General features: G+C 51.1%; 17 protein-coding genes and 1 long non-coding RNA gene across 32 annotated transcripts; 12 read left to right on the top strand and 6 right to left on the bottom strand.

Annotated features, from left to right (window-relative positions):
* Positions 1–7,172: 7,172 nt before the first annotated feature.
* PBXIP1 (PBX homeobox interacting protein 1) lies at positions 7,173–31,800 on the bottom strand. 2 transcript variants are annotated; one of them, XM_053277574.1, is made up of 11 exons: positions 31,305–31,800; positions 18,956–19,045; positions 16,281–16,362; positions 15,627–15,688; positions 15,099–15,282; positions 14,169–14,399; positions 14,043–14,066; positions 12,588–12,658; positions 10,965–11,141; positions 9,318–10,387; positions 7,173–8,035 (listed from the first exon to the last, which is right to left on the bottom strand). In XM_053277574.1, exons 2-11 carry the CDS (start codon positions 19,016–19,018, stop codon positions 7,933–7,935), a joined length of 2,067 nt encoding a protein of 688 aa, XP_053133549.1. In that variant the 5' UTR covers positions 19,019–19,045; positions 31,305–31,800; the 3' UTR covers positions 7,173–7,932. The 2 variants fall into 2 exon arrangements, with proteins under 2 accessions (XP_053133549.1, XP_053133548.1); XM_053277573.1 differs by lacking the exon at positions 14,043–14,066 and having other exon boundaries at positions 31,305–31,422.
* Positions 30,027–41,858, bottom strand: PYGO2 (pygopus family PHD finger 2). Of its 4 annotated transcripts, XR_008312166.1 has the most exons (5): positions 41,585–41,858; positions 39,436–39,485; positions 35,610–38,564; positions 35,361–35,500; positions 30,027–30,392 (listed from the first exon to the last, which is right to left on the bottom strand). XR_008312166.1 is itself a non-coding variant. In XM_053277575.1 (3 exons), exons 1-3 carry the CDS (start codon positions 41,715–41,717, stop codon positions 37,488–37,490), a joined length of 1,260 nt encoding a protein of 419 aa, XP_053133550.1. In that variant the 5' UTR covers positions 41,718–41,858; the 3' UTR covers positions 35,535–37,487. The 4 variants fall into 4 exon arrangements, 1 of the variants encoding a protein (XP_053133550.1); XR_008312165.1 differs by lacking the exon at positions 30,027–30,392 and having other exon boundaries at positions 31,706–35,500; XR_008312167.1 differs by lacking the exons at positions 30,027–30,392; positions 41,585–41,858 and adding an exon at positions 39,649–39,710 and having other exon boundaries at positions 31,706–35,500.
* Positions 41,859–43,551: 1,693 nt separating this feature from the next.
* Positions 43,552–75,164, bottom strand: SHC1 (SHC adaptor protein 1). 6 transcript variants are annotated; one of them, XM_053278589.1, is made up of 14 exons: positions 74,989–75,164; positions 67,328–67,394; positions 60,468–60,629; positions 57,219–57,289; positions 55,331–55,394; positions 53,422–53,541; positions 53,273–53,326; positions 52,594–52,645; positions 51,787–51,913; positions 49,425–49,596; positions 47,933–47,993; positions 47,226–47,381; positions 45,976–46,226; positions 43,552–45,198 (listed from the first exon to the last, which is right to left on the bottom strand). In XM_053278589.1, the coding sequence occupies exons 1-14, from the start codon at positions 75,003–75,005 to the stop codon at positions 45,070–45,072; spliced, it is 1,503 nt and encodes a 500-aa protein (XP_053134564.1). In that variant the 5' UTR covers positions 75,006–75,164; the 3' UTR covers positions 43,552–45,069. The 6 variants fall into 6 exon arrangements, with proteins under 6 accessions (XP_053134564.1, XP_053134565.1, XP_053134566.1 ...); XM_053278590.1 differs by lacking the exon at positions 74,989–75,164 and adding an exon at positions 74,783–74,890; XM_053278591.1 differs by lacking the exon at positions 74,989–75,164 and adding an exon at positions 69,726–69,768.
* A 961-nt stretch (positions 75,165–76,125) lies between these two features.
* On the top strand, positions 76,126–79,676 carry PMVK (phosphomevalonate kinase). The gene is made up of 5 exons (XM_053278948.1): positions 76,126–76,339; positions 77,159–77,222; positions 77,512–77,664; positions 77,764–77,893; positions 78,114–79,676. Exons 1-5 carry the CDS (start codon positions 76,254–76,256, stop codon positions 78,248–78,250), a joined length of 570 nt encoding a protein of 189 aa, XP_053134923.1. The 5' UTR covers positions 76,126–76,253; the 3' UTR covers positions 78,251–79,676.
* Positions 79,677–82,982: 3,306 nt separating this feature from the next.
* Positions 82,983–95,119, bottom strand: CHTOP (chromatin target of PRMT1). 2 transcript variants are annotated; one of them, XM_053277947.1, is made up of 6 exons: positions 94,795–95,119; positions 92,929–93,009; positions 89,151–89,301; positions 86,629–86,815; positions 85,033–85,167; positions 82,983–84,091 (listed from the first exon to the last, which is right to left on the bottom strand). In XM_053277947.1, the coding sequence occupies exons 2-6, from the start codon at positions 92,991–92,993 to the stop codon at positions 83,889–83,891; spliced, it is 741 nt and encodes a 246-aa protein (XP_053133922.1). In that variant the 5' UTR covers positions 92,994–93,009; positions 94,795–95,119; the 3' UTR covers positions 82,983–83,888. The 2 variants fall into 2 exon arrangements, with proteins under 2 accessions (XP_053133922.1, XP_053133923.1); XM_053277948.1 differs by having other exon boundaries at positions 86,629–86,812; positions 94,795–95,118.
* A 3,254-nt stretch (positions 95,120–98,373) lies between these two features.
* On the bottom strand, positions 98,374–110,847 carry S100A1 (S100 calcium binding protein A1). 2 transcript variants are annotated; one of them, XM_053277950.1, is made up of 3 exons: positions 110,696–110,847; positions 99,972–100,155; positions 98,374–98,690 (listed from the first exon to the last, which is right to left on the bottom strand). In XM_053277950.1, the coding sequence occupies exons 2-3, from the start codon at positions 100,110–100,112 to the stop codon at positions 98,547–98,549; spliced, it is 285 nt and encodes a 94-aa protein (XP_053133925.1). In that variant the 5' UTR covers positions 100,113–100,155; positions 110,696–110,847; the 3' UTR covers positions 98,374–98,546. The 2 variants fall into 2 exon arrangements, with proteins under 2 accessions (XP_053133925.1, XP_053133924.1); XM_053277949.1 differs by lacking the exon at positions 110,696–110,847 and adding an exon at positions 100,734–100,871.
* A 6,155-nt stretch (positions 110,848–117,002) lies between these two features.
* On the bottom strand, positions 117,003–164,958 carry LOC128337221 (uncharacterized). Of its 2 annotated transcripts, XR_008312212.1 has the most exons (7): positions 164,858–164,958; positions 150,704–150,809; positions 149,378–149,448; positions 136,367–136,517; positions 120,761–120,926; positions 118,993–119,320; positions 117,003–117,171 (listed from the first exon to the last, which is right to left on the bottom strand). It is a non-coding gene; the product is annotated as an uncharacterized LOC128337221 (long non-coding RNA). The 2 variants fall into 2 exon arrangements; XR_008312211.1 differs by lacking the exon at positions 136,367–136,517 and having other exon boundaries at positions 117,007–117,171.
* S100A13 (S100 calcium binding protein A13) lies at positions 124,579–131,174 on the top strand. 3 transcript variants are annotated; one of them, XM_053277969.1, is made up of 4 exons: positions 124,579–124,968; positions 125,364–125,392; positions 128,506–128,739; positions 130,871–131,174. In XM_053277969.1, the coding sequence occupies exons 3-4, from the start codon at positions 128,587–128,589 to the stop codon at positions 131,006–131,008; spliced, it is 291 nt and encodes a 96-aa protein (XP_053133944.1). In that variant the 5' UTR covers positions 124,579–124,968; positions 125,364–125,392; positions 128,506–128,586; the 3' UTR covers positions 131,009–131,174. The 3 variants fall into 3 exon arrangements, with proteins under 3 accessions (XP_053133944.1, XP_053133945.1, XP_053133943.1); XM_053277970.1 differs by lacking the exon at positions 125,364–125,392 and having other exon boundaries at positions 128,557–128,739; XM_053277968.1 differs by lacking the exon at positions 125,364–125,392.
* On the top strand, positions 135,903–142,094 carry S100A14 (S100 calcium binding protein A14). The gene is made up of 4 exons (XM_053277961.1): positions 135,903–136,122; positions 136,379–136,533; positions 140,087–140,233; positions 140,932–142,094. Exons 2-4 carry the CDS (start codon positions 136,504–136,506, stop codon positions 141,061–141,063), a joined length of 309 nt encoding a protein of 102 aa, XP_053133936.1. The 5' UTR covers positions 135,903–136,122; positions 136,379–136,503; the 3' UTR covers positions 141,064–142,094.
* S100A16 (S100 calcium binding protein A16) lies at positions 153,224–160,063 on the top strand. The gene is made up of 3 exons (XM_053277960.1): positions 153,224–153,319; positions 158,343–158,521; positions 159,605–160,063. Exons 1-3 carry the CDS (start codon positions 153,313–153,315, stop codon positions 159,767–159,769), a joined length of 351 nt encoding a protein of 116 aa, XP_053133935.1. The 5' UTR covers positions 153,224–153,312; the 3' UTR covers positions 159,770–160,063.
* Positions 164,959–165,037: 79 nt separating the features above from the next.
* On the top strand, positions 165,038–169,027 carry LOC128337213 (protein S100-A16-like). Its single transcript, XM_053277964.1, has 3 exons — positions 165,038–165,178; positions 167,091–167,269; positions 168,557–169,027. The coding sequence occupies exons 2-3, from the start codon at positions 167,111–167,113 to the stop codon at positions 168,701–168,703; spliced, it is 306 nt and encodes a 101-aa protein (XP_053133939.1). The 5' UTR covers positions 165,038–165,178; positions 167,091–167,110; the 3' UTR covers positions 168,704–169,027.
* Positions 169,028–180,057: 11,030 nt separating this feature from the next.
* Positions 180,058–181,896, top strand: LOC128337215 (protein S100-A4-like). Its single transcript, XM_053277966.1, has 3 exons — positions 180,058–180,195; positions 180,436–180,593; positions 181,732–181,896. Exons 2-3 carry the CDS (start codon positions 180,453–180,455, stop codon positions 181,894–181,896), a joined length of 306 nt encoding a protein of 101 aa, XP_053133941.1. The 5' UTR covers positions 180,058–180,195; positions 180,436–180,452.
* A 3,142-nt stretch (positions 181,897–185,038) lies between these two features.
* Positions 185,039–187,433, top strand: LOC128337214 (protein S100-A2-like). Its single transcript, XM_053277965.1, has 3 exons — positions 185,039–185,097; positions 186,074–186,222; positions 187,053–187,433. The coding sequence occupies exons 2-3, from the start codon at positions 186,082–186,084 to the stop codon at positions 187,215–187,217; spliced, it is 306 nt and encodes a 101-aa protein (XP_053133940.1). The 5' UTR covers positions 185,039–185,097; positions 186,074–186,081; the 3' UTR covers positions 187,218–187,433.
* Positions 187,434–193,850: 6,417 nt separating this feature from the next.
* On the top strand, positions 193,851–194,732 carry LOC128337276 (protein S100-A2-like). The gene is made up of 2 exons (XM_053278065.1): positions 193,851–193,997; positions 194,568–194,732. Exons 1-2 carry the CDS (start codon positions 193,851–193,853, stop codon positions 194,730–194,732), a joined length of 312 nt encoding a protein of 103 aa, XP_053134040.1.
* Positions 194,733–196,824: 2,092 nt separating this feature from the next.
* On the top strand, positions 196,825–202,751 carry LOC128337212 (protein S100-A4-like). Its single transcript, XM_053277963.1, has 3 exons — positions 196,825–196,910; positions 199,959–200,118; positions 202,403–202,751. Exons 2-3 carry the CDS (start codon positions 199,978–199,980, stop codon positions 202,565–202,567), a joined length of 306 nt encoding a protein of 101 aa, XP_053133938.1. The 5' UTR covers positions 196,825–196,910; positions 199,959–199,977; the 3' UTR covers positions 202,568–202,751.
* A 7,862-nt stretch (positions 202,752–210,613) lies between these two features.
* Positions 210,614–212,599, top strand: S100A5 (S100 calcium binding protein A5). The gene is made up of 2 exons (XM_053277971.1): positions 210,614–210,765; positions 211,730–212,599. Exons 1-2 carry the CDS (start codon positions 210,628–210,630, stop codon positions 211,871–211,873), a joined length of 282 nt encoding a protein of 93 aa, XP_053133946.1. The 5' UTR covers positions 210,614–210,627; the 3' UTR covers positions 211,874–212,599.
* Positions 212,600–213,164: 565 nt separating this feature from the next.
* Positions 213,165–219,713, top strand: S100A6 (S100 calcium binding protein A6). The gene is made up of 3 exons (XM_053277972.1): positions 213,165–213,260; positions 218,349–218,512; positions 219,491–219,713. Exons 2-3 carry the CDS (start codon positions 218,375–218,377, stop codon positions 219,629–219,631), a joined length of 279 nt encoding a protein of 92 aa, XP_053133947.1. The 5' UTR covers positions 213,165–213,260; positions 218,349–218,374; the 3' UTR covers positions 219,632–219,713.
* Positions 219,714–225,125: 5,412 nt separating this feature from the next.
* Positions 225,126–228,640, top strand: LOC128337216 (protein S100-A7-like). Its single transcript, XM_053277967.1, has 3 exons — positions 225,126–225,247; positions 226,990–227,164; positions 228,442–228,640. Exons 2-3 carry the CDS (start codon positions 227,012–227,014, stop codon positions 228,586–228,588), a joined length of 300 nt encoding a protein of 99 aa, XP_053133942.1. The 5' UTR covers positions 225,126–225,247; positions 226,990–227,011; the 3' UTR covers positions 228,589–228,640.
* The last annotated feature ends 2,696 nt before the right edge of the window (positions 228,641–231,336 follow it).

Below are 231,336 nucleotides of genomic sequence, written 5' to 3'. Positions count from 1 at the left end.
TGTCCCCGGGCGGGCGCGCCCTCTCCACCCGCCCTTCCGATGGGCTGAGGCTGCGGTCCTGCGCACGCTTCCCGGGCAGGGAGCAAGCCCCACCACCCCGCCCTCTTTGAGGTCCGGCACACAGGAAGGAAACTCCACAGGTGAGGGGCAAACCTGGCTGGACGGACGTTTCACCGGTTGAGTGTCTCTGGGTCGGTCGGTCTGCCTCTCATCCCCATGGATGCCGATTTGGCAGCGGGGAAGCTGAGCAGGTCCCGCATGCCCTGCCCCCAGGGGCGATCCCCGTTGGAAACGTAATGCGTACCGGGGGAGTGGGGAGCCAACCCCATAAAATAACGGCGGGATTTGAGGTCCGGCGAGTAGAAAGCTCACTGGAGGGGAAGCTCCATCCATCAGTGCCAAACCAGGATGGAAACTTCACCTGTTGAATTTCTGACATCTGTCTGCCTGCCTCCCTTCTCTCCCCCCCCTCACTTTTTGAATGCACGTAACAGGTGGGCGTATAGAAGCCATTCATACAGGGACACAGGAAGCCGCCTTATACTGCGTCAGACCCTCGGTCCGTCTTGTTCAGTGAGCAGGGGTCTTTCCTAGCCCTACGCAGAGATGCTGCCAGGCAGGGGCGTAACTACTATTAGGCAGGGGGAGGCGGCTCTCTGGGCCCACTCCAGCCTTGTTACGCCCCTGCTGCCAGGAACTGAACTTGGCACTTTCTGCATGCAGCGATGGCCCCACATGTCCTTGCTGCCTCTCTAGGACAATGTTTTGCAATCCCTTTGGGGGCAGGGACCCCTTATGCGGAAACAGATGCACTTTCTCCCCCCCCTCCACCCCCTGTGTAGGATGTAAGACTGTAATCTCCTTGGGGCAGAGATTTGTCTTCATCTTTGCAAAGACAGGGATGGAGAGGGTAACCAGCCTGTCACTCAGTCAATCTTGACTGGTACGGTCACAGACCAGCAAAAACCAGCCTGCTGCCCACCAGAAAAGAAAACAGAAGAGGGTCACCACTGCCAACTGCTTGTTAAATTGTCCCCTTGCTGGCACAGGCAGAGACCGACCTATTTTCCTCCTGGGCATTCATCACTCAGTGGTGCATGTGATTCTCTTTCCAGAGGCAAGGACCAGGAACTGGGGGGGGGGGCCTACACATTTTGGTCCTTTTCCTTCCATTTCAATCACCCCCAGGGAAGTGGAGGCAGGGAAGGGGTTATTGCAGAGATATTGCTTTTAATTTCACGTCCAGCTAGACGGCGCCTTCAGACCCATGAGCTCTGCCCATGATCTATGGATTTGCGCCTGGCAAATTGAGAGAGATACGGAAAATAAGCAGACTGTGTCCCGGGATGGTCTTCAGACCTTGAGGACAGCGGCCTGTTGCTGCTGTCTAGCACAACTGAACCCCAAAGAGAGACACAGAGCTGCAATCCTGCTAGGGGAGGGCAGCTGGTCCTGTGGTAGCAAGCCTGAATTGTCTCCTTTGCTATGCAGGGTCTGCCCTGGTTTGCATTTGAATGGGAGGCTACATGTCAGATATGGGGCCGCTCTGGGAAGAGCACCTGCCTGCCTGCTTGCCTGCAGAAGGTTCTCAGTTCCCTCCCTGGCAGCATCTCCAAGATAGGGCTGAGAGAGACTCCTGCCTGCAGCCTTGGAGAAGCCGCTGCCAGTCTGGGTAGACAATCCTGAGCTAGATAGACCAATGGTCTGACTCAGTATATGGCAGCTTCCTATGTTCCTGCTGTAAACTGCCCAGTGACTTGCATTTTGGGTGGTATATACATATGTTAAACACGCAAACACACAAACACACACTGGCCCGAACCAGCCCCAGCACCACGTCCCTCCAGTGGCTGTTGCTGGTGTCTATCATGTTTCTTTCTTTAAACAAACAAACAAACAGATTGTGAGCCCTTTGGGGACAGGGAGTCATTTTATTTTATTTATTTCTATCTATATGAACCGCTTTGGGAACTTTTGCTGGAAAGCGATATATACAAATCTGCCGTCTTCATATCTGTATGTCCAGCTGCAGTCCAGCCAAAAAGCCATTTGGATAACAGACCAGGGATGCCCCCCGTCCCTTGAAAAAAAACAAGGGGTATAGCTTTGCTCATGAGATCATTCACTGGAAATCTTCTCCCTTTTCTTGGGATGGTGCTCTGCTCTGCTCTCCCCTGGTTCTCTCCCTTCCATGGTGTAAGAGCTTTGCATCGACACACACTCACACCCCATTTTCTTCTTGCAAAGGTTGATGTTGGCAGTTGCCATGGAGACCGCATCCAGGTACCACTCCAATGCACTCAAGCTGGTGGAAACTGGGAGTTGATGTTCTTGCTACAGACTCAGTGGGGGGTGGGGGCAAGAAAGGGAATCTGGAGAGGGCCTCACAGCTCAGGAAGAGAACCCAGGAAGCAGCCTTATACAAAGTCAGACCCTTGGTCCATCCAGGATTGTCTACACAGACTGGCAGCGGCTTCTTTAAGGTTACAGGCAGAATCTCTCTAAGCCCTCTCTGGAGATGCTGCCAGGGAGGGAACTGGGAACCTTCTGCTCTTCCCAGAGCGGCCCCATCCCCAAAGGGGAATATCTTCCAGTGCTCACACATGAAGTCTCCCATTCAAATGCAAACCAGGGTGCACCCTGCTTAACAAAGGGGGCACTTCATGCTTGCTACCACAAGGACAGCTCTCCTCCCTTACCAGGAGGGAGGCAACTTGCTAAGCTCCAGATAAGTAGGATGCTTTTTTCCTCCCACCTCATTTTTCTCCTACCAACTTGCTAAGCTCCAGATGAGTAGGATGCTTTTTTTCTCCTACCTTATTCCGAGGCTAGGGGACAGAATCCGAGAAAGGCACGTTAATCCTATCCACTTTATAGCAAATAGTCAAGCTCCCAGTTTCCTACAGTACCTTGTTTTTCAGGAACACACAACCAAAAATGGGGAGCACACACCACACCCAAACCTGGGCGCTGTTCAGCCGTGAAATGCTTTGGCTTGGCAGGCTCGTTTATAAAACATAAATCACTTGCACAACCCTCCTACAACGGGAAAAGACAGCTCTAAGTTTTTTTTTGCGACGCACATGCAACATCGTAGGACTAAAAGGCAAGGATAAAATTCCGAAAGGAGGCATCAGAAATGTGAACGGCACCTTGCTGACTGTGCAGGGACTGCAATGAAGAAACTTAGCGGGCAGTAGGGACACTGTTGTCGTGTGTAATCTGGGAAACGCCCTGGATAGGACCAGTGTGAACCAGCCTACTCATTTAACAGAAGCCATCTCAATCTCCCTCACAAACCCAAATGTAAACTTTCTTGAGCGCTAGGCTGCACTGAGCAACACCCAAGATCACCAAACAGACTTCCAGATTCCAAACTGGACCTTTTTTTTTCTTCCCAAAACTCATCTTTTCCCCCCTGCTTCACAGGATGAGCCCAGTACAGAAGCAACAGAGAGGTCCTTAGCAGCTGTTTACACAGTGGATGGAAAGCTACGCTGGATGATGGATGCAGACTGTAAGGGTGTGATCTTGCAGAAGCAGAGTTAGAAAGGAGCAAAGTTAACCTGGGTGAAGGCTCAGAGGCTGGACTTCTCCCCAAGACCCCTCATTTTTCTGTCTGTCTGTCTGCGTCTCGATCTCCGTCTCCCCCTCTCTCTCATTCACTCACACACTTTCCCTCCACCCCTACCCGAAAAATCCCCACGCTGCAACACGTCCCTGCTTTAAGAAACCCTAACCCTGTGGCTGTCGTTACATAAGCCCACCCACTGCAATAATCTCCTTAGCTGTCCTATTTGGCAAAAGGACAGTCAGAGGGTGGGGCAGAGATTACAGGCAACATCTGGAGACCGGAGCCAACTAAACCTCTCCGTAGCCACGGCCTGCACTCTCGTAGCAACTGCCGCCAACACACTGTCTCCTCCTCCAGGCTCCAGCCACGCTGCAACTGCCCTGATGCACAGGTGAGGGGCTGGACCCGGCTGGAGGGAGGCAGGCATACCCAAGCAAAATGACTACCCTGTGGAATGGATGTCTCTGTGGTTCACTGGGCGTGCGGCTTGGGGTGGCCTCCTCCTGACTGAGCCAGCGAGGGAGAGCAAATTGGGTCTTGGATTCGAATTCCTTACACGGCCATGATGCTCAAGCCCATAGCTCACGCTCTCTCTCTTGCTCGCTCCCTCAGCCTAACCGACCTCACAGGGTTGTTGTGAAGAGGGGAAACTCCATGGACACACCCCACTCTCTCCAGAAGAAGGGCAGAAGAGAGAGACCATGAAAATTAAGCCTAGGCAAGAGCCCCTTAGTTATGAATTGAGCATATGAAAGAGCCTCATAATGAAGCGTATGAATGAACCACCTCTTGTAAAAGAGGTGGCCCTTTCACAAGGCGAGACAGTCCCCTCCGTCATGGCATCACCAGCAGGATGGCAGGACCTTCTTCAGGACCAAAGCATGGCTTGTCCCCTTTGCTAAGCAGGGCCCACCTTGGTTTGCATAGGGGTGGGCGACCCTGTGTGAGCCCTGTAAGCTATTCCCCCTTAGGGGAGGTTGGGGGCCATACCTCAGCGGAAGAGCATCTTGCACACTGGCAGGCAGAAGGTCTCCTCCGGTCCACTCCCTGGCAGCATCTCCCGGGAGGGCTGAGAGAGTCCCCTGCCTGAAACCTTGGAGAGCTGCTGCCAGCCAGTGTCGACAATCCTAGGTGGACCAAGCAGCTTCCTATGACCGATCCATACAGCAGCTTCCTATGACCGATCTGACCCGTGCCAGCTTTGAGCTTCCGAGGGTCAGTTCTGCAAGCAGGGCTGGCTCCGTCAGGATCACACCCTTGCCACTTCGCCGAGAGGCCCCCATGCACAACAGGACCCCGGTCAAGAACCCGGCAGCCGTGCCCAGGCCTGCATGCCTCTCTCTCTCTTGCAGGCACAAAACCCAACCAGCTGTCGGGCGAGTATTAAGACTCAGATCCTTTGATTCCGGAGGTGGATAATCTCCCAGGCTGCCGAAAAGTCATTAGAGAGCCGAATATGGCGATGCTTCTGGGGCACCCCCCGATGCTGGGAACCCCCTTGTGGGCCCTTTTCAAACGGGCGCCTCCTCGAGGCTCCTGTCTGGCAAGGCAGGGGGAAGGATTTTCCTCTCCAAGTGCCCCCGACTGCAGAAGATCTCCCTCTGCTCTCAGAACAGGAGAGCTGCCATTTTGAAAAGGGGGCCCCTTCTTGGCCCGGTGAGCAGAAGCCGCCCATGGATGACTTAGGGAGGACCTGGCCGCTCTGCTTTTCAGGCCCAGAACTCCCCAGAGCAGCTTCTAGAGCACAAGCGGTGAGAAGATGGTTCCCTGCCCCAAAGGGGCTCCCAATCCAAAAAGAAAGCCAAGGCGGGCACCCTCCTCGCAGCAGCTACTGGGAAGGGAGCCATGCTGGGCTGAAGAGGGACAACAAGAACAGTCTCCATTTTTGAAAAGGGATCTTTTGCTAGGCCAAAGAGGGACAGTTGCTCTCCCTATGCTCGATGCAAGAGAGCCGCCATTTTGAAGAGGTGCCCATTCCTGGCCGCTTAACGAGGCCGACCTTTGCCTGAGGGGGGCAAAGCTCATTTATTATTTATGGCGCACCTGCTTTTCAAGGGCAAAGGTTCCCGCAGAGTCTGCCATGGCAAAAGCAATAAGAAGGTTCCCATTCCTGCCCCAAAGGGGAAACCCAAGGGAGAACCCAGCAGCAACCACTGGGAGGGCAGCCAGGCTGGGCTGAAGAGAGACGGTTGCTCTCCCCCTGCTCTCAAAACAAGAGTGCCGCCATCTTGAAAAGGTGTTCTGGTCAGCAGAGGCCACTTAAGGAGGCCGACCTTTGCATGAGGGGGGCAAAGCTCATTTATTATTTATAGCGCACCTGCCCACTCTGCTTTTGAGCCCCAAGAAGTTCCCAGAGCTGTTTCCAGAGCCAGAGGACTGAGGAGAAGGTTCCCTGCCCCAAAGGGGCTCCAAAACCAAAGGGGAAACCCAAGGGAGACCCCAGCAGCCGCCACTGGGAGGAAAGCCATGCTGGGCTGAAGAAGTGTGGTCATGCCTCTTGGCCCAGTTAGCAAGGAGAATTCCCAAACCGTGTGCTCCAGGGTGGCCTAGGGATGGTTCCCTGCCCCAAAGGGGTTCCAGACCCCAAGAGGGACCACCACCGGCTGGAAAGACGCTGCGCTGGGTTGAAGAGAGACAGTTGCTCTCCCCCTGCTAGACAGGAGCCCTTGAAAAGTGGACACTTTATGGAATACAATGAATATGAGAAATATTTATATACTGTTTTCCAACAAAAGTCCCTAAAGCAGTTTACATAGACATAAATAAATAAATATATATATATATTTAAATGCTTACTTTTGCTGGGGATGGATAGGACCAGTTGCTTTCCCCCGCTCCACAAAGAACTGCCACTTCAACAAGGCGCCTCTTTGGTCCCGTTAGCAGGGGTGATGGACCCCTTTCCACATGGCCGGGCTTCTCCTGGCTTCAGCGCCAGCCTTCCTTTTGAGCTGAGCGCCCCACCACTGCTAAGAATGGCGGCCTAATGAATAAATGCATGGCCGGGGCCAGCCGGAGCGCATGGGTGCTGCTGCTGCAGTCACAGAGGGGGTCTTCCCAGCCAGGAAGCCGAGGGTGCTTCATCTCGGCCCTAGAGGTCCTGGGGGGCGGGGAAGTGGGATCCGTCACCCACCCAGTGTGAACCCAACTCCGTTTATCTGACACATGTAAGGATGTGTGGAATGATGAGGATGTGCCTGTGTGTCATGACTATGCGGAGTTGCAGAAATGCACTCCGCACGTGCACAGAAATACTCTCCCCCCCCCCGTGAATCCCACTGCAGCTGTTAGAAAGTGGGGTGAAAGTCCGATTTTATTCAGGGCTGCAGGGGAAGAGAGGAATTCAGATATCTAGGCCTGCCCAATGACAAAGCTATTCTTAGCAGGGGGCCCTTCTCTTATTTTTTTAAAGAGAGAGATGTTGCCACGGTACAACCCAGCGAGGAGATCAGAGGCGTAGCTATAATCTAGCTACACCCCTGGAGGGGATGTAGAAAGTTAGTATTTCGCCCTGTGGATGTCCCCCACCCCCATCCATCAATGCCACCCCACGCATACACCCCACCCCACGGGCCCTCGGTCACACCAGTCCGTCAGCCTTCTTTGACTTAAGTGGCTTTATTTGGCTTCTGTCACACTCACAGTGCAAGGAATTGTGAGGAGGAGGACCAGGAGGAGGGGGCTAGAGTGCAGGGGGCGGGGGGAGAGGGGGCCACCCCATGCTAGTCAACCCCCAAAGGAGAGGGGCACACACACGCTTCCCACCGTTCCCTTGCTTACAGTCATCGGCGGCAGAGCCAGGGGTGAAGTTTTGCGGGGAAATTCTGCAAACTTTTCAGAGCAGAACTCGGGGAGAGTCCAAGGCCAGCGCGGGCGAAAAACGGATCCTGCGAAAGGCCTCGGCTGCGTCCAGTTTCTGATCCGAGACGCTCTGGTGCCCACACCGGCTCACGCTTGACATGACTATTGAGTCCCAAGACTTTCTTGAAAAGAAAAGAAAGGCGAGAGCCACAGAGTACTAGATCTGGGCACCTGCGTCTGGCTGGAGGCAGGTTTCGGGCACTTCGGACACCAACGGCACACACAGACGACTCATTCGCCGGGTGGAGAACATCCTTTTCCGTGTGATTGCTGGTGCTGCCAAAGAGACACCCCCTCCAGGCAGCCGGGCGGTCTCCATGGGGGACAGAAGGGCAGGCGTTGGGGGTAAATGCACGTATCCGATTTGGGCAGGGGAGTGGAGATCTCTGCCACCAGATTTCAACGCCAGAGCAATCTTCAGTGCCTCACCGAGTCCTTAGCTGGGTCCACTCCTTTCCCCCTCCCCAAGGCGAGTTCGCCTTGGTAGGGCTGTGGGTCTAGCCATGGGTCCGGCCGGTGCCTTCCTGGCCGTTCTTGCGTGCATGTCCCTCCCGGCTCCGTTCCTTGGGGGGCCTTTGGGTGCCGTTCTGCTGAGCAAACCTGCGAGGAAGGGGGGAATATTGGAGGTTAGCAAAAGCTTTCCATTGGAAAACACTGTCCACTTTGTATGCTCTTCTGCCCCCCACAACAGCCAATATGGAACAACATCACAACAACAGTTAATTTGGAATACTCCCCTCCTCACCTTCCATGATGGTCAAACTCAGTCTTGAGGACTAGAAACCCTACTCCAATTTAGCAGTACATGTCCACATACAATAAAAGACAGTCATGTGCTGCTGTGAGGCTCCTCCCTATGTCCCAAATATCTCTGCAGAACTCTCCCACCCCACCTGCAGTTTGGCCCCCACCCCACATGTTTTGGGGCAAGGTGGGAACAGGATGTCCACAGACATACAGCTTGATCAGAGCTCTTCATTGGTTGAAAGGGTCTATACAAATGCAGAGAAGGGTCTTGGACAAATCCCAGGCGCCAGGGAGGCCTGGTGCCTAGAAGATTAACTGTGGTGCCTAGACTGGGATATTCAGAGACGGAGCCATTTAATACACTCTTTACTTGTTCCAAGCAGTCCTTTTTCTCTTCTAAGTGTGTTAGTTGAAAAGGGGATAAAGAGAAGCCTGTTTAGCCTTCTCCTCCTCCATGGCTACCACTAAGTCTGGTCATTTGGCCAAGTGTCTCTTGGCTGGCTCCATCGTTTTAGGGCTGGCTCTTAGATCCAAAGGGAATTGGTCAAAGCCTGAGACAAAAAAAAACAAAACCCAGACCCCAGACCCTTTCTGTCCAGGATGTGGAGGCCAAGAGTGACGCTTGCACAGCAGGGGGTGATGGAGCAGGTAATCTTGCCCTCCATCCTTATTTTGGCCATATGTGGGAAGGAACATTGCTCTTAAGGCATTTCTTCAGTTGTTCCTTGCTAATATCATGGTGGGTATCCCTGCCGAGGAAGATAGGCAGCTGCCATGTACTGAGTCAGACCCTTGGTCTAGCTAGCTCAGGATTGTCTTCACAGACTGGCAGCGGCTTCTCCAAGGTTGCAGGCAGGAACCTCTCTCAGCCCTACCTGGAGATGCCACCAGGGAAGGAACTTGGGACCTTCTGCATGCAAGTAGGCAGGTGCTCTTCCACTGAACTATGGCCCATCCCCACCGGGGAATACCTGGAGAGTTGCTGCCAGTCAGAGTAGGAGATTTTGAGCTAGACAGGCCAAGGGTCTGACTCAGTAGGAGGCAGTCTCCTGCGTTCCTCCCTACCTTTTCCCGGACTGACCGCGTAGGTTTATCCCATACCTCCCACACCCCAAGGCCCCCCTCCGGCTCTCACCTGCCCCCAGAGGCTGCCCCCAGCTGCCACAGGACCACCTCCTCGAAATGATCCACTTCTTCTTCGCTGCCCCCCAGGTGCTCCGCCAGCTCCTCCAGCGCGTCCTCCACCTCATCCAGAAAGTCGACGAAGCTCAGGCGGTCGTGGGCGAAGGCCCCGTCGCCGCCGAAATACCCGTCCAGCGCCGCGGCCAGGCCCCGGTAGTGGTCGCCCCAGCCCAGCCCAGCCAAGTAGTTCTGGACCATCTGCAGGAAGTCCGTCTTCTGCACGGGCGCGAGGCCTTCCTGCCGGGCGCACTCAGCCACGCCCGCGCAGCCCCGCGGAGCCCGGAACGGGTGCTGGGCCAACCTCTCCCACAATGCACTGGGGTCGGCGGGCTTCTTGGCCTTCCGCCCCCCGCGGTGGCGCTCCCCGTCTCTGCCCGGCTTGGCCTCCCGCGGGCCGTGTTTCCGGGGATGGGGGCCCCCGCCGTCTCCCGCCTTGGGGGCCTTGTGCGGCGGACGGTGGCCCTGCTGGTCTTTGCCGGGGCCGTGCTCGTGGTGGCCCGTCCACCGCTCCTCCTGGGCTCCGGGCTGCTTCTGCCAGCTTCTCGTCTCCTTGCCCCGCCTGGCCTTGTGGGTCTCCCTCCAGGAAGGCTTGCTGCCCGCTTCCCCTCGGGTCTGCTCCAACTCCTGGCCCAGCCTTTGCTCCAGGTCGCGCAGCCTGTCCGCGGCTTCGCCCGGTGGGACTTTCGGCAAAGCTCTGGCCACGTCCCGCTGAGCCGACCCCAGGAGGCCGCGCAGCCGGCGGATTTCGGCTTCCGGGCGCTCCGCCTTGTCAGGGTGGCGTTCCGGCCCCGGTTCCTCTCCCGGGGGCTGCTGGGGTTGGACGCCGCCCTCCCGGCCCGGCTCCTGCCGCTTCTGCCGGAGCAGACGGACTTCGGCCTGCGCCTCGAGGAGGGCAGCGGTCTCCCGCCGCAGCGCCTCGGCGAGCCTGGCGTTCTCGGCGGCCAGGTGTTGCTGCTGGGAGGTGAATGCCAACGCCTCGCCTTCCGTCTTGAGCAGCAGGTGCTGCAACTCCTCCTTCTGGGACTGCAGGATTCAGGAGCGAGGAGACGCGTGGCATGTCAAAAGCAAAGCGCGAGAAAAGGAGGTCCTTCAAATCAAGGGACGCAGCTAAGGGGTCACCTCCCCAGTGGGCCACAAGACGTGGGGGCAGCCGGCAGCCTGGAGGGCTTGAAGTGGGGCTTAGGCAAATTCATGGCGGACAGGTCTATTAAGGGCTACTAGTCTGGGGGCTATAGGCCACCTCCAGCCTCCAAGATGCCTCTGAATCCCAGTTGCAGGGGAGCCACAACAGGAGAGAGGGCATGCCCTTGCCCCTTGCCTGTGGGCATTTCAGGGGCATCTGGTGGGCCACTGTGGGAAACAGGATGCTGGTCTAGATGGGCCTTTTGGGGCCTGATCCAGCAGGGCTGCTCTTATGGGCCAAAATAATCGCTGAATTACAGGACTATAGAAAGCCATGCTTCTAGTCCTTAATACGTTGTGCCTAGGCCACTGATTCCAGCGTAGCGAGTCACAGCAGGCCCTGGAGTGTGTTGTTCTCCAATGGGGCTGGTGCCCACAAGCCCCTCCCGTTGCCCTCGAGACCTGGCCTCCTCCCTACCTGCAGCTCAGCCTGCATCAGTCGGATATCTTGATTCTCCTTGGCCAGCTTGTCTAACACGAGCCCCATGGCGTCCAGGCTCTGGGTGTCACTGGGGGCCTCTGACGGGGGTACTTCCTTGGCGTGAGGAGGTTTAGCATCACCCATGGACTCCGCTGATGGAGAAGCCAGCCAGTCCTGTGGAGGGAAACACAAGCCAGTGATAGCTTTGCTTGTAAGTGTCCGAATCCTCTGCCGAACGCGTTGAACCGCCCAGGATGCAAGGTTAAGGAAGGCAGGGCGGTTTTTCCTCTTCCAGGTGCCAGCATGGCAGCCCAGACAAAGAGCCAAGCCACCCGGCTGTAAATATATCAGGAGGCTTGGCTCTTCGACATCGGGATTTTGACTTCCTGCTCTACAGGCTGGAGGGTGGAGGAAGATCAGGCAGTATTGCTCTGCCCCACCAGGCAGTCCAGATGAAGAGCCAAGCCGCCAGGCTATAAGTGATTCCGGCCGATCAGGTGGCTTGGCTCTTCGACCGGGCGGTAGTCCCAAGCTGGCCTTTGTGTGGCTCCCCAGTTTTGCTCTGCGTGCCTCTGCCTTCTCTACTCTCTCCATGCCTGTCCTACTCTCCCACTCAGTCAGCTTGTGATGCAGTGGTTAGAATGCTGGACTAAACCCTGGGAGTTCTGGGTTCAAATCCCCACATCACCACTCACACAGACAGACAAATGCCAGGATGCTGGGATTCTCCCCCACTGCAGATGCTGGTGTCACAGCAAAGCAACAGCAGATTGAAGCAAAATAATCCTGCCTCCAGAGTGCCAACAATTTTGACTTTGCACGGAAGAATGATACATAATAATAAACGTTATTGGTTTGCTGCCCAAAACAAATTATACTCTGAGCAGCTCACAACACAGGGTTAAAACATGTGATAAAAACACACAACACATTAAATCATAACAGATTAACACCTCAGCCGCCCCGACTTCATTTGGATGTCCAAATTTTGAAGCCCAAATTCTGTTCCAAGGTTTACTTCCAACTTTTTTTGAAGGGGGTGGCTCTATATAGGACGTTCCCAATGCACAATTTAAGTGATGACTTTTATGCTAAAAAGTAGATTGTGGGGGGAGAGTTATGATCTCAAATGTCACTTTCCCTAACGGAATATTTGCAATTCTTACCAAGGGGACTTGATCCCATTTCAGAAACTCGATTATTGTTTACATAATGGATAGAAATGGTAACCACCTAATGGCACAGCGGGGAAATGACTTGCCTAGCGAGCAAGAGGTTGCTGGTTCGAATCCCCACTGGTATGTTTCCCAGACTATGGGAAACAGCGATATAAGGTGCTGAAGAGCATAATCTCATACTGTGCAGGAGGAGGCAATGGTACACTCCTCCTGTATTCTACCAAAGAAAACCACAGGGCTCTGTGGGCACCAGGAGTTGACACCAACTCAACGGCACACCTTTACTTTACTGTCATGGATGGAAATAGCTAAGCTAAGCTGCTGCTATTTCCATCCATCCTAGCCAAACTGTAAACTGCAGAAGCCATACAGGAAGCCCTGAAAAGATGACCCAGATCAATTTTTTATTTCTTGTGCTCGCAGAGAAATAAGAGAGACTCACCCCCCCGTCAGAACCAAGATGTGGCTCCTCTCTGTCCGAGTTTGGCCAGCTGCTCAGGATGTCCACCGTGCCTGTAAGAGCAGAGGGGTGGGGACAGAAGTGCAGGCATTTAGCCCTTGTTGGGGGGGGAAAGCCTTCAGCATATGGCTTGGCTCACTCACTCGAGCTACCTGCTGCATTGATACCTTGGGCAATGGGCCATTGGCACAGCCCTGTTCGGCTGCAAAACAACCTTAAGGGGTGACCAGATCACCGCTGCTAGCAAGATCCATTCACCTGCGCTTGACCCCTATCGTGGGCTGTTCTTCACCCGCCCGTGATCAGGCTGCACCCTCAGCTCTGTGACTTCCTCCTTCTCTCTCAAAAGAGCCTGTAGGCCTTCAAAGTGTAGGAACACGGGAAGCTGCTTTATACCGAGTCTGGCCATTGGTCCACCTGGCTCAGTATCGTCTACACTGACTGGCAGCGGCTCTCCGTGGTTTCAGGCAGGAGTCTTTCCCACCCCTACCTGGAGATGCTGCCAGGATTTGAACCTGGGACCTCCTATATGCCAAGCAGGTGTTCTGCCCCTGAGCTACAGCCCCAGCCCCACCTATGGCCTCAGCAGAGGGCTTGTAGTTCAGACAGGAGGCAGAAATGTCCTGGGGCACAAACTGGAAGAAAATTTATCACTGATCTTTCGGCTTAGCTTATTGTATTCCTTGCCTTGGGCAGAGCTAAGGACAATTGGAGGCAGAATATTTGGGGGGAGTGAGGGCAAAGAAATCCAAGAATTGCTTCAAGGAAGTAGATTTCGGCTAGGTGTCAGGAGGAATTTATAATGGCGCAGCAGGGGAAACAACCTGACTAGCAAGCCAGAGGTTGCTGGTTCGAATCCCCCCTGGTACTATATCGGGCAGCAGCGATCTAGGAAGATGCTGAAAGGCATCATCTCATACTGCGCAGGAGGAGGCAATGGTCAACCCCTCCTGTATTCCACCAAAAGACAACCACAGGGCTCTGTGGGCGCCCGGAGTCGAAATCAACTTGACGGCACAACTTGACCTTTAAGAGCTGTGGAACAGCCTGCCTTATGGGCTACTCTTTGCTGGAGGTTTCGAAAGAGAAGCTGCCGCTGGGATGGCCACACCTGTCAGGGATGTTGTAGCAAATTCCTGCACTGAGCAGTGGGTTGGACTAGAAGACCGCCGGGGCCCCTTTAAGCTCTACAATTCTATTCTTGCTGCTGCAATGAATGAGAATGGTATTGCCACTACCAACAGCGTGCCTTGGTGTAAGTCAGCTTCCATCTAAACGGCCTGGGACTCTTGGACTGTCTTTGCGGTTTTGCATTGGCTTATAAGACCCCATTGCTCGCCTAGTCTCTCTCTGTCTCCCCCTCCCCGCAATTCTGGCCCCCGAGGACAGGAGAAAAGGCAGAGCGCCATTTCCAGCCTCTCCCATCCCCAAACATACCTTCCTCCGCCTCAAAGATGACCCCTGGGGAGAGAGAGAGAAAGAGAGAGAGAGGCAGGGAGTGAAAAGCCAGCGGTGCGATTGGCCACCTCAACCCATCTCCTCTTTGACAAGACCACCACTTACCCGAGAAGACGAGCAAGCCCAGGCCCAAGATGGCCAACAAGCCAATGAGCCACTTAGTCCCAGGAAAAGCACTCTCTTCACCACCGAGGGGCTGCCCGTGTCGGTCCTGGGAAGCCCCGGGAGGAACCAGGTGCGAATCCCGACCTTTCCGTCTGCGTAGGCCTTCAACATCGCGTTCCTTGGCCGACTCTTCCTCGCTGCTGGATGCATTTCTCCGCTCCCCCAAAGGGCCTGGGGAGGAAAGAGAAAGATCAGGCACCAAAAAATAAACAAATAAGGGACACTGATTTTATTCTATGCTTATTTACTTTTAGAAGTGTTGCAGTCTGCCTTTCCCTGTCAAAATAAGCACAAGACGGCTTACAATAGCCCAGAAGAAAAACATCAGAAGAAAAATATTTTAAAACCTGCAGACAAAGAAGGGATAAAAATGTCACCAAACCAGCAGAAATCTGTCCTACTGAAGTGGAAGCATTTAAAATAGGAGCCAATTTTAAATATCGGCTGGGGGAAAGTTACATCCTGTATGTCTCTAGGTGCTCAGCTGTGGCAAGGAGATCGGGCAGGGAAGCAGATTTTATTCCATCCATCTATTTCTCTGTATGAAAAGTTATAGCCTAGCCTACATTTCTAGGCAAAATGACCTCATGAGGCAGCTTATGGTGTAATTACACCATAATATGGAATATAACCAGACAATAAGACAACAATAAAACATTAGACCAAAAGGCAAAAAAAGAAAGAAGGGCATTAAGTGAAAAAATAAACACTGAAGTACAGCTTTCCAATGCCCGCTTACAAGTGCTTTGCCATCTGTTGTCTCTTCCTGTATTGACATGCAGATTGTAAGCTCCTTGCCGGCAGGGGCCTATTTCTTTTCTTTTCTATTTTATTCCCCCCCCCCCCCAAGGGCCGTGCACAATGTATCACCTGCTTTGTGGGTCAACGGGGTTCCCTGCGTGTCAGGTACACATCCCACCTCAGCGTCATGGCGGCCCGTCTCCTGTATGTACAGGGACGAGGGGTCGCTTTCGAAGAGGACTGACTCTGTGGTCTTGGATATGCCAGGGCTGGGGATCACTCCCAAACTAGGGGCGGCCACAACCTCAGGGTCCTGGGATCAAGAGAGAGATTCAAACCGGTTTATTTCTGACATCCTAATTGCTTTGAAGCAAGGTGGGAAGACGGAGTTTGAGGAATACATCCCCAAAACCTTCAAGTGCTAAAGAGATGTCCCCGCTCAACATGAACTGGGCAGCAAGTGCTGTTGGGGAAGAGGATTTCCCTCCCTCACTCAGGAGGGAATGCCTCTACCACCTTGTGCATGTCTTTTCAGGATCAACCAGTTGTGCAGCCCTGAACGGAGGGTCTGTACATTTAATTGAAGTAGCCCTTAGCAGAACCCCAAGGTGGAGGAGATTCCCACACACAGGCCCAGATCCCAGATTTACGTTCTACCTTGAGTTTCGCTTCTTCAAGATCAGGCTGCTCAGCTGTTTGCTTACTGTCAGCAGGAGACGCTGTAGGGAAAGACGTCTCTATTAGTTCACAGTGTGAAAGGGGTGTGTGTGTGTGTGCGCACACACGCATGATTCTAATGCACTTGTGGGTGTAGAGAGCCCACTAACCCATCTCCATTCCACTAAGCTTTGCTGTCAGATAAACTGCTTCTCCTGTGTGCTTGCTTCTGCACCCCTCCCCATAATATCTGCTCCAGCTACGTTGCTTTGTAAATAAATAGAGGATTACAAAGACAACATTTCATTTTTCTTTTTTCTTTTAACTAATGTTTTGCTTTGTTTTTATTTTGTTGTAAACCGCCCAGACACGTAAGTTTTGGGTGGCATAAAAATGTGTTAATAAATAATTATCCGTAATACTTCCACAGGGAACATGTCCTCGACTTCCCACCGCTCAGTGAAGTGGGGTGTGACGGGGGTCACAAAATCGCCAGCTAGAACAAAGGACATTAGCCGCCCTATTTGCTTAACCCAGGGGGCAGCACTGAGGGAAAGGGATGTGGGTTGCAGAGCCTTGGGAGATGCAGAAGGGACAGGAAAGGGCAGAGTTAAGGAGAAGCGATGGGCGATTGCCATGCCCCTCACTGCTTACCCTGGGTGCCATCTTTTGCCAGCTCAGGCTCTGTCTGGGTTTCCTCTGCAGCTTCAGAGCCAAGTTCCTCCACCGGTAGAGCCTGAAGAGAAAGGAGAGATGGGGAAAGAGCTGACTCCTTGTTACTGATGGGGGCCTAGCAGGGGCACTGCATTTCTGCTATCCTTTTCTCCCCCACTTTCCAACCACCCCATTAGGTAGGCTAGACGGCGAGGATGAGGCTGGCCCAAGGTCACCCTGTGGGCATCATGACTGGGTGGGATTTGAACTTGGGTCCTCCCAGTTGGACACTCACCAGAGCACAAAGAGAACCCAGTTGGGTCAGACCCAAGGGCTGTCAGCCCAGCATCTTGCGCCCCACAGCGATAACAGCCCTCCCCTCTTTGTCCCCCAGCAACTGGTATTCAGGGGTATATTGCCTCTGGACATGGAGGCTCCACATAGCCCCTCTTTACAACCTTATCCACTGCATCACACTAGTTAGAGAGAGAGGACGGGGAGCCTTTAAAGGGGCCTAGAGCAATACTTTCTACTGCTCCAACATCAACGTCCCACTCACCCCCAATAAGCAGCACCCCACAGGAATTTACACACGTGGACAAATGTGTTGGTAGCCCTCCACGAAAAAAGAACCCGCAATTGTCTCTGAAATAACTTGAAACTGACGAAAGTAATTGGCACCCATCATTGTTTACTCCCCATTTTTTAAAAAACAGACTTTGCTTTAGAGTTTCGACACAACAGGAGATTTCAAATAACAACACAAATGGAAATGGCATAGACAAAAATGATGGGACCCTGAACTGAATATTTTGTTGCCCAACCTTTAGAAGCAGTCACTGCAAACAAGCGATTCCTGTAGCTCTCAATGAGACTTCTGCAGTTGTCCACAGGTAGTTTGGCCAACCCTTCCTGAGCAAACGGCTCCATCTGTGTCAGGTTTGAAGGGTGCCTTCTCCAGACTGCATGTTTCAGTTCTTTCCATAGATGTTTGATAGGATTGAAATCAGGGCTCATAGAAGGCCACTTCAGAATAGCCCAATGTTTTGTCTTTAGCCATTCTTGGGTGCTTTTAGCTGATTTCTGACACTGGGCAGTACGTTTCACTCCAGAATCTCTTGATAGTCTTGAGATTTCAGTGATCCCTGCACAGACTCAAGGCAGCCCATGCCAGACACAGCAAAGCAGCCCCAAAACATGTTTCACAGTAGGTATGGTGTTCTTTGAAAGCTTCATTTTTTCATCTGTGGACATAGAGCTGACGTGACTTGCCAAAAAGCTCCAGTTTGGTCTCATCTGTCCAAAGGACATTCTCCCAGAAGCACTGTGGCTTGTCAATATGCATTTTAGCACATTCCAGTCTGGCTTTTTGATGTTTTTCTTTCAACAGTGGAGTCCTCCTGGGCCTTCTTCCATTGAGCCCACTGTCACTCAAAAAGCGACGGATGGTGCGATCAGACACTGATGGACCTTGAAGTTCAGCTTGTATCTCTTTGGAAGTTGTCCTTGGCTTTTTGTCTATGCTTCTGCTGATTCTGGGGCCGATTTTCCTCTTGCGGCCGTGTCCAGGGAGGTTGGCTACAGTCCCATGGGCCTTGAACTTCTTAATAACATTTGCAACTGTTGTTACAGGAACATCAAACTGCTTGGAGATGGTCTTATGGCCTTTGCCTTTAACATGCTTGTCTAGAATGTTCTTTCTGATCTCCTCAGACAACTCTCTCCTTGGCTTTCTCTGGCCCATGTTCATTGTGTGACACACAATGATACCAAACAGCAGTGTGACTACTTTTCTCCATTTAAATAGGCTGAATGACTGATTGCACGATTGGAGACATGTGTGATACTAATTAAAGAAAACAGCTGGTTTCAAACATCACTCTAATCCAATTATTTATGATCTTTTCTAGGGGCCCAACAAATGTGTCCAGGCCACTTAAGAATTTCTTTGTAGAATAAGCAATACTTTATCTCTTTTCACATTTGCTGTGCTTTACTCAATCACACATCAATGGGACAATTGCTTTTCATTTAATCGCTTCTCAGGGGACATAAAACACTTTTTCAATGAGCTGTAAGTGTACCAACAAATTTGCCCACGTTTGTAGGGAGCGGCTGCCTGCTGAGCCAGGTCATTGGCCCAGAAAGCTCAGTCTTGTCTACTCCAACTGGCAGCAGCTCTACAGGGCTTCAGGCAGGAGATGAGAGGGATTGAAGCTGGGACGTTCTGCATGCAAAGCAGATACTTTACCCCTGAACTAAAGGTAAAGTGTGCCTTGAAGTCAAGTCAATTTTGACTCCTGGCGCCCACAGAGCCCTGTGGTTTTCTTGGGTAGAATGCAGGAGGGGTTGACCATTGCCTCCTCCCACGCAGGATGAGATGATGCCTTTCAGCATCTTCCTAGATGCCTGATATAGATGCTTTCCCATAGTCTGAGAAACAGGCCAGCAGGGATTCGAACCTGCAACCTTCTGCTTGTTAGTCAAGCATTTCCCCATAAACAGAGACCAAAAAGAGGCAGAGGTCTGACACAAGAAGTGCCAGGTTTGCCAGTTAATGAAGGACCTTGGGAAGATAGTGCCAGGCCCATTACCCTGAACTACCATCCCAGGTGGGGGGCACAGCCCAGGGAGACCCCTGCCGTCTGGTACTGAATCGCATCCCTGACCCTCACCTCAGAACCTGCGATCACCCAGCTGTTGTTCTCCGACTCCCGGGAGTCCGAATTATCAGCCATCGCTCTGCATGCCCACCTGGTCTGCGCCTGCGGGTTAAGGAGAGAATCAGCAGGGCCTTCCTGGGACCACTCCTGCCTGGAACGGGTGGGCTGAGAAGGCGTACAGAGGTCCCGGGGACAGGGCAGGGGTCGTTACCTACCTCACGCACAAAGCACCTCTGCTCTGACGCAGCTGTCAGCGTGACTCCAAGAGAATTTGACTGGCAAATTCACCTGGGTATGCAAACGGGCGCAGAGAAACTGGCTGCAGGTACACCAGATGTATGGATGGGCAAACCCATCTGCCTTCGCCCACCCCTTCTGCAGCCCCATGGCTGGGGAAGAGGCATTATGGGCCCACCAGCCCTCCCTAAGGTAGGGTGGCCCACCCTCAAGAATAGGCTACAGTCCTAGGAATTGGCATATGAACGACCCCTGCTAATTTGGCAAAGAGGCACCTTTAAAGGTGGTGATTCTCTTGTATTTAGCAGAGGGAGAGCAACTGGCCCTCTCCACTCCCAGAACAGAATCCCTCCAGTCCCTTTTGCTGGTGTCTGTCTTATGTTTGTTTTTAGATTGTGAGCCCTTTGGGGAGAGAGATCCATCTTATTTATTTATTATTTCTCTATGTAAACCACCCTGAGCCATTTTTGGAAGGATGGTATAGAAATCGAATAAAATAAAATAAAATAAAGTAATACTAAGTCTCCAAGAAACTCTTGAAAGCAAGCCAGATGATTTAAACTGCTTGTGGAAAATAGTGGACAAAGCACTTTTCTGGTGTAGCAAAAGGGTGCCCTCCTGTGGCCATTTTTCTGCACTGCAGGGCGCGGAGGCTAGGCTGTATGTAAGGCAATGGGCAATGCATTTTCCTGTTGTGGCAAAAGGGTGCCCTCCTGTGGCCATTTTTCTGCACTGCAGTGAGCTGAGGCTATGCTATATGTAAGGCAATGGGCAATGCATTTTCCTGGTGTGGCAAAAGGGTGCCCTCCTGTGGCCATTTTTCTGCACTGCAGCAAGGTGAGGATTTGCTGTATGAATGACAAAGTGTCATGCATTCTGTGGGTGTGGCAAAAGGATGCCCTCCTGTGGCCACTTTCCTGAACTGCAGCCAGGTGAGGCTGGGCTGTATGAATGGCAGTGGGCAATGTATTGTCCTGGTGTGGCAAAAGGGTGCCCTCCTGTGGCCACCTTTATGAACTGCAGCCAGGTGAGGCTAGGCTGTATGTAAGGCAATGGGCCATGTATTTTCCTGGTGTGGCAAAAGGGTGCCCTCCTGTGGCCACTTTTCTGAACTGCAGCCAGGTGAGGCTAGGCTGTATGCATGGCAATGGGCAATGCATTTTCCTAGTGTGGCAAAAGGGTGCCCTCCTGTGGCCATTTTTCTGCACTGCAGGGAGCGGAGGCTAGGCTGTATGTAAGGCAATGGGCAATACATTATCCTGGTGTAGCAAAAGGATGCCCTCCTGTGGCCACTTTTCTGAACTGCAGCCAGGTGAGGCTGGGCTGTATGAATGGCAGTGGGCAATATATTTTCCTGGTGTGGCAAAAGGGTGCCCTCCTGTGGCCACTTTTATGAACTGCAGCCAGGTGAGGCTGGGCTGTATGTAAGGCAATGGGCAATGCATTTTCCTGGTGTGGTAAAAGGGTGCCCTCCTGTGGCCACATTTCTGCACTGCAGGGAGCGGAGACTAGGCTATATGTAAGGCAATGGGCAATGCCTTTTCCTGGTGTGGTAAAAGGGTGCCCTCCTGTGGCCACATTTCTGCACTGCAGTGAGCGGGGGCTAGGCTATATGTAAGGCAATGGGCAATGCATTATCCTGGTGAAGCAAAAGGGTGCCATCCTGTGGCCACATTTATGCACTGCAGCCAAGTGAGGCTAGGCTATATGTAAGGCAATGGGCAGTGCATTATCCTGGTGAAGCAAAAGGTTGCCATCCTGTGGCCATTTTTCTGCACTGCAGCCAGGTGAGGATTTACTATATGTAAGGCAATGGGCAATGTATTTTCCTGGTGTGGCAAAAGGGTGCCCTCCTGTGGCCACTCTTCTGCACTGCAGCCAGGTGAGGATTTGCTGTAAGAATGACAACATGTAATGCATTTTTCTGCTGTGGCAAAAGGGTGCCCTCCTGTGGCCACTTTTGTGAACTGCAGCCAAGTGAGGCTAGGCTATATGTAAGGCTATGGGCAATGCATTATCCTGGTGTGGCAAAAGGGTACCCGCCTGTGGCCACATTTCTGCACTGCAGTGAGCTGAGGCTTGGCTATATGTAAGGCAAAGGGCAATGCATTATGCCTCAGCCTCAGCTCGCTGCAGTGCAGAAAAGTGGCCACAGGAGGGCACTCTTTTGCCACACCAGGAAAATGCATTGCCCATTGCATTATATATAGCCTAGCCTCACTTGGCTGCAGTGCAGAAAAGTGGCCACAGGAGGGAACCCTTTTGCCACAGCTGCAAAATGCATTACACTTTGTCATTCTTACCGTAAATCCTCACCTGGCTGCAGTGCAGAAAAGTGGCCACAGGAGGGCACCCTTTTGCCACACCAGGCAAATACATTGCCCATTGCCTTACATACAGCCTAGCCTCACTTGGCTGCAGAGCAGAAAAGTGGCTACAGGAGGGCACCCTTTTGCCACAGCTGCAAAATGCATTACACATTGTCATACTTATAGCAAATCCTCACCTGGCTGCAGTGCAGAAAAGTGGCCACAGGAGGGCACCCTTTTGCCACACCAGGAAAATACATTACCCACTGCCTTACATACAGTAAATCCTCACCTGGCTGCAGTGCAGAAAAATGGCCACAGGAGGGCACCCTTTTGCTACACCAGGATAATGCATTGCCCATTGCCTTACATATAGGCAATGCATTTTCCTGATGTGGCAAAAGGGTGCCCTCCTGTGGCCACTCTTCTGCACTGCAGCCAAGTGGGGCGAGGCTATATGTAAGGCAATGGGCAATGCATTATCCTGGTGTGGCAAAAGGGTGCCCTCCTGTGGCCGCTTTTCTGCACTGCAGCCAAGTGGGGCGAGGCTATATGTAAGGCAATGGGCAATGCATTATCCTGGTGTGGCAAAAGGGTGCCCTCCTGTGGCCGCTGTTCTGCACTGCAGCCAAGTGAGGCTAGGCTATATGTAAGGCAATGGGCAATGTATTATCCTGGTGTGGCAAAAGGGTGCCCTCCTGTGGCCATTATTCTGCACTGCAGTGAGCTGAGCCTAGGCTATACGTAAGGCAATGGGCAATGCATTATCCTGGTGTGGCAAAAGGGTGCCCTCCTGTGGCCATTATTCTGCACTGCAGTGAGCTGAGCCTAGGCTATACGTAAGGCAATGGGCAATGCATTATCCTGGTGTGGCAAAAGGGTGCCCTCCTGTGGCCATTATTCTGCACTGCAGTGAGCTGAGCATAGGCTATACGTAAGGCAATGGGCAATGCATTTTCCTGGTGTGGCAAAAGAGTGCCCTCCTGTGGCCATTTTTCTGCACTGCAGTGAGCTGAGGCTAGGCTATATGTAAGGCAATGGGCAATGCATTATGCCTCAGCCTCAGCTCGCTGCAGTGCAGAATAGTGGCCACAGGAGGGCACTCTTTTGCCACACCAGGAAAATGCATTGCCCATTGCATTATATATAGCCTAGCCTCAGCTCACCGCAGTTCATAAATGTGGCCACAGGAGGGCACCCTTTTGCCACAGCAGCAAAATGCATTACACTTTGTCATTCTTACAGTAAATCCTCACCTGGCTGCAGTGCAGAAAAGTGGCCACAGGAGGGCACCCTTTTGCCACACAAGGCAAATACATTGCCCATTGCCTTACATACAGCCTAGCCTCACTTGGCTGCAGTGCAGAAAAGTGGCCACAGGAGGGCACCCTTTTGCCACAGCTGCAAAATGCATTACACATTGTCAAACTTATAGCAAATCCTCACCTGGCTGCAGTGCAGAAAAGTGGCCACAGGAGGGCACCCTTTTGCCACACCAGGAAAATACATTGCCCATTGCCTTACATACAGTAAATCCTCACCTGGCTGCAGTGCAGAAAAATGGCCACAGGAGGGCACCCTTTTGCTACACCAGGATAATGCATTGCCCATTGCCTTACATATAGGCAATGCATTTTCCTGATGTAGCAAAAGGGTGCCCTCCTGTGGCCACTCTTCTGCACTGCAGCCAAGTGAGGCTAGGTTATATGAATGGCAATGGGCAATGCATTTCCTGGTGTGGCAAAAGGGTGCCATCCTGTGGCCGCTTTTCTGCACTGCAGCCAAGTTTGGCGAGGCTATATGTAAGGCAATGGGCAATGCATTTCCTGGTGTGGCAAAAGGGTACCCACCTGTGGCCTCTTTTCTGCACTGCAGCCAAGTGGGGCGAGGCTATATGTAAGGCAATGGGCAATGCATTATCCTGGTGTGGCAAAAGGGTGCCCTCCTGTGGCCGCTTTTCTGCACTGCAGCCAAGTGAGACTAGGCTATATGTAAGGCAATGGGCAATGCATTATCCTGGTGTGGCAAAAGGGTGCCCTCCTGTGGCCGCTTTTCTGCACTGCAGCCAAGTGAGGCTAGGCTATATGTAAGGCAATGGGCAATGCATTTTCCTGATGTGGTAAAAGGGTGCCCTCCTGTGGCCACATTTCTGCACTGCAGTGAGCTGAGGCTTGGCTATATGTATGGAAATGGGCAGGGCATTATCCTGGTGTGGCAAAAGGGTGCCCTCCTGTGGCCGCTTTTCTGCACTGCAGCCAAGTGAGACTAGGCTATATGTAAGGCAATGGGAATGCATTTTCCTGGTGTGGCAAAAGAGTGCCCTCCTGTGGCCACTGTTCTGAACTGCAGCGAGCTGAGGCTAGGCTATATGTAAGGCAATGGGCAATGCATTATACCTCAGCCTCAGCTCGCTGCAGTGCAGAAAACTGGCCACAGGAGGGCACCCTTTTGCCACACTAGGATAATGCATTGCCCATTGCATTACATATAGCCTAGCCTCAGCTCACCGCAGTTCATAAATGTGGCCACAGAAGGGGACCCTTTTGCCACAGCAACAAAATGCATTACACTTTGTCATTCTTACAGTAAATCCTCACCTGGCTGCAGTGCAGCAAAGTGGCCACAGGAGGGCACCCTTTTGCCACACCAGGCAAATACATTGCCCATTTCCTTACATACAGCCTAGCCTCACTTGGCTGCAGTGCAGAAAAGTGGCCACAGGAGGGCACCCTTTTGCCACAGCTGCAAAATGCATTACACATTATCATACTTATAGCAAATCCTCACCTGGCTACAGAGCAGAAAAGTGGCCACAGGAGGGCACCCTTTTGCCACACCAGGAAAATACATTGCCCATTGCCTTACATACAGTAAATCCTCACCTGGCTGCAGTGCAGAAAAATGGCCACAGGAGGGCACACTTTTGCTACACCAGGATAATCCATTGCCCATTGCCTTACATATAGGCAATGCATTTTCCTGATGTAGCAAAAGGGTGCCCTCCTGTGGCCATTTTTCTTCACTGCAGCCAGGTGAGGCTAGGCTATATGTATGGCAATGGGCAATGCATTTTCCTGGTGTGACAAAAGGGTGCCCTCCTGTGGCCACTCTTCTGCACTGCAGCCAAGTGGGGCGAGGCTATATGTAAGGCAATGGGCAATGCATTATCCTGGTGTGGCAAAAGGGTGCCCTCCTGTGGCCGCTTTTCTGCACTGCAGCCAAGTGAGGCTAGGCTATATGTAAGGCAATGGGCAATGCATTTCCTGGTGTGGCAAAAGGGTGCCCTCCTGTGGCCGCTTTTCTGCACTGCAGTGAGCTGAGGCTAGGCTATATGTAAGGCAATGGGCAATGCATTTCCTGGTGTGGCAAAAGAGTGCCCTCCTGTGGCTGCTTTTCTGCACTGCAGCCAAGTGGGCCGAGGCTATATGTAAGGCAATGGGCAGTGCATTATCCTGGTGTGGCAAAAGGGTGCCCTCCTGTGGCCATTTTCCTGCACTGCAGCGAGCTGAGGCTAGGCTATATGTAAGCCAATGGGCAATGCATTATCTCTCAGCCTCAGCTCGCTGCAGTGCAGAAAAGTGGCCACAGGAGGGCACCCTTTTGCCACACCAGAATAATGCATTGCCTATTGCCTTACATATAGCCTAGCCTCAGCTCACCACAGTTCATAAATGTGGCCACAGGAGGACACCCTTTTGCCACAGCTGCAAAATGCATTACACATTGTCATACTTATAGCAAATTCTCACCTGGCTGCAGTGCATAAAAGTGGCCACAGAAGGGCACCCTTTGGCCACACCAGGAAAATACATTGCCCATTGCCTTACATACAGTAAATCCTCACCTGGCTGCAGTGCAGAAAAATGGCCACAGGAGGGCACCCTTTTGCTACACCAGGATAATGCATTGCCAATTGCCTTACATATAGGCAATGCATTTTCCTGATGTGGCAAAAGGGTGCCCTCCTGTGGCCATTTTTCTGCACTGCAGCCAGGTGAGGCTAGGCTATATGTATGGCAATGGGCAATGCATTTTCCTGGTGTGGCAAAAGGGTGCCCTCCTGTGGCCACATTCCTGCACTGCAGCGAGCTGAGGCTAGGCTATATGTATGGCAATGGGCAATGCATTCTGCTGGTGTGGGAAAAAGGTTCCCTCCTGTGGCCATATTTCTGCACTGTAGTGAGCTGAGGCTAGGCTATATGTAAGGCAATGGGCAATGCATTTTCCTGGTGTGGCAAATGGGTGCCCTCCTGTGGCCACTTTTCTGAACTGCAGCCAGGTGAGGATTTGCTGTATGAATGACAAAGTGTCATGCATTCTGCGGATGTGGCAAAAGGGTGCCCTCCTGTGGCTGCTTTTCTGCACTGCAGCCAAGTGAGGCTACGCTATATATAATGCAATGGGCAATACATTATCCTGGTGTTGGTAAAGAGTGCCCTCCTGTGGCCACATTTCTGCACTGCAGCCAGGTGAGGCTAGGCTATAGGTAAGGCAATGGGCAATTCATATTCTTGGTGTGGCAAAAGGGTGCCCTCCTGTGTCCGCTTTTCTGCACTGCAGCCAAGTGAGGCTACGCTATATATAATGCAATGGGCAATACATTATCCTGGTGTGGCTAAAGAGTGCCCTCCTGTGGCCACATTTCTGCACTGCAGCCAGGTGAGGCTAGGCTATAGGTAAGGCAATGGGCAATGCATATTCTTGGTGTGGCAAAAGGGTGCCCTCCTGTGTCCGCTTTTCTGCACTACAGCCAAGTGAGGCTATGCTATATGTAAGGCAATGGGCAATGCATTTTCCTGTTGTGGCAAAAGGGTGCCCTCCTGTGGCCACTTTTATGAACTGCAGCCAGGTGAAGATTTGCTGTATGAATGACAAAGTGTAATGCATTCTGCTGGTGTGGCAAAAGGCTGCCCTCCTGTCGCCGCTCTTCTGCACTGCAGTGAGCTGAGGCTCGGATATATATAAGGCAATTGGCAATACATTATCCTGGTGTGGCAAAAGGGTGCCCTCCTGTGGCCACAATTCTGCACTGCTGTGAGGTGACGATTTGCAGTAGGAATGACTACACTGTCTGGCAGGGGCTTTCCAAGGTTTCAGCTGGGAGTCTCTACCAGTCCTATCAGGAGATGCTGCCAGGGATTGAACCCGAGACCTTCTGCATGCAATGCATATGTTCTGACACTGGGCTATGGCCTCATTCCCAAATTGGAATAAAAGAAGCTGCCATCTACTCAATCAGACTATTGCTTCATTCTAGCTTAGTATTTATTTATTTATTTTATTTATTTAACATATTTTTATGCTGCCCAAAACTTATGTTTCTGGGCGGTTTACAACAAAACAAAAACAGGATGTAAAATATTAGTTAAAACAAAAACAAATAGTTTAAATCATTACAACAATTTAAAATATTTAAAATAATATTTCAAAACATTAAAACCACTAAAACATTAATGCAATTAACATTAAAACCATTAACATATTAATGCAGCATTAAACCATTAAAATATTAATTAAAAGCCTGGGTGAACAGATGAGTCTGTTTAAACGTCTTTAAAAAGCTACAGTATGCCAGCCTGCACTGACTCTCAGCAGCTCTCCAAGGTTTTAGGTAGGGGTCTTTCCCAGCCCTACCTAGAGATGCTGCCAGGGACTGAATTCAGGACTTTCTGCATCCAAAGCAAAGGGGAATACCTCACAGAGCTCACCTGTACTTTAAATTTATTTTTACACTTATATTCTGTTCTTCCTCCAAGGAGCTCAGAGCGGTGTGCATGGTTATTTTTATCCTCACAACAATCCTGTGAGGTAGGTTAGGCTGAGAGATACATGATTGGCCCAGAGTCACCCAGTGAGTTCCATGGTTGAGTAGAGATTCGAACTCGGGTCTTCCAGGTCTTAGTCCAACACTCTAACCACTACGCTTTGTCTCCCATCCAAATGCAAACCAGAGAAGGCCCTGCTTAGCAGAGGAGACTATTCATGCTTGCTACCACAAGACCATCCCTCCTCCCCTAAAGAGGATTTAAAGGTCACCCAATGAACTTCATGGCTGAGCCAGGATTTGAACCTGGGTCTCTCCAGCCCTAGCCCATTCATTAATCCCCAGGAGCTCTTGCTAGCATAAGCCACACTGAGAGCCTTGGGAGGGTGGTTAAGATAAATATGCAGTATGTGTGTTTAGATATATCTAGATCTATATCTAGAAAAACACGCAAGGCAGTTAACGAAATAAGATACAAGTCGACCTTCATTCCATTTCAGCGCCAGTCCTGAGGGGGTAGGCGAGCTGACAGTGACCAACCCAAAGACACACTCCCTACCAATCCAGGATTTAAACCATGCCCCTAATCAAACACTCTAACCCAGGGGTTTTCAAATTTGGGTCCCCAGATGTACTCCAACTCCTATCATCCCCAGCCACAGGATCATGGTGGCCTTGGGAGTTGGGGCCCAACCATTTCTGGGGATACAAGTTTGAGACACCCCCCCCCGCTGTAACCACTATACCAGACTGCCCTTCAAAATGCACTCGAAAATGCACGGCCAAAGCTATCTGAAACCCCAGAAGCCCGAGAGGCAGTCAAATAAAGATTTCTAGTGTTCAGGGTGGGGCTTCAATGTATCACATAGTAGCTTGCCTTTACAAAGCGATGACTACGAACATTTATATGCTGCTTTTCAACAAGAGATCTCAAAGTGGTTTACAGTGGGGGGGGGGGGCGGGTGGACAAACGACCATAAATTACACACACTGCAGAACGTGTCGCTTGGGTTATTTCAGGTACCCGTTAAATTAAAAACGCTTCTGAAAAGCCCGAGTTAATCACTGTGCTTCTACTTGCTTATAAGCAGCATGATTTGCAGATCTGTGTGTGCAGAATTACGGCCTTCTGTTGGGATAAATCATGCAGGGAAAACATACCAAGGGCTACAAGCTCCATTTGAAAAAGAACGGGGTTCAAAAGCTGGAGGGGAAGCACCAAAGAGGCTCTTTGCCATTCGGGCCGTCTTCCGTTGCAGAATCCAGAATTTTCTGGAGGCAGAATTTAGCCAGCTCAATGCAGATTTTTGTATGAAAGCACAGAATACGCACACAGAGACTGAATAGCCAGGAAAAGGATGGTGTGTTGGGGCGGGGGGCGCGACTGTGGCCTTCTCGCATCTTCCGCTCAGGGCTATTCTAGCTCAAGTGAGAATGCGGAGAATCCAAATTATGCCCAGCTTGGAATCTGCTCTGATTAACCGAGGCGCAGAGAGAGGCCAGCCCAGACGAAAAAGAGGGACCGGGAAGCACCCCTTGGCAAGCCTAGAACCGGCGTGAGGGGCCTGTAGCGGCACTGGGGGAGGGGGAGGGAGAAGCGTGGGGCACCCCCACAACCATCCCAGAAAAAGGAGACGCCTGCACCCAAGCCTCCCCCCCCACCCTCCACTGCAGGAATTCTGGTTGAAACTCCCCCCTCTGGGCACAACAGCTGACGGAGTGACTTTGGGGGAAAGGAGGGAGGTATTTTTAGCTCTTTTTAATGCAGTTCAGCAGGTGGAAAGAGCCAAGGCAGACCCAGGCTGCTCTGCAGGGACGAGGCGGATACAGTTTCTTCCTCCCTGGGCCCCCAAGGCTTTCCTACCTCCCCTCCTCTCCCCCCGCCCCCCAAAAAGCCTGTGGCTTTGCATTGAAGATAGGTGCTGGGCAGGCAGGAAGGAAGCCCCCGTGGTTTGTGCGGAGTGCCTCTCTGGGGCTTCCTTCTCCTTCTTGCTGGGCACCATAGCAACCTGGCAGAGGAGAGATGTCCTTAATAGGCGATCTGTGTGGGGCAGCCGGAGCCAGCGAAGGCCTTGATCCCTGGCGGTGGCCGCAAAAACAACGGAAACACAGCCAGGGGTGGCCATGGGCCTCTTGGGGAGAGGATTTCTCCTTGCAGATTAAGCAACAAGTTGCTTTTTAACACACCCACAGAGGGCTGGCGGTGCATAAGGCAAGTTGTCGGCGAGGAAGTTGTGGGTTCGAGTGTCGCCTCAGCTCCAGACCGGCTAGCTAGCCTCCTTTCCCAGCCTCCCCCCTGCAAAGTGGGGCGCTGGGGGACGAAAAAGGGCCTCCCTTCCAAGGCTATTGTATGAATGATGGGTTACGCCTGCGAAACCATTTGGAGATTCAGATCTTTTCCAGCCAGAATCGTGGCTTTAAATTATTTGGCTGTCTTGATTTTTGTTTTTGTTTGTTTTATATGTTGTCGCAAACCGCCCAGAAATGTAAGTTGCGGGCAGTGCACACATATAAATAAATAAATAAAATTCAACAGGTGGGATGTGAGTGCTTAAATTAAATTAAAATTCTATCCACTTCGATTCTTAAATTATTAATGCTTAGATTAGTGCTTGAATTCAGTCACAACACAGCACCCCGCCAGTGGCTGATGCTGATATAGACTTCGTATTCCCTGCACCCCTTGACAGCCTTTTGGGACAGGAAATAATCTTACTATTCTGTTTCTATATGAACTGCTTAGAGGATTCCCCGCGCCGCCCCCCCCCCGAAAAGCAATATATACATAACGGAAGTAGTAACAGTAGTTGAATTCTTTACTTATGAGAGTATTTCTACCCAACCTTTCACCCTCCCTTCACAAGGGGGAGGCTTATAATTTTATCGATTGATTGACTATTTTTTAAATGTGTAGACTGCCCCAAACCTTCATCTCTGGGCAGCCCACAAGTCTGTGGAACAAAAAAATTTGGAGAGCAAGAGCAAGGGTCACAATACATTATGAACAATAAAATACCTATGACAATCTAGTCTGCCCTGTGGCTGTAATCCCAGAAACGCTTTCCTGGGAGGAAGGTGCCTGTTGAAGGAAGTGGGATTTGTTTCTGAGTAGCTCTGCATGGGATTGCCCTGTGTGGCGCTGAAAATCAGAGTGGAAAAGGGACAGAGTTGCCCCCTTTAGATAAATGAGGGGAGCGGTTAATAAGATACTTTCCCACCAAAAATGCCCTTAACAAGAGACAGGGATGTTGAATCTCTGGGTAGGCGGAGGGAAACCAGGGGGTGGGAGTTATTCTGGAAAAACTCACAATCCGTGCAGAGCACAGAGGAGAAATCATAGAAGTGGGTGGAGAAGAGATCGGATCTGCAAGACACGATGGAATAGCTTAAAGGGTGAATTGAGGATGGGGGGCGGAGGAGGCGGGAGAACACCACCCCCCTTCCCACAAACCATGCATTAAGGAGACTGTCTAAACACCTTCCCCTCGCCTTTATGATATCCTGGGCAATGATCTCTGCCTTCTATCCCCAGTAAAAAAAAAAGGGGGGGGGAGCAGATTTCGTCCTCATACATGGGGAAAGGACAAGTAAAGGTGGGGTACTTGTCCCCCCCAAAAAAAAAACACCCAGAGGAGGGTCCCAGACACTGCACCATCACCACCCAAATTGTACTATAATATGGCCTGGCCCCACCCCACAAATAGTTTTATTGATTTCATGTGTGTTTTAAAGTGCGTGTGTTTGTGTGCTTTTGTTTAGTGTTAGTTCCCACCCTCCCGTTGTTAAACCCCAAAGGGAAGTACCACCCCCAACACAAGCTCCCCACATGCGGGAAGGGAAGGCGGCAGAGGTGATGGGGCTGTTGCCATGGCAACCCTGCATCAGCATCCAAGGACCAGAGGTCCCCCTTTTGCTGAGACAGGGCGGGGTGGGGGGAGGCAGGGAGCTCCCCCAGTATATCTTGCCTCTGAGAAACTGGGGTGGGTGGGTGTCCTCCTTCACGATTCCCGGTGGCCGCCCCCTCCCTTCCTCGCCCCACACCCATCCTTACCTTTAGTCCGCGGGCTCCCTGGCTCCGTCGCCCCAGATCCGGAGGTGTCGGGGTGGGGAGGATGTCTCCACTTCTCTTGGCAACTTTTGTACCGCACAAACTTCGCAGCTGGCAAAGTCTGCAGAGGCGGGGAGGGAGGGGGCGGGACCTGCGGGTGAGGGCGCCAATGGCAGGGGCCGCGAAGCAGGGCTTGACCAATGGGGAGGCCGCCTTGGGTTCTGCAAAGCGGGTCCTGGGGAAGGCGTGGGAACGAGCCCCTCTAGCTGGACCCGGGGGGGTGGGGCTGTTTGGGTAGTGGGGGGGGCAGTCAGGGGACACCCCCCCCCCACGCCGAGCCCAGAAGTGGAGATCTGCCTTCCTGGGTGTGGTGCACACACTAAGGGGGCGATCGCACTCGCGGTCCCCTCCCTCCCCGGGATGACTAGGCCAGATGAGCGCGGCTGAGCGGCAGCAACAGCTGCGCAGGAAGGAGGGCAGCTGAGCCCGGCTGGCTGCCGAAGAATTCTGTGTCGCCCTGAAGCATACATGCCTCTAAGGCAGGCGAGTCACCACCGGCGACTCTCATCAAGCCCCCTCAAGGCGAACGCAGAAGCTGAGGAGCATAGGAAGCTGCCGTTTACTGAGTCAGACCCTTGGTCCACCTAGCTCAGGATTGTCTACCCAGACTGGCAGCGGCTTCTCCAAGGTTGCAGGCAGGAGTCTCTCCCAGCCCTGTCTTGGAGATGCTGCCAGGGAGGGAACTTGGAGCCTTCTGCTCTTCCCAGAGCGGCTCCATCCCTCCAGGTTGGTGAGGTTCCTGGGGCACCCTAAGAGGGGAAAGGATGGAGGCCATGGATACTGAGGAATATTCTGGCATGGAGAAATATTGCCCTCCTCATTTCCAGCGGCCCCAGGCAAAAGCCATTGCCGCCTGGGAGGTTATAGCCTGTTAAAGGCAACACCCATCCCAGTACTTGGGGAGGTTATTGTAAGGAGTGAAATGCGGTTCACGGATCTCCTCTTGCTGAAATCTGTTCAAACCCGACTTGAAAGGCAGGCCAGCGTTACTGCCTGCCACTTCTGCAGATGGCACTGAAGCCAAGAAGAAACATGACTACGGCCACCTAAGGAGTCTGTGGCAGAGCTCTCCGTGAAGACTTTGCCACCAGGAAGTTCTCCTTCCCTCCTGTCAGCAAGCTGATTGAGACTGAGATAATTCCACATTAATTCCTGCTGCCCACCCTGCCTCCGTTTCTCTCCCCTTCCGCCTGTGGTCTCCTTTGTTTTGACTGCAAGTGCCTTGGGGCGGAGACCCATCTCATTCTTTGCAAAGATAAACAACACGGACACAGATAAATAAGAGATTTCAAGCAAGAAGAGCATCCCCGCCTCCTCCCTCAGCCACCTTCTCCACCACAAAACAGCTCTTGGCAGTTTCCCCTCAAAAAGCTTCCAGATTTGGCCCCTGAATGCCGCCCCCCGTCAGCCTTTTCTGGGCCACCAGAGTGTCCCAGACCTGTCCTTGGCAGCTCTACGGACCTGGCACCAGGGACTGGGCTCGGGCGGGTGGGGGGCGGTGAGCTGTCTTTGGAGCCTCAGCCAAGGAGAGGGATTGGGGAGGAAATCGGCTGTCCAGGGCACCAGTTTGTCACCGGACTTCCAAGGAAGAGAACAAAAGGAGCAGACAGAACACGTCGCAAGGGCTCTGGCCCAGCTCTGCGGCTCCGAAAAGCCGTGGGCCGTCTGGGAAGGGCAAGGATGTTTTTGTGGTTTGGCCGCGGGCGGGGGAGCAAGTTTGCAGCCAGGAGCATGAAGCAGGGGTGTGTGTGTGTGTGTGTGTGGAGGGGGCTGCGTTGGAAAATGGGCAGGTTCATGCTGGACATCACGCTCCTGCCAACGCCAGGAGCATCCTAGGACCCAACGGCCAAGGGGTCGCCTCGCCCTCTATGAACCCACCGAGTGGCCAGCGGTCTTGCTGCACCCCTCTGCCCTCAAGGTTATAGCAGTTGGGCAGAAGTGACAGGGCCTTTTCTGCTGTGGCACCAAGGCGGAGGCCCTGGCTCAGCCGTAGAGCATTTGATTTGGGGATGAGGCCGTTAGCTCGGGGGCAAAAGGGCCCAGGTTCACTCTTTGGCAGCATCTCCAGGTAGGGCTGGGAGAGATGCTGCCAGCCGGTCTGAGCTAGAGGGACCAAAGGTCTGACTCTGGACAAGGCAGCTTCCCACGTTGGGGATGGGGCTCAGTGGTAGAGCATCTGCTTGGTATGCAGACAACCCCAGGTTCAATCCCTCCCCTGCCTGAAACCTTGGAGAGCCGCTGCCAGTCAGGGTAGACAATAATGTGTTAGGTGGACCAAAGGTCTGACTCAGTAGACGGCAGCTTCCTGTGCACCTATGCCCTGCCGTGGAACACCCTCCAAGATGCCCTGTGGTCCTCCTTCACTGGTGGATGCTATTGAACTGTGCCTTATATGCTGTGGAGGCGCAGCGGGGAAGCAGCTTGCCTAGGGACCAAGAGGCTGTGAGTTCGAATCCCTGCCGGTGTGCTTCCCGGACTGTGCCTAGTAAAAAGATATTTACAGTCACCTATATAGGGCAGCAGCGATATTGGAAGGTGCTGGAGGTGGATGCAAAGGCATCATCTCATCCTGCGTGGGAGGGAGGCAATGGTCAACCCCTCCTGTAGTCTTCCAAGAAAGCCACAGGGCTCTGTGGTCGCCGGGTTGTGATGCCGACTCGGGCCCCCTGTGTGAGCTCAGGAACCAGACGGAAGCCATTCAAATTCACTTCCCTTTCCTGGGAAGGGAGGCTGGGGTCATCTCCGTTCTGCAAATCAGCAGGGTTTGGAGCAAGAGAGTCTGCTGGATTTGCAGGAAAGGCAAGCTCTTTGGCGGAGGGAGGAAGGATCCGGACTAGGCACTCCCTCAAAAGCAGCCCAGGGCAAAATTTCAAGGCAGGTGATGCACCTTCTGAAACCAAGCAGGCCTGATGGAGATTGATGGATGAAGTGCTGTCAAGTCGGTGTCGACTCTTAGTGACCACGTAGACAGATTCTCTCCAGGATGATCCGTCTTCCACTTGGCCTTGAAGGTCTCTCAGTGCTGCCGTCCTCGAGTCCCTCCACCTTGCTGCTGGTCGTCCTCTTCTTCAATTTCCTTCAACTTTCCCCAGCAATATAGACTTCTCAAGGGAGCTGGGTCTTCGCAGAATGTGTCCGAAGTACGATCGTTTGAGCCTGGTCCTTTGTGCCTCGAGTGAAAATTCTGGATTGATTTGTACTATGATCCATTGGTTGGCTTTCCTGGCTGTCCATGGTCTCCTCAAAAGTCTTCTCCAGCACCCAAGTTCAAAAGCATCAATGCTTTTTCTGCCTTGCTTCTTCAAAGTCCAGCTTTCGCATCTGTAGAGTCACAGGAAAAACCACTGTCCGAACGATTGTAATCTTTGTAGGTGTAGACACATCCCGGCATCTCAATATCCTTTCCAAGGCCTTCATTGGAACCCTACCAAGTGCTAGTCTGCGGTGTATTTCTTGACTGCTGGATCCTTGACTGTTGACGGTCGATCCTAAAAGGCAGAAGCCACCCACCACTTCAGTGTCTTCATTATCAAGTCTGAGGCTGGTTGCTGTACCCGTTGTCATCAGTTTAGTCTTCTTGACATTTTGCTGTAGTCCCATTTTTTCACTGTGCTCCTTGGCTTTCATTACTAGAGCTTGCAGATTTATAGGATTATACATATTGCAAGTTTATCTCCCTAGGAACGTAGGAAGCAGCCTTATGCCGAGTCTAGCTCAGACTTGTAAGCCATTCTCCAGAGTTTTAGGTCCTTTCCAGCCCTTCTTGGAGATGCTGCCAGGGATTGCACCTGGGACCATATGCATGAAAAGCTGATGCTCGACCACTGAGCAATGGCCCCGCCCTGCAAGGGGAATATCCTGCAACCACAAGGCCAGCTCTGCTCCCGTCTCCCGTCCTACTAGAGCTGGGGAGTCACCCAAGGGACCCTTATTGACAGGAGATACCAGACAGACAAAAGGAAGCCCTTCCCCCCACAATGGACAACTGATGAAACTCACTGCAACAACACACAAGCCAGATGGGTTTGGACAAGGAGGAAGAGAGATCTGTCAACAGCTGCTAGCCTTATGGAGTCTCCACCCTCATCGGCCGGGTAGCAGCAGCAGAGGGAAAGGGCTAGTGTGTTCCCAGAGTCAGCCTGGAAAGAAAACAGGACGGTGGACAAAACAGACCTTTGCTATGAAGTAGCAGAAATCTTAATTGTTACGGGTAGCCCAGAAGATCCCCCACGGTCCAAGGCAGTCTACCTCAATCTCAGACGATGGGGACCAACTGCAGCTGGAAGAGACGGACTCTTTCGCCTGATCCTGCAGCCACTCTTCAGATGTCTGGGGTCAGATCAGTGCTTGATTATTTGAGAACCTCATGGACGAATCCATCAGGGGAGAAAATTAGGACATAAATGTTAATTTAAAAACAACAACAACGTCAACACCATCAGCTCTGCCTAGACGCAGGCCACAAACTCACACACTCGTGAAAGGACAAGAAACATTCCACCCCACCCCTCACATTAAGCCACAACCAGATGGTACAAAAGTTTTATTTCAATGTTCTCACATAAAAACAAAAAGAGGGGAGTGTGCTTATGTGCTCCCACCCCCACCCCCCACCCCTTTTCCTGTCAAAGTTCCAGCAGGGTCATTTTTAATTATTAAAAAAAAAATCACATCAGGAATCACTTGATCATCCCCCCCCTTAAAAAAACCACAATAATACTAAAATTGGGGGAAATCACCAACACAGCAAAAATATCGTACAAAATGAAAATGTTAAAAAAAGGAAAACATGTCCAAAGTTGGCATTTTCTTTCAAACTTGCATGGCTTGTCTCTGAATGCCCCGTAACACAGGGAGAAGTCCTTTCACAGGCATGAGCAGTGCGGCATTGTGGGAAGGGAAGCTCCTCTTTAGAAGCACCCGCGGAGGGCTGGCGCATCCATGCCAAACGGGGAAGAAACTGCCCGCGAGCGTGCCAGGCTGGTCCTAGGAGAGGGCCTCGGCTTCTGGCCACGAGAACAGGGCGGGCGGGCTGTGAACGCCACCACAGCTCCCTTTCCCAACCGAAGCGCCAGACCCGTGGCGGCCCAGGCACGGAAGCAGAGGCTGCTCTCGGAAACTGGTTTGTGGCCACTGAGTCCAGGAGCTGGGCCGAAAAACTGTGGCCATCTCTGGGGACGAACATTCATCGTGAGTTCTGGCAATGTCTACCGCCCAGAGATGGAGAAGAGGTGTTGGCATTGCTGCTCAGACCGCCGCCTCGGTCTTCTCGCCCCCTCTTTATCCCGAGCCTCAGACCACTGGGGTGGGAATGCAGTTACTTTTGCCCAGAGCAAAGGGTCACAATGGTTGCCAGGGCTGTCCTTGGGGCAGGGCCCCACTCTTCTTGCTGCTATTGAAAGGGCCCCCCCCACCGCCCTGGCCGATTTGCCCCAGGCTCCACCCCAGGGCTCTTTAAAGACACCCCTGACTCTCTCCATGGAGGACATGCTTGCACATTTGCATTTCTATGCCCCTGACAACACTGCTAAACACATTGCGGTAGGGGTCTGCTTTGTTTTTTAAACAAAGGGACCCCCTCCCCCAGTCTTTTCAAAGTTTTCAAGACACCACTGCAAATCGGGCTGCTGCAAGCCGGATGAGTGGGACACTAGAGGGAGGAGAAGACCCCAAACGCCTTGCAGCACCATCACCCACTTGCCACCTCCAGGGCTGTGGAACACGCCAAATCTCACACAATGAGCCTTCGTCCCACCGACACCCCCAGCTGGAGCACACGGAAAGAACACACCGGCGACGGTGCTTCTGCAGGGGCCATGGGCACGGGGCAACCGCTCTGGGCCTCCCCCCGCTCCCCCAAATGGCAGCCACTCGACAGCCAACAGGATGCCAAGGTGAGGGGGCTGGGAATCCAACAGGAGGGCGGCCGTGGCCCAACTTCTGGAAGTCACCGACACTTTAAAAACAAAAACGAAAAGGTTCCCCCGGATTGCATCTTCGCTCGTCCCAAGCCGCTCAGCCCAGGGGCGCATGAGAAGCCAGTGGCCTGCAGGTGAGCCTGGGGGCAGAAAGGCGGGGGGGGTCCCGGGCGAGGGCGGCCGAGGCTTCCCGCTCCCTCCCGCCCGCTCAGCCGTCGTTGGCGGCCACCAGCTGCCCGATGCCCTCGCGGACATAGACCGACTGGATCTCCTTGGTCTTCAGGCAGAAGTCGCAGGCCCAGACGGCCGAGGCCTCGGTGGTCAGCAGCCCGTAGGCGTTCTCCGTCATGCCGGTGCACTCCCGGTGGAACCACTTCTGGCAGGAGGCCTCGCACATGATGGCGTCCTGGTCGTCGTGGACCTCGCTGTGGCAGGCCCCGCAGGGGTACACCAGCCCGGGGGGCGGCTGGTGCCCCGAGCCGCCGCCGGCCTTGCTGGACGGGGGCAGGCTGTTGGCCTCCGGGGTGCCGGTGCCGCTGTGCCCAGTGCTGTTGGGCACGAAGGCGGGCTGTGTGCCATTCACAGCCGCTGGCGAGCCGCCGTGCTGCTCCTGGGGGAAGGTGCTGGGGGGCGGGTTGAGCGGCTTGTTCCCACCGCTGTCTTCACTGCCGGGCGGGAAGCCGGGGTCGGGCCCGGGGAAGGGGCTGGGGTTCGGGGGCAGGTTCTGGTTCGGGCGCTGCATGGGCGACTGTCCGAAGAGGTTGCCCGGCTGGCTGAAGCGCTGGCCCATGGGAGGCCCCCCTGGGGGGTTGAGGCCGGGCCCTGGGCCAATGTCCCCCCCGCGCGGGGGCTGCCCCATGGTAGGGGAGATCATGGGGCCGAAGCTGCCCAGGGGCCCCTGCATGAGCTGCCCGCTGGGGGGGCTAAAGTTCTGCCCCAGCGGCTGGCCGAAGGGCTGGCCCCCAAAGCCCATGCCGCCGGGCTGCACGTAGCCAGGGTTCTGGGCGGGCATGTTGAAGGCCGGGCCCATCTGGCCGGGTCCGAAGGGGGGCGGCTGCCTCCGCATCGGCTGGGGCCCTCCACCGTAGCCGGGCGGGACCTGGGGCCCCATGGCCCCCTGCATGCGGAAGTTCCCAAAGGGTCCGGGGTTGCCGAGGAAAGGGGCAGAGGCGGAGCCCACCTTGGGTGCCCCAAAGTCATCCTCAAAGGGGTTGGAGGCCACCAGGTGGTCGACCATGGGGGTCGGCGGCGGGGCAAACTCCGAGAGGTGGGAATAGGCCGGGCCCTGCAAAGAGAAAGCACAATGTGAAGCTGTTCAGCCTGGCGGGCCGCAAGGAGACCCAAACACACACACACACCCCCATGTATGTGTGTTTGAAAACTAGGAGGTGAGACTAGTAATAGACTGGGCAAAGCCAACCTGCAGAGATTATATAAGATTCCTGATCTTATAGGAAAGCTCAGGAAATTCAGATCTAGGTCCCAGAATTTTTTATGAATGTGTTTGCAAAAGGGAAAGTAAAAGACCCGTTTGAAGTTGGTAGGAATCCAACTCGAAACTTTATTCATAACCACCATATACAGTCAATTCGAGTCACATATATTTAAAGGCTGGGACCCTTTCCACCAGGGCAAATGGCAGCCAGTGGCAGACCCCCCCACCCTTCTGTGGTCCCAGCCCACAGAGGGGAAACCCAGCGACTCTTGGCTGCATAAAAGCCAACGTAGTGCTCAATCACACCTAGTTCAACCCCGAACCTAAGCTTACCATCCAAGGGCTGCTTATCTGGGAGTAAGCCTCACAGAATAATTGGGCCTTACTTCCAAGTAATCATGGATACAATGGGCTGCATGACGGCAGAAGCAAGTATGAATGTCCTAAGAACAGAGGAATCTGCCTTATGCAGAGTCAGACCCTTGGTCCATCAGCTCAGTACTGTCAACACTGGCGGGCAGCAACTTCTCCCAAGGTTTCAGGCTCGGGTCTCTTCCAGCAGTACCTGGAGATTTTGCCAGGGACTGAACCTGGCCTGGTCTGCATGCTAAGCAGGTTCTCTACCACCGATAGGGACTGAAAAATAAGACTCAGGTGGCTCTGCTCTGTCTCCAATGCACACTTTGGCAACCAGGACAGACAGACAGACAGAATCCCCTACCTGGGTGTTGGACTTGCGGCGTTTCTTCTCAGGGCTCTTCATTTGAAGGCCTGATTGGAAAGGGAAAAGGAAATACCAAAGGGTTAGTACCACAGCTAGTACCACCCAAAGCCACCCCACCCACCCGCTGATCATGCCCGAATCCAACTTCACCAACACATGCACGCAAGTTACTAGAAAGCATGTGCATGCACGATAGCCTGGTTTGCTTACCCCCACATATTTCCACACCTTGCAACTGCTTTCCCCCTGCATCCGAGGAAGTGGGTTACAACCCAGAAGAACGTATGCATTAAAATATTAGTCTGCCTAAGAGGTGCTGCCTTATCCTTTTTTCGTCTGTCTAGTTGATTAATGACTGGTGTATTTAGTCACACAATAAATCCAGCAGCAGAAGCTGGCTTCTGAAATGTTATCTCCTGCCAAGTGGCAGGGAAACCAAGCAATCTTGCTTTCCCAGCATTTCAGAACAATTTTTCAAAAAGGATTTCTCCACACAGCAGTCAGTTCATGGAATTCACCGTCATAGGATGCAGCAAAGGCCAGTAGCTTAGATGGCTTGAAGAAAGGGTAACATACACTTATACCTATAATATACCTATAAATCGTCAGATTCCTGAGGCCAAAAAACTCTGAAGACACATCCACAGAGCATGCGCTCGCTGTCTCTCAATCTCGATCTGAGATGGGGGGGGGGGTCTCTGAGGCTTCACCTCTGCAGCTCACCTGAGCAGAGAGGAAAGAAGAATGCTCGTGTTCCCAGAGCTGTCCTATTGTTGTGGATAGATAAGGACTCAGACCTTTGCACCTATTATCTTGGAAATCCAGGCTGGCAAGGGTTGGTAGGGTTTGAATGAATCATAGGAAGGAACATAGGAGTGAAGAAATCCTAGGAGCTAACTCCATCTGGGGGAGGGGAAATCTCTTTAACGCCAGGGGGAAGATTGCTCTGACTAGGGAATAGTTTCTATGGTCACGTTTAATAGGGTGAAGGTGTTTTAGCATAAGCATACCAGATCAGGCTGCTGCTGCACATAATTTCTTTGGCGGTCTTCTCAGGTTATTCGTCCCCCAGGGACCTGTTCAGCCCGTTGTTTACAAGCAAGGGTGAGAAACCCCTCTCCCATTTTAACCAATAACCTGGGAAGACCTCCAAGGAAATTACGTGCAACAGCAACCAGATCTGGTATGCTTATGCTAAAACACCTCTCTTTATCCCATTGACAAGGAACATCTGTAGAACAGAAAGAGGAGTACCTGGGAGGGATTTCATTCAGAAACTTGTCCTCTGAAAAGCCTAGTCTAGGTGTCAGCGTTAGATTTGTAGGTCCCACGGCCTCTTGCCGCCTAGGACTGGCCTAGCCCTGCTCTAACCTTAAGATGTGAGTTTGGAATGGTGTACAGGATACCATGGACAGCCAGGAAAACAAACCAATGGATCAGAGAACAAATCAATCCAGAATTTTCACTCGAGGCACAAATGATCAGGCTCAAACTATCCTACTTTGGATACATGATGCAAAGATCCAGCTCTCTTGAGAAGTCCCTAATGCTGGGGACAGTGGAAGGAAAGAGAAAGAAAGAACGGCCAGCAGCAAGGCGGATGGATTCGATGACGACAGCAATGAATGCACCACTGAGAGGGCGAGTGGAAAGGCCAAGTCGAAGACAGATCATCCTGGAGAGAATCTATCTAGGGGATCGCTAAGAGTCCTTGATGGCACTTAATCAATCACAAATATAATAAATGAATAAACCAACCAACCAACCATAGAAGCAACAAATATAGATAACCAGGGAAGTGACCAACATAATAAATAACCAATCAGAGAATCTTCTCCTTGCTGACCACTCTTAAGACTACTATTATCCATACACTTGACTTATTCTCTATAAGCACACGGGGAAAGGAAAAGACGAAGAAAGGAAAACAGGACCGGTTGGGTTTCTGCCTGCCAGGGGGCAGGGCCCGAGGAAGAGCCCCTTAGGGCAGAGGGGCGGGGCTCCGTAGTGCCCGCCCCCGCACCGCAGCCCCGCCCCCAGGACGCCGCGCGCGCCGCAGCTCAAGCCCTGCCCACCCGGTGTCCACAGCAACGCGTCCGCTCCCCGTCCCGCCCTGGTTACCATAACAACCGCCCCCCTTCCTTACCGGCCTTGCCCTGCTTGCGGCCTGGCCCAGCGGAGAGGCTGCCCGGCGGCAGGGGAGGCGGCGGCGGCGGACCCGGGGCAGGCGGGGCGGGGCCGACTCCCCCCTCCAGCTTGTCGGCGTGCGGGGCCGCCATAGGAGGGTCGAGGGGAGACGGCAGAGGCGCGGCGGCTACAGCGACCGAGCGGCCCCCGGCGGCGCCATCGCAAAGGGGACCGGAAGCGGAAACGCGCGCCTAGCAACAAAAGGGGGGGCTCACACCGCCTCTACTTCCGGAGCGGGCGCCCAAGGCCGCCATTTTGGCGGGGACCGGTGCCGCTCTAGGCCGCAGAAGCTCCGCAGAACCTCCGAAAACCAGATTGGTTAGAGAACGGAAGCCCCTCTAGGTCCATTTCTATACAGCTGGCCTCCTTGTAATAAAAAACGAGGCGCTATATACGTCCAACAATTGATTAAACTTGAATGTCGCCGCTGCACATGGTGCTGTATGGGCAGCAGAGTGTCCTGCTCTAGTCTATTTTATCTCTATGGGGAAAGTGGCGTCACTAAGGAGGCGGCCGGCGAGGGTAGAAAATGGTGGTGGGATGTACCATTTCCACACGGTGGCGGGGGGAGGCAGAAGAGAATCGCAGGTGTTTCGGTGAGCTTTCCCATGCGAGTTTGCTGAGCTGCTTTATTGTTGAAGGAGCGCCTAAGGCCTATCATCCTGCCCCTTCTTGCTTTTCTTCCTTATGGCAGATTATTACTGTGGATTTTGTTTTTTAAATAAAAGTGTTAGGATGGGACCAGACAAGGGAGGTGGGTTTTACCCCAGACAGACTCAAGGGCGATCCAACCAGCAGGCAGCAAGCAAGCTCCCTCCCGCCCAATGGCTTCACCGAATGGCAGCATGGGAGTTGTAGGAAGACCACCAGGAAAGGGAAACGCCATCTTCCATGCTAGCAGCGCTACAGGAGACTACAACTCCCATCAGCCTCAGCCCAAGGCCAAGAATCTGGGATGATGGGAGTTGTAGGCCAGAATCTGGAGGAGAGCTGAGGTTCTACAGCCTTAGATTGACCCCAGGAAGCCATAGGGCTCTCCCAAATGGTTCACCAGATATGGCTGGACTACATTGCCTATCACCCCAGCTACAGTTAGCTTTGACCACTGTGGGCAGGGGTGACGCGCACTGTAGTCCCACATCTGAAGACCGTCCATCCGTGGGGCTGGGACAGGGCAACCCCCTGCATCTTTGCTTCCCATGGGGTCTCTCTGAAAAGGAAGTGCTCTCCATGGAAGAACACACTGGGCGCCCACCATGCAAGCAACCCACGTTCGCGCTTCCGTATCAGAGAGATCCCCTCCCTCCTGAAACACGCAAGGAACCATGGGAAGCCAAGACGCTTGTCCCCTTGGCTAAGCTGGGTCCACCCTGGTTTGCATATGAATGGGAGTCATGAGTGAGCACTGCAAGATATTCCCGAGGGGATGGGGCTGCTCTGGGAAGAGCAGAAGGTTCCAGGTTCCCTCCCTGGCAGCATCTGCAAGATAGGGGCTGGGAGAGACTCCTGCCTGCAACCTTGGAGAAGCCGCTGCCAGTCTGGGTAGACAATGCTGAGCTAGATAGGACCAAGGGTCTGACTCGGTATAAGGCAGCTGCCTATGTCCCTATGAGCAGCCAGCTGCCACGCCCTGCCCACTGTGGGTGCCCACGAGTCCACCAAGGTAACGTCCCAGGCAAGCACCCCATGCTTTCTTCCACTGAGAGCACTGCCTTTCCCCAGAGATCCCCTCCTGCCACCCAGAGGACACCATCTCGGGAAACTGCAAACGTTGCCAAGGAAGGGCAACTTCTAAAAAGCAGAGCAAACCACTCCCCCCATGAGGAAGGGGGGCCAGGGCCGGCCGGAGCCCAAGCCCCACTGCAGCCAAGAGTGGGATTCTCCCCCCACCCCCGAACCCCAAAGGAGCTGCCGGAGGGCCAAGGGTAAAGAAATACCAACTTTAATAATAACCATTGGGTTTCCTTTGGTATAATCAAGATAAAATCAAACCGATACAAAGTGTACGTGAGGGAGCGGGGTGGAGGTGCACAAGGGAGCCCCACGGGGTGGTGGGAAAGGCAGTGTGGTGTGGGAAGAGGGGGGATTGTGGGGGGGAAGAGGGGGGATTGGGGGGGGGAAGAGGGGTGGGTGGAGGCTACACTTTGGCTTCTGGAATATAACAATGTGCATGCAACGGTAGGTTAACAAAAATTTATGTGTGTGTGTGGGGGGCGGGGGGATGGCAGTGGGGGGCAGGGTAGAGGAATGACCTGCCCACGGCAAGGACAAGCCCTGCTCCGCCCCCTGCCTGCCCCACTCTTTGGGACCTCTGGGTGCTCCGGACACTCTGCACTCCTCTCCTCGCATCCAGGTCCTAAACTTCAGCATGGAGTGTTCGGTTACCCTGAGGAACTCTGCACGGCTTAGATGATGTGCTTTATATATATATATAATTGTTTCCCCCTGGGGAGGGGAGGGGGAAGAGCATTTGTAGTGTAGGGCAGAGCCCAGACGAAACCCCCTTGCTCCCCCACCCCACCCCTATGGCAATTCAGGCTGCTTTCGTCTCAACAGGGATACCCCCCCCCAAGGGGAGGAAGGGAGGGGGGAATCTGCCCCCTCGAGCAGCATCCACTGTGCAGGTGGGGTGTGGGGGGGAACAGCCTGCTCAGGGTCCTCCCCTGCCCCCCAAAACAGGCTACGTTGACTGTCACCAGAGCAAGAGGGCTTTTTGCATATTAAGTCTCAGACCTGTAAAGAAAAGGGTCAAGGCACACAGAGTCAATGTGTAATGTGAGCAGGATAGGGGGTGGTATGTGGGGGTGTGTGGGGGTGGCTTGCCCTCGTCTTGTGCTTTAAGGGACCGAGGGCCCTGCTCTGCCCCTGCAGAAAATATGATTAGAGACTTTGGCATGGTGGGGAGACGCAGGAGGACACCGCGACAGAGGACCAGGAGGAGCCTTGAGCCTGCCACTGAAAAAGAATTGGGGGACAGACCCCCTGCCCCACGGAGGTTACCTTGCCAATGGGGGCTTGAAGGCTGGGAGTCTCATTGTCCCGACACTGGATGTGCTACAGCACGGAGTCCCGAGAGACGTGTGTCAGAAGAGAGTCAAGGGCTCTCACTGAGGACTGGCACCTTGCAGAGGCTTGGTGAAGAAGAGGGGAGCTTCTCCAGGGTTTCCTTGGCGGCCAGGGAGAGAGGTGCGTGCAACGAGAGGCGAGGGGCTCCCGTCTAAACGAAGTTCCCGCTACCCGAGAGGGCTGGGTCCGATCCAGTGCAGGGCAGAGGGAGACACTTTGGCAGAGATGGGGCCACTCCGGCGCTGGCCCTGGAGGAAGCGGCGATGCCCAGCAAGGTGTGGCGCCAGGAGCAGAGCCCACGGAGGCGGGCAAGCTGAAGTGGGGAGAAGGCGAAGGCCCCGGGGTGGGGGAGGGCGGGGCGGCCAGGCCCCCCCGGCCTCACGATCTCCGCTCCACAGGCTGCTGCAGGCAAAGTTCGCTGCCCGCCGAGATGATGGGCAGCCGATTGTCCATGTGGTAGCTGATGAGGTGGCTGACGCTCTCGAAGCGGTGGTCCTTCGTCCGGACCTGCGCGAGGGACAGGCGGGAAGTGGAAGCGGAAACCCCAAAGAGCACCCTCCCGCCCCTCCCCGTGAGACCGGAGCGACTGTGCTTTCTTTCCCCCGGGATGGGCGAGAACCCCTGAGCCTGGAACCTCGGTGAGCCGTGGCCAGGAAGGGTGGGAAAGACGCAGCGGGATGGACCAAGGCTCTGACCCGGGGAGCTGCCGGAAGCATTTCCCACCCTGATCACGTTCTGAACTCTTCCAAGGAACTGCATCTAAACATCCCTCCTTCTCAGGGTATCGGGGTTGGCCAGCCTGAGGCTCCCACCCCACTTCTGTCCGACTACAACTCCGAGCACGCCCGGTCATTGTGGCTGGGGGTGATGGGAGTTGTAGTCCGACAGTGGCTCTAGATATCCCTAGGAGAGAGGATGGCCTTCCCCTTCAGGATCAGTGGGGCTGCCCTTTTCAACACCCAGCCGCTGCAGCGTTAATATCTCCCTCCGGGTCTTGTTTTACAGATCAGGCTTGGCCCCGGCCAACTGAGCCACCTTTTTAAAGTGGCGATTCCCTGTCTCTAGCAGGGGGAGAGCAACTGGCGCTATCCGTCCCCAGCACAGCATCCCTCCAGCGGCCGTTGCTGGGGTCTCCCGAGCCCTTTGGGGACAACGAAGCCCCCTTATTTATTTACTTACACCTATGTAAACTGCTGTGGGGCCTTTGGATGAAGAACCATCTATAAGTATTTGTCGTATTTGGGTTCTGCTGCCTCCCCCACTCCCCGCCCCCCCCCCACTCACCACTCCTTCGGGGTCGACGAGCAGCAGGTGCTTGGGCTGGCCTCCCTGGAGCCCCGTGAGCACGTACTGGCCCAGCGTGGTGGTGCTCTCCCGCACCAGGAAGTCCCCGTTGGCCTGAAGCATCTTCTCGGCCTCCTTCCGGCTCATCCGGCCATGGTACCAGGCCTCCTGGAGCAGCTGCTCCTCCATGGAGGCCACCAACTGGGCGGGGGGCGTTGGGGGCGGGACCCGCAAGGCATCCTCAAATGGCTCTGTGTGTTGGGGGGGGGGGGGAGGACGGAGAAGGAGAAGGGGGGGGTCCCTGGTGAGAAGCGCACCAGCCGTGGGGTCCAGAGCAAGGCCGAAGGCACAGCCGCACAACTCAGATCCTCAAGCGGTTATGGGGCTGCAACTCCCAAGACGACCACGTTTGTTTGGGTTTGGTGGTTTTGTTTACGAAAGCTGAATTCAGGAAACGTTCTGAATCCCACTTTTAAAAAACATTTTAAAACGTTTTTAAAAACATTTTTAAAAAAAATGTTTTCCAGGAAACGGGTGGCACTCTGCGGAGACCACAACCTCCCTGGCAACCCTAAACGCCGTCGCTCGTGGTTAGAGCGTTGGACCCATGTCAGGGAAGGCCCGGGTTCAAATCCCCGTTCTGCCAGAAAACCCACTGGATGGCTTTGGACCAGTCCTTTCTCTCTCAGCCTGACCTGCCCCACATGGTTGCTGTGAGGATAAGCGTAATTATGTGCACCGCTCTGGGCTCCTTGGAGGAAGAGCAGGATATTACATGTAAAAATCAATATATCAAAATACTGTATTTACCTGAATCCAAAACTAGGTTTTGAAAATGTTCTCTTATGTTAGGAATCAGGGGGACTGCCTTAAAATTTAGTCCTGTTCCTTTCAGGTAAATTCAGGTATAACCTGTAATGATCCTCTGTTTTTAAAGGTAAGGGTAAAAAAGTGTGCTGTCAAGCCGATGTTGATTCGTGGCAACCACAGAACTCTGTGGTTTCTCTTTGGTAGAATACAGGAGGGGTTGACCATTGCCATCTCCCGCGCAGTATGAGAGGATGCCTTCCAGCATCTTTCTATATCGCTGCTGCCCGATAGAGGAACCACACCAGCGGGGATTTGAAGCGGCAACCTCTGGCTTGCTATTCAAGTCATTTCCCCGCTGCGCCAAAGGGGTCATCTTCCATTCAGGTAAATACGGTAAAGAAAACAGTGTGACCACAGACACCCCACCACCCCCCACTCACTCATGTCGAAGAGATCTCTCTGGACACTTCCGTTGGCTGTGGCACCTGAGCTGGCCTGCCGCGTTTTCTCCAGATTCTGCACGTTGACGTAGGACGGGTCGTCAAACAGGTCGGTACGGCCGGGAGGGCCAGCAGGAGTGGGGAACCTGTCTCTCCCTGCAAGGAGGAAGAGAGACGCAGAACCGTGTCAGGAAAACCAACAAGGGAGGCCCTCAGCAGCGACTCTGGGCCATAGTGGAATCGAGATGGACAGCTCGCGGCGGCTAATTGGAACCTCATGGTCCAGTGGCAGTGGATCTCTGAATCCCCTGATGCTGCTATGGGAAGTGAGGAAAAGCAAGCAGCCTCTGCTATGTGGCTGCTTCCCAAGAAAAAGCAGCCGCTTTGGGGGGCAGAGAGCTGGTCTTGTGGTAGCAAGCACGAACTGCCCCCTTTGCTAAGCAGGCTCTGCCTTGGTTTGCATTTGGACAGGGTGACTACGTGGGAGCACTGAAAGACATTCCCCTTAGGGGATGGGGCCGTAACTCAGGGGACGCAGGTGGTTTAACCCCTGGCAGCATCTCCAGGTCGGGCTGGGAAAGACCCCTGCCTGAAACCTTGGAGAGCTGCTGCCAGTCAGTGTACTGTAGATGATTACCGCACTAGAGGGAACGGGAGTCTGACTCAGCAGAAGGCAGCTCCCTACATTCCTAATGCCAAGCAGGTACCTTGAGAATTGGGGTGTGGCTTCCTGGATTCGTAATCCCCACCAGACATCTGGCCCACAGGCTGCGGGAAGAAAGGAAGAATGTAAGACATCGAAGTATGGCCTGGCCTCCCCTTTTCTGCTTAAAATCTCACCACTCTGCCTGACACCCCCTGCAATTAGAAACAGACCAGGAGTGGGAGAGAAGAGTCTACAACGGCATAAACAAAGAGGCTGGTGTTTCCAGATGATGCCATTTGTATTTTGCATCGGATTGGACATTTCTGAGAGTCCAGGTGATATGCTTATAGGGACTGAGCAACGGTCTAGTGGAAGAGCATCTGCTTTCCATGCAGAAGGTCCCACTGGCAGCATCTCCAGTATCTCCAGCCTGAAACCATGGGGAGCTGCTGCCAGTCAGAGCATGTAATATTGAGCTGGTCTGACTTGGTACAGAGCCATTTCCTATGCCCCCCCCCTACATGGCAAATATGAGAAAATGCTGATATTCCCATGTTCATCACGAGCAGCAATGAGGTGACATATGATGCGTTTTAAAAACGACTCCCCAGCATTTTATTTCTCTTTCGATTGCAATAAAGTAAATTAGAAAAGAAGAAGAAGAAGAATTCAGGCCGCCCAAGTGATGAGAAAGGCAGACTCACGCATGGGAGAGCTAAGTTTGAGAAGCCGCTGGTCATAAAGATGACCAGGGCCCACCGAGAAAGAGGTGGCGTTCGTCAGGGCAGCTAACCGAGGAGGATCTCCCTAGAACGGAGGTGGGCAAACGTGGCCCTCCTGCTGTGGCTGAACTACAACTCCCAGATCATGCTGGACGCAGGAGGAGGCCACAAGAGGTTAAAAAATAATAATAATTCCGTCCATCCTGACTTGTTCCGCCTGACCCCGCTTCCTCCGCCCTCCCCGCTCATGTCTTCATCCTGAAACTGAAAGCTCCCGGCCAGGGCCTGTGTGTGTGATTTCCATGCAGCGCCTAGACCATTTAGGCGCTTTATAAATCATTAATAACAACCCATCAGACATTTTGCAGAGTGAAAAGGGGGGGGGGGATAAAACCAGACTTGATTATTGACAGATCCCTTCCCTTCCCAGGGGGAAAGCGGGGGCAGGCTTCTCCTTCATGAGCCCCCAGCCCCAATTTCTAAGCCCCCTAGTCTGGCAGCTGGAAAGAGATCCCAGCACGAAAGAGATCCCAGATCCCGCAAGGCATGGGGAGATTCTAGACCAGTGATGGGGAACCTTGGCACTCCAGCTGTTTTTGAACTACAACTCCCAGCATCCCCATCACTGGTCTAGACCCTTCGCACATTACACGTTTGGTAGTATGAGCCTAGGAAAAAATCAACGGATGGCATGACCACTGTGGTCCGTCCCAGGGATCCCCAGCTGCTGACTACAACTCCCAGCACCCCCGGCTGCAGTGGCCTTTGGTGGGGGATGATGGGAGTTGTAGTCCACGAGACCCGGCAGGGCCCACGCCGCCTTCTGCTTACCAGGGTGGCTCCCAGGTGGTTGGGCGTCTGGGACGCCGCGGCCCCATCCCGGAGGCGCATGTCGAGCACGCCCCCCAGGGGAGGCTCCTTCCCGGGGAAGTCGTTGTAGTACTGGTGGTCGGGAGGCGGGTCCTCCTCTTCGTCCCAAGCGGAGCCGTCGAACCCGGCCATCCTGGGGAAGCGAGGAAAGAGAGGATGAGAGGCTGGCCGGGGGGTGGGGAGGGGAGGAGAGCTGGGCTGGTGGCCGCAGGCAGGAGTGGGCCCCTTTGCTAAGCAGGTTCCCCCCTGGTTTGCATCTGGATGGAAGAATCTATGTGAGCTCTGTTTGCCTCTAAGATATTCCGCTGTTCATTAGATAATGGAAGTGGCAAAGGGGTAGTATCATCGTTACTACGACATGTATTCTAGATCGTTCGTGATGGTTAGTTTGGAGTTCCATGTACAAAATCCATTGTTCAAAGCTTTCCTCGGCCCTCTCAAAGCTCAGGCATCTCATGAGATCTGCTGAATGCAGGTTCAGCCCCTGGCAGCATCTCCAGGGAGGCCCGGGACAGACTCCTGCCTGAAACCTTGGAGAGCCGCTGCCAGTCAGAGTAAAAAGTCCTGAGTTCGATGGGGGCGGGGGTGTGTGTGTGCTGTGACTTGGTATAAGGTACCTTTCCATTTCCCTCTTGCACTGAGCTACTGCATCCAGCGTAACTGACGACATCAGGGAAATCCTGGTCAGTTTCACCAGCGCTTCATCATTTGGGGACGGCACCAGAGCTCAGCGGTGGAGTGTCTGCTCTGCGTGAAGAACCTCCCAGGTTCACTCCCCAGCGGCATCTCCAGGGAGGGCTAGGAAAGAGGCCTGCTCTTGGAGAGGGGCTGCCAGTCAGTGTAGACAACACTGAGCTCGATGCCCCAAGGGCCTGACTCAGTAGGCAGCAGCTTCCTAAGGTATGGGGCCGTAGCTCAGGTTCATTGCATCTAGGCTCAATTCCTGGCAGCATCTCCAGGTAGGAGAGAGAGACTCCTGGGAGAGACTCCTGCCTGAAAGGCTAGAGAGCCAGTCAGGGTGGACAATCTGGAAGGGGCCACTCTGCCAGCATCGGCAGCGGATTCTGCCAGGGTCCTGCTGGGCCTTCACACAGGGCAGAGCCAACAGAAGAAGCGGGCAGCATCGCAGAATACCGAGCAGAAATGATAAAACCAGATACCGCTAAGCACATGAAAGGAAAGGAGGGCCTTCGAGTCGGTGTCGACTCCTGGCGCCCACAGAGCCCTGTGGTTGTCTCTGCTAGAATACAGGAAGGGTTGACCATTGCCACCTCCCACGCAGTGTGAGAGGATGCCTTTCAGCACCTTCCTAGATCGCTGCTGCCCGATACAGGCATTCCCCATAGTCTGGGAAACAAACATACCAGCGGGGATTCGAACCAACAGCCTCCTGCTCTTGAGGCAGGTTACTTCCCTGTGGCACCATTAGGTGGAGCTATGCACATAGTGTAATGTCAGCAGTATGTATCCTATCTTAGTATAACATCTGTCCATCTTATAAAACATGCCGCAATCCGAAAGAGAGCATTAGAACTACGGGTTTTGCAGTTCTCAACATCCATCAACGCTGCAGGCATTTCAAGTGGTATTCAACGGGGCGCATCCAGTAAGCTGTACAAATAATTACCTTTGGACATTTATAGTCATCTCTCAAGAGATATACAAAAAACCAATATAGACCTATTATTGGATACGGTTCGGTCATTACAAATTTTGTAATGTAGGGAGAGACTCCAAATGTAGGGAGAGACTCCAAATTTTGTAATGTATTGCAACATGTTTTAGAAGACCAGAAAATGTTATACTAAGATATTTATTTATTCGATTTCTATACCGCCCTTCCAAGAAAGCCTCAGGGTGGTTTACAAAGAGAATTGATAAATAAATAAGGTGGATCCCTGTCCCCAAAGGGCTCATCAGACAGACACCAGCAACAGCCACTGGAGGGGTGCTGTGCTGGGGGTGGATAGGGCCAGTTGTTCTCCCCCTGCTAAATACAGGAGAATCACCACGTTAAAAAGGTGCCTCTTTTCCAAGTTAGCAGGGGAATATGATATATACTGTTTACATCACACTATTTGCATAGCAGGATCTGTTTTTATCATTTTTGCTCTTCAAACGGGGCGGCATAACTCGGGAAATTCTCCTGCACAAGGCCCCACGGAAACAGGAAATGGGGGCCCATGGAGCTCTGGGAAAGGACAAGATGTGGACAGCCAGGCTGGGAGATGGGGTGGCAGCTACCCGGGGAAAGCACTTCAGCGAGGGTCAGGCTCCTCGACTCCACCATGAGGACTAAACGCCTGACACCAGCTTGCCTCACCTGTCATGAGGGGTGACGAGTTTGGGGGGGTTCTTGAGGTACTGCTTGAAGCGCAATTCGAACGCCTGCCCGATGGTGCTGATCACGTCTTGGGCCAGCCCCTCGGGGCACTCCAGGATGTGGCAGGCTGTGAGGGGAGAGAGAGGGAGAGAAGCAGCATAAATGCAGGGCCTTCTTGGGGTGGCCCCTGCAATGGTGGAATTCTTCCTTCATCAGAGAGATGGACAGCTCCCTCCCTTTTAGATCAGGGCTGCACGCCTTCTGGCTGTTTTTCAACCCAGCCACCGGGGCCAAGAGAAAGGGCTGATGGGAGTTGCAGACCAACATCGGCAGGAGAGCTGCAGTGGTGAATCCCTGCTCGAGACATACACTGAAACCCATTTTTAGAGAAATTCTGGAAGGCATTTTAGAACCTGATCTCCCCCAACTTATATCTGCCTGGTTTGAGGGCTGCTTCCTTGGTGATCGGCAAGGTTTTCATTTCTGTATGGATGTCTTATACGTTTCCTTTTTATTTGCAGGCCATTTGGATAACTTTGGTTGAGAGCGGGACACAGACAATAAGAAATCAGCGGCCATCAGCCCAGAGAGAACTGGACCCAACTGATACCAGACCTGACGCGGTGTCCAGCTTCATGATTGCACCTGGACTTTGGACAGCGCCAAGTACTCTGGGCTGAACTAGGCACTGTGATGGGAACGTGGGGGGTTCCCAACCCAATCCCACCCCCCTGGAAACACTGATGTAGAAACTGGGGTCCAGCAGCAAGGAAAGAAGGCCGGTTCGACCGAAATGCCGAATCTTACCTCTGTGATTGACGGGGTCTTTGGCAACGTAGGCAACGTACTCAGCTGTGTCCTGCAAAGAGTGACAAGAGGAATATCTCGGAGGGAGGGAGAGGGAGAAGGAGCTACAGGGCTGCCTCCCCACTGCTAAGCAGGCCCCACCTTGGTTTGCATTTGGATGGGCAGCCACAGGTGAGGGCGGTCTGCTGGAAGTCCTTCCCCTTAGGGGATGGGGCTGTCGCTCAGTGGCCCAGCACCTGCTTCGCACGCCGAAGGTCCCAGGCTCAGGTCGGACTGAGCCTGAAACCCTGGAGAGCTGCTGCCAGTCAGTGTGGACAGTGCTGTGTTTGGGCGGGCCAAGGGTTTGACTCAGTAAAAGGCAGCTACTGATTTTCCTAAAGTGAGGTTATTCTCTCTAGTCCCACCCACCCTCAAGCACTGGAAGCCTCCAGTCTCCCCTCTGGCTTCCAGCAGCAGCTCAGCAAACGTTAACACCCACGAAGCCCATGTGCTTCTATGCGGACCTTTCACGCCACGCAGACGAGACACTTCACTCACTCATGCACACACCCGCAGAGTCGGACGGAGGTCCCAAAGGGGCTCAGTTCCGCGCTCCTGCAGAGTCGTGGCATGCGTGCAGGCAGCCTGCTCGGCGGCCACGGCACTCAAACCCCATACCCTCGCCAGGTGGCGCACTCACCGGATCGCCTCCGGACGCGAATGAGATCGACTGCATGTGGTGATTGGCAATGATCTGGCAGGAGGAGAAGGGGAGAGGGGAGTCAGGGGCGGGGGCAGCAGGAAGCCCAGACGCCCCTCCTCGCCCTCCCGGCCCGATCCTCCGCGCACCTGTTTACAGTCGGACGCCATGAGGTTGAGGCTGCTGGTGGAGATGGTGAGCGTGATCGGCATGCCGGCAAACTTCAGGTTGCTCTTGCCCAGGATGGAGTTGAGCGAGCGGCCGCAGGGCTGCCGAGAGAGAGAGAGAGAGAGAGAGAGAGAGAGAGAGAGATGCCAGAGTTAGAGGCGAGGAAAGGTGCGGAGGCCAAGGAGGCGGGTGCCTGCTTCCCCCACAGGCAAGGCAACTTCTGAATTCGAGAAACTTGAAAGGGCACGACTGCAAATTTTGCACGATCGCAAATTTTGGACTGGGTCCGATGCAAAGCCAGATGTTGGTTTCGGGTCCTTTGGAATGTCGAGATCGGAACCAATCTGATCCGAAACTGGACCCCCCGCCCCACCACCAGTGAAAATCCTCATAAAAGTCTATGGGGGGAAAGTTTGGAAAAAACACCTCCACCCCCATAGGGTGGGGGGCATGTTAGAAAGAGAGCTCTGAACATTGGCACAGAAGGAGGTAAGGATGGCCTGACTGTGTATTTAATTACAAATGAATCCGACCATCTGTTTTTATATTACTTTTTTTTTTTTTTTAAAGCAAGCCGGAAATTGTACTCACAGAAAATTGTGGAAGAAAAGTTATGCCACATCTGAGAACCGCAGGGGAAGTGATGAGACATCCGAGAATGCACCACTTTCATTTTTAAAGGGTGAGTAAAATTACTGGCTTAAAATACTTTCTAAAAATTTACAAATAAATGCATGGGCGGGTGGGTGGGCAGAAGCCCGAAGATGGTTTCCCCCAACCCTGCGGCTGTGATTGGAGGTGCTGGGAGACTGCTTGGCAGCCCCCAAATTCCCTGAATGGTGTCGTAGACTATGAAGTGGAGTTCCAAGGACAGGTTCAGATTATCTCCAATTTTGCCCCCTAAGCAGCCTATATTCTGCGATGATATCTATAACAAGAACAACAACAACACTGACAATAAAATCCAGCCATCCCAGGTCCTTGGGAAGGACTCGATGTCTGGATAAAACAAACCAGTCAATTACACCTGTCTGACTGTGTAAACAAGAAATAAATGAATGAATGAATGAATAATAAGACACAAGAGTCAGGCAGGGGGTGGGGAGGATAAAGGGGTAAGATAAGGGGGGATGGATATCCCAAAGGACTGGGAACCGGGGTGCAACGGGTTGAGGATGAGGAGCTGAGCACAGCCTCACTCAGCCCTCTTCTGGACATCTGAATCTGCCAACTGGAGCCTAGATCTGGTCGTCCACAACCACCGGCCCGGATTGGCAGCAGCTCCCCAAAGGAGAGCCTTTCCCAGGTCTGCTAGCTAAGGCAAGTGGCAGCTGGAGACTGGAGCCGGGAGAAAGAAACAAAATCAAATCAACCAGGCAGATGGGGAGGAATGAGAGCGAAGATAAGGGGACGGGGGACGCATACCAGAAAGGCAGGGTAGGGCGAGGAAGAGGAAGAAAGACCGGGGCGGGAGGAAGGACAGGGAGAGGAGCTGAGTGCATTTCCATCCGTCCACCTTTGTCTGCGTCCATTAGAGGGGCCGTTATGGTTATCTATCGATCAGCCCTGCCTGCCGCGGGTCTTTATTGCAGCCGCCCGCCCGCCCGCCATTTCCCAGCGAGGGGCAGGCTTGGGAGGAAAGGGCAGCCGGCCGGCCTGGAGACCTCGATTCCTGCCGGAACAGCACAGACGCAAGCGCCTCGGCTGAGAGGCTGCGTGTGGGGCAAAAGGGCGCTTCCTTTGGCCTGCCCTGGATCTCCAGCTGGATCGTCTCCCCTGGGGGGCCTCCAGACCCAGGGTCAGGCCAGAAAAAGAAGGGGTGTGTGTGTGTGTGTGTGTGTGTGTGTGTGTGTGTGTGTGTGTGTCCCTATCCATCCGGAAGCGTCTCACCTTCCTCCTGCGAATGGCTCCTTTGGCCCCGGGCACGGCTTCACAGACCAGGCCGATGGCCTCCCTGGGCAAGATGAGAAAAACGAGATTGGTGGGAGACTGACCCTCGACTCAGCCCAGCTATTCCTGCCCCCTAACACACACACCCCACATTCTGGCAGCTCCCGGAGGGGGAGATCTGTGCACCGAGAGCCCCAAAGGAGCAGAGGGCAGGGAGTCGGAAATGCACACTGGGGGGGGCGGGGAAAAGGGGCACACCTTTTTGGGTGGACCAGGCACAGCTGGGCTCCTCTGGCCCTTAGTACCCTTATGAAGGGAGAGGGGGAGGCGTGTGTCAATCCTGGCACCCCAAAGGGTTTGAGGTTTAGAGAGCAGGAGAGTTAAGCAGCTGCCGGGCCTCAGGGGAGTGGACCCGGCTGCGGGCGTGCCTGTTCTGGGTGCGTCTCCCGATTGGGGAGAGGCCGATACTGAGCTGGGACCCGCGAAGAGGCACACCGGAGCCTCATGAGGAGGGTGGGGGATTCGGCATCGGCAGAACGATCGGGCGTTTGCCCGGTCAACGGAACGACTCACGAGAAGCAAGGCCAGGGCGACGGCTTTGAGGGAGCCAGACCCCGAAGCCGAAATCCGGATCCGAGAAGTTTCCTTCCGTGGAGCAGAGCCCAACCCTCGCCACACACAGAGTGCTGACCCGTGTCCCCCGCAGCAGGGATTCCCCGTGGTTTGACTCCCTGGCACCCGGGCAGAGACAGAGCCGACACCCTCAGGGGGTCTTTCTGGGCTCCCGGGGGTCTTTCACCCCCTCGTCCCCTTCTCCCTGCACGGTTTAAGCGGCAGCCGGGCACAGAACAGGGGGCAGGGAGGAGCAGCCAGGGTTGCCGGTGGGGGGGCATGGTGGGGGGGGAATCAAGCCAGGGGACTCGGGACGGTACCCCTTCCGCCCCGCTCCTGCTGGTCTAGATCCGCTGGGCTGAGCAGCATCTGGGAAGAGAGGCCCGCACACACACACACACACACACTCGTGTCAGCACTAGGTCAGGGGGAGGAGGGCGATCGAGCGAGGCCCGTTAATATTTGATGATGCTATATAAATGCTTCCTGTCTTTAGCAGATTAAAATTGGAAGGAAAAAAAAGCAAGCAAGCAAGCAAACAAGCAAGCAAGCACACACACACGCTGCTGGCAGGAGTGCGGCGCTTGGCTGCCGACGCTTCCCCATCTCCGGCCACCTCTTTGCAGACCCCACGTCTGCCCGGTAATGGACACGCTGACACACGGCCGCCTCCTCCCCGACTCTCCCCCTCTGCCACCACTAATGGCCGGCGCGGGGATCGGCGGGGCCCGGTGTGGCTCCGTGGCCAGCCCCTCCGCGGCCAGGGCCGCCTGCGGCCCCTCTGGGTCGGCGCTGCCCCACCTCTGGAAGAGACGGGGAGGGGGTCTCCTTCCTCCCACCCAGAGCCGCAAGAGAAGGAGGTGCCTCCCGCAAGCAAGGCTGATGGGAGGAGCCAAGCCCAGAGCGGCAACTCACGCAGGGACCCAACGGGGAGCCTCGCAGGAGGGTGGGCTGCTCGGCTCCAGGAGTGCCGGGGCCATCCAGGCATGCCCCGATGCAGGGAACGGGCAGAATCAGCCACCCCCAACAGGAGGGAAGCCTAGAGGAGGGACTCACTCAGAGACCCAACGGCTGGCCTCCTCCGCTGGCAATGCCTCCGGGTCTCTGCAGCGGAAGCAACTGGATGCCCCAGTCCCGCCGCCGGGCTCCCCTCTCCCCCGAGCCCCGCGAGGGCGAGGAACAGCCGGCAGCCAGTCACACACAGAGAGGCAGCAACCTCTCCCGAAACTGACCGCATCGCGGGCGGCCAAACCATTCAGCCCCAGCCCGCCCTCACCTGGTGACCTGCGTCCTGGTGTTGAAGTCGAGCGCCCGCATCGACTGAAGCACCTCCACGCATCCCATGTACTGGCGGAGGAAGGGGGAAAATAACACTTGTTAGCTCCAAAGATCCATCCACAGGAAGTGACCGATCAGCTTTGGCCCGCCCACCCACACCCCACAAGCAACAGAAGAGGTCAGAGCGGAGGGCGCAGGAACCGAAACGTCCCATCACGCCCCTTACAGACGATGACGCCCGGATGCTATCCCACCGGACCGCCTCCCGTCTTTTCTCAAGGGAGGTCTTACTCGGAGTTGCTTGCATGCCCGATAGAGGCCAAAGCTCAGTGGCAGAGCGCCTGCTCTGAGGCAGGAGGAGGACCCGGGTTCAGTCTAGTTAAAAGGATCTTGGAACGCAGAGCTGGGAGGGCTGCTGCCAGCCTGGGAAGGCAGCACTGGGCTAGCCGGACCAACGGCCTGACTCGGTCAGGCAGGGGGAGTCGCCATAATCAGTGAGAGCCAGGCCACCGACACTGGACGGAGAAGACAGAGGGAGGGAGGGAGGGACTGTGCCACTGGGCACCTGCCAGGCTGGGCCTGTGCCAGCAGGAAGACACAAAGCCTTCAGAGACGCCAGCACAGCTCGGGAACCCAGATGAGTCAGAGAAGAGGAAGGCAGCAAAGCCGCACCATCAGCTCAGCCCTTCTGCAAAGGGCTCTCAGGGCACCTTCCGTCCGGTGATCGGTCGCGTTTGTGGCTTTGTCTTTCCACCCCAGAGCCAAGGGCGGCAGGACGCAGAGTTCTCCCACCTCCACCACAGGCCTGCAAAGCAGGCCAGGCTAGGCTGAGAGAGAAAGGCAACCACCACTTACAAGGAGCCCAGAGATTTGAACCCAGGGCCCACTCCTCGCATCATGCCATCACGTCATAGTGCCTGGCTCTACACGGCAGCATAGGAAGCCGTCTGCCAAGTCAGACCCTTGGCCCATCTAGCTCAGTATTGCCTGTACTGACTGGCAGCGGCTTCTCCGAGGTTTCAGGCTCAGGGGTCTTTCCCAGCCCTACCTGGAGATGCTGCCAGCCAGGGACTGAATCTGGGGCCTTCGGCATGCAAAGCAGACGCTCCGCCCCCGAGCTCTGTCTCCCGTATAACGAAGCTGCCTTGTGCCCAGTCAGACCGTTTCTCGGTATTGCCTGCTCGGACCGGCAGCAATTCTCTACGGCCCTCAGCAGCCTCCAACCTGCGATGTTTCTAAATCAGAGGTGCTGGGGGTCGAACCAGAGTCCTGCTCGGCACAGGAGGAGCCATAAAACCCCTCCCGTGCATCTGGTGGGGCCAAAGGAAGCTGGCAAACCCAGTTCTCCAAACCGTCCCAGCTGCCTGCACGTCCCTCACTCGAGACCACAGCCCAGAACGCTGACCGGGGACCACAGAGAAGACCCTCTCGAGCCGCGGTCCCCGCAACAGGGATGCCCAGATGTTGGCAACTACAACTCCCATGACTCCTCGTCAAAAGCCACTGCAGCTGAGGATGCTGGGAGTTGTAGTCTGCCACATCTGGGAGTGCCCGTGACAGGCAGCCCGGCCGTCAGACGCGGGGGCAGGATGGCTCCCCAGTGGGAGCGACAGACTCGGGGCCCTCGACGGAGGCGGGGTGCAGCCTCGGAGCGTGGCCTCCGGTTCACAGCTGGCTGGGGGAAACCAAGTCAGGCAAATACAGAATGTTCATAAGGCACAAGACGGGCTGGCCAAGTCATGCTGAGGGTGGAGCACTCTGCACGTGGTCAGAGGCGCTAGTTGCCAGCACTCCTCTGCACCAGACCTGCTCAATTTAGCCCCACCCACCCCCCGCCATTTCTGGACTACAGCTCCCATAATCCCCAGCCACAGTGGCCCATAGCCAGGGGTTATGGGAGCTGTAGGCCCACATCGGCAGGCGGGCCAATGTGGAACAGCCCTGCTCTGCACGTTGTGTACATTAAAGAGCCCTCCTGCGGGACCAGACCATTCAGGCCAGCGCCCCATTTCCGGCGGTGGCCAACCAGGGACGTCGGCGAGCCACCTAAGATGGCAACGCCCCTCCCCTGCTCTTTGCCTGGTACTGTGGGGCAGAGAGACTGCCTCTGCCCATGGAGGCTCCATTGAGCCCAGAGCCACCGAGAGACCGCCCCTTCTCCGCGAATCCCCCGAGAGCTCGTTCCAAGGCAGCTCCGCCCTGGTCCGGCCTTGCTCTTTCCCAGTCGCGGCAGAGAATCGTTGCCTATTAAGTCAGCCGCCACAGCGCCCGGGCAGGGAATGACCTCCCTTCTGGATTACCGCTGCTCCCCAACAGGCTCTGGGCGCACCCCACGGCTCTGGCATTTGGGAAGCAAAAGGTGGGGCGGGGCTCTGGTTTGCCTGATCTGCCGGCCCTCCCAGCAATCAGCGCCGGTGGGGGGGGGGGCGCCAGCATCTCCGTGCTGCGGCTGGATGTGTGCCGTGCCCCGGGGGATGGATGCCTGGACGCAGCCCTGTCAGAAGCAATCATGTGGCTGAGTGGAAGGCCTGGGCAGATGCCTGGCGGCCGGGCTGCCTGCTCCCGGCCGGGGAGGGTGGGCGACCCAGTTGCAAGTCCCGAAGCGGGCCTGACCCACGGGGGCTGCCGAGGGGGCGGGGGGAGAGAGAGTCACACCCAGCGGCCTCCCGGGACCCCACGCTGAGCCCGGCGCGGTCCGAGAAGCTGCCTGCTCCCGAGCCAGACCCCTGCTTCAGCGGGCTCAGTGTTCGCCGGAACCCCTCCGGTTCGGAGAGGCGCCTCGCCCGGCCCTCCCGGGAGATGCTGCCTGGGACCTCTGGCAGGCCAAGCTGCCGGACCGGTCTCCTAAACTGGCTCACAGCCCTGCTCGGCAGGCACCAGGTCCCAGGCTCGAGCCCGGACATCCGTAGGTGTGGCTGGGAGGAGGCGCGGGCCTGAAACGCCGGAGCGCTGCTGCCGGTCCGGGCAGACCAGGCTGAGCTGGATGGAACAAGGGCCCGACTCGGCAGACGCTTCCCGTGGCTAAGGCTCTAGCGCAGCGGGAGAGGGTCTGCTCTGCCTGTGGGAACCCCGGCAGCATCTCCAGGAAGGGCCGGGAAAGACTCCTGCCTGGAACCTTGGGGAGCGGCTGCTGCCAGCCAGAGCCGGCAACCCTGAGTCGGACGGACCACGGGCCGGACTCGGCTGGCTGCGGCCGCCCCCTCCTCTCGCCACGGGCCCTCCCCCTCTCCCCGCCCCGCACACTCACCCGGACGAGGTAGGAGACGCCGGGGCCCATCACCTTGTCGTCGGGGTGCAGCCAGCCCCGGCTGGGCTTGTTGACGAAGCTGCCGTGCCGGGTCCACTCGTCTCCGCCGAGCTGGCCGCCCTCCACCCGCATCTTCTTGCTGCAGCTCAGCTTGTTCATGTCCTGGGGAGAGAGGGCGAGAGCCGCCGCTGAGTCCGGGAGGGGAGAGGGGGCGGCCGGGCGGCGGGGGGGCGGCTCCTCCCGGGAGAAGGCCCGCAGGCTGAGCAGGGTGGCCGGGTTGGAGAGCTTCAGGTTGGCCATCTTGGGGAAGAAGGAGCAGAGGGTGGTGGGGCTGTCCTCCGACTCCGAGGAGAGCTCGCCCAGGGGCAGCATGGGGCTGAGCGAGGAGGACGACAGCGAGCCGGGCAGGGACGGGGCGGCCGCCGGCAGGGGCTCCGGCGGGGAGTCCCCCTCGGCCGCCCCCGAGCCCTCCTCCAGGGAGGACAGGGAGTCGTTCCGGAGGTGGTTGTATTTGCTGCGGGGAAGCAGATCCATCCCGAAGGCGGGCGGCGGCGGCGGCAGAGAGAGCCTATGCTGAGGCGGGAGGCGGCACGGCAAGGGCTGGCCCCGGGAAAGTCGGCGCCGGTAGGAACAAGGCCCCCCGCCCGGGCCTGGCCGGCATCGCCGCTGGGAAGAGAGGAGCCGGGCTCCGGGGGCAGCCTCCGTGCTGCGGGCCCTCGGCGGGCGGCTACGGCCAATCGGTCGCCATCACAGTGCCAGAGCCAGCAGCCCCCCCGCCGGCCTGAGTGAGGACCCCTGGGCGGCTGAGAGGGGGAAGGAGAGGGGCTGCTGGCCGGTCCCACGGCTGGAGCCAGAGAGGAGAGCCGGCCACCGCTGGGCCACCTGTTGGGTCCCCCCCTCGGTCCTCGCTGCCCGCCGGACACTGGAAGCCTCCCGTTCCGTCCAGCGCCGATCCCCGGGGAGGCTGAGGGCCGAGATTGGGCGGCGAGCCGGAGGATCCGCCAGGCGGGGCAGGTCCTTGGGTCTCCCCTGGAAAAGCCCAGCGGGGCGGCGAAGGGACGCGAACAAGGCGGCTCTGTAGTCGGGAGGCCCACGTGTCAAGGGGCCGCGGCGGGGCTCTGCTGGGGGCCGGCGGCCGCCGCTGGGGCCGGGCGAGCCGGAGGAGGCATCCCCCCCAGCGAGGCGGGAGATGCTCCGCAGGGTCCCTGGCGGCGGAGGGAAGGCTGCGGGTCGGCGGCAGCCCCGGTGGTCTCGAGGCAAGGCACACGGCTTGCCAGCCCCGTCTCCCCCTCCCCGGCTGCAGCTGCCTCCTCCTCCTCCTCCTCCTCCGCTGGAGCCGGGGCTAATTGCCAGCGCTTCCTCCTGCACGGGCTGCCTCCGCTCTAAGTGGCTGCGGCTCCGCTGGGGGGGGGGATGTGTGGGGGGTGGAGAGAGAGAGAGAGCACGCAAGCCCCTGCCACCGAGGGAAGGGCAGTGCTGACTCACACAAGGCGCAGCTCCTGCCCTCCGTGCAGAAGGGAGGACCAGATCTGGGGGGTGGGATGGGGGGCGGAGGTCAGCGAGCTTGGCCCCGGGGAGGATGGGGTTGGGGGTTGTGCAGAGGGGACACACACACACACACACACACGACACACACCAAGGTCACTGTGTGTCTGGCAGCTAGTGGGGAAAGAGCGTGCCATGGGAAGGTGCACCCCCCCCCCCCGGAAGCCGGAGGCAGAAAAGCGGGGCAGGAGGGAGAGAGGTGGGACGATTCCTGGTTATGTAGGTCACGGGGGTCTCGACCCAATTCCAGCCTGCTGGCTCCACTCCACGCCCGGCCAGCTAGGCTGTCACCGATTCTGCGTGTCTACGGAGCCCGTGGACGCATTCCCTTGCTAATAACCCCAACAGCGCCGCTGACGACGACGACGAGCCTGCGAGGTAGGCTGGCACGACTCGCCCTGTCATGTGCAGGGGGGGGGGCTTGGGGCCAAGGGAATCCTGCCCAAGGAGTGTGTGGGAGAGGAGACCTGCCGGGGCTGGGAGGGACGTCTCGGCCCACAGCTCGGGCTCCTCGGCGCTAGGCTGCACGGAATTGCTCCTCAACTGCCGGCATCCGCAAGACAAGAACGGAAGAGCAAACCTGGATCTAGGTCAGCACTCTTTCTCCCACGGCAGCTATTCCTCCAGGTCCTGCAGCCACTCCAACAACTGGTACGTTAAAGTAGACTACTTCTGAACATGGAGGCTCCATTTAGGCGCTGGGGTAAAAGCCATCGACACAGCTATTTGTCTCAGTCTCTCAGCCAGTTCCTGCCACCACATCCTGCGGCAGGGAGTTCCGTAAAGGAATCCTCCATATATTTATTCATATTTGCCCTGACGAAGTTTCAAAAAATCGCATTCGGGTATTTGCATTCTTAAAGACAAGAGGGCAGCCGATGGCGAGAGAGGAGTGCTTTGAGGCAATCTTTCCTCCGAGACCCAGGTAGAGGCAGGACTTGAACTCTGCTCCCAAAGCCAAGCTGCCCACAGCCTTCGCCACGCCAGCTTCCAGAACAACCACCCAGCGAGCATCTCATTCGCTGCTCAGCACTGCCAGTGTGGCGGGGTACCTCCTGCGACCGCTCAGCCTGTCCCACACGACAATCGAAGCTGCTGCCCGGCCCAGAACTTAACCTTCTCAGAATCTTGCTTAAATCACATACCCAAGTTGCTAGTCCTTATGGGACAGTCCGCAAGCGGCGCTGGGTGAAACCATCAAAGCCAAGGAGCAGGGGTGGGAAAGAGCCGAACTGGACCTCCAGCCACTGGGCAGAGAAAACAGGAAACCAAGGAAGAGCTGAACTCTCGCATTCCTAACTCAGGTCCACAGCTAGCTAACCTGGGGCAGAACACAGTGAGCTGCCTTCTACTGAGTCAGACCCTTGGTCCAGCTAGCTCAGGACACTCTGCTCTGACTGGCAGCAGCTCTCTCAGGTTTCAGGCAGGAGCCTCCCCCCAGCCCGACCTGGAGATGCTGCCAGGGATTGAACCGGGGACCTTCTGCACACAAAGCAGACGCTCTCCCGTGGAGCGACAGGCCGGCCCTACCTTCCCCCAAGAAGCAGGGAGTCTCTCTCACCAGCCAGCTGCCAGAGACTTGGCCGGCAGCCACAGGCTGAAGCTGGAGATGGCTTCCTGAGCAGCGGACGGACGTCCAGCGAGGGGGAAGGAAAGTGGGGGGAACGGGGAGAGAAAGGGCAGGGCAGAGCGGGACCCGCCTTCTCCTTCCTCTGCGGAAGAAGGAGGCACGAGCTGGAGCCCCCCTTGGACCTCGGGAGAAGCCAGGAGACCCCCCCGGGCAGGGGAGGAAATGATTCAACGCTCCAAGGGCATCCACTTCCCAGGGCCGGGGAAACGGGAAACAGCGCTCCGTGGGGGCCCGACATCGCCCACGGGCCATTTACGGCCGGGGACAAAAGCCAGGCCTGGTTGGGGTCCCAGGGCACGCGGGATCGCCTGCCTGGAACCTGGGAGAGCTGCTGCCAGTCAGAGCAGACAAGCCGGAGGGACCAAGGGTCTGACTCCGTACGAGGCAGCTCCTCCCTGTTCCTAGTATTTAGGAGATGGGGCCGCAGCTCAGTGGTGGAGCCCCTGATTTGCAGGCGGCGGTGGTGGCGGGTCCCTGAAAATCCCTGGCAGCATCTCCAGGTGGGGCTGCGAGAGACCCGTGCCGGAAACCTCAGAGAGACGCTGCCAGTCAGTGCAGACAAGGCGGGACCCGATGGACCCAGGGCCTGACTCTGGAGAAGGCGGCTTCCTCTGTTCCACCATGGATGGGGTCTTGGGCAGAGATGGGGAGATCTGCTCCAGAGGATTCCCACCACTCCAATGGCCACACCCAGGCCTGGCCACAGGTAACAGGACTGCCTGCCCTGCCCTCAGGTGGTGGGCAAAGGAGCCCCACTCACCCCCTTTCTCCTCCCAACTGTCTTGCGAAGTAGGTTAGGCTGGGGGGGGGCGGAGGGGGCCCTCACTGCCTTATACAGAGTCAGACCCAGAGCCCATCAAGCGCAGCCGCGTCGACCCAGACTGGCAGCAGCTCCCCAGGGGTCTCTCCCAGCCCTACCGGGAGATGCTGCCAGGGAGGGAACCTGGGACCTTCCACATGCAGGCAGATGCTCTCCCAAGTATCTTACAGCGCTCACATGTATCCACCCATTCAAATGCCAACCCAGGCGGCAGACCCTGCTTAGCAAAGGAGACCATTCATGCTCGTGACCACAAGACCAGCTCTCCTCCCCAAAACAAATGTTTTAATAAGAAAAAGTGGCTCCAGACAGTAATTCCACACACACAGAGTGCCGACAGATAGGAAGGCCACCCCACGCTCGCTCGCACAGCAGCGCCCGGCCCCAAGGGGAGAACAAGCCCAGCTGCTGCCTCCTGCCCCCCTTCTGGCCAACCTCCCCACGGCGGCTACCAAAATAGCAACGCTAATTGGACATGTGCTTTTGACTCGCAGAAATTTGGAAGGCAGGAGTCACCTTTCCGTGGCCTAGAATATTATTAACACTTTGGGGTTGGACAGCATGTCAGAGCAGCCGAGAAAGCTCCGCAGGCATCTGCTCAGCAGTTCCTACAACAGCCCTGCGGTGTAGGCCAGATGTCACAATACCTCCATAATCGGAGAGGCTAGGAGAAGAGCCCCAGCCCTAAAGCCACCCAGTTAGTTCGCAGTTACCTGTATTTACCCCAAAAGAAGACAGGTCTATCAGTGGTGACTAGTCTGGTGGCTAGAGGCCACCTCCAGCCTCAGAGGCAAGATGCCTCCCAATCCCAGTTGCAGGGGAGCAACAGCAGGAGAGAGGGCCTGCCCCTCTCAGCTCTTGCCTGTGGGCTTCCCAGGGGCATCCCCCCAATTTCAAAAGTCAAACAACTTTAAAAACCTAGACTTTGATTCAGGTAAATATACAGTCGGTTGAGATTTGAACCCAGGATTCCCCACGGTCACATTAATTCCTTGCATGATTCCAGAAAGTGCTCCTGCCGCCTCAATCAGCTTCATCCTCACAACCATCACAGAAACACAGGAAGCTGCCTCACACCGAGTCAGACCTCTGGCCCATCTAGCTCAGCACCGCCTACTCCGACCGGCAGCCGTTTCCCTCCTGCCCTACCTGGGGATGCTGCCAGGCCTTCTACGTGCGAAGTCGCTGCTTGACCACTCCACGAAGGCCCTGGCCCCTGTACAGAAGGGGGGGCTCAGACGGAAAGAGATACTGGCCCCAAAGCAGGCAAAGAGCTTCGCATCTGAGGGCGACTCCGACCCGGGTCTCTCCCGCCCTAGTCCAACACTCTAACCACTGAGCCACGGGGCTGTAGGGTTTGCAATCCAGCCCCACAGCCGCTCTTAACAGATCCCCCCCCCTCCGTATGGCAAAACACCTCCCTAGAAAAATCACAATGCACTGTTTTTGAAAGAGCAGGCATTTGTTGGAGACTTTTGGAGAGATATGGGGGGAAATGTGTCTGCGCAGCCCTGAGGCCGCGTCGCTCAGGGATGCCAGAATCCTCTCCCAGCGGAAGGATTTCCGAGGCCTACAAGCTGGCCTCTCCTTGAGCCTGGGCCCAGTCGCCCCTGAGCACGCCTCTAGAGACAAGCCACCCAGGGCAAAGGGTCTCCTTGCACCCACCCAGCAGCCCCCCAGCCCAGCAACCGCCAGATGCTGGGCTGTGAGAGAAGGCGGGCGGGAGGGCCGGGGGACCACCCTGCCCTCGGCCCAGCAGGGAGCTTGAGAAATAGGGCTGGGAGGGGAAGAGAGGCAATGCTCCCTGCTGGCCCCCCACTCCAGCCCCCTCTCGTGGAGTCGTGACCCACGGAGGAGGAGGAGGAGGAGGAGGAGGAGGAGGAGGAGGAGGAGGAGGAGGAGGAGGAGGAGGAGGCCTAGCTCTACCTTCTGCAGGGGGAGAAAAGGCTGGAGGGCTCACTGACGAAAGAACACAAAGAAAGAAGGTAAGAGCATGGGCTGAATGTGAGAGAGGAAGGAAGGAAGGAAGGAAGGAAGGAAGGAGAAAGAGAGAAAGGAGAAAGAAAGAAAGAAAGAAAGAAAGAAAGAAAGAAAGAAAGAAAGAAAGAAAGCGAGCATGGGCTGAACATGAGAGAGAGAGAGAGAGGAAGAAAGGAAGGAAGGAGAAAGAAAGAAAGAGAGAGAGGAGCAAGGGAGAAAGAAAGAAAGAAAGAAAGAAAGAAAGAAAGAAAGAAAGAAAGAAAGAAAGAAAGAAGAGCGAGCATGGGCTGAACATGAGAGAGAGAGAGAGAGAGGAAGGAAGGAGAAAGAGAGAAAGAGAAAGAGAGAGAGGGAGCAAGGGAGAAAGAAAAGCAAGCAAGCAAGCAAGCAAGCAAGCAAGCAAGCAAGCAAGCAAGCAAGGGTTGAATGTGATATGGTGGGGGGGGGAGAAAGAAAGGGAGTGAGGGAGAAAGAAAGGGCATAGGTTGAACAGGATATATGTGAGAGAGAGAGAGAGAAAGAAAAAACAACCCAGGGCTAAATCGATAAGCCAAAACTACCTCTGCCCTCCTGAATTTCCTGGAGGGCAGAGAGGCTCCCTGCCTTGTGCTGCTGGGAATCCACCCCCCCTCCACCCACCCCACTCCAGCCCTTCTCCCCAAGCTGGGCACTGGGAGGGCGGCAGAAGGGAGCAAGAGGGCTGTGCCCCCTCCTCCTCCGGGGGGCCGGGTGCTGCGTTGGGGCTTGCAAGTTGCCAGTCCAGACCCAGGGCCGAGCGCTGCTGAAGAGGGAGGGAGGGAGGGAGGGAGGGCGGACCACCACCACCACCACGGCAGCTCGCGGGGCCCTCCACCGTGCCCCCCAGGGAGGGGCAGCTCCCCTTACCGTGTATTCCATCACGGGCGGGCGACCTGGACCGCCGACAGACAGCCCCTCTTCCCGGGAGTCAGACCTGCGGTTCAGTGACAAAGAGGGGGTTAGTCAGGGCACGCACTGGAGAGGGGGCCCGGGGCAGGAGAGGGCTGTCCACCCCCATGTCCGGACGCTTCGTTTCCCGGTGGCAGCTCAGGGGCGAGGGTGGTCAAAGGGCAGAGTGGTTACTGCTGAGCTTGAGAGGGGAAGACCCCATTTCAACCCGCAAAATCCAGCCCCCAAGAACTGAAACCAAACAAGCAGCAGCGGACAGGGCCGGGAGTATACAGTGATTCGTGGCGGGAGAGAAGGAGGCACTTTTGAGAATTTCAGCTTTCATTTAAAAAATATATATCCCAAGATTCTAGTCCTCAAGCTGCTCCTGCGGACAGCTGGGAGGCCAGAAGAGGCTCCCTGTCCCCACGCAAGCGAAGGCGAGCCAAAGGAGATTCCAGCGCTCTCATTGCTCAGAGGCCTCAACATTGAGCAAAAGGACAACATCTCCCCCGCCCCGACCTGCACAAGGAATACAGGTGGTCCCAGGATACTGGAGATGGCTCTTATTCCCTTGGACCTGTCCTAAGAACACAGTATCCCCTTTTGCTTTCTGAGAAGATGTCGGAAGTTAAGCCCAGAGGGTCTTCGGACATCTGAAAAAGCTTTCTGTACTCCGGTCTATGGCCGTAATAAAGACTGGGAAAAGTGGTCTCTTGCTGGTTTCCCCGCAGCCTTGGGCTAACGAGTGGGGTACAGCCTTGATTAGGGTCACTGGGACCCCCGCCAGCCCGGAGCCTTGCTGATCTGAGAGATTAGGCCAGGAGGGGGCCAGATCAGGGCTCAGAGGAGGTAGTGCTGGGAGCCTGCTCCTCCCTTTCCCGTCCCAGGGAAAGGCGACAGTAAACAAGCAGTGATTTATGGCCCAGACGCTAAGGCACGGAGGGCTGGACACAAAGATGGCCCGTGGGAGGGGATTCAAATGGGGCCTGAAAACTGCCCCAAGGATGCTACAAAACTGGAGTGAGGGCCATGGCTGGGGGGGTGATAGGCACATTCATGGAGGAGCTCTATCGACCCAGTGGTCGGGACAGCTAAGTGGAGCCTCTGTGTGCAGAGCAGCCTACCTCCAAATTATTATAATTATTATTTATTATCTAAGTATTATTATCTAAGTATTATTATTAATAATCTACATTTTATTTCCCACCCTTCCTCCAAGGAGCCCAGAGCGGTGTACTACATCCTTAGGCTTCTCCTCACAACCACCCAGGCTGAGAGAGAAGGGACTGGCCCAGCGTCACCCAGCAAGTCTCATGGCTGAATGGGGATTTGAACTCGGGTCTCCCCGGTCCTAGTCCAGCACTCTGACCACTACGCCACGCTGGCTCTCAAATGCCAGCTGCATGGGGACCGACAGCAGGGGAGGGCCGTCAGCTCCACGCCTTGGCTGTGGGCTTCTCAGAGGCACCAAGCTAGCGAGTCGCTGGGGGGAGAGGACTGCTAGACCTGTTGGACTTCTGCTCTGCCCAAGCAGGGATCTCCCTTAGTTATGCATCAAACAAAACAAAAAGCACATGTTTGTGTTTTTGAGGAAAAGGTGCAGAAAAACATCCTTTTCCTCACCATGTCACTTCCCAAAACAAACACCAGCATAAATATTTTATCTCCGGGAGCCAAATGTTTGTTGTTGCTCAAGCAGTTTGTTTTTTTTTATTTTTGTTTTTTTTAAGGTTTTGCCAAACAAAGGACAGGCGGCAGGACACAGACCAGGGAGCTGGATCACAAACTGGAGAATTGCAGACAGGGCGCCTCCTCAAAGTCTGCATCAGAACCGGAGATTTTTTAAAGAAATTATTTTTAACCGATAGATCCTGAGTGAGAACACTGGCTGGGAATCTGTGATTTATGAACGCCTGCCAGCCAATACTACCTCTACCCAATCCGGGTCCCCAGATATCACTGCTGGACTACAAATCCCATATTACACAGCCGAGGCAGCTGGGATGATGGGAGTTGGAGCCCAACGCCCCCTGGGGACCCAAGTCCGAAAACTCCTGGCCTCTATCCTGCCTGCTTGGAGGAGACTATGCCAGGATAGCTGTCCTGGCAGGCAAGAACCTTCTTGTTCCTGCCGGCCGACATCTCTGGCCAGCGGAGACGTGGCACTTTCTTCTGCACTGGGGAAGGAGTTGACAAAGGGGAACCTGCTCAGGCGCTGGGGACGAGGGGAGAGCGATCCGACTGAGAGCCAGCCTGGGAAGGTTACTCGCAACCCTCGAATTCTCCCTACCCCCCCGGTAACCCCTGACCCCGGGGAGGAAGGAAAAGCACGCCCAGCTGGAACAAACCCGGGAAAAGAAAACTCCGGCCTCACCCCGTCGGGAAGCGCTCCTCCTCTTCCTCCCGCCGAAATGTGTCCAACTCAAAACCACTCGGGGGCGGGGTGGGGGCTTTGGGGGCGTCGGGGGGGCTTTGCAGGCCGTCCCGGACGGACCAGCCACGAAACCCGAGCCCTCGGCCGTCCCTCTCTGGGCAGGACAGGAGCCGGAAGATGCCCGGCCCACCCGCCAGACTCGGGCTCCTTTGTTCTGCAGGCTGCCCAGGTGACCGGCGGCCCAGCCCGCACGAACGTGCAGGAACTCAGTCCGCCTTGTTTGTTTCTGAGCTGCGCTCGCTGCCCTGGAGGCTTGGCCGGAGTTCAGACGTCTGGGAGGCGTCGGAGGCTGGAGGGAAGGGGGTGCTTGCAGAAGTGCCCGCCTTGCGTGCAGACGGTCCCAGCATCAGGCTCAGCACTTCCAGTTCAGAGGGCTGCAGATGACTGGGCACAGAAAGGCTGCTGCCAGTCAGAGCCCAGTACTGGGCTCTCCCATATCCCTGGCGGGGTTTTCCCGAGCCCCGCGTCTTCTGCCTCCCTGGCATCTCCAGAAAGAGCTGGAGAGGCCCAGTGGCCAAGCAGAGCTCAAACACTGAGCTCTTTCCCGGCAGCCCCCTGCTCTGAGAACTGACTGGAAGCAGTTCTCCCAAGGGCTCAGAGAAAAGCTCTTTCCCAGCCCACTCCAACTGGAGAGGCCGGGGACGGTGGCTGGGACCATCTGCGTGCAAAGCAAGGGCTTTACCGTGCTCTCCCAAAACAGGTGATTACCCTTATCCCGAGTCGGACCGTAAGTCCATCGTGCACAGCACTGTGCTCTGACTGGCAGCAGCTCTCCAGCACCGATCTCGTCTTGTTAGCAAAGATCCTCCACCTGGAGATGCTGAGGCTTGAGACTCTCTCAATTAGGGATGTGTACGAACCAAGGCCCGTACACAGGTTCAGTGGCACCAGGGAGCTGCAAGCGGGGTCTTTACAAAGGAGAGCAGGTCCTTACCTGCTCTCCAGTGCCGCATTCAGCTTCCTGCTGAAATAGCAACCCCCCCCCAGTGAATCCATGTGCGGTGCCGGGATGCACATGATGCCCGTGCATGCGCAGGTGCCATCTGCATGATCAGCAACATCATACTGACCATGCAAATGGCGCCCGCGCAGGCTTGAATGCTGCGCACTGGTTTTTTAAAGGTCCTGCTCCCCACCCACCCCCGGCTGTGCCGAGCCTTTGCACGAACTTCGGTTCGGGCACACCCCTACTCCCGACAGGATACCGTGACCCTGAATCACTGCCCTCCCCATCCTCAAAGAGCATTTCCCAAAAACTCCGTCGTGTCCTGACTCAGCAACTGCTAGTTCTGCTTGAGCGCCGTGTGTGGGAGGAAGGGGGCCGCTGGGTTCGAGGAAAAGACGTTACTTGGAAAAGCAGATGAGGAGAGGAAAGACGAGACCCAAAGCCCTGCCATTGTGGGTGCTTCCTAGGAACACAGGATACTGCTTTATACTGAGTCAGACGTCCATCAGGCTTAGTACTGTCCGCACTGACCGGCAGGTGATCTCCAGGGTTTCAGGCAGGAGTCTTTCCTAGCCCAACCAACCTGGAGATGCTGCCAGGAGTGAACCCGGGACCCCAGCTGTGAGATCAGAGGGGGAATGGTGGGCACCCTGACCCACTGCAAATGAATCCCCAAAAGGGCCATTCAGTAGTCTGGCTTACAGCCAAAGGTAAGCCGGCTCAAACCAGTGGCTCACTAGCCCTTAAACGTGCTTTCGCAGAGCTTCTGGCTTCCCCGAAAAACAGCCCACTCTCAGGTCCCCCCACCACCACCCCGTCACACTTCCCACAAAACCAAATCTGTGCTACTGCTGACAATTTGCCCCCGAGCAATTCCGAGGTCTGAATATTCCATCTCACAGCAGCTTAGTGGATCACCAGGAGCAGCAGCAGCAGCATTTCTTAAAAGCTTTTATTTACTCAGCGGGCAGAGCAATCCGGGTTGGGCAAGTCACTAGGTCAGAGGCTGGGCTGTAGAGCCCAAATGCGCATTCCCTGAACTTCCCCAAAAGACGCAGCCCTAGACACCAACCGGAAAGTGAGACTAGACAGCCCAAAGATGGCAAAAATTTGATCTGCAGAGAATTTCAGCCCAAGAAGATAAGAGACACGAGGAACCACCACTTCAGCACCTCAGGAACCACCACGATGCCTCTGACCTGTGCACAGGGAAATACAAGCAAGCCCGATGGCCTTCAGAACAACTCCTTCCCTCCCCAAAGAGGGTTTCAAAAGCTTGCCTTGCAAACCCTCATCCTAACATCTGCCCAAATGGGGTGGGGACCAGACTGTTTACCCTGGGACTTGGCCAATCATCAAGGCATCTAGAAATTTAACCATGGGGTCTAGACTAAGATATTCCAAGGTGGTGTCATTTGACAGATAGTTGTCCCAGGCGGCCTTGCTTCTTTTCCAAGTATGTTACTTGCAAAGGGGGGATAGAGAACCTTGTTTACCCTCCCCCTCCACAATCTCTCTCATTAAGGCTGGTGATTTTGTCAAGCACCCGTTGCCTGCCTCCTCAACCCAAAGAAAATGTGTCAAGGCCTGGTGTACACAGCATGCAGGTCTCCCCCACCACCACCACAAGCAAAATGCTGCTTTACATAAAAAGCTCCCACAAAACTAAATCATCAAGGAGATGCAGGGAGAGAAAAGTCTTAGGAGGTTCCCTGTGGTGTCCCTGGCTGAGTTGCTGATCTGGGCTCGTCTCCTTCCAATCCAGAGGGATGTCCAAAGAGGCGATTCCACAATGAGACCAAAGGAGATGGGGGCTATTCTTAGACTTATAAATACAAAACTTTAAACACACACTCACAACACCCATGTACCTGTGAAGGAAACAACGACCTATTCTTCGCCAGTGCCTGCTCCCCGTCCTCTGTCTATCTTGCAAATGTGTGCCATTTTATATAGGATGAGAAGGAAAGTCTCTGCCCAAAGGGGCTCCCAATTTAATCTTAGAGAGGATAAGGAAACAGGAATAGACTGGAAAAGAATAGGTTATTATTTCACGTATATACACATTTAGGATTAGAAACAACCAAGATCAAGAATTCGGGAATTGGGCTTTATGGGTGACAGACAATGAAAGAGAACACACATCTCTGCTTGGGAGAAGAAAGCTTTCACCAACTCCATCGGGGCATTTTGCAACCTAGTTACTCATGGCTTATTCACGGCCTTCTGAAAAGCCCCCACCCCCAGGAGTAGGGGTTTCACAATCGGGTGGGGCTCATCCCCACAGTCAGGGCTTCCGCTGCCAATCCAGCACAACTGACAGGAAAGGAGCCCAACAAAACTCCCAGTCAGGACACTTAACTCCAAAATAGAGAGAAACAGCCGCCGCGGAGCCAAAGAGAAAAATGACAATAAAAGGACGGGATATTCCTCGATCACAGAAAAGCCAACAAAACGAGAAACAAAAGCAATGCACTAGAAAGTCACAAATCACTTCTCCCTTTTGGACTTTCTGCAGCCGTGACTCTTTGTCTTCCACAGCCACCGTTTCCAGGTCTTAGGAACATAGGAAGCTGCTGTCTACCGAGTCAGACCATCAGCCCTCCTAGCTCAGCATAGCCTACACTGACCGGCAGCGGTTCTCCAAGGTTTTAGACAGGAGTCTAGATGACAAGGGTAAACCCCTCCAGGACTCGACCTAAGACAACCACATGGCTCTTTGGTCGCCGGAAGTCAACATCGACTTGACGGCACACTTTACCTTTCTCAGTCCAACTGGGCGATGGCGCCTGGGACTGAACTTGGGACCCTTTGGCATGCTCAGCAGGGATGTTCACAGACCGTGCACTCTTGGGAGGACGGAGGGAGGTGTTACTTTAAGGGACAGAGAGGGAGCCTCCTACCTGCACGCGCATTGGCCATTCGCGTGGCGATGCTGAATGCGGTTGCAAGGAGGAACGCTGCAGCCCCGTGCCCAAGCTTTTTGGAGAGTGCCGGTGGGCGAAAAGTGGCGGGACAGAGATGGGCAGGTAGGAGGCACCCTCCCTGTCCTTTAAAATACCACCACCACCTCATCCGCCAGCCTCTGAACCGGCTTGAACGCCAGCATTTTTAACTGGTTCGGCCCTCCAGAAGAGGATTGCCGAACCAGTCCCGTGCACATTCCTCATGCTCAGCTCTGCCACTGAGCTGTGCCGCCCCCCGTAAGGCCTTCTTCTCACATACTCAGTGACTGGAGCACAGGAGCTCAGAGCCAGCTGCGCTGTGAACCCGAAGTCCTCAATTCAGATCTCCATCCAATCGTAGCAAGTGATCCTCTCGGGCCACCTGCCGTACGGGCACAATTTCAAAGCTCCCCAAAGAGAGGTGTGGCAAAGGCTCCTGAAGCGGCACAGGCAACGGGGCTCGACACGCACCACATACGTCCCCAAGCAGGATTCTCTTCTCCTTGCACCAGCAGACCGCCCTCCTCTGCCCTCCGAGACGCAGGCAAATGAGCAACCTTAGGGGACCAGACCAGACTAAATCGCAGAGGGTGAGCCCAAGATTAGGGAACCGGCATTCGGACTGGTTAGGTGGGCGGCGGCAAGCGGGGGGGTTAACTTTAAGGAGCTGGGAGGGTGCATTTACCACCACCCCCATGTTTCCCTCGCCAGCGCTGCCACCAAGTGCCTGACGTATGTGCCAGCGATTTTGGCAGGAGCACCGGCAGGGAAAACGCACAGACACGTGGGTGACCCCACCGCTGCTGAACCGCCTGAGGGACGGTTCGTGCACATCCCTAGCCAAGACACCCCAGACTGGACTACAGCACCCATCATCTCTGAGCACTGTAGTACGGTGTTTTGGGGGTGATGGATGGGTCGGGAGTTGCAGTCCAGCCTGGGGGAGGGCTAAAGCTAGGTAGCCTTGCTCCAGGTCGGGGGTCGAGGGGGGCCCACCCACTGTGGCCGGGCTACAGTTTCCAACCCCACCGTCCCACGGCGCCATTTACTCAACCCCCTGCCCAGCTTCCAAGTTCTGCTCGTCTCCGCCCGGCTCTGTGGCCTACCTGGCAGGGTTGTTGTTGCGAGACTTCCGAGCCAGGACACACAGAGACACTCACCCTCGCGCGGGACAGCGGCAGGGAAAGGCCAAACCAGACAGCGGAGCGGAGGGAGAAGCGAGGGGGCGACGGGAAGGAGGGATCGGTGTCACCCACAAGTCAATCACTGCGAGGGGCGGGGCTAGAGGGAGAGGGCGCGTCCGCAGGCTCACCGGGGAGGCGGCACCATGGGGCGGGGGTCCTCAGACAGCGCCTTCCACTCACGGCAGCTCCTCCACAAACTTCTGGGCCGCCGCCGCCGCCCCTCCTGCTCGCTTCAGCCAAGCATTTCCGGTCCCCGCCAGGCTCATTTCCTGTCCCGCCCCTCCGCTTCCGGTCCTGCCGCTCCGCTTCCGCTCATCCTTGGGGCGCCGTTCCTCATGCGTAGGACAGCCCCGCCCCCTTCGCCACTCATAGAGAGAAGCTGACAAAACGACTAGAGTGACTTCTCCCAGGGCCAACTTCCGGGGTAACATTTAATCCCCGGAGAGGGGCGGCAGGGTGGTGGGACTTCTGCTGGTATTGTTTCAGAGGCGTCTCGCACCTCTGCGGCAAGTGGAGCAGTGTTCTCTGTAGCAGAGAGTCCAGACTACAGCTCCCAGGATCCCCAGCTGCAGAGTCAGTACCACCAGCTCCCAGGATCCCTAGAACCATCCACAACTTGTCATGCAGGAGCCAAGGTCAATTTTTAGCACAATATTACTTTAAAATAATAAAAATATTATTAGTTACTTTTGGATCCATTCCCCCTGTCAATGGACCCAAGAATAGTGGCCAGAAAATAGGTCCTGTACCAGCTCAATCAGTGGAGCCCCTGGAGTGCAAGCCAGCCCAAAATTAAATGCCAAGTCCTCTCCTCTCCCTAAATTGTCGTTGCTTTCAGGCTGCAATGCTAGACATGCTTACATGGGAGCAAACCTCACTGGGTAAACCATGGAACATATTTCTGAGAAAGCATGCATACTTAGGATGGCGCTATAAGGCAGTTTCCAGCTCCTGTGTTGTTGCAGGATACCTGGGGGCCAGTAAACTAGTCCCTGCGGGCCAAATCTGGTCCCCGGGCCTTATGTTGTGCAGGCCTGGTAGACAATACTGAGCGAGATGGAATGGTCTGACTCAGTATAATAATGGCAGCTTCCAATATTCCTACCCCTCCATTTGCCCGAAAAGACCCGCCTGAAGGGGCGGGGTTCAAAATGACCCCTCCTCCTTCGGATCATACTACGCTGCCGCCCTACGGTGTTATTCAGCCCTTTCCCTCCTCCCACGCTCGCTTCGTCCTCCTCTCCTCCCCCCTCTGCCATCCCTCAGGTGGTAGCGTCCGCGTTGCAGGAAGCGGCGCCGGAGACGTTCTCATTGGTGCCGGCAGGGGAGGCTGGAACGTTCAGTCCCGGACGAGACCATTCAGGCGGGCACAGAGTTTGGCGGAGTTGTTGCAATGGCTCGGAGCCCCAAACTCATTTTGCTGTTCAGCGGGAAGAGGAAATCGGGGAAGGACTTTGTGGCGGAGGAAATCCAGAGCCGGTAGGGAGGGGCGGGGGTGATGACGGAAGGGTGGGTGGCGTGCCCGGAGACCCCCACCCCTCGCCCACGTGTCGGTAGGATCTTGCGCCCTGAGACCTCTTGGGCGCGATCTTAAATTGCGTTACCTTTTTTTTTTTTTTGCGCAAGAGGTGGTCTCCCCCCTTTCCCCGTGTATAAACGAACGTCTGAAAAGGGGCCCCTGCGGAAGATCGCAGCAGCGTCGCCGTGCCTCGCTGAAGTGACGCGGAGCCCGAGGCGGGAGGAAGACGATGGTGGCCTTTCAGGCCACGTCCCGTTTGTCCGGAGCTTCCGTCTTGGGGAGGACGGACACGGCAAAATGGCCATTTACAGAGGCGCGGAAATTTCCGCACTTCCTGCTCACCTAAGTGGCGCAGCTAGACCAAGGGTTGGGTGGCGGCCCCCTGATGGGAGCTTAGAGGGGCCCTGGGGTGGCGCGCCCAGGTGCAGAGCGAGGGTCTCTTCCGAGCCCCACAAGTTTCAGAGCAAGGGCGGAGAAGCTGGCCAGAATGCCTCTGAGCACGTGCAGAACGTCTTTCTCACCCCTTGGGTCGCTGCAGCTGGTTGGGGGGGGGTGGCACTTTGGACTGCCTCTTGCCCATCATCATCGTAACAGTAACAATAATAATAATAATTTTAAAATGCCTTTTTCTTAGGTGCTTTAGCAAAGCAAAGCAAGCATGCCCAGTAGAAACCGCTCCACTTAAAAGCAGTGGGAGTTAGGGTCTGGGGAGGCTGGGTGGGCAGGAGGGGGTCAGCAGCCTGCCCGACCCACAGCATCTGCTCTCTCCTTCCTCGCAGGCTGGGTCCCGATGTGTGCACCATCCTCCGGCTGTCAGGACCCCTCAAGGAGCAGTATGCAAAGGTAGGTTTTGGGATGGACGGACACAGACACACAGAGCCCTGTCCAGTTTGCAGGGATGGGTTCTTTGGGGGCAGGAAGGCTGCACCAGCTGAGGATAAGAACATCAGAGCAGCCCTGCTGGATCAGGCCCAAGAAGGCCCAGGCATGCCCTCTCTCCTGCTGTGGCTCCCCTGCAACTGGTTACGTCAAATTGCTTCCTTTTGTCACTTGCTTATGGAGTGTTCGTGGTCATTTCTTCTTTTCGTCAGTCCTGAGTGATAATACCAGCCTGCTTCTCTCCCATCTGCAGGAGCATGGCCTGGACTTCCAGCGCCTTCTGGATGCCAGCAACTATAAGGAGACGTATCGGGAGGACATGATCCGCTGGGGAGAAGAGAGGCGCCGGACGGACCCCGGTTTCTTCTGCCGCATTGTGGTGGAGGGTGCTGTGCAGCCAGTCTGGGTAAGGCTGGGGATTGGAGGCTGTACGATAGGGGCCGTGCTCAATTCGAACCCACTACCAGAGTCTTAACTGTGTTACCTGCCATGTCTTCCCACGTAGGTAGTGAGTGATACGAGGCGTCTCTCGGATGTGGAGTGGTTCCAGGATGTTTACGGAGACTTGGTACAAGTGGTGCGGGTCAATGCTACAGAAGAGACCAGAAAGAGGCGGGATTGGGTGTTTGTTGTGGGTGAGTGAGCAGGCTTGTGCGTCCAACCAGACTCTGGGCCTCTTGGAGTGAGCAAGCTTGGGTATCCAACAAGGATCTTGGCCACCTGTTGAACCCTAATCGATGGCAGACCAGAGAGCAGCGCTTTAGGAGCAGAGTCTAAACCCTGGGGGAGGGTTACCTGGGCAGACCTGAGCTCCTGTCTCCAGATCCCATGGACCGATCTCTCCCCTCCCTCCAGGCATAGACGACGCAGAATCCGAGTGCGGCCTGGACCAAGGTGTGGTCTTCAACTGGGTCATCACCAACGACGGGGAGCCGCTCTCTCTGGAAGCCCAGCTGGAGAAGCTGCTCCAGTTCATTGAGAGCAAGCTGTAGCCGAAACCCCTCCGACTTTCTTTCCCCCACCATCCTTCAGGAGCCGGGTTCGGGGTGCGTCTTGAAGCACCAGAGAGAGGGGGAGAATCTGGAGAAGATGGAGTTGCCGCTCGTGCTGTGATCCGAGGGGTGTGGCGGGTGAGGTCTGTTCCAGGGCGAATCCGTTTTGACGAGTGCCATAATCCAGTGTCTGTTCTCCCCACCGCCCCACAACCCGCTCCGATCCTTCCTGCTTTCCGCCTCGCACGTCTCTTCTGAGGGGAGTCCTTTGGGCTCACATCCAGCACAGGTTACGTCCCTTGAAGGGCATCGGAGTGTGTTAAGGAAAAGGAGGTGGGTTGGGCTTAGTTTTTCCTATGGCCTCTTTGGCTGCGGTTTCTGTTCTTACAGCTTTTGGCCACCGGGCAGCAGAACCACATCGTTGATTACGGCGGCTGCCTTAACCAGTCCGGGTTTTTGTAATCCTGCCTCGATCTGTGTCTCCCTGCAGGCTTATTCTACCTTAGCTCTGCTCGCTCGGGATAGGATGGACGTCCCGACTAGGAAATGCACGCTAGGGCAAGGGCAACCTGACTCTCCCCCTGCCCTGTTTTAAATTGGGTTTCCCTCCCAGGCGGGCATCTAGAAAAGCTATTTACCTCCTGTTACCCCCACCCCCACCAACCCTTTTCCTAAGGTGGGGGGGAAATGCTGTGCCTTATCCTTGAGAGCTACCATCTCATCTCTCTTACCTGGCTGCCCCAAAGCCCGTGCTGAATCCTAACTTGAATGTTGCCAACTCCTTTCCCGACGAAGGCTCCTGTGCCTTTCCTCAGCTGTGTGGTGGGAAGTCCAGCGTTGCAGGGAGGGAGCTATGTGACACCGCTCTCAAGAGATGCCGGTCTCTTTATTCTCCAGGAACGTAGTTAGCAACCTGTAGATTGCATAGGAGTCTTGGTCAGGACAGGAGTTGGCAGCCTGGGGGAGGAAACCAAGCAAATCAGAGTCTCCCTGTAAGACAACTCCTAACAGACGCTGGTCATTTTATGCCCCCCAGGGCAGGCTATGCAGGAGCCTTGGCTAGGAAAGGAGTTGGCAACCATAACCCACAGCTTGTATACTGAGACATTCCGGCTTTGGGGGCTGAAGGGGCAGTCGAAGTCTGCGGCTTGTAGCTTTTAGCAGCGGAGGGGGTTTACATGGTCAGTTATTGGGGACCAAGCCAGATTTATAAGTTGGCAGTTTGGAGCATGCTCTGGCCTTTAGATTTCAAAAGTGTTCTGCCCTCTCTGCCCCCGGGATACATCCCACTCCCGCCACCCCCAGCAGTCAGGCCCCTGCAGCTGTCAGGTCTTTTGCTAACCCCACTTGCTGCTAAACCGGATGCCCGTCTCCCTCCCTCCGGGAATTGGACAGGGCTGCTTTGGCAATAAAGCTGTTGATTGGTTATGAGCCTTGGTCTTTCCTTCCCTTTGCCCTTTTCCCACCAACAGGGGGGTGCTGAAGCCAGGAGAAGCCCAGCCATGTAGGAACATAGGAAGCTGCTGAATACGGAGTCAGACCATTGGTCGATCAAGCTCAGTATTGTCTACCCAGACTGGCAGCGGCATCTCCAAGGTTGCAGGCAGGAGTCTCTCTCAGCCCTAGTCACAAGAGCCTAAGAATAGGCTAATTGATCAAATAAATACTCTTCGATTTAGCAGGGGGAGGGGAGCAATTGCTCACCGGGCCAAGACTGGGCATCTTTTCAACATGGCGGCTCTCTTGTTTTGAGAGCAGGGGGAGAGCGACCGTCCCTCTTCAGCCCAGCCTGGCTGCCCTCCCAGTGGCTGCTGCTGGGTTCTCCCTTGGGTTTCCCCTTTGGATTGGGAGCCCCTTTGGGGCAGGAATGGGAACCTTCTTATTGCTTTTGCCATGGCAGACTCTGCGGGAACCTTTGCCCTTGAAAAGCAGGTGCGCCATAAATAATAAATGAGCTTTGCCCCCCTCAGGCCAAGGTCGGCCTCGTTAAGCATCCAGGAATGGGCACCTCTTCAAAATGGAGGTCCTCTTGCGTTGAGCGGAGGGAGAGCAGTCCCTGTTCAGCCTAGCAGAAGACCCCTTTTCAAAATGGAGGCTGAGAGCGTTTTGAGCAGGGTGAGAGCGACTGTCCCTCTTAAGCCCAGTGGCTTCCCTCCCAATGGCTGTTGTGAAGGTGTCCTCCTTGCTTCTCTTTTGGGGTTGGGAGTCCCTTTGGGGCAGGGAATCATTTTCTCAGTCCTGTTGGCTGAGACACAAGAGGAGATACCAATACTAAACAGCAGTGTCCCGTCCCCCGCAATGGCGCAGCGGGGAAATGACTAGCAAGCCAGGCCACAGTAATAGAGGAAGATGCTGAAAGGTATCATCTCAGCCTGTGCAGGAGATGGTAATGGGAAACCCCTCCTGTATTCTACCAAAAAACCCACACAGGGCTCTGTGGGCACCAAATTGATGGCCCACTTTACTTTTTTTCACCCCAGCAAAGTTTGGCCTTGTTAAGTGGTGAGAGCCAGCGTGGTGTAGTGGTTAGAGTGTTGGACTAGGACTAGGGAGACCCGAGTTCAAATCCCCATTCAGCCATGAGACTTGCTGGGTGACTCTGGGCCAGTCCCTTCTCTCTCAGCCCAACCTACTTCACAGGGTTGTTGTGAGGAGGAACTTAAGGATGTAGTACACCGCTCTGGGCTCCTTGGAGGAATAGTGGGATATAAAATGTTTAAAAAACCCCAAAAAACAAAACAAGTGGCCTGTCTTCATTGGGCCCAGAGGTACCTTTTCAAAACGGAGGCTCTCTTGTACTAAGCAGGGCTCTCTCTCCAGTCTTCAACCGAAGTTCGCAAAGCAGAACTTCCCTTCTCTCCTCTGCAATCGGTTTTTTTGTGGCTGGGGATGGTGGTAGTAATCAGTCCAAAAGGTGGAGTCTCTACCTGGCCACCCTGTAGCAAAGGGATCAAATGACATTAACAACCCCTCCCTTGTGGCTTGTCTCCCCAGCAGCTGGTATCCAGAGGTTACTCTGGATTGAGCTTACCATAGCAAGCTAAAAAGCAAGCAGATTTAGCTGACCATAGCAAGTAGTAGCCTTTCTTCCTCCGCACTAACTGAGCAGAGGCACCTTTTCAAGTGGCGATTCTCTTACACTTAGCAGTGGGAGAGCAACTGGCCCTGTCCATCCCCAGCACAGCACCCCTCCAGCGGCTATTGCTGGTCTCTCTCGTGTTTCTTTTTAGATTGTGAGCCCTTTGGGGGACAAGGGGCCATCTTATTTGTGTTTTGTTTTTTAAAACTATAAGCTGCTTTGTGAACCTCGGTTGAAGAGCAGTATAGAAGTATTGGTAGTGGTGGTTGTATAGTCCCCTTTTAAAGCAATACAAGCCTGAGGTCACATTTTATGGAAGCAAACTCATCACTTAACCGTGGATGAGGAGATATGCTGTTCTCGGGTGCCTCCCACTCCTTTTTGGAGTGACTCTAGCATTACAGTAGTGTTCCCTGTAACAGGGGTTCCTAGATATATTGACTACAACCCCCATCCTCCCCAGCTGCAATGACCTCTGGCAGAGGATGATGGGAGCTGTAGTCAACACCCAGGAATCCATTGCAGAGGAGCTGTTCTTTTTACTGGCTCTCTGCCCGTTGTACATCTTTATATCCCCCCACTCACAGTACCTCTGCTGAGAGCTATATATAAAGGCAGGACAGAACTCAAACAAGGTGGTGTGATGGGAGATGGGGGCAGAGGAAGACCCCACTTAGGCCCTCTCCATGCCCTAGGAGAAGAGCGAGGCTTCTTACCAGTCCCTTTCAGGAATACCACTGCTGCCGCCTCCTGCCACAGAGGGAGCCCCTTCTTACCTGTGGCACACCTGTGCCCAGCCCTTTCAACAGCTTAAGCTTATAGTATAGTGGCATACAGCAGCAGTGGGGCAGGGGGAACAAGGGTCCCAGTTGTTGGGTGCCCAAGACAGCCACATGTGTTTAGTTACATCCTGTCAGTGTCATCTAGGAACATAGGAAGCTGCCTTCTATGGAGTCAGACCATCAGCCCATCTCCCTCAGTATTGCCTACACAGGAAGGGCAGTGGCTTCTCCAAGGATGCAGGCAGGTCTCTCTCAGCCCTATCTTGGACCTGCCAGGGAGGAAACTTGGAACCTTCTGCCTGCAAGCAGACAGACTCACTTCCCAAAGCAGCCCCATCCCTTAAGGGTAATTTCTTACGATGCTCACACATGTAGTCTCCCATTCAAATGCAAACCAGTGTGGACTCTGCTTAGTAAAGGGGACAATTCATGCTTGCTGCCACAAGACCACTTCTCCTCCCAGAGACCAGCTCTAGGAGCTGGCATCTCTATTAGCTGGGCTGCTCTGATGCCATGGAATGTTCACCAACCTTTAAAACCAAAGAGCCAAAGTCAGAGAGTAGAGACTCGGCGAGGGGCACGAAAGGCAGCTGGCCTAACAGAGGCAGGCAGTGGGGACCTAGGGCTGTACGAAACTAACTGGGAGGAGGGCCCAGAAAAGAGCAGGACACACTGGAAAGTAGCGTAGCTGAAGACATGGAGTCTCCCAGAGAGAGCGCGCGCGCGAGAGATGAGTAGGAAAAAGTCAACATGGAGACCAGAAAGGATGGAGTGGAGGAGAAAAGTCAGTCCCAAAAGGGACCACGGAGCAATTGTTAGCAGGGTGAGATTTCGAACCGAAGAGCAGAGTCAGGTAAATGAAAGTGGTGTGTCTGTTTAGAATCCAAGTATTCTTTATAAGCAGTCAAATATTCCATTTCTAACCGAAAAACAAAAACACGCACACACGAAGCCAGATTTTTCTTCCCTGCAATTGTTTCGTACAGTGAACCAGAAAATACAAGATGCCATTCGAACTGGAGCAAAAGGGTCAAACTCACAGGACTCCCCGGTGGCCGAGGGGGAGGCGGAACCAACCGCCTCCTTGGCGCCTTACACACGCACGCACAAAAAGGTATTTCAACTGGCAGGGTGGCAACATGAGTGTGGACGTGAAGCCAAAACACCACCATGGTTGAAATGTCAGTTGCAGCCACACCGCCTTCGAGAATTCAACTCAAGCCGGGCCTGGGTTTTTCGGGAAGAGGGGAAGACACCAATAAACTGTAGCCGGGCTGTCGGGCAGAAAACAGCTGAAATTAAGCCACACTGGGTGGTGAATAGCTATCCACTAGTATAGCAGCTGTAGCGTTTCAATGTCACAGCTCACAGAAGCACCAGAGACCTTCCAAATAATGGGGGGGGGGGTGTCCTGGGGAAGAGGGGATCATGCATGCAAAGTTTCTCAGTTTTAGGAAGGGGGCAGGGGTGTTCAATGCTCCCGAGTTGCTCAGAGTGAAGGCCGTCTGTGGGTGGCATGTCAGTCACTTTTGAAGAACTGTGTGCATCTATAATCACACTACCCACCCCCCGCCTCATTTTATACAACGCAAAAAAGAGTATCAAAATGTAAAAGGAACACATCGGAGTTGTGGTTCTAGCCCCTCTCCACCCCTCAGGTCCTCCCCGGACAATCCAGCGGTTGCTGGTTTACAGGGGTGGGGGGGAGGACCCACACGCACGCACACACACACACAGATACACGAGACCCCCGCCCAAATGTCTACAGGGAGCAATGTCAGTCATTGGTCTCGGGGTCCGTCTGTGCCATGTAGGCGTCTAGCTCGGCGTCCAGGTGTCCTTTCGTTTTCGACATGTAGGCGTCAAGCTGGTTGTCCAGCTGCTCCTTGGTCAGCGCAGGGCGGGCAGACCCTCTTCCCCGCCCTCTGCCTCGCCCGCGGCCACCGAAGCCGCCTCTTCCCCGGCCGGCCATGCCGCGACCTGGCCACAAGGAAGCAAAATTGGGAGTTAAGAGTCTGGCATCGTGGCCAGTGGATTGCTGCACCAGTTAACTGCCACCTTTTCATAAATCTGGGCTGCCTTTTGCTAAAACGGCCCCAAGGCAGTTAACAGCATGTTTAAAAACAAAACTAGAATAATTAAAAACAAACAAAAACTGGAGACAAGATGAAACGACCACTAAAACTCCATAAGCAAGTGATAAAATGTCACAGAACAGATCTTCCTTATCCCCCAAAAGCATGTCTGAATGAAACAGTCTTTAGATTCCTAGGGGAGACTATGAAGGAGGTGAGAGAACAGACTTTCCCAAGGATGGAATTCCAAGTCGGGCAACCACAGAGAAGGCCCTTCCCTGCAAACATGGCCATCAGGCCTCCAGAAATGCTGGCAAGTGGAGCAGAGTTCCCCTGGCAATCTTGTTTGCTGAATCGCACGCGAGTCCTTGGTTAGCCTTAAAGATATCTGGATCCCAAGGCATACAGGCCTTTAACAGTCATGCCCCAACCCTTGAAATGGATCCAGAAACCAATTAGCAGCCAGCACAGTTCTTCAGATTAAGGTGATCATTCCAGGCAGCTCCAGAAAGCAGAAACCCGAACAGGCGCCGAGGCCCCTGTTAACTGAGCAAAGAAACACCTTTTGAAGTGGTGATTCTCTTCCATTTAGCAGGGGGAGAGCAACTGGCCCTATCCACCCCCAGCACAACATCCCTCCAGTGGCTATTGCTGGTCTCTGCCTCATGTTTCTTTTTAGATTGTGAGCCCCCTTTGGGGACAGGGGACCATCTTAATTAATTATGTATTATTTACTTTTCTATGCAAACCACTTTGAGAACTTTGGTTGGAAAATGGAATCTAAATATCCGTAGTCGTCGTCCTGCGTATGGATCAAGTCAGTTCTCAAGTGTACATCTTGCTCACCTCGGCCAATTCCGCCTCGCCCCATGGCTCCTCTGCCAAGTCCGCCTCTGCCGGGTCCGCCCCGCCCTCTGATGCCTCCCCGTCTCAGGCCCATCCGAGGGGCGAGGCCACGGCCTCCCCGAAGCAAACTTTGTCCTTTAATAAGGCAGAGAGGAAAGCAAAGTGTCACCTGCCGAACAGTGGAAGAATGATTCATGTCGGGGTGACAACCCCCTTGGCAAACTCAGAACGCAATTTCTGCATGGGGGAGCTTCACAAGGTCCTAAAATGGTGCAACTCTCGCGGGTCCTCCCAGGGATGAACGCAGCTTACGTTTTCGTTTCGGGCAATGGGAATTCACTTCCAGATCCCTAGATGCTTTGCTGCCCTGGACATTTTGGACCAGGGCTGCAGAACTCAGGCCGTCCAGCAGCTGTCGGACTACAATTCCCACCATCCCTGACGACTGGCCATTGTGGCTGGGACGATGGGAGTTGTAGTCCAACAGCCGGAGGGTTTAGGCCATAACCTTGCAGGCAGGACCGCGCTGCTAATTTTTGTCTTCAGAGTGCTGCTCTTAGCGGCTTAAGAAATAATAATTATTAAAAGCCATTCTGTTGTGCAGCGGTGACCTTAGGGGAGCTGCTTTTGGGGGAATGAGTTTGCATTACGAAAACCCAAATTTCAGTCACATTTCTCTCTCCCCACCTCCTCAAAGTGTCTGCAATATTTCTAAGGCGAGTGAAAAGACAAGACATGGCATCAGAGCCCTGTGAGAGTTGAAGGCATACCGGCTTATTCAGAAAGCTTTTTCCAAGCAGGCAAGCTGGGAGCCAACCGAGTGGGGTGGCTGGTCTGCTGGACCTGGAACCGAGACACCCCAGTTCAAATCCTTCCTCTGCCAAGATATCCAATGGGCGGCCCTGGGCTAGTCCCCATCTCTCAGGCTTACCTGCTTGACAGGCTTGTGGTGAGGATGAGAAGCCGCTGGGAGCCAGGGATACTGCCCTGCGCTCCTCAGTGCTGGCTGTTCCCGGACAACTTGCAGTATCCCCAGTCTGAGGCCATTGTGGTTGGGGACCATGGGAGTTGCAGTCCAACATCTGGGCATCCAAGGCCAGAAACCCCTCCCTTAGATGGAGGGCAGGACAGAAATGCCATCAAATGCCACTGAGGTCATGTGAAGAGGTCCGACTCCAGTTACCTCCAACTAGTCTGATGGCTACACAGAGATGGGCCTTCTCGGTTACTGCCCCGAGATCGTGGAATGCACTCCCCACTAAGATACAATCCTCCCCATCTCTGGCAATTTAAAAAAAAAACCACATCTAAAAGCCCATCTTTTTAACCAAGCTTTCTCAGCCTTTTAAAATTGGTTGGTTTTAATTTTGTGACTGATTTTAAATTGTTGAGTTGTTTTAACTTTTTATATGTGTTTTAATTGTTTTATGTTAACCGCCCAGAGACGAAGGTTTGGGCGGTATATAAATGGGATGAATAAAATGAATGAATGCAGGACTCCATGCAAGACACATGCAGAAGGCAAGGCACAGGAAAGCAGTCTCCATTTAGGGGTCCCTCACGTGCTCTTTGCTCAACTCCATCTTGCACACTCACCTCTGAGGGGAATTCCTCCGCGCAGCAGTGCCCGTGCTCCGCGCCCGCCACGCATGGCTCCTCGGGGCAAGCCTCTCTGGCCCATCAGCAGCCCACGGCCACCTAATGTTCCACGGGCCAGGGGCCCTGCTGGCCGGCCCAAGCGTGCCTGGATGTTGCTCTTCCCCAGGCGCTGTTTCAGGCTCTTCTGGAAGAAGAGAGTGTTAAACAGGGAAGGGCCGTACGCAAAACAAAAAAGAGGGGACGACTGGGCGGGGGGAGAGAACGGACGAACAGACAAGGTGCAGGAGCCGCGCCCTCTTGAAATGTGTGCAGAAGCCCTAGGAAGGAAAGAGTGAAGCAGGACGATTTGTTTTGGGAGAAAGGGAACTAGAAAATGAAGACGTGCCTAGGAAGCTGCCTCAGAGCGGTTGCCATGTTGACAACGTGCTGCCGGCTACGTGATCATGGCCATTCCACCCGTGGCATCATGTCGAATGGCAATTCAATTTATGCTATACATAACCATGTATCATTCTACACGTAATTTAGGCCTCGGCTGTCCAGCTTACAAAGCAGGAGCGCAAGAAGTGGTGGAGTTTCCCAGTCGTGCCAAAATGCATCTCAGTAGACTCAAGAGCGGCCACAGCGTGGTGGCAAAGCACCTGCTGCTTGTGCATGCAGGAGGCCCCCACCAGTTCAAGCCCCTCACATCTCCAGCTAAAAGGACCCCTGGCAGTAGAGGAAGACCAGAGGCCCCGGAGAGCTGCTGACTGTCACGTCACAGCAGATCGCACCGAGCCAGGCGGACCGCTGGGAGGGCTCTGCAGAAGGCAGCTTTCGAGGCCGTCATTCACAGAAGGGGCTTAAGCAGCGGCACCGTGTAGGTCTTTGGCAGACACACTCCCTTTCGGACAAAGCCAGTGCCTTCGCTAATCCCAGCACCGGCTCTTTAAGACTGTCAGGGGAGGAAACAGAGAAGACTGAGATGCCACAGCCTCTTCAAGTAAACGTTAACAGGCTCTTCTTTGAGGCGCTGCATGCATGGAAGTGCCCTGCGCACGACTAGCACTGGGTGAGGAAAGAAAGAAAGAAAGAAAGAAAGAAAGAAAGAAAGAAAGAAAGAAAGAAAGAAAGAAAGAAAGAAAGAAAGAAGTCAGACCAGATTGGAGTGGCTGTCCAGGAGAGAACGTGCACGTCTGGCCCAGCCTTGACCGGGCTCTCCTATGCCCTCTGCTTTCTTCTGGGCTTGAAGGCTGGGCAGTCTACATTCCAACCTCCTCTCCCTTAGGCCAGGGCTGCACAACTCTGGCCCTCTGGCTGTTTCTGGGCGACAGCTCCCCTCATTCCCAGCCACAGGGACGCCGGGAGTTGTAGCCCAGCATCTACAGGAGGGCCAAAGTGGTGCAGTTCTGCTTCAGGCAGTTAGTTCTGCTCCGGACGGATCATTCTGCAGTGGGTGTGTCAAGTGACACCAGACCTCACAGGAAAGCGGCGTCTTTTCGGCCAAGGCCAAAGGCACCCACAGGAAGCACCTGGATTGGCCTGATATTGGGCTGCTAAGGCTGACAGCTCTCTGGGCCGTTTAAAGACCAGCAAGCGCCATTCGTGGCGATTCCAGCTGGGCGGGGCAGGCATGCTCTATTTACCAGCTATCCCGAGTCATGCAGAGCTGCCATTTAAAGAGAACACAGCCAAGAAAGTGAACAGGACCCTACTCTGGCTCTGTGTTCAGCAAAGGGAGCGTTCTCCCCCTCTATGGGGAGTGCAGGCAGCCTGGTTTGGAGCAAGACTGTTAGAAATTGGGGTGCGCACACTCCTCTTTCGGAGGGAAGCCACATACCTGCACCTCCTCCACTTTAGTTGCATGGGAGGAAAGCTGGTCTTGGGGCAGCAAGCATTAATGGTCTCCTTTGCTAAGGAGGGTCCACCCTGGTTTGCATTTGGATGGGAGACATGTGTGAGCACTGGAAGATCTTCCCCTTAGGGAATGGGGCTGCTCTGGGAAGAGTACCCGCCTGCTTGCATGAAGAAGGTTCCTAGTTCCCTCCCTGGCAGCATCTCCAAGATAAGGCTGAGAGAGACTCCTGCCTGCCACCTTGGAGAAGCCGCTGCCAGTCTGTGTAGGCAATACTGAGCTAGATAGACCAATGGTCTGACTCAGCAGAAGTCCGCTTCCCATGTTCTCTTTTCACTTGGGGAAAATGGGCACAATTCCCCGAGTCCCATGATCAGAAGAAGGCGAGACAGAAACGCAATTATCAATTGCAGTATACCTTCTGCCCACCCCTGCGTGAAGATCCTTCCAAGCAGCCTTGGGTAACTTCCCGACTGTGGACTACAAAACCCACCAGCCCTGGTCACAAAGTCAAGGATGAAGGGAGCTCTCATTGCCCAAGACATTGCCCAGGTCTGCTCAAAAGAGAAATGGCTGGCGCTGGGAAGGATTTAACCCACGGACCAGTCCACTCGTCCTATGTGACCCACACCCAAATAAAAAGAGGGGCACGCAGCAGCCCCCCAGTCCCAGCCCGCTCTCTCACCTGCTTGAGCTTTAAGGCGGCCTGGACAGAAGGTCTGTTCTCCATCTGCTGGGCCAGCCTCCGGTTGCGGGCACTGGCTAGCTGTTGCTGCTGCATGGTGGCTCGAATGTTGACGGGGATCGGCTGTTTGTTCTTCAGCATGTTAGTAAAGCTTCAAGGTCGAACAAAACGGGTGTTTAAATGAAAAAGGTTGGCATTACAAAGCATTTCAACTGGCATTTTGCGGCCCTTTAGAGCAGGCAGCCGTGTCCCCACGGACTGCTTTTTTTTATTTAAAAAAGTGCAACAACGCGGTACACCCTTAATATCGCGTTTTTAAACGAGTTACCGATGGCCTCGTTTTTTCCAGGAAAGCGTGCAAGGACAGGACATACAAGAGGCATGGGTTAGTGTAGCGCGTTAAAACCAGAAAGTGGAAATCTTTACCGGAGTGGCTACGATTCCCAAGAGGCAAGAGATGGAAATGAAAAGCAGTAAGCAGAGATGGGGGTGCGAAAGAGGGAGAAAGATGGAGGAGGGGGAAGGAGAGATCAAAGTGGGGCTGAGAAGGGAATGCGGATGGCTGAGAAGGGAAGTTGGAGGGAGCAACATCAAGCTGGGAGGAGCCCTAATGCCGCCTAGAAGGAACAGTGTCCCAGAGCTTGAAAGATCAAACCTCATCTAACTCTAGCAGAACTAGATCTCTCTCTCTCTGCCCTCACAAAACTAGAAACTGCCACTTCAGTTTTTCTGGCAGCTTGTAACTCCCTGGATGCAAGAAGCAAGAGCTTTAAATTTAGACCACTCTTAAAAGACAGTGCAGGCTACCAAACATCTCTGTGTCACTAGCAGCAGCAGCAAACTAGATTTTTGCACAATCCATCCGTGGGTTGGAGCAAAACTTCACGCCAGGGCAGGGATCTACAAACTGAGGCTTCACTCACTTGCCAGCCATTATTTGTGGCCACCAATCCCTTTTCTTCCCTCAGATCTTTTTCTGACACCCGGGCAGAGGGTGCAGGAGAGAAGCAGCTCCTCCGTCATTTGCCCTGGGTCATGGAGATGGCAAGACGCCGTGGGAGCCCTCTCCTCCTGCTCGGAAAGGATTCCTGCTATTTCCTACTTGCTAAAATACGGCACTGGAAATGAGACCTCTGGGGAGGATATTTGTGCGTCCTGCTCGCCAGAAGTGTGGGGGCATCTGCCAATGGTGAGCTGGCAAGTCCATTTGTAGATGCCTGTGCAGGCGGGGAGGGGGGGAGAGGAGAGTTCACCCCTACCCTGCTAATAGCCGCACCTCCACATCGACAGTGGGAGAGCTCTGGAGCAACACCCTGTGGGATATGAGGGCTTTGCATGGGGAGAATCCTTGGCTTTGCATGTGTGGGTGTATTTAGATCCAACTGCACGAGTGGGCAGACTAAAAGGCCGATTTCTCCATGGTCAAGCTCCTTCAGAAATCTGGCGGCAAAGCTCCAATCTGACTGCAGAAGCAGTTCTCTTTGCATCTCCAGCCTGCACCTGGCAAGAGGTGGGACCACCAAAAAGTGCCCGAGCTGAGACTCTTTCCCCGTTACCTCCTTCCCCAGAGGGAACCACCAAGCTAAGGAGCCTGCAGGACCCTTTTGTCCAAGTTAAGCCCAGAAGACCAACTGCCAACAGGTAGATACCACCTTACAGGGAACCAGCTAAGGCAAAATGAAGGAGATTCCTTCAGAGCAAAGCCCGCCTCCCTTCTGCCTCCAAGATAGGACCCCGCTCACTGCAGGGGCTAGAGATCCGACAGTACCAAACAGGCCTCCAGAACAGGGTGGAGAGCCATTACGAGGTGCCAGTGGAACCCAACCTTTTGGGCCAGTGTTCTACACACCCAAAACCTTAAGATGGTGCCTACGTTACACCTTACAGCCCTGTGACTTGATCACTCAAACTGGAGAGCAGGAAACAGAGCAGGGTGGGAGCCACGGGCAGGCGTGCAAATGGGGCTGCACCATCACCAGGATGCACTTTTGCTCCTCTCCAAAGAGGTCGCCAGACAGGCTCACCCCACACGTTGGCTACCCTGACACATTTAAAAATAATCAAGCAATAGCTTGTATAACCCATCACCCCCAGACACAGTGGCCAACAGTCAGGGATGAAAGAAGCTGTAATCCAGCAACAGCTGGGAGGGATGAGGTTGTGCAGCTGGGCTATATATTATAAGAGAAATATTTACTCGTCACCAAGACTGCGTGGCCTCAACCCTGGGAAAGACTGCCTGTCCCTTTCATTACAGAATGGCCAGATCTGGGCACTGCTGAAACAGGAGAAGTGAACCAATGGCATCTACATCAGCTACAATTTGGACAAGTTACTCTCAGCCTGGTCCAGGCCTGCTCACCCTCACGGCCCTTTTGGACTAAAACTCTCATAATCCCCAGCCACAGTGGCCAATAACCAGGGATTAGTGGGGACATGCTTGATTGATGTTTGCCGGTTCAAATCCCCGCTGGTACTATATCGGGCAGAAGCGATACAGGAAGATGTTGAAAGGCATCATCTCATACTGCGCAGGGGAAGGCAATGGTAAACCCCTCGTGTATTCTACCAAAAGAAAAGCACAGGGCTCTGTGAGTGCCAGGAGTCGAAATCAACTTGAATGATGGCACAGTTTACCGTACCTTTTTATTGGAGTTGTAGGCCAGCATCTGCAGGAGGGCCAAAGCTGAGCAGCCCTGGCCTAGCCTAAGGTCATCCTGGGACTTTCTAAGGGGATCTGAACCAGTGTTTCCTGTAACAGGGATTCCAAGAGGTTGCCAGCTACAACTCCATAACCCCAAGCCAAAGGTCACTGCAGCTGGGGATGAAGGGAGTTGTGATCGACAACACCTGAGCATCCCTGTTCCAGGGAACCCTGATTTGAACCTCGGCTTCCTCTGGTCCTAGCCCAACACTCTAACCTCTACACGACATGCTTAAAATATATTTTCCCAGGCACATGAACACTACTTTTTAAAGATTGAAATGAAAGAAGCAGACTGCAACGATGGCAACAGCTTTCCATAACATTTAAATCGGCAGGCCTATGGCCTCCTTCACCCCCCGCCTGGCCTGCCTTTGGATGAGGCTGAAAATGTGTGTTGAAAAAGAGAGACAGCAGGGTTAACCTGCTGTTAGGTTAACAGGAGGGAAACTCTACCCAGCAGGGCAGCACACTGTAAGCATCACCCACTAGTCAGACAGCTAAGCTTGGAAATGTGAAAAGGGAAGAAAGGACAGAGGAAAGGAAGAGAGGGCATGCGGAGGCAAGGCAGCAGATGGAGGATGAAGCAGAGAGCTCGCCTCTTACAAGGTCCAAGGCCGGTGCCAGGGAGCCTTTGGGCTGATCAGAGCGGCTAGCTGCCTGCCTCTTACAGGCCAGACCACACAGCCACGTGCGTCTGCCTCGGACACAGCAGAGAGCCTCCCGCAGCGGAGGTCACATGCTACTGCGCTGCAGGGGTCACCTATATAATGTGGACACATGTGGAAGAAGAAGGAGGGTGCGAGGTGGTTGTTGGTTTTTTTTCCTTAGAACACATCCCACCACATTAATGGTTTCAACGTATTATCAGACAGACCATTTTGCCCTGCGAACCTCTTGTACCAGCGTTTGCTCTGGGTTGTAAGGCGGAAGCCAGTGGCCCCCCCATTTGGGCAGATTAACACCAGGGCAACAGCCATGTTGGTTCTGGGTACCAAACATAGTGACACTTAAGCCAAAAGGGGGGAGGAAAAAAAAATCTTATGAGCTGAAGGTGGCCGTTGGGTTCCTCACCGCTCGTTGAGGGACATCTTGGTGGTGCTCTTAAGCACGACTTTCGGCACTGACTGCGTAGCCATCTCAGGTCCCCAGAATCTGTAAAGGAGAAGAGAGGGCAGTTTAGGAAGAAGAAAGGGCTGCCGGATTTGGACTTACTCCTGCTACTGTTTATATACCATTTTTCAATGGGGGGGGGGATAGCTCAAAATGGTTTAAGATTTCCTGTCCCCCAAAGGCTCACAGTCTAAAAAGAAGCACAAAACAGTCACCAGCAACAGCCAGTGGAGGGATGCTGTGCTGGGGTTGAATTATTCTCTCCAGTTCTTTTAATGAAAGGATCCTAGCCCTTCAAAAGAAAAACTATCTGAACCATCCCAATCACACTTGTCCACATCTGTGGGGCACAGAATCCCCCACATGCGCAAGAATCCTATTTATACTGCACTTTAGTGCTTTATTTATTTACTATTTAGCAAAATACGAAGTGCTGGTCATTACCTATAAAGCCTTGAATGGCCTGGGCCTTGGGTATTTAAGAGTGCTGTTTAGGAGAGCGTCTTCTTCTTCATGAACCCCGCCGCCAATTAAGATCATCGGGGAGGTCTGGTTGTGGTTACCACTGGTTCATTTGGTGCCAACCCAAAACCAGGTCTTTTCTAGGGTTGCCCCAAAGCCCTAGAATGTGTTCTCAAACAAAATCAGAAGCTTCCCATCTCTGGCTGTTTTAAAATGCACCTATTTTATCAGGCTTTTACTTTACAGCATTTTAAAATTTCATTGATGGTTATTTTAATTTGTTTTATATAATCTATGGTTTTAACTGTCATGTTTTAATTTATAAACCACCCAGGGATTTTATATGGGGAGGTATGTAAATGCAATAAATAAGTCAAATATTGCACTTTGCTTAGAGAATCTTTGTAGAAAAGCAGTGTATGCATTTTATAAGGGGGAAAAATACCAGACAAATACACACACCATAGAAAGAGATGGCAACATTTTGGAACACACTGCTTCATAGGAACAGAAAAAACTGCCTTCTACAGAGTCAGTGGATTGATCCATCTAGCTCAGTACTGTCTGCACAGACTGGCAGCGGCTTCTCCAAGGTTGCAGGCAAGAATCTCTCAGCCCTGTCTTGCAGATGCCAAGGAGTACACCTGGGATCTTCTGCATGCAAACAGAGAGGTGCTCTTCCACTGAGCTACAGCCCCATCCCAGTTGTTTTTGGACTACAACTCCCATAATCCCCATAGCGGCCAATAGCCAGAGATTTTGGGAGTTGTAGGCCAACATCCGCAGGAGGGGCCAAAGCCCTGCCCTGAAGGGAATGCCTCGCCACACTCCCACGTGTCATTGCCTCCCATCCAAATGTAAATCAGGGCATATCCTGCTTAGCCAAGGGGAAAATACTGAGCAAGACGGACTCAGCACAAGGCAGCTTGCTATGCTCCTAGGAATTCGTGCTTGGTGCTACCAGGCCAACTCTCCTCTCCACTACGGTTGCCACCATTTCATTGCCAGAATGCGGGACACAAGTTTGGGGTGGGGTGGGCTGGGTGGGAGGTCTATGCGCAGTTGTAATCAACAGCCCGAGTATCACTGACGTCTATGCAACTGAATTATATGCTACTGAATAAATGAGGGACCAATGCTGTCTCTATAGGGACCAGCACCACATCCCTGAAATGAGGGACATCCTGCATAATGAGGGGCAGTTGGCAACCCTACCCGCGACCAAGCCTGCACCCGGGGGGATTCGAACTCCTGCACGTCCCGCGCGACCCACCCTCGGGCCCCGCCCCCTTTAGAGCACGCGCGCGCCCGCCGAGGCCACGCCCCCTCCCTCGCGCCCCAGCCGGGGGCAACGGCTCCTCTCACCGTCGGGGGCGAGACTCGCTCTGCGGCTCTGGCGGCGGCGGCGGTGGCGGGAGGCTCAGCTCCAGCCGGCCTCCCGCTTCAGGCGCCCCGAATGCAAAGATGATGGCGGTGGGCGGGCGGCCTCCCCTCACTGGTCGTTCTCCCGTTTATCCTCCTGGTCTTCCCCGCGCTCCGCACTCTCTCTCGCCTCCTCACAGAAGCCCGGCAAAATGGCGCTGCTTTCTCTTGGCCCGCACCGCGCATGCGTCGGCGGCCGAACGCGAGGAAGAGGCCCCGCCTCTGCTCCTTACTACGCAGGAGCGGCAGTAGACGCAACGCCGGAAACAGGGGAGGGCTCCCTGATGCAGGTTTTCTTTTTAAAGGCCGATGCTCCATGCGCAAGCGCGCGGAGCGCCCTGACCACATCCAATCGGTTCTCGGGGTGTGGGCGGGATTCGCTTGGCAATTGACAGCTCGCCCTTCCGAAGCGCCGTACTCTTCGGGGCGTGGTCGGCCCCGCAGTGGGCGGGGCTTTGATCATCGGGACTCGAAGGGATGGAGCTTTCTGTTTATTGATTTATTTATGGGTTTTCCCCCATTTATCGTGTTTCTCTGCTGCTTGATATGTGCATCCCTAGGCAGTGCACGTCAGTTAAAGCACAATAAATATAAAATGATTAAAACCCTTAGGATATACAACCAATTAGAATTAATTCAAAACCTGAGAAAACAGGCGCGCCTTAAGGGTTTCTTTAAAAACAGCTATTTGTGCTTTGATTTTCATTTTTTACACTTAAAAAAAATGAAATGGGGAAAATGGAATATAATTAACTAAATAGTTCTCTAGATAGAGTAATAAGAGCGGGGCCTGGAGCAGGGATTCAGCACCTGATTGATGCTGAGACTGCAGCAGTGCCAAGGACCACAGTGTCTCTGGGCCTGTGCAAAGTGCTGTTGCAGCCCTTGAAAACTACCAGGAAACAGGGACCGTCAATGGGAAATGGGACAATTAGAGCACATGCCACCTACTCAACTGGAAGCCCTTTCTTGCCTTTTTCCCAGTTAGCCCCCATTATGTTTATCCCACCATTCCTCTGTTGAGCTCTGGGCAGTATGCATCTTAAATGCTTGGACCATCCTTCCTGTGAGAGGGTCCCTCCCTTCCTTCCAATTGCTTCTTGAAGCTCTTCCATTCTGTAAAAGTCACCTCCCCCTGTTTACCTTTGCATCTACCCTTTTCCTCTGATGTCTCTAATGTAGATAATTCAGAAAGAGTGGCTTAAGTTTTGTGCTGTGTAACATGGTTCATCGTGAATGCTAAGGGGCACAACTATTTTAAAGTAAAGGTAAAGTTGTGCCATCCAGTTGGTGTCGACTCCTGGTGACCACAGAGCCCTGTGGTTGTCTTTGGTAGGGGTTACCTGTTGCCATCTGCCACACAGTATGAGATGATGCCTTTCAGCATCTTCCTATATCGGTGCTGCCCAATATAGGTGTTCCCAATAGTCTGGGAAACATACTGGGGAAGGAACTTGCTTAGGGAGCAACAACTATTTTAGTGCACTTTAATTCATATTGATTTCTATTTGTACTATAAACATGATTGTTGCTTATTTCTGATTGATTAAGTGCTGTCAAATTGGTGTAGACTCTTAGTGAACACATAGAGAGATTCTCTCCAGGATGATCTGTCTTCCGCTTGGCCTTGAAGGTCTCTCAGTGGTGCATTCATTGCTGTCGTCATCGAGTCCATCCACCCTGCTGCTGGTCGTCGTCTTCTTCTCTTTCCTTCAACTTTTCCCAGCATTATCGACTTCTCAAGGGAGCTGGATCTTCCCATAATGTGTCCAAAGTATGATCGTTTGAGCCTGGTCATTTGTGCCTCAAGTGAAAATTCTGGATTGATTTGTACTATGATCCATTGGTTGGTTTTCCTGGCCTCCATGGTCTCCTCAAAAGTCTTCTCCAGCACCCAAGTTCAAAAGCGTCCATACTTTTTCTATCTTGCTTCTTCAGAGTCCAGCTTTCGCATCCATAGAGTGTTAAAGGAAAAAACATTGTCCCAATGATTCTAATCTTTGTAGGTATAGACACGTAACGGCATCTAAATACGGCTTATTTCTACTTCTGGTCTATTGACCTCAAAAAATTGAACTGATTTCTATTTCGGCTGTATTTTCTTATCTACACCATTTTATGTTTTTCAGTATGTTTTAATAATTGCTGGTCTATGACCGTAATACATGCAGTTCTGTTCCTCTGATGTCTCTGATGTGTTGCTATCTATATTGTAAGCCTTTTGGGGGCAGGGTCTTTCCCCCCTATTCTTTACAAAGCACCATTTATGTGGCCGGAGACTTATAAAGAAAGAGAAAGAAGAATGGGAGAGACACGAGGCTTTTATCCCACGTTCCCTTGAAGGAGTCCAGGGCAGGGGGCATCTTAAGCCCCCTTGCACCTGGCCCAGCTGCACATTTGCTTGTGAATCAACCAGTCCTATCTCCTTCGGATGTGCTTCTGTGTAAACCTGCAAAGGAAGCTTCAAGGAGTGTCCGCCACTGACCACTTCTGGTTAAGGATCACGCCCGTGTGAGGGGTCTGCTCTGGACCCAATAACATCATCTCTGCCTCAGTGCCTTTCTCTTTCAATGGGCAGAATGACAGTGTCTTTAAGGTCTGGGGCTTGGAGGATGGGTTTTTTTGCTGAGTGCTGCTCTCAATGCCTCAAAAGCAGTTTGACACTCCATTCCTCACATCTCCTCTCCTGGCCGGCCTGAGGACCGACACCTGTTCTCCTGGGTCAAAGGTATGCTCCCTGGCGTGTAGGCCACGCCAGGCCTTCTGCCCAGTGTGGGCCTCCTGCTGAGTGGAGATCTGCAAGGAGTGGAGTGCAAAACCACATTCGCAGCGCGGCGTCCCGGCTGCCCACAAGGTGGCGCCCTTCTCCAAGACCCTGTGAAAGCAACTCTGCAGGGTGGACCTTTGCTAATCTCAACACAGGCTTCTTCTTCAGACAGGTCAGCCTTGGAGGGCGACCTTAAAAGTGGAAACTGGCACTGGAGACTTTTGATTGGAATAAAAGCACCTGTCAAATTTTGAGTGGTAAACGACTCCTTTCTTCCGTTTCTTTTTCATGATCCAAAACAAGGCTGTGATGTTTAATTATAAAACCTTTTGATTGACCAAAGAGGTACAGCAGTTTTTTAAAATATATATATAGTATTCTTAATACAACCAGGCCTAAGAATGTTTAACTGAAATAAATGTGTATTTTCCTCTTGTTTTGGCCAGCCTCCCTTCCTTTCCTCTGTGTGTGCTTTGTATCATTTTCTGGATATTAAGTCTTTTGAGGCAGAGACTTGCCCTCTCCCTCTTTGTAAATCCCCATAAACACGGCTGGAGCTGTGTAAATAAAATATAATATAGGTCAGTCATAAAAACTGCTGAAAGAAACATCTTAAAAGAGATATTCCCCCTTGCACACACAGGAGGGAATGCCTCTTCTAAAAGAGGTATTCTCTCTTCCACACAGAGGAATCTCCATGAGGTAGCATCCCAGCTTCTATCCCCACCCCTGCAAGAGAAGACACCAGACCTGTAGCAGGTTGGATGCCTTTAATAAGCAGCGTTGTCTTGGTGATGGATTACAGAGCGCCTAGAAGTGTTTCCCCCCTGCTCCAAACCAGAGGGAGAAGCCGCAGGATTACGAGAGAGCCTGGCAGGCGGTGGCAGGAGAGGCGCTGGGCTCAGCGAAGCAGCAGCACTCAAAAGCCTCAGGTGTTCTCCCAGAAGAAGGTGTTGCAAGCCACGGTCAGGGCCGCCACCAGCACCACAAATTCCTGGAAATCAACCTCTCCGTCCCCATTTTCATCCAGGTCATGCATGATCTTGTCCACGGATTCTGTGTCCTTCTGGGTCTGTAACACAGAAGGCACAGCAAATGAGTGTGTTTATAAGAGAGAGCACTGTGTGATCGTATTAAATCTTGTTACAATCGATGTGGGACTGTACAGAGCACAGAAAAGCAGTTCTCTGCCCTGAGGGGCTTGCATTCTGGAACTCCTGCAATCTAGGAGACGGTTCAGCATGGCCAGAGAGAGCTGGATTCAAATCCTCACTTGGACTTGATACTCTCAGTAGTCTTATTGCCTCCAAGTCTGACTCATCTCAGAAGAGGGTGAAATGAGAGAAGCCCAAGAATGCTGCTGCCCCAAGCTCTTTGGGGAAAGGACAGAAATCGGAGAAAAGCAGCAAGGAGAGTCTGGCCGGATCCGGCCAAAGCCCCATCAGCATTCTTTAAAAGAAGCCATAAACAGGCCCCCACTGAGCACCTGGTATTTAGGGGTAGGGTGCCCTTGAACCCGGAGATCCTGTTTAGTTACCTACTAGCCACTGACAGACCTATCCTACATGAGATAATAGTGATAATAAATTAATTGCTGTTATTAAGCAGTGGTGCCATGTACACACCGTGAGCAGGAGACACAGCCTAACGAACCTGAAGTAGATATGACACAAGGAAAAGTAAACAAGTGTGATGGAAAGAGAAAATATTTGAGGTGCAAAGGAAATGAGAGAAGAAGACAGATTTTAAAGGCAGTCCTAGTAGGAGCAATGTAGTCTCCAAAGGGCACGTTGTCCCAGCCGAGGGTCCGGACCTGTGTCTGAGGTGTCATACAGGCTGGTGGAAGCTCATTGGCTCTCTCGTGTCACCTGACAGCCGCTGGACACGTGGATCAGGGCTCTACAACTCCGGCCCTGCAGCTGTTGGACTACAACTCCCATCATCCCCACCTACAGTGGCCAGGAGTTGGGTTGATGGGAGTGAAACAGCTGACGGGCTGGAGTTGAGCAGCCCCAAAGGGAATTAAAGCAAGGTTCCCGCTCAGATTCCTGGACATCCCCTCTCCAAGACAAAAAACACTTTCCCTGCATCGTGGGCAGGGTATCCGATTCCCGGAGTGTCCAGGCCAATCCTGGACAGACAGGCACCTGACCTGGGACGTTTGCTTTTCCAAGGCAGCTGCCATCCGAGAAGCAAACGAGGGCCTGTGAATTCTCTCTGCAGTCCAACAGGTCTCCAGGCACACATCCTCCCTCCCTTTCTAGAAAAAGTCGGCAGCCTCCGTAAGCCGGGCACGGAATCCAGAGCTCGGGCAATGCAACAAAAAAATTGGGGGGCGAGGTCGAATCTGTACCTCCAGGAAGCAGCCCAGCTCATTCTGCAGGAGATCTTTCAGTTCCTTCTTGCTCAGCTTGTACTTATCGCCTTCCTTGCCCGAGTAGCTGTGGAAGATGGAAATGAGCCCTTCCATCGTGCTCTCCAGCTGCGACGCCATCGCCGGGGAGGAGGGATTATTTAGGTTGCGGAAGGAATGGAGCCTGCAAATGAACAGAGTTGGTGGTCAAAGTACTGGAGAATGAAGCTGAGTGTGCAGAAGGAGTGGGTGGGTGGGTGGGTGGGTGGTGGGGATTACAGGGAAACTTCACCACAAGGCGACCAATTCACAGGAGCTCTTTCTGCGGTTGCTAGTCCTCATGAATCCAGAGATGAAACCGAGATGGCAGTCACTGAAAGGGTCCCTTACGGTCACACATACTGGGCTTAATCTGGGGATTAGGAGGACGGAAGGGCCAAGTCAATGGGAAAGGCAGGGTCTGGTGGTTTGAGGAGGGAACTGAAGGAAAAGAGAGAGGTTCTGCCACGCTGGCATTCTAAGAAGGACCTCCAAGCATAAGCAGCCGCCCAGAGGAATACTTGGACGATCTGCAAAGCCATTGTGTGTTTTTGTACAGGCCACTGCCCCCCACTTTTGACTGTGCAGTCTCCAAGATACCCATTCCAGCCTCTTGCCCTCACTGGCCCATCCCTAGAACTGTCCACTTCTCAGCCCCTCACCCCCACCTGTCCAGGTAAAGAGATCCACACACACACCCCGCCGGCCCGCCACCGTCCTCACCTTGCTTCTTTCCCCCGGATCTGGTTCTTTCTGCCACTGCTGCCTCTGACAAAGCAAGTTGGAAATAGCTGGCCAGTGACTTTAAATAAGATCCACGAGCCCTCCCTTCTCTGTTCCCATCCCCTGGGGAGAATCTGACACCAGCAGCTGGACAATTTGGCTGAGAACCACACTGGACAGGCCGTGCACTAATTTAAAGGGGCAGAGATGTGGAGAGAGTGGACGGTGGGTGGAATTTTTTCCCTGGGCGCCTGCTAAGCCCAAGGAGAGGCTATGTCCAGAGTGGAAAATATTTGACCATTGTCTAGTCCTCCTCATTCTTTCTTTGCCGAACGTTCAATATGGACACAGCTCACGCTCCCTTTCCGACACTGACGGCTTTTTAAAAACAGATGCATAAATTCCGCAGCACGGCCATTCAAATTCTGCGACAAGCAGAAATTCCGCAACCAGTATGAATGATTAAAGTGATGCCTTTCAGGCCTAGCTCTCACCAAAGTGCTCTGCTTATTTCTGAGCTGTCCCTCTCTCTCGACTCGAGGTGGTGGCTCACCTGACGGAATGCTTTTCCATACAAGAAGGTTAAAAAACCTGCAAGTAGAAAGCTAGTATGTCAGGGCTCTTAGCTTAGCTTTACTGTTGCCTTTTGCATGGAGGGGACTTCTCCCCACCCCGGAATGGAGAAGCATCCAGTTACCTCAGGCCTCACCTGCAACGTGGATTTAAGGCTAGGGCACAACACTTCTTCCACTCATGCTAGCTTTTTAGGTGCGGGGAGCAAAACCCCAACACACAAAATCCGGTAACCCAGGGATTTTCAGACTTGGGTCCCCAGACCTGGTTGGACTGCAGTTCCCACCATCCCCTGCCATAGTGGCCAGACCAATGTGGCAGCGATTGATGGGAATTCTAGTCCAGCACCATCTGGGGATCCAAGTTGGAGAACCCCTAGTTCAAAGTGCGAGTGGCCCAGAGACCCACCCTTGGCTTGCAATGGCAGGATTCAGGTTTCCGTTTCCCCGTCTTTTTACCCTGCCGCCTGTCTTTTTGCAAAAGCCTCGAATGTGTACAAACTCTGCATTTTTAAATAATAAACAATGACTGCTCTCAATGCTCAATCATTCCCTGTGTGTTCATTTCATGGGGGCAGATGTCCCCGCCGCCACACACCAGCATTTCAGTACCTGAAGCAAGCTGAGAGGCAACCAACCTTCTTTCACATCCAACCCTTTTGCAATCTCTGAAAATCATGCCAGGGTGGCGGCAGGGAGGTCCGGCAGCCTCCCCTTCTCTCCTCGGGTGTCTTGCAAGCTTTGCTCGGAGTGTGGGGAGAGGCGCTCTTTGCAAAGCTGGCTAGGGTCAGATCGATCACGGGAACCCAGGAAGCTTCCCTATACCGAATCAGACCCTTGGTCCATCTGGGATTGCTTGCATTGACTCCAAGGCTCACCTGCAGGCGGAAGATCCGAGTTTCGCTCACTGGCAGCATCTCCAGGTAGGGCTGGGAGAGGCTCCTGCCTGCAGCCTTGGAGAGCCGCTGCCAGTCAGTGTAGGCAATACTGAGCTAGATGGGCCAAGGGCCTGACTCGGTAGGCAGCAGCTTCCTAAGGTATGGGGCTGTAGCTCAGTGACAGAGCATCTGCTTGCCGTTCGAAGGCCCCAGGTCCCCTCCCTGGCAGCATCTCCAGGTAGGGCTGGGAGAGACTCCTGCCTGGAACCTTGGAGGGCTGCTGCCTGTCAGAGTAGACAATGCTGAGTTAGACGGATCCAGGGTCTGACTCGGCACGGCAGCGTTTCATGTTCCTATGTAAACAGAGCCTTTTGGCGAACTAGAGGAGAAATCAACTCCCCGGATGGAAACGATTTTGTGAAATCTCGACCGTGCTGTGCCGGCCGCAGCCCGACTTTGTCCGTACGTGGGCTATCGATCCCCTGAGAATGATTTCTGCCGTAACGGCGGCATTGTCAGAGAAGCTGAAATCCATCCTGCCGACAAGAGACCCGCGATCGGGTGTCTCCGCCGGCCCCCGCCGGACAAAGGCGGCTGTCAGAAGCGGCTTCTCGGGTGACCGAGCCGAGGCCCACCTGACTGCGGCCTCCGTGGGTATAAAAGGGGCCCTTGTTGAATGGGAGCATTCTTGGCTCCGTGGTTGCTGCGGAAACGGAGGGGCCGTGAAACTGGACTCCGGGCCTGGAGACGGGACAAGGGGTGCCAGCCAAGCCGCCCCGGGTCTCATTACAGGACCGGTGCCTGGGGGAAGAACACACCATCCCGGCATTAATGATGCACGAGGAGATCATGAATCCCGTCCTGTGTGGTGCGACGGGCCCTGGGCTGGGCAAGCCGTCCCCGTCAGGTCTCAGTCATCCCATTCCGCGTCCTCCTGGGCACCGAACTGGAAAGGGCTCACGCCAAGCAGGGCACCCGTCTCCCCACCCCTGCGCGGGGGCAGCGTCAGAGGAAACCCCGGGGTGTGGCAGGAGCCCCATTCCGTTGGCTGTGGGGCACTGCTTTCCCGCAGAGATTGCGCAAGTCTCATCACGACTCTCTGAAGAGCCCTTTATTCCCATGGGGTGGAGGTTTAAGCTTCCCGGAGGGATAAACAGATCACACATGGGCTGGCAGCGGCTTCTTCAGGGCTTCGGGCAGGAGCTTCTCTCAGCCCTGTCTTGGACTGCATGCAAAGCAGATTCTCTGCCACTGAGCGACGGCATAATATCGCACAGAGCTCACATCTAGTCACCCATCCAAATGAAAACCAGGGCAGACCCTGCTTAGCAAAGGGGGCAATTGATGCTCGCCACCTAATGGCGCAGCAGGGAAATTACTTGACTAGCAAGCCAGAAGTTGCTGGTTCGAATCCCCGCTGGTCTGTTTCCCAGACTATGGGAAACACCTCTATCGGGCAGCAGCGATATAGGAAGATGCTGAAAGGCATCATTTCATACTGCGCAGGAGGAGGCCATGGTCAACCCCTCCTGTATTCGACCAAAGACAACCACAGGGCTCTGTGGGCGCCAGGAGTCGACACTGACTCGACGGCACAACCTTAAACTCAACGTCACAGTAAATGGGCCAGTAATCATCAACACAGTCTAGCTGCCGTTATGGTTTTACTCACAAGCTCACCGCATCACAGCTACGTTCCGCACAGTGCAGGTCAAATGCTTCGGCTTGGCAGGATTGTATTGAAAATGACCCCTGGAATCTCAACCAGGGAAAGACAGCGACATTTTTGCAACGCACATGCAACGTTGCAGCACTAGAACGCCAAGATAAAATCCGGGGAAAAGGCATTGGAAATGTGAATAGCACCTGGCTGACAGAGCAGGGACTGCCATGTCACCACACAGGAAGTGTGCAGGCTTCCTGTGTTGGAGGAAGGAGAGGCGAGCTGGTCTTGTGGTAGCAGGCATTAATAATAATAATAATAATAATAATAATAATAATAATAATAATAATAATAATAATAATTCAATTTCTATACCGCCCTTCCAAAAATGGCTCAGGGTGGTTTACACAGAGAAATAATACATAAATAAGAGGGATGACAAGGATGTATGATTTGTCCCCTTAGCTAAACAGGGTCCACCCTGGTTTGCATTTGAATGGGAGACAAGAAGTGTGAGCACAGTAAGAGATTCCCCTCAGGGGATGGAAGAGCAGAAGGTTCCCAGTTCCTGCTGCCAGTCTGTGAAGACAATACTGAGCTAGATGGACCTATGGTCTGACTTAGTATATAGCAGCTGCCTATCTTCCTATGAAGGACAGAGGCATGCTTAGCAGATCCGTAGTGGCACTGTGGTCGGGTTTAATCTGGTGTGCCGGTTGTGCTAATATAAGCGTGAAGTGCTGCTAATCTGCCACTTGTGGGCGCTGTTTGCTGCAACCTCTGTGGCTTCACATTTTTCCTTGGTGGGAATGTCAGATGGATTCGTAATCTATTCAGCCACTTTTGCAAGAGCCAAGGCGTCAACCTTAGATACGCGCTTGGGACATGCCTGCATTCCGTTGCTCTGAATTCTACCAGGGCTGAGCATTTCTCCTGTCCTTCCAGTCCCCAAAGAGTTGAGCAATGGCACATTTGTACATAGCCCATCATCATCCCAGCATGGAGCGACGATCCGGAACGTTTCCCTTTCCCACCCAGTCCTAAGACTATGACATAAATAAAATTTATATCGCCCAGTCATTCTTGTGGTATCGGGACACTGTGGTTCATCGTTTCTGTATGTACCTGAATCAGAGGCTAGTTTCCCCACCACCACACACAAAGTTTTTTGATGTTAGCAATAGAGAGTCCTAAATTCAGCGTTTATTACACAGTGTTTATTACAATACAGGCACGACTTGCATTTCACCTGTATTTTTTAAGGTGGCCGTCTAAAAATCAGAATTGTTCTCTATCCTGGTAAATAGAGTACATCACCAAGCGTGCTTGGATCAGCCACTCGGACCGATTCGGGCCAGTTCGTTTCGTTTCGAAACAAATGACCAGAACTCTGAATGACGAATGAAAGAATTAGAAACACCTTCATTATTCCAGGATTTCCCAGCCTTGGGTGCCCAGCTGTTGGATAACATCTGGGGACCCAAGGGGCATTGTGGCCGGAGATGATGGGAGTTGTAGTTCAATAACAGCTGGGAACACTTGAATTATTCACTTGACGATTTGATTTGTTGGGGGAGGGTCAACACCCAGCTGCCAGGAAAACACTTTTTTGGGGGTGGGGGGCAAAACCTTTGGGGCTAAAGAACCCCTGCAGGGTGGACTACTGTCCTCTAGTGCCATTTCCCAGGGTACAGGAGCTTTACATTTTCAATAGACTCTAATAGCATGACGTGGTTCCATTAAAAGCTACAGAAAACAGGAAGTGCAAACATATTATAAAATGGAAGGAAATACTAACAACTGAGCACCAAAACAAACGTGGTTTTCAAAGAAACATGGGAAACTGCTGCCATCCGAGTCAGACCCTCGCTCCATCTAGCTCCCAATTGTCTACTCTGACTGGCAGCAGCTCTCCAGGGCTTTGGGCAGGAATTTTTCTCCGCCCTACCAGGAGATGCTGCCAGGGGTTGAACCGGGGGCCAAAGAAGATGCTTTATCATTGGGTTATGGCCTATCCCCGAACATAGGAAGCTGCCTTATGTTCCCGTCTCCGAATGCATAATTAAACACATCAAGTTCTTCATGACAAAAACAAATGGAATAGCTAAATGGAAACAAAATCTTACACATGCATATAATCAGAAACTAGAGGAGTGCATGTTGTCCTATCTACTACAGCATAGTTGTGTGGTCTTATCACACACTTGTTGACCCCTCCAGAAATTGCCATAATAGATTGCCTGAACCAATTATGAATGAAAACAAAAAGCATTTCGAGTCGGGTATAGGTTTCCCAGAAAGGTGTCCGCTTTCAATCATGTAGCATCTAGAATGTCATTCTTCCGTAGGCGTCATTACAAAAGAAAAGACAAAAATCATCAGGTATATTCTGGTACATGGATTCGATGGGGAACTGACCTCTTAAGCACACACCCCTGATTCTCCAAATCCCGCAATCGGCAAAACAGGAAATTGATGTAGGAGAACATCTAGAGTCCCTGGTAAACAAGAACTCTCGGATGGTGCATTGTAAGCACACACTGATTTAAGTTTTGCTCAGTTGATCCCAGCCTGTCTCCATTTCATGCCCCTTATGGCTGGAACCTCGAAGATCCTGCCCCTCTCTCTTGATTACACTCCCATCAAAACCCATCTTTCCCATGGGTCGTCATGCCCCACTGAAATGATGCCTAAATACAGGCAAAAGAAAGCATAGTCTTTCCGTATTTGCCTATCTAGCTCAGTAAAAGAGCATCTGCTTTGTATGCAGAAGGGGAGAATACATAGTATATAGAAGGTAAAGTGTGCCATCAAATCAGTTTTGACTCCTGGCGCCCACAGAGCCCTGTGGTTGTCTTTGGTCGAATACAGGATGGGTGGGCCATGGCCTCTTCCCTCGCAGTATGAGGTGATGCCTGTCAGCATCTTCCTGTATCGCTGCTGCCCGATATAGTACCAGACGGGGATTCGAACCAGCAATCTTCTCCTCGTTACTCAAGCATTTCCCTGCTGTGCCACGTAAGGTGTATTAGAATATAGAATCATCATCATCCTTTATTACAGTCATAGACCAGCATAAAGAATATAGAATATATTCTAATCCATAGAATATAGGACTCTAAATACAGATTCCGTTTGTCTTTATTATGGTGGGGTTTGGTGGGGTGGGGTGGGGTGGTTTTTACTGTTTTAACCAACTTAAATGTTTTAGATGTGATTTTGCTGTATTTTAATTGTTGTAAACTGCTTGGGATGCATTTTATGAAAGGTGGTATAGAAACCAAACTATAAATAAAATAAAGGCTGCAGGTTCAGTCCCTGGCAGCAGCATCTCCAGTGAAGTCTGAGAAAGAAACCTGCCTGAAACCTTGGAGAGCTGCTGCCAGTCAGAGTAGGCAATACTGAGCTAGATGGACCAGTGTCCTGACTCAGTAGAAGGCAGCTTCCTATATTGGGGATGGGGCTGTAGCTCAGTGGAAGAGCATCTGCTAGGCCTCTAGATTCAATTCCTGGCAGCATTTCCGAGTAGGGCTGGGAGAGACTCCTGCATGAAACCTTGGAGAAGCCACTGCCAGTCAGTGTAGACAGTATTGAGCTTGACGGACAATAAGTCTGACTCAGTACCAGGGAGCTTCTTATGCTCCTTTCTCTGCCAAATTCTTGATTGTAAGCACCCTGGGGCAGGGACCTACCGCCTTGTTGTTGCTATATACAGCTTCATTCCCATTTTTGGTGCTAACTATATATATAAAAATCCACAACCACATGGAGAAAAACGCCCTCCTCCCAGACCGGATTAAGCCTTGCCGTTCTCCAGCGTATAAATGAACAATTTATTCCCAACCTGTTATCTGGCTGACCGCAGCCCTGCCTGGAAGAGGCAGAGGATTGAGGGGGAAAGGCTGTGTGCAGCTGTTTTTCTCCGGTCCCTGCCCAAGACAGAGAAGTCATTCAGTTCCCTGTCCAGTGGCGCAAGCAACATTCAGCCGCGCCCCTCGGCTCGTGGGATTTTGGCAAGGTGAGGGGTGGAAGGTGGGTGGGGCGCTGTGGAAAGGGCTGCATTTCGTCCCCATATTAAGGCCAAATTTTGGACATCGGTACTATCTTGGAGGCAAATGCTCATGATGGTTCTGGGCAAAATCTGCCCCCCTAGAGATGGAAAATAGGTGATAACAACCTTGTTGCCCTGACTGCTTTCTGGGTGTTCTCACCCCAGCTTCTTTAACTCTCCTGCCAAATGATTAGGAGGAAATTGCAGGCATTTTTGCACCGAGGAAAGGCTCAGAATGAGGAGGAGAGCTGGTCTGGTGGTAGCAAGCATGACTTGTCCCCTTAGCTAAGAAGGGTCCGCCCTGGTTGCATCTGAATGGGAGCCTTGATGTGTGAGCACTGCGAGATATTCCCCTTAGGGGGATGAAGCTGCTCTGGGAAGAGCAGAAGGTTCCAAGTTCCCTCCCTGGCTGGCGGCATCTCCAAGATCAGGCTGAGAGAGACTCCTGCCTGCCACCTTGGAGAAGCCGCTGCCAGTCTGTGAAGACAATCCTGAGCTAGATGGACCAAGGTCTGACTCAATATATGCCAAGGAAATCCTGACATGAAGCCAACCGAGGCAGCAATCCTCACACTTTCCTGGGAGTAAGCGCCACCAAACACACACTGGGACAAGCTCCTGAGTAACCATGTGCAGGACTGGGTACAGCTTGTCATCAATCTCCTGACTGATTTTGATTGCTTGGTTTTGTGAAGGGAGAAATGCATTAAGAAGCTGCCATATACCGAGTCAGGCCCTTGGTCCATCAGGTTCAGGATTGTCTGCTCTGACTGGCAGCAGCTCTCCGAGGATTCAGCCGGGGGCCTTTCCCAGCCCTACTTGGAGACGCTGCCAGGGATCTTCTGCATGTAAGGCAGATGCTCTGGATTCCGGATGCTGGAAGATAAACAAGGAAGAAAGGCTGTTTCCTTGTGGGTTTCTGGGAGGGATCTGGCTGTCCACTGTCAGAAACAAGATGCTGGGCTCATGGGATATTAGGTCTGATCTGTGGCCCCACCCTGAATTTATCTAATCCATTTACAGAATGTAGGAAGCCCTGCTGGATCAGACCTAAGGTCCCACTAGCCCAGCATCTTGTTTCTGTCAGTGGACAGCCAGATTCTTCCGAGAAACCCACAAGGAATCAGCCCTTCTTCCTTGTTTATCCTCCGGCATCCAGAATCCAGAGGTAGACTGTCTCTGTGCAAGGAGGTTCAACCTAGCAATCATTTTGGCTAACCACAGACTTCTCCTCTGCCTCCATAAATGTGCCCAGTCCACTTTTAGAGTCATCTAAGAACCGGTAGCTATTGCTGCATCTCCTGGGAACACACTGCATCTCTTAGTCATGCATTCTATGAAGTAGTATTTTCTTGTATCTGTCCTGAATTGGCTGCCCGGTCATTGCGCTGCATAATGAGATTGAAAGAGAAAGATTCCTCCTTATCTACTGCTACTACAAATATTTATATACCACTTTTCAACAAAAGTTCCCAAAGCGGTTTACATAGAGAGATAAACATAAATAAAGGTGGCTCCCTGTCCCCAAAGGGCTCACAATCTAAAAAAGAAACATAAGCACAGACACCAGCAACAGACACTGGAGGGATACTGTGCCGGGGACGGATAAGGCCAGTTGCTCTCCCCCTGCTCAATAAAGAAAATCACCACTTTTAAAAGGTGCCTCTTTGCTCAGTTAGCAAAGGAATGTCCGCACCACACATACTGTATTTACCCGAATCCAAGACTAGGTCCCTGCCCCCAAGTTCTTTGCTGTTAGAAATGGAGCGGGGGTCATCTTAAATTCAGAGTCCCCTTCCTTTCAGGTCAATACAGGTAAAGGTAAGGTAAAGTGTCCCAGCAAGTCAATTTCGACTCCTGGCACCCACAGAGCCTTGTGGTTTTCTTTTGGTAGAATACAGGAGGGGTTTCCCATTGCCTCCAACTTTAAGTGGCGCAGCGAGGAAAAGCTTGACTAACAAGCAGAAGGTTGCCGGTTCGAATCCACGCTGGTACTATATCGGGCAGCAGCAATATAGGAAAGATGCTGAAAGGCATCATCATCTCATCCTGCACGGGAGAAGGAAATGGCAAACCCCTCCTGTATTCTACGAAAGAAAACCACAGGGCTCTGTGGGCGCCAGGAGTCGAAATAGACTTGATGGCACACTTTACTTTTACCTCTCGAGCAGTCTGAGATGATGCCTTTCAGCATCTTACTATATTGCTGCTGTCCGACAGAGATGTCGGGAAGCATACCAGCAGGGATTCGAACCTGCAACCTTCTGCTTGTTAGTCAAGCATTTCTCTGCTGCGCCACTAAAGATGGACTAATCCAGGTACAACCTGTATGGAACCTCTTATTTTCCATGGGGGTGGGGTGGGGGTGGGGTTCTTAAATTTGGAGTAGTCTTGTATTTGGGTAAATCAGGTAATTTTATAAACCTCTACCATACCTGGTTGTCCTTGCCCCCCCAAACCACCACCACCACCCCCAAAAAACCCCACACCTCTGCACACTTCAGACTTGCTCAAAGCAAATGTGCCTTGATTGCATAGAATTTCAGAGCTGGAAGAGACCTCTCTTGCTTGCTTTTAAAAATATCGGTTGCAACTTCAGGGAAAAGCTCTGCCTGCACCCCTCATGCCCACCCCGTGAAGAGAGTGAGAGCACTCTTCTCTCCCAGGGTTAGGGAGATGCCATTAGGAAGTTGGTGCTAGGAGCAGATCAGGGGAGAAACGCACAACCCAGCAAGGAGACACACACTCACTCCCCCCCCACCCCAGCCTCTCTGGTCCTTCAAACCCAAATTACTTACTTCAACACTGAAGGGTGTGCATGAAGCAGCGGGACTGGGGAGGGCCTGGGGGAGGAATCTTGCTAGTACCAGGGGCTGGATCCTCCCTCCTGACCCTCCCCACCTTAAAGCACCAATCAAGGGGAGCTGGCAGCCAGACCCAAAGGCTTGTTTGTTTCTGCCTGGGGCCAGGCTGGAGAAGCCGTGGGGATAACAAAGGATGCTTGTGCCTTCCTCTCCAAATATCACACCCCTGCCTCCCTCCTCTCTGCATCACGAGAAAGCCAGCCCAACAGGGTCAGGGAGCACGGAGCAGCCTGCAGTTTGGATTTTCTCGGTCCGTAGGGTTGGGAGAAGAAGATGGAGGTTGATGCAGGGCTGCCAGAGCAACCCAAAATTCAGCACTAGGGGAGGGAAAGATACCTGTTCACATCCCTCCACCCCAATCCATCTACTTTTCTGTTCCTATCCTTTTCAAAGTTCTATTTCCAAAAGAGCTGTAAACGTTATCATCCTTACGGGCGTGTAACTGAAGCACCTGCAGGCGAGAAGGAGGTACAGGCAGACTCTCCGACAGATAGGTCGGTTTCACAAAAACTTGAAGAAAAAACCCAGGGTGGGCCAACCCTCCCAACTGCTCCACTATAACGCAATGGAGCGGAATGTCCACGCACCCGTGGGGCAGTTAACAGACAACCAGGTGGGCGCAGCTAATGGAACTCCGTGGTGGGTGGAGAAGGAGGGCAGGAACAAAAAGAGTGGGACACACTCCCTCAAGAAAGACCCCCAGACCAGTGTTCTGGCTGAAGAGCTCAAAGCCAGGGCGAGCTGGAGGAGGAGAAGATGATCCTTAAGGCACCCACGTCCCAAACCAAGATCTCTGCAGTCATCTTGGCAGCCGCAGTGCACACTTGCCTCATCTGAACAGCCGGGGGTGTGAGCTGCGAGTGGCATGCCCACACTCGCACAGCCCTCTCTGGGAGAGGAACCGGGTGGGAGCAGAACTTGGTCCTCCTTCCCAACAGGGTTGGGTCCTGGTAGCTGAAAGAGGCTGCCGCCATCCCGAGAGGAGCCAATTGCTCCTGCCTCCCAGGTCCTGCATGGGGTGGGGGGACCTCTCACCCAGAACTTTGGCCTTTCTTTGTATCTTCAGTTCAATCCTTGCCAGAATGGGGCACACAGATTTGTGGGGGCTGGCGGGGAGGTGTATGCACAGTGGCACTCAAGAGCCTGAGTCTCACCGACGTCTATGCAACTGAATTATATGCTATTGAATCAAAGAGGGACCAGTGCTGTCCCTGTAGAGACCAACATCTCATCCCTGAAATGAGGGGCATCCTGGCAGTTGGCAACCTCCCTCTCTCCTCTTCCTTCGTGCCCAGAGGTTTTCCTTTCTCCCAGCAAGCCTGTCCTTTGCTAAGCAGGGGATACCCAGGTTTGCATTTGTATGGGAGACTCCCATGTGTGAGCTGCCTAAGAGATTCCCCTGAGGGGAAGGGCCCGCTCTGGGAAGAGCACCTGCATGCCTACAAGTTTCCTCCGTGGCATCTCCAGATCGGGCCGGCTGGGAGAGACTCCTGCCAGCCACCTTGGAGAAGCTGCTGCCAGTCTGGGCAGACAACCCTGAGCCAGATGGACCAAGGGTCTGACTCAGTAGGAGGCAGCTTCCTATGTTCTTAATTTGGAAACGCATGTCGAGGGAGGCCATTCCTGTACAAGAGAGGGAGTGTGGCTTTGGAGGCAAGCTGATTATTGGGGGCTGGCGGGCGGGGCAATGAGCGAAGAAGACTATGCATTTGGGGGGGTGCACCCCCCTGCCTTGTGGGACTCAGCAGGTCAGTTGAGGGCAGGAGAGGTCTCAGGCAGGGCCCACAGATTTCTCTGGAGGGGTGACCAAAGGCGTCTTCCATGGGTTCCACTGGGACTGGGTGTGTGTCAGGTTAGCTTCTTCAGGATCGTCCTTGCGAGTTAGGCAGGTCTCCGAAGGTGGTTAGGCAGGTCTCCGAATGGTGCCAGCTTCCTTGCCGGCCGCCTTTGAATTCTGGGCAGGAGAAACCTCCTGAAATCTTTGCTGATGCAGCAAAGTTGTGTTGCTGGCTGTGAGACACTTGCCCGGCTTCTCCCTGACGGCTGGATCCCAGGCTTTGGAACAAATGAGGCATTTAAGAGGCATAAGGAGGTGATTCCTGATGAGGCAGGGCTTGATCAGTGAGGTCTTCCCCATTTCCCTTTGTTTGGGTTCGGTTCTCATGGCATGGAACGGTAAACCGGTTTGAAAACCCGTTGAAAACTGGGTGCAGCTGATCGAGGGAAAGACTGCTTCCTTCCTTCAAGACAGAGGCAGGATCTGGGAGGCTGGGGCTGGAAGGAAACCATGTTGTATTAACTTTGGTATTGATCCACCAACACACCTGAGGAATGTGTAGGGTTGCCATGTCCCCTGGAATTTAGGGTCGCCCCTGGATTTTGGCTCCTCCTCCGGGCTGCTAAATTCCACCCAGATTTATACGGTTTTCAAATGCACTGCCTGGATTGCCCAGAATTTTACTCTGGATCGGATCACAGGGGAAGGCAGAGAAGGACGGAGAAGTATACAAATATGTCTAATTCATTCATTCATTCATTAAATGCAAATTAGTTGCAGCACAACATGCATAACATGCAAATTATGCAAAATTTTAATTGGCATGACATGCAAATTAAAATGCACATCATGCCTACTTTGCATAATATGCAAAATAGGCCACCCAGATTGGGGCAGCTTGAATTTGGCAACCCTAGGAATGTAGAGCCCTGGGATTTGTCGTCTCCATGAATGTGCCAAGATTTCTCCATGAGGAATGCTGACACCGCCGACACCCCCCGCCCCAAGACAATACTTTCCAAAAATCCTTTGGTGGTGTTATGCTTGGTGGGTTTGTTCTTGCCTACATCCTCCCTATAAATGGCTGTTTAAATACAAAATAGCTGCACCTGCTAAGAGGCGCTTAAAGACCGAAACGAAAGGAGAGCTGGTCTTGTGGTAGCTAGCATGACTTGTCCCCTTAGTTAAGCAGGGTCCGCCCTGGTCGCATTTGAATGGCAGACCACATGTGAGCACTGTAAGAGATTCCCCTCAGGGGATGGAGCTACTCTGGGAAGAGCAGAACGTTCCAAGGCCCCTCTCTGGCGGCATCTCCAAGAGAGGGCTGAGAGAGACTCCTGCCTGCAACCTTGGAGAAGCCACTGCCAGTCTGTGAAGACAATACTGAGCTAGATAGGCCAATGGTCTGACTCAGTATATGGCAGCTTCCTAGGTTCCTATGTTCCTATTCTCTGATAAACACATTTGCCCTCTGTGTCAGAATTCTCTTTCTCATGGAGGTTCATAGCAGGATATAAGTCTTGGCAAAAGCAGGTTTTTTTTGGTCAGAGTCCCTGTATGGGGCTGCCAAGATAATTACCTGTGAAGGGAAACATATGGATATGTGGAAAGAGAGAGCGAAAGAGAGAGAGTGTCAGAGAGACTGGGAAACGACGTATTGTAATAATAGGCTGAGATGTGCCAGATTATATACAGAGTGCAATGAGAATGTTCCCAGTGGTACCCTCTTGGAATATACACTGCAAGAAAAACTTCGGGCATAACAGTCAGTGTGGGGATGATGTATTCCTGAAAGAGCAGGAAATGATAGACACATAACCAGAGCACCTGCAGGTGAGAAGGAGTTACAGGCAGACTCAGAGTGCAGGTAAGTTGGTTTCACAAACATCAGAAGGGAAAACGCCAAAGGGGGAACCCACCCCTCTGCAAACAGCCCCAATGTAATTCAATGGAGTGGAATGTTCGTGGACTCAAAGGACAGTTAACAAACAGGCAGGTGGAGCTAATGAATCTCCTTGCGGGGAAAGGAAGGCGTAAACAAAAAAGAGCAGGAAATTTCTCAGCCTGAAGAATACTCCCTCAAGATAGTCACAATCCCTTCTGCATCTGAGGCTCAGACATGGGTAACATATGCATGCTGGGGAAATACCACATTTCGTGGTGGAGGGTTCATACTTGCAGTTATTATTCTTAAACGACTTGTGATATCTTGTATAATGTAGATGTAGGCACCCTAGTTCCTTATGGGATCCTGGTGGAAGAGGCAGGAAAGCTGATTTCCCCAAAGACTAAGGTTGGGTCTGCATGATGTTGGGAGTGATTGTTGCTATAGCTGGTTTGTAAGGTGAATAGGGGAAACAAAAAGTTGGCCAGGATGCTCATTTGCATGACAAATGTCTCTTTTCTGTGTTTAGATAAGCTTGCAAAAGACAAGAAAGAAGCAACCTGAGCCTCAGTGTTGAACACTATCGTTTTTGTTCTGTTTTCTACAGTGCTTAGACAGGAAAGAATCTTTAAATCCAATTCATTCTAATTCATTCCACACCTTGCCTGAGGGGGCACTTTCTCTTGCTCAAGAACCCTGGGCACCCTGAAGGGAAGACTATCCCTGGCGAAGGACCAGATTTCGAACCCAGTTGAGGACAAACCCCTTGGATGTGTTGAGCAAAGTCTCTTCCATTCCTGGCCTCAGTTATCCCAGCCTCTGAAATGGGAATCATGGTGACCTACTTTGGAAAGGGCTGGTTAAAACACAGGAATGCTGTTGCTTCACCGGAGGTTTGGCCAGGGAGGACTGGTGCTCCTTCTAAATATAGTAAATGCATTAATCAGTGAGGCTGGGCCAGGCATTTTCCCTTCTTTAATATATAGGACACAAGACGACTCTCTAGCTAGCCGACTGTCTGTTCCGAAACGGCATCTGTTTACATAAATCTCATGTTCAAGAAGATTAAGGGACATTCGGCCATGTTGCAAAGAATACTGGGAACCCTCCAAGGGAGGATTCTGGGAGGAGTTCAGAAGAACCAGACAAGCTTTCGTAGTGTGGGGAAAGATGCAGAAAATGGTACCCAAGAAGTTCAAGGGGCTGGAAAGGAGAGGAAAGGGTCAAGTACATAGGAAGCTGCCTTCTACTACTGCATCAGAACCACCGGGCTATGGAGGTTACCAGACCGGCTTTTCTGCCTCAAAAGCATTCTGCAAGATAGGAACAGAAGATGCTGCCATGTACTGACTCAGACCCTTGGGCCATCTAGCTCTGTATTGTCTACCCAGACTGGCAGCGGCTTCTCCAAGGTTGCAGGCAGGAATCTCTCTCAGCCCTCTCTTGGAGATGCTGCCAGGGAGGGAACTTGGAACTTTCTGCAAGCAAGCAGACAGGTGCTCTTATGACCATATATCACAATTCTAAGTTTATTCTTTCTGTTTGCTAATTCTCCGCCAAATCGACTCCATCCATGCAGCGATTGCTGCGGTCTGTCTCCCGTGGCTTTCCCGACAGTGTTTCCCAGACGCAATTGTTTTCTTGCTTCTCTGCCCTTGACAATGCTTTCTTGTAACTGACACGCTTTACATATTATTCTGTTGTCCTGTGTATTCTTTCTTTCTGTCTTGTCTGGAGCTGCTCTGGGCGTTTGCCAGCCTAAAGGGTGGTTTATAAATACGCTTGAAGAAAACAAGCAAACACATCATGGCCCTATGGTGGGTGATTCACAGTTTTGCAGACTCCTAGGATCCGGAGAGATGGGCGGGGCGGGGAACGGTTGGTACGGGGGTGGATCACGTTTTCTTTTCATTCCTTCATTTTGTGATGTGTCGCACTGTTTGAAAGTTCTGTGCCTTTAGAGACTTCTCTGAACAGTGCCTGCAAGCACCGGGCCTTGTTTGGTTAACTGCAGTTATGTAGCAGCAAGTAAGGATTCATGAATGACACCTCGCTGTGCCTTCTCGGACGGCGCCAAAGCCTGGCATGTGCCTCATGCCCTCAGTGCGGCTGGGGACTGCCTCCAGCCTCTGGGTCAAAACTGCAGCCATGTTTGACACAACACTCTGTACCGCTGAGCTCTGAGGAGGAGAACGGCTCCTGGGATAGCAAGCATGAATCGCCCCTTTGCTAAGCAAGGTTTGCCTTAGTATGCATTTGGACGGGCAACTACATGAGAGCGCTGGAAGATATTCCCCTTAGGGCATGCGGCCACAGCGCAGTGGAAGAGCATCTGCTTTGCATGCAGAAGGGCCCAAGTTCAATCCCGGGCAGTGGCTGTTGCTGGGGTCTCCCTTGGAGTTATTTTTTGATTGGGAGGCTCCTTGGGGCAGAGAACCATCTCCTCAGACCTTTTGCTGTGCAAACTGTTTTAAGAACACACCCCCACACCCCGGCTGAAAAGTGGTATATACATATTTATAACAATATCCAGTGCTAGAAATAAATAATCTAAATACAAATAAATACAGATTCGGGACATTCCCAGACCAGGTTGTCAGAGGTGGAATAGCACATTCTATAGACTAAATCTGCCCTCACCTTATCTGCCTTCATCTTACCTCCCTTCATCTGTCCTCTCTTACCTGCCCTCCCATATCATCAGAGGTGGAACAGACCAAATCTGGACCAAATCTGTCGAGGTACTTCCTACCATCGGAGAAAGTAAATTTCACATCATTAGGACTGCAAACTACCAATTTTTATTTTTCTTTACAGCTTTAACAAGTCCATCTAATCAATGGATTGCGGCTTCCCCCATAACTGTGTTAATCTTTAGGGTATCACAAGACTCTGCCATTTTCACTCCAGCAGACTAATAAGGCTGCCCCACAGCACTGGTGAAAAACGACATTCAGGCAGGTAATCAGAACTGGAGAGACCAAAAGGTCTGATAGTGTTTAAAACGGGCCCAACAAGAGTTTTCATTCTTGTGCTCTAGACTTAACCAGGAGGCTTTACAGACAGGGCTTTTCTTTCGAATCCACTCCAGATTGGAGTGTGCCAGTCCACATATTAGCTGGATTTACCCCGAAGTCCCTGCGGGCTATCAGGGACCAGGACAGACAGGACTTTGTCCCCCCCCTCCCCCCGCATGGAGGCTGCACATTCTGGCTTAGCCCGAAGTATGTCTGGCTTTAAAAAATCCTTTATTCAGAGTTTTTCTGGGTGGGGGAAAACAAAACTAGGACTTCTGTTATGCCCCACAGTTTCTCTGTTATGTGTGGGGTGGTCATGCCAGTGAATCGGTGTTTTTCAAAACTCAATGAAGGGGAGTTTGACAGCTGTTTTGGGTATGGTCTACTCTAAGTAATTTGCAATTGCAAGTGCTGCAGGGGGGGAGGTGTTGTTGCAGATTGGTGATACTTTGTGGAGGGAGTCCAGAAGGGGAGGGAGGCATTCCTGAGTTAAACACAAGCACAAACTTCAAAATGTGTGTCTTCCTATGTTTTACAAAGGCTTTAGATATGCAGAATGGATGTAACCTGAGCCCATTTTTTGTCTGAGCTGATTCCATTAGGGGTGTGTGTGGGGGGGCATGAGTTGATGAAGGCAGTCACTCACAAAGGCAAGGGTTAAGAGTCCTGCTGTTTGATCCAGCTTGGCAACTCGCCATGCTGTCCTTCTGCTCTTAGCTGTCAAATTAAAATGAAACAAAACAAAACTCTCTTGCCTCTTCCTCTGTGGCGTGATTTGTGATTGGTTGGAGGAAAAACCCAGAGCAAGTAGGTGGGAACGCACAGGAAAAAGATCTGCCAGGGAATGCGGGGAGGAGCCGACGGCTATGTGAACTGTCAATTTAACCCCCCGAATTAAACATCTTGCGAATCTGCTGCGAAGCTGATTCGCTCTTCAGATACCCTGCGGCATGAAGCCATGTGTGAATAACCAGGATAGGATTCACTTATGAGGCACTGGTGTACGTCAGGTCCTGACCCTAATCCAGTCAGGCTCCATCCCTCCTCTTCACTCACCCCGGCAGTATTTTTGAAATCAAAAGTTGGCAAACCCGACACACAAAGGTCGTGCACATGACCTCTTTTCTCTGAGCCGGGGAGGGTCAATGGAGAGGCAGGGTCGCTCCTGCCTTCCCCCACACGAGACGGGGTTGGAGCCCTGCTCGCCACACCATGCTCTCAGACAGTGCCCAGCCTCTGTATATCCCATAGTGCACTGCGTGATGAGTGTGGCACATTGGGGGAATCCCCCGAGGGCACACTTGTGTCCTTTAACTCAGGTTAAAGCCTGGGGCAAATTCCCCGAGTTACGGGGCAGGCAACGCCGGAATCGACATTGATCCTGGTGCTTCACGCGGGCAGCCAAACCCAGGCAGGGCTGCCCAGTCTGGGTTTGGCTGCTCGTGTGAACAGACTCATTAAGTAGCTTGTCATAGTGAACACGATATTTACACGATGACTGTCATGGATTCCCCAGGCATCTCTTGAGGGTGGCTCAGACCATGCAACACACCTTGGGTTTTGAAACAAGATGGTGGGCGTGTCCGCCTTTTCATCGAGACGTCAGAAATGCAGATCTTCCCCATCTTAGGGTGAGTAGGTGGAGCTCTCCGGGGTCTAGATCGAGGCATGATTAAGTCACGTTCCTAGAGTGATGACATCACTTCCTTTCTCTCCAGACAGCTCACTGGTGCCCCCTAGTTTTTGGTTGGGTATTGGGGGCTATGCAGACGGCATTCCAATTGGCTGGACATGACTCATTGGAGGGCTGATAGGTGACTCACGGACACTCATGTTCAAAGTCCATCTCATGTGATTTCTTCAGCAGCAGGTGGTGGTTCCTATCAAAGAGGAAAATTATTATGGCCATTTTTTTTGGTTTGGCCTCCCTTTGTGCACCGGAAGTCTATTATCCACCCTCAGTGATGGCATGGCGTGAAACCGGCTCAGGACAAGAAAGAATTAGCATACAGGTGAGCGCAAGGTATTTGTGTGGGCAAGAAACAGGGCAAACCTGTGCTAGTTGGCGACGCATTCCCACAATCCTAGGTAATGTCAACATGTTAGGGCTCAGCTCCAAAGGAAGTTGACTGTGGAATGCCTTGTTGCTGTCATTACATGATGGTATTCAAGGAATGAGTGCATTTTGTTAAACCAACATTCACTGACTGTCGCCTACAGACAGACACTATCACCACAAAGAATGAAAATTGTAAAACCATGCTAGATGTTTAGACAAGGGCTGGAATGTCTTTTGGGAGTGGCCAAGTAGATTCCTTTCTTGACAACAGTAGTAAAGAAAAGTGTGTCTCAGGGCATACACAGAGTGCCTTTTGCTGCCCACCCCCTCGGAGATTAAAGAACAGGGGTTCGAGGGCACAGGGTCTGGTTTTTTGGCTAGTATACGAATACAATGAATATTAACATACTGCTCTTCAACAAAAGTTCCCAGAGCAGTTTACAGAGATACACATAAATAAATAAAATGGCTCCCTGTCCCCAAAAGACTCACAATCATAAAAAGAAACGGAAGATAGACACCAGCAACAGCCACTGAAGGGATGCTGTGCCGGGGATGGATAGGGCCAGATGCTCTCCCCCTGCTGAAGAAAGAGAATCACCACTTTGTAAAGGTGCCTCTTGGCTCAATTAGTTTAAGCTCAATTTTTAAGGAAGGTGACATGTTTTAACAGGCTTAATGGGTAGATTAATCAACCCAAGTTACAGTAGATTGAGTTAAGGGCACTTAATTTTTTTAATTTTTATTTTTTGCTGTGTTACAGAAAAATAAAATACAGGCAATTTCCATAAAACATCAAAGGCCACGTTTTGTTATGAAACTCTATATCACCTGAAACGTCCCTCATTATTTCAAAAATGAACCTTTGGGCAATTTGCAGATTTATTGACATTGAACCAAACAATTGTGTTGAGTTAAAATCTGCTGAAAATCCTCTAACTGGTGATAGGCAAATGTTCAAGAGGTCATTCGCAGCTCTTTTCATGGGATCTGGCCTTGAGAATGCCCCTAATGAAGAATTTTTGGAAGATTAGCTGTGGCACGAAATACATTTTGTAATGCAGAGAGAGACCCGAATTGAAATCATGAAACTTGCTCGGTGGACTCTGAGCCAGTCACTTATCTCTCAGCTGAGCCTACCTCACAGGGCTATTGTGGGGGAATAAACATAACCCTGGACACTGCTCCAGGCTCCTTGGGGGAAGAGTGGGAGAGAAACGTACAAATACATACATACATATTTTCCAACAACCCAACATACCTCTGTTGCACTCTAAGGGATGGTAAAAGCTGCAAATTTTTGCTGGCCCAATTTCTGTGTCAAAGTTCTGATTCTCAGCAGAACGGGGGTGTCTTTCTCTGCACCGAAAAATCTTTATGGCAATTCTGGTCTGGCTGCCTCTTCTGCATTCCAGCACTATCTCTCCCTGGGCCCAAGAAAGAAAACAGAGCTGATTATTGTTATTGTCAAGGAGCCTTCCAGTTCTCTTACCCTCTCCTTCTCCTCCCTTCACCACCAGACCCATTTATTAACCCCACCACACAGTATGGGGAAAACAGAGATGATAAGGGAGGGTGGTTATTGCAAGGAAGAAGGATCTGCATATTCAATTCCCTGCTTTGGGGTAGGGTTCCCAACCGTACAGGATTGGCCTGCAGACGCCAGGAGAATTTCCAGACGGGGCTTTTAGCTTGGAATGGAAGGTGTGCATTCGCACATTGGCCGGATTTGTGCCGAAGTCCGTGTGAGATATCAGGGAGCGCTTCACGCACGATTTCGGGTTTTTCATTGTGTGTTAGAACCTAGCTTGATTTATGACAGGGTTTAAAAAACCATTTTTTGCATTGGGGGTTTGTTTGTTTTTTTTTGGTTGGGGGGCAAATTTGAAATCGCAGTAAAGCCTAGGAACTGGGAAAGCTCCAAGGACTGCCATCCACTTGCAAGTGTCTATTGAAAGCAATCCTGGAAATCATAATTTAATGAATTTATTTCATTTTTACATTTATATCCCACTTTTCCTCCAAGGAGCCCAGAGCGGTGGGCATGGTTATGTTTATCCTCACAACAATCCTGTGAGGTTGGTTAGTCTGCGAGAGCAGTGACTCGTTCAAAGTCAGCCAGTGAATTTCAGGGCTGAACAGGGATGGTTTCAACTCGGGTCCCCCTGGTTCTCCAGCCTCAGAGGCAGGATGCCTCTCAATCCCAGTTGCAGGGGAGCAAGAGCAGGAGAGAGGGCATGCCCTCACCTTTTGCTTGGGGCTTCCCAGAGGCATCTGATGAGCCACTGTGTGAAAACAGGATGCTGGCCTAGATGGGTTTCTTTGGGCCTGATCCAGCAGGGCTGCTCTTATGTTCTAGTCTAACTAACCACTACGCCCACATAGGACTGAGAATAAGGTTGCCAGCCCTCCGAGACTGGCTTCCATCCCCAGGTAACCCTTGAAAGCAACCCTGGAGATTTAAATGGCTTGATATCGTGAAAAATATGGGGAATGTTTTGTGGGGGGGCGGGGTGATATCCAGGAATAGCTTTGATCACAGCTGGCAACCCTAGAAAGAAATATCTTCTCTCCCTCAAATGAGAGGGTTAACCCTAACCCTGCTGTTTGGGATGAGCCAGTGCCCATGACTGGAAGAATGCGAAGCTGGAGCAGTGACTCATGCAGAGATCCAACAGGCACACTCCTCTAAGGAAAGGTCATTCTACTGTGCCTTTGCATCAGCGGTGAGAGAGAAATCCATCCTATGCAAAGCAGAAAGACATCAGAAGCAGTCCCAACGGAGGCTAGTCCCAAGGGATAAACACGAGAGCGATGAACCATGGAGACAGACTCCCTTATAGATGGGCGATGATGTCTCTAAATCAGAAATCCACTTTTGAAGAGTAGGAAGGACATTTGATTCCCAGGGTACCTAGATAAACGTTACGGCCACCAGAAAGGTGTGGCTCAGCCATGAAAGGGTTGCATCTTCTAAGCTCCAAGCTACAAATAATTTCAATTGTCCTGGAGGACGGGCAACCCAATTGGCATGTGGGCAAATGAATTAAGTATGAATAATGGGGCACCGGAGAAATGACTTGACTAGAAAGCCAGAGGTTGCCAGTTTGAATCCCTGCTGGTGTGTTTCAATCCCTGCTGGTGAGACTATGGGAAACCCCTCTATCGGGCGGCAGTGATATCGGAAGATGCTGAAAGACATCATCTCATACTGCGTGGGAGGAGGCAATGGTCAACCCCTCCTGTATTCTACCAAACACAACCACAGGGCTCTGTGGTTGCCAGGAGTCGATACCAACTCAATGGCATACTTTACTTCACATTTAATAAGAAAAATGCATCATCATCATCATCAACAACAACAACAACACCACACTGCTCCACAGAACTGATGCCAGATACTTCAGAGAAGTGGGGGTAAGGATGCAGTCTTAGAATCACCGGCAAGCTGCCTCCTACTGAGTCAGACCCTTGGTCCATCCGCCTCAGGATTGTCAGCACTGACTGGCAGCAGCTCTCCAAGGTTTCAGGCAGGGGTCTTTCTCAGCCCTACCTGGAGATGCTGCCAGGGAATGAAAGCTGGGACCGTCTACATGCCAAGCAGATGCTCTACCCGAGAGCTACAGCCCGTCACATTTTCCCAGTAGCTGAAATGGCTACTTTAAATTGCATCGAAACAGGCATTGTGTTTGGTGGCCATTCTGTCTTTGGGAAAGCAATGATGGGCTTAGCATAAGAGCACAAGCCGGGCGGGGGGAAAGTATAGCTCCAAACCAGGATTTTATGGCTGTTGAAGATAAAGGAGAACTCAAAGAAGTGATAAAAGAAAAGGCAGGGATTTTCCATCCTTGGAGGGCATGTAAACATAATGGCAGCATAACTGGTTTCACAGCAAAGCCAGAACAGGTTATGAGCGCTGACCCTTTGGGGAAACTATTTAGGGTTGAACATCCTCTGTCTACCTCCCGGCTCCTAGAATCAAAGGCTCTGCCCTGAGACATGTACCTTGATTCCTAATGGTTGCTAGGGGCCTAGCATGGTCGGGATGCACCTAAAAGGGCCCTCCAGGCCCCCACCTTCTTCTCAGGCCTCCCCCGCCTTCATTTTAAGGAGGGCAGGATTCAGAAAGGGTCGCTAAGATCCTTCAGTTAAATAACTCTTCAGCTTTGGGAGGGAAGGGAGAGGAGGAGGAGTGTCAGGCAGCCCCCTCCCCTCTTCATGACTGGCTGGGTGATTCTCCGTGACATTCTCCTTGCTGTTGAGCTTGTCAGTCAAGCTGAGGGAAGCGGGCTGATCCCGAGGGCTAGCCACCCCACTCTAAAGGAGAGGAGGAGGGAGGAATGCTGCCTGACACCCCTCCCCTCTTGAAGAGGATTTGTCTCACTTGAAGACGAGATGAGTCCCCAGATCAGGAGCCAACATAAAAAATAGCATAAAAACTCTCCTGAGGAACAGAGGTGGAGGTTGTGCATGGAATCTGTTAAATCTGCTGATCACTGTCTGCATACAAGCAGGAACATAGGAATTTGCCTTATTCCGAGTCAGACCATCTAGCTCAGAATTGCCTACCCAGGCTGGCAGCAGCTTCTCCAAGGCTGCAGGCAGGAGTCTCTCCCAGCCCGACCTTGGAGATGCTGCCAGGGAGGGAACTTGGGACCTTCTGCATGCAAGCGCTCTTCCCAGAGCGGCTCCATCCCCTGAGGGGAAGATCTTCCAGTGCTCACATGCAGTCTCTCATCCAAATGCAAACCAAATTGGACTCTGCTTAGCAAAGGGGACCATCCATGCTTGCTGCCACAAGACCAGCTTTCATGCACACACAGACAAACTCACAACACCCACACCCTTTCTCCTCGACACCCTTGCACTGTCGAAAAGCAAAGCCCGAGTCGTCAGCATGTCCCCTGCATCCTGTTCCCGAGGCCTGGAGAAAAACACCACCACTTTTGGGTGCCCCAGCGGCTTCTCACAGCCGCTTCTTTCTGCCAGGCAGAACCGCACACGTCACGATGAAATACATTTTCCTGGAGGGCCTCCACTGGCTGAGCCACTGTGAACTCCCCCATCTCGGCGGGGGGGGGGGGGGGCGGAGGTGGAGAGAGAAAGCACCCTTGTGTGTGTCTTTTCTGGAGGCCCCTGTCTGGCTTCTGCTTGGATTCCCCGGCGGCACAGAAAAGCTTATTTGTGGGCAACAGGGCAAGGCCTAGGAAGGGAACATATTTGCTGTCAGCGGCGTACAGGAAAAGCGTGGCCTGCACCAGGAGCGGTGGACGGGGATCGGGAAGGGTGTGGGCTGTGTCTGCCCAGCCGGAAAGAGAAACCAAACACCGCTGAGCGAGCTCTCTTCGCTAATGGAGCATTGATCCTTCTGACCCCCCCTGGTCCCCCGATTCTGGCTGCCCTGCGCTGTATAAAAGGCCCTGCAAGCCTCCTGGCTTCCCATTCTCCTCGCAAGGGACGGCTGTCTGGGTAAGTGGTGGCAGTTCAGTTCTCCTTCTCCACACCGCTGGCAAAGGCTGAGCTTTCTCCTGCAAGAGGGTGTGTGCAGTTTTGCCTCTTTGCCGGAGAGCCTGAAGGCTGGGGGACCAATGAAAACAAAGGCCATTAGTCAGTTCATCACCTAGTTTTTCAAACTGGGTTCAGCCATGCAGGGGCGTGGGTTGTGCCGGCAGACCCCTGCTAACAAAGCAAAGAGGCACTTTCCAAAGTGGCGACCCTCCTGCATGTAGCAGGAGGAGAGCACCTGGCTCTCTCCATCCCCAGCACAGCATCCCTCCAAGGGTGTCTTCCTTAGGTATCTTTTTAGACTGTGAGCTTTTGGGGGACTGGCAACCAGCTCATTTATTGATTGTTTATTTTTCTAGGTAAACTGCTTTGAGAACTTTACATATTTGTAAGTAATAGAGGTGCCTTATTGAGATTCTGGGGGAAGTGTGTAATAGCTTATTATTTGATAAATCAACTTATTGGCAGTTGGTTGAAGGAAAAAGCGTCAAAGTATCCACCCATTTGTCTAGTCTGCCTGTATTTATTTTATTTTAACACATGTTAACAATTAACAAAACAATCTAACAAAATTTAACAATAAACAAATAAACAAACTGTGCTGGTCTTTGACCGTTATAAAGATTGATTGATTGAAATAAATAAATAAATAAATTTTATACCAGCTATAACCAGGTCTCAAGGCAGTTCACGACAGGTTAAAACATCTGTAAACTTTAAAACCAATAGTTAAAACAGATGCATGTAAAATCAAGTTTAAAAACTTTACACTTCTGTCTAGACTATCCTCTCTTGTTTTCTCTCTCAGCCTTGCTTTGCCCAGTTATACAGAGATGTCAGAACCAGAACAGTCCACCAGATGCAGGTGAAGGCCACAAATTTAGATGGCTAAAAAACCAAGAAGGATTTAGACAAAATTATGGGAGGCGGAGAAGTCTAGTGGCAGTGATATGCCATGGAAGCAAAACAGAACTTCCATGTTCTGGGGCAGTCTACCCCTGACAGCCACTAACCTAGATAGCTTAAAAAAAAGAATTTAGACAAATTCACAGGAGGTGGTCTATAGACAGTGATATGCCATGGCAGCAAAACAGAGCAAAATAGAGCATGGCCGCAATATATTCAAGGATAGTCTATTTCTGAAAGGTGCTGCTGGAAATAACCAATAGGGGAAGGGGTCTTGCTTTCATGCCCTTTTTTGTGGGGGGGGGGGATTCCTGGAATGGAATGGTTGGTTGGCTGGTATTTGCCCTCTCTAGCATGACTCTTTTTAAGCGGGCTGTTAATTCTCAGGCCAACTGATGAATCAACAGAGCCTTCAGCCCTATGGGTGCAAGCCCCCTTGAAATCCGAGGCTTGAACTTCTGAGTAAACATGTTTACAGCTGTGCTGTTAGATGCCAATCATGTGGGTGGTCGTAAGGAAACATGCGCAGGATCCCAACCACACAGCCCTGCCGGCTGATTCTACGCAGTTTTACTCAGAAGTAAGTCCCACGGAGTTTGAGGGAGCTACGGAGATGGTGTTTTAAAGTATCTCACAATTAGTGCACAGAGCTGCAGTTTTTAGTCGCTGAGTCTACGGACGAAATGTGCAGCCCTGACGGGCACACGTCGTTATTTCTGTCCCGTTCTTTCTCATCGCTATTATTTATTTATTTATTTACATTTCTATCCCGCTCTTCCTACCCCTATCCCAGAGCGGGGTACACGGGTTATGTTTACCCTCACCACAACCCTGTGAGGTAGGCTGGGCCGAGAGAGAAGGGAGAGGCCCAGAGAGCCACCCAGTAAGTTTCATGGCGGAACGAGGATTTGAACTCAGCTCTCCCACTCTAACCACTACACCGCGGTGGCTCTCAACAAGGAAAAAAGCCATGCCTACTAGTATTATCACTCCCAATTTCCATTAGGAAGCAAGGATGTCCAAGGATCGCATCCCCTCTAAAATTCACAGCTTTTTCTGCCCGGGCAAATCTTCTGGCTGCCTGCCACAATGAAATACTAAGGATGCTGCCCCCGCCGGCCAGTTATATATGTATATATTCCAATATTTTTCACAACAAGCCATTAACATCTCCCAACATGCTTCAAGAGTCACCGGGAGAAAGATGTGGATTCCTGGAGATTCCAAATTAACCCCAGAGGGTTGGCAACCCTACCTCACAGGGTTGTTGTGGAGGGTAAACCAAAGAGTAGAACGGTGTATGCTTCCCTGAGTTCCTTGGAGCAGGAGTGAGAGCAGGAGCCTAGGATGGCCAACACAGACGGAAGCTAACCTGGGGATTGCCCCCTATTATATTTTCCCAATATTATTCACAATACCAAGCTATTAAAATCTCCAGGGACTTTTACAGACATGGCTTTTAGTTCGCATCTCCTCCAGAATGCAGGAAGCGAGTCCACATATCAGCTGGATTTACCCCGAAGTCTCTGTGAGCTCTCAGGGACTAGTTTGCACAGGATTCTGCTTTCCCCCGAATTACTGCTGTGCATTCTAGTTTGGCCCGAATTATGTCTGGGGTTTAAAAATCCTCTATTGGTGGTAAATTTTCTTGAAAAACAAGAGCTTTCTGGTATGTCCCGCCGCTTCTCCCACAATGTGTGGAGGGGCCATTACCAGTCATTCGGGCTTTTTCCAAAACTCGCGCTTCCACAGGGCTAAATGAAGGGGAGTTTGACAGCTGTGTTCTGTATGGTCTGCTTTCTGGGTGATTTGCAATTGCGATGCTGATTTGCATGGGTGATTTGCAATTGGGTGGGAGGGGTTGTGGCAGACTGGTGAAATTCTGTGCAGGGAGTCCAGAAGGGGAGGGGGAGGGAGAAATTCCTGAGTTAAACGCAAGCACGAACGAACGGGAATGCAAAATGCGGGAATGCAAAATGTGGGCCGTCCGATGCTTTCAACATGTACAGGATCCTTGCTCGTGCTGCTCCAGTCTTTTGACTACTTTTAGTTCATATATGAGTCTCTGGCTTCATCTGATTGAAGCCTGGAAGCTTACGAAGGGAGACTACAGGTCCGATGTAACCTGAGCCCTTTGTGTCTGAGCTGATTCCATGAGGCTGCATTTTCCTTCCTCACAGAGCGGAAGCAATGATTTCTACTTTAAACTTCCATGGCCTCTTAAATGGTCTGGGGTGGGGTGGGGTGGGAGAACATGAGATGATGAAGGCAATCAACAAAGGCAAGCTCATTATAAAAACCAGCAAAGATTTGAGTCGGATTTGGCAGGTTTGGGTTAAGCGTTCTGTTGTTTTGACTAGTCAGCCTTGCGTAACGCTGGCTGACGGTCAAACGAAAAAAAACAAAAAAGGATTAATGATGGGAGGTGCCTCTCGCCTCCTCCTGGGATGTGATTGGTTGGAGAAAAAACCTGGGGCAAGCTGTGGGAACGCACAAAGGAAAAAGATCTGCCAGGATTGCGGAGAGGAGCCAATCCTCCCTCCCTCCCTCCCTCTTCACAATGCAAGCTCTTTGCTCATTACCTGCCCACCCCAGGTAGCCCCTGACGTCCTCTCCATCCCATCCCTTGACTGACGGTCTCCGCAGGAAGAGGAGGGACTCCATATCCTTCCCAACATGGCCAGTGGACAACTGACCGAGCTGGAGACGGCCATCGAGACCGCCGTCCAGGTGTTCTTCACGCACGCGGCCCAGGAGGGCAAGAAGGGTACGCTGACCATCGGCGAATTCAAGGCATTGGTGACCACACAGCTCCCGAACCTCATGAAGGTAGGCCTAGGCAGTCTTTTTAAAAGCAGTGTACTCAGTGGCCACCACTTCCCTTCCGAGGGGTGATTTGCGTCAGGATTGCGGCGGAAGGGGGAAGGATTCAGCATCCTTCCCTGCGCACCATGATCTCAATACTGGGAACCCCTGGCTTACAAGGGAAATGTACCTTATGCTCTCTGCTGCCTTCAGTTCCTTCCCCTTCCCCTGTTGATAGCCTTGCGTTGATGTTAAGAATGTACTCCCCATGGGGCAGGGACCTACTTTGCCATTTTCGATCGAAAATCAGGAGTGCACACAGCTCCCGAACGCTTGCCCTGCCCAGTGAAGGATCGCCAGGACAAGCTTAATGCATTTATTAGATTTTGAAAACGTCCCCTCCACATTCAGTTAATCAAAGGCCAATTCTCACAAATCCATGTCTGTATTAGACTCCTCCAGACAGGAGATGGGAAGCCTCACATGCAAAATTCCATGCAGGCAGAAAGCACATCAGCAAGAAGACCATGCTAATCTCCATGACAGATTAACTTTCTCTGTGCGAAATTTGGCTTCCCGCCCCCCCCCCTTTTTTTTTCCTTTTGGTATGGAAGAACATCTCGAGCTTAATCCACAGCACGCGATCTATAATCTGGAATCAGGTTTACCACCTTGTCTGACATTTGGGAGAACCCGGCTTGGTTGCACTCAAGATGACACAGACAATAGCCGTGTGACCATATCTTGTGGTAGCAAGTTTCGCAAGTTAATTATTTATAGAATTCAGTACTTCCTTTTGTCTGTCCTGAAACCTACCACCAATCAATTCGACTGACTGATTTTGATCTCTAATGGCACAGGCGGGGAAATGACTTGCTTAGCAAGCCAGAGGTTGCTGGTTCGAATCCCCGCTGGTCTGTTTCCCAGACTATAGGAGACACCTTTATCGGGCAGCAGCGATGTAGGAAGATGCTGAAAGGCATCGTCTCACACTGCATGGGAGGAGGCCATGGTCAACCCCTCCTGTATTCTACCAAAGACAACCACAGGGCTCTCTGGGCGCCACGAGTCGACACCAACTCAATGGCACATTTGACCTATTCCTTTTAATCTTTCCACAACATAGTTGTGTTGGGGGCAATGGGGGGGGAGGAAGTGATTGCCCCCCCATCGGATTCTAAATTTACTGAAAACACTACATTTAAATTCTAAATGTCCTAATTCTGAATATTAATAAAGAAGTTGAACGAGACTGCAGCCAGATGCCTGGAATTCCACAAACAAGGCAGACGGGATTCTGTGTTGAAAGGGGAGGCAATCTGGTCTTGTGGCAAAGGTAAAGTGTGCCGTCGAGTCAATTTCGACTCCTGGCGCCCACAGAGCTCTGTGGTTTTCTTTGGTAGAATCCAGGAAGGGTTGACCATTGCCTCCTCCCATGCAGGGATTCAAACCGGCAACCTTCTGCTTGTTAGTCCAGCATTTCCCTGCTGCGCCACTTAAGGTGACTAGTGAGTGTGAATTGCCCCCTTTGCTAAGCAGGGCCTGCCCTGGTTTGTGTTTGGATGGGTGACTACCTGTGTGAGCACAGTAAGATATTCCACGTAAGGGATGGGGCTGTAGATCAGGGGAAGAGAACCAGCTTTGCATGGTCCCAGGCACAGCTCCTGGCAGCTTCTCCATGTAGGGCTGGGAGAGACTCCTTGGAGAGCTGCTGCCTGTCAGAGCAGACAATACTAAGCTAGATGGACCAGGGGTCTGACTCAGTATAAGGCAGTTTCCTGAGTCCTTACATTCCTCTGTAAAAGATCCGGAAAGCAGGCATGCGGGGGTGGATTGAGTCAAGTTGGATATCTGTGGTGTTCTCTTTTGCTGAATTTTCAATTTTTTTTTAAGTTAAAACCTTTGCTTACTCTTTGAAGGCTGATATTTCTAGTTTAGTACCTGTATAATATTCTTAATAGAAACATATCATTTTATATTTGTTCGGCGTATCCTAGTTTGCAGGTTTTGAGTTCTAGCTAAGCCCTTCTCTTGTTGTTTGTCCCCACTATCTTGTACTCAGAGGTAGACTGCCACTGTACAAGGAGGCTCACAGTGACATCTTTCCTCCTGTGAGCCCCTCTGATCTCTCCTTTCCTCTCTGCCCCTTCTGAAGGATGTCGGGGACTTGGACGCGAAGATGAAGAGCTTAGACGTGAACAACGACGAGGAACTGAAATTCGGGGAGTACTGGAGGCTCATTGGGGAGCTGGCTAAGGACATCAAGAGAGAGAAACTGGGGAAAAAGAAGTGACCCATGTATGTGTGCATGCATCTGTGGGGTGAGGCGGATGGGTGGGGAAAGGAGTTCCGGAATGTGAGTACTTGGGGGAGAAGGAAGGTGGTCACAGCTCAAGCTGTGCCAGAACTTTAAAACGTCAATTTGTTGGCAGGTTGCAAATAAAAGTCTTTGCTCTGAATGGGTGTTGCTTATTATTTCTTTGGTGCACTATTAACCTATGGAACTCTCTGCCACAGGATGTGGTGGCGGCCACGAACTTGGGAGGGCTTTAAAAGAGGCTTAGACCAATTCACAGAAGACAGGTCCAGCCATGGCTACTAGTCAGGTGGCTATAGGCGAGATGCCGCTAAATACCAGTCGCAGGAGAGCAACGGCAGGCAAGGGGGCAAGCCCTCACCCCCTGCCCGTTGGATTCCCAGAGGCATCTGGTGGGCCACTGTGGGAAACAAGATGCTGGATTAGATGGGCCTGATCCAGCAGGGCTGTTCTTATGTGGAAGGGGCGGGAACAGCTGAGAGGAACCAGGCATCACAAGCCGGCAGTGGGAGCCAGGCATCAAAGCCTGTCAATATTGATGCTGCCCATAATCCTGGCCTTGATCAAGGATTGTCCATCTGCCTCTCGCTCCCTCGAGAGCTCTCCCAGGTCCTGAAGAGCTTGTCGCTAGTTCTAAACATGGTTAATAACCTTGAGCTATGACCACCACCACCACCCCCGCCCCGCCTACCTGAGAGAAAAAGCTGGTCTTATGGGAGTGAATAGGAATGGTCCCCTTTGCTAAGCAGGGTCTTCCTTGGTTTGCATTTGGAGGGGCAACAACATACAGTAAATGTGCTGTGAGATATTCCCCTGATGGGATGGCACAGGTAGCGACAATAAAGGGGGCATGCTGATAAGGGGGCATGGCCAAAAGATAAGGGATGGGGCTACAAGGTAGTATTTACATAATTGCTTCTAGCATGTACGTACATGTATCTCTGAGTGGCAGCCAGGAACATATCTATACCCACAGAACAAAAGCTACATTTAGTAGCTGGTCTTGTGGTAGCCAGCATGAAGGGTCCCCTTTGCTAAGCAAGGTCTGCCCTGGTTTGCATTTGAATGGGAGACTACATGTGTGAGCACTGGAAGAGATTCCCTTTAAGGGAATGGGCCCCTCTGGGAAGGGCATCTGCATGCAGAAGGTTCCAAGTTCCCTCTCTGGCAGCATCTCAATAGGGCTGGGAGAGATTCCCGCCTGGAACCTTGGAGAAGCCGCTGCCAGCCCGTGTAGACAATCCTGAGTGAGATGGACCAAGGGTCTGACTCAGTATACGGCAGCTTCCTAAGTTACTATGTTCCTAGTAACGTAAATATGTTTTGCGTGATAGCCAGGAATACATAATGCTTGCATAATATGAGTGGCATTTAATTACCAGGAGTTACATAAAATGTGTTTAAGTGGCAGCCGGGAATATATCCACACTTGCAGTACAGAAATTGTGTTTCTTGTCGTTTGCACTTCTGTCTTTAGCAACTAGTATGTACAGAAATGCCTCTGAGTGGCAGCCAGGGACAGAGCTTTGCCCACAGAACAAAAGCACCATTTAATCCCCGTGCTAGCCTAAATGCATTTTGCGTGGCAGCCAGGAAGACATCCCGGCTTGCAGCTGTATTTCATTACCAAAATGGGTTCCTACGGCATCTCTGCTTGCACAATGGAAGCGGCACTTATGTTAGTTTAGACAAGAGAACCAGCATGGCAGCAGCCCTTCAACTCTCTCTAGGCTGGAGGGGAGCAGGTAGCGGCAGCAGCGACACACGAGTTCCTGGCGCCCTGCTGAAATGCGGCTGCTTCTGGGGAAGGGCAGGGCAGCTGTCTGAACAGAGACCAGCTCGCCCGACCGGTGCTGGGCCAAACAGCCGGTTTGAGGTCAGGGCTTGGCACGCGCCCAGGAATGAGAGATGTCAACACTCTGGAGCCGGAAATGAAGCATCCCGGTCTCCAAGGTGAAAGAATGCACGCAGGAATTTAGTCCTTGGGGTATTGTGCCGTCACAGGGGACCATGGAAACTGGATTCTCTCCTGAGACGACACAGGCCCTGCTCCCATAGGGTGTGTGTGTGTGTGTGTGTGTGTGTGTGTGTGTGTGTGTGTGTGTGTGTGTGAAGGATAGATGGGTGGAGCCCACACCAGAGGCTCCTGATGCGCATGAGAGCATCAACACAAGGTGTGCCCTGAGTGCCTGTGCGCCCAAGCGGCCAGGGGAAGGAGCAGCCCCACACATTGAAGGGAAATGGGTGCGCAGAGTCCAAAACAGGGTTCAAAACAGGGTTCAAGGGGGTCCAAATGCCACGCGCACACCTTGGGAGCCCACAAGGCCACTGGGAGGCCCGGAGCTTGACTGTGGAGGCACAGCGGCCGTGGGCCAGCGCCTCCATAGGGACTTGCAGACATTTCAGGCACAGAGCTGCCTTCTCTTTTGGGGGTGGGGGGTGGGGGGAGTTTCTTTTTTTAAATGATTAGGCCAACTCACAATGGATTGGTAATGACCACTGGCCATAAGAGCTGAATAGAGCCTCCACAGCCAGAGGCAGTATACCTCTGAGAGCCAGATGCTGGGGAGAATGGTTATTATCCCCTCTGTGCTGCTTTTGTAAATGGACTCGTATACATAATCGTCATAATGAAACCGCCCGTCCTTACCTACGGGGTAAAGCTAGCCCTCCTTCCTCATGGACGGGCTTCCCTGACTCTCCAGGACTCCTTCCTATCCTCTTGAGAAAGAGCTATTCCGACCAGCTGGGGATTCTCCCTCCCTCTCTAACTAGCTATGGTATACGACCAGGCCGACGCGGTGCTTAAGCAAAGGGTAACGGACAGAGCACACGCCAGAGGCTGGGTCCCAAACGTCCTCACACCGGAAAGTCAGAGATATTCCTTGCTTCTCCTGCCGCATAGCTGTCACGACTGGAAATCTCAGCCCACAGGAGGGCCTTTACTCTTGCGCACTGCCATGCCCTCCCATCAGTCCTAGAAGGCAGAGTCAGGAAGGAAGATCCCCCTTGCAGAGAGACGATGTCCGTGCAACACTGGGCCAGTCCAAGCCACCGCGCATGTTCTCCTCCTATGCCCCTTCTCTAGAGAGAGCCGTGTCAACCTCATCTCACCAGTACTTCACAGGCATCCCGGTCACTCCAGGAAATTTTTATACTTTGCTGCTGCTCTCGGATGAAAAAGACCCCACCACCTCGCACAAGTCCTGTGCTGCAGCGTGTAGAATCCGACAGCTCCCGCCTAGAGGGACTGCGGGCTGAGCCTACATAAATCCAGTCTCGGCCTCTGCACTCACTTACATGATTGGAACCAGTGTTCTCTCTCTCTAACAGGGATCCCCAGATGTGGTTGACTACAACTCCCAGAATCCCCAAGCAAAAGCCATTGCAGCTGGGGATTCTGGGAGCTGTAGTCAACCACATCTGGGAATCCCTGTTAGAGGGGACACTGATTGTAACCCCCTTTTAATTGCTTACTTTTAATCTCTACTATGTCCTTTTACACACCCGTAAGTATTTTTAACTATTTTTAAAGTACTTGTATATGTTTTCAACTTTTTGCTGTCATTTATTTTAACTAATGTTTAAAAAAAAATTCTGTTGTCATTTATTTGTTTTAACTAATGTTTCAACTTTTCTGTTATCATTTATTTTTGTTTTGTTGTAAACCGCCAAGAGACGTAGGTTTTGGGCAGTATAAAAATATGTCAAATAAATAAATAAAATAAATATGTCGAGCCCTTCTGGCCTACTGCTTACTAGGCTCTCGACTTCTCTCCCACAGACTGCCTTAGTAACTTATATATTATATGTTTTAGATTTTTAAATTTACTTCCACCTTACTACTAACCTACGCTTTTATAATTCCGTCACAGTAGTTTTATATTTTATATTGTATTTCCTACCTCTTGCCTGTATCTTATATATTTTTTCCTTCTTTTTAAAATTGTTCTAAGACCAGCATCTTAATGCTGGTCTAAGACTAAAATAAAGTTTGATTGATTGATCATAATGAAACCTAAGTACATATAAATAATAACTTCTCCTTCCCTAGTTGATCCCTGATTCCACTCCCGCCCTGCCTTCCTTTGTTGCCTTCCTGTGTTAGTTTTGGGCTGTAAGTTCCTTGGAGCAGAGAGCTGCCTTCTCATTGTTTGCAAAGCACCGTGAAAATATATAGTGTTGAATTCATAAGAGAGCCAGTGTATAGTATAGTGGTTACACTGTTGGAACAGGAATAGGGAGACTCAAGTTCAAAACCCCATACGGCCATAAGGCTCACTGGGTGACTCTGGGCCAGTTAGACTAACCTACCTCACAGGGCTGTTGTGAGGATAAACGGAACCATGAACACCACTCTGGGCTCTTTGGACAAGAGTGGGATATAAATGTTAAAATAAACAATAAATAAAAATTCCTGGACCTATTAATGACTACTAGCGATCTCTGTTGCCAGATTTGGCTTTTTTAAAGCCAGTTTTTGGGTTACGGCCCATTTGACTCATGGGTCTACCCCTTAGGTTCTGGCCACACTGCTAGCGATGATATGTTGTACACCGCCCAAAGACACAGGTTTGGGCAGAATATAAATATGTCAAATAAAATAAATAAATACACGGATCCTCCATATTCAAGAGTGGTTTACCACTGAATACCAAATGCTCAAGACTCTCTCTGCAGATGGAAGCAGATTATTACTGGATGAGAAAAAATGGCCAACCACGTGTATTCTTATGGCCCAATCTAGCAAGCCTCTTCCAATGTCCTCACTGGGTAGAGATCACCTCAATGGAACTCAGATGTGTCCAATGAGGAAGGCTTGCGAATTATTTGGTGGGGGGGAGGGAGAAGTAAACCGGGCTCCTGTCATTCCAATTGCTCATCTGCCAAGCCATGACTAAAGATTGGGAAATGGGCGGGACTGGAGATCTACGCTGGCCTAGTGCCAGGCAACGAAACTAGACACCTTGCTCCACCGATCGCAACCTGCTGGTATCTCCGTGAGGTGTCTCCCACACACACGCCTTCTGAGATATAAAACCGTGGCTGGGAAGCCAACCCTCAAAGAGAGACAAGATTCCTTGGAGCAGGTAAGCAGCCTTCCTCTTCTAAGCTCCCTCCAAGGGGTCCAGTTCCAAAAGAGTCCCGTGTTTGCGGGAGAGGGGAAATCCATCCTTTGGGACCTCCTGCCTGCATCTCCACCCCTTCCTACTTTTACTCTATGGCATCTCTTTGGACAAGTTTGGGCACCTTCCCCACACAGTTGCAGCTCAGGAAAGATCAGGGGGTGGGGAAGAGCGAGGCAGAAGTGAATTGAGAATTAAGACGCTTTACTTCTCTTCTCAGCGTCGGATTCCAAGCCGATTGGTGGCAACGACCCGGAGGTCTTGAGGAACCGACTGCCGTATCGCAGGCCAGCTCGCTCCAACAGGAATTTCGCCAACAGACCAATCCCACACGCTCACGGAAAGATGGGTTGCAAATGCTGCAAGAAGAGAAAGGTCAATAGAGAACGTCTTCTGGTTTTCTGGGGAAGGGATAGAGGAGGAGGAGAAGCCGATACGATTCTGGAATGGAGACCGATTTGTGCTTCTTCCTGATAATGCGGTCTTGGGTTATCTGTGGACCCGTCTTCTCAAATGAACTCTGTATAGCGAAGCAGTTCTGTAGATCTGGGAGAACCGGATTGGTCCTATTCTAGAGGGAGCTGGATGGTGTTGACCAAAGATGGGCAGTTCTCATCCCTTAAGTTCTCTGGAGGGAGAGGGATTCCCTTCAAGGAACCGGCTTCCTGTAATGGTATTTCAGGACCTTGCCCGGCAGACCAAACCAGTTCTTTCCAGCTCTGCGGGACATTGTAGGCCTCAGCACCAAAGATTTAGGAGGCTGGCTTATAGCTACACAGACCATTGGTTCATCTAGCTCAGCACTATCTACTCTGACTGGCAGCAGCTCTGCAGGGCTTCAGGAAGGAGTCTCTCCCAACCCTACCTGGAGCTGCTGCCGGAGATTGAACCCGGGGCCTTCTGTGTGCCAAGCAAAGGCTCTACCACTGAGCTGCAGGCCCCATCCCCAAACACAGGAACACTGGGAGCTGCCTTCCACTGAGTCAGACCCTTGATCCATCTAGTTCGGTATTGCCAGCTCTGACTGGCAGTGGCTCTCCAGGGCTTCAGGCAGACATTTTCCTCCGCCCCAGGGATTGAACCTGCAGGAAAAGCAGATGCTCTACCACTGAGCTATATGGCCCCCTCCCATATCTTTTTACCAAGGTGTTAACCATCACTTGGTCGACCGCTTGGCCCACCGCTCAGTTCCTTCTGAACTGTTCTCCTCCTGACATGCTGAAATGTTTTGGCTGGAAGAGTTTTCGTGGGAGCGGCTTGGAAAAATCCAGACCATATTTCCAGTAGGAGCTGAGGAGCCTGCCAACCCTGAGTCATAGCTTTCCATCACCCACTGCTGTTGCCTTGGGGTCATTTCAAGAGAAGAGGCAGAGGAGAAGCTGCTGAAGGGGACATCGGGGGGGCAGGGGACAAGGCTGCAGGTGCGGGGGTGGGGGCAGCTCAACTGATTGTGGGTGGGGGGAGAGGGGTTGTCCTAGGGCTAGGAAATCACACCCCGTCACTGTGGGCCTGAATCTACAGTGTGCCCTCAGTGTAAGGAGCATCCCCGCGGCTCCTGTTGTGGGCCCAGGATTGGGCCCGAGTGGCTTCTAAATAGATCTGAGGGGGAATTGGCTGTCAGAGGAAGGAGATCCACTCATGCACACTCCAAGGCTCCTGCTTCTCCTGGCATCCGGAGAGCTACTCCCTATGCAAGAGAGAGTGCACAGCAAAAGCACCGAAGGGGAGCGAAATTTCGTAGAAATGCCAGAAGGTTGAGAATCCGCAGTGGGACGCCTGGCACCTTTTAATCGACGCTTTGCTTTGGAAGTTTGATTCACGGCACATCCCTGCGTGTGTTTACTTGGGAGTAAGCGCTAGTTAGCTCAACAGGACTCACTCCCAAACACACACCCGAGAGGATCACAGCTCTCAGTGGCTATTTTCAAGAAGGTGGTCATTGTAAAGTGACCCCTGTTGAACGGGATGGATTCCATTCTTCTGTTTACTCGGAATAAAGTCCAACAGGTTCAATAGGGGTTACTCCAGAGTAGTGTTCCCTCCAACAGGGATTCCCAGATGTTGTTGACTACAACTCCCACAATCCCCAGCCAAAGGCCATTGCAACTGAGAATGCTGGGAGTTGTAGTGAACAACTTCTGAGAATCCAATAGCACCCCTCTGGAAAATAGTCAGGCCGTGATCCTCTTACTGTGGGGGTCTGACTGCAATAGGAACATAGGAAGCTGCCATATACTGAGTCAGACCATTGGTCTATCTAGCTCAGTATTGTCTTCACAGACTGGCAGCGGCTTCTCCGAGGCTGCAGGCAGGCAATGTTGATTCACTGGAAGGCCACTATTGATGCTTTTATACTTCCACAGCACTCATAACTGGGATTTAAAAATATAAATTGAATTAGGAGAACTTACAACTTAGGGTTGTTGTTTTTTTGCAGTCAGGAGAATGAATGCACTTGGGAATGTTCCATATTGGTGTGTCTCAGCATTGGCTTTCGAACTCGGATCTGGGAGGGGGAAATAGGCAGTGTCATGTGAGACGCCATTCTGGTCTGGGAAAATTGGGGAAATGAAGAAAAAGGACTTTAGGCGTGGCTGGCAAACTCCACACTCTTGGGGCATGTCTGTGCTGGCGTTCCTTATGAGCCTGACAAGGCACTTTAGTGCTACGAACTGAAGTTGCAGCAGCCTTTCAGATGGCAGGTGTGGTAGGTAACCTGTACACGAGGTTGTGTGATCAGTACATAGGCCTTGTGTACACTTCACCAGCAATCCTTTTTACAGTGTACATAGGCAGATGGTTAGCATAGGTACGAAATGTGCGCCTGCAGGATGGTGCATTGATTGCGTATGGGCACCAACAATGCATGCGCATTGAGCACTCATGCCCATCTGCTGTGTTTCTGCCCCTTCCCATTAAAGCATCCATCCTGTTTACAGAAACGAGAAGGATCCCCGAGGCCTGGATAAGATATTGGAATGGAATCTGGAATCCATTGTATCTTGGTTCTCCTTTTAACCTGTTCCGATTCCCTTGCTGGAGTGAGCCCTGCTTGATGCTCTTCAGAAAAGATGCAGTTAAAAAATGTGTATTCAAATTTAGCAGGCAGTTGCTGGTTCCCCCGCCCCCGCAATGTAAATGGTGGGCAACTGTAGCAAAGAATTTATCAAGTTGATACTTGTTGCTATTGCCTTAAAATCCCCCCCAAGGTTTTTAAAGAGTATTCCTGGTAGTCTGATTTCCAAAGAAACATCAGAAAGGATTTGGTTTTTGTTCAAGCATGGCCCACCAAGTAACCTGCAAAATGCATTGCAACAGAGATTCCATTGAAATACGGGGTTTGTACACAGTTTCAATGAGTCCTGATAATTTTGAGACATGTCAAAGGCGAGCAGAAATCCCGGAGCCTGTGAAAAGCAGACTGAACACAGCTTAGAAATGTGTCCAGCCGTGGACACAAGAGCTTGGATGTCTTCTGATGTGTGCGGAGATAGGATATTGAAGCATTCCCCGTTGGAATCCATCCACCTCGGGTTTCATTTAGCTTATACAGAGAAGTTGCTGGACACGGGATGAGTTTAATATGGGGTCCAGAGGGGAGATAAAGGGCTACATGGATGGATCTGTTTGGTGTGGGGAGGAAGGAAGGCCAACACCCCCTCTAGTCTGGTCTGATGCAGTGGGGGATGTCCGTCTTCAGGGTTGGCCAGTCTGGTTTGGAACGAGCCTCGCCCCTGGGAAACTTTTTAGAAGGGATCTCATCTTCAGATTGCTCAGCTAAGCTAGCCTGCAATCTTGGGAGCCCTAGTGATACTACAATTCCAGGGGTTGTGTAATTGTGTAGGAAGCAAGCAAGCTGGTTCAACGACTTTCTTGGGATCACAGGCTTCCTCTCAACCTCTCTTTCTTCCAACACTTTGGCTTGTAGGACTGCCAAGAGCTCACCGACGTTGAGAGGGCCATCGAAATCGTCATCAACAACTTCCACTGCTATGCTGTGAAGGGCCGCAAGGAATGCCTCACCCCCAACGAGCTGAAGGAACTGGTGGGCCAGAGGCTGCCACATTTAGCAAAGGTGAGGGGGACGGGTGAGCAGGGGCGGCCCAGCCCAAAAGGGGGCACGAAGCAGCTGGGCAGAGCTGCAGGGGCTCAAACTTATTCCTGTCTTGAAATGACAGAGGCTCTGGCATTAAGGCAATTGCCTCCCTCTCCAACCTCCTGATTGCCCCATGAAATTAAAGTGTCAATTCATCTGCACAGAGCAGGGAATTGGTGCAGATGAAGGAAGAATGCAATCTCTCCTCCTCCATCTCAGATCCTGTTGCCCCAAAGGCCTGAGTGGGGGAGATCCCCCCACTTTCCCCCATCTGGAACCCTTCCTTTCACTCTGTTCAGTGGCCTTGAGCAGGAAAAAGCAGGAAAACCACCGGTGCCCCAGTAACTGCCATCTGAGGCGACTGTCTCACCTTGCCTCATGGAAGGACCGCCCTGCAGGACACAATTGCCTCCCTGCTTACCATAAAACAATGTACTGATCACGTTTCTGTCCCAACGTCCTTCCAAAGTGCTCAGGCAGATTTGAATTTGACTTTTAACGTTTCCTTCCATATGGAAGTGACTTTTTAAAATCAGTGTTCTGGCATTTTCTGAGTGGGTATAGGTCAGTGGAGAAGGGTCCCCCTTCTGCAGGCCCAGGGGAAACATTGCAGGCTGTGAATCCTGACTCCGGCCCTCTCCTTCACTGGTGTTTGAAAGCAACTTTTCTCATAACAGGGCGTTGGCACGTTGGAGGAGAAGATTGAGTGTCTTGGGGACGGCGATGAGACGAAACTCCAGTTTGGCGAATACTGGGACATCATGGGGGACGCGGCCAAAGGCTGCCAAGCTCCCGGAATGAAGAAGTAAGGCCCACTGGGGAAGACCAAAACCAAAAAAGCCTCAGATCATTTACTCAGAAAGAATGAGAGACTGACCACCACAATGTCAATATGTTGTCAATGCAGTGTTAATATTTTCGGGGCTTTCTCTCCCCAATCCCCTTCTCTGGCTCTGGAATATCAACATCTAGAGCAGATCTCCTTTCCTTCAAGTCAACAATCTTTCAATGTATGGCCCCATTTCCTCCAGTTCCTGGGGTTTGTTCTAAACTGCTAGTCTTCCAGAACTTTGACGTTCTCAGTTCCAAACCACTCAGTTCTAGAACCTTCGGATGGAGGGCTCTTGAGACACCAGCCTGGAACCGCAGGGCTTCAGGCTAATTTGTACTCTAGAACTTTGAAACCATATGGCGCTCTCTCTACCCCCTCCCTCTGCCCTTCTCAAATATTAAAATTTCCAGGTTTTGATTCTAGGATCTTCAGGTCAACAAATTCCACCTGTAACTGTAGATCTTCAGGTGTGTTTTAAAAAAATAATCCCCAACTTGTAGTTCTATTGCGAATGGGTTCCTTAACCTCTGGATTTGGAACCCTGCCTGGGGCACTGTTTTCCTCCTCTTTCCACATCTGGAATCCAGAATTGTATGATTTTGCTCCAGATTCAATAAATCTTAAATAATAATTTTAAAAAGTTAGAAAATTAATCAGGAGTTTTGATCTGTCCAGTTTTGGAACAGACATATTTTTAAATTATTGGCTCAACCGTCTTCTTCTTTTACCTAATGTTGAGTTAGCTAATTAGGTCATGTATCACTTCTCCATAGCACTGATGAAGCTTTCTACATCAACACTGTTGTGCTCGCTGGTTCAGAGAGCAGAAAAGGCAGGGGTTGGGGTGGGCTGGGTATCCATCCTTCCAGTTTACTTCTTCATATGCACCAGGCTGAGGGGTTACGGAGTTTGCAAGCAGGGTGGTTCAGAAAGGAGCTTCCGGCCTTCTTTGCCAACCAACATCTGGACTGTGTAGGAGCTGGGAAGGGGAAGCAGAGAAGCTATGGAATGGTGGGGCGGGGGGCGGGGAATGGGACAGTTTGGGACTAGACAGGCACTCACAAATGGAGGGGAAAGGGAGCCCTGAACAGAAGCTCATTGAAAAGGAGAAATCTTGCTTTGAGCTGGCATTTCTCCAGTCCAGTCAGCTAAGATTTTCACACCACCACAACTTGTGGTATCCATGGGTTCCAAGCTGGCTCTGCCCCCTAGTTCCAGCCATGGGCCCTGCTGTCTTTGAACTCACTCCCAAGTTTTGCTTCGTTTCTTTAACATGATGCCCAAGCTAAGTGCATTTGAAGGGGACATTTTCCTTTGCCCCCTTGGATGCAAAAGCTAAAAGGCCCCCACATTTCCAGGGACCCCATCACCCCTCTCAGCCTTCATGGAACCCTTTAATTCATCTCTGCAGAATTCATTTAATTTTCTCTTCTTGCGTTAGAAATTGCCCTTGGAAAGGGCTCTAGCCCAGAGATCCTGGCATTGACCGCTGGAAAGTGGGACTTCTTGCTTCTACTCCGCTCCCCACTCCCATGGGAAGGAAGTAGAGTCCAGGGGTTAGGAATTATGATCATGTCTGACTCCTAAAAGATGGGCAGCCATGCACTCTTTGGGCTTCGATCCCAGTCAATTAGCCACATTAAGTCCAGTTGCCAACTGTGACTTGGAACTGTTCCTGAAGATTTGTTTCCAATTTTTCTTCCAATATTGTTCACAAGATCAAGCTGCTAAAATCTCCAGGGCTGTTTCTGAGAGTCACCTAGAGACCCTGGAGGGTTGGCAACCTTAAAAATATGACTGTGGGCAAGGAAAAACGGGCCCAGGATTGCCGAATATTTGCCAAACCGATTTCTGTAGAGTGTTTTGAAGCAGCCGCTGAGGCCAAATCCAGTATGTTGCTATCAGGAAGCCATCTGATAAACAGGTGGCCTATCTGGTAGTTAACAGGTCACTGGTTGCCCACGGCTGGGCTGAGTGGTGGTTAATTATGACTTCTTGTGTCGCTTGTCATGATTTTTGTATAAATCAATAAAATAAAGAAAAAAATTAGAAAAAAAAACCAACTCCAAGAGTTTGTCTCTCCTTGATCGTACTATATCTAAAGAGGAACAGATCACCGTTTTTGCCAGTCTGCTAGAATCCTACCGGCCCGGATGGTATTGTATCTTCAAGGTTATTTAGCAAGACAGTATCTGCAGGTCCATTCTGCAGGAGCCTAGTCCCTTCTCCGGGGGAAAGACACTCTGCAGGCGCTCAGAGGCATAAGAATGTCAGCCTGATGGATGATCTCCATCTGGCTATCGACAGAGGGAGTGTGACTCTGCTGATCCTTTTGGATCTCTCTGCAGCTTTCGATACCATCAACCATGGTATGGTATCCTTCTGGACTGCCTGAGAGCAGTGGGATTGGGTGGCACTGTTTTACAGTGGTCCCGCTCCTACTTCTCTAGCAGATTCTGGATCGTGTTGCTTGGAGACTGCTGTTCTGCTAAGTGAGATCTGAAGTGTGGAGTCTCACAAGGCTCCATACTGTCTCCAGTGCTTTTTAACACCCACATGAAATCACTGGGAGAGATCATCAGGAGGCTTGGTGCTGGGTGATATCAATATGTTGATGATACCCAGATCTACTTCTCCATGCTGACCTCATCAGGAAATGGAATATCTTCCCTAAATGCCTGCCTGAAGGCAGTAATGAGCTGGATGAGGGATAACAAACTGAAGTTTAGATCTGCCTGTTCTGGAGCGGGTTACACTCCCCCGAAAGATCAGGTACGTAGCTTGGGAGTGCTCCTGGACCCAAAGCTCTCCCTGGTTTCTCAGGTTGAGCCAGGAGGGCTTTTTATCAGCTTCAGCTGCTACGTCAGCGACATCCATACGGTCTTCTGGAGAAGTCCAGTAATGGTTGCCACCGGCTCGTTTGGTGGCGACCCAGGACCGGGCTTTCTCTGTGGCTGCCCCAGGATTCTGCAATGCACTCCCTGTCGAAATAAGAGCATCTCCTTCTCTGTTTGTTTACAGGAAGAGCCTCAAGACTCTCTTGTTTTCTCGGGCTTTTAATTAGAATTAATTTTAATAATTTAAAAAACCTGTTTTAATAATTATTGTATTCTTTATTGTCATGTATTTTAATTTGTAATTTTTAACTATTTTAAATTTTGTACACTGCCTAGAGATTTATATATCAGGCAATATAAAAATATGATAGATAGATAGATAGATAGATAGATAGACAGATAGATAGATAGATAGATCAGAATTGCCTTTCTGGGCCAGCACATGTATCACCCAGTCTAGTATTCTGTTTGCGACAGCGGCCAGCTGGAAGCACTTTGCCCTTCCTGCTGTCTTGAAAGATGAAATGTCAATCCCTCAGGGGGACAGCAATCTGTGTATGCTCAGAGGTACTCTGTGCCAGAATAATAGGTTACATTGGAAGCTGCTTTATATATTGAGTCCATTGAGCTCAGAATGGTCTACACCAGGGATTCTCAACGTTGGATCCCCAGATGTTATTAGACTTCAACTCCCATAATCCCCAACCAAAGGCCACTGGGGCTGGGGATTATGGGAGTTGAAGTCCAATAACATCTGGGGACCCAACGTTGAGAATCCCTGGACTCTACACTGACTGGCAGCAGCAGGTCTCCGGAGTATCAGGGAGGCTCTTTCTGACCCCTACATGGAGATGCTGCTAGAGACTGAACCTAGAGCCGTATCTGCAAATGCTTGGGACAGCGCGCTCTCTCTCTCTCCCCCTCTCCTTCTCTCTCTGAGTGATTTCTGTGCAATCAGATCATTAGTCCATCTAGCTCAGCACTGTCAACACTGACCGGCAGGGGCTCTCCCGGGTTTCAGATAGAGGTCTTTCCCAGCTCTTCCTGGAGACACCAGGGATCGAACCTGGCACCTTGTGCAATCCAATCTGGTGTTCTTTTACGGAGCGTCTTTCTCCGTGCCTGCTTTTTCTGCAGATGGGAGAGGCCCTGAAAATGATTATTGCCACCACATCCAACTCAGGACCTTGTGAAGCTAGACCACCATTTGGCCACTGGGAACCAGAGGTGCGTGGCATTCCGCCTGAGGTCTCCCAGATGCTACCTCTGTTCTAGTAAACGGATTACGCGTGCTTTTCCCTCTGAGGATGGAGATACAGCTTGAAGGGACGGTGGCTTGGTGCTGGGTGGGAATGTGGTCAGAGGTGAACGTGTTTAGCAGTTCCCTTTGTCACCCTATAGGCTCTTTGCCCAAGATGGCATCCATGACTATTCTTGCATTAAAAAAAATATATCCTGGGGGGAAAAATATACATGACTGCATCACGTGTGGTCTGTGTCTGACTTCTTTAAGACTCCGTGCATATCTGTTTTGGTTAAAATCTGTGCTTGTCCAGGGATTCTATTCCTCATGTGGCCAAATCACATTCCCCTCACTGTAAGATCTGTCTATGAATGACATGCCCGTATTTACCCAGATCAAAGGTGACTGAAAAGTAGATGCCCTTAAAAAGTAGAACCTAATTGCAGGTTATACCTGCATTTACTTGAAAGGGGCTCTCAATTTAATGCATCTTGATTTCTAACATCAAAGAACTCGGGGGGAATCCTGTCTTGGATTCAGGTAAATACAGTACCTTACAGGGTAGTTGTGTAGATGAAAACTGGAGAACTGCTACCAGCCAGAGTAGACAATACTGAGCTAGATGGAGCCAGGGTCTGACTCAGTAGGAGACAGCTACGTATGCTCATAATATCTGAGGCACCATGAAAAGTTCCCGGTTCAATTCCTGGCACCTCCGGGTAAGGCTGGGAAAGATCCCTGCCTGAAAGAGTGGGGAATTGCTGCCAGCCAGAGTAGGCAATACTAAGCTAGAGGGAGCAAGGGTCAGACTCAGTAGAAGGCTGCTTCCTCGGTTCCCAAATCAGTTTGCACTTGCAGCCACCAGCCTGAGGAACCAAAGGACGCACAGGCATCAGCTGAGCCTGGTTAGGCTGGGCAGAGTGTTGCTGTCTTTTGGGGCTCTCTTCTTGCCCCAGGGGAGGTTTCATAATGGGGCTGGTGTGTTACATAGCCTCCTCCATGGAAACAGGTAAATAGATATTACAACCCACAGGTGTGGTATGACTTTAATTAGACAGGGAAGGAATGTGTCATCGGATGGGGAGGTTGAGCCATGCAGCCTTGGGTGGCACTGGAGAGAGAGAGGGGCGAGGGTTCATTTGACTAGGGTGAGAACGTGACACTCGGGAAAGGGAGTCTCTCTGCTGGCTGGATTTCCACTCGGGCTAAGCAGGGGCTGCTGGGAAACAGCTCTCCAATGGCCTCCCGCAAGGAGAGTATCCTTCCTTTGCAGTTTACCCCCTTCACCTGGTTCTCTGTGGCGACTGCTCCTGTACATGGATGCTCCATTTATCGGCCAGGGCAAATCCCCTCTTCCAGGGGTGGCCCAGGGCACGGCAGCAGGCAAGACAGATGCCGCCTTGCCCCACGGTACTGGTGGGGGCCAGGCCCCTTTGGAAACCAAAGGTGTGCCAGTTTTGAAAGCGGCATAGGGGGCGGGGAGGAGAGGAGGGGAGTCTCCTCTTCTCTCCTCGGCTTCCTTGCAAAGCTGGCTGGGGTCCAGTCAGTCCCAAAGCACTGCTCCGACGGCAGTGAAGGGCATCTGATGCCCCGATAATCTGCTGCCTGAGGAGACGGCCTCATCACGCCTCATGAAAGGGCCGCCCTCGCCCTCCTCGGATCTTTTAGATAAAAGCAGGATGCTTTTACATGATGATAATAATAGCAGCAGCGGATGGAAACAGCGGGAGAGGAATGGGGTTACGTTGAAATGTGTTGGAGACATTGCAAAAGGCTGCTGTGTTAGGTCAAGGAGAATCTCTCCGTGCAGAACATCTGGGTCCTTGGAAGTGGGACGCTGGATGAGATGGACCCTAACCAGCAGGGCAACTTGAAGGCATTTTTTAGGGTTGGTGGCAGACCCGTAACTACGAGCTGCAATACGCTGTAATAGCACCTCAAAAAATCCTCCGCTGAAAATTAGCCATACAACCTGTCCCCCCGATACACCCCTGATTCCACTTCAAAATCTCGAGGCTAGTTACATGGCTGGTTGGTGGGGCTTCCAGCAGTGTTGGGAAATCATTGATACCCTGTACCACAGGACTGGAAAGCCACCACCAACAGAGGCGTTCTTACCCCTGGACTTCTGGGCTGACGTCCAGGGCTTCCACAGTCCCTGGGGCCCCCAAATCCTCTTTAGCCTGTCCTGGGTGGTGTGGTCGCCCAGCTGAGCATGATGATGCTTAATTTTAGGTTCAGTCTCCAAAATTACCTATGTGCACCTCTGGCCACCGGTTTTCAAAAAGGGATCCAGGGTCCACTGTGTGAAACAGGATGCTGGACTTAGATGGGCCTTGAGCCTGATCCAGCAGGGCTGTTCTTATGTTCTTAGATTCCCCTTAGGGGATGGGGCCACTCTGGGAAGAGCAAAAGGTTCCAGTTCCCTCTGTGACATCTCCCAAGATAGGGCTGAGAGACACTTCTGCCCAGAGGCGGAGCCACCATTGAGCGAACGGGTCCATGGAACTCGGGCTGCCGTCCCTCAGGGGCCGCGCCTTGAGCCCCAGACCCCACCCCCACCCCGCGTCTGACGTCAGACACCTGCAACCTTGAAGAAGCCACTGCCAGTCTGTGTAGACAATACTGACCCAGATGGGCCAAGGGTCTGACTCAGTAGAAGGCCGCTCCCTCTGTTCCTATGTAACAGGAGCAGAACAGGTTGCTGCCCGCTTGACAAGGTCATCTGAGGGGGCTCTGCTCCGGGTGCCTACAATGAAGGAGGCTCGTCTGTCGTGCACTCGGGACAGGGCCTTCTCTGTTGTTGCCCCCAGACTTTGGAATGCTCTCCCAGTGGCCATTCGCTCCTCAGACGCCATCACAGTTTTTAGAAAGCTTCTTAAATCTTGGCTTTTTACCCAGGCTTTTACATGACCCTTTCTATGCGGCTTCTATGTGTTTTTACTCTCGTGTCTATGTGTTTTTATGCTTGTATTTTATCGTTTTTAAATTAGATTTGTTTTATATTTTTAGCTTACTATTTTAATTGTCATTTTCATTGAATGTTTTTAACTTTTGTAAACCGCCTTGGGGTTGTTTTCAATGAAAGGCGGTATAGACATTCAACAATAAATAAATAAAATAAATAAACCTCTGGGTTTGCGTTCTGCTTTGGAGAGAGGCGTGTGATCTCGCCGTCCAAATATGTAAGCAGAAACCGAGAATCCTGGAACCTCGTGCCTGAAGTCACAGCCTCCCTCGACCAGCGTTTCCCAATCCCCAGGGCTGCTCTCCTTCTGCAAAGCATCATGTTTAGTCTCTGCAGAAGTATTTTAGGAATGTTTGGAGAAGGCTTTTGCTAGTCACCGGGGAGGTTTGCTGGGCTACAAGGAAGGACAACCGATCAGGGATAAGGAGAGTGAGTCAGTCTGAGAGATCCTATTAGCTATTCCAGGGAGTTAGGGGGCACCTCCTTACTGCTATGCTGTCTCTTTGATTAATTGTTTATTTTCCTGAGCTCATCTGGAGAATGTGAGGTCATACATGGCAGGTGCCTTGGGATTTGATGGCCTCTGGGCCGGAAGGAATATTGATGGAATGTATTTCATTTCATTTTAAAATTCATATCCTATATAAATTTATATCCTGCTTTTCCTCCGAGGAGCCCAGAATAAACATTGCAATGTTTATTCACACAACAACCCTGTGTGGTAGGTTAGGCTGAGAGACAAACAAACGGTCCAAGTGAGTTTCATGGCTGAATGGGGATTTGAACTCGGGTCTCCCCAGTCCTAGTGCAACACTCTAACCACTACACCACTTCGGCTTGGTCAAAAACACACCCTTCTTTTCACTTTGACTCCAGGATGCCTCTCCTTAACAACTACAAGTACTGCAAATTATGTGCTCCAGGTGGTTTGCACAGAAAAAGAAATAATTAATAAAGGAGATGGCTCCCTGTCCCCAAAGGGCTCACAATCTATAAAGGAAACATAAGAGAGACACCAGCAACAGCCACTGGAGGGTTGCTGTGCTGGGGTTGGATAGGGCCAGTTGCTCTCCCCCTGCTAAACAGAAGAGAATCATCACTTTTAAAAAGGTGCCTCTTTACTCAGTTAACAGGGGGTTCTCAAAAGCAATCGTGGAGACTGGAAAATACTGTAATATTCACAAAATATTCAATATCCACAAAAAATCCACAAAATATTGTGAAAAATACTGGTAAAAAATACCTGGGGGTTCTTCACACAGCAGGCGTTATCACGGGTTTTCTGCAAGGCTTTACTGCGAACTCGAAGTTGTCCTAAAAAACAACACAAAGAGTGGATTTTTTTACCCCTTAGAGTTGCCAACATTTCATTGCCAGGATGAAGGACACAAGTTTGGAGGGGCAGGGGCGGGGGGGCAGGGAGAGGGAGGTGTATGCAGTGGTAATTATTTATTTATTGTTAAATTTATATACCACCTTTCATTAAAATAATCACAAGGCGGTTCACACAGAAAAAGTTAAAACAAGACTATAAAAAATTACACCATTAAAATATGCTAAAATATAAAAACAGATCCAATTAAAACATTTTTAAAATGCATACATAAAAATATCAATCAAGAGCCTGATGATCAATGACGTATATGTTATTGAACTATATGCTATTGAATCATGCCAGCATTGTTATTATTTAGAACATACTCAGGTCATACCACTTTTCAAGCAAAAACTTCTCAAAATAGTTTACATAGCAAAAGGAAAATAAAACGCCCCCACCACAAGTATTTTATTGCTTGCCTCGCGACCAAAATGCGGGACCAATGCTGTCCCTATGGGGACCGACATTTCATCCCTGAAATGAGGGAGGGACATCCTACGTAATGCGGGACAGTTGGCAACCCTACCCGGGATATAAATTGGGTGACATTCAAACGCATTGTGAAAAATCCGACTTGTGCGTGAAGCACTCCCCGAGGGCTTGCAGAGATTTGGGGGTAAATTTGGCCGATATGTGAATGCACCCACTCCATACCGGAGGAGGTGCGAACTAAAAGCCAGGGGTGAAAAACATCCAGGAATAGCTTCAGTCAAAGTTGGTAACCCTAATTCTCTTTGGGAGCAAGCAGTCCTTAAGGTCACCATTTATTGTGGTTACCTGAGAAGAAGTTTAGAATAGCTTTTAGAATAGCTAGCGGTAACGAGATCGGGGTCCCCCTGTCCCCCCACCAAAAATCTGAATGCTGATTGGTGAGCCGGCTTTTCCTCTCCTCCCCAAGGCCACCAGATCCACGCCTTCTGTTTCTCCATCACACTCTTGCATAACAATATTGTTTTTGCTAAACAAAAGGTAGTAATTGAAATGTTTGTCACTGTTTTCCTAAATGGAGAAAAAAAGGTCTAGCAAAACAAATGGTGTGTGTATATGTGTTTTGGTTTGATCATTTCCTGCTGGCTAAAAATCCACATTTCCCCACCCCCCTATCTCCACTGGGCTGATGTCATCTGTTGTCTTGCAATGAGATGGTATGATGGCACATTCCAGACTGATGTAAAAGGAAATGCTTCTTACAATCAGACACTGTGCAATTACTCTGTGGAACTCTCTGCCACAGGATGTTGGCTGCAGCCAGGAATCGGGAAGCCTTCAGATGGAGAGCTGCCAGTTGGATGGATCACTAATTAAAAATATAGAGAGAGAGACAGAGTTCATGCCATGAATATTTTTAAAGATGGAATGACAAGGAGTCGCCTTCTGAGGCTCCAGCCAATTACATTTTTCATTCTCTGGCATTATTCAGCATCCAGAAAATACGTGCCAATTCTAATCGTGCTTGTTTGCACCCAGATCCTTTGAGATAGTGCTGCCTGAGAGGTGGGACTTACCCGTGGCCACCCAGGGTGATTCCTAAGTGACACATAAACCTTCTAACCACTATACCATCCTGCCCTCGGACTAATCTTTATACTTTTCAGGTTGAGATTGGATTGAAAACACAAAGGCTTGTGGTACAGCCCTGCTGGGTGAGCTGTTGCATGCCTTCCCTCATTAAATAAACGAACTTCTTCCTGCACCCAGACAATAAGCATACTGAATAGAAAGCTACCGCCTATTCCTTCTGCATGCAAGCACGCAGATCCTCTTCCCAGAGCGGCCCCATCCCCTCAGAAGAATGTCTTACAGCGCCCCCATGTCTTCTCCCATTCAAATACAAACCAGGCCAGACCCTGCTTAGCAAAGGGGACAATTCATGTTTGCTACCACAAGAGCAGATCTCCTCCCATAGAACCTCGAGTGGCAAATGCTGCTAGGATTTCGACTCCTGCTGTAAACGGCACAAAAGTTTTTCCTGATGCATTTGGGGGCAGGGGAAGGCTCTCTTTTGACATTGATGAGTCTGATTAGGTTTGGGTTGAACAGGCCTTGGATGTCTTGTGAAATGCAGCAGAGGCATTTTGCACCCAAGTGTGAAGCTGGTTCCTCTGCCAGCCTCCTCCGCCAGCCAGACAGGAGGGATGACACCCTTGCTATGAATCAGGACATGAGCTATTCCCCCCGGGGGCATATTAAAGGCTGTACTGTTTGGTTGACAAATCAGCTTGATTCACGCATTGAAAGCCCTCGGAGAGATTAAAAAGATGCCCTTTGATAATTGAGCAGCAGATTATAAACAAAGAAGTTTGTGCCTTTTTTAATTGAAGGGCTTCTGAAAGCTGTGGGCGACAGGCCCCATCTTGGAAGATGAAAAGCGGGATAGAAGTATTCATAGGAGGAGGAGGAGAAGAGGCATTCCTACCCTTCTTTCACACAGGAGGGAGTGGCTCTTCTATAACAGTTAACATAAGGATATAAGAACAGCCCTGCTGGATCAGGCCCAAGGAAGCCCATCTAGTCCAGCATCCTCCTGTTTCGCACAGTGGCCCACCAGATGCCGCTGGGGAAAGAGGGGAGGGCATGCCTTCTCTGCTACTGTTACTCCCCTGCAACTAGCTAGATGCATCTTGCCTCTGAGGCTGGAGGTGGCCTATCGCCCTCAGACTAGTAGCCATCGCTAGACCTGTCCTCCACGCATTTGTCCAAGCCCCTTTTAAAGCCATCCGAGCTGGTGGCCATCACCACATCCCATGGCAAAGAGTTCCACAGATTAATTCTGCACGGTGTGAAAAAGTACTTCCTCTTGTCAGTCCTAAATTTCCCGACATTCAGTTTCATAGGGTGACCCCTGGTTCTAGTGTTGTGAGAGAGGGAGAGAAGTTTCTCTCTGTCCGCCCTCTCCACTCCATGCATAATTGTATACCCCTCTACCATCTCTCCCCTTAGTCACCTCTTTTCCAAGGTAAAGAGCCCCAGATGCTGTAGCCTCGCCTCATAAGGAAGGTGCTCCAGGCCCCTGATAATCCAGGTTGCCCTCTTCTGCACCTTCCCCAGTTCGACCATATCTACGATGACCAGAATTGTACGCAGTACTCCAGATGTGGCCGCACCATAGATTTGTAGAAGGGCATTATAATCTTACCTAATGGCACAGCGGGGAAATGCTTCTATCTAAGATGGCTCCTGCTTGAATGTGTGCACACATCATCCAAGAAACACAAGAAATGTGCTTCTTTCCCCTTTTGAACTAGTTTGGAAAAGGTGTCCTGCTCTCTTATAAACCTAACTATACCCCTAAGATTGGCTTCTGAGGCCTGTCACCATTAGATAAATATTGGGGAGGGAATGGTGGCACACTGCCTGTTTCATCCAGTAGTGCTATCCACTGTCGGAGACAGGATACTGGGTTAGCAAGAACATAGATTGAATCCAGCTCTGCACCTCCATACTTTGGGCTTTACACACCTGTGCAGAGCATGGGTGATACTCTGCATCACTGGCAGGAAGAATGAGAAGACAGGCAAGACTCTCCGATTTTGCAATGCGATTGCTTTCCCCAGTGCTGATGCCCAGGTGAGTCGTGCGCTAGGCAGAGGAACGCCCCAAGAGAGGGGAGAGGATGATTCTCTTTAAAAGGAAAGGGAGGCAGGCCTCATGGCACAGGTCCCAGGTGAACGTCAGGAGTGGGAGGCACCTGCTCTCATATAGCCTGGTCCTGAAAAATACAGGAGGAGCCTGAAGGACGCGGAGAGACAGACGGACGCTGAGGTCTTTGGCAGAAGGAACGCAGAACAAACCTTGAAACCATGCGTGGTAAGGGAGGGGATTATCCAGCAAAGCCGCGTGTGGATAGCTATTGGACAGATGGGAAGGGGCAGCCTTAATGGGACCCACCACCAGAACGCACCGGCTGTTAAGATTTGGGGGAAATAGCTAGGGAACCTGTTGAGCGGGCGGACGTGCCGTGACAGGTCTGGAGGTACACTCCTTTGGGCAAGCTGGCGTTCCAAGAGAGGGGAAGAGCTCTGTCAGGAAGGGAGAATCTCAGGGCCAGGAGAGGCAGGCGGAGAAAGGTGGAAGCAGGGAAAGGATAAGGAGCTCAGAGCCAGGGGGAATAGGATGGGTTTCACACACCATCCGGTCCTCCCAAGCTAAGCAGGAGATTAGAAGTTGGATGCCTTTGGAAAGGTAGCTTGCTGCTGCTTCTAACTCTAATTTCCGGGGTCCCCTGATGTGCCTGAAATTTGCAGCACAAGAGTGCAAATCTGGCACTTCTGAACCACTCAGAATCTGTGCCCGGCTACCCTGCACCTGCACTCTTGCTTTGGGATGTATGAAGTCCTAGGTCAGATCAGGATCTCTGGGATTTTTTTGCTTGAACCTCAGCTCTGAGAGAAAGGCCCTGCCTGGTCCACTGTGTAGTCCCCCTCCTGCCGTCATAAGTTGATGGACGGTGTTAGGGTTGCCCACCCTCCAGGATTCTTCAGGGATTTATATTTTATTTATTCAATATATTTGTATGCCGCCCCAAACGCAAGTCTCTGGGCGGTATCATCGGTCTCCACAATCCTGGAGATTTTAATGGCTTGATATTGTGAAATATATTGAAAAGAGTATGAGGGGCAAAAACCTCCAGGGATAACTTCGGCCGGAGTGGGCAACCCTAAGGGATAAGTGGAGGAAGAATATAAAGAGAACGTCAAGAGAATATAAAGAGAACGTCAAGGCTCATCCCACATCTCCTTGTTCCTTGAGATTTCCTGGGGATTTCTTGCCCTGGGTTTTTGTTAGAACTTGAATATATTTTGTGGGTTTGACGGCACGGGCTTTCTCCATAGTGATATTACGGCGTTGGGATCAGCTGTCCGAGAAGGCTGCTCAGGCAAGATCGCTGTCTGAATTCAGGCCTAATGACGGCATTTCTGCTTTCTCGGGTGTTTGGAACGGCTGAAATGGAGGCCACTCTCACTTGTTGTATTCTTACATGTTTTATAGTTTAGCCACCGTGTTCTACCTGAGTTTGGGAGCTGTCTGTCCTCCCAGTTTTCCATTGAGTGGAAGCAAGGGAAACTGGGTGGCTTTTCCTCCTGCCTTGCTTCCGCACAATCACTTCTACCCAGGTTATCCATGGCACAGAGGAGCAGGGGTAGGTATTGCTTTTGTGCATTGCCTTCCCTGGAAATGGCTGTCCACTATTGGAAACAGGATGTTTAACTAGGACCCAGGTTCAGTACCTGGCAGCATCTCCAGGTAGGGCTGGGAAACCCTCCTGCCTGAACCCTTGGAGGAGCCGCTGCCAGTCAGGGTAGACGATGCTGAGCTCGATGAACCAAGGGTCTGACTCAGTATAAGGCAGCTTCCTATGTTCCTGTGCACCTATGGCTTTTTACTGATGCAACAGAGCTCTTATGTCCATTTCAGACATTTTCTTCTGGATCGGATCCAGAAGGTCTGTTTAATCCAGCTTCAGCATTAGCTGTCACTGGTTTGTCCTGGTTATCAGGTACACTGCATGCATACATGGAGGCTCCCTTTAGTTATCATGGCTAAAAGCTACAGGTAGGCCTATTCTCCATGAAATTTCTTCTCCTTCCTCTTACCTCGTGCTGCAGAGTGCTTTACAAAGTATGAGGAGGACAGGTCCCTGCCCCAAGGTGCATACAGTCTAGTAGTAATAATAACTATCACAAAGATGATGATGATGATGATGATGATGATGATGATAAATACTACTACTGCTACTCTCTTGTAACAATTTTCAGCTCAGGTCTCAGTTTCACAGCCCGTCAAAACCACACATCGCATCTAAAATTAGAGATTTATTTATTTAATTTCTTGAAACTTCTTATATACCGCCTCCTCCAAAGACTCTAGGTGGTGAACTACAGAAATACCAACAACAATCCCTGTTCTGGACCTAACACCATTTCCTGGGGAGACCTTTCAACCTAGTGTTAGTGGGGATTCTTAGAGGCAGTTCTGAGACCCAGGTCCTTCTAAAATGAAGCACTGTCTATAGGAAAAAGGAATTCCTTCTCCTAGCATTGGAAAGGGCAAAACAGAGAGAGAGAAACACACTCTCTCTCTTCTAAGCGTCTGCCAGAGACAGGGACGATAGGAATGGAGGACCCTGGGGGTAATTCTAGGACCAGCCTGTTCTTGCCCGGACCAATTTGCTTGGGAAGACATTTGCAGAACTGAGAGATTCACACTCTATGAAAAACATGTGCCCCATTAAAAAAAATGCCACATCATCAAATCTGGCCTTAAGAATGAGTGTGTGGGTATATGTGTGTGTACTTCTGGCTGTGATAAGGTCATTAAAATGGGGGATAAACCAAGACTCGTTGGTGGTAGTTCCGATAGCCGACCTGTGAAGCTCAGGGCAGCTAATTCTCACAAGAGAGCTCCTAGTGTAAAATCTGAGGCAACAGGGCAGAGATCAGGTTGGCTAATTAGAGATGACAATTAGGCGCACGAAGAGTCCTTTAATCTAGCGATAGCCTAGCAAGGTTAGTGAATGCTGGAAGGAGGGGAGAAGGCATTCGAAACAATCGAGTGGCCATCTCCAGAAAGTGATTGGGATTGATTGTCATTTTATTAAGGTGTAGCACCCACCTGAAAGGGCTGGTGACAATAGGCTGCTAACAATATTTTCTTACCACCCACTCATTCTCACAACAGCCCTGTGAGGTAGGATAAAGTCTTATTCCTAGCTTTCAGACTGGGAAAGCTGAGACTCATCATGGAAGATATGGGGCCATATCTCAGTGGAAGACCATCTGCTTTGCATGCAGAAGGTCTCAGGTTCAATCCCTGGCAGCATCTCCAGGTAGGACAGGGGGAAACTCCTGCCTGAAACCCTAGAGATCTGCTGCCAGTCAGAGTGGACAATTCTGAGCCAGACGGACCAAGGGTATGACTCGGCATAAGGCAGCATCCTATGTTCCCATGGGGAAGGACATGCAGAGAAATCTAACCAAGCTAGGATCCAAACACATATCTCCAGGACCCAAATGTGGGACCTTCACAGCTTTGCCTGTAAAACAAACAAGCACCTGTGAGTTATTTTCCTTAGGCGAATAATGCACAGGATGTGCAGGCACATCGATGCACGTAATTGGAATGTCCCTGGGAGATCGGAGAGGCCAGATATCCACACGGTTGTGCAAGAAAGCAGACACCTGCTCCCACGCTGAAGGGTGTGTGCCAGCCTCCTACTCTTTCCTGGGCTCCACTCGTCAGCATGGCAGCGGCAGTGAGGCTCCCGAGATGGGTGGAGTCTCAGGGCTTCGCCCCAGCCAGCCCTCTCCTGAACAGAAGAGCTGGGAAGAGCTAGCCAATGGGACAGTGGAGTAAGAACTTTGCTAGGAGGAGAGACCTCCGCGTGACGTTCAGGAGAGGTGGTTCCCCGAGTCAGCAGGGTGGAACGTCACCCCGAGGTTCAAGCCGGGAGGGAAACGCTCTTCAATTATTCTCAGTACATTTTGAAATTGTTCGTTGATTAATTAATCCTAACCAGGCCATTCAGAAGGACCAGCCGTGGGCATCCTGGCTCCACATTTCAGATTCCTGGATGGCCCATCCTTCCTTCCCAGCAGTTTGCCGAGCTCCTAGCCTCTCTGCCCTTCTGAGGCGACCAGAAACCCATCATGCCAAGACTCCAGGAGAGTGAGGACAGTGAGGCCCAAAGGAGACACTCTAGCCGGTGTTCTCTTTGACCCAGGAGGATCACCCTCGCCTACAATGCTGCTTCAATCTGCAAGAGCAGGGACGGACCCCATTGTGGCCTTAGCCTTGGCGTGGGGCCATGTTGGCTCTTGCCCCATCTCCGACTGGCTTGGAGGGAACCACATTCCATTCTGATGAGCTCCTGGAAACAGGTTTGGTGGATCTCCCTCCCAGCGCTCCTGCTTGCCAGTGGGATAATTACGGATAATTGGAGCGGGAGCGATGACTGTGGGCAATGAAGGACGGAAGGATGGGTGGGGAATCAGAGGAAGAGACACTCCACCAGGAGGCTGAGGTGCACTCCCAGCGACAGACCCCAAGGGGCGCTGTGCACAAGGAAGGCACTTGGATTAATACTGAAGTTACGCAATGACAGAGATCCCTCTGGTCCACCCAAATCAGGACTGTCTGCATAGATTGGCAGCGGCTTCTCCAGGGTTTGAGCCCGCCATCTTTCCCAGCCCTTCCTGGAGATGCTGCCTCATAAAACCGCTCTCTAGGCAGTTTATAAATAATCTATGTTTTATAGATTTTATGTTTCTCTAGGTGGTTGACATAAAACAATTTCTTTAAAAAACCCTCTCTAGGCACTTGCCATTAAAAAACAGTTGTGACTCCCAGGATGCTGAATCCCATGCATGAAGCTACATCCTCTCCTCCCTCTGCGTTCCTGCAAGATACTGTATACAAACAAACTTGCTTGTTATCTAGTAATTTATTTGAAAAGTCAACCCCATCGTGGTATAATCTTTTAGGGCAATCCCGGCAGCCGTCAAAGGATCAATAAGGCACCAAATTAACCCAGATAATATGTAGACTTGTGGGGAAACAGAGAAGGCGTTGATCTATCCATACTCATTCCCCAAACCACATACAGCCATGAGCTCAGCTGCTGAGCTGTTACGGAGTGTTCATGAACATTCCAACTGCTCAGAAGGCTTCAAATAATGTCAGCACCCAAAAGCTACGGACAGAGGGGACTGTGTGCTGTTGATGGGTTCAGAAGAGATGAAAGCAGGCAGCCTTATCAAGAGGAGGTATGCTCCATGTACACATAAATGAAGAGAGGATTCTGACCTGTGCTGCTCCCCTGTTTTTCTTTCAGGAGCAAAAGGAGGAGAGGTCATGGCTGGCGACCCCTCTGAGCTGGAGTGGGCCATCGATACGCTGGTGAAGAATTACAACAAATACTCTGGGAAGGGTTGCTGTTGCCGGAAACGGAATGGGATCAGCAAGAAGGATTTCCGGAAGATGCTGAGCCATCAGCTTAACCACATGCTGACGGTGAGACCTCAGGCGATTGGCTCCTTGGCAGTGTTGGGGTGGAGGTTTGAGCAATAGTCACTTGGGGTCTTTCCTGGCTTCAGAAGAGGTACTGTTCGTGAGTTCACCCATCATATGCTTCTCCTAATCACGGCCTGCCAAAGAACCTTCTATGTTAGTGCAGTGGCGGGAATAATCGTGGGTGGGCAAAAAAAGTGTGTGGGTGGGGGGGTGGGTGATGTTTCACAGTGATGCTGCACACATTCAACCAGTTGCAAAGAATGAGGAAAGATGCAAAGTACTTTCATCAGTACTCTGATGGCATACAAAGATGAGCAATAGCTAGCTAGGTTTGGGAGTAACTGTGATCTCTTACGTGGCATTATGTATAATAGCAAAGAAGCTCCGAACATTTAGTTGAGGGTACAATAGTAAGTAACAGCCTAGTGCCATGTGCAATAGCAAGCTGGCTAACAGTTGGGGAGAAATGTTAAGCAACTATTTGACAATTGCAATAGCAAGCCTGTTAGGGGGAGGAGAAATGCTAAGCAATTGTTTGACACCAAGTGCGATAGCAAGCCAGCTAACACTTAGATGGGCAAGCTATCAAAAGCAATAGCCTGGCACTATGAGTAATAGCAAGCCAGTCAGCACTAAAATGGTGGGGACAATAATATGAAATCATCGAGCACCATGTGCAATAGCAGGGCACTTGTTGGGGGACAAAGATAAGCAATAACAAGTTGGTCAGTAATGAGTAAGGAAGCAATGAAAGGCAATGAAACAGGACCTGTATCAAAATAGCAAGGCAATCAGCTTTGAATGGGGGCTATTGTAGACTTAGGCTGAGAGATAAACAGACGTATCAACCATTCAATCAGACAAAAAATCCAATTCTTGGGGAAATTGCCTATCGTTTTCACATCCCCTCTGCAAAATGCCATTGCATGTTCAGGATATATAACATGCAATGGCATTTGGGTGTGTGTGAGATGGAAATATCCATGGAAATGTGTGCACAGTTTGGACATTCCCAGGGTAGATAGTTTCCATCCCTCCTTTTCCACCGGATCCAACCCTGCTTCCTCTTCTTCCCATCCCCAGGACACCAAGAACAAGCAATCTGCCGACAAACTTATCTGTGATCTGGACGAGAACCACGACGGGCGGATCAGTTTCGACGAGTACTGGAACCTGATTGGGGGCATTGCCAGCCCCATCTCGTGCCTCATCCGCCAGCAGGAGGAGAGTGTGAAATTCACCAAGTAGAACCAAAACGCCACCCCAAACCTCCTGCTTTCTGCCCCCCACATTCTGACTTCCTAGCTTGCCATTGTTCCGGCTCCCCCTGGTGGCTGGGCTGTGCATGACACCCACCGCCAGCCTACTGGTGTGAAGTCAAAAGCTGTAAAGCCCTGGGAATTGGGATCTATCTTTAAATTGCCTCCTTGCTCCCCTGGATGACTGCACAGCCCAGGGGATGCACAGCTGGGGAGGAAATGCCACAGGGGTGCCACAATGATCAGACTGTGAATAATGTTGAAATAAAGTTGGATCAGAGTGTTAGAGTCTCGTTTGTACATTTTCCTTCCTATAACCCTTTTCTTTCACGGTGGCAAGAACATGGGAAGTGTGGCCTTTTTGGTGAATCCATTCCTTGATCCAGGCCAGCTTTTGAATGGGGCTTTAGTGACTGGTATTCCAGTCCTGGAGTAGAAGTTGGGCTAACAAACAGCCAGCAGCAAGAGCACGGAAAAGCCGTCTGCATTTGCCTCTCTGTACGTAATATCTATTTCATTAAACTGTCAATGTTCCTGATTCCACTCCATGGCCTTGTCCTTGCAGACCACAACTCTTTTCCTTTGGATTCTACAAGATGGTGCCATAGCTTTGCACACAAGAGGTCCCAGGTTCAATCCCTGGCAGCCTCTCCAAGTAGGGCTGGGAAAGACGTCTGCAAGAAACCTTGGAGAGACGCTGCCAGTCAGTGCAGGTAATACTGAGCCAGATGGACCAAAGATCTGACCCGGTAGACGGCAGCTTCCTATGGGCTGACATCCAGCTTAAGTGACTCAACAGCAGGCCGCAATTTTCAGTAGGACTACCCAGGAGTAATGTCATCTGGCTATAATCAGCCACGGAAAGTGGCTTTTGATATAAAGGTCTGTGAAGCTTTGTGCTCTGGATTATTCGGGGCCAATATTATGCTGTATCAACTTCAGCAGACAGAAGGACGAAGCAATGCTCTAGTTTGGACTTCTTTCCTTCCTCAACCCTCACTTGAACAAAAGGTGTACTGTAATCATCTGGTAATCCACCTAATGGCACAGCGGGGAAATAACTTGACTAGCAAGCCAGAGGTTGCTGGTTCGAATCCCCGCTGATATGTTTCCCAGACTATGGGGGGAACACCTATATATTGGGCAGCAGCGATATAGGAAGATGCTTAAAGGCATCATCTCATTCTGCATGGGAGGAGGCCATGGTCAACCCCTCCTGTATTCTACCAAAGACAACCACAGGGCTCTGTGGTTGCCAGAAGTCGACACCGACTCGAAGGCACACTTTACTTTACTAGTCATCTGGTGCTGGGATAAAATGTACTCCCAAATAAGCCAAAAGAATAACAACAACTTATCTCCAACTCATCTTATCCTCGGATACTGACCAAAGAGAAAAGCCACCATCACCCTTCATTAAATGTTTCTGTTTGGCAGTAAAGGAATAAAACAGCAACATAAATCAAGGGATCAGTAATCGTAATATCTCCTGTAAGTACAAACAAGAAAGGAACAGAGGCCTGTCAATTTCAGTTTCCGCTCTGATGCAAAAAAAGACCCCAAGGATGGGCCGTGGTGGAGCGTCTGCTTTGCATGCAGGCCGTCCCAGGTTCAGTCCTTGGCAGCATCTCAAGGCAAGGTTGGGAAAGCCCCTGCTGAAACCTTGGAGAAGCTGCTGCCAGACAGTGTAGGCAGTTCTGAGCTGGATGGACCAAGGGTCTGACTCAGTAGAAGGCAGCGTCCTAGATTCCGGTGATCCACTGCCATAGTATAACCTGCACTTCTCCCCCAAATCATGAAGGACCTCCCTGCATGGATCTCCTTAAGGATGAGACAGACACAGGCATTGTTGTAACAACAACAATAACGACAACAACCACGACTTTGTTAGCTGCCCCATAACAAATTGTTCTCTAGGCGGCTCACAACAGAGGATTAAAACATACAATTAAAAAACATAACCCATTAACTCATAACAGACAAAAAAGAAGAAGAGAAAATACAAAAGACAGTACCAAACAGCTTAAAAACTCATTTGATACTTAGTAAAAAACCAGATCGAATCTGAAAACCCGAATTTAAAAGGCTTGGGTGAACAAAAAGGTGTTTACCTGGCATCTAAAAGAACAAAATAATGAAGCCAGGTGAACCTCACTGGGGAGGCTATTCCATAAACGGGGTGGAACCATCGAAAAGGCCCTCTCCCTGGTAGCCACCTGCCTCACCTTGTTTGCCAGGGGCACCCGGGTGTATACAATCATATTTAAAAGTCTATGTTAAAACATTTCGACCCAGCTTTCCCTGCATCATGCAGCCTAAAGCAGCTTTCAGTCTTAGACATAGAATAGCAAAGCAAACAGATCAACAAGAGGGCACTGCTGGAAATTAAAACCATCATGAATGGGGCAAAAGAAACAAATATATGAGAGTGCAACAATTTCTTCATGGTGACCCTAGCCCTTTCCTCTGTGCAAAAATACCTGCATTTTATGCTAATAGTTTGTGGGGTAGGGATAAAGGAGGGGTGATAGCACACAGAAAGCTGTAAGTGCAACACACCTATCACGTATTTCCCATCTCTGTAAGGGCAGGTATTGCCAAAAACCACTGTTAACATCCACCCTCTGAGATGGTACTGCCGGTCAAAATGTGTGGGCCTGGTGCATGGGCTACATCTAATCCAGATCATGGATGGGGATGCGTTTCCCTTCAATAACGGCTGGCAGAAGGGAATTATACACAGGGAAATATACTCTTATTATACACAGATGACATTCCCCATTCTTCATTCTTGTTAAGGCCCACAGAAATCACATTAGGTTCACTTTGAACGGTGCCTGGAGATAACACGATATGAGCAAGGACTCTTAAAGCAACTAGCCTAGGGCCAGAACCGCCAAAACATGCATGGCATGGAGCCAGAAACAGAGTCTAAGTGAAAAACAAATGTGGAAGGAAAACAGAGGATCCATGGAAAACAGAGACTGCACACCAATAATTCACATTCGGGTAATGAAAGAGAGGCCAATTTCTAGACATGCTCAATGACTGTGCCTTAGAACAGTTAGTCACGGAAACAACCAGAGGGATGGCAACCTTGGCCTTAATGCAGAGTGGTGCCCAGGACCTGGTGCGAGATGTCAGAATTGCAGAAAATAAAAATGCTAATATTATAATGCTCTTATACAAATTTGTGGTGCGGCCACATCTGGAGTACTCCAGCTATGGTATAGGATATGGTAGAACTGGAGAAGGTGCAGAAGAGGGCAACCCGGATGATCAGGGGCCTGGAGCACCTTCCTTAGGAGGCAAGGCTACAGCATCTGGGGCTCTTTACCTTGGAAAAGAGGGCGCTACGGGGAGACATGATCGAGGGGTATACAATTATGCATGGAGTGGAGAGGGCGGACAGAGAGAAACTTCTCTCTCACACACACACAACACTAGAACCAGGGGTCACCCCATGAAACTGAATGTCGGGAAATTCAGGACTGACAAGCGGAAGTACTTTTTCACACAGTGCAGAATTAATCTATGGAATTCCTTGCCATGGGATGTGGCGATGGCCACCAGCTTGGATGCCTTTAAAAGAGGCTTAGACAAATTCATGGAGGACAGGTCTAGCGATGGCTACTAGTCTGGTGGCTATAGGCCATCTCCAGCCTCAGAGGCAAGATGCCTCTCAATAGTAGTTGCAGGGGAGCGACAGCAGGAGAGAGAGCATGCACATACCTTTTGCCTGTGAGCAACCCAGAGGCATCTGGTGCGCCACTGTGGGAAACAGGATGCTGGACTAGATGGGCCTCCTTGGGCCTGATCCAGCAGGGCTGATCTTATGTTCTGTTCCGAGGACAATGGAAAACAGAAACCAAGAAAACAGGAAGGAAGGAAAACAGAGGGTGGGGATTCCAATAGCCATTTCCTGTCAAGCAGGTGTGTTCCAACCAATCAGGTTTGAAGTACAAGCGGACACTCTTGTTCAGCTCAAGGAAAAGGTCTAGGTGAAGGCCAAGAGGTGGGAGGTCATTGCTGCTAAATCAGGGCAGAAAGAGCGAAGGAAACCAGGTGAGAGAGAGACAGAAGTCCGGTTCTGTCCTGGAAACCACCTTCTGTATATCAGAGCCGCAGACTTGGAGTGGTATTGCAATTTCCTCTGCTCTTTATAGGGATACTTCTTATTATGTTTATTGTTAAATTAAGAACATAAGAACTGCCCTGCTGGATCAAGCCCAAGGCCTGTCTAGACCAGCATCCTGTTTCGCACAGGGGCCCCTGCAACTGGTACTCAGAGGAATGTTAAGCTGCCTTTTATTAAAAGTAATCTCAAGGTGGTTCACAAGATATTAAACAATATAAACTGATTAAAAATACAAATCTTAAATGAAATACTATGAAATACAAATATTAAAAATACAAATCTATTGAGGAAGTTTTTTTAAAAAACCCAGACACCCAATAAAACAATAAAAGCAGCATCAGCAGAGGCGGAAAACAGCACCCTCTTTATAGGGGGGAACTGTCTGAGAAAATTCTCCTCCTGGGAAGGAACTCCTCATCACTTTTCAGTTTCTCCCGGAGAGGCAACCTGAAATTCCTCTTGAAATTTCAGCCTTTCCCAAGAGCAGTCCTGACCTTCTCTTTCATGTGTCACTTTGGAGAAATTTCGCTACCAAACCTAGGAAACACCAACACAGGCAAACTAGATTATTTCCAGCCGTCTGCCTAGCAAAAAAATTAGCTGGGCAGCAGCTGTTAGCAATTTGCTCGGCACAATGAGCGTGCCAAGGAAAACAGGATTGCACACTTGGAGACCGCTGACATTTTGAAGAGACAGACAGACAAGACAGACAGACATTTGAGTATTTCAGGGATCTGCCCAAGAAGAAACTTTCAGAGCATCTTTAAGGACAGCAATGAGTGCTGTACAGCAAGCGAAATTTACTAGTTTCTGCAAATGAAATTTCTGCATAGCCTGGGACTGGTGTTGAAATTTCACACAAAGCAAAATTTGGAGCGAATCCCGGGATTTATGCTACAGAGAGACCGGCTGTTCTCCTGCGTCTGTCTCCGGCCTGACCTTTCACATCAGAACAATCCCGTTTCCTATGCAGTTTCCTCTCCTGCTTCCCAAGTTGCCTGTTTTCTGTCCAACGAGGTGGGTTTGCTCAGTTCTCCAGTTTCTCCGGGAGAGGAGAGATTGGAGCGGAACTCTCCCTCGGAGGGGTGGGGGGAATCCGAGAGACTTATGGGAAGAAGAAGAGCACTCTCCTCCCTGCGGAATCACTTTTATTCCCTGAAGGACTGAGCACCTGCAGCCATCTTTGCTAAAAAGATTATTCCAACTTTGATGAAGTTTGTTTCCTGACAGCTAAGAAACAAGGCCACGCTGGAACACCAGGTAGGAAGATTCTTGCTCCGCTTGCCTTTCGACTCTCTTGGGCTCTCCAGCCTTCTCCTTTGGAATGCGTGTACATCCTGATTTGCCTTTGCGGAATTTTGTCCGGTGGTAGATAGAGAGGTCTGCCGATGGATACAGACACAGCAAATGGGGACTCACAACGGGCTCCCTCGCACACTCCTAAGAAGAGTCCTGGTGTCTGCCTCTAGGCAGCTGAGGACAGGAAACTTGTAGTAGTGATATTCCAGTCTCACACCGTGAAAAGGGGAAGGGGGGGAAAGGACCCCTTTTTTCTCCCACTCCTCGAGGCCTTCTTCTGCTTTTGATATATAGTATTGGAAGGTCATTCATGACTTTGCCCCCTGAACCGGAGTCTTTTATTGTTATATAACAGGGTGATACTGGTAGATTCTGAGATGCAGTGAAGGGGGAAAGGTGTCTCTCCTCCTGCGTGAAGAATCCCCTCTGATTTTATCCATCATATTGCTCCAGCATACCCACTATAAGTGGCTTGAGTAGGCCAATTTTTGCCCCTTGTCCGTCCTCCATGTTCCTTTAAAAAAACGAAACCCAAACCCTGGCACGCTGTGTCAAGAGCCCTTGTATGTCCTAGGTTCAGTAAGCTCACGGGGCCCTTGGGGGCTTTGGAAGAAAAAGAACCCTTTTCCCTTATAACTTGTGTATACCTTATAAAAAATCCCAGACTAGATTTTTTTCCAAGTTCTTTGATGTTAGGAAACAGGCGTTAGGGAGGTCCTCTTAAATTCGGAGAGTCCTATTCCTTTAGGGTGAAGACAGGTATAACCCCATATTTAACTTGCATTATTTAAGGGGGATGTCTTGAAGTCAGGAGTCATCTTTTCTTTGGTTTCATACGGTACTTCTATGTACCTAAGGAGTTCCCCAAGAACATGGAAAATGAAACCATAATCTTATTTCTGAGTGGCCTCGTTTTCTTTGCAGTCAGATTGGTACTTAACCACTTGAGTTTGCTATTAGCATATATAGTTGATAGTAACATAGAACCTCCACACTCAGAGGCAGTATACCTGCAAATATCAGTTGCTAAGGCACAACATAGCAACAGATGAGGCTGCCTTATACGGAAGACCCTTGGTCCATCTAGCTCACTATTGCCTACACAGACTGGCAGTGGCTTCTTCATGGTTTCAGGCAGGAGTATTTCCCAGCCCTACCTGGAGATACTGCCAGGGATTGAACCCAGGACCTTCTGCATGCAAAACAGGTGCTCTTTGACTGTGCTACGGCCCCATCCCCTAAGGGGAATATTTTACAGGAGTCAGCACTCACATGCAGCCACCCATCCAAATGCAAACCAAGGTGAGCTCTGCTTAGCAAAGGAGGCAATTTATGCTCACTAAGGGACTCTCCATTTCCAGCAGGAGAAGGTTTGTGCTTGTGGGCTCTCTATAGTTGGCCACTGAAGAAAGCAGAATGTTGTACTTTGTGGATCTTTGTTCTGATCCAGCAGAAATCTCCTCATCTTATATCTATGTCCGAAAGAGCTGAAAACATTATAATTCCAAAGAAAAGAAAACCTAAGGAAGCAAAAAATTAAATAAATCCCCAAATGCCCCAATGTAACTTAAGGGAGTGGAATGTTCGTGCTTTCAGAGGCAGTTAAGAGACATCCAGGTGGGTGGGACTAATGGAACTCAGTGGCAGGCATGGGGAGAAGGAGGACTTGGGTTTTGTTTTTTTTTAAAGCAGGAAATTTCTCAGCTTGAAGAATACTCCCTCAAGACAGTCTCAACCCTTTCCACTTCTGTGGGGCAAAGATGCTTAAAACTTTGGGTCCATAACTGTGTTCTTCTGTTCACGTGTTTGTGTGAGCCAAAAGACACCGTAGGAAGAGATGCCGGTTTGTGACACACCTCCTTTCTTCCTGCAGGAGCAAAGGGAGGAGAGGCCATGGCTGGCAACCTCTCCGAGCTGGAGCCGGCCATCCAGGTGTTGGTAGACACCTACGACCAGTATGCCGGCAAGGACCTTTGGGGCAAGAGACGGAGCGCCATCCGGAAGAAGGATTTCCAGAAGCTGCTGAGACAAGAGCTTAATCACATGCTGACAGTGAGCTGATAGGCACTGACCCCTCTGTGCAGGTGGGGCGGAGGAGGCGGTGGACGGCAGGCTTGTTCAATAGCTTGTGCAATAGCCACCTGCGGTCTTCTGCAGTGAGCCCATCATGGGCCTTTCCTCATCACAAAATGCAACAATGACAAATATTTATATACCGCTTCTCAACAAAATTTTCCAAAGCGGTTTACATAAAGAAAGAACAAATCAATAAATAAGACGGCTCTCTGTCCCCAAAGGGCTCATAGTCTAAAAGGAAATGTAAGCTAGACACCAGCAACAGTCACTGGAGGGATGCTGTGCTGGGGGTGGATTGGGCCAGTTGCTCTCCCCCTGCTAAATAAAGAGAAACACCACATTAAAAAGGTGCCTCTTTGCCCAGTTATCAGGTGTTTTGCAATCCTTTACAAAATACCTTGCAATTGATTTTATGCATTTATCATATTTATATACCACCATATATCTATAGATCTATAACTAGATGGTGTACATAATCCAAATTACAATATTAATATATATATATATATATATATATATATATATATATATATATAGGAATGCTTCATGAGTTTTCATCATCTTCCTTCTTATTAACTCTGCCCTACTGCAGCTAATCTCACAATGCAGATCTTTCTGGTGGGGCTGTGTGTGTGGCAGGGGGCTTTTGTTGCCTGAGGGGGTTTCTGACTCCTCCTATAAATATGGACCCCAGCAAGCCTCCAAAAAGGAACCACACCCTGCGAAATAGCATGTTAGCAAGCATGTAAAATAGCTTACCCTGTAAAATAGTATACTCTGTGCATTGACATGTCAGAAAGCAAATGCAATAGCACACCCTGTGAAATTGTGTGTCAGCAAGGTTGTGCAATAGTGCACTCTGTACAAAAGCATCTGTGAGTGTGTCCATATTTAGATGGGAAACAATGATCAGCAACAGGCTTGCGACAGTATGCCGCCCAGCACTTCAATGGGTGAGCTACAATAAACAATAAAATGCCGCCAGTGTGAAATAGCAAGGTGCTTCATACTCTGGAGTGGTGACTATTGCACACTGAGGCTAACTTGGAAACCAACCATTAAGAAAACCCTACTCTGGAAAAAAATGATGTCCCCGCTTTTTACAGATTCATATCCCACAGTTGCAATGAAACCTTCTTTTGATGAATATATCTATCTAAACAAGGAGGGTGACACCATAAGCTTGTGCACCCCTACTCTTGATGGGCTCCATCCCTGCCTTTCACTGGCTTCACCCCTTCTATGTCCTCTTCTCACGCACAGGATACTGAGAACAAGGAAGCTGCTGCCAGACTGACCCGTGATCTGGATAAGGACAGTGATGGGAAGATTAGCTTCGAGGAATACTGGAACTTGCTGGGCGAAATTGTTCATGGACTCTTGGAATGCCGGATAGCGAACGAGAAGTAGACAGCCTAGTCTCAGCACACTTCCGGTTTTCCTTCATCACATTCCGACCTCTGAGCCTACACTTGTGTTGCTGCCTTTTCTGTGCCAGATGAAGACTTTTTTTTTAATTCTCCAAGGCATTTTAGGAAGAACTATTTGAAGTGCTGCTGTGTTTATTCAATCAACTGAAGTCACGATGGTCTTTTCATCTCAGTCCATCTCCTTTCCCTTGCTGATAGTTGCGTTCAGGTTTGGGGTAAACACGTCGGGATGCTGCGACGGCCCAACTGTGAATTCAATGAAGTGTTGCAATAAAGTCTGGAGTCCGTTCGGAATGTCGCCATGCATGCATCTCTCTTTGCCGTGATTCTTTCTGAGCCAGCATCCTGCCCTTGTTGCCGTAAGAACGTGCAAAGGGTCTTTCTGGATCACACCCAAAGCCCACCTAGTTAGCATTCTGTTTCTGCCCCTGGGAAGCTGGAAGGCAGGGGGCGAATGTGTGTCTGTTCTGCTCATCCTCAGAGGTAGACCATATCAGTCCATGGAGGTTCTATTTAGCTATCAGGGCTGATAGTGCTGGATTAGGGCTACCCAACATTGGCCCCCCAGCCTTCTGGATTACAGCTCCCACCATCGCCAAACGCAGTGGCCAGTAGTCAGGGGTTGATGGGATTAGTCGTTCAACCACAGTTGGAGGGCTGGATAGACCATGCATTTGTCTGAATCCTTTCCCTCAGCAAGTTCTTGTGGTCCACACATCTGCTGCATGTTCTATGACTTCCTCCTTTATCCTCCCTTGTCTGTGGTCTCTTTAGCCCTCTTCTCCTCCATGGATTTGTCTAACGTCACTCGGAACCCATCTAAGCTACTGGCCAGCCCCACATCCTGTGGCCCTGAGTTCCACAAACCAATCACACATTTTTTTGTGAAGCACATTATTTGGTCTCTCTAGAATCTACCACAAATCATTATGACTCTGAGTTTGAATAGTATTATGGGGAGGGGGGCGGGTTGCCTTCATTACACTCTCTCCATTGATTTAGACTTGGGGATGAGGCTGTAGCCAAGTGGAGCTCCTACGGAATGTCCTGGGTTTGATCCCTGGCAGCGTCTCCAGGGAGGGCTGGGAAAGACCTCTGCCTGAAACCTTGGAGAGCTGCTGCCAGCCCGTGCAGACAATTACTGAGGCAGACCAAGGGTCTGACTCGGTAGACAGCAGCTAGCTTCCTCTGTCCCTAGGACGTGTGTGGAGTTCTACGTTCTGTCCAGGAGAGGGCCTCAAGGACACGACCGCTATGCCTCTCAGTGGCCTCCCCATGGACCCGTGCAGAATCCTGACCACCCCTGCCATGCTCAAGCGCAACCACCAGGTGGCAGCAAGGGGAAGCTGATGAAATGAGCATTCAGCAAGTTAACAAAGCCTCTTCTGAAATGGCCTCCAGCCTCAAATGTCCTCAAAATGAGAGCTGGCAGAGAGATTCCAATTTTCTCAGTTAGTTAGCTTGTTCCCTCAGCCTCAGATACATGGGGTGGCCCATTCTCACAACACAGAATCTATTCCTATAAAATCCACAATGGCCCCAGTAGGGTCATATGCTTATTACATTCAATATTTGAGAACGTCTTCTTCACTAGAGTCCCCACCGTCCTTTGAGATCACCCAGAGAGGCTCATCTGCAGTTGCCACCAGCTCCTCCGGTGGCTACGCAGGGACGGGCCTTCTCTGTTGCTGCCCTGAGGCTTTGGAACACGTGCCCCCCCCCCACCGCTGAAATAAGAGCCTCCCCATCTCTGACAACTTTTCTAAAGTCTCTAAAGACACATTTATTCACCCAAGCTTTTGGTTTTAAATTGTTTTAAGGTTTTAATTTCTAATTGGTTTTATGTTGCCGTAAACCTCCCAGAGACGGAAGTTTGGGGCAATGTACAAATATAATAGACAAAAAAATAAATTCAACATTTATTCTGGCCCAGTAGCCATAAAACGAATACAACGTGATTAGGAAAAACTCAAGCGATTCCTGGGAAGCGATTCCTTGCATCAGCGTTTCCTACTCTGACTGAAGCCACTCCTATGCCTCCCTTCCCACTGCTGCCCGCCCTCAATATTTCCCAGAATATGAAGCCATTACAATCTCCTGGCTTGCTTTCATGAGTCACCTGGAGATGGGTTCCGATTCCTGGAAACTCCACACCAACCCTGGAGGATTGGCAACCCTATCCTGAGATAGAGAGCAAGAGGCTTTATACGCAGCCTGGCCGCGGTCCTGTGCATCTTTACTTGGGAGTAAGCCTTCTTGAGCTCAAGGGGACCGGATTCTGAGTAAACATGCACAGGACTGTGCTTTCAATGCACAGGACTGTTAGGAGCGCACAGATTTCAGTTTGCTTCTCGAATGACTGGGACGAACAAAAACAGCTGTGCCCCATTTGGGGGGGGAATCTACAGTCTAGCCGTTACTTAGATCCGTCTCCGATGAGAAGTGAAACAAATAGATATGCTGCCAGACAAAGAAGAAGTGTGTGTGTTTAAGAAAGAGAGAGAAAGGAAGAAATGCACTCTGCACATGCACAGAGCCACAATGCTGGCTGAGCAGGGATTTGAACCCAAGCCTGACAGCTTAAGTGAAGGGCTACACTCAGGGTGGCTGAAGGTGTAATGGTACCTGGGGTGATGCACCAAATGCTGGATTGGCCCATGCCCCACCGGCTGGGGGCCAGCTGTCTTTCAAACCTGACATTGCAAGCTTTGAAAAATGCCCAGGGTGGGGGCCGGAAGGAGGGAAGGTTGCCAACCGCCTCTTCTTCTCTCCTTGTGCTTCTTGCAAGTTTGGCAAGGAGTGGGAGGAGAGGCGCTGCTTGAAGGCTTGAAAAAGCCAGGCTGGTCTGAAAGAGCTGCTCCGATGGCGATGGAGGAGGGCGTTTTGCCACCCTGCTGGTCCCCCAATACTCTGCCGCCTGAGGCCACCGTCTCACCTTGTCTCCTGAAAGGGCCGCCCTGGCTACACCGGTTCGAGTTATCAGCCCCAGCTTATACATATGATCCAAGCTTATACATATATCCAAACTTTTCACCCACCTCATTGTCATTTGGGAGTGGTGGGGGGCAGAAGGAAAGGTCTGCTGGGAAAGGGAGGTGGCAAGATTCACCGCAGAGTTCAAAGTCTGCACACAGACTCACTGAACTGCAAAGAAAGCCCCACCCCCCCTTTAAAAAAAATGCAAGGCAATTGGTGCCTTTTAAGAGCATGGATTTCTCCCCATCCTGGGCTCATGCAGAAGTCCGGCCCTGCCTTGAAACGCCTGCCCCAGCTCACGGACTTTCCAAACCCCCTTCTTTGTCCGTTAATAAACCCAGAGGGAGGGTGCCTCTCCGGTGTAGTCTCCGGGCAACGCCAAGAGGGTATGGTGTTTGCTGGGTGATTCATCGCCCAAGCATCTTCTCTGGCAACTGCCGAGCTGAGTCATTTGGACGGGGAGCTTACCAAGAGGAAAAGAACAGAAGTGAAACCAGCCCAGAGACTCAAAAGAGGCCAAGCCACTTCGCAGACTTACTCAGACTGGCCTTCAAAGGGTGCTGTTGTGCCTGGAAACTTGTGTGCACGTTGCCAGCGGGGGGTGGGGGGGTACCAGCGGTTACCAAAGCAGCGCTAAAACACACAGGCAGACCCTCCGACATTTCGCGGATGTGATAAACAGACTTTGGAGGCCTTCAGGTACAGCCCTTCGCAGGGAATGCTAGCAAACCTGTCCCTGACATATGGCTGCTCTGTTTGTTTGGTTATTTATTTAGGTTCCAAGTTTGTACACTGCCCCCAAATTCCGTCTCTGGGTGGCTACAGAAACATAAAGCAAATTCAAACAGGAACCAAAACCTTAAAACCCTTTAAAACCACATAACAGCCCTGCCGGATCAGGACCAAGGAAGCCCATCTAGTCCAGCATCCTGTTTCACACAGTCGCCCAGCAGATGCCTTCAAGAAGCCCACAGGCAGGAGGTGAGGGCATGCCCTCTCTCCTGCTGTTACTCCCCTGCAACTCTGAGGCTGGAGGTAGCCTATTGCCTTCCGACTAGTAGCCATTGATAGGCCTCTCCTCCAGGAAGTGATCCAAACCCCTCTCCAAGCCATCCAGGTGGTTGGCTGTCACCACATCTTGTGGCAGAGAATTCCACAAGTTGATTATGCGTTGTGTGAAAAAGTACTTCTGTTTGCTGCTCCTAGATTTCCTGGCAATCAATTTCATGGGTTGACCCCTGGTTCTAGTGTTATGTGAGAGGGAGAAGAATTTCTCTCTCTCCACTTTCTCCACTCCATGCATGATTTTATAGACCTCAGTCATGTCTCCCTGCAGTCGTCTTTTTCTAAACTAAAAAGCCCCAGGGTTGTAGCCTAGCCTCATAAGGAAGGTGCTTTAAGCCCCTGATCATCTTGGTTGCCCTCTTCTGCACCTTCTCCAGTTCTACAATGTCCTTTTTTAGATGTGGTGACCAGAATTGTACGCAGTACTCCAGGTGTGGCCGCACCATAGTTTTGTATAAGGGCATTAAAATATTAGCCGTTTTATTTTCAGTCCCCTTCCTACTGGTCCCTAGCATGGAATTGGCCTTTTTCACAGCTGCCACACGACACTTTCAATGAGTTGCCCACCATGACCCCAAGATCCCTCTCCTGGTCCGTCACCAACAGCTCAGATCCCATCAGAAACTAGACCAAGTCTAATTGAAAAGCTTGGGTGAATAAATGTGTCTTTAGAGGCTTTAAAAAAGTCGTCAGGGATGGGGAGGCTCATCTCAGCAGGGAGCACGTTCCAGAGTCTGGGGGGGGGGCATCAACAGAGGAAGGGGCCGGAATCCAAGTCTCCTTGGGTGAACTCGAGCTCACAAACAGAACAAACAGCATTTAATGGGGACCACAACAGGCAGGAGGAGGCTGAGTAGTCCTGATGGCTAATCAGAACCTCCAGGCCCAGGGGCAGTCTACCCCAGAACACCCGCAGCTAGGAGAACAACTGCTTTTTACATCCTGGTTTCAGGTTCCCTGGAAGCATCTGGGTGAACGTTGTGGGAAACAGGATGCTGGGCTAAAGGGCTGTTTGGGCCTCTCTGGGATCCCCGGCTTTTGCTGCTGCTGATGCTTGCAGAGGCCTCGGTTGAGTCGGTTCTTCACGGACGAGTAGGCAGTGATCAACAGAGGCAGAAATTCAAATGTGCGAAGCGACAGGAAGAGGAGAGAGGATTCGAGAGCCCGGCACGTGGGGGGAAGAGGACAAAGGAAGCTCTGTGTGTGTGTGTGTGTGTGTGTGTGTGTGTGCAGACAACTAAGTGAATATTTGTTTGCACACAGCTTAAAATGCTAGGTATGTGTTTGGGCATGCAAGCTAGGGGGGTGCTCAGCCCAATATCTGGTAAAAGATATAGAGAGAACAGCATCACTGGGGTGGAGAGAGGGTCTTGTGGCAGCGAGCATGAATGGTCCCTTGCTAAGCAGGGTCTGTCTTGGTTTGCATTTGGGTGGGAGACTCCATGTGTGAGCACTGTAAGATATTCTCCTTCGGGGATGGGGCTGTAAACACAGTGGCATTGCCTGCAGAAGGCCCCAGATCCAGTCCCTGGTAGGGATGTGCACGAACATGTTTGGGAGACTGGGGAGAGACCCCTGCCTGAAACCTTGGAGAGCTGCTGCCAGTCAGTGTAGGCAATATTGAGCTAGATGGACCAAGGGTCTGACTCGGTAGCAGGCAGCTTCCTAAGTTCCTACTTATGAACAGCACATGTGTGCATAAAATGAAGCTTTGGGTGTATTTCCCTCGGATCAGAAGCCACTTCTAAAAGAAAGCAAATGCCAGGGCAGAGTTCTTCTGAGCCCATGCATGATGCCTTGCTCTGAAGGCTGCTATTTTCTAGTCAAGGTGCGGAAATCACACCTCAAAGGTCCAAACCACAGTTTTTGTTTTCTGGCATGCCACCTTTCTTTTTCAGCAAGAGAAGAGGGGACCCTGGAGGTTTTACAGACAGGGCTTTCTCCCTGAATCCAATCCTGATTGGAGTGTGCCAGTCCACCTATTTGCTGGATTTAACCCAACCTCCCTGTGGGCTATCAGGGACCGGGACAGACAGGGCTTTGTTTTTCTCCCAAGGGAGGCTGCGAATTCAGGCTTAGCCAGAGTTATGTCCAGGGTAAAAAAAAATCCTCTATTTCCAGCAGCTTTTGAAAAAAAAAAACCTCTGGGGCTTCTGCTTTCTCTGAAGGTTGTTGACGGAGGTGCTGCTGATGGCTATGCGAATGATCCGTCGAATCCCTCAAATTAAAATGCCTCGAATCAAACCTGCCACGAAGCAGATTCGCTCTTCAGATACCCCGAGGCATAGAACCACGTGTGAAAAACCTCCTTGCCGGTTAGGCCCTATGCCGCCAACTCTCACGAACTGGTTGGCTTCCGGTCCTCTCGCTCGCCTCCTTGTTTGGGCTCTAAAAAGAGCTGTTGGCTTGAAAAACGCTTCCGGCTTTGGCTTTCTCCGGCTGGCCACGCGGGTCTTGGAAATAAACAGGAAAGGCCGGCAGGGTCACATCTGGATGGCAGGCGCCGTGCTCCTGTCGGATGCGACCAAGTTTGATTGCAAATGGAAAACACACCTTCACGGCTTTGGTCGGGGTTGCTCATTTCGACAGAACCTATTTCCAGAAATCCCGCCCCCCGCCCAATCAGGGGTTTGGCTAGAGGAGAGGGGGCCTGTGTTTGCCCCTCTCCCCGGTGGCCCCTTGGAGTGAGGGAGATCATGAAGAAAACAGGGAGGGAGGGAGCTGGGCAGACCTCAGGAGGTGGGGGCCCGGGTTCTTCGAACCCATCCACTCAATTTTAGCTACACCTCCACCCCCAATATACTGTCCTCAATACTTTTCACAATATCAAGCCATTCCAACCTCCTGGCTTGCTTTCCAGAAACACCAGGAGACTGGGAGGGTCAAAGCCATCACAGGAGCATAGGCAGCTGCCTTGTGCAGAGCCAGACTTTGGCTCCGTCCAGCTCAGAACTGTTGACACTGACTGGCAGCATCTCTCCGAGCTTTCAGAAAAGAGTCTTTCCCAGCCCTGCCTGGAGAAGCTGCCAGGAATGAATGTGGGAGCTTCTGCATGCAAAGGAGAAGCTCTTCCACTGAGCTACAGCCCCATCCCCTCACAGGAAGCTCTTACAGGGCTCACCTGTAGTCTCCCATACAAATGCAAACCAGTGCAGACCCTGCTTAGCAAAGGGGGCAATCCATGCTCACTACCCCCCAGCCTAGCCCTTCCAGCCCTTTCTGGCAGTGACTGAATGCAGTGCCTGGGTGATAGAAAAGGCCGCTACGAAACCCACACCCCTCCCACTCCCCAAGTCTAGCGGGGCCGATGTCCGGGATAGGGACGGGGCTTCTCAGAGGCTACCAGGGAGCTGCATGGTTTTATTTATTTATTTATTTGTCAGATTTGCACACTGCCCCAAACTTTCATCTCTGGGCGGTTAACAATAGCATGAAACAAGTTAAAAACATATACAAAAAAATTAAAACAACTCAACAATTTAAAAACAAACCAGAGATTTGTTTTGGCTAACGTTTTTCCCGTCGTCTTCACCTATTGAATGTCCACCCGTTAAAAGAGTGGGAGTCTTGCCATTTGAAGAGGATGCTTCTGCACACCAACACACACACACACACTGGATAGAAGCCTCCCCACCCACCCCGCCCGCCTGGCATGCTCCCCCCTTTGCCAGGGCGTGGTGCCTCAGGCTAAGGAGTAGCTTCATTACTAGGGCATGAATCACTCTCCAGGCGCCCAGAAAACTCACAGAACAACTGTAGAAACATACAGAGCGAGTAAGCGAGCACATGCGCGCACGCGCACACACACACACACACACACAGGCTTTGTGCTGGCCCTCCCAGCTGCCTCTGGCCTGTTCTTCTAGAGAGAAAGGGAGGAGAAGAGGCGGCAGAGAGAAGCCTGGAAACCCAGTCAAGATTAGAATTATATAGGAAGTTATATAGTGCAATTTAGTGCAATGTATTGACTGGCAGTACCCACTCCCCCCTGGGTTTCAGAGGAGCATTTCCCAGCCCTGGCCAGCAGCGGCTTCAGATGGATGTTTTCCAGCCGTACCTGCAGCTGCCAAGGACTGAACCCGTCCTGCAACTATTAAAAGCTTCCTCTACCCAGATTCCTGCTTGAAAATGGCTTCCTAGCTCCCTAGCTTTTATGCCCCGGTTGTGTGCCTCTGGCTAGTCTCTGCAGGAAACTGGACACGGGATGAGATGATCTGACCCAGTAAACAGTCATTCTTACATCAGCCAGAATTTTGTTTTGCTTTCTCAATATTCCGTACCTGTCTGCTTCTGTTCCACACTTGGGGGACTGAATCACGGATGAATGAGGCAGAGAAATCAGAGAACCAGGCAGAGAAAGTGAAGGGGCTGGCAAGGCCTCTCCCTAACTGCTGGATCTATCCACCCTGTCTTTCCAGTTCTGGCACACCTGGAGACTTCAGGTGTGTGCAAAAGGGAGTGGGAGGCAATGCCGACCTCGGATTCCCGGGCAGAAGCTCAGTTGCTAGCCAGAGTTGCGTCTTTCATCATGGTTTACTTTCCAAGGGAAGGGATGCATTTCCACAGTAACAGGAATTTGCATCGAAGCACCAGATAACCCAGAAGAAGTTTATCCTCCATGCCAAAAAACAAACTGCCTTCTCGAGGGCAGCTGAGAGCAGAACCACCATTTCAAGTTCCTGTAAGGAACTTACAGGATTACATTGCAGATTCACAACACAGTTGAAAAGCTGGCTCTTGGCCACGCTCAAGATTAAGAGGCAAAAAGGGCATCTGTTTTTAAAAAAACAACAAAAACCTTTGTTGGGAGTGCTTTTTATACCTTGGGATAAGCAGAGATATGGGTGTGCCTGAAGAATAATCACAGGTTTGCCTGAAACAGAAGAAGCAGGAGGGAGACTGGTCTTGTGCTAGCAAACATGAATGGTCCCCTTGGCTAAGCAGTGTCCGCCCTGGTTTGCATTTCAATGGGAGACGATATGTGAGCACTGCAAGATATTCCCCTGAGGGGATGGAGCCACTTTGGGAAGAGCATCTGCCTGCTTGTCTGCAGAAGGCTCCAAGTTTCCTCCCTGGCATCTCCAGATAGGGCTGCTGAGAGTGTCTCTTGCCTGCAGCCTTGGAGAAGGCTGATGATCTTAGTGAGCGGCTGTGATCTTGCAGAGAGAGGCGCTCTCTCAGGTAACCTGGGCCTAAGCCCCACAAAGCTTTAAAGGGAATAACCAGCACTCGATGTATTTTCTCCGGAGACATACCGTTTTAAGAATAGGCCTGATAATGGGCTCTCTGGGATAGTTTAGAACTCAAGATACGGCGAACGTTAAAATGATGCTTGCTTACTGCACACACGCACACACACACACACACCCCTCCATCCCATAATAACCCCTCCACCCCTTCTGGAATCCAGCGTTGGTGGGAGGCTGGGAACTTGAGCCCGGCTGGGAACCTGAGCCCAGCGTGGCTTCTCAGAGCCAGGTGATTCATGCAGCCCATCACTTCCTTATCAAACAAACGCATTATTCCCCCAACAATGCAAACAGGAGGCCATCAAGCGTGACATGGCCCCACCCCAGGAAGCCAACCGTAATCCAAACACAAATTATGGTCAGGAGAACAAACAGCATGATCCACGTTTCAAAGCCGAGCCAGGGGTCTTAAGGGGGTGGGGTGAGGGAAACATCTAGCCATGGCAAGTAAAGGGAACGTGGGGGCTGCCATCTTGCTATGGGTTGGGGTCGGATTCTGCAGTGTGCCATGGGCTGCAGAGCATGGTCTAAGAGGGCACACACGCTACAGCCACTGTGCTGATGCTAAGCAGGCCTTGGTGTGGTCAATGCCTGGATGGGAGGCCCATGGATGCCGCCTTTGGGAGTGGGGCCGTAGCTCAGAGGAAGAGCAGCTGCTTTGCCAGGTTCAGTCCCTGGGAGCATCTCCACGGAGGGCTGGGAGAGGCTCCTGCCTGAAACCCTTGGAGAGCCGCTGCCAGTCAGAGCAGACAAGCTCTGAGCTAGATGGACCAGGGGTCTGACTCCGTACGAGGCAGCTCCTCCCTGTTCCTAGTATTTAGGAGACGGGGCCGCAGCTCAGTGGTAGAGCCCCTGATTTGCAGGCGGAGAGTCCCGAGTTCAGTCTTACTACTGCCACTCTTAATAACCGCTTTCCAACAACGTTTCCAAAGCAGTTTACAAAGAAAAAATAAATAAGAAGGTCCCCTGTCCCCAAAGGCCTCACAATCTTAAAAAAAAAGAGAGAGAGATAAGGTAAACACCAGCAACAGCCACTGGAGGGATTCTGTGCTGGGGTTGGGCAGGGCCAGTTGCTCCCCCCCCCCGCTAAATACAAGAGAATTGCCACTTTAAAAGGTGTGCCTTTACTCAGAAGAGATGGACTGCAGAAAGAAAGAGCAGAACCGTCAAGAGGAAACCATCAGCTCCAAGGGGTGCCCTGTTGGATCAGGTCGAAGGCCCTTCATCTAGTCCAGCATCCTGTTTCACACAATGACCCACCAGATGCCTCTGGGAAGCCCACAGGCAAGAGCGGAGGGCAGGCCCTCTCTCCTGCTGTTGCTCCCCTGCAGCTGGTATTGAGAGGCATCGTGCCTCTGAGGCTGGTGGTGGCCCACAGCCACCTGACTAGTAGCCCATGATAGACCTGTCCACCATTAATCTGTCTAAGCCCCTTTTGAAGCACCCAAGCAAGAATCCATCACCACATCCCATGGCAAAGAGTTCCATAGATTAATTCTGCACTGTGTGAAAAAGGACTTCCTCTTGTCAGTCCTAAATTTCCCGACCTTCAGTTTCATGGGGTGATCCCTGGTTCTCGTGTTGTGAGAGAGGGAGGAAATGTTCTCTCTGTCCGCCCTCTCCACTCCATGCATAATTGAATACAAGTTGATCATGTCTCCCCTTAGTCACCGTACCTAGCCTCATAAGGAAGATGCTCCAGGGCCTGATCATCTGGGCTGCCCTCTTCTGCACCTTCTCCAGTTCTACAATTTCCTTCTTAAGATACGGTGACCCAAGCTGTAAAAACCACCCAGATTTCAGGCTCCACGAAGTTGCTGCTCAAACTGTCAAGTCACATCTCTGGGTGGGACGTTCCAGTGAGGCCAGTCACCTGTTACCTGTCAAGATGTGGATTCAGTCGTCCGTGTGAAGTTATATGGCTTGTTGGGCAAAAATGGGGCGTGGAAGACCATCGGAGGGGCGAGGAACAGACCACCTCCTTGGCCCCATCTGGAGAAACATGTGAGTCAATGAGAGAAATGGAGCACCAAAGCGAACCTTTGCGATTGGCTGATGCGCATCTATCCAGGAATGACGGACCACCGGAGGCTGGGTTTGGAGAGGGTATAAAGGCCACCATCGGATTTTCTCCGACATCATTGCTGCTGTCTTTGGGATCTAGACTCTGTGCTGCTTTGGGGTAAGTTCCTTCTCTTCCTCCCCTCTCCTGCCTTTGTCCGGATAGCTGGAGATGTCTTCCGTGAGGAGAGCTGGTCTTGTGGGAGCAAGCATGACTTGTCCCCTTAGCTAAGCAGGGTCTGCCCTAGCTGCAAATGAATGGGAGATTAGAAGTGTTCTTGGCCCACTCATGGCTCTCACCTTGATCTCCTCCGACTCACAGGACAACGTTCCAAGGCCTCTGACTTACTTTGCATTTCAGATTGGCTGCTGCTCACAATGACAACCGCTCTGGAGAAGGCACTGGCTACCATCGTCATCACGTTCCACAAGTATTCTGGGAAGGAAGGCGATAAGTTCAAACTCAACAAGAATGAATTGAAGGAGCTTCTGATGAAGGAGCTTCCTGCATTCAGTAGCGTAAGTTTGCCTCCTGGCTACGCTCCTTTAGGGCTCCAGTGGAAAGCCACAATGCTAAGCTCTATTGACCTATTAACACAAACATTAGGATTAGCTGAAAAATGGATGGCGCTTACTTAATGCCAAAGGGCTTCATCAAGTCTTGTTGGCATCAAGTCTTGTCAGCTGGGGCTCAAATCCAGATTTAATTCAGCTGCAAAGTCCTTGGCACATGCATGGAAGATGTTTTGAATGAGCGCATCTTACAGGTTTTAATGGATGATCAAGATTTCTGTCCCATTTGAGATAGTAACCTTTTCTCTATATATACACACACTCAAATTTGGACAAGATGTGGGAAGTTCTTGCTCAGGAACCCTTTCTGAATATACATGTGGGCTGAATGCAATCCACGGAGATGCTGTTTGGGGTCTCTCTGGATGGGGTGCAAACTTATCCCATGCAGGGCAATATGGTCTTTGTGCTTTTGAGCTATTTGTAACAAGAGCTGGTGCTATAATTGCTGTATGCAGTTTTAAGTTGTACTATTCTTCTAGGTTTCTGGTTCTATGCGGATTATTTCATTTTTATATGGTTTTAATTGGCAAATTATAAGCTGCCCTGGGGAGGAGAGCTGGTCTTGTGGTTGCAAGCATGAATGTCCCCTCTGCAGGGTCCACCCTGGTTTGTTTTTGAATGGGAGACTGCATGTGAGTGCTGTGAGATATTCCTCATAGGGGATGGGACCCCAGCTCAGTGGTTCTAGAGTGTCTGAAGGTCCCAGGTTCACCCTCTGGCATCTCAAGATCGGGTGGAGAGAGACTCCTGTCTGAAAGCTTGGAGAAGCCGCTGCCAGTCAGTGTAGACAATCCTGAGCTAGATGAACCAAGGGTCTGACTCAGTATATGGCAGTTTCTAATGTTCCTAGGACTGTATGGCCAAAAGGCGGGGTGTGTGCATGTGGAATATCTTAAAATTAAACATTGAACCTGCAATCAACCGGCTGTGCTTCTGGTCCAAGGAGGTTGGCAAACCATTGATAGGAGCAAGGAGAAGGGGAAGGTTGAGCAAGTGCAAAGGAAGACAGGAGCTACGTGGAGATGCTTCCTTGCCTCCCTCTCAGGGTGGGCTTCACCATGTCGCTTTCTGACCCTCCCAGAAACGAATGGACCCCACAGAATTCCAGAAGATCATGAGTGACCTGGACCACAACAAAGACAACGAGGTCGACTTCCAGGAGTTCACCTGCTTCTTGGCGTGTGTGTCCATGGGGTTTGACGAGTTCTTCCGGAGCTGCCCCAAACTCCCACTCCCCGGGAAATAAGCCCCTGCAGTGCCCCGATGGCCATTAAAAGATGCTGTTTTGACTAAGCCCGGCTTGTCTGTTCTCTTGTCCTCGAGGGTTCTATCTTGGGGTGTCTCAGAGGGATGGCTGCCAACAGAAAGGTGGTTTAGTAGCTAAATTTGGGCAGGTGGGAGGCAACTCAGATAGACAGAGTGTTTGCAAAGCCGCTGAAAGGGTCAAGTTACCCCTGCTAACTGAGCAAAGAGAAAACCTTTTAAATGGCGATTCTCTTATATTTAGCAGGGGGAGAGCAGCTGGCCCTGTCCATCCCCAACACAGCATCCCTCCAGTGGCCATTGCTGGTGTCTACCTTATGTTTCTTTTTTAGATGGTCTGGCCTTTGGGCACAGGCAGCCATCTTATTTATCTGTGTATTGTTTATTTTTCTATGCAAACCACTTTGAGAACTTGGGTTGAAGAGTGGGATATAAATATCTGTAGTGGTAGTAGTGTCTGTTTTTCTGTGAAGACCCCCGTGCACAGACAGACAGTGCAGACTCACTGCACCAATAGGGCACACAGAGTGTGCACACTGTGCACAGACAGGCAGACACACAACTTGAGACGCCACAAAAAACGAACTGCGTTGGATATGAGAGGCCCAGGGATCAAAGAGAACTTCCGAAATACGTGGGTGTGTCCCTTTCAGGCTCCTGCTAGGCAGGTTCCAGCATCAAGGCCTGAGGCTGCGTATCCAGTTAAGTCTGGCATTGCTCCTGTCGAAAGAACAACCTTGAAATATTCCATCCCAGGGAAGGGCTTGGGTTGTGGGTGGGTTTAAGGAGGCAATCCAGCCCTATACAGCTCTGTGGTACACGCTTTGGATGCAGAAGTGAACCGCTTAGTATTAGCACTACTCACATTTATATATGCACTGTAGGATTTTAGAGCTGCAAGGGACACTTGGAGGTCATCTAGGCCAGCCCATGGCTCAGTTCAAGAAGGTGCTACAGCACCCCTGAAAAACAGCTGCCCAGCCAGTGTTTGAAAAGTTCCAGCTAAAGGAGAGGCCATCACTGCATGAGGCAAGCGGTTCCACGGTCCAACAGCTAGGAAGTTCTTCAAATGGTCTAGTCTAAATCCGATTCCTTGTGATTTTCCAGATAGCAGGGGTGGAAAAGACCCTGAGACACTTGAAGGATCACTGCTAGCTAGAAGCAGACAATACTGAGACAGAAGGACCAAGAATCTGATTCAACGTAAGGCAGCGTCATATGCCCAAACAGATATTGCTTTCAAGTAGATGGGATGGGATGACCTTGAATCATCTTACGCCTCTGTGTGTGTGTGTGTGTGTGTGTGTGTGTGTGTGTGTGTGTAAATATTTACAAAAAGGAAAGAATACAAACACACACCAAATCACACACGTATCACATACATCTAGATTAGGACATCCATCTCACACACAAATTATTTTCGTCAAAGGACGAATATGCAAAGAGGTTTGCATATTGCTGGCAAGATTGCCCTAACCAACATATTATTCAGATTTAAGTCTTCACAATTTTGTGGTTCTTGGAATACTTATGCCAACTTTCCTAAAAAGGCCTTCCAACGTCTTATTCAAGGATTCAGTATGATTCTACATCAATCAATCCTTATTACTCCCATAAACCAGAATAAAGTATAAGGGGTTATTACATACGACAAAGATACAGAGGGATAATAAAAGTAAGAGTACATGAAAAGTACACAAGAAACCTCAAGGCATAAAATGATCCCACATTAAATAGTTAAAACTTGATAATTTCTTGATAGTTTATCAGAAACTTGATAATTTATCAGACTCAATGGCAGATTACCGCATAGGCAATATAGGCAGCCCCCTACGGTGGGAAATCTTGGGGAGCAGCATCTTGGAGGGAAACTTAATTCTTTCCCCCACAACCTTTAAAAATGCCGCTGTGGAGCAGCAGAGGCTCTGCCCACCTCCTAAACCACGGCAGGAGGCGAGGTCGGGCACTGGAGGATGGCAGCAAAAGAGGTCCTCACTCAAGCCCAGCTTACTTGCAAACGACACAGAGCAGGCAATTTCAGGCTTCTGTGCATGCATGAGCGTGGGCAGAAGCCCGAAATCTCCCGCTCTGTGTCATTTGCGAGTCAGCCTGGCTTGAGTGAGGACCTCTTTCGCTGCCGCCCTCCAATGCCTGACCTCACCTCCTGCCATGGTTTAGGAGGCGGGTGGAACCCTCTGCCACTACACAGTGGCATTTTTAAAGGTAAAAGTGTTTCCCTCCCCCCCAAGACCCCTTACTCTTGTCCCTTGGGTGGCAAACCTTTGGCTGTCTACGGGCAGCAACAAAATTAATCCACCCCTGATCAGACTAACTGCAACATCTCAGATAAACAGAAACATAAGGTGCTAATGAAAAAGAAGTTGACAAAGCAGAGAAAAACTGTTACAGACTTTGTAATACACAAAGTATATCTATAACCGCCCGCAATTTCTTTTAAATGAATCACCTCCGGCACCTTTAATAGCAGGAGAGAGAATGTCCGCAGATCTGTTTGGTTATTTTGCGAGTGCTACAGGGATGGAGCCTCCTAATGGCGCAGCGGGGAAGTGATTTGCCTAGCCAGCGAGAGGTTGCAGGTTCGAATCCCCACTGGAATGTGTTTCCCAGACTACGGGAAACACCTATATCGGGCAGCAGCGATATAGGAAAATGCTGAAAGGCATCCTCTCATACTGTGTGGGAGATGGCAATGGTCAACCCTGCCTGTATTCTACCAGAAGAAACCACATGGTTCTGTGGTCGACACCAACGTGATGGCCCAACTTTACTTTACTTACAGGGATGGGGAAAGACACCCTGTGTCGGAATTTGCCTTATTAATAGTTTAATGACTACTAACTGCTCCGGTTGCATCGAATCCGATTAACAGCAGAGGGCTACGTTTAAAAAGGGATCCAGTCCTTTCCTCCTACAATTTCTTCTGGGGAATGGATTCGTTTTGGGCGAGGCTTGAACTCAGAACCGGTTGGGAGGAAAAGAAAATAAGCTGGCCCCGAGCCAAAGAACCGCGGGGCAGAACTGGGCTGGAGCCGGAATTGGCTGCCGCAGATGCAAAGACTGTGGATTGGTGGATGCAAACACACACACACACACAAACACACACACACCTGGCTCTTGTCTCCCTTTCCCTGCCATCACGGAATCTCCCTTCCTGCTCGTCGGGGTAAGTGGCCCCCGCTTTTCCCCCCGTCACTATTTCTCTTTAAATCTTGTTTTTTTTAATAGATGCAAGCGTGCCGAGATTAAAAAGCAGCGGTCATTCCAGATGTGCAGTGTTTCTGTCGCAGCGGGTCCAGCAGGGGTGGGGAAGGCAAGGACAGCTAGGCTGGGAGTCAGGCCCACAAATTTTGGCCTCGGTACCATCCCAGGGGTGAATGCTCAGAGTGCTCGCGCACTCTCTCCTGGGAGAAAACGCTGGAGGACATCATGCCTGCCCGTTTTCATTTCCATTCCTCTGACAGCACAGATAAGATTCTCTCATGGTTTTTGTGCGTTCCAAACTTTAAAAAGCTTTTAAAACGCTGCTGCAAATTTGGGCGTTGCAGGCCCGACAGTCAGGACGATGAAGGCACGAGAACACACTGAAAGTCTTGCGATGCTTTCGTCGTTTTTCCACCTCTAGGGGTGTAAAGCAAAAATTGACAGGAACATTCCCCCTGCCCATGGTACTGACCACTCCAGCTGGCCCATGGATGGAGTGTTTGCTAATTTTGCCCCCAAACCAAAGGGAGGGCTCACCGCTCAGTGGCTGATCACCTGTTTTGCATGCCAAAGGTTCCCGGTTCAGTCTCCAGCTAAATGTTCCAGCTAAAAGTCACAGAGCTAGAAAAGAGCCTGAGGCCCTTTGCCAACCGATGTAGTCATTGCTGGACCAAATCAGTGTACAATCTAAATGTTCACAGTGAGAGGCAGCTATGGGTAATGGGTTGAAAATGTGTAAGTGCGGTTACAAGTATTTCAGGCTTTCTTTGAGTGTGAGGTGAACTCAGGTTAAATCGAAGGCTTCACAGAGCAGGTGAGTTGATGGCATTCACATTGCGGGGCTGAACAAAATCCAAAAGCATCTCACAGGTCAATGAGGAGATCTCTATGGGAGGCCAAGTCCTAATCCTGTTTATTTGCCAATTCTGCCTTTTCAGGGACCAAAATGGAAACTCCCCTTGAAGAGGCTCTGGAGGTTATGGTTGCTACCTTCTATAAATATTCCTGCAAGGAAGGCGACAAGTTAAAGATCAACAAGGCCGAGATGAGGGAGTTGCTACTTAACGAACTACCCGTCTTTGTCAAGGTGAAGCCTTGCGATGGAAGGTTTCCTTTTGGGGTCAAGATTTAGGGGATGGATTCTGGCCTCCCCTCAAGTTCTCTCTGATCACCATCTCTGGAATCAGAAAGGAATTTCACTCACAGTTCCAATTGGCTAGTCACGGTATCCTTGGCAGATTCCTCCCGCCTTGTCAGATTGTGTCTGTGTGTACGCACACATACACACACAGAGAGAGATTATGCCTGCGGCTTGGCTCACTTGCTCAACATATTTGAAGATCTATTTGTCCCACAGGTGTGGATAAACCTAGTTTGCCACAGTAATGTGGAAAAACTGCCCTGGTACACACCCGGTCGCTACCTCTTTACTTATTTTAAAAATTGGAGTCAAGAGGCCATCTTGCTGGTGCCCCAGTCATCTGCTGCCGGAGGTCACAGTCTCACTTCGCCTCATGTAAGGGCCGCTCCTGCAAGCATGGACATGCAACTAATGTCGTAGGGAAGGGATTTCAGCGATCCCCAATTATAACAGAGCGAGCATGTGCGAGAAGAACCAGGCCCACTAGGAGCATCTTGAGACAGACATTTAAGTTTCAAATACTTGTAAAGGTTTATTAAGGAAGTAGATTAGATTTGTTTTATATTTTTAGCTTAATATTTTTATTGTCATTTTATGGTATGTTTTGTAACTTCTGTAAACCGCCTTGGGATTGTTTTGAATGAAAGGCAGTATAAAAATTCAACAACAAATAAAATAAAATAAAATAAAATAAATCAACGCTCTGGGAGTTGTATCTTCAACAACCAAGACATCAACATTTCCCTAAGCTCTGCTCTGCCTTCTCCTCCCTACAGGGCAAGATTGACGAACGGGGTTTTGAATACTTGATGAAGAAACTAGATGAAAATGGAGATGAGGAGCTAGATTTCCAGGAGTACGCCGTCTTCCTAGCTCTCACCGCTTCCCTGTGTGACGAATTCTTCCAGGAGTGCTCTGATGTTAGCAACCGGAAGATGTGAGGCCGACTCTTCTTTTTAAAAGTTATAAAAATAACATCTACTTGGTAATTAACAGCAACGCACAGATTGTGTCCCATGAGCAAGTCCAACTGAAGGGAACCACCAACATGCAGATGTTAAATAAGCTCAGAGAGCATTCCTTGAACGAAGAAAGTCCAGATTCACCCAGGCAAATATTCCTAGAAAGACTGATGGGTTACTGTTGGATGAGGAATATTTGGGGACCTATTGATGAAAGTAATAGATGTTACGTTGAATAAAAGTTTCTGGTTTGGCTAATCCCTTTGAGAGTTGGAGTTGACGTGTCAGGTTTTCAGAGAACATGGTGCACCAAACTCTTGCATACACAATAACATAAGAAGAGCCTTGTTGGATCAGGCCTATCGAGTCCAGGATCCTGTATCCCACAGTGTATCCCACAGTGGCCCACCAGATGCCTCTGGGACTCCACCAAACCAAGAGATGAAGGCATGCCCTCTCTCCTGCTGTTGCTCCCCTGCAACTGGTCTTCGGAGGCATCCAGCCTCTGAGCCTGGAGGTAGCCCGTAGCCATTGATAGTCTTGTTCTCCATGAATTTGTCTAAGCCCCTTTTCAAGCCATCCAAGCTGGTGGCCTTCGCCACATCCCACAGCCAAGAATGACCATCACCATTAATTCACAGAGCAGAATGTAGTGGGATTTCCAGTGGTGCACAATCTTGAGTCTACGGGCCGGGACTAAAAAGTGTGGTTGCTGTTTCCAAGGGGGCCTCTTTGGCTGTTACACCTGACTGATTCGACCCACAGAAGCTAGATTAACAGTTAGTAAAGACGGTTGGAGGGACATTTACATACTGTCTAGAAAACTTGAGCCACAAATTTGATGGGCAGTTTCTAATGAGTGTGAGATTCACAATCGGCCGCATTCTCGGTCACCCAGTTTCTCTATGCTTTCTGACGCTAGTTGTGTACCACGTGACACTCTCCCAGTTATGTGTTGCAGGAAGCAGGATCCCATCCAAAGTTGCAGGAGGAGAATTCTTATTTGCCAGCAAAAATACAACTGTTTTCTGTAGAGTTCCTCCTTTTTTACTGCAAATATTCCAGCACTCTGGACTGAGTACCAAAGCACGCGGACATAAATGAACATATGAAACTGCCCAATACTGAGTCAGACCCTTGGTCCATCTAACGCAGTATTACCGACTCTGACTGGCAGCATCTCTCCAGGGAGATACCAGGAGATACCAGGCTTGAGTTTGGGACTTCCCGCATTTAAAACAGGTGCTCTACCCCTAAGCAAAACACTCTTCCATAGGAACATAGGAAGCTGCCTTCTACTAAGTCAAACCACTGGTCTATCTAGCTCAGTTTTGTCTTCACATACTGGCAGCGGCTTCTCCAAGGTTGCAGGCAGGAATCTCTCTCAGCCCTCTCTTGGAGATGCTGCCAGGGAGGGAACTTGGGACCTTCTGCTCTTCCCAGAGCAGCTCCATCCCCTGAGTGGATTATTTTCCAGTGTTCACACTTCTAGTCTCCCATTCATATGCAACCAGGGCAGACCCTGCTTATCTAAGGAGCCAAGTCACGCTTGCTACCACAAGACCAGGTCTCCTCTGACTAGGCCCCGGGATTTAATTCCTAAAACAAAAGCCCCAGCTTAGAAGTCACAATGTACAAAAGCCCCCGGTTCTTATTGTGTTATTTATTTCTGATTGATTAATGTGTACTATTGTGATTTAGTTCACAAATATGCCTTTAACCAAAGCAACATCCATCTTTCTTTCTTTCTTTCTTTCTTTCTTTCTTTCTTTCTTTCTTTCTTTCTTTCTTTCTTTAGCATTGCATTCATGTGTTCAGGCCGAGGCAGCAGTTAGATCAATTCTTTCTAAGCCTAAAATGCCAGCATACCACCACTTCCCAGCCAGCTTCTCCCTCCCCTGCAGGAAACCACTGATATAATCTGGAAGCTCAGCTCCTCTGCTCTCATTGCATCTGTTTTGCAGAGCGGTGAGGACCATTGAGAGCTGAGGTTCCTTAGAAGAGGAAACTTGTGGTCAGTTGTTTGCTAACAGCAAAATGAAAAAAGGGGCATTGTAGAGCAGGGGAAAGAGAAACCTTCAGCAATATGGTGTGCATGTGTAAACTCAGTGCAAAAACACGGGAGGAGAGCTGGTCTTGTGGTAGCAAGCATGAATTGTCCCCTTTGCTAAGCAGGGTCCACCATGGTTTGCAGTTGAATGGGAAACTACATGTGTGAGCACTGCAAGATATTCCCCTCAAGGGATTCTGCCGCTTTCGGAAGAGCATCTGCCTGTTTGCATGCAGAAGGTTCCAAGTTCCCTCCCTGGCAGCATGTCCAAGGTAGGGATGAGAGAGAGATCCCCTTGTCTCCAGTTACCATAGGTACGTCTGGTGGCGACTTGGAACGAGGCCTTCTCTGTAGCTGCTCCTGGCCTGTGGAATGCACTCCCGGCAGATATCTGTAGTCTGGGCTCGTTGTTGGCCTTTAAGAGAGCCCTAAAGCCCTAACCCCTGCTAACTGAGCAAAGAGACATCTTCGTAAAGTGGAAATTCTCTTTACTTAGCAGGGGGAGAGCAACTGGCCCTATCCAACCCCAACACAGCATCCCTCCAGTGGCTGTTGCTGGTGTCAGACCTTACATTTGTGAGCCCTTTGGGGACAGGGGACCATCTTATTTATGTATTTATTTTTCTATGTAAACCGCTTTGAGAACTTTGGCTGAAGGGCAGTATATCTACGGTAACTTGTTTGACCTGCCTTCCAAGGTTTTTAAATTGTTCTTAAGTATTCTTAATTGGTTTTAAATCACTCTGACCTATTTTACATTTGTTTCTCTAGTGTTTTAACCTCCTTGTTTTAAATGCTGTTTGTTTTTGGATTTCCGTTGTTGTGCCTTTTGTCATGCCCAGAGCCTTTGGATGGGGCAGGATAGAAATGTAATCCAATAAATAATTTAAAAATAAGACCCTGCTCTCCTCCCTTCGACTTTTCAGTCCAAGTTGGCAAGTCTAACTCGAACCATTTTCCTCTTGGCTTAGGCAGGTTTGCGACTGAGAGGCGGGACAGCATTGGACGGAGAACAGAGCATTGCAAACCAATTTCCCCCCTGCCTCCATTCTTTCCAACAGAAAAGGCATCCCATAATTCAGAATGGGCTTGATTTCCATACTCCTTCCTCTCTGCCTGCTGCTATGTTGGTTTGGGGTGCTGCTGTGTTTATGTTGGACAGAATCTACATTTTTTTGGGGGGGAAACACACCACACACACTCATTTTCTTCCATTACATTTTTTACTGCTCCTCTAGCCCAAAGGCCTACAAACACCCACAGAGAAACAACCATGGTCCTGTTTTCCTACACAAACAGCTTGTACTCAAAATTTCCATAACTTTTCCCCCAACAAAGCTGACACACACACACACACACACACACACACACACCGCCCGCTTTGCTCTGCCTTCTTATACAACCAGTTGGTTAACTTCCCAACTCCATCCCCCACAAGGAGCCCATCCGGTTCTCTGAGAGCACTTAAAAGAAATTAACTGCAGATTTGGCTGGTTGCTCAGTGAAAGCGGCTGTCTTTAAGAAACTCTCTCTGACTTGGGCGCAAAACGCCATTGAACTCCATGGAAATTATGTCCGAGTAAACCTGCCCTGTTGTATTTGGTAGATGAGTTCTAGCCCCAGGGAATTGAAAGAGAAAAACAGCAAAGAAAAAGAGAAAACCAAGCTACAATTTGCTCTGTCCGAAAAAAAGAGACAGGGAACTTATTTTAAAGGACTGTGTTCTGCTTTTAGGAACATAGGAAGCTGCCATATACTGAGTCAGACCCTTGGTCCATCTAGCTCAGTTTTGTCTACACAGACTGGCAGGGGCTTCTCCAAGGTTGCAGGCAGGAATTTCTCTTTCAGCCCTATCTTGGAGATGCTGCCAGGGAGGGAACTGGGAACCTTCTGCTCTTCCCAGAGCCGCTCCATCCCCTGAAGGGAATATCTTACAGTGCTCACACTTCTAGTCTCCCGTTCATATTCAACCAGGGAGGACCTTGCTTAGCTAAGGGAACAAGTCATGCTTGATGCCACCAGACCAGCTCTCCTCTCCTTTTCTGCAGGAGAAGATTTTAATATCTGGATCAGATTTATGCTACTAATATTCATGTGTTGTAAGTGCTAAGTGTCTGTTTCCTGCAAAAATAAAACAGTTTTCTGTTTTCTCTCAAAATCTTGGATTGCTGTTGCCAGTATGTAGACCAGTGGTTCTGGGGGTCTGCCAGATGTTGATGAACTACAGCTCCCAGCATCCCTGGGGCTGGGGATGCTGGGATTTGTAGTTCATCAACATCTGGCAGACCTCCACCTTAAGAAGAACTGGTATAGACAATACTGAGAGAGATGGTCCAGTGGTCTGACTCAGAGACCTGTGTTCCTAGGTCTAAAAGGACAGAGTCCAGAGGCCTCTTAAAAACTCACACATTTCTTGCTTCATGTTTGCGTCATGCAGAAGCTTCGTATCTGACAAGGCGCCCTAGAAAGCTGTTATGCCACAAAATATTGCTTAGGACTTAAAAGTGCCACCCGGTGTTTAGTCATTTTGAAATAAAAAGGACAAACCTCAGAGCCAACTGTTCATTTCCATTCCTCTGACAACACTTATAACATACTCTAGTTGTTCTCCTGTTTTTAAAACCTTGAAAAGTTTTAAAAACACCGCTGCAAATTTGGCCACTGTCTGCAGACCCGATGGTTAGGATGATGAATGCATGAGAACAGACTGGAACGTTTTGCAATGCTATCGCCTCCTTTCCATCTCTTGGGGTGTAGAGCAATACCAGTTGGACGGGAGCAACAGCAGGAGACAGGGCGTGCCCTCACCTCTTGCCTGTGGGCTTCCCCGAGTCATCTGGTTGGCCACTGTGGGAAACAGGATGCTGGGTTAGAGAGTCCTTGGGACTGGTCCAGCTGGGCTGTTCTGATGTTCCTATGTTCTTAAACATTAGCATCCCCCCCCATGGTACCGACCCCCACAGCTGCCTCATGGACAACCCTGAAACAATCTCCCTTTTTGCTTACTTCATGGGCAACTGTGAACCTTGGAGTAGTCAGGAGGAGTGCGAAATGTGAGAAACTGGTTTATGGGAATACAGCTCCCCGACACCTGATGGGAGAGAGAGACAATGAAGGAGTGTGGTAGGGTGCCCTACTCCTGAAGCAATGCTGGGTGTGGACCCAAATCAGGTGTGATGCAAGCAAAGGGTGTGGGTCGCCTTTTTTGCTCCCAGGACATGCCTGTGCCGAACATGAAGGCTCACAGGCGTCAGAATCTGCAGGCAGCCGCTGCAAAAGGCAGACCAGGACAGAGCAGGAGGCCCTAAAAGTGCTCCCGATTCATTCACCGGCCCTCCAGAATCCTTACGGCGGGAGAAGTTCCTGGTGGGTAGATTTATTTTCCTTCAGGGAGGCGGGGGAGCATTGGTGCACTTCCAAATGCACCGACTGGGCTTGTTGCAATAGCTGCCAAAGGCGCCGTAAGTGTATTGGAGGGAGAGGAACTGAAGGAGGGGTAGTGCTTGCTTATGTGTCAATCTTGGGGTGTCAGGATTGGAACCGCTTCTGCAAAGGGGCATACGGATAGCCTTGCTGGATCAAACCAAGGAGGTACCTAGCCCAGGCTCCTGTTTCCACCAGAGGACAGCCAGAAGTTTCTTGCAGATCACCCAGGAAGGGGATAGGGTTGTAGTTCAGTGGGAAAGACTCCTGCCTGGAACCTTGGAGCGCTGCTGGTGGTCAGTGCAGACCATACTGAACTGGACGGAACAAGTGTCCAACTCGGTCGACAGCGGCTTCCTATGTTCCTCCAGTTGCTCAGGGACTCAGTATGCCATGACTGAACCCATAGCCTGAAATGGCAATGGAGAATGAACTGGTACCACAGGGAAAGGGGGCAGAGGCCCTACCTGGAGATGCTTCCAGGGACCTGGGACCTCCTGCATGCCTAGCAGATGCTTTTCCACTGAGCTGTGGCTCCATCCTCTAAGGTGAATGGTTAGACTGCAGAATATTGCACACTTGGACACTGCACACTTCAACAAAAAGAGTTGCTTTTCTTGATTGGGGGTGTGTGTTTTGTCCAGTTGTATGGCGCAGCGGGGAAATGACTTGACTAGCAAGCCAGAGGTTGCCAGTTCGAATCCCCGCTGGTATGTTTCCCAGACTATGGTAAACACCTCTATCGGGCAGCAGCGATACAGGAAGGTGCTGAAAGGCATCATCTCAATACTGCGCTGGAGAAGGCAATAGTCAACCCCTCCTGGATTCTACCAAAGACAACCACAGGCCTATGTGGGCACCAGGAGTCGACACCAACTCAACAGCACACTTTAGCTTTATTTTGCTAGATGACGATTGTGTTATGATTTTATCATCCCTGCTGCTTTTATGCTTTACCTGTAAGCCACTCGGTTTTAAAATGAAAAGCGGGATATAACCCACCCAATCAATTGGGGGTGGTCGTTGAAAGTTAAAACATGCATTTTATCAATAGATACATAAAGGGAAATAAAGGACCTGTCCGTCCATCCGTCCGTCCGTCCTCCTCCTACGGCAGAGGTGTCCGTGAGCGGTCAGCGATGGAGGGAATGCAGACGCTGGGGCAGGCGCTGGGGGTGCTGGTGTGCACTTTCCAGCACTACTGCCGGAAAGAAGGCGACAGATCCACTCTCAGCAAAGGAGAACTGCGGGAGCTTTTGGAAAATGAGCTCCCCAGTCTGAGAACTGTAAGTATTGTGCCCCCGTTACCTGTGTCCCAGGTCGAGAGATTGTGAGAGAACTAGGGAGGAACTGGAACCGTAGGGAACATTCGCAGGGGGTTGACATGGCCCCAGAACGGGACGAGGTGGAGAGTTCAGGGAATGAAACCGGGTGGGAAGAACCTATGGTCCAGACCAGGGACATAGCTAGGGGAGAGGGGTCTCGCATTCACCCCTCTCCCTGGTGGCCCCGCAGAGTGAGGGAAATAATAAAGAAATAGAGAGGGAAGGAGCTGGGAGGCCCACAGGAGTTGGGGGTCCTGGGTTCTTTGAACCCATCCGCTCAATTATAGCCACGCGCCTGATCCAGATCCCAGATGACCTCATACTGTTGGGACCCCCAAGGAACCAAGGGAATCTGAGCGAGCCATGACCCGAGAAAATGGCCCTACCTGACAACTGCTAACTGAGAAAGTGTGCATCATGTGGACAACAGTATATAAATAAAAGTAGTAATTCACATTGGTTTCTAGTGAAAGCCATTCTGGGAGGGCTCCTCGCTGACCGATCGTTCTCCCCACATTTCTCCCCCCCCAGCTACAAATCAAAGACGGAGCCCTTGAGGAGCTGATGGCACTGCTGGATACCAACAAGGACAACCAAGTCGACTTTGAAGAGTACATCCGCTTTGTGGCTGCGGCTTGCACCTTCTTCCACGACTTCTTCCGGGATGCGCCTGCGGTCCAGCCGCGGGTGCAGTAACACCAAGGTGGCCCCCAGGAACGAAGGATGGCGGATGTTTTGTCCTAAGGGGAGGATGAAAAGTGGGACAGGACATGGGTTGTGAAGCCTGCAAGGGAAGGACAGTGGGAGAGATTTTAGCACGAAGAGCTGCGAGGAAAGAACTCTTCCTGGCAATGCTAATGTGTGCATGGCCAAATGTAATCAACCAGAGAGATTCCTGAAGGGCTTACGCAGGATTAGACATCTCGCTTCAGCATCAAGGATGTCATGTGGGCCCACGCCGCTCTCCTGTTGCATCCTCCCCCCCTTAATTCCTGCATAGTCTCAACAAAGAGTCGCGGTCCCAGTTATAAATCTAAGAGAAAGGCCACAAAGGCCAAACTTCCGGTATTAAACCGAAAGCTAGCATTCAATTGCAATAAAGGGCAATGTTCCATTTTAGTGCACACAGAAAAATCTGCAAGGTGGAGATATGAGTGTTTCTTGGTCTCTTTTTCCGAACAACAACAGCAACAAATATTTATACACTGCTTTTCAACAAAAGTTTCCAAAGCGGTTTACATAGCGAAATAATAAATAAATAAGATGGCTCCCTGTCCCCAAAGGGCTCACAACCTAAACAGAAACATAAGAGAGACACCAGCAACAGTCACTGGAGGGATGCTGTGCTGGGGGTGGAGAGGGCCAGTTACTCTCCCTCTGCTAAAGAAAGAGAATCGCCGTGTTAAAAAGGTGCCTCTTTGCCCAGTTATCAGGGCAAGAGATCATATATAAATATACACATATAAAAAGAAACAGATGTACAGTTAAAAATATGCACACACAGAAAAACAAAATATACAAATATATGAATGCATAATATTTTTGCATGAAAATAGTTACAAACAAACGTGTGTGTGTGTGTGTGTGTGTGTGTGTGTGTGTGTGTGTGAAAGAGAGAGAAAGCCTCTGTTTCCTCTTATTGTTGGATGACATACACCATCCCCCCTCTTTTTACATAGGAAACTGCCTTCTACTGAGTCTGACCCTTGGTCCATTGAGTTCAGGATTGTCTGCACTGACTGGCAGCAGCTCTCCAAGGTTTCAGGCAGGAGTCTATCCCAGGTGTGCTGGGAGATGCTGCCAGGGACTGAAGCTGGGACTTCTCCAAGCAAAGCGGATGCTTTATTACTGAGCTATAACCCCATCTTCTCCTCCCAGAGTGGCCCCATCCCCTCAGGGGAATATCTCACAGTGCTCACACATGTAGTCTCCCATCCAAATGCAAACCAGGGAGGCCCTGCTTAGCAGAGGGGAGAATTCAAGCTTGCTACCACAAGACCAGCTCTCTTCGCTATGACTGCACACGTGTTCCTTTTGACAGTGAGCCTGTTTACCAGGCACAGATCGGAAGAGGCACTGCAGGACATGCCTCCGACACAGCAGCCACCTAACTGTACAAATCTGTGCATGTGCACACTGTACACAGATCTACGTGTGTTGCACATAAAATGCACATATGTTTTTCTGCTTCCAGAGCAAGGCAGGAGAAGGAGATATCTCAGCAACGTGTGTGTGTCGAGAGAGAGCTCAGATGCACATTCCCATTACATAGGAACCGAGGAAGCTGCTGTATACAGAGTCAGGCCACTGGTCCCCCTAGCCCAGGACTGTCTACTCTGACTGGCAGCGGCTCTCCCAGGCTTCAGGCTCAGGGGTCTTTCCCAGCCCTACCTGGAGATGCTGCCAGGGATTGAAGCTGGGACCTTCTGCCTGAAAAGGAGGGGCTCTCGCCCAGCATATTGCCCCTTCCCATCTGCGGCATGTTGAAAGAGATGCTTCCTCCCCACCCATCTGCTGACATTATTCTGCACCACTCATTTTTACTTGTCCCAGTGCCAACTTTGGCTCTTGCCATCTTTCCCCTTCCCTGAGGTTTCTCTTGGCCAAACAGCTGGGGGAAATCTGCTCAGAAATTTGAGAGAAAGAGAGGGAGAGAGGATGTGTCACAGGACCCCGGTAGCAGCCTCGCACCAACCAAGGCCTGCAAAACCCAGTCTGCTTCCCATTGGTCACTTTCCGTGCCTAGTGGGTGTACTCTTTAAGCCCCGAAATAAAAGGCCGGCTTTGCAGAGGCTTTAAATATGGCTTGGGTCTTAAACTTCTCTCAATTCTGCCTTTTATTCCTGCGGCTCTGTTTCCTGTTTGGTTGCCTTGGTGAGTCTGTCATACTTTTTCTGCTTACTCGCTTTCCGCCTTTGTCTTGTAGGGCATGTAGGATGCTTCTCTAAGGTCTGGGTCTCGGGGAGGCTCCGCAGAGCCCGTTGGACAGTAAAGTTGCGCCGTCAAGTCAGTGTCGACTCGACAGAGCCCTGTGGTTGTCTTTGGTAGAATCCAGGAGGGGTTGACCATTGCCTCCTCCCATGCAGTCTGAGATGATGCCTTTCAGTATCTTTTTATATCGCTGCTGCCTGATATAGGTGTTTCCCATAGTCTGGGACTAACAAGCAGAAGGTTGCCGGTTCGAGTCCCCGCTGGTCTGTTTCCCAGACTATGGGGACACTTCTATCGGGCAGTGGCGATATAGGAAGATGCTGAAAGGCATCATCTCATACTGCGTGGGAGAGGGCAATGGTCAACCCCTCCTGTATCCCACCAAAGACAACCACAGGGCTCTGTGGGCGCCCGGAGTCAGAATCCACTTGATACGCATCTCCTCCCTGGTGCATCACTGGCACACAAAAGCTGAAATTAGGGTTTGCCTCTTTGCCAGTTAACACCGCTCCTGAAAAGTTGCCGACCACCCGTTTTAGGAGATCTGCCTTGACCCTAAAAGCAAGGCTGGATTTAAGAACGGACCTGCAGCTTCTAGCATTACCACTGCAATGATCCTATTACCCTCCCCCTCCCCCATCGCTGCCAGTGTGCAAATTGATGGCTTTCCCCCCAAGCCCTTGTCTCCCCATCTATCCTATCTTCTTGTGTGTGTTTGCATTCTTGGAAACAAGCTATAATATTATGAGTGCCTTGGAACCCGAGTCTTGATGGGAAAGGGAGACAAGGAGAAAGCATCGGGTAGCATTTCTTCTGGGGTGGGGGCTGGGGACATAAGAAGCCGTGGTCTGCTGATGTCAGATCATTGGTCCATCTAGCTCAGGGCTGTCTACTCTGACTGGCAGCAGCTCTCCAAGGTTTCAAGCAGGAGGCTTTCCCAGCCCTATTTGAAGATGCTGCCAAGGACTGAACCTGGGATCGTCTGCACAGAAAATTGATGCTCTTCCACTGAACGATTGCCCAATCCCCACTACAGCCCCATCCTGAAGATTTGGAGAGCATTTCAGTTTGTCCTTGGGAGGAATCCCCAAAATTTTGAGACAGTTTCGGTACCTGGGAATCTAGACAAAATAGGTGACAATATAGCGACAACACTTTTGTCTAATAATTATAGAGATTATTATCTCTATAATTTGGAGACAGTTTTAGTTTCGGGAATCTGAAAAGCCTGAAGTTTTGAGTGAACTTCTGCTTTGGCGAAATTTCTCTCCGTTTCTCAATAGAGAAACACACCCAGGGAAAGAGGGAGATGGCTGGATGGAGATTTGGGGCGTTTCCACGCATGCTCCTTGAAGCAGGGTGGGGTCATCTTGTGATGAGTGAGGGCCACCTCCACTGCCGACGTGGGGTGTTCTGCTCTGCCCTCCCTGTTGTGGGTGTGGTGGGCTGCGCAATTCATGTGCAGAGAGAATTCCATGGGATTTCTTGCTATATGTTGGATGACAGAGCCTTTTTGGTTTTATTTATTTATTGCATTTGTACCCCGCCCTCCTTCTAAGGACCTAACTCATTCCAAGCATGGCGTACATGGCTCCTTACAATGTTATCTTCACAATGACCCTGCAAGGTAGGCAAGGCTGAGAGCAAGACACTGGCCCAAGATAGCCCAGTGAGTTTCCTGCCTGCCCCTCGATTCAACTCAGTAGGACTCTCTCAAGTCCTGCTCTGACACAGTAACCACTATAGCATGCTGCCCCTTTGCTAGTTAACAAGAAAAACGTGCCTCTGAGCATGCATGGAGTGCTTCCCCCATGACTAATTGCAGTGCAGCCCTCCCACGCCTGGGATCAAGAAGACTAGCCGCTTAGTTAGAAGGATGGTTGAAGTCCTGGCCCCTTTCGTGTTAGAAGGCTTTTTCTGACCCACTTCACTTCCGTAGGCTTTCCCTCCCCAAATGCCTCTGCTTTGTTTTGGCCTTCTCGGTCAGCCGCAAAAGGCAACTGCTACCACTAAGCCCCGAAGCAGGAAAATGAGTCAGAATTTCCGCTCTGTTTTGTGGCGTTTCTTGTTTCCAGCTTGACCAAGCTGGGTGTTGGCTTTCAGCAACAATCACCAGCCCGGAGGAGATATAAGACAGAGATCTGTTTTCCTCCAGAATCTGCCGGGGGGGAAATGAACACAAAGGAAGCTGACACCGACTGAGACAGACCTTTGGTCCAGCTGGTTCAGCGTTGCCTTCACTGACTGGCAGCAGCTCCCCAGCAGCGAATGATACGGGGTGCCAAATGCTGCCGCATTGCCCCATTCTCCGTCCCCTTTCAGAATGGACCCTCACAAGCTTTGAAAGTGCAGGAGGGGGCAGAGAGGAAGGAGGGGGGCTAGCAGGCTCCTCTCCTCGTGCTTCTTGTGGGCTTTGCCAGGAGAAGGGGGAGAGGAACTCCTTGCAAGGCTCAGAGTCCCAAAGAGCTGCCCCGGTGGTGGCAGCAGAGGGCGTTTTGCCACCCTGTTCCTGCCACCCCCAAAATCTGCCACCTGAGGCAACGGCCTCACCTCACCCCATGAAAGGGCTGCCCCCGGGGAGTTGGTCCAAGAACATCCTCTGATGTTTGTCCTCAGGAGGAACCCTGGAGGAAAGTCGGTCTTCTGGTAGCAAGCATGAATTGCCCAATTTGCTAAGCAGGGTCCACCCTGGTTTGCATTTGGATGGAAGACTAGATGTGAGCACTGCAAGATATTCCCTTTCGGGGATGGGGCTGCCCTGGGAAGAGCGCCTGCATGCAGAAGGTTCCCAGTTCTCTCCCTGGCAGCATCTCCAAGATAGGGCTCCAGGCTGAAACCTTGGAGAAGTCGCTGCCAGTCTGGGTAGACAATACTGAGCTAGAAGGACCAAGGGTCTGACTGTGAAAAAAGCACCTCCCTCTGCTCCTAACCCTGAAATTCAGCGACCTGACTGGACCTCTCATTTCTCGCTCTCCGTTCCATCGTCGCCAGGTTTTAATCGTGCGTGGAAATGGGGAGCCCTCTGGAACAAGCCTTGGTGGTGATGGTGTCGACTTTCCACAAATACTCGAGCCGGGAAGGGGATAAATACAAACTCAGCAAGGGCGAGCTGAAGGACTTGATCCAAAAGGAGCTTTCTTCCTTCCTCAGCGTAAGTAGGATACGGAGCCCGTCCGCTACAAGGGATACCCTGCAGCAGGTGTATATTTCTGGTCACCCCGTCTCCCCCTATGGAAAGAGCAACGGCCATTCGCAAGGCAGGGGTTCTCAAACCTGGTTCCCTGGCTGTGGTTGGACTACAACTCCCATCATCCCCAGCCACAATGGATGGTGGGAGTTGGAGTCCAACAACATCAGGGGGGCCAGGTTTGACATCCTCTCCCCCCTTCTATGTATGGGAAAGGTATAGGAAAATATAATTTATAAAAATAAGGCAAGGTGATAGAATCTGGAGCTGTTTTGCACAGAAAAAAGGTGATCAAAGGAAGGGCAGGATACAATGGATGTTTATAAAATTTTGCAAGGTGAGAACAGGGTAGAGAGGTTTGTTCTCTCTATATATATATCTCCCTCCCTCCCTCTCTCTCATATAGCAACACAGGAAGTTGCCTTATACCGAGTCAGACTCGTTAGCACCTATTAAGCGCCTGTTAGCATCCCTCAAAGTGGCTGTCGAAAATTCAAAATAGGTGCCTTCAAGCAATACTTGAGCCATGCAGTAGATGGCGCTGTTTTGCTCAATAAAATTATACGCCCTTGTTTCCCCGTACACTGCCCCACCCTTCAGCAGTCGGCGCCATGATTCTTGGCACACGTTGGCTTCGCAGCCTAAGCAGACAGCGTTCGACATTTTCTAGCTCTGTCCTGCGTTTTCTTTCCATTCATTTACATGGCTGGTCATGGCTTCTTGTAGCAGTGAGTTCCACAGGGGCTACATAATCTCCATGAAAGAGTTCGCATGTGAATAAAGTGTTCTGAGTGTTATGTGAGCACTGAGCTGCAAGTTAAGCCGAGATCCCAAAAGGCAAAGGCACGGGCTCTATGCTTGGACATAAGAACATAGGAAGTTGCCTTATACTGAGTCATACTCTTGCTCCATCTGTCTCGGTAATTGTCTACACTGAGTGTCAGCAGCTCTCCATGGGCTCAGGCAAGCGTATTTCCCAGCCCTACCTGGAGATGCTGCCAGGGACTGAAGCTGGGACATAGGAAGCTGCCCTAGACTGAGTCAGACCCTTGGTCCACCTAGCGCAGGATTGTCTTCAAAGACTGGTAGCAGCTTCTCCAAGGTTGCAGGCAGGAGTCTCTCTCCCAGCCCTATCTCGTTGGAGATGCTGCCAGGGAGGAGGGAACTTGGAACCTAGATGCTCTTCCCAGAGCGGTTCCATCCCCTGAGGGGAATCTCTTCCAGTGCTCACACTTCTAGTCCCCCATTCATATGCAACCAGGGCGGACACTGCTAAGGGGACGACAAGTCATGCTTGCTACCACAAGACCAGCTCTCCTCTCCTAGAGTGCCATCAAGTCAATTTTTACTCCTGGCACCCACAGAGCTCTGTGGTTTTCTTTTGGTAGAACACAGGAGGGGTTTCCCATGGCCTCCTCCCGCACAGTCTGAGATGATGCCTTTCAGCATCTTCCTACATCACTGCCGCCCAATACAGGTACCAGCGGCGATTCGGACAGGCAACCTTCTGCTTGTTTGCCAAGCATTTCCCCGCTGCGCCACTTAAGGTGTAGAAAAAGCTTCCTAAGAACATAAGAACAGCCCTGTTGGATCTGGCCCCAGACCTATCCAGCCCAGCATCCTGTTTCACACAGTGGCCCACCAGAGGCCTTATATATGGAGTCAGCCGATAGATACACCCAGCTCACGACTGCCTGCGCTGCCTGGCCGAGGCCCTCTGAGGTTTCAGGCAGGAGTCTTTGCCAGTCCCAAACCTGGAGATGCTGCCAGGGATTGAACCCGGGACCTTTCTGCATGCAAAGCAGACGCTCTGCTTTGGAGTAATGGCCTCATCCCTGCAAGGCTTTGTCTTGCTGCTGTCAAGTTATTCTTTATCCACTCGCTTTCTGGTACCATTTTTTCCCCTAATGCACTTTTTTTGTTGTGTAAAAGAAAAGAAAAGAACAAAACACAATCAAACACACACACACACACACACACACACACACACACACAAGGTTGCCAACTTTGTATCAACCCGCGCTCCTGTGCTTTCAACAGGGGCTTGATATGTAGATGATAGCAGGTGTTAATGTTTGTATCCACGCCGTGCACACTATTCACTGAGTTCTGAAGATCAAGCTTAGCGAAAGGCACAGCAGCAGGCCCGGCCCACGCTTTTCTGGTCACTTGGCAACCCCACCTTCAAGCCTTGGCCCTTCCTCAGCCCCGTACTAGCTTGCTTCTTTCAATAATCTTCCCCCAACAGAAAAAGCACGACGAGAGCAGTTTCCAAAGGATCATGGACAATCTGGACAGCAACAAAGACAACGAGGTGGATTTCCAGGAGTATGCCGTCTTCTTGTCCTGCATAGCCATGGCGTGCAACGACCTTTTCAAGGACTACCCTGACAAGACGCCGCGGAAAAAATGAAAGCAAAGAGAAAAGGCGGGCAGGGGGAAGGAGGGAAGTTTCAGCCTTGCTGGCATTTTTTGCAGCTTCTCTTTCCCCGTGTATCCTTGCTGACCGTGCCTGCCCCAATGGGTCCATGGGCTCCAGAGTGTGGGAATATTATTAACCGTTTGTTTTCCCCCTAATAAAGTTTGCTTTAAATTAATTCCCTCCTTGTGTCTGTGTTCTGCCGGCCTTCTTGTTCAGCCTGGCTGCAGACCCCGGAGGAGGGAAGGGGAGACAGAGTCCTGACTCGAGATATGGCAGCTTCCTCCACCCCCAACACAGTCCACAGGCTGCTTTAGAGCAGGAGATTCTGGTCTTGGGTCACTGGGCGTGGTTGGACTACAACTCCCATCATTCCCTGCCACAAAGGTCAGGGCTAGCCCAATGCTTCTGTAACCAGCCTAAGCCGGCTCATGCAGAGAACTAACAGCCCTGGGGAGAAAGAACCGGGGATGGTTCGCTTTCGAAGAGAACTGCCAGGCTGCACTTTCAGCAGGATTCAAAGCGTCTGCTGAGCAAGCAAACATTTCCGGCATTGAAACACCCTCGCCATCCCTTTCGCTAAGGCCTGCAAACCCAGCCCGGACTCCCCCGAGCTGCCTGGGGCTTGTTCCCAGCCGGATTGGGATGCTCTCTTGTCAAAGAGGCTGCTCACATCTGGACAAACCGGCTCCTTCCTCCCGGGCCGATTAGCAGCGGAAGGAAGGAAGGGGTTTGCTTTGGCGAGAAGTCAGCCTGAGAACATGGGGAGTTAAGAATGTCAGACCAAGCGTCTCGAATGGGATTATGCTTCCCTCGAGGGCCAGCCAGAGGCCTTGGGCAGCCTATGAACACAAGGCATAAGAGGAACAGTCTTCCTTGTGAGCCTCCCTGTTGGGAGGTAGACTGCATCTGGATGTGGAGGCTCTGCTCAGCTAGCAGCCATGGATGAATTTCTCCTCCATATGGTCAGCCCTGCTTGCTGAGTCAGGTCAAAGGTCCAGCAGCCTCCAACTCAATGCTTTAGGGGAAGGACAAACCACCATACACACCTCTCTGAGCCACCTACTGGCGAGGCAGGGAAATGACTGGACTATCAAGCCAGAGGTTGCCGGTTCGAATCCCTGCTGGTATGTTTCCCAGACTATGGGAAACACCTCTATCGGGCAGCAGCGATATAGGGAGATGCTGAAAGGCATCATCTCTTACTGCGCGGGAGATGGCAATGGTCAACCCATCCTGTATTCGACCAAAGACAACCACGGGGCTCTGTGGTGCCAGGAGTAGACACTGACTCAACGGCACACTTGACCTTTACAAAGCTCTGGGTTCCTTGGAGGAAGAGCGGAATGCAAGTATAGTCAATAAATAGATAAACAAGTCCAGACAACGATGCATCAGACTACCCGATGCATCCCGATGTATTTACCCGAATCGACGACGGTTCTGAATTTAAGACGACCCCCTTAAAGCAGAGCTTAAATACAGGTTATACCTGCATTTAGCGCAAAAGGAACATGGCTCTGAATCTAAGAGGAGCTCCTGATTTTCAGTGTCAGCAAAACCTTGTTTTGGATTCAGGTAAATACAATACGAATATTCTAGTTTGTAGAACAGGAACGGCAAGAACGAAGTGTGTGTGTGTCTGTGTGTGTGTGGAGGGGTGTCCTTCAAGACTCTTTTTCAGCCACATGGCAGAAGATATTCTGGCTCACCCCCAACTCAAGCGGTCTCCCTACAGCCCTCGCTGTTAGAGTCAGAGGAGCACTGCTGGAATAAGCAGGTGGCCACCCCAACCCAATCCCAAGAGACAGGCAGGAGAATCTGCCCCCATGTCTTGAAAGCTAAAAGGCAGGAGCGTCCGGGTCCAGGTTCACAGAAAGGTTGTAAACAACTAGAGGGAAAGTGGGCAGAGCTTGCAGTAGCTGTCCCTTAGGACGGATCCTGGCAACGGGTCCAAGGCATTTCCCTCGCTAGTTTCTGCCAGCATACTCCGGGGACCCCCTTGAAAGTCTACGGGCGGAAGACGATTCACCACACCTCACTTTCCTGCTCTGCCTTTCAGGTTCAGCATCCCTGGTCTCCTCTGGTGAGTTGCTTTTTAATGGTCTCTAAATAGCATTTCCCCCCAACGGCTGCCCATTGCTTTGCAAGGTAAACTAATGGGAACTGTTTGCTCCATTAGAGACAGCCCTTGATTCCTTCTCACAGTGCGCTTCCCCCTCAAGCAGCTATTAGCCGAGGCATCTTAAAAGAACCTCCATGTAGTGATCCAGTCTACCTCCGTCAGGAGGATGCAGGGCCAGTGGAAGGGCCACCTTCTTCTCAAGGACTTCCTAGAAGCAGTGGACTGGAAATGGGATGGACTTTGGGTTAGGAACATAAAACCGGGCCAGACTCTCGTCTACACTGACTGGCAGCATCTCTCCAAGGTGTCAGGCAGGCGTCCTTCCCAGCTCTACCTAGAGATGCTGCCAGGGATCTTCTGTGTGCAAAATAGATGCTCTGCCACTGAGTTACAGCCACATCCTTAGCCTGATGCAGCACAGCATCTGTATTGAAAAACTAAGTCAAATCCACATCTCTATGAAGGTCTATGACCAGCAATTGTAAAAATTAGATCAGTGTGTGGTGGTGGTGGTGGTGGTGGTGGTGGTATCTAGTTAGCAGTTCTTAAGCATGATGGCTAAGAATGGAACCTCCATGCTCCAAGGCAGTCTAGCTGGGAACACAGCCCTGGAGCTGGAAGCGGTCTTGTAGGGCAGCTAGTTAGCCTCCTGCTTGTAGGGAGGTTAGTCTAACCTCCTGCTTTAAGGGTAGCTAGTCTTAACATTCCCCACATTGATATGGGGAGTGTTTGTGCATTAATCCTCTGTATGCTAACTGTGTTGTTCCTCTGGAAAGCTCTGGAAAGGATGAGATGTTCCCCAGCAAAGCTTCCTTCACAAGTCCACGCTTCCAGCTGGGTGCAAGCCCTGTTTTCCAGGGTGGTGGGGGTTCGCTCTCCCTCCAGATGTGCACATGCTTTCCAGATGTGCTAGCTCCCTTGTGCTGCTTCGGAGAGAGCGCCCCCTCGCCACATGTTTAAAAGCCTTCTCCTAGGGAACAACGGGTGTGGGCCCGATTAATCAAAAGTCTATTTATTTTGCATTTTGCAAAGACTTTGTTTAGAAGGGGGAGGATTTCAGAGCAGGTTTTTCCTGCCGCTGCTTGTGCTTAAACCACAGCTGGAGGGAAATTCTCAGCCCTGAGCATGCAACAGGACACCCTGGTAACCTTCACCCTCAATAAGTCTGTTTGCTAGGCTGAGTCAAGGAAAGCCTTCTTCCACGTCCTCAAACGGGACCCGAGCCACTCCTTCGTCACAGTCAACCGGCTCCCTATTAAACTGCTTCATTAGCAGGTGGTTCGATCCCTTGATGACTTAATGCCCGGCTGACACACTAACAAGGCCCTTTAACATGCACGTCTCTGAGTGTGTGTTTTTCACCGTTACTCTTACTGATAAGAAGGCAACGCCTAGTAGCCGTTGCCAGCAATGATTCGGCTTGTGCAAGCAACCCCATGGATGCCGTGTGGGCCGACATGAGCTCGTTCAGGTGGGCACACTTGAGTATTCGGTGAAGACGGCCACTTAAAGAGGTCGCATGGTGGAACAGAATCTGGGGAAACACCACCACGACTGCCACCAGGAAACACACTCCAGAACATCCCGCCCCCCGCAAATACATTTAAAAGTACATATTCTGACCTGAACTGCTATGTACATGGCAAAGGAACCATGCATTAGGAACATCGGAAGCTGTCTTATACCGAGTAAGATCATTCATCCACCTAGTTCAGAATTGTCTTCACTGACCGGCAGGGGTCTCTCCCAGCCCTACCCGGAGATGTCACCAGGGGCTGAACTGGGGACCTTCTGCACGCAAAGCAGATGCACTACCCACTGAGATACGCCATTATCTTACAGTGCTCACACAGCCGCCCATCCAGATACAAACCAAGGCACAACCTGCTTAGCAAAAGGGGACAATTCATGCTCACTACCGCAAGACCAGTTCTCCTCCCCGGGACAAAATATGCAGAAATCTCAGGTGGGGGTGGGGGACCAAGTTGTGTATTTACTATAATACATGCACGGTAATCAATGCAAGAAATACATTGATTAATTGATTGATTAAATGCCTTCAAGTGGGTATCGACTCTTAGCAAGCACATAGATAGATTCCTTCCAAGATGAAGGAATAAATACATTGTTGTAATTAAAAAACTAAATGTATTTGAATAAAATGCAAATAAATCAATAAAATACAAGTTTGAGGAACACAGAAGAACAAAGCCAGGACACACCTCTATTAAAGATTAATAGAGATGCAAATAAAGATTAATAGGATGCAAAGTTTCCTGCCCGGGTCCCTCAAGAATTCTCGCTCGGAGGCAACTTCTAGTATAACCTTTTGCCGATCAAAACTTTGCTCATTAGCAAAGGAAACACCCTACCCTTGGGATCTGACCTCAGAGAGCAATTTCCATCACTCTTAGGTAATTTGCTGCAAAGGTTAGATTAGTTACTGGACTAAGTACCTGAGAAGAAATGATCAGTCCACAGAGGGGCAAGGGAGATACAGTTCCTATGACCTTCAAATGCAGCAGACAAAATATAATGCACATATTAAAATTTTATGACATCAGCTAGAAAGCTTAAAAAAAAAAAAAACCAAAAACTAATATGGTCATTTTGCAGCCAGGATGGCGAATCACCGTTCGAGAAGATGGTTACCCTCATACATAAGGACATTAAGTGCAGCACAATGTTTTAGGAAAATGTGTCACCGATGCAAAGAGTGTCACCTGCTACGGAGGACACAGAAACAGGATTGCGGCCTCCACCACTCATGCCAACCTGTTCTTTTACTTTCCTCTTCCCAGCACATGGATAGGAACAGAGGAAGCTGCCATACACTGAGTCAGATCATAGCTCCATCTTGCTCAGTATTGTCTACCCAGACTGGCAGCGGCTTCTCCAAGGTTGCAGGCAGGAGTCTCTCCCACCCCGATCTGGAGATGCTGCCAGGGAGGGAACTTGGAACCTTCTGCTCTTCCCAGAGCGGCTCCATCTCCTACTAAGGGGAATCTCTTCCAGTGCTCACACATCAAGCCTCCCATTCATATGCCACCAGGGCGGACCCTGCTTAGCTCAGGGGACAAGTCATGCTTGCTGCCACAAGACCTGAATAAAGCAGTCTATTGCATCGGTTTAGTTTCTCAAACGTTCCTAGAAGTGTAATCTTTGCAAACTGACCTTGCCTAGTCAATGACGGGTCTCTCCCAGTAGGTGTTTATATTTATATGCTGCTTTTCAACAAACAGTTCCCAAAGCAATTTGCAGAGGATAACACAGCACCCGCTTCCAAAGACACTGGGGATCTAAAAAGAAATGCAAGCAGATACCAGCGGCCACCACTGGAGAGATCCATTGTAGACTCTGGCAGGGTTGTTAATGGACGAACGATTAATAGAGTGGGAAATATCCAACCCCACCCAGAACTGAGGGCCAAGTTCAGGATCTGCTTGAATTAGCAGCACATGCAGAACTAGCCCTTGCTAAGGCAAACACATTGGACACATGGCCAGAAATTTGGGATAATGTGCCTGAGCTGTACATACAATACGAGCCTTTCCCACTTACCTTGCCTTGCCACGTCCCCCGGAATGTAGGGTAGCCCCCAGATTTTGGCTTCTCCACCTGGCTGCTAAATTCCACCTGGATTTATGCGGATTTCAAATGCGCTTCCTGGATTGCCCAGATTTTTCTCCGGATCCGATCACATGAGAGGGCAGAGAAGGAGGGAAAAGTGCACAAATCTGTCAAATAAATAGATAAATAAAATGTAAATTAGTTGCCACATAATCTGCAACACATGCAAATGAGGCCACCCGGATTTGGGAAACTTGAATATGGCATCCCTACATTTACCCATGCCCACAGATGGAAAGGTGTGAGAGATTCTCTCCTTTCCTCTCCCTTCTCTTCCTTTCCTGCCGTCTTCTTCTCCCTTCCTCCCCAGCCCGCATGGGGGGAGAATATAGGTTTGGGGCAGGACAGGCAGGGTAGGGTATGGGGCGGGAGTTGTAAATCACATAATGCCCTTGCAATTTAAAACATGGTTGATTTTTTTAAAAAAATCTATACGGGGCTGCTGTCCACCTGCTGAAGAGACGAAAGATGCCATCCGGAAAGGGGTCTCGCTCTGGCCAGGCACATGCATGAGTGGGTGATCCCCAAACTGTGGGGCTACAAAAGGAAATGCTTCCCTGCCCCAGAGGAGTCTGCAGTTACCGGGAGGGATGCTACGCTGGGCTGAACGGGCGACATTTGCTCTGTGCCTCTGCTAAATGTAATGGAGCCGCCATGTTGAGAGAGAAAAGGCCCCCCTTGGCCCAGTCGTTAGACCTTCGCCCGAGGTGGAGAAAAGAAGCTCATTCATTATTCATTAGAATCTGCCCAAGGGGTTTCCATAGCAGCAGGCATGAGAAGATGGTTCTCTGCCCCAAAGGGGCTCCCAATCCAAAAAGAAACATGGAGGGAGACCCCCGCCACAGCCATGGGGAGGGATGCTATGATGGGCTGAAGAGGGACTGTCGCTCTCGCCCTGTTCAAAACAAGAGAGCCGCCATTTTGAAAAGGGATCTTCTGCAAGGCTGAACAGGGATAGCTGCTCTCCCTCTGCTCAATGCAAGAGAGCCGCCATTTTGAAAAGATGCCCATTCCTGGCTGCTTAACGAGGCCGACCTTTGCCTGAGGGGGGCAAAGCTCATTTATTATTTATGGCGCTCCTGTCCGCTCTGCTTTTCAAGGGAAAAGGTTCCCGCAGAGTCTGCCATGGCAAAAGCAACAGGAAGGCTCCCTGCCCCAAAGGGGCTCCCAATCCAAAGGGGAAACCCAAGGGAGACCTCAGCAGCAGCCACTAGGAGGGAAGCCATGCTGGGCTGAAGAGGGACGGTTGCTCTCCCCCTGTTCTCAAAACAAGAGAGCCGCCATTTTGAAAAGATGCCCATTCTTGGCCCGGTGAGCAGAAGCTGCTTAATGAGGCCGACCTTTGCCTGAGGGGGGACGGACGCTCATTTATTATTGATGGGGCACCAAGCGGCTCTGATTTCCAAGGAATAATGTTACCAGAATGGTTTCCATAGCAAAAAGGGTGAGATGGTTCTCTGCCCCAAGGGGCTCCCAATCGAAAAACAAACCCAGCAACGGCCTCTAGAGGGACTCTGTTCTGGGCTGAAGAGGGGCAATTGCTCTCCCCCCTGCTAAATCTAAGAGTGTTTCTTTGATCAATTAGCCTGTTCTTAAGCTCTTGTGACTAAGATTCATGGGAATTATAAGCAAATCAGCAGGTTTACCTACTCTGACTGGCGGTAGCAGCAGCTTCCCAAAGACGGTCTTTGCCAGCCTTTCTTAAGAAATGTTTTTTTGGTCTATGACCGCAAATAAACATGATGATGATGATGATGATGATGATGATGATGATGATGATGATAAATGTTTTAGTTCAAGAAAGATGTGAGGATTGACCCCGGGACATTTTGCATGCAAGGCAACGATCACTGAGCCCAGAGAAAGAGGATCCATGGCTGTTACCAACGGCAGCTAAATGAAGCCTCCATATGCAGGGGCAGTCTACCTTTGAATCCCACACGCTGGGCATGGCAACCTGTCGGGGGAGACCACCAGGTTTTTGTGTGCTTCCTGGAGGCGCCTGGTTGCTGCAGGGAACAGCATGTTGGACTGGACTAGGTGGACTTTGGGTCTGCTCTGGGCTAGTTTGAAGTCCAGGCAGTATGCAGCTTGGCTTCCTTGCTCGAGTTACCCATTTTGAGCTATATGCGGTGTAAATGCCTGCGCTTGTGGCCCACTGTTTGGTGGGTACTTGTGGATAGAGCTGTGTGTGGTGTGTGTATTCAACTGCCTTTTCGTCCCCTGTGCACGCACCTCTCTAATTCAGTTTTCCTTCTCTCCTTTCCCTTCCTTTTCAGATCCTGCCCGGCCGTCCAGCATGGAGACACCCTTGGAAAAAGCCTTGGCCACCCTGGTCTACACCTTCCACAAATACTCGGGCAAGGAAGGGGATAAATTTACCCTAAGCAAGAGCGAGTTAAAGGAGCTGGTGATGAAGGAGCTTGCTTTGGAGGAGGCAAGTGCTTGGAGTCTTACACATCGATGGGGAAGAGAGCTGTTCTGAGAGTAGCAAACATGACTTGTCCCCTTAACTAACCAGCAACCTCTGGAACAAACGCTTATATTTGGAGTTCTTAGGTACTGCTGGGAAAAGAGTTAACAAAAATACTATTCTCCAGTCAATCTTATTTGGAACCAATCAGCAAAAACACTTGTAAATGTCAAGATCCCTGTTCTCTTTAGTTACTTAGCTAGCACCCTCCTGCTAAGTGAGCAAAGAGGCACCTTTTTAAAGTGGTGATACTCTTCTGTTTATCAGGGGGAGAGCAACTGGCCCTATCCAACCCCAGCACAGCATCCTCATCACATAAGAACAGCCCTGCTGGCTCATGCCCAGGGCCTATCATAATCCAGCACCCTCTTTCCCACGATGTCCCTCTCTTGTATTTCTTTCTAGATCATGAGCCCTTTGGGGACAGGCATTCATCTTTAGTTATTTTTCTACGTAAACCACTTTGAGATCATTGGTTAAATATTTATAAAAAGTATAAATATTTGTCGCCATCGTATTTTAGGAAGCCAGTGGCAGTCAAAGACAACTAGGACTGGTGAGATCTCTACGGAACTCTTTAAGTTCACTCTTTTAAATAAAGTGTGTTAACTTTTGTCCACGTGCCTCATTCTCTAGGCGGTGGGCAAACAGCTGAACAAGACCCTAAACCCCGTTGCTAAAACAGGACTTCTTACAATCCAAGTAAAGATGGTTTTAAACCTAATATAGGCTATTGGGGAGTATTGGTAATCAAGAATTCCCACACTATGGAGACGGTGGCAGCTACCAGGAAAGATGACCTTAAGTTCCTATGGTTATTTAGAGACCATGATCATTCATTTAAAGAAGGATTTCAGGTGCACTGTGGATCGCTCTCCTTTCCCCAGCAGGCATGATGCGGCATCTATACTGTTTTTCTCTCTTGCAGAAGATGAAAGGCGGAGGCATCGATAAGCTGATGGAGACACTGGACAAGAACAAAGACGACGAGATAGACTTCAAGGAGTACACGGGTTTCCTCTCTGCCCTCTGCATGACCTACAATGATTTCTTCCAACAGGATGCAAAATAGGGGGTGACAGAAATGCCATTGGTGCCCTGTGTGGTCAAGCAGTTGAACCCACACAAGGGCTTTAAATAAAGAGCTCTCTCTCCAGGAACTCCTAAAGCGATCTAGTTCTTAAGGCTGCCTGCATATATGTCTGTATTTGAATGGGATACGGGTCTTTGTGGGAAGAGTAGGGTCACCATTCTACACTCATCCCCTTCCTGAATGCTTCTGCTGCATGGTACATTAGCCTGATCTACATCCAGGGCTTACAGTGCCAATTCTATGCACATTTACTCAGAAGTCAGTCCCACTGGGGCTCACTCCAAAGCATGCACACATCAATTTTTCTAAGATTAAAGGTGCCAGGCTGCTTGGCAAAGTATGGACGAAGCCTGTCTTTAGTGCCTATCCATGTATTTCAAATGCATGCCCAGGGATGCTCAAAGATCATCTCATGCACAGTCTATTATTTTGCACACGGCAGCTGCAACAGCCGCCACCGATGTAGTCTCTTTTGGACTGTGGTTATTGTATGAGAAGGCAACACTGTTTATCTAATATATATTTAACCAGAGCCAACGCCCTCGGCTTGTGAATCAGTGCGGGACGGGCAGAGAAAGTGAACGCTGTGTGCCGTAAGTGGAGAAAAGCATTCAGCACCGCAACATATAATTGTGTGCGGTGGGGTTGGAGGCTCCACAAGTGATGCTTGTTATAAAAATAGGGGCCTTCCAAGCACCTAAGAGGGTCCTTTTCATCTGAGAGAGACTCCTGCCTGCAAACCTTGGAGAAGCTGCCGCCAGTCAGGGTTGACAAGACTGAGCTCGATGGACCAAGCGTCTGACTCAGTAGGAGGCAGTTTCCGACTTTCCCTTCTCTCCTCACTTCTCTCCTCACAGGGCCACGCCTGTATCCGGGGCGAGTTAAGGCTTTCTATAAAAGAAAGCTTTAGTTTCTTAGCAAAAGGAAGTTTTTAGATATAGGAGGCTCACTCACACACACACTTTGATTGCAATGTATTGGGAGGCCCAGAGCAGCTGACACTTGAGAGTCCTGAAGAATCTCAGCTTTCATTCGTGGGTGGGTGGTGCGCTGAGCGAAAGCAAGCTTCGATCCCTTGCAGTGGGAGGAAACAGTCCCTCTTCTTCATCTGTGAAATGCCAAAGGGGACAGAATCCGGGACAGAGTTTTTTGCAACAGCAAACAAAAGGTGCAGCCTTTTTTGGCTCTGCAGGGTGGGAGGGGGCGTGGCCTCAACTCGGCAGCCAATCCACCGCCTCCTGGGCAGCCAAGTTTGCCCAAACTAGGCTCCGCCCCCTCTATATGTCAAGCCGGCCAAACCCCACCAAGTCCCCACTTCTCCTTCCTCTCCTGGCACCCGACTCCTGTCCCACCCTGATTGCTTTGGGTAAGCCTTTCCTTCTTCCCCGATTTCTTTCCCAGCCTTTCTAGGTTTTGCAAAAAGGCCCGCTTGATGCTGACTGAGCCAGGTGCCCATCTCACCTTTTCCCCAGATGAGATGCGCCTCTCCCCTTCTTGACCTTTTCTTTCCAAGGACCCCCTGGGTAAAACTGGGATGGAGGGGGAAGGAAGTTGGAGGGGCGTTTCTCCCTCCCCAGAAAGGGTGGAGCGAGCAAGCATCTGCTCTCCTCCTTTAAAACGCTTTGCTTTTTCTGACCTTCCTAAAGTGTGCTAGGATTCAGTCCTGACCGTTTTCATGCAGGGTGCTTCTGAGCATGTGCAGAGTGCCTTTCACCCTCGCCACGACGGGGCTAGGGCACGGACGGGGAGGTTAGGAGGAAAGTTAGATGGCATCTAACTGTAGATGCGTAGGGTGTAAGATTCCAGCCACACCTCTCCTTAAATGGAAGCAGACTTTTGGATTGACCTCTCCCCTCTCAGGGTGGGGTCCCTTCCCACCCCCACGCCGTGCCCCGTTGCTGCAGGGGTGCTGTGGGTGTGCTCAGCCCCACCCTAGGAATTGCTCAATCCTGTGCACGCTTTGGGGTGGGCAAACAGGAAGTGCGCGGAGATCGCTCTCTGTGTGGTCCAGGGCAGCTCTACCTGGCTGCAGCAGGGAGGCAGGCGAAGGGCAGGGCTGTGGGGCTGGGATAAGGGTGGGGCCACCCCCTGGGGACAAGGCTCAGTTATTTTCCTGCCTGCGAAGTTGGAAGTTTGGCAGAGACCAGCCCCCCAGCGACCCCTGGTGGAAGGGTTTGGCAGTGCGTTGGGAACCCCCACCGTTAGGCTTTTTAAAGTTCGTCTCAAAGGGGGTCTCCAGATGATGTTGGATCTGGAGACCCCCTTTGAGATGCCCAATGTTAAAAAGTATTTCTGATCACCCCTATTTATCCAAATAGAAGATCTCCCTAAATGTAAGACGACCCCCTTACATATGGGTTAAATATATTGTAGGTTATCTTATTTAGCCCAAAAGAAGATAACCCTACATTTAAGACAGCCCCCCCCCATTTCGAACATCATAGAACTTGGGGGGGAAACCCTAGTTTCGGATTCAGGTAAATACAGTATTATATTGCTCATGGAGGTGTACATAGTTTCCCAATATTACCCTCACAACAACCCTGTGAGGGAGGATTAGGGAAAGAAAATGACTGCTCTAGTGTCGCCATTAATGCGCGTTATGCCTGAGCTCACTGGTAGAGCATCTGCTTTGCACGAAGAACAGGCCCCAGGTTCAAACTGGCAGCATCTTCAAGTTGGGCTGGGAAATACACCTAACCTGCTCTGGCCTGAAACATCGGAGGATGCTGCCAGTTCGTGTAGACAATCCTGAGCTAAATGGACCAATGGCCCAACTCAGGATCAGGTGGCTTCCTACGTTCCTATGAATCTGTCTCGTACACCCTGCTGCCCTCTTCTTCCAGTCTCCTGTCCTTTGCACAGGTGAAGCTTTGCTGTCGCTTCATGCTGGGTGAAACTTTACCGGTGGTATTTCTGCCTGTCGTGCAGCTGCACAAGGCACAGGAGACCTGCTAGCCAGAGAGTTTGGGCAGTCTCATGGGGGAAACAGTGTCCATGGCCACAGCTTGGAACCCGCATTCCCCAGACAACCGGCCAGTATAATCAGCGCAAGGGTGGGACAGAACTGTCTGGCAGGGTGGATCGGGCCCCTCCCTCCCTCCCTCCCTCCCACCATCTGCAGACTCACAGTCCTGCTACAGATACTCTATAATTTGGCCTCACTCTTCATTGAGTGCTGCTCCAGACCTAATTCATGGGAGGAACCTTATCTTGTCGGGAAAAATAGTTCTTAACGTTCCGAGTTAAATCCTGTACTCCTCTAATTACAGCCGTCTCGGCTTGGGACGTGGGCGGCGCTTGCTGGGAAATGTCCAGGGGGCCTTCCCAGCTTGCATCTCTGGAGAGCTGCTTCCAACAGAATACAGGCTTGGCCAGACCCCTTGACTTCTCAATTTTTATTTATTTAGCTAACATTTTTATAACGCCCAAAACATATGTCTCTGGGCAGTTTACAGCAAAAGCAAACAACAGAAAAAGTTTACACATGGGTTAGAGTAAATGACAACAGAAGGGTTAAAACATTAGTTAGAACAAAATCAATGATACAGAAAAGGTTACAATGTGACAACAGTTTAAAATGTTACAACAATATTTTTTAAACAAAGTTGAAACTATTCAAACAATATTTAATTAAAAGCCTGGGGGACTAGAAAGCTGACTCCTACTGAATCAGACCCTTGGTCCATCTAGCTCAGTAGTGTCTACCCAGACTGGCAGCAGCTTCTTCAAGGTTGCAGGCAGGAGTCCCTCTCAGCCCTACCTGGAGATGCTGCCAGGGAGGGAAGGTGGAACCTAGATGCTCTTCCCAAAGCAGCTCCATCCCCTAAAGGGAATATCTTACAGTTGCTCACGCATGGAGTCTCCAATTCAAATGCAAACCAGGGTGGACCCTGCTTAGCAAAGGGGACCACTCATGCTTGCCGTCAGAAGACCAGCTCTCCTCTCCATCCCTCAGGTCTACAAGGCAAACTAGTTTATAAGGTTGCTGTGATTGACACAGTAGAATTTTCATCTATAATGGGCCAGCTAAGGGGGTGAAAAGAAATCACTACCAGAAAATCTTACATTCTGGACCGTCTTCAACAGTTGGTTTTCGTCTTGATTTAAAATTTAGCAATCATTACTCTGAAGTAAAGATGTTTATTGCAGAGTCAAGGGACTTTCTTTCCAAGACTACAGTCTTGGATAACCTTCTGGGAACAGAAGCCCACCCATACAGAGATATTTTTATAGGAATGGCCAATAAAGTGCTACTTGTGGGTCCCCCAGTATTTAAATCCTGGAGATTGGAACGCAGAGGCTGTGGTGATCATGCAGTGGCTGAGGACTAGTAACTTGTGCTGCCTGAGTGCTTAACTCTCACCCAGGCACCAAACCTCACCCGGAGTACTCCAAGACCCTCTCTAAAACTATTTTGCTGTAGCCACCCCCAACCCCTTGAGGTAGATCTGGGCACTCCCTGAATACCCAAGAAGGCGTGGGGCGTTCACCCACATCACTGGGAATCTCCTGGGGCTATAGGCAGATTGTCGAAACAAGGTTTCTTTCAGGGTGTGCAATCTCAGCAGAGCTGGTCTGGTGGTAGCAAGCATGACTTGTCCCCTTAGCTAAGCAGGGTCTGCCCTGGTTGCATGTGAAAAGGGAGACTAGAAATATGAGCACTGGAAGATATTTCCCTTAGGGGATGGAGCCACTCTGGGAAGAGCAGAAGGTTCCCAGTTCCCTCCCTGGCAGCATCTCCAAGATAGAGCTGAAAGAGAGCTTCCTGCCTGCAACCTGGGAGAAGCCGCTGCCAGTCTGTGAAGACAATGCTGAGCTAGATAGACCAATGGTCTGACTCAGTATACGGCAGCTTCCTCTGTTCCTAAGCAACCCAACCCAGCAAAATCTAGTTTATAGTAAAAGAAAAACTTGTTTCACTGCGAAGGGGAAACTTCAGAAGGAAAACGGAATAGTAAGAAAGAGGAAGATCGATGCCGACATACTATTACTCAGGGGGCTGTTCAGATCAGGAGGCAGATTTCTTAGAGTTGCGAAAGAGACTTCGAAACTTAAACAGTATGGCTGCTCCTGCTCTCTGTCCTCGGAGAGGGGGAAAGTTTCAAACCCTGCTGGTGGTTTAGTGTGGGAGGCCATCAGCTCTCACATGAGGCTTTCCTTGCTGGGGAGAAACTCGTGAGTTCTGTTTCAGTGGGAAGGGAAAGGAAAGGGCTACGAGGATGAATCTGCTTATACCCAGAATCGCAGCAGTGAGCATGAATTGCCCCGTTTGCTAAGCAGGGTCTGCTTTGGTTTGTATTTGGATGGGATACTACTTGGGAGGGCTGTGAGATATCCCTCGTAGCTCAGCGGTGGATCTGCCTCCCCTGCTTTGCAGTCAGGAATTTCCAGGTTCCGTCCCTGGTAGCATCTCCTGGTAGGGCTGGGAGCGGCTCCTGCTTGGAGCCTTGGAGAGACGCTGCCAGTCAGAGCAGACAGTCCTGATCCAGATGGGCCAAGGGTCTGACTCAGTAGAAGGCAGCTTCCTGTGTCTCTATGAAAGAGGAAAACATTTGCATAGAGATGATTTCATCCCAAGCGTCCTATCGCATTGCAGGGAAATAGCTGATGTAACAGCAAATTGGATTTCCCCTTCTAGGACTGGCTGTTATCCAGGCACCAGGAAGCCTTCTAACAATTGCCACTCATTGCTTTCGACACCGCACACACACAAGTCTGCATCTGAGCTAGCCATTTAAGGGACTGAATTGCCACGTTGGAGGCATCAAGTTGCCTTCTACCCAATCAGACCATTGGTCTCTGTCGCTTAGGAGTGTGTTACTCTGGCTGGCAGCAGCTCTCCCAGGGTTTTAGCTGGAGATGCTGCCGGCAGGGATTGACCTCCGGCATGCAAAGCAGACGCTCTGTCGGCTGCCCTGAGCCAAGCCCCCCCACTCTGCTATCAAGGTGTGGATTCCCAACAGAGTCTACCTGCCTTCATGGCACCATGAAACTGAGTCTTTAAAGAGAAATGGGGTTCCCCCTCCACCCCCCATTGAGGCTTCTGGGGCAAGAGGGAAGAGATGGTTTAGCCAAACTTTGGCCAGGCATGCTCATTTCTCCAGAGAGGCGTAGGTTTTCTGGTGTTTAATTGTGATGTTTAATTTTCTGATGTTTAATTGCTTACATGGAGACGTGTAGGTGTAACAGTGGGAGAGAGAGATAACTGGTTTCAGATTCCTCCCAAACCCCTCCTGTTTGTCCTGCAAACATAATTACGGGCTTTCTGTGCACCCAGCCTGTTTGTTATCCCACCTGTTTGTTCAGTCCGTGAAGATTTCCTTTGCACCGCTGTTTATACAGGGTAGTGTCTCTAAAGCTCTTGAACAGGCAGAATTTGGGAAATGCATTTGGAAATGCTTTGCCTATTCCAAGCCTCTGAAACCCGAGCCCCGCTTTTCTCTTCTTCCAGACCAGCTTCCAGTTTGACCCATCAAGATGGCCTCCGCCCTGGACCAAGCAGTCTGTAGCATGATCGCCATTTTCCACAAATACTCGGGCAAAGAAGGAGATAAAAATACCCTAAGCAAAAAAGAACTGAAGGAACTGATTCAGAAGGAGCTGACCATCGGGCCGGTGAGTACCAAGGGACATGACCTTGTGGGATTGAAATTCCTTCCTCGGGCCAAATGCACATTGAACCCTATTCAGACACGACGCTGTACGAGTGTACAAATACCTGTACTCACATGCATGTTGGTGTGTGAATGACTGTACCTTGGTTCAGTTTAGAAATGAACCTGGGTACAGGCCGCCTTAAGTGGCACAGCAGGGAGAAGCTTGACTAACAAGCAGAAGGTTGCCGGTTCGAATCCCAGCTGCTACTGTATCGGGCAGCAGCGATGTAGGAAGATGCTGAAAGGCATCATCTCATCCTGCGTGGGAGGAGGCCATGGTCAACCCCTCCTGGATTCTACCAAAGAAAACCACAGGACTCTGTGGGCGCCAGTAGTCGAAATTGACTTGATGGCACACTCTGCCTTTACAGCCCCTCCAATGACACAGTAGAGATTGGACTGTCATACCTCCACAACATGCAGTCGCACCACAAACACACATGCAGTCGCCTGTGTTCACTGGGATGAGGCCGTGGCTTAGTGCATGCAAAAGGCCCCAGGTTCAGTCCCTGGACTGGAAGAGACCCCAGGACCTGAAACCTTGGAGAAGCTGCTGCCAGTCAGTGTGTAGACAACAATGGATGAGTTAGGCCAGTGGTCTGACTCAGCAGGCAGCCTCCTAGGTTCCTGTATATACTCTCCATCCGAGTATATTGCCAAGGGCTTGCCTTGATGGGATGTTTGATTGCACATCTCTTTCACGTGCAGTCAGGGCCAAACTGTGCTTCCACATAACATCAGAACTGGCTCCTTCTGCTTGCTCCTTGCCGATTCTGTGTCATCCTCCAAGAGCCTGTCCAGTCTGAGCCTTTTTGCCGAGGTGCTTTTGCAAAACCCCATGGCTTCGACTTCCACCATCTGTCCAAGAAAGAACGCAGCCGCTAGTTCTCCACTCCAGCTCTTAATGGGTGTCTCTTTGCTCCCACTTTCGCTCCAGAAACTGAAGGATTCCGAGATCCAGGGGCTGATGGAGGATCTGGACCGCAACAAGGACCAGGAGGTGAACTTCCAGGAATTCATCACATTCGTGGGAGCCATGGCCATGATTTACCATGAAGCCCTGTGCTCATCGCATTAGACCGGACAGGACGTGGCCCGGAAGACCAAGGCGCGTGGGTCTATAGGCAGTTGCATGCCCAATAAAAACAGAGTTTTGTAAAGCTTGGCCTGCCGGGGTGACTTTTGTTCTGTTTGGGGGGACAAGGAAATACAGGGAGGGTGGTGCGTTTGTGTACCTCTCCCGTTCCCTTAGAGTGGGTGTGAGCCAGTGTTCTTCACAGTAAGCCCCCGGGGGTCAGTGGTGGCCCCCCACCAATCCAGTGTTGGCTGCCAGTCAGTGTGCAGGCAGCAATGAAGGAGGTAGACCAATGATCTGACTCAGTAGGCAGCTCCCTATATAGACTTCGATTGTGTTTTGATTTTGTTTCACTTGTCACAGACTAGTAGACGAGTGGATTCCTGCAGCCCTGGTGGCAATCGCCAACAGGAGCTTAAGTTGGAGGAGAGCTGGTCTTGTGGTAGCAAGCATGACTTGTTCCCTTAGCTAAGCAGGGTCCACCCTGATTGCATATGAAAGGGAGACTAGAAGTGTGAGGACTGGAAGAGATTCCCCTCAGGATGGAGCCACTCTGGGAAGAGCAGAAGGTTTTAAAGTTCCCTCCCTGGCGGCATCTCTAAGATAGGGCTGAGAGAGATTCCTGCCTGCAACCTTGGAGAAGCTGCTGCCAGTCTGGGTAGACAATACTGAACTAGATAGACCAATGGTCTGACTCAGTATGTGGCAGCTTCCTATGTTGCATCAGGCAGAGTCATGTGCAACAGCCTCTGGGTGTCACAGGGCTCAAAGACGGGGCTGAGCATGTTAGGCAGCCAGCCAAGAACCATGGGGCAGAAGTCAAGGGTCCAGCTAGGGAGACTCACCAGAATGGTTCAGCAAGCCACAGTTGGGGACAAAGTCTAGGTCAAGCCAGTCAGACCCAAGCAGAAGCCAATGGGTCATCAAGTAGTCAAGGCAGAGATCCAGAACACAACACACCAGCTTCAAGGAGACCTTGAAAGAAAGGCAAAAGCTGGCTCAGACAGAAAGCTTTATACCTTTCCTCCTGCCCCAAGGGAGCCAATGGTTGAGCTTCGGGGGGCGGGGCTTGCTCAGAAGCCTGCTGCTGCCATATGAGAGGCTACCACAAGGGGGCAGCAGTGTGCAGAGCCTCAGCCTAGATAGAACATAACAAACAAACTGAGTCCTCACTATTTTTTATTTTATTATTTATTTATTCGATTTTTATACCGCCCTTCCAAAGTGGCTCAGGGAGGGTAACAATTAAAACAAAACCATTAAAACCAATAACAGTTAAAACAAAAATATAAACAATATAAAACATCAATTAACAATTAAAACATCATAAAAAGACAAACAACCAGAACAATTAAAAAAACCCCTGCAAACCAGGTTATAGCATTAAGACAATTAAAACTAATTAAAAACCCTGGAAGGCCAGGCCAAACAGATAGGTTTTAAGGGCTCTCCTGAAAGTCAATAAAGAATTCAGATTGCGGATTTCTGCCGGGAGTGCATTCCACAGCTCAGGAGCAGCTACAGAGAAGGCCCGGCTCCAAGTCTCCACCAGACGAACGGGTGGTAACTGGAGACGGACCTCCTCAGATGACCTTAACGTGCGGTGGGGATCATGTAGAAGAAGGCGCTCTCTAAGATTTTGACGAATATATACCATTTTTCAACCAAAGATATAAATGAATGAAATGGCTCCCTTTCCCCAAAGAGCTCACAATCTAAAAAAGAAACCTGAGATAGACACCAGCAACAGGCACTGGAGGGATGTTGTGCTGGGGACGGATAGGGCCAGTTGCTCCCCCCCCGCTAAATACAAGAGAACCACCACTTTAAAAAGATGCCTCTTGGCTCAGTTAGCAGGGGACCATATTTCTCCCATCATTTCCAGTTGTTCTGGGTGTTGTTGGATTGTGGTGGGGGAGAAGAAGCAGAAGAGTCATTTTGTGGAATCTGGCTGTGTGTGAACTCAACAAAGGGGTGTGGTCATCACCCTGTGCCTCTGTTGCGTCTTCTGTTGAAATGCACAAATGCTACGAAAGCTCATCTGCAGGCTCCCCTCTGGCTAAGAAACACAGTCCAGTCAGAAACAGTGCCTCTGAGCATGTGCAGAGTTCTCCCCACTGACCCACCACAAGAAGACCCTTTCCAGCACTGCCTTCAAGAGCCACCCGGAAAAGGAAGCCAATCCCAGGGGTTTCCAGGCCGATCCTGGAGGCCTGCGAACTCTACAGAAGCCTTTGCTGTCAGCATGGAGTAAGGCAGGATGGCACACCCGGTGGCCAATAGTCACGGACGATGGGAGTTGTAGTCCAGCAGCAGCACTTGGAGGGCCAGAGATTGATTGATTGATTCATTCATTCATTAGATTTTTATATTTATATCCCGCTCTTCCTTCAAGGTGCCCAGAGTACATGGTTATGTTTAGCCTCACAACAACCCTGTGAGGTAGGCTAGGCTGGGAGAGACGGAACTGTCCCAGAGCCACCCCAGTGAGTTTCATGGCTGAATGTGGATTTGAACTAGGGTCTCCCTGGTCCTAGTCCAACAATCTGAACCACTACACCACACTGGCTTTTGCGGTCTTTAAGGCAGGCCTTGATACGGCCACTCGAATCGGGCAGCTCAGAGGCACGGGTGAGCTGGGGTCCTCGTGAATGACTCGAGGTGGCGTTCTCTTTGTAGGGTGTGTCGTTCTAGCACGTGGAGCTGAGGCTTGCTTTCAGATGGAAGGTTGGCAGAGTTTGTGCTCTATATGGACATACGTGTGGGGGTGTTTGGGGGAGTCCCTCAGGGAAGGTGTCTGGAAACTTCCACTGGTCCAAAACTGGGGTTGGGAGGTCCAGTCATACTTCAGCAGTGCACAAGGATTGTCACTGGCTTCCTCTGGGGGCCGGGAAACTTCTCAGAGTGATATTTGCGGCCTTTATTGTCCTCCATTTTACATTGCCCTCCGCAAGCCATGTCATGGCCGTTTCGGCCCACTGGGGCATTTGAGTGGTGCACCCCTGCCCTTTTGGCTGCAGTGCACAAAGCGGCCACAGAAAGGCACCCTTTTGCCTCACCAGGAAAATGCACTACCCTTTTGTCATTTATATAGCCTAGCCTCAGTTCACTGCAGTGCAGAAAAGTGGCCACAGGAGGGCACCCTTTTGCCACACCAGGAAAATGCATTGCCCATTGCCATATATATATATAGCCTAGCCTCACCTGGCTGCAGTGCAGAAAAGTGGCCACAGAAGGGCACCCTTTTGCCACACCAGGAAAACACATGGCCCTTTGTCATTCATATCACCTAGCCGGTTTGCTGCAGTGCAAAAAAGTGGCCACAGGAGGGCACCCTTTTGCCACACCAGGAAAATGCATTGCCCATTGCCATATATATATATAGCCTAGCCTCACCTGGCTGCAGTGCAGAAAAGTGGCCACAGAAGGGCACCCTTTTGCCACACCAGGAAAACACATGGCCCTTTGTCATTCATATCACCTAGCCGGTTTGCTGCAGTGCAAAAAAGTGGCCACAGGAGGGCACCCTTTTGCCACACCAGGAAAATGCATTGCCCATTGCCATACATTTTGTTTGCCATAGATTTGTTTAATATTTTCCCCCACTTAATATTTTAATTGTGTCTTTTTTACCAACTTGTGTTAAAACTTTTTTTTGCTGTAAACCGCCTTGGGATTGCTTTAATGAAAGGCGGTATATAAATTTAACAATACATTCATACATACATACATACATACATATAGCCTAGCCTCAGTTCATTTTTACCAACTTGTGTTAAAACTTTTTTTTGCTGTAAACCGCCTTGGGATTGCTTTAATGAATGGCGGTATATAAATTTAACAATACATTCATACATACATACATACATACATACATACATATAGCCTAGCCTCAGTTCATTTTTACCAACTTGTGTTAAAACTTTTTTTTGCTGTAAACCGCCTTGGATTGCTTTAATGAAAGGCGGTATATAAATTTAACAATACATTCATACATACATACATACATACATATAGCCTAGCCTCAGTTCACTGCAGTGCAGAAATGTGGCCACAGGAGGGCACCCTTTTGCCACACCAGGATAATAATGCATTACCCATCTCCTTATATATAGCCTAGCCTCACTTGGCTGCAGTGCAGAAAAGCGGCCACAGGAGGGCACCCTTTTGCCACACCAGGAAAATGTCATACATTTGTCATACATATAGCCTGGACATGGGGCAGGGGGTACTGCCAACCACTTCCACACCACCAGGGAATCAGTATCTAATAGTTTAATAATTTAAAACTGATGGATTGATTGATTAAGTACTGTCAAGTCGGTGTCGAGTCTAGCGACCACATAGAAATAGGGAATTTTTATTTTATTCATTTTAAATTTTAATTTACGTTTTTAATAGGTTGGGATGGGGGTGGGGGTGAGCCCACCCTCCCCGGCAGCACCACCCCCTTGCCCCACAGGAAGAGAACCTGCTTTGCCTGCAGAATATCCCAGATCAGATTAAAAAGAACTCCAGGACCAAGAATGCAGAGCGTGGTGTTTGTTTGTTTGTTTGTTTGACATTTATATCCCGCTCTTCTTCCAAGGAGCCCAGAGCGGTGTCCTACATACTTGAGTTTCTCTTTCACAACAACCCTGCGAAGTAGGCTAGGCTGAGAGAAGTGACTGGCCCAGAGTCACCCAGCTAGTCTCCTGGCTGAATGAAACTAATCAGTTGCCAATCAGAGTAGGATCAATGGACCAATGACCCAATATAAAGCCCGTTTATATTGTAAAGCGTGACTGAGCTTGATGGGGGAGCCTCACCTTTGCCCGAGAAGGCCCCAGGTCCAGTCCCTAGCGGCTGGACAAGACCCCTGTTTGGAACTCTGGAGAACAGCTGCCAGTCAAAGCATGACGACGACTGCAACAACAAATATTTATGGACTGGTTTTTAACAATAGGGCTCAGGGTAGCTTACACAGAAAAATTCATAATACATTTTTAAAATGGTTCCCTGTCCCCAAAGGGCTCACAATCAGGAAGCATAAGGCGGACCCCAGCAACAGAAATTGGAGGGATGCTGGGCTGGGGGTGGATACGGCCAGTTGCTCTCCCCCTGCTAAATCGAAAAAGAAGCCGCCTGAAAGCCATGGGAGAGAGTCTATGCTAGGCGGAATGAGGATCATTGCTCTCCCCCGCGAAACATCGGAGAATCACCACTTTAAAAGGTGCCGCTTTGCTCAGTGGGCAGGAGCTAATTGGAATGCTTCACAAATGAAGAAGTAGTGACGTCCTTTGGTCAATTTCCCACTCAGGCGCTGTTTAGAGACAGAACCCGTTTCTACGCTAGGCCTATCGGATATGATGCGTCTGTTTAAACTAAAGTGAGACTACAGAATAAGGAAGCACCTCATTAATCCCTCAGCAGACATGCCATGGAAAAATGGTGAGCTTGCATCCTGGATTTGGACACCTGGGTGTACCTGCACGGCATGGCATTGCCCAACTGGATAGTTTTGGAGAGGAAGGGAAAACCACTGACTCCTACAGTGTGGGAACTATAAGAGCTGGCTTTCCCGGACACCTTTATTCGCACCTCCTCTCTCCAGAGATCTTGCTCCTTTCAGAGCCTTCGGTAAGCCCGTTTCTTTCTGCAGCATCTAGAATACTTCTTTGAAGGGTTATCACCTGGTTTAGGATGCAGGCGGGATTCATCACCTCCCTCCACTCAGTCTAATCTGTTTCTCATATAGGGATTCTCGTTCTTTTTCAGCAACTTTGACCTGTGTGTTCAGGATGGAAAATTGAGTAGGTTACTTCCCTCATATCTCCTCAGGAACGATATCCTTTGTCCTTAATCCTTGTTATGCAGGGCCTGGTTGTGGTTGGTCAGTGGGCACTGCTTTGCACATGCTCTTAGGCACTGTTTCTCATCGAAGGCTTCTAACATGATGACCACCTCATATTTTATTATTATTTACTGTTTCATCAGTCTCACTTCATTAAGGGTCCTCTATGATTTCCCCCATCATTCAAGTACTTGGCTGTGTTTTTAACCCAGATGGATGTTTCTTCCAAGCAGACTCCGGTGCTGCTTCAGGACTAGGAATTCCAACTGGCATTGCCTTCTAGTCGGCTTCACTCCCTATTTTAACACAAGACAGAATGGAGGCACACCTTTGTTGCGTCCACACAGAGCCGGTTTCTATGCGTAAGCCAGGAATGGAAATCCTCTACAGCAATTCCTGCAGATGTGTGGTTCCCAGTACCATTCACAAGATCAAGCTGTTAAGATTTCCAGGAATGCTTTTGAGAGATGCCTGGAATTGGATGCCAATTTTGGGAGATTCCGGTTCTGTCCTGGGGGCTTCACAACCACACCAGCAGCCCAGAAACCTCTCTCTCTCTCTCTCTCTCTCTCTCTCTCTTTTGCAACACTGATTACACTCCTCTAATCCAGGAACTCAGAGATAAGGATCAGCAGGTGTCTCTTGAATGCAAACAGAAGGAGGTATCTTCACAGGGTGTGTTACGGGAAGTTCACGACCAGGAGTGCTTGAAAAAAAACATGGTGGTCAAGTTATTAGCTGCGGCTAGGAGATCTGATCATGCCTGGCCAGGATTAAAGGATTTTCTCCGGGTGTGTGCCTGGAAACAATTGAAAATGCTGGTTTTGATCTTTCAAGCCAACCATCTGAATTGCTCCCCACACCCCACGGTCATCCAGTGAGGCCCTTTTGCACGTCCCCATAACTTCTAAAGCTCAACTGATAGTGCTGTGCAGAATGGCCTATTCTGTGGCGGCACCCAGTATATGGAATTCCACCGATAAACCATTGAGCCAGCATGTCGTATATATATTTTAAAATATTTTAGCTTAATATTTTTAAATATAATTTTTATAGTCCTGTTTTAATTTTTCTATGTGAACTGCCTTGGGATTGTTTGTAATGAAAGGTGGTATATAAATTTAACAATAAGTAAACAATAAAATGTCGTAGTGGTGAGAGTTTTGGAATAGGACTGGGAAGACCTGAGTTCAAATCTCCATTCAGTCATGAAGTTCACTGGGTGACTCTGGGCCAGTTCATGTATCTCTCAGCCTAGCCTACCTCGCAGGGTTGTCATGAGGATAAACAGAAAGAAACAGGATAGGAGGATGTCAGATGTTATTTCCTCTATTTTGGAGTGCTAAATACATTAAAATGGAAAGCCCCAGTTACTTTGCACAATGTATTCTGTATTCCATCAGGCAGGATGAATGAATGAATGAGCTCTAAGCTCTTTGGAGGAAGGGCAGGAGGTAAATGTATAAATAAACAAACTCTTCTCCTCTCTGTCTCCTTAGACTCTCAACCATATTTGTCACATTTTCAGGTTCCCCCAAGCATTTGGTAGGATGAAAACTCTACTGGAAGATACCTGTATGTGTGTGGTGAACATCTACCACCAGTACTGCATTCTGGACCCTGTTGATGACTACCTACATCCTAATGAATTCAATAAGCTGATGGTGGAGCAGGCCCAAGATTTTTTGAAGAACACCAAACCCGTAAGTGGTTTGAGCCTTGAGTTGGAGGATCTAGGTGCTACAACATGTGGGGTCTAGGTGTTAAAAACGCTTTGTGGAAACACCCATGATTCCTAGGCTAGTCCACACGAGTTTCTCTTGGATAGGAGAACCGAGTGTGTTCCCTATCTGTGGCCATGTGGACTCAAAAGGCAAGGGGATGGGGTGTGTGTGGGGGGGGGTCAGACAGGGGAGCCCTATCCAGATTCTCTCCACAGCATCTTGCCAAGGTGGGCGGAAAACTGTCTGACCCGTCTCAGACCTCCTCTTTCCTCCCACTACCTTGATCTTTGCGTTCACACGGCTGCAGATTGGGATTGCACTCAGCCATCCTGGCTGGGCATTCCTCCAAAGTCCAACCCAAGTGAAGGTCGTGTGAAATAGCCACTTGTCCCTTCTGTGTCCTAGGTTCTAGGTGTTGCCACAATTAGCTGCCAGGATGTTGTCAGAATCAGGTTCTGGGTGTTGCCAGAGTGATTTTCTAGGTTCCACCAGGGTGTGGTTCTGGGTTCTAGGTATTGCCAGAATCAGGTCCTAAGTCCTAGGTGTTGCCAGAATTAGGTTTTGGGCATTACAAAATGATCCAGTGAAAACACCCATGACTACAGTATGTGCTGTTGTTGTTGTTGTTGTTAATGATGATGATGATGATGATTTATATACTGCCTGACTCCAAAGGTTCCAGGCGGTTCACAAAAACAAAAACAAAAACAAGGGATTCTGACTTATCACAGGAGATGCCCGAGGAGGCAAGGCAGGGGTCACAGAGTAGGAGCAAAGCAGGGACAGGTAAGGAGACCCTCACTAAGCACCCAATGCCCCTAGGGGTCGTGCGGATTGTTGGCACCAAAGGCCGATGCATTGGAACACCATCTCCAACGCTGCTGCTGACCTGCCAACTCCAGGACCCCCGGAATCAGCCCTTATTCCCCCACCTACAGCAGAGCCCTGACCCATAGCTGTCAATAGCCAGGCAATAAAAGGGAACCTGTAGGGAAGGAGTCCGAGAGAGAGTAAATAAAGAGCCCTCCGTCTCAGCCCCGAAGGCCGGTTCCTTTTGGCGGCCGGCTTTGGTGGCAGCGACCTGCACCAGTGGCTTCACCTCCAGGATCGCCTTCCTCCTTTTAAGGGCTCAGGAACGGGAAACCCCCCGTCAGCGGTCTCTCACCCAGCCGATAGGGGCAGGTTGGCCCAGAGCAATTGTGTTACTAATCGGATTCTGTTTGTGTGTTTCTTCCTTTTGTTTGTGATATTGGCAGGGCAATCTTGACCAGCCGGCTTACCTCCAGCAGTTATTTCAACAAGCCGACAAGGACAAAACTGGCTACCTGAAATTCACGGAGTTCCAGAATGTGTTGACCCCGGTCCTTAAATATGCCCATGAAAAAGCCCACCAGCTACATTAAGGGGGTGATGTCACCGTCCTCCTGAATCCTCCAAGAACTGCTGTCGATTCAAGGCATAATTGTATCAAGTGCAATAAAGCATAATGAAGCTGAGATTAAAAAGCTCCGTGATTCTCTGTCTTTTCTTGATTGATCTTAAAATAACTGGATCTCTATCTGAGGCCTCTCTAAAATCCTTCCTATGTGTTTGTCAAAGACTCATAGGATGAGAAGGGACTGGGAAATGATGAAGGAAAACTGTGGTGGAGGCATCAAAACGTATGGCGCTGCCTCCAACTGAGTCAAACTTCTGTTGGCTCTAGTTCCACTCTGACTGGCAGCAGCTCCCTAGACAGAGCTCAAAACAGGGTCTTTCCCAGTCCTTCTTGGAGATGCCAGGGATAGAACCTGGGGCTTTCTCAAGCACAGAAGATGCTCCACCACTAAGCACAGCCTCTCTTTAGAACAGAAATCTTCCTTATATTGAGTCATTGATCCATCTATCCTACGACTTCCCGCTCTGACTGGCAGCAGCACTCCATCTTTCTCAGTCTCGGGGGAAAAGATAAACCAATATGTACACAACTAACATAGTACAATAATAAAACTACAGTAGACATCGTAACTCGAAAAGTTTGACAAATTTTCCAGAACACTTCCCTTTTAGGGTGGAGCTACAATTACTTCTAATTACAGTTAGAAGCTAAAATACAAAGTTTTGCTACATTATATGAAATTTTAGCATCTTTATCTGCAAAAAGGACCCAAATATAAAATTCATGAGATCGGCCTGGGAGATTCTTTGGAATAGGCTGCATTAATTCATTATGCAAATCATAATAAAAGACACAATAAAGGAGAACATGGCCCACTGTTTCAATCTCTTCTGATCTACCAGGGCAGAGACATTGCTGAATGGGTATGTTTTTATATCTGCCTTCTACAAGCTTTTTAAAACTTGTTTTTCAATTGTTCTGATTATTTAATTGTTGTTTTAGGATGTTTTTAATTGTTAATCATTGTTTTATGCTTTATAATTTTTTTTTTAAATTATTAACTGATTTTAATGGTGTTTTAATGTAAACCGCCCTGAGCCTTTTGGAAGGGCAGTATAGAAGTTTTAATAATAAAATAATAATAATAAATAAAAGGGCTGATGGGAGGGCATTAAAACGGACCCTAGAAAAGGCCCACCGAGGTTTGGGTGCAGTCAGTGTTGCTAAGTGTGATACTGGCTGAAAATTAAAGATCACTCTGGATCATTCTAGAAGATCACTCTGGAATTCCATGCACAGGATTTGTTGTTTAAGAAGGCCTTTGACCTTCTTAAAGAAAAACTGCAGGGAGACATGATCGAGGTCTATAAAATCATGCATGGTGTGGAGAAAGTGCAGAGAGAGAAATTCTTCTCTCTCACGCATCACACTAGAACCAGGGGTCATCCCATGAAATTGATGGCCGGGAAATTTAGGACGAACAAGTGGAGGAACTTTTTCACACAACGCATCATCAGCTTGTGGAACTCTCTGCCACAGGATGTGGTGACAGCCAACAACCTGGATGGCTTGAAGAGGGGTTTGGAATTTGGATAACTTCACAGAGGAGAGGGCTATCAAGGGCTACTAGTCAGAGGGCTATAGGCCACCTCCAGCCTCATAGGCAGGATGCCTCTGAGTACCAGTTGCAGGGGAGTCACAGCAGGAGAGAGGGCATGCCCCTTTCAGCTCCTGCCTGTGGGCTTCCAGCAGCATCTGATGGGCCTCCTTGGGCCTGATCCAGCAGGGCTGTTCTTATGTTCTTACGTTCTCAGAACCCAAAGATAATAAAACATCTGGTGAAAGACCACATAGGGATAATTTTCTGGTGAAATTATTTGTTCATTTTGAATGGAAGTTACCAGTAAGTGTTACAGGGGCCAATCCTGTGATTTAAAAAAACACAAAAAACTATGTTGTTATACAGGCAGGTGAGTTTAGTCTGTTGAAATCTCCCATGTTAAGCTTGCTATCATTAAAGTTAGGTACCTGTTTGACTGATTCCCCAAACCAGAACATATATTTTGATTTAAATGTTTATTATTTTGCATTAGAATCTTGTGGTCTCCCTTCGCATTGTGCTCACATTTACGCCAAGGATAGCCCTCGCTTAAAGTTCCTGCAGCAAACACATATGTCTGTGTGTCATAATATTCGTCTCCCTCTCTCACAACACTAGAACCAGAGTCATCCCATGAAACTGACTGCCCAGATATTGAGGGCAACAAAAATAAACACTTTTTCACAGGACGCACAATTGATCTGTGGAACTCTCTGCCATAGGATGTGGTGATGGCCACCAGGTTAGGGGGCCTTAAGCAGGGCTTAGACAAATTCACAGAGGTCAGGTCTATTCATGGCTATTAGTCTTGATGGCTGTGGGCTATCTTTGGGGTCAGAGGCAAGAAGCCTCTGGATCTCAGTTACAAGGAGCAACATTTGGAGCATCTGTGGGACTACTGTGGGAAACTGAAGGGATGTTGGCTCTGATCCAGCAGGGCTGTTCTTATGTTCTTATGACAGCACCGTTGCAGAAGAAATATTATATTCTTGCAGAAGGCTTTGCAAGGAGTAGCAGTGTGGGAAATGTCTTTGGCAGGGGAACGGAGATGCTGAATTGGGTTTCCTGGGTTGTAGTCTCCTGGACTCCCCACTTGACTTTTCTCACAGTTATCAGTCATGTTTAACCAGGGGTGTATCTAGGGGTAGGGCAGGCAGGGCACGTGCCCTGGGT

Source organism: Hemicordylus capensis, chromosome 14, assembly GCF_027244095.1.
Source record: "Hemicordylus capensis ecotype Gifberg chromosome 14, rHemCap1.1.pri, whole genome shotgun sequence".
NCBI classification, from domain to species: domain Eukaryota; kingdom Metazoa; phylum Chordata; class Lepidosauria; order Squamata; family Cordylidae; genus Hemicordylus; species Hemicordylus capensis.
Note: the sequence above shows the minus strand (reverse complement) of the source record. Positions and strands in the feature narration are given on the sequence as shown.

Coding starts and splice junctions, on each gene's coding strand:
- PBXIP1 (XM_053277574.1), bottom strand. CDS start 19,018: ATGGCTGATAATTCGGACTCCCGGGAGTCGGAGAACAACAGCTGGGTG. Junction 15,283..15,626: donor TTGAAGAAGCGAAACTCAAG/GTAGAACGTAAA, acceptor TCTTGATCCCAG/GACCCTGAGGTTGTGGCCGC. Junction 14,067..14,168: donor GGGCTTGCTCGTCTTCTCGG/GTAAGTGGTGGT, acceptor CTCTCTCCCCAG/GGGTCATCTTTGAGGCGGAG.
- PMVK (XM_053278948.1), top strand. CDS start 76,254: ATGGCTCGGAGCCCCAAACTCATTTTGCTGTTCAGCGGGAAGAGGAAA. Junction 77,223..77,511: donor TCAAGGAGCAGTATGCAAAG/GTAGGTTTTGGG, acceptor TCCCATCTGCAG/GAGCATGGCCTGGACTTCCA. Junction 77,665..77,763: donor GTGCTGTGCAGCCAGTCTGG/GTAAGGCTGGGG, acceptor CTTCCCACGTAG/GTAGTGAGTGATACGAGGCG.
- PYGO2 (XM_053277575.1), bottom strand. CDS start 41,717: ATGGCGGCCCCGCACGCCGACAAGCTGGAGGGGGGAGTCGGCCCCGCC. Junction 39,486..41,584: donor CCGCAAGCAGGGCAAGGCCG/GTAAGGAAGGGG, acceptor CTTTCCAATCAG/GCCTTCAAATGAAGAGCCCT. Junction 38,565..39,435: donor GCCGCAAGTCCAACACCCAG/GTAGGGGATTCT, acceptor TTCTCTTTGCAG/GGCCCGGCCTATTCCCACCT.
- S100A13 (XM_053277970.1), top strand. CDS start 128,587: ATGGCCAGTGGACAACTGACCGAGCTGGAGACGGCCATCGAGACCGCC. Junction 128,740..130,870: donor AGCTCCCGAACCTCATGAAG/GTAGGCCTAGGC, acceptor CCCCTTCTGAAG/GATGTCGGGGACTTGGACGC.
- S100A16 (XM_053277960.1), top strand. Junction 158,522..159,604: donor AGCTTAACCACATGCTGACG/GTGAGACCTCAG, acceptor TCCCATCCCCAG/GACACCAAGAACAAGCAATC.
- LOC128337215 (XM_053277966.1), top strand. CDS start 180,453: ATGACAACCGCTCTGGAGAAGGCACTGGCTACCATCGTCATCACGTTC. Junction 180,594..181,731: donor AGCTTCCTGCATTCAGTAGC/GTAAGTTTGCCT, acceptor TGACCCTCCCAG/AAACGAATGGACCCCACAGA.
- S100A14 (XM_053277961.1), top strand. CDS start 136,504: ATGGGTTGCAAATGCTGCAAGAAGAGAAAG. Junction 136,534..140,086: donor AATGCTGCAAGAAGAGAAAG/GTCAATAGAGAA, acceptor TTTGGCTTGTAG/GACTGCCAAGAGCTCACCGA. Junction 140,234..140,931: donor GGCTGCCACATTTAGCAAAG/GTGAGGGGGACG, acceptor TTCTCATAACAG/GGCGTTGGCACGTTGGAGGA.
- LOC128337213 (XM_053277964.1), top strand. CDS start 167,111: ATGGCTGGCAACCTCTCCGAGCTGGAGCCGGCCATCCAGGTGTTGGTA. Junction 167,270..168,556: donor AGCTTAATCACATGCTGACA/GTGAGCTGATAG, acceptor TCTCACGCACAG/GATACTGAGAACAAGGAAGC.
- LOC128337276 (XM_053278065.1), top strand. CDS start 193,851: ATGGAGGGAATGCAGACGCTGGGGCAGGCGCTGGGGGTGCTGGTGTGC. Junction 193,998..194,567: donor AGCTCCCCAGTCTGAGAACT/GTAAGTATTGTG, acceptor CTCCCCCCCCAG/CTACAAATCAAAGACGGAGC.
- S100A5 (XM_053277971.1), top strand. CDS start 210,628: ATGGAGACACCCTTGGAAAAAGCCTTGGCCACCCTGGTCTACACCTTC. Junction 210,766..211,729: donor AGGAGCTTGCTTTGGAGGAG/GCAAGTGCTTGG, acceptor TCTCTCTTGCAG/AAGATGAAAGGCGGAGGCAT.
- SHC1 (XM_053278588.1), bottom strand. CDS start 61,001: ATGGATCTGCTTCCCCGCAGCAAATACAACCACCTCCGGAACGACTCC. Junction 51,914..52,593: donor AGACCCCGTCAATCACAGAG/GTAAGATTCGGC, acceptor CTCCCCTCACAG/CCTGCCACATCCTGGAGTGC. Junction 47,382..47,932: donor GCCACACCCCAATTCTCAAG/GTACCTGCTTGG, acceptor TCCTCCTTGCAG/GGAGAGACAGGTTCCCCACT.
- LOC128337216 (XM_053277967.1), top strand. CDS start 227,012: ATGAAAACTCTACTGGAAGATACCTGTATGTGTGTGGTGAACATCTAC. Junction 227,165..228,441: donor TTTTGAAGAACACCAAACCC/GTAAGTGGTTTG, acceptor TGATATTGGCAG/GGCAATCTTGACCAGCCGGC.
- LOC128337212 (XM_053277963.1), top strand. CDS start 199,978: ATGGGGAGCCCTCTGGAACAAGCCTTGGTGGTGATGGTGTCGACTTTC. Junction 200,119..202,402: donor AGCTTTCTTCCTTCCTCAGC/GTAAGTAGGATA, acceptor TTCCCCCAACAG/AAAAAGCACGACGAGAGCAG.
- LOC128337214 (XM_053277965.1), top strand. CDS start 186,082: ATGGAAACTCCCCTTGAAGAGGCTCTGGAGGTTATGGTTGCTACCTTC. Junction 186,223..187,052: donor AACTACCCGTCTTTGTCAAG/GTGAAGCCTTGC, acceptor TCCTCCCTACAG/GGCAAGATTGACGAACGGGG.
- CHTOP (XM_053277947.1), bottom strand. CDS start 92,993: ATGGCTACGCAGTCAGTGCCGAAAGTCGTGCTTAAGAGCACCACCAAG. Junction 89,302..92,928: donor AAGATGTCCCTCAACGAGCG/GTGAGGAACCCA, acceptor TCGACCTTGAAG/CTTTACTAACATGCTGAAGA. Junction 84,092..85,032: donor GCGAGGCGGAATTGGCCGAG/GTGAGCAAGATG, acceptor CCTTGTGGCCAG/GTCGCGGCATGGCCGGCCGG.
- S100A1 (XM_053277950.1), bottom strand. CDS start 100,112: ATGGCGTCGCAGCTGGAGAGCACGATGGAAGGGCTCATTTCCATCTTC. Junction 98,691..99,971: donor AGCTGGGCTGCTTCCTGGAG/GTACAGATTCGA, acceptor TCTGTGTTACAG/ACCCAGAAGGACACAGAATC.
- S100A6 (XM_053277972.1), top strand. CDS start 218,375: ATGGCCTCCGCCCTGGACCAAGCAGTCTGTAGCATGATCGCCATTTTC. Junction 218,513..219,490: donor AGGAGCTGACCATCGGGCCG/GTGAGTACCAAG, acceptor CTTTCGCTCCAG/AAACTGAAGGATTCCGAGAT.